Source organism: Catharus ustulatus, chromosome 18 (genome assembly GCF_009819885.2).
Source record: "Catharus ustulatus isolate bCatUst1 chromosome 18, bCatUst1.pri.v2, whole genome shotgun sequence".
Taxonomy (NCBI): domain Eukaryota; kingdom Metazoa; phylum Chordata; class Aves; order Passeriformes; family Turdidae; genus Catharus; species Catharus ustulatus.
The window spans coordinates 1,802,411-2,083,667 of NC_046238.1; the positions used below are offsets into that span (position 1 = coordinate 1,802,411).

Here is a 281,257-nt window from a genome sequence, read left to right on the forward strand (position 1 = left end):
TGTCATTAATTCATTGCCAAATTGTTAACAGAATCAGGGTCTCCGGTTTTAACTGGAGGATATTCTCCTGATGAATGTCATGGCTTTCCTTGAGCACAAGCCCAGGGAAGGGCAAAGCCCATGGCTTGCAGCACTCGGTGTCTCATCACTCATGTTCATTTTCCACAGAGAAATCTTTCCTTGGAGCCCTGCAGGGACTCCTGCCTGGGAAATATCACTGCCCTGGGCCGGTGAGGATGCTCCTGGACATCCCCTCTGTGCTCACAGCAATATCCACAGAGTGTAAAAAGCACCTAAAGCCCCTCCAGTGTGGCACTGCAGGACCCAGCCCCCGGATGGGATGCTGGTGGGGACTCTGCTCCTCCCTGGGCAGAGGAGCTGCCCTAAAGGATGGGAATGTGGAGGCTTTAGCAGAGAATAAATCACAGCGAGGTGCGTGAGAAGAGCAGCTATTGGATTTAGCGCCGGGGTCATTAAATTTTCATGGCGTTTTCGTAAGGCTGTCTTAAAAAACAAAGCATTCCATAACCCAGGGAAGGGATGCAGGCAGGGGAGAGGTGTCTGGCTTCTCTACCAAGTGCTAACCTCAGGCTTTTCCCTTTCATTGCCAGGGAAGCCGGGCTTCCCAGTGCCTGGAGCTGGGCTGGGGTTAACTCGTGCTGGTACCATCCCAGCTCTGCCAGGACTGGGGCACCAGCACAGAGGTTTGGATTGGGATGGAGAATGAGCTCAGCCACAGCGAGCAGCCAGCATTTCACACCACCAAAACAACCGTGCCTTTAAAAATAATTTTCCCCAGCAGTTCTGCAGCCTGGGCAGTGGTGAGGGAAGGTTTCCCAGCTGCTGACCCTCGCATTGCCATGCCCGGGGAGTCCCAGAGCTGCAGCCGCAGTTCTGCAGCGTTTTTCTCCGCTGCATTTCGCCCAGGGTTCGCGCTGTGCTGAGCTCTGCTGTCTCTCGCTCCAGCGGCGACAGCATTTCAGGAAGCTAATGAAGTGCTGATTTTCCTTAATTGCCCTCTCGAATTTGCTGATCACTCGTAAAGATCTCAGGTTAAAGAGAGAGCCGGTGCCTGTTATTATTGGTGCTATTTTCCATGGCCGGGTCAGGCAGGGGAGGGAGGTTTCGCTGCATGAGCTGCATTTTCTGAGCTCGTTTGTGATTTACTGCGGCTGGGTAAAGGCTCACCAGGACAGCACAGAGTCCTTCAGCCGGCGAGACAAACACCCAGGGTCACACTGATTTGTGGAGGTGCCTTGGTTTTTAAGCGAGTTTGCTGCGGCTCAGCCTCCATCACCCTGAGAGGAGAAAACCCAACCTGGCACACCGGGCTGGGCGAGCTGTGACCATCCACACACGAGCAGGAGCAGAATTGTCAGGGCATGGGCACAGGGGGAAGCTCGGGAGGGATGGATCCGAATGGAAAACAGCTCAGGGCAGCAGTGCCCGCACCGCCTTCCTGCAAGGAGAGATGTCCTGGGGCAGAGCTGGGGGAGGACGGTGATGGAGGGTGACAGTGGGTGTTTGAGGGTGACAGTGGGTGATGGAGGGTGACATTGGGTGTTGGAGGGTGACACTGGGTGTTGGAGGGTGACACTGGGTGTTGGAGGGTGACGTTGGGTGTTTAAGGGTGACATTGGGTGTTGGAGGGTGACACTGGGTGTTTAAGGGTGACACTGGGTGTTGGAGGGTGACACTGGGTGTTGAAGGGTGACACTGGGTGTTTAAGGGTGACATTGGGTGTTGGAGGGTGACATTGGGTGTTGGAGGGTGACACTGGGTGTTGGAGGGTGACACTGGGTGTTGGAGAGTGACATTGGGTGTTGGAGGGTGACAGTGGGTGTTTAAGGGTGACATTGAGTGTTGGAGGGTGACAGTGGGTGTTTAAGGGTGACATTGAGTGTTGGAGGGTGACATTGAGTGTTGGAGGGTGACATTGGGTGTTGAAGGGTGACACTGGGTGTTGGAAGGTGACAGTGGGTGTTTAAGGGTGACACTGGGTTCAGGACACCCTCTGAGCTCCCGGACATCCCGCGTTGGATGCGCAGTCGCTCACAGTTCACTGGTGGCACATCCCCTGCAGTGTCACCGTGTCTGGGAACAATGTGCTGCCACCAGCCTGCCTGGCAGCAGCAGAAAGGCATTTAGAGCCTTCCCCCAGCTGGGCTGTGCCCATCGCTCCAGGAGCTGAGCCGCTCAGTGTCGCAGGGACAGCGGCGGTGGCACCACAGCGCGACAAGGGGACACCCTGCCCTGTCACCCTGCCCTGTCACCCTGCCCTGTCACTCTGCCTGCCACCCTGCCCCAGGCTGTGCCAGCCTAGCTCCTGCTGGTCTGCAGGGCTCAGAGAACAGGGGTTGGTTTGGGGTAGGATGTCAATGTGTCATTACCATCGGAATTATTTCAAAGGAGAAGCAAGGTCAGATCCACAACATCTTGGCACTGCCTTTGAAAGAGGTGTCTGCCCGGTGATGCAGAATAAACCACACAGTTTGAACAGCACGGGAAGGAAAATGAGATCCTCTCCCAGCTCAGCATCCTTGGGAAGGGCAGTGGGCAGGAGCGTTTCTTCCAGCAGTGAGCTCCATGGAAAATCATGTTCGTGCCACCACCACGGGGCGGCCCAGCTGGCCGAGGAAAGAAATCTGAGTCCTGAATTTCATTCACAGTAACTGCCCATCCTGGGAAGTGTTTGGGGAGGAATCTGGTGCCTGTGTGTGTGGAGGAGCCCTGTGGGCAGCCAGGCAGCTGGAGCCCAGCCCAAGGCACAGCTGCGGGGAGTTGAGTTACTCAGCTTCCAAAATTACATTTTTCTGTGGTTCCCTCATTTGAATGAGGGATAATGCAGATATTGTGAGCAGAGCTTGTCTGGGAGCTCTTGGAACACCAAACCTATGGCGAGTGCACTTGTTCTGCTGGTGGCACTTTGTTGGGTGGCACAATGAAGTGGGGACAGCAGGCAGGAGAGCGTCCCAGCTGTGTGCCAGATCTGGGTGGATCAGGAATTCAGCTGGGCACTCTGCAGTGTCTGGAGTCTGGCATTAGAAAGTTGAATGCTAACTCTAAACACAGGGCAAAGCCCCAGAATGTCCCCTGGGGGTGTCTGAGATGTTTTGGTGAGAAAAGAAGTGTGGAAACATGCAATGGCAGGGGTATGCCAGCTGCAGAGGTGCCCCAGGCTGCAGTGGGAACAGCCTTCACAGCCAGCAGGGAGAACAAGCCATGATGTGCCAGGGGCACCCCTGTGCACATTTTGTCACCCTGCATGAAGAGGAGATGCTTTCACAGTGCCTGGGAGGGCATCGGTGGCAGCAGGGATGTTGGCTCGGAACAAAATTATTTTGAAGGTGGATTTATAGAGCTTAATCCCCAAAGTCCTGTGCTGTGCATGCAGCAGCCCAGCTCTCCATCTGTCAGGCTGCCAGCCCCTGGGGCCAGCCGGGCCAGGCTCCTGTGCTGAGGGTGCAGAACCCAGCTAACAGGACGTTCAGCATTTCTGTCATTCCAGAGATGCCTGCCAGGTTTCAGCCAGACCAGAGGGAAACCAGCACACAAATACTTCTCATTCCAGCCCTAACCCGGGCTTATTTTATCCACTCCATGCCCATTTTTTTTTTTTCCCAGCACTGCAGAGCCCACAGGAGGGTTCTGTGGTGCACTCAGTGGCACTGAGCTGGGGGATGTCCCCATCCTGCTGCTGCTGGACACCTTCATGGATTGTTTCCACCTTTAGGGATTGGTTCTACCCTTTGAATGAGGAGGAAACCCACGTGTGGACACCAGTGGGTGTCTTCTCCATGACTTTGGGAGTTCCTGGTGGCTGCAGGAGCCAGGGATGTGTGTACAGCCCATCACTGCTCACAGCTCAGGGTGTTGGGGCAAAATTCTCCACCCAGCCCTGGTCTGGGGTGAACATGGGGTGAAGGCTGGGCTTCCAAACACAGCAATCCCTTCTGCACCACTTCTGTTTCACACTGTGTTCCTGTCCTGCCTGGGGACCTGGCTGCTGCCCTGTTCCTGTGCTCCCCAAATATCCGTGCTTCACCCTGGGCTGCAGCAAGTACAGACCCCTGGTGATAAGGGATCACAAGCTGATGGATTAATTCGAGCTCAGTTTTTCCTGGACCAACCTCCTGGCTGTGCCCAGATTGGCATGAGGAGGAAAGGCAGGGGCACTGAGGCTGGATGTGGATGCTCCAGTTTGCTTCTGAAAGCAAACACAACAGCATAAACGTCCAGCACAGGCACACCAAGAGCTGTGAGGTGAGGAGGAGGCTCTGGTTCCTATGCAGACTGAGTGCTACCACTTCAAAATTAAATGCAGTTGCCATAGAAATATTAATTGGGAACAAAATCTGAAGATGACACTTAAGCAGAAGATGGAGCGTTACGGAGAGATGAGGACAGCGATGAAAATAGAACAGTTAAAAGGAGAATTCTTCAAAGGAAGTCTCATGTAGGTGAATATTTAATGCACAATCAGCAGGCCACCACGTCAGAGGTGCTTTTAAAGTTGTAGGGCAAAGGATGGGAAGTGCTTGCTGGAGGACAGAGCATCTTCCTCTGCAGCAAGGGTCACTGGGCTCTGCAGGGGGAGCCTGGGGATGGATCCTGCAGTGGCAGCAGGATTCTGCTCTGGTTGCAGCAGGACTGGGACCCAGGGCACAGCCCCTGTGCTCCTCCTGGTGCTCCCTGGCTGGTTTGCAGTCAACCCAGGAGCCAAAAGTGAGATGAGGCTGATGGACACCTCCTGGCAGTCTGGATTCTCTGCCCCTGGAGCTTCCCAGGCTGGGTCTGAGCCTCCTCCTCCTCCTCCTGGGAACATTTGCATGGAGAGCAGGGAAGAGCTCCCAGCCCTGCCAGGCAGTGCAGGGGAACCAGCTCTTTCCCAAACCATTGCTTGGACTGGGTTTTTTGGGAATGTGGCAGAAACACCCCTAAGCAGAGAGGGGATTAGGCAAGGCAGAGTGGGGACAAAGTGCCCTCTGAGCAGAAATCCTGCTGGGACCCTTCTACAGAGAGTACCCAGAGCTGTCCAGGGAAGGATGAGAGCCAGGTCACCTCTTATGGTCACCTCAGTGGTGTCACTTGTGGGGAAAAAGACAAGGACACTGCTAGAGAAAATCCTGGTTTAATTTTTTTGCATTAAAAAAAAAAAAATGTAGATTATGGTAAGAACCAGCCCTTCCTTCAGGCAGCCCAGTGACAGGAGAGTAGCTCCATTCTGCCAACCCCAACCCAGCAAGCACCAACTCCTGATTTTCCCAGGAAGGAGCTTGCTCTTCCAGGCTGTCATCAGCCTCACATCCTTTATTCCCTCTGCTCTGTCTCCTGGGAGCTGTGGTGTGGGATCTGCACTCAGGTAGGGGTGGAGGTGAGGATGGGACTGGAGCATCCTACACAGGACACGGTGGGGTCAGTGGTGATCACACAGCTGGGGCAGCAGTGCAGGGACACAGCGAGGGGCTGGCAGCTCTCCTGCCCCTCCTCTCCCTGGGGACAGCAGAGCAGAGGGCAGGGGGTGGCTGTGACCTGGCAGGGTGCATCCACCTCTGCTGCTCTCTCCTCTCAGGAGGAGGGAGGATTACCACCAAGTCATACTTTTCCCATGAACCACCTCCCACCGTGTTATGCTCTGAAGTTAATTGCAAATGAGGAGATGGAAATAGCTTATTTTGACTTTCCTTAAACAGTACTTCAGTGAATTTTTTTTCCTTATTTTTTTTTTCTGTCTCGAGAGGCAGTCCTGTGTCTATTGGAAAATAGCAATTATTTCAGTAATTCCCTAGAATTAGTAGAATTAGTTGAATGGGTAATATTTGAAGTGAAATGCTGGTTAGAAATACACTTGATGTGGAAGCACCATGAGCATTGTGGTGGAGCTTTGGGGGCTCCTCCTCCAGCCCAGGGCATAGCAAAGCTCAGCTCAGGTTTCTTGGGGAATAGTCAAGGGTGTCTCAGTCACGGCCACCAGAGATGCTCAAACAACTCTACTGTGAGGACAGGCTGGAGAAGACTTTGTGGAGAAATTAAAGACCCCTAAAGAGCTGGAGAGGGACTTTGGGCAAGGACAGGAGTGACAGGACAAGGGGGAATGGCTTCAAACTGAAAGAGGGCAGGGTAGGATTAGATATGAGGATGAAATTCTTTACCCAGAGGGTGGGGAGGCCCTGGCACAGATTCCCAGAGAAGCTGTGGCTGTCCCATCCCTGGAAACGTTCAAGGCCAGGCTGGATGGGGCTTGGAGCTCCCTGGGATCAGGGAAGGTGTCCCTGCCCATGGATGGGGATGGACAAGGCGAGGTTTGAGGTCCCTTGCAGCCCAACCCCTCCTGTGGGTCAGTGATTCCTCTCTGTGGAGGGAGGCTGTGCAGGCAGAGGTGATTGGAGATGCACCAAGGTCTGCAGGCTGTGGCTGTGCCAATGGCTCTGCAGCTCTGCCTGAGATCCCACAGCTGGGCCCACCCTCTCACTTCTGGAAAAGGAGCAATAAAACCACCTCAGTCACTTTTCTTAGCTGGAATGAGGCTGGCATGGCCCACCTTGGGCACCTCCTGCTGCACACAGGGCACAGTGCAGGTCTTGGGAGATTTGGTTCTGCTGAAGATTTGGGGTTCGTGATACTTCATTTAAAAAAAAAATCATCCTGTGGTATTTTTAATAACCTGCTGGTTTAACTCAATTATGAGAGCATAATTAACTTGCTGAGATGAAGCAGGAGATAAACCTTTGATTTTTTTTTTTCTCTTGAAGGATGCTGCAGATAGATTTTGAACTTTGTATTCAATTACTTAAAGGAGAAAAAATTAACAGGTTTCTGATGAGAAAAGCATACTACCTCCTTCATAAAGAGAGATTTATTAAGGATAGTGAACGAGTGTACCTCAGGGCTCAATCATCTACTGGGTTTTTTTTTCAAGGGGTGATTCAATTACTTTAAGATGTGTTGCCTAAAAGAACAAACCGGGCTCTGTTACTTGGCAAATTAATCAAGTTCCTTTAGTGGTTTCTCTGGGTTAATAATTTCATTTAGGAGGCCTTCTGTTTCATGGTTTCATCCCTACCAAGAAAACTCTCAAACAAGAGGGAGGGGGAGAAAAAAGTGCAATTTGCTTTCTGTACAAGGCAGCAAATGCCACTTGGACAGGAAAAGTTTTCCCAAAATCAGCTCTCTCAGAGGTGCCTGTGAAAGCAGCAACTGGTTGGAAGAGATTTATTTAAAAAAAAAAAAAAAAAAAAGTGTTAAGGCTAATATTTTCACTGTGCAAAAAGGCCATTTGGATTTGTTGTCATCTGTGAAGGGCTGTGGATTTTATTTGTAATTACTGCGAATGACGTTCTCTGGCTAGCGCGAGCCAATCCTGGAAATGTCACCGATTTTTAACACATTTGTCTCTCTGAATATTCATAGCTCTGCTCTTCCATGCAGATGGAGAAAGTGGCACAAGGGAAAGGAGGAGTTGGAGAGACTGGGCTGTCCATGTCCTGGTGTTTCCCAAATTCCTGCCCTGGGCATGGGGCAGTTTTGCTGGGACAGATTTTGGCTGTGCCCTTGCACCAACAGCCACCACTCCCTTGAAAAATAAAAACACCATCAGCCAGAATTTTTGGAGTTGTCAGAGAATGATTTGGCTTAGAAGGGACCTTAAAGATCATCAGTTTGCAGCAGCACTATTTCTCATAGCATGGGTTTTTCAGAGGGAAGGTAAAACTCCCACTGCCTTTGCCTGGAGGGTGGAGGATGGGGATGCTCAGAAAATTTGGGTCTGTTCCCAAACTCCATCAGGGAGAGTTTTGGGAAAAGTTTTAGGGCTAGTTTTTTGCACCATAAAATATATTTATGAAAGGCATGTTCAATCCTTTCCCCTTGGTTGGTTATAAACAGAAAAAAAATCTTGAACTGTGGCTTGGGTCTTTAGATGCCAAATTCTGCATCCAGCATTTTGGTTGAGGGGAGCAATGCTCAGTGTGACCTTTCTGAATAAAAACACAACTCCTACCAGCAGCCAGGTCTGCTAAGGGCTGAGACATCACCCTGCTCTGGCAAATATCATCTGGAAAATGGGGGAAACAGGGAATCCCAGGGGCAGCAGGAGCAATAATGAGGTTCCTCATCAGGGAGCAGGGGGATGTGCCTCCCTCCCACCTAGCACAGGGACAGGGATGCTCATGTCATGGCTTATTGCTTTTCCTTTGGGCAGCACTCTGGTGATGATCAAGTTAATGGAGGGACCGAGCAGTTCCCAGCAAACGAGGTCATCTGTTTCCTTTCAGGGGATTTGGCTCCGGTTTCATCATTTCATCATTGGGAGGAACAGTGAGGCCCTTTTATCAGAAGGGCTTGCAGGGGGGGCACGGCAGGCTGGTCTCTCCCTTGTGTGGTTACTCATTTTAGACCCTCACACCAAACCTGGGCTCTGTTTTAGGGCCCCAAAGGGGCAGAGCAGAGTTTGGGACACACTGGAGCCATCCTGACCCCCATCCTCAGGATCAGTGAATGTACAAACCACTCTGAGCACCTCCCCACCTGCCCAATGCCATGGAGATGGCCAAACTGTGCTTTCCTCCCTTTATTTTCCGTGTAATTGCTCTTTTTGAGGCCACAGCCTCCGCCTCCAAAATGCATTTCTGGATAAAAGCGGGAGTGTCGGCGTGCTGAGGTGGGGTGGATATTTTTAGAGCAGCTGGCAGACTCTGCAGAGCAATTATGCTCCAGGTTCCCAAATAGCCCTGAGCTCTGTCCCTGGCTGAAAACACCCCCTGGTCCGTTTGTCCAGGGCTGGTGTGGGTGGGGCAGCTTTGCAGCAAACCCAGATGTTGGGATTTAGGCACAGCTGGAGCTCGAGTGAGGCCACAGCAGCCCCTCACCCAGTCTGAGCACATGGGAAAGGGAATGGCTCACAGATGTTGCACAAAGCCCACCTCTGGGGAAAAAAAAACCAACAAACAATCAAAAAAATCTCTGATCTTATCCTTGGGACTCCAGGCATTGACTTTCCCTTCTTCCCAACCTCCACAGCAGCAGCAGGGTTTTGGTGCTGCTCCTGGAGCATCCTTGGATGGGGAACTTCTGTCGTGCCTGGGTAATGGTGGCTTTTTTGTGCAAACAATTCTCGGGTTTTTTTAATGCCTTCACACTTAAATTTAATGTGCTCATCCCTGTGTGCCAGCAGCTGCTCTTGTGCCAAGAAAAACTGGTACATTTAGAAGGTGTTGGATGCTCCTTTGCTGGGGACACTGAGGTGATTGTGGGTGACAGAGCTCTCGTTCTTTTTTAGGACAGTGATTCCCCCTCGCTGTCCTCTGGATGGAGGCACCAGCAGCACTCACAAGTTCTCTGTCATCCCTTTCTGGCAGCTCTCCAGAGGCATCACTGCAAACTGGAGCTGTGATGCCCAGCAGGCAGCCCTGGTGCTGGCAGTGCCCAGGAGGGATTTTCATCCTGCACAGGAGGAAATTTCAGGCACAAGGTGTGTGCAGGGCAGGGACACATGGAATCCCACATCATTCACCCCTGGCTCTGTGTTTTCTCCCTCCAATTTGCTGCAAGAGCTGATTTTCCCACTTGAGGAAGGGAAGCAGCGTTCTTGCTTTAATTATCACCCTGAGCAGAGGATTCCTGAATCTGAGATGGCACTGCACCAACACTTGGCTCCACTTTTCCCCCTCTTTAATCCCTGTTTGGAGCACTGGCTGCTCCTGGTTTTCCAGCTGCCCCCTCCCCATCCAGAACACTCCATGCCTGTGGAGCTCTTTTGCCCCAAGGTTTTTAGGACATCCAGGAGGGCTGGGTGTCCAATAACTCCCTCATTCTGCCTTGGCTCTGCTGCCAGGCTCTGGTTCCTGCAGCCTGCTGCAGGATTTATTGCTGGGGAGATGCAGTGCTCTGACTTATGAAAGTAGGACGTTCGCTTGGCAGCTCGAGAAATAATGTGAAATCCATTTAATTATTCCCCAGAAATGCTCAGATTGTGCAGATGCCGAAGTTAGGTTTAATATAATTTAGATAACTCATGCCTATAAACATGTCTGGGACTGAATGTGGATGGAAAGCCGTGGATCCCAGCCTGTGCTTTCCCTCTGGTTTCATTTGGAGCTTCAAGAGCAGGCTCATCCCCATCCTGACCCCAGTGGGCACCACCAAACCCTTTGGTTCAGGTCTGGAAGAGGTTTTTCTGTTTTTTCACAAGGATGCTGTGGGCAGCAGGGCACTCAGGTGCCAACCTCAGCACTGGCATTGATTGTGCTGAGGGAACAGCATAGAAAAGAGGAGAAAAGCACCTCTTGCTGGTAATATTGGTCTGGGGTTAAAATGGGAAATCTCCAATTTTTATGGGAATCTCTTCTTTTATGGGCAATCTCCCTTTTGTCCCTGGCATTTAGGAACAACCAGGCCACCCTGCCCAGGGAAGTTTTGTAGCTCAGCTGAGCCCAAATCCTTCTCTTGGGAATTCAGGATCTCTTTGTGAGGGGAGAATCTCCCTGGCAGTGGTCAGGTACTAAATAGTTCAATTATTGACTTGTTTTTCTCCACTTCCAGCTCTTCCCAGGCTCTTTCCTCCCCTCAGCCCAGGTGTGCACTGCTCTCCACACCTCAAATACCTCCCAAAACTCCCTTAATGCTTTTTCATCCCAAAACAGCGCTGGGATGTCACTCACTGTTACACCTTGTTCGAGGAGCCAGTGCTGAGAAACACCTGGAAAACCCCCTCAGCACCCCCCAATCCCAACCCCATCGATCCGGCTGTGACTCATCCCTGGTTTTTAACTTTGATTTTGCAATCCCATGCAGCAGGAGGTACCCGAGGAGTGACACACATCACTGCGGGGCAATTAGAGCGAGCACACACACACACACACTCACAGAGGCACAGCAGTGCTGATTTCTGCATTAGCATGATAATGAATGTTCTCACTAGAAGCTTGTAATTATGTTTCCTCTTTTTTTTCCCCTCCCCCTGAAAGTATAATTAATTATGAATAGAGCCAGAGTTTGACGCTAACGCATTTTTTTATTTTTTTTTTAATCCCTTTTGGTTCTATTTCTGCCCTATTAAAAATTTATGAAGGAGCCAGAGGTAAAGTCATTTTCCCAGACAGTTACTCCTATAAATTCAATGGGAATAATATTAAAAAAAAAAAATAAAAGTCATAATAGAAGGCAGGAGGGGACTTTGCAGAGGGTTTTCTCCCCTCTTCAGGCCATCACCCAAGCAAGATGCTGCATTTGCCTGTTGAAAACCACAGTGCATCCACACTGTTCAGTCTGGGGGAAGCTGCAGTGGGCATGGCTGTGCCTGTGGGTATCCCAGAGGTGCCAACCCTGCAGGTCCCCTCCTGCTGCTGCTGCCACCCTGGAGGATGGAGGTCAGGGTGCTGATGTGCTCTGAGAGAAAAAAGGAAAAAACACTTTATAAGTTGAAAATAGAAAAAAACTAAAAAACTGCAAGCACTTTCAGTACCTTGGGAAAGTTATTTAGGACTAGGAGATGCAAAGCAAAAAACTTGCAAGGAAGTGCTTGGATTTTTCAGCTGGCTCACAGAGATGAACTCTCCTTGGATTTTCAGCTCCAACCCCGGTGTGTCCCAGTTTTTTGGGTGCAGGACAAACCCCAGGCTTGTATTGCTGTGGCTGCTCCCAGCAGGGCAGGACTCTTCCTCTCCACCTTCACGGTGGCTCATCCTTTCCCTGGATAACCCGTGTTTAATCTCACCTTGCCTTGGGGACAGAAAGTGAGAAATTGGGTGAAACCAGCTCGGCGGTTTGGGGTGATTGGTGTCGAGATGTAACGATAGGGACTGAGGGTGAGTGTTCACAGCATCTCCATCCTTCAGGCATCCCAGGTGAGCTCCTTGCAGTGCCCCAGGCTTTGCCCCCTGCTGCTGGAGCCTGTTGTGCTTCCTCCTCCTCCTCTGCTGGTTGCCATTCATACCAGCAGCCTTCCCTTGCCGTAGGTGTGAACTGTTTTTCTTTTTAAATTGCATTTATTCTAACAAATGTCTCATGCAAACACAATTGCAGGTTTGCTAGAGGGAGATGCTATTTGCAGGCAGCCTTGCACAAAGGCAGATTTATTCTCCTTCCATTCATTTGAAGCTAAAGTAATAGCTCTAACTACATCTGACTTATAATAAGCACATTCCTGGGAACAAACCTGTACTCTGCATGTATTTCCCTCTTTGTCAGCTCCACCAAGGCACTTTTTCTCCCTCTCTTTTTTATTTTTTTTTACAATAACAAAATCAGAGCCTTGTCAGTTGAAAGTTTATATGCCCTATTTATAGCACTCTGCTGTCTCCCAGCTTTTATGTTCCAGCATAAGTAGCTCTTTACCCTCTGCTCACAAGGAGCTGAGCATGAGCCTGAACAGAGTCTGGATCTCCATAATAGCTCTTTTATCCTTCCCTGAGGAGGGGAGCATGCCCTGCTCTCCACAGAGCTGCCTGTTTCAGCTCCAGCCTTGTTGGAGGGGAGCACCCTTCCCCACAGCCAGAGGACTTTGCCTTTGTGTTTTGATAATTCTTTTTGTCAGGAAACCCTTGAACTTGGGGGTGTTTTGCTGTGCACCGAGGTGGTTTGGGGTTTGCAGCTGTTGGGCATCCCTGCTCCCATCTTCTGGCCTGTGATGGGTGGGATGAAATTGCCATCTCTTTGATGGCTGTCTTTAAGAAAAAGAATATGAATGATTTTCCAGGGAGCTGCAGCAGTTACTTCAGTGATTTCTGTGGTTAAGCTGATACTTTAATGCAGTTTATGTATTTAAGAGATGTTCATGGGCAAGCACGGATTCAGAATCTCCTGTGGATCCTCAGCTTGCCATGGTTGGCTCCTGAACCTCATCTCCAGGTGTTATTTTGGGACAGGGTCTGGCAGAGGCACTGAGGGAGCTCCCAGCATGGCATGGGCTGAGATGGAGAGCAGAGATGTGTTTTGAGGGCGAGTCAGAGCCACCACAACCCTCAGCAGCCCCAGCCCAGCCCTCCAGCTCCCCCAAATCTCCCAGTCCCTGGTGAGAACCAGCAGGGTGGCTCAAGGCCAGGTGGGATGGGGCTTTCCCAGCTCCATCCAGGCAGTGGTGCTGGGGTTGGAATAGACCCCTCTGAGGCCCCTTCCAACCCCAAATATTCTGTGTTTCTGTGCAGGGCAGGGCTGGTTGGAGCCCCAGCCCCTTCCCCTCTCTCAGCAGAAGGCACAGTGCTCCTCTGTTACCTCGTGGCACGTCACTGGGACTCAGGCAGGACTCTCCATCTGTTCCAGGCAGAAAGATCAGGATAAAAGGGGCTATTGTGCTCTTCTCCCTCCAACTAACTTTAATCCTGGCGAAGGGGAAAATCTACACGCTAAAAAATCCTGAGTGAGAGGTGCTGCTTGGATGTTTACAGGGTAAACAACCATTACAACTTAAAATTGCAAAATAATAATAATAAAAAAAGAATGTTTCAGGCAGAAACACAAACAGAGAGCCAGGGCTGGGGGAAAACAGCTCTGCCACAGCTCCTCTGCAGGGCTGTGCTGCTGAGGATTGGTCCCGTCTGTTAAATATAGCTGATGAGCTGTTCTTGAATCGCACCTAATTACATCTCCTCTCCTGCACGCTGGCACTTCCCAGCTCTTTGCAGCTACAAGGAGCTGGATGATTGCAGCTTGAACTCCTCAGGTGGAGCGAGACGCTCATTTGTCATCCCCTGTTTGGCTGTCTCCTACTTGGGAGGAGGGAGATGAAAAGTGGAATTCTCTGAGAAGGGAGAGGGGGGGAAAAGAAAAAAAAAAAAAGAAGGAAAAAAAAATCCTTTTGAACTCTTGGCTCATTAAGATGTCAAAAGGTTGGGTGCCCTGGCAACTGCTTCGTGTCTCTAAGCAGGGCTTGAAATTCCTGCAGCCATCCTGCGGGGAATTCGCAGGCGCTTGCTGTTCCTGGGAAGATCCCATAGCTCAGCTACAGGATTCTCCTGAAAAGCTGCTCTGATTTCATCCAGTACAGGTTTCCTAGCTGGGAGCAGCTGCCCCTTGGGCACCTGGGTGTCCAGTCCCATCCTGTGTCACCTCATCCATTTCCCCGTGTGCCTTTTCCGCCCCTTTCCATCCCCACTGAAAATATCAATTCAGGGCTGTGAGGGTCATTCCTGTGGGCTTCACCCAGAAAAAAATCATTGCCTGAAAGGGATTTGGATTTATTTTAGAGGCTGCAGTTTGGTTTTTGCTGAGTTTGGAGGGTTTTTTATTCAAGATTTTGCCAAATTTCAGCCAGCTGCTCTCTAGTCTCTCCATCCACATTCTGTCTGGCAAAATTTCTTATTTTTCCCTAGCTCCTCCTTGGGCTGCACATCCTTTTGTTAGAACTTGCTTCTTCATCCCAATGCAGGGCTCTCACTGGAGTTTAAGTGACTACCAAAGAGGGAAATATGTTTTTCCCAGTTCCAGAAAATACCAGATGTCTTAAAATGAAAAACCTCCAGAAAGCAAATTTCCCAATTACTACATATTGCAGCACATCCAAAGCAGGAATGCAGTTTCTCAAGGGTGACATTGGAGGAGTGAGAAGGGGATGTGACTTCAGCTCAGCTTTTTTGGCAAAGAAAACTCTGCTGTATGGGGGATCTTCCTTTGTGAGTTATCCCTTCCCATGGCTCCAGAGTGAGCTCAGCTCCCCTAAAACCACAATGGGAAAAGGGGAGAAGGTGCAGAGTGATGCTGTGGGGTTGGAGCTCTGGTGCAGCCCCTCAGGAGGTGGCTGTCCCATGTGGATGGGGGTCAGGGCATTGCCACCAAGCCAGGCAGGATGCTGAGTGTCCTCTCTGCCACCACGGAGCCTCCTGCATCCCCAGTGAGCTCAGCTCAGAGAGACACAGAGCTGTCATCACAAATACACTTCAGATCTCTTCCATGGAGGAGGAAAAGTGCCAACACGACCAAAAATATGCATAAGATCAACTCCCTGGTTAGAAGTGGCCTGGCTACCAGTTTCAGTCTCAGGGGTTCAGCTTTGCTGTGGGAAGCCCTCATCATTTTCTACTGTTTTACTCATAGCCAAAAATATGATGAAACCAGAACTGAATGGTTTTTTCATGTCTCATTACAGTAAGCATCATAAATTATTCACCCATGAGTGAATTCAACCACATTTCTTACTCAAAAGGAGCTTCCTTTCCTCTTCAAGGGCTTGGAACTCGGAGCCTCTTGGGCTGGAGGTGGATTTCAGGGCTTTCCCACCTGCCACTGCCTGAGCACATGGGGACATCCTTGACATCCCCCAGCCCCTGACCCGACTGCTTCCAGGGTGGGAGCAAACTTCGCTTGGGCAGAGATGGGAGATTTTGGGACAGCTCTTGGCAGGCAGTGGGGATCCCCATCACACCACCAAACCTTGAGCCCCAGGGCCAGAAATGCACATCCTAGGACCAGGTCAGTCTAATCAGCACCCTCTTCATTAGCAGGGTCTATAATTAGAAGCAGCAGCGAGCCATCTGCTTTTCTGTGGCCGCATCCCTCGGTGCCTCTCCGCTGTCCCCTATTACCGGCCGTCATTCGAGATCAGCGCTTCCCTCCGCCCCCGACCGCGTCTGATCTCACTTTCATTATTGCTAATGACCCGCGCTAGCAGCGCTCTGTGGTGTGCAGCGAAAGCATCTCTGCCCAAAGCCAGCTCCTTTTCCCTTTCTGCCTGCCCATCATTCCCTCCCGTCGGGTATTTTTGGGGTTTCGCGCTTTTGCCAGTAGACCTTCCCCAAATATCTTCTGCCTCATGGCAGGTATGGGCAGCTGGGGCTGTGAATAGGGAAAATGTTCCTGCTCCCAGATGTTCTGAGGGTTTTCAGCTTGTAAAGTGCTTTCCCAAGTTTCCCCTTGCACCCTGCTCCTAGTTAGGATGGCCTCTGCCAGGACATCAAAAAAACCACCTTGTCCACATCCAGCGGCCAAGGGCTGGCTGCAGGGTAGTCAGACCTTGGAGGAAAGAAAGGAGAAAACCTCTTTTTATGTATCTTTAATTTCAGTGCCTAGACAAAAGCATAAGACATATAAATGGATTAACAGCCATGGTTTATTAGCGCTCCTTAATTCACTTCACAGGGCTGAGGGAAAAGTTATTAGCAGATGTATGGCCAGTAATAAGCTAATTATAACCCTGTCAGATCAGAGATTTGAAGAGGTGGGTAGTTTTGTGTGTGAGATAACTGTAATTGTCTGTTAAAGATTATGAATTAATATTGATTTAATAAAGCTGTGGCCATTTATTTCTGTGGTAAAAACTAGTTAGTTAATCTGTGAGCTGCCCCAGCACGGTGGGAGGCAGCAGGAGGTGTGCACTGAGGAGGCCAAAATGCAGGTGGGACTGGTCATTGAGCCTGTGTCCTGCCTGTCAGTGTCCCCATCGGCTGTGACAGGGACAGCTTTGTCCCCTGGCTCAGAATTGACACCTGGTGCTCTCTGCACCACAGCAGCTCAGCCCTGGGGTCACCGTGCACCTGTGGGAGGGGAGAATGTTTGCTGCTTTTAGCTGGATTTAAAACCAGTCTGCATTTTAAAGCTGATCTCAGGAGGGACGTGACCCTTTTGGGGTCCTGTCTGTCCCCTGATGTGTCCAAGCACAACCCAAACTCGCTGTGGGAGGGAATGGGACAGCTGCTCAGGACCACTCATTCGGGAGAGGGAGCCAAGGAAATGGCCAGAGAAAGAAGAGAGGCCATGCCCTGTGGCCAGGGTCAGGACTGGCAGGGAAAGCAGAACTTCATTGCAATTGCAGGAAACCTGGTGATGCTTGAATCATTTCCCAGTTCACAGCCACCATCCAGGATCACTTCATTTTTCCCCTCCTGCACACAGCTGAGTGCCAGTGACTTTGAGATATTTCACATTACATAATTTGTTTCTGTAAAGCATTGCCAGCTTGGAGGTGAACACAGAGAAAGGTGTGGGGAGTGGGTGCATCCAGCTGCATCCTCGGGTTTACCTTTCCCCCTTCTCCAGGGAAACATGCAGAGATCTTTAGTTTAGTTGTTTTTTTTCCCTGAGACAGATCCACTTCTCTAAGGTGAACTCCATCCCTTCACATCTCCTGGGTCCCACCGAATTCCTCTCATGCCTGGAGCAAGTAAAGGCAGGTCACCAGGGCGGTGGGAAGGTGCTTTGGAGATTTTGGGTGTGTTACATCATGCAGGGCAGGGCTGCAAACCTCCTGCTGCCTCCACCCTCTGCCAGACCCACCCTGAGAGCAGGAGGGCCGAGACCCCTCATCCCTGTGCCGGAACGCGTGGTTGTGGAGGGAAAACCCCAAGGTTTCACTCACATTGGTCCTGGTGGGCTGATGCTTCAGGCTGACTGAAGCTCAAGGCTTGCTTTAGATGTAATCGCTTTCCCCTGGGTGGTTTCAAAGGGAGGGTGGCTCCTGTTTTGCATCTCACTTCTTTTCCTGGAGGAGTTCGGGTCAACCTAAGCAAGAAAACACCCCGATTTTCTTGCATTTGTGCCGGGCATGGGGCAGGTTTAGTGTAGCCCATCTCAAATATCTGAGGCAGGACTCCAGTTTTCCGCTGAGAGCTGAAATCCCCATCTTTGCTGCTGGACGGCTCGCATTACCATTTTATCTGATGGAATAGCTATCGATGGCAGCTTCCAAGTGAAACGCTAAGGAAAATCTGTGTAAGCTATCTGCAGCCTCGCAGCACAGATACACCGTGATTACAGCGACAGCCAGGCTCTGTATCCCGGATTTCATGCGAGTGTACGTGTCCCACTGCAGCTCAGCCCTCCCTCTGCTCCGGGATGCTCAAGGCAGGATCAACGTGGGCTTTGCTCGCATGAAACCTCAGTCCCAGAGCCTTGGGATGCTGCCACGATCTTATCTGTGATTTCTCCAGCGCAAGAAGCTTCCAGCTTCCAAAATCGCAGGGGGAAAAAATGGAAAACAAAAAGCCTCGAGGCTCCAAAAGCCAGAAATCCCACTATTCTAAGAACAATGCCACAGCAAAAAGCCCATATTCCCTCTGCAACACCAGCCTGGTGATTCCCTTTGGCACCATGGTCTTCTGGACTGCAAGAACGGGCAAAAAATCCATCTGTGCTCTGGCAGGATATTCAGCATTGCTGGAAAGTGTGTTCAACTCTAAGGGGTTTATTTAAATACGTTTGATTCTAGTGTTGCTCAAAGGTCATTGGGATGTAAAAGCCTGGCTCCTGTAAAATTAATGTCCTGAGTCTTTTTGCTGTGGTACAGGACTTGCATTCCATTCATTAAGTGAAACGTCACAGAAATTAAAAAAAAAAGCTCAGAAAATGCTGAATGTCTGGAGCAGAGAAACCCCGCAATGCAACAGGGATAAATCCGGTCCTTTATCTACCAAGATAAACACGTTTTCAAGAGAAAGATCTGATCTGCTCCTTGGCTTTCACGAGTCGGATAAACCAAAGAGCTGAACCGCAGCAAAGGTGCTGCCCTGAGCCAGCAGACACACAACTGCCACAGGCACGGGAGGGCAACTTTTCCTGCTTTTTCTGGCGCGCCAGGCTCATTTCAGGCGATTTGCCTTGCGCTCCCGGTGTTTATGCTCACACCGTGGCGTGCGCCCGTGCTTACAGCAGGAGCGGGGTGACTTAAGGAGAGGATGAGTCCTGGGAAAGTCCCTGTGCCCTGCAGCAGCTCAGCCGTATTGGGGCAAGGAATGCCGTGAGCTGCCCGCTGTGCTGCTCTCCCACTCCCAGGGAAAGAGAGGATCCATTCCCTGCAGGGAGGCAGGGAATGAAAGATGCTGCGTGCCCGCATCTGCTGCCGGAGTGGGGTGGGACACACGGAGGTTTGTACAGCTGCTGGAAGCTTGTGAGATGTGAGATGTTTTTCCAGCTGCTGGGATCACTCGTGGCAGGGAGAGGGGCCACAGTGGTGGCCGAGGAGATGTGACCTTCCTCATCCCCCCCTGGGAGGATGGAGGGGAGGAATAAGTATGAAAAAAGCAAGATATTAGTTTAAATCTGTCAGTGAGCTGGGTTGCCTCGGTGCTGATTGCTGTATTTTTCTTGTTAAATTGTTTAGATTTTTCTGCAAAGATCCCACCCTGAGAAGGTTTTTGATGCAATCAGGATGGCAGCACGGCCAGTAACCCAGGGCTGGGAATGCGCATCACAGAATCTCCTCCTGAAGGCCTCCACCTTCCTTTTGCGGGAAAACTGAAGTTTTAAACTACATTACCGTGGGATGCTCTGGGCAATCTCCAAGAGCTAAACCTTTACAGGATTCAGAACGCCAAGCAGTGCCCAACCCCTTCCACCAAAGCGGCACGAGGGGATTGCCAGGCAGCTCCGGCACGGTGAGAACCCCCGATTTGCACCAAAAACAGGATTAACGACACGCAGGAACACCGGCGGTGCAGGCGGCAGCACCGAGGTGACTGCGGGCACTGATAAAGCTTGGGCACGGGTGGCAGCGGCACCGGGGGTGGCGGGGATGCAGGGGTGATAAGGATGGAGGGGTGACACGGACGAAGAGGAAACACGGACGGAGGGTGGCATGGATGGAGACAAGGATGGAGGGGTGACAGGGATGGACAAGTGGTAAGGATGGAGGGGTGACAGGGATGAAGGGTGACACGAATGAAGAGGAAACACGGATGAAGGGGTGGCACGGGCCCAGGGTGACACGGATGGAGGGTGCCACGGATGAAGAGGAAACACGGATGAAGGGGTGACACGGATGAAGGGTGGCACGGACCCAGGGTGACACGGATGGAGGGTACCACGGATGAAGAGGAAACACAGATGGAGGGGTGAGAGGGACGGAGGGTGACACGGACGGAGGGTGGCATGGATGAAAAGGAAACACGGATGGAAGGTGGCACGGATGGAGGGGTGACAGGGATAGAGGGTGGCACGGATGGAGGTGGTGACAGGGACGGAGGGTGACACGGATGAAGAGGAAACACGGATGGAGGGATGAGACGGACGGAGGGTAGCACGGATGAAGGGTGACACGGACGGAGGGTGACACGGACCCAGGGTGACACGGCTCTGTCCCGGCCCCGCCGGGCGCTCGGCGGCGCCGGCGCTCGCGGCCCCTTTAATGCGCGCGGGCGGCGCAGCCCCGCCCCGGCCCGCCCCGCCCGGCCGGCTGTGGGGCGGCCTTAGGGACCGACCGACAGCCCGACAGCCCGACCGAGCGCCGGGCAGGGCTGGGCAGGGCTGGGCAGGGCGCTGCAGCGAGGGGCGGCCCGGGCGCACACGCTCGGGCGGACGGAGGCACGGGCGGCGCGGCTCGCAGCCCCATGGCTCTGGATTTATAAACACGGCGCAGATGGCGGGGCCGCGTCCCGGCGCCCAGCGCTGCCCCGCCGGCCGCTGAGACCGGAGCGGCGGCGATGGGGGGCGGCAGCTGCCGGCGGGATTAGGTGAGTGGGGCGGGGGGAGCCCCGGGGGAGCCCCCGGTACCGGGGTGCGGGCTGGGCTGGGCTGGGCTGGGGGGGCCGCTCCGCTGCCCGCAGGTGGGGGAAAGGCGGCCGCGTTACGTAAAAATGAAAATGTGCCACGGGAGCTGCTCGCCGGGGAGAAACTTTCTCTCTCGCTCTCTCTCTCCATTTTTTTTTTGTTAATGTTGTTGTTGATTTTGCTGTATTTGGCCTCGAGGGAACGCGCCGCTCGGGAGCGCGGGGGAGCCCCGCACTTGGCGAACTGGTGGGGACATCCCTGCGCGGGGTGGGGGCACCCACGGGCCTTTCCTACCCCTTTTCTCCCTTTCCTCCCAACCCCGCTGTGTTTGCGGCTCTTGCCCCCCGCTCGTTGGGCAGCCCTGGGTTGGCGGCCGGAGCTGTGGATGGGCAGCGGGGGCACCGAGCGCGGCCCGGGGGCTGCGGGGGCACGGCGGGGCCGTGTGCTGTTCGGTGCGGTGTTCGCTGTGCTGTTCACTGTGTAAACATTTACGGGAGCGAACTGAGCCCGTGTCTGCAGGCAACAAGTGCACGTTTCTCTGAACCCCAGCTGCGGTCCCTGGAGTGATCGCTTTTTTTGTTGTTGTGATTTTTTTTCTTTTTTTCTGTTGGTTCTTATAATTTCCTGTTCCCTCTTCTCCCTCGGCCCTTCCTGCTGCTCCCTTTGCCCTGACAATGCACAAAGAGCAGGCTGCAGTGGGTGCAGGCAGCTGCCTGCCATGTGGGCTGCTGCCAACACCACTGAAGCAGCAAAACCTGCAGGACTCGGGCTGGGGCTGCCTGGGGCCGTGTTGACCTGACAAACCCATCCCTGCTTGCAGCGCTTTGAACCCTCGGGAAGCCCAGCCCGCCTGCAGGCACTGCTGCCTGCGCTGGAGGCTGTGTCTGCTCCCTGAACTTTGTGTTTTGGGTCAGCTCAAGAATGTGCGGGAGAGGACAGTGCTGCTGGAGGTGATCTGTGCAGTGGGTGTTTCCTCTAACCCCTCGGTTCACAGGCATTTATGGGTTGAAGTCTTTTGGGGACCCCTCCCTTGGTATTCCCATGAAGCAAAGGTTGGCACTCTGAAAACCTCAGGGTTTTGCTGAATCTGGCGTTTTTAATCAGTTTGGTTGACGTGGTATTGTTCCGCTGATGTTCCTTGGTCGTGTGGGGTGAGGGTTTTTCTATTTCCATTTAGTATAGGGTTTTATCAGCCAAGTTAACTTTGCCGTGTGCTTTACTGATAAAGATTTGGTGCTGCTTCTGATTCATGAAGGGAACCAGTCAGAGTTGGGATAACTGGGTGAGCATTTCGCTCTCTTCTGGAAATGGTGACAAAACTCTTCAAGGGCTCTAGTGAAGCCATGTATTCTTGGATGGTTTTAATGAAATTGTACTTAAATCTGAGTTTCAGTGCTGACTTTGGGATTTAGCTGAAGGCTCCTGTGTGCCTGGGTCTGCCAGCTCTGTTTGGAACCTGTGCCTTGGGTGAGGAATTCAGTGAGCAAGGCTCACAGGGTGTGCTGGGGCTGAGTCCCACGATGCCGCAGGAGGGAAGTTTTGCCTGTGACAAATATTTTATAACTTCAGTTGAGTAAGTTTCGCTGTGAGGGAGACTCTTGCAAAACGTGTTTAGTTTATTGAAAGCAAATGCACTCAAACCTCGGTTTGTTATTGCCAAAAGGGAAAAAGTAGAGTCTATTTTTGGTGTGAGAGAGGAGATGGGGCACGCACATGTCTGGGGCAGGAAAACACTGGTACTTTGTTCTTCTGGCTTCATGTGGGTGGTGGTTTCTGTTTCTTGGCCCTGTGTTTCTGCCAAGTTGCAAAACATACCTGGTTCTGAAACCCCTGCGGAGGTCAGGGCTGGCTCTCCCTCGCTGGTCCCGTGAGGAAAAACCTCCCACGTCAGCATCTCCAGCACCGCAGGAGCGGTGGGTGCCTCTGCCTTCACACCTCTGAGCTCCAGGGAGGTGACTGGCATTTTTTCTGGTGACAGGATCTGCACTGAAACCATAAACTCGTTTCATGAAAGCCACCAACCAGCTGCTGCCTGGCAATACCTTTCACTTGCTAATGGCTGTGGTTGGATTGGAACCAAGCTGCCTCCAGTGGAGGTTGTACTAATCCCTGGAGCCGTCCTGCGTTAAATCCGGAGAGGGTTTGGTTCAGGCCGTGTTCCTGTCCTGTAATTAGGAGATGCAGTCTGGTGAAGGCAGTTTTGTTATGATTGGCAGTGGTGGTGTGCGTGCAGCTGTGCTGATAGCTGCACGTGTTGAGAGCTCCCCGTCTCATCCCCACGGCAGCTCTGGACTGCGCTAGCTGGAATTGGGTCACAGGAGATATCTTCATCTTTTGTGACATGGCTGTGAATTACTTGTCCCCCTTGATGGCTCCCAGTGTTCCTCCCACTGCTGGTTCTGGTTTTTAGTGGCCTCTGCTGTGATACTGTCCTGGGAGAAACCTGTTTGTAAACACTGCAATTGACGTGCCTGCGATCCCAGCACGGCCCGTGGGAGAAGGAAAGTTACGAGCTGTTCACTTTCCAGACGAGTGGCTACAAAGGAGCTGGAATCGGTCAGATTTCAGGAGGGGAATGGGTTAGTGAGAACCTTTAGGGTGCAGTACTTCCCATCCCTAACCCAATATCTTATTCTGACCAGATCACTTCACAAGCCAGAAAACGGAGGCTGGTGGGGTTATGTGAAGTTCAATGTGTCACAGCAAGTCTGCTGGAGAACTGGTGAAGAGTCTTTCTCCATGAGTGCTTTGCTTGCTCAATGTGAGGGCTTGTTACTCCCAGTGGCAAAGTGCTGCTTCCCCCTGGGTTTTGTGGCCCTCAAATACAGACCATGGGCTTAGCTGCAGGGATGCACAAGGGTGGAAATCCAGGCCAGGGTGTTCTTGGGTGTTATTTTTGTCCAGTTGTGTTTGTAGGAACCGTGGCTCGCTTTAGTCTTCACTGAGAGTTTTCAGCAGAGAGCAGGGTCAGCTCTAATGGAGCTGGAAATGAGGTACAGCAGCACCCGGTCGCCTCTCTGATTAGTGATTGAGGCTTTTGCAGCTGCTTAAGGATTTGGGCATTGTGAGGTCATGGATTCTCATCTAGGCTGCTGTGGCACAGGCTTTGAAGGGCCCTTGCTGTGTAACCACATAGAAAGGCAGTGGAGAATTGCTATTTATGGCTGGGCTTGTGCTGGCACACAGGTGTTGAGGTCTCTGATTTGCCCTGTAATGTCAAGGGATAGGTCTTTGCTTTGCAGCAGAAAATGGAAATGTGTATCATTTAATGAGCATGACTGGAGCAGAGATGCTGCTCAGAAAGATTGAAGAGGGAGCTGGAGCTCCAGAACAGAGGGCATGAAAATGCCTGTAAAAGCTTGGTCAGAGAGAGGGATGGGTCTGGCAGGAAGGGAAGGAGGACAGAAGAGCAGAAGGAAATGAGTGATTTGTCAGTTTTGGGAAGTGATCCCTGACCTGAGAACAAGGCAGCAGCCGGGCTATGCTGGGAATTGAGAAATCTGGGCTGCACCCCCCGTCCTGCTGCCCACCCTAATTGTCACTTCCCTTCTCGAGGCCACCAGTTCTCTGTTCCTGCCAACCTGCCCTTGGCAGCTGGAGTCTCTCTGGGCTGTTCCTCATTAAAGGTGAGCAGGGTGTCCCAGGAGGGGATGTTTGTGGTGAGCAGGCAGTGCTCCTTCGCTGTGTGAAGCTGAGAAATGTGGGCAGGCAAGAGCAGGCTGCAGACCCTGCTGCCAGCAGTGTGTGCCCAGCTGCTGAGCTGGGTCTGGCTTGGAGAGGAGCCCTGCCTGCAGGGGAGAGGGGACTGGCACTGGAAGAAAAGCAGTGAGGATGGAGGTAGGTGGTCATGACTGTGATTGTTCCCACAGTGCTGGGGCTGGAGGGGATCTGGGACACAGGGAGAGCACAGCAGTGGTTTTGTGCCTGCTGGGTGCGTGGAGGATGCTGATAATGGTTAGTGCTCTCTTTATAGCTACGGAGCACTGAGCAAACATTAATGAATGTAAAGGATAGCAGCTCTGTCTAGTTACAGGGAAGGGAAGTTACTCCAAATTAACTTTATGATCCGTGAAACTGAAAGTTATTTAAAAAAATAATAATGTAAATGGAAATGCTGAAGTTTTTTCAGAGTCGCTGAGTACGCTGCTTGTTGTTTAATGCCTTCCATTTTTTCACTCCCAGACTGTGTTTTTGGCTTGGGAACAAATTACAAGCAATATCAGCTTACGCTTGGATTTGAACCCACATTGCTCTTAGTCAGCTGAAATATTTCCCCTTATCGCCACTCCCATAATGTTTATTTTAGACCGGATAGCATCATGGCTTTTCTGCTCGCTGTAGGGAAGAAGCCTGTCTTTGAAATAGCCCAGCACCTTGGGAAGAAATGATCTCAAAGCCAGTTTGGTTTCTGAACGAGGTACAGCTTAATTTTCCACCGAGAGGTTTATGCAGGGCCGTATCCCAGAACGTTTTGCGGCATTAAAAACCCAAGAGGTGGCAGATGGATGGATTGCTGACAGATTTAAAATCGTACGACAAACATAAAGCATTCAGACGTGAGGCCAAGGCAGGAGGAAGGTTGCAGGGAGAAATGGAGGCAGAAAGGTCGAATAAGTTATTCTGGGCAGAAGATGTGCAAGCAAAGGCAGGCTCCAGTGAGTTCAGGGAGGGCAAGGGGAGGCTTTCAAGAGGAGGGATGTGTTGAGGAGTGTGGTCCCATCCAAGTGCAGGGAGGAGGATGAGGAGGAAGGGGCCAAGCTGAGCAGTACTAAGGCTGGGAGTGGGGCTGCCCTGGGAGGAGACAGTGTGGTGGGGTTCAAATAGTTTCCTCCTGTGGGCAGTGATGTGAGGGAGAGTATCAACATGTGGGGATGGTGTGGGCAGTGATGTGAGTGCCAGCATGTGGGGATGGTGTGGGCAGTGATGTGAGGGTCAGTGATGTGTGGGGATGGTGTGGGCAGTGATGTGAGTGCCAGCCTGTGGACATGGTGTGGGTATTGTCTGCAGAGGCTCTCTGGGTGGGTGGTGCGTGTGTCAGGGAGGGAGGCAGAGCAGGCAGGATTTCCTCTCTGCAGCTCTGGCTCCTGGGTTAATAACTAACCAAGCATTCTAGGTTTAGCCTTTCATTGTGGAAGAGAGTTATTTACATAATACCGCTCCACGTAATCTTTATTTGGCATTGTTTCCCTGGTGTAACGCTGGCCAGAGTGGCCAGAAATGCAGTTTCAGCTGAGCCCGTGGGAAGTTAACTCTTCCAGTTGGGTGTGCTTCCCTCTGCCTGCTCAGAACTGAATAAATACTTCAGTGGCATGACCATCTATCATGTAGTTTGTGGGACTTCTATGTCTTCTAAACTCTTGTTTTCTGCAGGCTCTGGCTGGTGCTCTGTGCTGGTACCTGAATGTTGTGTACCAGCTTCCTAAGCAGCACGGTTTGGGTTTGTCCTGTGCATGTCAGGGCAGGAGAGGAGTTTGCAGAGTGCTCTTCCTTGTCTCTGTGTTGAAGGCGGCAGAAGGAAAGAAATGTGTCAGCCTGTGGGTGGAGGATGACAGGATTTGGGAAGGTTCCTGGTGCAGACCATGCCATCGTCTGTGATCAGTCCCTGAGGACTTGCTGTCTCCCAGGTGGGCAGGTTTCATCCTCCTCAGGGAGTGTTTAATTGCAAGGTCTGGAGGCTTAGGTGGTTGTGTAAAGAACTGGGGCCTGATTATTGCAACACAGCATGGTGAAGGGCAGAACCCTGTGCTTGGGTGTCAGTGGGATGTGGTGGGAGAATTGAATTGCTGAGTAGGATGACAGGCAAAGTCAAGCTTTGTGAAAATGTGCCTGTGCCTCCAGCTGTGCAGTGCTGGCTGGAGAGGGTGGAGGGTGTCTTTTCCTCTACACTGCGGGATGTGTGGGCTTCTAACAAGCTGTGGCAAACAATGGAAAGTTGGCTTTCTTCTGAAAATATTTTAAAACCTTATAAAATTACTCCAGCGGCTAAATTTTTATAAGACCAGATCTCAGCTGCGTGGTGCTTGATCACTTCATAAATAGCTCGGTCTTTGACCTCTGTAAACTTGTCCAAGCCGTACCTGCAGTGCTGCAGGAGCCCTGGTGAACACCTGGTTTATCAGTGCAGCACCTGGCTCTTGCAGCGTTCTGTGTAAGTGTTTACTGCCAAGGCAGCGTGATCTCCTTGGTCTGATGTTGCAAGGAGCTGGTTTTGGAAGGCTGTGAATCCCCAGTGGTTTACACTGGATTACCTGATGGTGCAGGCAGAGTCTGGGCTGGATGTTGGCTCTGAAGGCTTCAGGTATCAGCCTTGCCAGAGGGTGATGCAAAACAAATCCTGTGTTCAGTTCGTGCTGGTGATACGGACATTTCTCGCTCAAGCCTGAAACTTGCTGGAACAAAGGTAACTTGTTAACACCCTCCTTGAACCAACTGCACCTGGCAGGGTGAGTTTGCATTGGATCAGTGCTGAGCTGTGTGACTGTGGCATTCCTGATTCACTGAAGCCCTCAAGCTTTGTCTGCTGCCTCCTCAAGGAGGTGTGTAAATCCTGGGTGTGTCAGAGCAGTGGTGTTTGGTACCAGAACTGTGTCAGAGCAGTGGTGTTTGGTGGCAGAACTGTGTCAGAACAGTGGTGTTTGGTACCAGGACTGTGTCAGAGCAGTGGTGTTTGGTACCAGAGCTGTGTCAGAGCAGTGGTGTTTGGTACCAGGACTGTGTCAGAGCAGGGGTGTTTGGTGCCAGAACTGTGTCAGAGCAGTGGTGTTTGGTACCAGAACTGTGTCAGAGCATTGGTGTTTGGTGTTTGGTACCAGAGCTGTGTCAGAGCAGTGGTGTTTGGTGCCAGAACTGTGTCAGAGCAGTGGTGTTTGGTGCCAGAACTGTGTTCTCCAGTAGTTTGGTAGGGGTGTTTATATAGCATCTGAACCTTAAATAACTACATCCCCTCTTTAACATAAAATTAGCAAAAGGGATGACTCTTTCCTATTGGAGAAACCTCCTTGATCAAGCCTTTGCTTTTCTGTGAGTACCACATCATATAATTCCATTAATAAACTTTCCAAGCTCCATCTTGAAAGCAGTTACAGCTCTTTTTTTTGTTTTTGTTTTGTTTTCCCTTTGCTGCAGAGTTTCAAGCTCATGCCAGAGTGTCAGCTTCATTTCTAGGTCACCGGTCTGCCCTTTCATTTCCCCCTCACGCTCAAGTTGGCCGGCTTGTTTTGATTTGGTAATATGTGAGGTGGTGTCCACAGACAAAACCAGGCAGGCCAGTGAAATTCATGTTTCCCTGCAGCCTTGTTCCTCTTGTGTGTGTGAATAATAATTTCCAAATGCTAGACCAGAGGTGATTAAAAACTGTCAAAGAAATAAAACGCAGCGAAGTCTGCATTACAGGAATCTGTGTGTGCAGTGTTTTGGGAAAACTCTCTGAACTGGCAGTGGAAAAAGCCTTCAGAATTCTTACAGAAGGCTTTCTAGTCTTAAATGTCACTTATTGGGGAGGTGCTGATGAGGCAGCCTGAGCATAGCCAGGTTCTGCAGGAGGTTGGTGGCTGCTGTCTGGGGGGAACCTGGAGTCAGTAGTCTCTTTGGAGTTTTTGGGATCCAAAACTACAGCTGGGGTATTTTTGCCTGTTTCTGAGCATGACTGGCAAAGGCTGCGGGGGTAAAAGGCTTCTCTGCAGCCTGAGTGGATGCTGAGTGGAAATGAAGAGCTGAAAATTTTCCTGAGGAGTGGCACACTGTGTCTGCTGCTAGCTCTGAGTGAGTACAAGTGCTTGTTTTTTACTGAGCTGCAAGGCAAGGGGTATTCAGAGGTTTTTATGCAACTTCGGTGTTGGGACCGTGAAGCAGTTGTCATGTCATCAGTTAAGATGTGTTGAGCATCCTTATTTTTGGAGCAAATGATCCTGCTGACAGCATGTATAGGAGGTGTCAGCCAGCCTTTTTTTCTTCTTCCTATTTTTTTGCTTCATTTGTAGGTTTTAGTTTTGGCTTTACTTTGATATCTTGACAAGGTTGCTGCTAAAAGATTGTTGGAGTGGGGTTTTTTCCTTTTTTTTGGTTTTTTTTTTTGGTTTTTGATGTCTACGTGTCTCGAGATGCACATAAAGAGCTGCTGTGGTTTTGGTCCAGAACCCAGCCAGCTGCCAGCAGCGTTCCTGAGGGCTGCGTGGTGTTGGAGTGAGAAACACTGCAGGGTTTTGGGTTTTCTCCAGCATTATGAAACAGAAGTAAAGAGAGAAGTCAGCATGTACCTTAAGGGTTGTGTTTTTATTTTAACTCTCTCTCTGTGGAGAGCTGAGGTTTGCATCTTCTCCGCTGAGACTGGTGCTGGTGAAATCCAACGCAGTTCTGTGAATGTCCTTAAACTCTGCCAACAGCAGAGCGGGCTGAGAAATGGGGAATGTTCCTTGCCCTGAGGTGGAGGAGCTGTGCTGCAGAGGCAGACACAAGCACCCTGGCTGCTCCTGTTCCCCCTGCCAAAGGCAGAGTGAGTTTTGCTCTGGCTCAATGAGACAAGAGCTTTAAGCTCCATCTGTGTCTTATTTTTTTTTTTTCCTGCATTTTGTTCAGTTGTGCTTTTTAAATGTCTGTGGATTTCTTGTCAGCAGGAGGTTTCAGTCCCCACACAATGTATTATTGTGTTTGCCTCGCTCCAGTTCCTCGTTCCGTGCGGAAACACCTTGAACCTTTGGCTGAGTTGGAAGGTGGGTGCAGAGTCAGGCCCGTGGGGCTGTTCCAGGAAGAGCAGGACGTGTCTGAGCAGGGCTCCCAGCCTTGGCTAACACAAACCTGCAGGCAGCCTGCACATCCTTACTTTTGTTTTAGACGCTGGTCCCCAGGGTAAGGAGGCTGCAGCCAGAAATCAGTGAGTGTTCACACTTGCCTCTACCAACTCCTTGAGTATTTTGCCAATTAGTTCTTAGGTAAGTGAGGCTAAAATATCTATTATAAAGGACACAACCAGGATTGCTGCTGTCCCTGCTGTTCTTCACTCATTCCAGTTTGTGCACAACTTGGTAAAGGTGCCTGTGCTGTCTTGGCCATTTGCAATCTGCTTTACAAAGCCTCTTAACCAGCAGAAAAAAAATGTGTAAATAAATACAACAGCTTTGCCTTGCAGCCTTGCCAAGTCAGTTTGGTGTGTGTTGAGGGGGCAGAACAATTAATTACAGAAGCAAATGGTCTTCTCTGTGTTCTGTGCTCCTGTCACATGGCCATCTCCCAGTTTTTTGGTAAATGTAACAGGAATCTCTATCAAACAACAATTTAAGGCGTGTGCAGAGCAGGGGGGAAGCTAACAGCTGAGCATTAATTTACTGAGAAAGGTGGAGCTGAATTGTGACTCTTGGTGGGGTTGGGGCTGTCAAACAAGGGTGGCTCCTGCTCCCATTTTTCACAGCATCTGTCTCACTTTATTTTAGCTGCTTTTCTGAAATTGGGGGAGTTTGTAGCGCTGGTTTGAAGGAGTTTGCCACCTGACTGCCTCTCAGCATGTTCCTAGCACAGTGCTTCTCTCCTGTTAGTTTTGACCAGAGTAGCTGCATGAATGTCTTCACCAAGCAGCCATGGTTTTGTTTAAGTTAGCGCTGCTTTGTTCAAAGTATGGGTGCTGCAAGGATGGATGTGGAGCCAGGGGACACAGGACCTGAAATCAGGGAAGAGTGCCTGTAGTTTACACAACCTGTTGTGTTTCAGGACTTTCTTTTGCAACAGTGCATTTCTCAGGGCTGAAATCCCCTTCTAATGGGGAGATATTCCCCCCAGACTTCTGCACAGACCTGGCATGTCAAGTGTCTCTCTCAAGCATGGGACACACCAACCAATTTTGCAGCAGGTGACACAGACCCTGGTGGGGTTCTGTTGGAGCTTGGGGTCAAGCTCAGTTCAGTCACTTCTGCTGTGATCTGGGCACCTGGGAGGGTCTCTGGCATTTGCTGCTTTTCTGTGAGCTGGAAATGAAGTGCTTGGCTCAGAGTGGTGACTGAGAATGTTCCTCCTGGGCAGGGCTTGGGTTTTTCACATTAACTGCTTTGTGCTGGCTGCCTGCTGCAGCACCTTTGTTCTGTGAGTCCTGGTTGTGCTCAAGTGGTCTGTGCCTTTGTGCTGTGGCCCTGCAGATCCTCAGCAAACTGATGAAGAGCAAAGTTGGGCAGAAACCATCCTCTGTGCTGTGTGACATCTTCTGCAGGCACCAGTCCTGGCTCAGTGGGACACCTGATGAGCAGAGAGTGAGAGGAGAGTCCTTTTCTCAAGAGGGTTTAAAACCACTCTGCCACAGGAGCCTTCCTGAATTACAAATTGCTTTTCTTCTCTCCCACTCTTTTCTAAATCTGCTGCTGTTCCTGAAGTTGCAGTAGATTTTACTCATGTGTGCTGGTGCATGGGTGTGAGTGTTTGCTGCAGAGTAGGGTTGTAAGCAACTGATGTGTTGATCATAATGTAAGTAACGACACTTAAAATGTTTGTTTGTTTGTAACGTACTGCAGTCTCTTTCCAGGCTCTGAAATTGAAGCAAGCTTCAGCTGTATTTGGCATGGTGTTTGGAGAGATGGACAGCTTTCTGTCACTTCTTTGACAGATAGGCTTTCAATTTTTAAGAGAAAACAGACCAGCTTTTTGATTTTTTTTTTAATTTTTTCCCCACTCAAAACCAAACCAAAAGCCAGGTGGAGGCTAGAACTCACATGCATTCTGTTTATTTCTAAGTGCAAATGCATCTTCTTGATGTGTCATTAACCTGGTGCTATTTTTAGCAGCCTTACAGTCATGGGCAGGGAGCAGCTCCAGTGAGTGTTTGTGAGCAGCCCAGCCCAGGCTGTTGGCACAGAACCCAGGGTGCCAGGTTCTTTCCTTCCTCCCTGCCCGGCCAGGGCGCCTGGAGGGGCTGGATGAGCTCCCCTGTTCCCAGTCCCACACAAGGAAATCTGTAAAGCATTGCTCTTCAGTTCCTGTGGCCATGGTAACCGACTGGGATACATCAAACTTGACTAATTAACCTAATGGAGAGTCGTTTCCAGGCTGAGCCTCTCCCCTCGGATTTCAGAGCTGAACTTGTGTTGTCTGATCCTCCAGCAACCTCCACAGCCAGCACAGACTTTATCACAGTGGTTTCTTTAACAATTTTTCCCAATTAATATGAATTAGGGAGAATTGCTCCAAGTCTCTTGCTCTGCATTCCCTTCTCTTGGTGATCTCTGATTCCCATGGAAGGAAGGTCCCAAACTCAGATGGAAAAAACTTGGGGGAGATGAAAGTGGATACTTTCCTGCATCTCTCCCCTTTCTGTACTGCAGGATCTCTGCCATTCTGCCTTCCTGTGTAAAAATCTGTGAAATCCTCAGGCTTGAAACAGAGCAGCACATCCTGGACATATCTGTGCACATCTTCAGGTTCCCTCATCTTCATGTACTAGTTAAAGGCATTGCTGCTTTGCACTGTTCCTCCTGGGTTTAATTATTATTTCAGTGATTGGAGCTGCAGACTGCAGCAGGGACTGAAGAGTTCAGCCTCAATTAAAAACCACCCTGTGCCAGGCAGATAGCAGCAGGCAGCTCTGCTATTCTCAAGTGTCTCCAGCAGTCCATCGAAACACCATGTGATCGGCTCAGTTGAGAAATCTGAGTAGGCAGAAAGCAGTTTCTGGGATAAACCTTGTGAGTGCTTCTCAAAATAGCCTGAAAGCAAGGTTTTGCTTTCCACAGCCACTCTTGGTCCTTGAGGCTGGTCAGAATTTTTCGTGGATTATTAAATGTTGTGAAGGTCTGAACTTCAAAAAACCATAAGATCTTTTTTTTTTTTTTCATTTTTGGTGCTGCCTCTGGTATGTTTAAACTTAGAGGATTTGCATTTTCATGTCTTTTTAGCCTTAATTGTAGGTACTGGGACCTTCCTTACTTGCAGTTCCAGCTTTTTATATTTTTCAGCAAAGCTGATGACCTCGTGTTTGACCCTTGGAAACCTCTTGGGCAGCCCAGCAAACAAATGTGGTGTGAGAAGAGCACATGATAGTAGCCTGAGCTATTACACTGGTCAGTCATTGACCAGGACTGTTGTTTTTTTTTTCCTTTGAAGATCTGCTTAATCATTGGCATTGTAACCCCTGCTGTGCCAGGCACCTGGAGGGGTTTGCTGGCTGCTCCCCATCATGCCCAGGGTGACAAGGGAGGTGGCAGGGGGGGCTTTAGAGAGTCCAGAGCTGTAATCAGGTTTTACTGGGGAAGAGATTGTCACTGATATCCCTGGGATTTGGCATCTATATAAATACACCAGCCAAGCTGTGTTTAAGTGTGCAGGTTCACGTCAGTTCATTTGTCTGGGAATGGGGCCGGGAGCATCTCGCCACCGTGGTCCTTCCGTGTGATTTCTGTTCCCAGTATAACCCACAGGCTGAGGTGGGGCTTGCTGAGGGTAAATCCCTGTAAATGCTGCTGCAGCTGGAAGTGGCTGCTTCAGACATGGCTGATTTCAGGACCAGTTGAGAGATGGGGATTCACAACTGTTTGGCTAAAAGTGATGGGGACCAGTGCCCATGGGCCAGGGTGCTGCTGAATGACTGAAAGCTTGTGAAGCAGCTCAGGGATCTCAGTTGGGAGTTGTTTTTCCACCTTTATTTGCTGTAATACCTCTGGGTGACACGGAGCGTTCAGGAGTTGCTGCTAAACTGAATTCTACAGCTGAATTCACTGGAGAAATGAGAATTGCTTCTTTTTGTTGGGGAAAAAATAAATCTACTTTTATCACATCCTTGTTATCCCTACAGCTCGTGGCTTGGAAAATGAGGGAAAATTGATAGTGAGGGCTGAGTGACATGTGGAGAGAGGTAAGATCCTGGCTTTCTGTGGGCCTCATTTAATGAACTTTCTTGTCCTCCATGCATTTGCTGATGTGTCAGTAGAACTGAGTTTCGTTGGCAAAAAATGTGGTTTGAGTAGATATATCTTAGATGAACTCTCAGTTGCTTGCCTGAGAGTGATTTGAAGCGAGGCTTGCAGCAGCATCCTGCTCTTGCTGTGTGTTTGGCTGTTGCTCCCCCATCCCAGACTGGCTGTCTGCTCGAGGGGCTTTTCTGCAGGGAGCAGCCTGTGCTCTGTGCTCATGTACTGTGCAGAAGCCATGAAAAATGTTGTTCAGATGACAGTGATTTGGGGTAGCTCTAGAAAATAATTTTCTGCTGGTGGATAGTACCAAACTATTTCCTTTCACCCACTCCCTCCCTTCCCCAAAACAAAAGAAGAGATGAAAGGATTCATTAGGAATTATTCACTCAGCTCTGCCGCCTGTCTGAGATCTGGCTGTCTGCGTTCATCCCCCAGCTCAGGGAAGGTCAGAGGGCATCTCCCTGGGGAGGATTTGCTGTTGACTGAATTGCACTCTGTCATTATCCTGCTGGATAACGAATGCAGTGGCCTCATTGGCACTGGCTTCAGAAAAAGCACGGTCATCTGCATGTGGCCTTGAGGCGAGAGGCGAAAACCTGAGGAGAGCGGTGTGGAAAACCTCATCTTGTGGGAAGGATGCAGGGCTGACCCAGGCAGTTTGGCACAGTGGCTCACTTGCTGCGTGATGCTCAGCAGGTCTGTAGCTGCTCTGGACCTCTGTTATCTTGTTGGAGGTGGGGGAGCACAGCAGGAGGGTTTAAAGGATGAAATTCTGTCTGATGAGGGGAAACTAGTTAAAGCTGCTCCCACTCTCTTCAGTAGAAAATGTGGCATGCTTGTGACACAGTTTGAGATATTTTAATGAGATTTAAACAATTTTTTCCTCTCTTTGTTTTGTTTTCAAATAGGTTTCCTGAAAGAAAAACATACAAATCCCCCTGAGCTAATTGGTGTGTGATTTGAATTCAGCTGCTACCTTGGAAGAGCTTTTCCAGCAGCTGATCTGAAAACAGCCTTTCCCACAATATTGTGGGTTGTCAGTCAATGCCAAAGGATCTTGAAGTTGCTGGTGGGAAGGAGAGAGATGTGTTTTGTTTGATATGCTGCATCTTTTAGCTGGAGTGAGAGATGTGTGAAAGACCCTAATGGAGAGAAGCTATCAGAGGGATAAAGAGTCATGGTGGCTGGAAATGTGTAAGGAACAGTTGTGGGTGCCAGGAGCCCGTTGGGCTGGCTGAGGAAGTAGACAGACCTGAAGAAAATCTGCATTTTAAACACCAATTTCAGATGTTACCCACTGCCTTGTGCCTTGATCTTTGGCAGCCACTGGCTCAGGAGGGTTTAATGCTGTGCCCTTCCAGCGTGTGGCTGCACGTCGCTGAATCGTGCTGGGCTGGCCAGATGCAGCCCTGGGAAGTAAAATATTAAGCTTCAAATGTTGGCCTTCATTGCCTTCAGGCTAAGTCAGTTCCCTGGAAGATGCTGTGATAAAATTGCTGGCCCAGGTAATTTGTGTCCTGATGATGAGCAGCAGAGAGGAGGGCAGGAGTTTGTGCGCCTGCTTATTGCTGTCATCTGTCTTGCAATCAGATATTTATGAAATGGCCTTTTGTGTTGCAGTGCAGGGGGTGTGAGTGCATATTTAAGTGGTTTGTAAATACAGTCAGTTGCTAGATTGGATCAAATCATCCTCTTAACAAATATAGACAGTGATGTTTGACATCTGGGTGTTTTGACAGTAAAGTACAGGAGGAGGTGGTCTTGGTGAGTTTAACATCTTGTACCCGAAGCAGGGCAGTAATTGCCTAAAATCACTGTAATTCTGCTACCAGCATTAAAGGATATAAAATTATCCTGCGCTGTGATAAATCAAAAAAATACAGCTGCCTGGAAAAGTCTTGTTGCTCTAATCCAGGACAAAGTGTGTGTGACTGGTTGTGAATCAGTTTAATTTCTTCTGGGGTCTGACCCTCTGGATTCTTATCGCTGCAAGAAATCCTCCTTGGAAGGCAATCATCTCCAGGCTGGTGCTCAGCTGAGCGATGCATGACCAAGTAGTAGCTTGTAGCATTTATGAACTGGGGCAGAAGTAGATCCCTTATTCAGACAGAGCTGTATAAGCCTCCAGTGCTCTATACTAGGCCCCAAATTTGCCTACGTTGTAAATAAGTCTGTGGCTGTGTGCTTGTGTGTTTCTTTTTTTAAGCTGAAGGCAACCCCTTAAGCTCTTTTCTGCAGGTCTGTTCAAGCTGGGGCATGGGGAATTCCTAAGAGGATTATCATGGTTTACTTGATACAGAACTTGAACTTGAGCAATGGCTTATCTTATCAGTGATAAAAGACATGGAAATGAAGTTTACGTAACCAAAGAGGCCTTGAACTGTGGCTTTTTTTTTTTTTTCTCTTCTGGAAACTGGAATGACAGATCTCCTGAGTTCTCTGCTCACAACTGCAGTGTTTGTTATCTGGTGTACTGCCTGCTTACCACTTTATTTCCAGTGCTGTGTTTGGAGCTGTCCTCTGAAAAAAAGACAAGAACAGAGGTTGAGGCAGAGGCTCAGCAAGAGGAATTTTGCAGGAAAGCCTGGTGTCCTTGCTGGAGAGACTGGAGCCCCACGGGTTGTTTGCAAGCCCCTGTGTTACACGGAGCTCAGCAGGTGTTTTGAAGAACAGCAGAAAGCAAATCCACTTCACCAGTGGGCTCTGAGCACAGGGCTGGAAAGGCTCAAAAGCAGAGAGTAAACATCACCCTGAGAACCAGAAAATGCCTGGGAATAGATGAAGATGTCCTGTCTGTTCCCAGTGGAAAAAATAAATGAGTGAGGAGGGCCAGGATCATCTCTTTGGTGGCAGCTAGAAAGTGACTGCAGACAGATGTGTGCTGCTGTGCTCTGGATTTTCTGACCCATCACTGGCACAGGGTCCCTGCAGTGCCCAGCTCTCTGCTAGGGTGAGGGAGGTGGTGCAGCACCCCAGCTGCTCTGAAGGAGGAGGAGAATGGCCTGAGCATCACAGCATGATCCTGTTGGACATGTGGGATGAGCTGAGCAGCTGTGAGCACAGCAGGGCTGCAGAGCAGCCTGCTCACCTGGGCTGGCTCCCTCCACCAGCCTGTGCCACCTCCCCTCTGCTCAGCAAGCAGCTCTGTGTGTCACCAGGCACTGGGAAGAAGAGAGGAGCCTTTTCCACCCTGCCACATCGCAGTGGGTTTGCCTGCCCTGGTGTCCCACACCCGCTTTGTCTGTGCTGTGTGGGAGGAATTTTATTTTCTGAGCTCTTGCTGTCACAGATTGTGACAATGCCACTGAGGTCTGGGCCGCGCCGTGCTTCCCACAGAAGGACTCAGCAGACAGTCAAAGGCTGGCAAGCTGACAGCACTTATTAGAGGTAACCTTCAGGAAATGCCACACACAGCCCTCGCTGAGCTTTCTGGCTCCAGGCACATACAGTATTTACACCACGCTTCTTGAGTTTCCCTGAAGGCTCTCAGCCTGCAGCTGCCTTTCTGTGCCCTGCCACCTGCCCTGTGTCCTCATGCTGCAGTGCCTGGGGTGGGTTCTGGCTGCTGGGCTCCTCTGGCAGCATCCCCCCTTGCTGGGAGGGCTGGTGGAGCTCTCCCTCTGTCTTTTGGCCTCCTAAAAGGTGCTTGTTGTAATCCAGTTCTGGAGCTTGGGGTAAAGCCAGCACCAAGTTCTCACACTTGTGTGTAGGGAATGAGCTGTTAAGGAGTGCAGCACTTGCACAGCAGCTCTTTGTTAAAATGTGAGGGAATTACATAGGATCAGCTCTTTTCACTGTGCAGGTGACTGGTTTGAGTGGCTGTGTGTGGAGTTAAAAACCAAACCCTTAGCATTAAGGTTGGAAAATTTTTTCTCAGGTTGTCTCGATGGTGTTTTTTCATCCTACATGGGGTGGGAGGAAGGAAATGTGATACTATCTAGTTCTAGTAAATGACTGTAAGTGCTGTACAGCACCTGAGTACTTTGTGATGCCAGAGCCTGGACTGGGTAGGTGTGGGGAGGCAGGGTTGTGCACCCCATGGGGACACTGGCCCCAAATGCAGGTCAGGTATTTTCTCTGCTTCCTGGCTGAGAGGTTGGGGAATGTATAACTGAAGGGTGGGCTTACAGGATGTGCTTGAGCCTAGCCTTGTTCTTCAGCCCCCAGGGTTGGTGGCTCATGTATCTACAGACCAAGAAGTGACTTTTTTCCAGCAGCAGGTGGCTGGAGTTTGATCCACCCACTCTCATCCTGCTCCTTGCAGTGTGCACAAGTTTCCTGATGCTCTCCTCCCTTCGGTGAAGGGTCAGCTGTGATCCTTGAGGAGTGAGTGCTGTGTGAAAAGCAGAACTGCTGTCCTGCTGGCTGTTACCCTGTTTGGGGAGATGGGAACTCCCTGGTGCTCCACCTCTGGGATACTCCAAATCCTGTTTTGGCACATGCACTTGGAGAGATGCGAGTCTTTCCTCCCTGCTACCTCGTGAGAGCTGTCAGAGGGGAACCCATGGAGTGGCATTAAAATCCCACTTTATTATTGCTAATTTTCTGTAATACTCAGCTTTGGAGTGCCTGGCTGCTTGGCCTTGCTCAGTGGGGAAGAGCAGGACAGACTGCCTCAAGCTGAGGTCCCTTGGCTGTGTCAGCTCTGAATCCTCTGCTCCTCTGGTGTGGATTTAATTTCCACGGTGCTGCAAATGCTTCCCCAGTGCCCAGCTATCAATTGAAAAGCAGTGGGGGGGTCTGCAGGGGGATGGTGATGGTGGGGAATGACTTGTGGTCTCCATGGCAACCCACAGACGATAAATGGATCAATGTGCTGTTCTGCACCGTCTGAAACTCAAGCGGCCCTGGCTAAATCTGGGGGCTGCCTTTGCCTGCCAGGTCCTGCTGTGGGGTCATTAGTGTGAGACAGCTCAGCACAGAAGCCTTCCCATCACTGTGCCTCCAGGATTGTGCTGGGTTTGCCACAGAGTGTGTGGGGTTTGTGCTGGAAACCCACACTTGGCTCACACTTTAGGATTTGGGTGTTCAGAGCTGCGCCTCTGCCTTGGGTTTAGGTGCTGTTGTGAGCAACTGGATAGGCATCCAAGTCCCTGGATTTGGAAAGGGTAAAGACAAATGGCTGGCTTCCCTTTTTAAAACCTTCAGCTCTTTCTGCACAAGCACAGGGAGATTTATGGTTTTTTTTTCCCCCTGCAAGTTAAAGGCTTGGAGTCCTGGATTAGGTTTGTGTTGGTGTGGTGGGTAAGGATAGTTTACCTTGTCTTTGTTCTCACTTCTGCTTCTGGTGGTGTGGATAAACAGAAAAATCTGTCTTCTGAGCTGCTGCTCTGGTGTTTCCAAAGACCACATTTACCTACAAAAGAATATATTGATCTTCCCCCACTAGATTTCATAAAAACTTATCTTGGTCTGAAATTTTCAATCTACTGCTCTTTGAACAAGAGTCTTTCCAGTGCTGAAGTCTTTTATGTGCTCTGGAGTCATACTTGGCTTAGGTTCAAGCAGAGACTGCCCAGTTCTGAGCCAGGACCAGGGACTGGTGTGACTGGAGGCACTGGCTGTGTGCTGCTGGCTGGCTCAGCAGCACTTCTTCAGCCCATGCTTTCCTGGCTGTGTGAAGGGATAATCCCAGCTGTCTCAGAGCTGCAAATCTAAGGCACCACTTTGTTCTGGTGTTGGAGGTTGGCTGTGGTGATGAGATCTGTGCAGATGAGCTCAGGATCTGAGGCACTGCCTGGCCTTGGCTGCTCTGGCATCTTGGGGTGTTGATGCTTTTCCCTTGCAGCAGGAGGAAATCTGTTGCCTTCTATTTTGCAAAGGGGCCTGGAGAGATGAGTTGCCAGAGGCTGCACCTGAGGCTTGTGATGAAGCTGGGAGCACCTCACAGAGCTTTTGAGCTTGAGTTTTCTGCCCAGAAGTACATCTGAGATAAATACTGGTGTCTGTAGTGCTCTTCACACCTTGATTTCCAAGTGCCTTTTGGGATGGTTGGAGGAACTTTGATTCCTTGGCTGAGACATGGGTGCACTTCACTTCTAATTCGTGGTGTCATGTTTGTAATTTTGTTCGTGCAGACAGGGAGATCTGCTGCCTGCAGTGGGGTGGAAAATCCCCAAAGTATGCTCTGAAACCACTGTCTGTTGTGGTTCTGTCTGCCCAGCTCTGCCTGCAGCCCCTGGCATGTGCTGCGAGCTGCTGGTGGGGCATTGCCTGTCACACATCCAGAGGCCCCTGTTGGAGATCACTGTTGATGTTTATAAAGGCTCAGTTGTGAGGCAGTCTGGCCAAATGATCTGAGCTCGTAATTCTGTGCGGTGTGGTGCTGAAATGTCCAAGAAATCTGCCATCTCTGTTGCCTTGTGAATAATTTATGGATCTCTTGACTCCAAGCTCATAAAAATCGATAACTCTTCGTGGATTTTTTTTTTTTCTTCCCAGCAGCAGCTTGGTTAAACTCTCCCATTCTTTTGAGCTGCTGATATTGAAAGGCTGTGGTTTTTTCGCTTTCCCTGAGCTGTGTTTTCTTTTTTGCAGCAAAATTGATCCGGGCTTTTCCACAGAGCTGTCTGTCTGTGTTCTTCACCAGGATGTTTGGCTCAGGTTACTGAAGGAGACAACCTCCCTGCACCTTTTCCAGGGGTTGTTTGGGCTGTTAAAACTCCTGCTCTGGAGCAAAGCTGCAGAGCTTGGAGAGGTCGAAGTGTTTGAGGGTTGTGCACTGGCTAAAAAGAGGTTTCAGCAGCTGGTGGGATAACAGACCAGTTCTTCCCAGTAGAACTTGCAGCCCCCTTAGCCCAATAATTCAGATATGGATATGTTAATTTATTCCTCTAATTTCTGGGCCTGTCTCTGAACACCAAAGCCTTCTCATGATCTTTGCTCCCTGTCAGGCCTGGAAATGAAACCTGAAGTGTACCAGTAACAGCTGTGCCCTGTGTGTTGGGTTATTATCCTTTCAGAATTTAATAACCTGACACCCCTTTTTACTGGATGGCTTGTCCTTCCCTCTAGGAACAGATCGATAACAGACTTGTATCTGCTATTTGGATGTAATTGCTGGTGTCAGCTGATGTCTGGTGCTGTTTGTCCAAACAACCCTTGGAAGCTCAGTGGGCTGTGGGGAGTGAGGATTTCTTTTCCAGACTTGCACCAGATGCAAGAAACCTGAAATGAAGAGATGGTTTTGCAGAGAAGTTTCCTTGCTCCCTCTCTTCCTGCTTGTATTGGTGATATGTGGGCTGTGAGCTGGGGAGAGGAGAATTGGAACCTCCAAAGGTAGTGGTGGATAACTGTGTCTGAGCCACAATTCTGTGTTTGGAGCCCTCCAAGGGAATTAAAGCTGCCTGCTCAGCAGTGGTCTCGATCTGCAGAGCCCACAGATTTCACAGGTTAGCTGCAGATGATGGAGGAAGGGTTTGGCTTTGAGGGGGGAGAAGGCAAGAGGGTTCTCCCTTGCAAACAATTTATTCTTGCTGAGTCTTCAGGGTAATTGAAGAGGGTAATTGCTGTACTTTCATGCATCTAATCCATGGGTTGCCTGGGGAAGAAGGAGGAAATGATTCAAGTGTAGGAAATAGGGGAGGTTTACTCCACTCCAAGGCTGCCCACCCCCTGCCTTGTTCTCCCTCTTCCTATTCCAGTTTTCTCCCTGGTTGCAGGGAGCCTTTGCTGGGGTAATTGATGGCATTCTTGGCTGTTGGGAAAGAGAAAAGGTGAGTTGTGGGTAATCTGAGGACTATTTTTTTTCAAGAGAGCAATACTTTTTTTAATGAGTGGGTTTGAGGTGAGGATTATGTGCATGGAAATACAGTACGCAGAAAATAGAGGACTATAGTAACTATAAAAAAAGTCTGCAGTATCTAGAACTAAAAAAAGACTTTATAAATACTTCCTAGCCATGGGGTTGGCCTGTGTAATCCTACAAGGGAAGAGAAGCTGAGTGATTGATGGTTGGCTCCATCCTGCTTTATCCCTAGATACAGAGTACTGTATTAAATATGGTTGCCTCTTGGTATCACACACGTAACAAGAGGCGTAATATTAAGTTACAGCCTGTGTAGCTGTCTGGGGGAGGAGGTCCATGGGATGGCATTCCTGCCTCATTTCAGCCTGTGACAAAACTCCCATAGATGGAGTCAAGGCTGGGCTCTTGCTCTGTGTATTTGTTTAATCACCCTGTCTCCAGAGAATGCAGAACTGCTGGGAATTGCAGAACCGTTTCATTAAGAATCCTTGATGCCCATTTTACTAGCTGAAAGCTGCGTGCCAGCATGGGCATATTTTTGTTTATTTATAACACCTGCATTTACAGCGCTGCGCAAATCATCTGGAGAATGGGATGAGTACTTAAACCCCCGGGGGGGAGGTATTTGGAAATATAAAACCTGCCCTGTGCAGCTGCATGTGCTTCCACTGACCAGAGCTGTGACCTGCAGTTGGCCTGTGCTACACTTCCCTCTTTTTTTTTTTTTTTTAAATTTTCATTATTATTTCTATTTTTGTACCCAGCTAAACTGAGAGGTGGAGGGGCAGGAGAGCAGAACAAGATAGACGGATATAAAAGGGCTAAATCCTGCCCAGCTGTTTTCTCAGCAGCCATCTCCCTTACAATCCCAAGGAAATAAATGCTCCTCTTGAGGGTCCTGTTGGTTAATGATGATTTGAAGAGTGCACACAAACATCTCTGCAGATGCAGCCTGCCTGTGAGATTCCGGTCATGCAGCGAGCCCTGGGACCCCGCTCCTCTCGCATTCAGCACGATGATAAATCATTCATAGCCTCAGCAAATGCAATTCTCGTCCTCTCTCTGCACATAAACAGCCCAGGACCCTGAAGAAAGCCTGTGTTTGTAGTCCTTGGAGGATGAGGCAAGTGCTGTGACAGCTGGGAGGATTTGAAATTGAAGTTATGGGAAAGGCTCTGAGTGCATGAGTTAAAAGCAATTGGGTATGGGTGGGTGTTTTGTAGCTGTTCTAGGGTGATGAAGGGTGAACAGGGATGTGCTCCTGTCCTGACAAATCAAAAATATTGCTGTGCTTATGCATGCCTTGTTTTGTAGGGATCCGATTGCAAGCATTGATTGTGATGTGTAGTGTGTGGTTCTGGTGTTCAAGATAAGGGGAGAGGTAAACAGTGGAGTGGAGAAGTGGAGGAGTTCTCATTGTAGTTGAGTGAAATGCAGGCTGGTGAAGGTCTCTGGGTTTTGTTTGTTTGTTCCAGGCTGAAGTGTGAGCAGGTTGGCTGGGTGGAGGGTGAGCCTGGAGTCAGCTAAAGCTTGGAGAAGCAGCCTTGTGTGATATCCACAGCAGGGAGGAGTGGCAGCTGTGTCCACATGAGCTCCTTGTGCTGAAGCTGATGTGGAAAGGGAGAGTGTGAGGAAGGAATGGGACCTTGTGTGCACACCAGAATCTCAGTGTGTCTTGGTTCAGGTCTGGTTTGAACAGCCCTGCTCTCCCCTGAGCTCAGCTCGTGGCCAGCATGGCCCTGCTCCTGTTCACATCTGTGCTTGCTTCCCCCTTTTTGGGCAGTGTGTGGGTTCCTTGGTGTTTGAGCCCAAATCCCCTGGAAACCCCGGGCACAGGGATTGCCCTTGGCATGAACAGCTGGCAGCTCTGCCCCAAGTGTGGAGAGGAGGGTCACTGGCCTGGAGAGCTCCATCTCTTGCTGTTCCAAAGAGTTTCAGTCCTTAAACTTCACCCCTGTCTAATTTGGGTTTCTGGTAATGAGTGTTGCATAGAGAGCTGCTACAGAAAAAAGGGAGAACACACACGCACCTACACGGGCTCTGGAAATATGTCAGAATTGGGCTTGCTGAGAAGCTCAAGCCCAAGCATGACCTACTTTGAGACTGTTGTAATCTCTAGGGGAATGCCCTCTGGATTAGATCACTGTGATCCTATCAATTTGTGCTTCAGGCTGGAGGAAGCACTGACAAAGTTGCTTATTTTCCCTTTTTGTGCAGCAAGTTTGTTTTCTTTTGTTTCCCTTTTCTTTCTGACACTGAGACTTGAGACCAGCAGAGGTGTGTTTGACAAGTACAACAGCCTTGGACTCTGCTTTTCCATTATGGGTCTGTGCTGAGCACCTTCTTTCAAGAAGGTTTCTTTCCGTACCATGGAACAGCAAAGTCCCCCTCTGTTTGTGTCTCAACAACATTGTCTGGTAGAGGCTCTGGTCCTGGCCATGGAAAGATGCTGCAGCTGATCCCTCCAGTACCATTTTAATATTCAGCTGTTTCTATCTGTTTGTTTGGGTTTGTTCTTTTTGTCTGATCTGCTGCACTGAGAGATGCTTTAATAAAATGTGAGAAATTTTCCAACCCTTGTCTTTCCTCTTGTCACCAACCATTGTTTATGTAAGAGCTTGGAATCTTTTTTTTTTCCTAACTAAAAAATTGCTTCCAGAGCTCAGCAAGGATGTGCATATCCACAGCAAGAAGGAAATAAACAGGGAGGCTGCATTTAATTTCAGTGTCTGCCAGAAAGTGGGAAGCCAGCACTTGCCAAGGAAAGATTTTTGGAATAGAGGTGTACCACGCTTAATTTTCCAGGAGACTTTGTGAAAATAAAGAAGCTGGAATGGAAACAAAGCTTGCTGTGATGAAGAGAAATCGCTCCCCTGTTTGGCTGGGAGTTTGGCCTTTGATTGCAGAGGCAGCTTTGCCTCAGGTGACTCCGGGGGACTCTCAAAGAGGCTTTTCTCCCATCTGCAGTACCTGGCACAGGGAGAGCAATGAGGAGTGAGGGGTGTTTGGTCCACTGGTGTGAATTGTTCTGCCAGACTTCAAAGAGAAGTGGAAATACCTAATCTGTCGCTTTCAAAGGGAGGAATAAAATATTCTGATAGATTCTAAATGGAATCACATCAGCAGTGCCTCTTCCACCTTTGCCTCTGAGCTGCTCACTGATCTTTCTGATTGGGGTAATGCAGTGAAGAGGATACAGTATTCCCTTGAGGGGAGCAGCTTGTGAACATTACTGTTCAGTCAGCCTGAAAAGCTCTATTACAGACAGATTTAGACCCGTCTTTGTGCGCTGAGAGGCACAGCCTGGCTTCCGGGAGCTGGCTTTGTCTGGAGGACAGGTGCACATGGGGCTGAATTATATTTACCCTTTTTATCTGCTGCTTGCACCGCTTTCACCTGCCGGCTCTGGGAGGGGAGGGGGCTGCTGCAAGGGCTGGGGAGGCTGTGGTTATCAGCTCTGAGAGGATCTGCCCTGCAGGACTGCAGCAGCATCGCTTGCTCAGGCCCATCTGGGTTTGGCAGCTCTCCAGACACCTAATGAGTTGTCCTCTGTGAGACCAGGAAGGTGAGGGCAGGAACAGATTTGCAAACAACCCAACCGGTATTGATTTTCTTCGTTTCCCACATATCCTGCCAGGTTTCTGTGCAGCAGCCTGGCAGCTGGGACTTGTGCTGGTTGCCAAAGAGACTGGAGAGAGCTCACAGTGTCTGTGGGGTAACGTGGGGGGCTGCCTTGCCATGGCCATGGATTTTCCCTGGGAATGTGGTCAAGCTCTGTCATGTACAAAACAGGGTGAGATGTGTCTGATATTAGCTGCTGCTTTTGCTGTCTTATGTATTTCCATGCCTTAGTGCTTGAATTTCAATCCTGAGAGCATGGTCTTGCAGTGAAAAGCACTTTTTTTGCTCATGGAAAAAGTCCCAGAAGGTCCCTGTGTGTTGCTGAGAGCTGCTGAAGACAAGCGGGGGAGATTAAAGTCAGGTGGATAAACCATCAGCCTCGTTAAATCTGCTGTGAGAGTGTCTTCAAGGTTTTGTCTGTGTTTCCAGAGTTCTGTAATAGCTTGCATTGAGCTTGAGGAGATGTCATGTAGGAGTTTTTGGATCAATATGAATATGGAGAAGGGAGAGGATTTCCTGAAAGCACAGTACAGACTGTTCTGTGTCTTGCAGCCATGCTGGCACATTTGAGAGCACACCTTTTATCTCTGTCGTTGTGCTCTTTGTGTCCATCCCTTGAGGAGTTCCAGCAGCACAGGTGGGATTGTTCAGCCTTCACAGAGATGCATTTCTTCCACGCTTCCCTGCAGTGGGCCTGTCTCTGATGCTCTTTGAGTGTTGAGCCTCCCACGTGTCCTGGAAAGTCCACAGGCTTCCCTGCCTTGCTGTGCAGAAGCAGCACAGCTGGAAGCAGCAGAGCGAGTGCCAGCTGCTCACTGACATGCTGTGGGATTGGGCTGCAGCAGGGAGCTCCAAGAGAAGCAGCCTGTAAAGCTCTTGTACTGAAACTGAGGGGGAGGCATTCCTTGGATAGCCACAGAAATCTGTGTCAGGGCGGTTTTGGTGTCCTGGCTGCTGTGAGAGGAGCAGAACTGTTTCCCTTCATGCCTTGAAGCCGTGTCTGTTCTCAGCAGGAGGGAGTGCACATGGTGCTGTGCCTGGGGTCACAGCCTCTCCTGACCATTGGGGTGGGAGGGTGCCTTTGAGGCAGCTGCAGCACAGCAGCCCTGGCCACAGCACCAGGAGCAGCTCAGGGTGAGGTCCCAGCTCTGGCAAATTGCTATCCCAGGGAGAGGTCCCAGCTCTGGCACTTTGCTATATCAGAGAGAGGTCCCAGCTCTGGCACTTTGCTGTCCCAGGGAGAGGTCCCAACTTTGGCACATTGCTATCTCAAGGAGAGGTCCCAGTTCTGGCACATTGCTATATCAGAGAGAGGTGCCAGCTCTGGCACTTTGCAGTCCCAAGGAGAGGTCCCAGTTCTGGCACATTGCTATATCAGAGAGAGGTCCCAGCTCTGGCACTTTGCTGTCTCAAGGAGAGCTCCCAGCTCTGGCACATTGCTGTCCCAAGGAGAGGTCCCAGCTCTGCTCCCAGGGCATGGCCAGGGTCAGTTCCACACAGCATTTGCCAGAACTGGCTTAGCATGGCCACAACTGTTGGTTTGGATGCCAGGGAAGATGATGCAGAAGGGGAGGGAGGAAGGAAAAGTTGCCTTTGAAAAATAGCAGGGACAGCAGGAGAGCTGTGAGGGTGAAGCCTATTGATTACACGCTCATCTCAGTTTCTTTTGTGCCTCCCTTCGAAGGCACAACTGTGTGGACAAAGAATCCCTGTGCAGCAGTGTGAGGAGGGTGGTGGAACAGGGTCTGGTGCAGAGTCTGATCTGTTTGGGCTTTACCCAAACTCTGCCAGCAATCCTGACAGACAGCAGGATGTCCCCTGGTGACACAGGCTTCCTGTGTCCTCTTCCTGGAAGAGTTCTGCTCTTGGGATGGGGTCTGGGCGCTCTGCTGAAGGCAGCTAGCGTGTGGGCTCACTGAGCAGCTCTGAAATGTTGAGGATGTCTTTGTGCGTCACTGTAGGAATCCATAAAAGTCCTATTCATGCAGTTGGCATTATAAAGTTTAAAGAACCATTTATGCAGGGAACTAGTCTTGCCCTTAGAAAGAGATAGCTGGCTCAGCAGCTGCGTGCAGCTCAGTTGTCGCCACATGGTCTAGGATTTATTCTGCTTGTAAAATGCTGCATTTAAAGAATGCTTCCCCCAAAGCCACTTGTGCCACATTCTTTGTATCTGAGTATATTCCCTTATCTTTCAGCTCCCTGCTTTCCAAGTACAATGCAGATTAGCTGTGGAAAATGTCCAGTCCCTCTGGAGGTGGGCAGTGGTGACTGTGAGCCATCTTGTGAATTGGGGAGCTGAAAAGAAGCATCAAAATGGTTTACCTGTTTGGAAACTGGGAGACATGTGGCATCTTCCTAATTCACATTGACATGCCTGGTTATCTGTCTCAGTGTGTTTGGGTGCCTGTTCCTCCATCAGAGGTCCTTCAGTGTGAGAACTGTTTTTCTCCTCAGAATTGCACCTTCCATAAGTCTGGCAGGGTTTGCTGCATTGTCTTGTGCTTGAGCCAGAAGGTGAGACCTGCAGGGCTTAGCATTTACAGAGCATGTCTATCATCCAGGAACTGTGCAGAAGACAAATCTTAGAGCAGTTCCTCCTCCTGTTATTCTGTGGCTGTTCATTTGTATCTGAGACTGGGAGCAGCCTGGTCCTGGGAAATGCTCCCTTTTTAGGAAGGAGTGAAGAGCAAACATGAACAGGAGAAACAAGCTGGTACCGCCCTGGCAGCTGTCCTTGAGTAGGTTCTTTGGCTGGAAAACCTGAGTGTTCTGGGTGTGGACTGTCTGGAGAAGGACAGTTCTGGGTGGATATCATGAGTGTGACCAGCTGATGGGAGCAGATTGCCTTTCACTCTGTGCACCTCATGCTAAAAATACCAGGCTGTCATGGGAAGGGAATGGTGTAGGTTGGAAAGCCTGTGTGTGGGCAGAGGTATGGTAGCAGGCTGTTCCTTGGGAAATGCTGAGGGAGCCCAGCACCATTGGAGCAAGGACCAGCACATGGAGAACCAGGCACTGCAGCCTCTCAGGAGGGGCATGGTCTCCTGGAGGAGAATGGATGTTCCTCATGGTGTTTGAGAGTGAAATGTGGGTGATACAGCTCCTTTCTTGGGTTTCTTACAAATCTGGCTGTGTCCTCTGCATGTCACTGACCGAGTAACACACTTGTTTTGTTGATTTGGAGTGGGAAAACATAGCTGGAGTGGGAGTGCACATGGCAGATGCTTGTGTTCTCTCAGAAAGCCTGGGGGTAGTAAAGACCTAATTAGCATTCTTGTGAAGGCAAGTCATAGGGAGACTCCAGGATTTAGGTTTGCAAGGAGGGAATTGGCATCAGTGAAAACAACAGATTGCTGGAAATGTGCAAGCAAAGTACTTGATGCTCTGGTGGAGGAGAGAAGGCGGCGTGGCAGGGGCGGTGGGAGCAGTCAGGTACGGGGTACAAGGGCACAGACTTGATTCAACACTGATGGAATGGTGGCCTGAGTCAGTGCCTTGTACTTTCTGTTGAACCCCACTCAGGATGGTGACTTGCTGAGGAAAGGTGTGCAGTGCCAGAGGGTCACCAGGTGCCCAAGTAGCAGTGTTGACTGTCAAGAGTTAAATGGCAGATTGCTTTGTCTCTGCAGTCCCGTTTCATTTGTTGTTTTGGAAGGTTTTCTTTGGAGATGATCCAGGAGTAAAATCCTTGTGTGAGGCCAGTGATTTCCAAAAGTTTGTGTTTGTTTTTCCCTGTACCCTTTTGTCTCTGAAGGAGAACTGTACATGTGCTTATGTTGGCTGGGAGCGATGCTCTTGGAGAAAGCACATTAACATTTAAGACGTTGAACCTCCGGTGTAGAGCTAATCATCATATTTCTGCATTTGCAGTATGTTTTCTGGCTTTCATTTATCATGGTGAAGTTTAGTTGAGCACAGCTCTAGCTGGTCTTCCAGTCCTCTGCCTGAGGCACATATGCTTCCATTAATTTTCTGCTATTATCCACTCGGGTGTCCTGTGTGATCCAACATGCTTAATTTCATTCTACTGAGCACCAGCTCTTCCGATCTGAAGTTAGCAGTGTGATTTGCAAAGCACCATAAGGAAATGAACCTTTCTTTTCTGGAGATAACTGCTTCCTGAATTTCTGTTCTATTTGTAATGCACTAATAACCTCCATCCACCAAATCCTGCTCAACTGTTTGTGTCCCCTGGGTTTCTGTTGGGCTGGAGTGTTCCTTGTTGTGTTGTTGTTGCATACAGAGCCTGCTGAGGACCCTTTGTGCTTGGTGCTGTTCCAGGTCAAAGCTGCTCAGTGTACTGCACATGTTACAGGCTCTTCAAGGAATGGTGTCCTGCAGAGCTGCAGCAAATACTTGGAAGATGTGAATGTCAGAGGCCTTTGGAAAAGGGGAATTTATCACATCTCCATAGGGCACACGAATCCAGGGTACATGGGCTGGTGATGAGTGTGGAGTAAAGCTCTGGTGTAGAACAGAGGTGATGTATAAAAGCTGATTTTAAGCAGACTGAGTTTCAGAGGTGCCAGCCTACCAAGCATGACCAAGGGCAGAGTCTCTTTAGGAGAGCACAGAGAAGGCTGTGCCATGGATTTGCAACTGCTTGATGTTTTTAAAGCGTGGCTTCAAGGATGCAGTGCTTTGGGTGTCTTTGTTCCTGGGTGAAAAGGTTGGGATGCCCTGTGGCTCTGTCACCCTAGGGTCCTCTGCAGCATCCCTGTCACCTGCTCTGGTCCTCAGATAACTGTGCAGAAGTCTCTGCTCCTGGTGCATCACTTCTGCAGGGCTGAAGTTGTTCATAGCCTGGATTTCTGAGCTGGAAATGCCTGATGATCAGGCCCCAGAGCTGGACAAAAAATGCAGGAAACTTGTGGACTGAGCAAATACCTCTCATAGCAGACTGTTTGCACAGAGAAGTGAAGTTTAGAAGCAAAAGCAAACATGCACTGGCTAACGGAGAGGGCGAGGCAGGGGAAGAACACCGAGACACGTTTCTCTGTCTGCAGGTTCATTTCTCACTTGGTTGCTCAAGGATTTAACGCTGACGATCCAGAACTTGACAAGGCAATGTTTTGGAATATACTTGTTAAAGCCCTCAGCCAGTGCAAGGCACTGAAAGCCAAACAGTTTATGAGATCTTCTGCCTGTGCAGACGCTTGTGGATTTGTGTGAAAAATTTTGGGGGGCTCTGCTTCCCTTGGGGATCAGATACTGCCTGTGATGGGTGAGTGGGGAGCTACCTGTGTTTTCACATCACCCTGGGAGCAGGACAGAAGTGTGGCTCAGCTCTGGCTCTGTGGGCTCAGGCAGTTGTGCTGCTCAGGGTTGTGGACAAGATGCATTTAAGACTGCCACCATAGTTGAGTTTCCCTACCTAAGGGGAATTCTCTGTCCCAGAATCAAGTACAGGTGGGCACAAATGTCTGTAGAGGAAGGAAGAGCAGTGAGATTTTTGTTTTACAGCTCTTTATAGTGGCCATGTCTTTGAAATGCTTATGTGGATTCTCTCTTGGTGGTGCCCACCAACAGAACAACAGGCAGAAATTGATGCATAGGAACTTCCTCCTAAATGTGAAGAAATTAAATTCTGTGCTGTGTGAATGACCACTGCTGGAATGTGGAGTCTCTCTCACTGGAGGTATTCAAGAACTGTCTGGAGGCAATCCTGTCCCATGGTCTTCAGAATCACCCTGCTTGAACAGGGAGGTTGGACCAGATGATTTCCAACTTGACCAGTTCTGTGATTCAGACCATGGGGGTCTGCAAGGCAGCAAGAGGTGTAGGGATGGGTAATGATGGTCCAGAATATTTAATTAGCTAATGATGTTCTATAATTTAATTAGAAGTATCTCAGAATATCTAGGCAGCAGAAGTATGTCTTTGCCTCCCCTCAAGCCTCCTGCTGATAAGTGTGTTAATCCATTTGCATTTGTTCTGTAAAGGCATGTTTCTATCAGGTTTTCAGGAAAGTCTCTTTTCTTTTAAATGGAAAAAAGATAAGGCAAGACACTTGAGTCCTTTGTGGGTAGAGCCTGTAATCCTCCACATGAGGGAAGTTCTGTTTGAGGCTTTGTCTAGCATTTCAGTGGTACAGTATGTTACTGACTATTCTCAGCCTGCTTTGCATAGGTAATTAATTTGTCCCCTGCAGTCATTTCTCTGTAGTGATAATGCGGTAAATGCCAAACTTAGGTGGTTATGTGTGAGTACATGTAAAAGAGCTAGTCATGGTATAAATGACTGAGATGATGAGATGGGTGTGTAGAAAATACCTTGCATTGAGCATTAGCAACAGACTGCACGATTTTCACCAGGTAATGCAAATAGTTCAGGCTCTGAACAATTCACAGCCTGAGCCCTGATAACAGTGAGTACAAAAAGTGCAGGGCACACCTGGAAAATCTTTTTTTTTTTTTGGTGTTTTCCATTTAGCCCTTGCACTGGCAAAGGTTTATTTTGCTGTTCTATTTTTTTTTTTAAACAGATAGAGAAATTGAGGTTTGGAGACCTTAAGTGACATGTTCCAGGAAGATGTTATCAGAGCTGAGATTAGCCGTGGGGTGTTTTGTGGCTTTCCATCTTGTGCTTGTGCTGCTGAACATCCGTGCAGAGAGAGAGCAGAGGTTAGACACCCTGAGACATGCCAGCTCTCTGTTCCCTTGGGCAGAGTGCACAAACCCAGCTTTGCCTTTTCCCTTCAAGGGGCAGAAGGGGCTGGCTGCCAGCAAAGAGAGCAGAGCTGAAGATGCATTAAAGAGGAGGCCCTGTATGCAAAGGGCACTGTATATAATTGGGCTGAGCTGTGTGTCAGCTGTTTCCTGCTGTGTGGCATTTGATCTGCAGCAGAGATCGAGTCCTGGTGACGTGGTCCATTGAAGCTTGTGCTTGTTGCTGTTTCAAGGGAAGCCTGAATTACTTATTCATGTGGTTTTCAGAAGTTGTCCCGCAAGAATATGTTTGAGGGTCATCTTGTTTTTGTTTTTCCTTCTTCAAGTGCTTTGCATCTATTAGACATCCTCTTTGTCAGTCATTTCTTCAGAAGCAAGCATTTCTGGCATTCTTGGTAGGTTCTGTTTAAAGGAAAAAAGTTGAAAATCAGCAAAGGCTTCTGATGTGCGTGCATTTATTTCTTCGCGTGCAGGGTCTTTCAGTGCTCAATTCTAAACGGTTGAATTATTAAACTTGAAAAGCATCTGCTCTTTAGAAAGCATTCACATGTCTTGTAAACATGATGGATAAGGCAGAGCCTAATGCAATTGACAGAGCTTTGTTCATGTTTGGAATATGGGTTTATGTGAACTGTTATTTTAAAGCTGTGGGGTTTGTGACTTACTGCTGGGGTAGCTGGTGACTGATCTTACATAGCCAGCTCCCTTCTTCTGCAGGATGTGTGGAGCTGGGTTTTCCTGGGACAGCATGGTGGCAGGCCAGGGATGGCTCATGGGTGGAAGTGAAGGCTGGTACAGGTTCATTTCACTTCAAAAAGTCAAAGCTCCCCTGGGCAGCCCAGGGATGTTTGCACAGGTGCTTTTTTGGATGTCCCTGTTTTCCCCAAAGAAACAGCAGCCACCCTTCATGCCCTTCAGGGAGGCTTTGGGGACTGATGGATTTGTACTGACTCCAGGGCTGGCTTTCCTGTGTGCTTTTTGCTCAGTGCCTCTAGAGCTCATTTTTTAAGCTTATGGATGTGCAGAATAATCAGTTCTCTCAGCAGCTGCCTGGACAGCACAGGAGGCCTGTGCAATCCTACCCTACACTATCTGAACCTCTGCTCCAAGGGGCTTTTTCCCCCTTCCTCCACCCCCCTGTGAATAACTAACCAGTGCAGAACTGATGGTGGCTGGGAGGCCAAACTGGACTTGAAAACTTTCCCACATGAAAGGCACTGGCAGTGCCAGCAGAGATGAGGGTGAGAGGAGACAGCTCTGCTGTGCCAAAGCGCTCTTTCATCTCTTTTCAGCCCTCCCTGCGAGGGGGTCCTGGCTCACAGCACATAGATGCCTTGTGCAGATGTCTTGGCTGGGAAAGAAGTGGCCCCTTTCCCCTCCCAAGCAGAGCAGAGAGATATAAGAAAGCTATTGATCTGCCTGTAGCCAAAGTGAGCTGAGCCAGGCTCTGCAGTGCTTTATTGAGCTGGGTTAAGGCTTTGTTACTTACTGGAATTAAAAAAAGAAAAGGAAACAAACAGCAACAACAAAAAATAAGTAAAGAAATAAAAGCTGAAAGGTGGGGGTTTTCTTTGTTGGTAAACAGATGCTGGGTGTTGTTTACCTGCTGGTTATTTCCCAAGCAAATGAGAGGAAGGAGCAGACCCTGAACAAAGGCTGTGCTTTCATGCTGCTCTGGAGGGAAGCAGCCATGGGATCTGCCAGGCTCAGGTCTGGGCAGGCTGGCAGGGGACAGCCAGAGCTGTCTCATGGCACAGGGTGGCAGGAGTCCAGCTGTTAATGGGCAGGTGCTTCTCCTGCTGCTGGGAATCACAGTGGCCTTGTTAGCAGGGTGAGGAAGTTGCCAGGAGAGGCTGGGATGGGAAGCTGAACTCCATCCTCTGGGTCTCTTGCCTCTCAGTGGTGTGCAGCAGATCTGCCTGGCCAGGATTCACAGCTCTATTTCTCTTCTGCTGGAGAAAAAACAGAGCAAGTGGTCTCTGGGGTTCTTAATCCAGTCTTTTTCCTGAGCACTAAATTCAGCCTTGAAGTCTTTCCCCTCTGGTAAGCAAGTATTTTTGAGAAAAACCGGATTTTGGAAACAGTGTAATTTATTTCCTTGGTACTCTCCTGGAAGAGTCATCAGTCTTGGCTTTGCATTCCCTTCAGTGCTGTTGAGAAATGCTTTGGTGGCACGCTGCTGGCACTGCCTGTCCCAGCCTGGGCAGGTTGGTGAGCACAGGGAGCCGTGGCTGTGCTGCTGCCAGCATGGATGAGGAGCACTCTGGATCATGTTCAGTGTCGGGAGGTTGGCCAGCTCTGCAAATAGGAGGAATTGGAATTGACACTCTGTGTCTGAATGTGTTAAAATTTAACTGTACTTGTAATTTAATTTTACTTGTGTGGTGGGGTGTAAGAATCCGAATTCTGCTTTGGTCTCGCAGGCTCGAGGCTCTGCTTGGTGCACATGGTGCAGCTGGTTTTGCTTTACTCAGTGGAGCAAGAGGCTGGCCAGGAGCAGTGCCTACTGCTTGTCTGAAGTGCCCTGCCAGGCTCACAGTGTCTTGTTCCATTTTGAGGAAATGGGGTTGATTTGTGGCACCATGTGAACTCCAGCTGCAATGTTCCTGCTTGGTGTCTGTGCAGTAATCGGCGTCACCTCCTCCTCCTCACTTTGTTCACGTGCAATGGAAGAAATGCTCCTTAGGCTTGGGAGGGGAAAGGGCTTTTCTGGGTGCTTTCAGTTGCTGGAGAGCCGTAGTGATCTTTAATCCTAAGGTGCAAATTGCCATTGCAGCATTTTCCAGGGGAAAAGCAGCCTTGAGAGGAAATGGAGCTATAAATGAGCCTGGCTGGGCTCCTGGCTGAGTGTTTTCAATCAGTTTGTGCTCTCCCTTTTGGCTACAGGCCAGGCTTTCAAAGGCAGCTTGGCAGAGCTGTGCTTCGTGCTCAGGTACCCCCTAACCCTGCTGATGTTCTGATAAGCGAGTGTGTGCGTGCTGTGTTGGGGCTGGTCACTGGCACACTCAGTCCTGCTTGCCAATGCCGTGCTTTGAGGGCTGGAACAGTGTGCTGGCATCATGCAGTTCACCCACAGACTCTGAGAATCTAACCTGGTAATTTTAGCAGCTGGTTCAGTGCTGCCTCTGAGCAGATAGGCTGGTTAAAACAAATAAATAAATATACAGGCCTGTTTCCTGTGCCTGTCAATATTGGAATAATTTTAAATGGTGTGTTTTCTCCTGGTCACTGACCTATAGTTTATTCCATTATCGACTGCTGGGTTACTGGCTCTTTGTATTCTGTGGTTAAGTGAACTGTAAGGCTGAAATCACTTGGCTGCGATGGTGTTGCTGGGCAGGAGCTCAGCTCTGGCTGACTCAGATTGGGGTGAAAGTGTACCCTCTGGCAACTCAAACACTCATTTATCTCCACCTCCCCCCCCAATAAACGGGTTAAACAACATAGTGGAGTATTGATCCTGCTTTCATCTGGCGGCCCTAGGCTGTAGCAGTTACCTTTGTGCCACATTCCTGCTGCTTTCCCAACAATGCCTTACATTTTCTGCAGAGCTCCCACCCTCCCCTTGGTGACCTTCTCTTGGTTTGGCTGTGCTGGGCTTTGCTGGGGACGCCTCCACTGCTGTGAGCACATACAGCACCAGTGTGGGCAGAGCTTGGCAGCCTCTCTCGTTAAAGGCGTGCTCACTCGGTGTGATGCTGCGAGCACTGCAAAGTGGGGTTTTGTGGCTTGGAAACGTGCTCTTGCTGCTCTGGCTCTGTTCTAGGAACTGCTGGCCGTAGGTGAGGTCCTAGAAGGGCCACACAATTCTTTGGGGATGTTGCAGGCAGGCTGAGGGCTGGTTGAATTCTGTGCACCTCTGGTTTTTGTTGGTGCCACAGTTACTGCTGGCTGTTCAGTGGTTTCTGCCACCTTGTCCTGATCTTAGAGCAGTCATGGACCTTTACTGATGCACTGACTTTAAAACTCTGATTAATACTCCTGGAGTGACCAGTACTGCTGCTCTTAACAAGGCACTTCCTTCTGAGAAATGCCTGAAGCTTCTGAGTGTTGCTGACCCAGGTTGATGTGAGCACAGCCCACTGTGAGCCCCCTTGTCTTGGCTGTGCTGTGTAAAGCTCTGCAGGCTTGGGTGCAGGCTGTGCCAACCCCCAGTGAGCCATGCTGACAGCCTGGGGCAGCTTACACAGCCCTGAGGAGCCCCTGTGCTGAGCTGCACGTGTTTATTTACAGGGGAGAGGCTGGTTTGCTGTTTCTTTCCCTGTTAGTGTGAACATTCACTCCCAGCCTGCACGTCCTGCCTGGGACTGCCTTAGGCTCTCTGGGTTTTTTTGGCTGCTGTAGAAAAGTAGCTTTAGTACACAAGTACTGAGAAATGCTGTTCTGTATGATCTGTTCATATTTCAGGTCTTATGAGGACTTGATCTTTGTCAGTGACTGCTTTGCGTGTCTTGCTTGTGGGCTGTGGGGGTGTTAAAAAGGCCTGTTTGTGTGCTGCTCAGCTTCCCACCAGATGCATCCATCATCTTCAAAAGAAGCAAGGGAGAAAGATGGCTTATAATTTTTTTTTTTTTTTGAGCCATCGGAATTTGGCATCGAAATAAACAGGTGTTCTGGCATGGGAGCAGAGGAGTGCTTGTCTCTGAGCTCCTGTCTTTTGTCATGTGGGGATCTTCAGGGAGTCTCGATCAAAGAGCTGACTTTAGTAATGACGTAATTTTTTTCTTTTTTTTTAGCGAAGGGATTGATGAATAACTGGGTTCCTGGTGTCTCTGGCAGTGTAGGCTGGTGCAGGAGGTCTTTGGAGTGCAGCCCAAAAATCTCCTTTCGTAGAATTAAACTCTCAAAGTAAATAACATCACTGCAACCTCTGGCCTTATGAGGCAAATGTTTGGGACTGTGAGTCCCAGCATTATGTACTGTGTTCAAACGAGGTCATGTCTGCTGTTCCTGGTAGACAATGCTGGGAGTAGCCCTCGAACCTCTGAGGAACCCAAGTATAAAAGTTTCAGAGACTTGATTTTGGCACTTTAGCCACATCAACATTTTGTGCGTGGTTTTCCCCACGGTCTCTTGTCTTGCCTTTGGGGTTTGACTTCTAAGTCTGGCCATGTTGGTTGCTTGATGTGCAGAGGAGAGGCTGGGCTGTGGACAGGGGAAGACAGCAAACCTCTGATCAGTGTTAACTTTGTTCCTTGGCTTCCAGGCAGTGCCAGTTTTGAGATAAGGCAAACTCTGCAGTGACCTTATCCAGGGACCTGGCTGACGTCAGCCTGTGCCTGTCCATCGACCTTGCTGGACTTTGGGTCAGGTTTCTCTGAAGGCTGGACATTGAAAGCAAAGAGTGAAAGGCTAGCTGGGGTCACCCCATCTTTGCTGGGGTAACTGGAGCAAAGGCAAGGGGCAGGCTGTGTGGGTGAGGCTGTTGGGAGGGTCAACCCACATGTGGTTGAAGGCAGAGGCTTTCCTATGGCTCTCTGTCTTGAGTTCTTAGGCCAAACATCTCTTACAGACCTGCTGCTGGACCTCTCGATGCTCATCCCCCTTTAAATGTTTGTGTGTGTGTCCTTGGGGCACTTTGAAAATCCCTGGAGATGCCTGAAAGGATTGAGGCACCCAAGTGTCTGTGCCCAGGATCATCACGACACGCTCAGTTTTATTTTGTCCTTAAGAAAACCCAGGCTGTGAGCAGATGGAAACATTAGCATGAGCACTGTGTGGCTTTGTGTTTTAATGCTGTCTCCCAGAGCAGCAAGAGAGATGCATTACAAAGTTCTTGCTTTAAAAGGACCTCAAATGACAGCAGCCAAGCTGGGGCAGCCTTGGAGAGGACTTGTAAGGCACTTTTTGGGTCTTTGTGCTGTGCTGTGTGCCTCTGGGGTTGCTTGTGAAACTTGTTGTGATTCCCATATATAGAAAAGTCCAGGTGCAAGCCTAGGTTGGTAAATAATAAGTGAATGACTTTAGCTGGGCAGGAAATGTTCCTGCATGGCTTTGGAGCTCTACACAGCAAACAAAGGAACAGAAATTACAAACATGGGGTTTATTTAGGAGAAGTGTGACTTTGCTTTTTATTGTTAGCCACAGGAGAACAGCAACTTTCACGTAGTATGATGTGAACCACAGCTTCTCTGCCCACAGGCACACTGGTGGATATCTGCTCCTCAAGTTGCCTACTGTGTTCATCATGTTGATACCTGAAGTGTTTTGGTGCCTTACTGATTCTCCTGCTGCTCCTTTCCTCCCCCATGTGTGTGCTGCTTGCTCAAGGCATTTTGGCACCAAGGAGAAGGCAGAAGTAGCATTTAAAACATAAAGGATTCCAGATGTGAGCATGTCTTGGACAGTGCTAGTAGAGGAAAAATGCATAATCCACACAGTCGTTCACATTATGGTGTGGCCACATGGTTTGTGTGGATAAATAGCCCAGATAAAGCTGATTTGTTTTTTAGGTTAGTTTCCTCTCTCCTCTTTTAAACTGTAAATTGAAATCCACACTCTGGGAGCTGCAACTGTATTCCTGTTAGCTGCATTCCCTGCTGCAGTGTCAGCTTGATGGCTGAAGCTTCACATTCTTAAATGTCAGCGATTAGGTGTTAGAAGTTCCCCTCTTCCTGCTGGAGGAGGTTGGAGGAGGCCCCTGAGAACTGTTTGTAGGAAATGAGAATTGCCAGCATCCTCTGTTTCAATGGAGTCCATGTGATCCCTTCCCCTTGTGAAGGCTGAAATAATTCTGGTATTGCCACTTCAGCCTTTCAGATAGCACAGCCTGGTCCTTCTTCTGATGTAATAATTCACCTCTGCCACCATTCTCTACAAGGGCAGGCCAGCAGAGATGGCTTTGGGACTGTCAGCCTCCTTCCCCACTGGTGGGAACTGTAATGCTTACACTTCTCCTAATGCTGTGCCAAGCATTTTGCAACTTTATTTTCACAAGGAGCAGGGCAAATGGTCCGTGCTGCACTTGCATGTTAATGAAACCAAATATTAGACTGCCTTGGGGAGAGGTTTCATTTTGAACATCTTGAAGACAAGATCGGGGGGTTGTGAGCTAGACAGTCTCATTTTTATGGGAGAGGGCTGGAAAACTCCTCACTTCTGTTGCTGGTTCTTCTTGAAGGTCTTGTTGTGACTGAGGTATTACTGCTGTTGACTGTGTTATTTTCATGACAGAATAGTTGATTTTTGTAGAGATGATTTTAGTCCTTTTTTTTACCAGGTAACCTCAGAATAAAAATCCACTACCAGTGGGTCTGTATCTTTGTCCCTGATGTAGGAGATGCCAGAAAGCCAAGTGAGGATTGGTCTGCTCTTTTAAACTTCTGCTGCTTCATGCAGGGCTTGTACATTGATTGGAGCAAATTACATTGAACTCCTGAGCTCTTAAATTATTTTTGGGTCTGGAGTTGATTTGGAGAGTGAAAAATGGATGTCACAAGTGTCTTGAAGACGCTGCCTGAGGGAATGATGCTCGTTCCAGGCTGTGCAGGCACTGTGGTGAGCAGCACCTCCCTTCTAACAGGGCTATTGCACAAGGAATGGGTGGCTGTCCTGGCGTGTTCCTGCCTTTGTGCTGCTCTCCAGCTTTTTGTTCACTACTTATTTTTTTTAAATGGATTGTCAGAATTCTCAGAGCAGTTTGATTTCAAGAGGAAATGTTGAGCTGAAGGAATTAAAAAAAGCCCAATCCAAACACAACAGAGGATTGCCTCATTTGAGGATGGTATCTGTACCATGTCACACTCTCTTACTCCTGTCACTCAGGCATCTTTTTAAATGTGTATATAAATTTTCTGACAGACCTGGCAGTCTAAGGCTGAGGTATCTTCCTACATACTTCAGGCAGTATGAGGAATCTGCTTGAGGTGCTGTTCCCTCTTTCCCATTTCACAGCCATGCTGCTGCATCCCTTCTGATCAGGCAGGGAATTGAGGCGTTGGACTCAGTGCTCCGAGGAGACTCCTGAAGTTGCCTGGGAAAATTCTGCTGTGTCTGAGCAGCTGGCTCGGGCAGGCAGAGCTGCCAGACAGGAGGGATGATGTGACTGTCTGGAGCAGTGGGAAGGAGGATGCACACCCTGCCCAGTGAGGCTTTGGGGAGCTGGATCCTCCGTCCCTGGCTTTGATTTGGTGTGAAAGGTTTGGCTCCAGGCTGCTGAACTCTGGTCCAGCAGTGTGGCACGAGCAGTTCCTTGCGTGAGACCTTTCTTGATTTCTGTCCTGACCTGATGTGTCATGTTCTGGTTTTATACAGATGCTCTTAGGTGGTGAGTGAAGTGCTCTGATATATATATTCCCCCAAGCCCCACGGAATATTGTTTTTCTGTACTTAGGTGAAAAAGAAGAATCTGGCAACTGTGTAGGAGGCTGTTGCTTTGACTGGTATACACAAGCATTAAAAATTATAAATCTGGGGGTTTTACCTGGGATTTTTGTCTATTTTTTTTTAACTCTGAGTTAGTCTCAGCTTCTTTACAGGCAGGTAGAAAAATGAAATGTAAGACATGGCCAATGCCTTTGTCCCAGGAGCAATGCTGAGTGTCAGGGGAGTGTGGGCTTAGGGCTGCAGCATTCCCAGTTGTGGCCTGGGGCTCCAGCATTCCCAAATGTGTCCTCTCGTGCATGAGGGCCCAGAGCAGTTATCTGAAACAGTAGTAATGTAAATTGAATGAGCAGTCCAGTTAAATAAGTAATGAAGTTAGCAGGGTGCCTAATTAAATTAAATTCAAAATTATGTATGGATGATGCCTTTCTAATAATTGCTGTAGGTTTGTCATTGAGGAACTCCACACTGCCCTCTCTGCTGAAGCTTCCCCTTTCCAGCTGAAGGTTGGTACCACAGAGGGATGTGTTTTACACTTCACTGTGGCTCCTCCCTGATGCTCCTGTGTTGCTGTTTTGCTGAGATGTGTTGGGAGGGAGTTTGGGTGATAACAGTCTCTTATATGATGGTTTTTTCCATTCCTACTGAGGGTTTCTGGTTTGCTCCTGGACCAGCCTGGTGCTTGTTTCCTTGGTCCCTGTGCCCCACTGATGTCCTTGTTGGGGCTGTCCCCTGTCCTTCTCTTCCCTGTGGTGCCTGGCAAGTTGCTCCTGTTTCCACAAAGCAGGATAGCACATCTGGTAACTCTGGGCACAGTGATTTAACCCATTTCTTTATTTGAAAATAATCTCTTAATTCCCATCCTTCTGAGCTTCTTTGAAACAGCAGCACTTTGAAGGTGTGTGTCAGTTAAGCTGAGGCAGAAGAACAATTTGGAAGGGAGGGAAAGCTGCTGAAATTAAAGACACTTGAGAAGATGCAGCCACCAAAGGGAATTCTCCTGTCTCAGACAGCACGTTGAGGGCAGTCTCTCCCTGTCCTGGGCATGGTCAGGCACTCAGTGCATTTTGAAGATGAGTTGTCAAGGCAGAGCTGGCTCTGGCTGGCAATTACTGACCTTTGAGGTAATGTGTTCTTAATAGGAGGATGTGAGTACATCAGAGGAAGAATTGTCATTGTCATTATCATCTTTTCACCTCCTTTTGAGAAGGGCAGGTCTATTAAAGGGCCTCTGCTCTAGCAGAACTGGTCCTTCCCCTGCAGGAGATGACTCCTGACTTTTCTGAAGATGAAGGTAGGTGTGGGGAGCAGAGAGACCCCAAATGACAGAGCTCTGTTGCTGCTTTTTGAATTCCCCCCCTTCCCCACTGCTCATTTTACACCAGAGTTTGTGCTGAGTCCCAGGTGCTGTCTCCAGTGTAGTAGCCAAGCTTGATGCTCCTGGGGACCCACAGCTGGCAGGGAGACTGTTCTGCATGAAACTCTGCAGAGAGCTGCCTGGGACGGCAGCTACAGGTGATGAATGACAGATTTTTGTCACGTTTAGGGCAGTCTGAGTCTTCCTTGTTGATGATTTCCCTGGGAGAACATCCAGGTGATGAACAGGAGAATCATGCAACCACTTTTTCTCCAGGAATGGCAAGTGCTTCCCCTGTGGTGCTTCATCAGAGAATCTGGAGGTCTTTTGCAAACCTTTAATTAATCCTTGATTGGCCTTGGCCACCTCCATGCCCAGTGCCCCTGTGACAGAGCAGCAAGATTGGAGATCCTGGTAACCCCCCATCTCCCAAGTGGGAGTGTGGAAGTGGAAGGGTCTTGGCTGGAGTCCTCATGAAGGCAGAGAAGTTTAGTAAAGCACAGGGTGCAGTGACAGATATAGAAGTGATTTGCATGGGTGCAGTGACCTGAGCAGGGCTCTGCACATTTCATGCACAGTTGCGTTAAAGGGATGCTGATCATTTTCAGCATGACCTGCTAATTATCAGAGCAGATGAAAACCCTTTTTTTTCCTCTTTGAATCCTCCTCCCCCTCCATGCTCTCTTCTTCTCCCTGCTCCTTCCCCAAGCCCTTATCTAAGCTAATCAACATGACACAAACAGCCAAAAAAGCAGTGTTCTTACAGCAGCTATTAACTGGAAAGGAGACAGCGGCGTCTGGAGCCCCTCGGGAGGGACTTGCCTGCTATAACCCATTGCTTTTAACAGCCAGGGTGAGAGCTGCAGAGTCACAACAGAAAAGCTTTAAGCTTCTTTCTTTTGAGGTCCTGATATGCAGTGACCTGTATGCCATGATGTGGATTTTTAAGAAGACCCAAATGTGAAATTTTAATGGTGATGAGGGGCTTCTCAGATATGATGCATCCCTGATTAAACAGAAAATATCAATAGTTACATATATTTTGGGGTAAGTTTACAAAAGTTTGAGACATATGGCTATGTCCTTCAAGGAGTTTTTCCATCCCAAATGTCTGTTTATTGTTAATGCAGCATCCCTCAGCAGCAGAACACACAGCTAGGGGAGGGTTATGTTAATCTGGTGAAGTAATTTCTGTCGTTGCATCAAGCTGGACACAAGTTTGTTTTCTCCCATATTTCAAGCATTTGTTTTATCTGGAGCTGTGGGAGGTATTTTCCATTGTCCTCTGCTCTGTGCTGGATGAATACTTAAAAGTTGTTCTTGTGGTGATAACGGGGTAGGCTGAGACAGAGGCCAGACGAGTCTCAGGAATTTCAGCTGCGGTGGTGCGCTGGAGGCAGGCTGAGCAAATGGACACCATGTTTAAACAGTGTGTCCTGAATTGCTTTAATTTGGTTCTTATTTTGTAAGCTGTTGGCTGGGTTTTCTGTCCTTTCAGAAATCAGCAGCTTCTTATGAAATATGGAGCTGTTTAAAAACAGACAGCAGCTGCTCCATCCTTGCGTCAGCGCGGACTCGGCAGAAGGAAGGGGAATGGTAGACGCTTGTTTAGCTGTGATATTCCTCCCTTCATTGCTGTTGTCATATTGTGTTAACAGAAGGTCTGATCAAATATACACCAGGAAAGTAAGACTTAATGTTTCTTTGTTCTCCTGGAATGGTGTTGGGAGGGGAGTGGGGGAATGTTTGAATGAGACTTTTATTTATGTGGTTCAGATAGCTCAGCATTGCCTGTGTCGGTAGATGTGTTGTTCTGCTCTTATTTCTTAGGCTGCTTGCTGTATTTTTAGCTGGGAAAAGTCTTTACTTTGTTTGCACAAAACCTCTGCTATGTGGTATGGAAACTTTGGGGAGGTGTGGTGTAAGTATTTAACAGGGAGAGTATGATCTATTCATTCTGACTTCCTAACTTGTTCTAAACTCTTCTCTTAAAAAAAAATCTCAGTCAGATTCTTTAAAAAATAAAATGAAAAATGAGGAACATTGTTGCACAAGAACTGGAAAGAACCCAAATACTTTGCTTACTGTTAAAATTGCGACATGACTGGAAACATTTGGTAAAGAAAAATTAATTGCGTGGTGTATTTGTGGTTTCCTGTTGAATCTCAATTTCTAGAGGAGGTTGAAAATCTCATGGATGTTTCCTCAGATTACTAGATAGCATTATACCTTGTGTGCATGATGAAAGACCTTCAGCAAAGCGTGCCAGATATCCATGGCTTGCTATAAAAAATCTCTCCCATCTGGAACATGACTGTTTTCTCCTTTTTAGTAGGACGATTTGAGCAGAGATAAACACGCACTGAAATTTAGCCTGGTCCAATTTTACTCCACTACCAGTATGGATTTCCTTGCAGTCTGGAGTCACCTGAAGAAGGATGCTCAGACTTTTTAATGAGCTTTGAAGCCACGGGCAGGGCTGGTAAATCACAAATCCTCTGCCATGCAGAGCTGGAGCTCCTTTTGAGGAGCACCTGGCTGTGAACAGTCACACATAGGAGGGGCTGGATGGGCAGGTAGGGTGGTGATTGCTGGAGATGGTGGTGGTTTCCCCTGTCTGGAGGCTTGGGGAGTGTCTGAGAGCTGCTGGGTGAATCCCTGGGCTGGGGACATCTGGCAGGGGTCAGATCAGAGCGTCACACTGGCCCACAGCCCCTGCTCTGCCTCCTGTTTGATCACACAGAAGATGTTTGTGTATGCAAAATATAACTCATGATGACACAGGGCTTAAGGTTGTGAAATCTTTGAGGCTCTTCTGGGTATTCCTGTGGGAAGGGAAGAGTTAGCCCTCAGATAATTTCCATGGGGAAACAGTTAATCTCATAAACACCAGAGGTTGTTTTCTAAAGCGAAGGCAGGGCTGTGGGGGAGCGTGGTTAACCATGTAGAGTGAAGACAGGCTAAAACTCATAAAGCAAAAATGTATGTAGGAGTTTATAGATGTGTATGAGTGTATTAGAACTTCAGTTTGAGATCACTGACTGAGATTAAAACGAGCTGCTGTGAAGTTAAACCACTTACAGAGAGCTGAGAGCAGCTTTTGAGATGGATGGTGGCCCCACAACTTGCTGACTGAGAACATGCACAGTTGTTTAAAGTCTGCTGCTTTAAAGTGTTGGGTTTTTTGGTGTAGTTTGAAATAATGAAAAACTTACTTTAGGATTAACGTTCATCCAACTTCCTGAAAGTTCCCATCCAGTTTGGAATGTCTGTGTTCACTCTTGGGCTGTCGGGAGTTAAATTTTCCTCTTGACTCAGTTGTGGAAACGGTCTTCATTTATCGTTTCCCAGTTTAGCTCCCGTATTAAAATTATAACAAGGCTGGGATTTATTTTTGTCTTGTGTACATTTATCTCCTGTGTATCCTTGTGTCTATTATTAGAGTCCTGCTCCATTGCTAAATGGATTGGCCGAGTTCTTGGGGACAAAATATTGAAGCGTATGACTGGTCTGCGGTACCCTGAGCCACCCAGCTCTGCAGTGTTCTCAGTGCCTGGGTTTACCCCGTGCTTGTCACAGCTTATTTTAAATGCTGAGGATGCAGTGGGCAGAGCCAGCAGATAGGAGATCTTAAATGGCACATCAATTTGTAAGTGAAAGGAGGGAGGAGGTGGATGTGGAGGGGAAGCTCCAGCTGAGAATAAACAGATAACAGTGGTGTGTGTTTGGGAAGCAGCTGAGTTGCATGGCCTGGGTAGAGCCCCCTTGTTTAGATTTTTTTTTGTTTGTACTTTTTTTTTTTCTTGACAGGATATTTCTGTTTCAGACTGAAAATCAGGAAGTGTCGAATCCTGTGTAAGAAGGCTGGTGTGGTGGTTGGATGGCTGTGAACTTACCCTTTCCTGAGTTAAAAAAAAAAGCTTTACAGAGGGTCAACCATGTTTCAAAGCCCCTGTGACTTTGTGGCTGAACACTTGTCCTTCAATTTCTACCGGAATTCTTGGCTTGGACAAGAGTGATTTGTGTTTCTGCTGCTCTTTCCTCCTGGTTCCTCATCCAGACTGAGCTAGTTGGGTTTTCAGGGATTTGCTCTGTTTTGTAACTTAGCTCCTGAGTATCTTCACCATGTTCTTGCTTTGCTTTCAGGATGTTTGTCCATGTGACCTCTTACATGTCTGCAGCTCTCTCCCAAGTGTCAGGAAGATCCTCAGGGCTCTGCACACTGTATTGTTGTGCCTTTCAGAGGTACAATTATTTTTTTTAATTGCTTAGGCAGTGCCTTGGGCAAGGAATGGTCCAGAACTCAAAGAAACAGAGAAGGTTCTTACTGGAGTAAAGCACGGCTTAGAATCAGATTCTTCATTTGGTTTTTATTCCCTTCCACTTTGCTTTGCTAAAAGATGTGGTGAGCTATTTCCCTACTCTGATTTCTTGGATATTTTTTTTCCTTTCTCTGCTGTCTGTAGGATATACTCTGCTACTGGACTTCTTGATCCAGTTGGAGAGGCATTGCCTAGCAAAGCCAGCTTTTGCACAGATCCTTGAATGAGTTTCTTTTTCCACCTCCTCCCTTCTTTGTGCTCCTCATCCAACATCCTTTGGTTCCTACGTGCGTGCCACATGCTTCCTTTGTTTTGCCTGTGTTAACAGAATTTTCTGACGTTGGAGCCTGTTCTGAAGGATGTGGCTTGGCCCTTGCAGAACTTTTTCTCTGGTAGAGGCAGGTGTGCCCAGTGTGCAGCTGTACCTGGGGTGGGTGTGTTTTTTCCTGGGGTGGGTGTATTTTTTGGAGACTCTGGCTCGTGGAGCAGGGGGATGGTTTTAGCCCTGGCCATGCAGCTGTGGGTGTAGCAGACTTGCAGCTGCAGGGTAGGATCAGCACACCAGACTGAGCCTGAAGGATTCTTTTTTTTTTTTTTTACTGTGGCCACAGAATTGCTTGGCAGGTGGAGGAGAGTTGATCAAACAAACCTGCTTCCACCAATTGTCCAGCTTTTGTATTTCTTTCAGGATTTTTTGTTTTGTTTTTAATTTCGTGGACTTTAAAGCATGTGTGATTGAACAGCTTAATTAACTGTGGGAACTGCTGGAGAGAACTTACTGGGATTTTCTGCAAACCTTGCTGTCCTTCTCATGGTTTTGGCACAGCAGAGTTGCTGTGAGCAAGCAGGCAGGAGTGCCTGAGAATGTGGCCCAGGTAGATGTTATCACCTGAGCAGAGATCCCAGTGCTGTGCAGTTGGCTCTGGTGTGTAGGCTGGCTCTTTGCTGCTGGGAACCAGTCCCTGAGCTGGTACCCCAGTCTGTGCTAATCTTTGTGTCATCTCCTCTTCCACCTGACACCTCAGACTCTTTCAGAGGCTGTGAAACTGGTTACAGGAGCAGTATCAGCAGTGTTGTTTAAGTTGTAGGAGCTTTATGGAAGCCTGGAGGTTTGTCATGGCCTGCCAGCATGTTTTCAGAGGCTGCTAATGGGTGATATTTCACCTTGTAATCCTGCTCTCCCTGCAGTCAATAGAGGTTCCCCATGACTTTGCAGAGGCTGGCGTTCAGCCCAAGTTCTTCTCCCGGTCCTGTCAGGAAAGTCATCGTGTCTGGATCCCTTGGCATGGCTGAGGGTGTGATTTCCAGGCCATGGGAGCCACCTGAGGGTGGTACAGGAGCTCTGAGTGGCTGCAAGTGGCTCCTTCTCCAGGGAGAGCAGAAGTGAAGACCCACCTTAGAATAATGGAGGTTATAACAACAAGGTTCTGGCTTGTGTTTCCAGCTTTATTAGCAGTAATCAAAATTGATTTTCTAATGTGTTTTTCTTGTGCTCCCAGTGATTTTTCTGTGGTCAAATCTACCTTCTTGTTTTGTGCCTGTGCATGAAGGGATTGTATTTGGAGCTGACTTCCAATTGCAGTCTGCTTCATCCTGACACCCAGCACTGAACGTGCCCTGGCTGTGCAGCGTGTCCAGAGGCTGTACATGATCAAGCACACACTTAATCGGTCTGGAATTGTTAAAGGTCAAGGATATTATTGCAGAAGGTTCATTAAAAACAAAACAAAAAAATCCAAATAACATTCTGTAAGAAGTGCTGGTGGTTATTTCCTTTAAATCTTTAGATTTGGGGTTTGAGGGGGAAAAATTATTAAATGATGTCTTAAAGCTGAATAAAGAAGTCTGTATTGAATGTTCTAATGTCTTGCAGATGCTGTGGGGTTGTGGGGTTTTATTTTAAATTTAACAATGGGAGTTGGAGTAGCTCCAGCACCATAAAGAATAGTGTGTTTAATTAAGGGTTTAAGCTGGAAGAGCATGTGTAGCGTGATGCCATTTTAAAGTTTCAGCAGGGTTTTGTAGTTGTTATTCCTCATCTTGCATCATCCCTCTGTGTGTCTGGGGTCATGGTGGGGCTGGGTGTTCTTACTCAGAGAGCAGAGGTTGGTCTGTGTGAGAGGAGTGAGGTTTCTCCTGATGTTTTAGCCTTGACTTTACTATTTTCTCCTCCTTGTGACTCCTGATGCCCACCTTAAGGAGCTGTCTTTGCAGGCACATGGTGTGTGACACACAGGAGGAAATAGCTTTGGTTTTCCCTAGTAGTTGGGGTTTTTCTTCAGACTGTTCTGTAGTCATGTTCTTGGATGTCATCTTGGTAATAGCAAATTGGGATGGAGGTTTGGGGGAAGGGGTGGGAGAGTGGGATCAAATGCAGCCTGCTCAGGAAGGTATCCTGAGATAACATTCATGCTGGAATACAGGAGCACGAGATAGAGCTGTGTCTGTGGCATTCACCAAAGCATTCACCCATCCCCATGGAAGTTCTTGGGGTTCTCTGTTGCTTGTTCACCTGTAACTTACTGGGGTGAAACCCAGAAAATTTGCCATTAGAGACTAAATTATTATTCTCACCCAGAAAACTTAAGTGTTCCACTCATGTAACCCTGAGTCCTCATTAGAAAAAACAACATTGAGATTTAAGGTTGGCACCTCTTAACTTCAGCCCATCCTGAGCTCATGGGATTCAGGTGGATGCTCCATGACAGGTCTGGTTTATTTTCCCCCCTCGTGTGTGGCTCTGCTTGGCTCTGTGTAGTAATTAATTATCAGCAGCAACAGCTGCTGCTCTTGGCCATCTTGCACACTTTGGTGTAGGAACCAGCATCTGCCAGGGTGTGCTGCATCCTAAGATGATTGCTTGACTCTTTTTTTTTTTTTTTCTTTACTGTGGGAATTAGGCTCTTCTGTGGCATTAGGAATTGTAGCCTTGTATCAAAGGCTGAGCAGCTGTGAGCCTGGTGTTCCAAGGAACCTTTATGGTTTGCATTTAGTCTCTCCTGGTATGTTTATTCCCATAAAATAATTAATTGAACTAGAGCTCCGAGCAGTGTTATCACCTCTACACATTCGAAAAATCATAATCATGCTCTGCAACTTAATGAGATTTAGGGAGAAATGTTCTTTTTTGGTTTGCCTTCTGGTTTTGAGTGTTAAAGACTCCCAGGGGTCGTGCATTCAAGTCTTTCCTGGAGATCACGGGGGCAGTGGGCTGCTGTGTGCAGAGGGCTGGCCATGGAGAGCCACCAGTGCAGAGCAGGAGCCTTTGGCTTTCCCAGCGTTCTGGCCAGAAACTGAGCTGGATTGTGAACACTGGCAGCACTGTTTTGGGAACTGAGCATCGAGAATGGAGCTGTGTCTTTTGTGGTGGCCTTGGCTCTGCTGTTTTTCAGTTTTCCCTTTAATTTCTATTGTTTTCTTGGTTTATTTGCTAACTTGCAAAATTCAACAAATTGCAGAGGATCTCCCAGCCCTTGGGATGAGTTTTCCTTGGGGCTGCAGTGAGCCAGCACACAGCAGTGGCACTCACTGAGCTCATGCTTAGAGGTGTAAATGCAGCTGGGACCTGCTGCCCTCCAGGTGATCAGGGTGTGGAGATGGTGGGGTCACCCTGGACAGAGTGTGTGTGTGTAGTCAGGGTAAATATTAACTTCACATGATCTTGGGGACTGCGGTGTGTTTGTGTTTTAGCTGCTCATTTCAGAAGGATTTGGTTGAAACACCATCATAAGGCTCCTAAACTTCATCAGTCTTCCTACACCACTGACATTAATGATGGCTTGAGTGCCTTTTCCTCTTCTGTTTGAGTTTTGCTGCTGTTTCTCAGTCTTGCTGGGATGTGTTACTGCTTTTAACTCATTCAGCTTCAGAATAAGCCCCAGTTGTGTGGTTAGGTTACCCTACACTGCCAGGGGGGCACAGGGCATCTGGAGTGCAACTGGTTCTCCAGGACATCCCTGCATTGCTGTCCCAAAAGGACACATGAATTCTCCCAGCATCTGATGCTTCCCTGCAGCTCTGCATATCACACCCAGAGCCCCACCAGCCTGCTCCCAGCTTGCCCAGGAGGGCAGTGACAGAGCCACATGCACCAAGTGTTGTTTTGTGGTCTGTTTTCTCTCAGGCCAGGCAAGCTGGAGGAGAACCTCTCACACAACTCAGTGGAGCCAGCGAGCAGAGCAAACATACCTGCTGAGTAACAGACTGAAACCAACCCAGAAAAGCCCAGATGGACTTGTGGCACTTAGTGCAGATGCTGTGTCTGTGACAAATCAACAAATCCAGTGGATGGGAAACGGTTCCTGCGTGCTGTCCCTGGGAAGAGGAGCATCCCCTGCTCCTGGACCGTTCATCTGGGCACTGCCTGCTGGCGGTGCAGGAAAGAAATGGTTAAAGGAGGAGAGGTTGTCAAGTTGGGTTAGCCATCAGATAGCTAATATTTTAGAGGTTTTTCAGAGCTAAGCTATAAAAAGGCCGTAGCAGTATTTCAACTCGCCCATTGTCTGCTGGAAGCCAGCCAGCGTTGCCATGCCGACGAGGAATTATTACTTGCTGCCAGAGCTGGAGGAAAAGCTCATACTTTTGGCTTCAAAACAGGAGGGGTGGACTTATGTAATCCACTGTGTTTATAGGCTGAGACTGGCAGGAGCATTGAGAAATAATTACAGGCTTTCCATTTCATTTCCAGATTGGTTTTAAGGCTGTGTGGCCTCGCTTTATTTATTTATTTTGAAGTTAAGAGGGTGGCTGCTAAAGATGCAGGAGGTGATGTGGGGATGCTGCTAGGTAAGTACCCCCCACTTCCCTCCCCCGGCTGGCTGGGAGGCTTTTGTTTTGGTGGTGTTTTGTGTGGAGAACTAAACTAGGCCACAGCAGAAAGAAGTTGCTTTTGAAAAACTGGGACTTGGCCCGGCGACACAGAAACAGTGTTTGATGCTGGAGGCTGAGCACACACTCCTGCGGCTGCCCGGCTGCTTGCCGGCGGAGGTGAAGTGCGAGGTTCTGTGAGCCCCTGCTGCTTTCTGAGGTGATTTTATCCCTCCAGCCCTCCTTGGCAGGGAGCATGTCATTTTAGGGGGAGGGGAGCAACGAGGAAAAAGCAGAGAAAAAGTTTGGAATTTTTTTTTTTTTCCCTCGGACGTCTTGGTCTCACGCGTTGCTCCGTCGGCTGGAGAGGGGATTTGTCAGTGGGATCAAAGCAGTTTTGCTGATGTTTCATGCCTTTGAGAGGTGGATTGTAAAGTTTAGCCTGTAATTAATGTGGGTTTGTTCATCCTGGGAGCAGTCAGCAGATGATGCTGTAATTGGGGTTTGCCTGGAAAGCAGCGCTCGGTGTGTTTGGACTCCGCTCAGGCCAGCGGGAGTTTGCAGCTGCTGTTCTGGGGCACACAGGGACTTCCTGCTGGTGAACTCTCCTGCACAACGTGGAGAACGGGTGGTTTTGCTGGTTCTGAGGGTTGTGGTCCTGTAATCCTGGGGAAGGCACTTGTGGTGTGGTGGGGATTCCAGGAGGGATGGTGGGATGGGGTTTTAGCTGGGAAGTGGCCGCAGGGAGAGGGATGCTGCAGATGGGATGGGAGGGCTGTGCTGGTCCTCATCGTGCTCAGATCTTCAGAAAATGAGCATCTTGAAACTGTGACTTTTTAAATCTCTTCAACACTGGGTGTAAAGCTCCAAAGAGTGAACTAAGCTCGTTTCTGGGGGAGATGAAGAATGCTTTGATATGCTGCAAACTTGCTGTGGAGGTTACAAAGGTGTATAGAAGCTGCAGTGTGCTGTGATTTTTAAGTTTTCTTTCGTGCCTCAGCATCCTATGAAGGAGTTACCTTCTCAATCCATGCTAATCTGCCCTCTTGCCAATGTTGTATGGTGTGTACAGATGAAATATCCTGCTCTTGAGAGTAGATTGCAGTGTTGTCCAGCACTTGTGACTCAGGTCCTGCACTTCTTAGGGATACCTGCAGTCCCATGTGAAAATATTTGGGCTCTGTCTCAAACACAAGGGTGCCTCAGGATATACAACAGCTTGTTGAATGCACTCTGCAGAAATCAACTGCTTTTTCCACAGTTATGGGCAAAAAGTTATGGGAGAGTGGTGGCATGCTTTCAGTGGGGAAATGTCCCTTGAAACAGCAGGTTTGCCTGGTGTTATCAGAGATGCATGGGTGTGTTACACAAAATAATTCAATCATTTAATGATCCATAATACTGCTCTAACTCCTACCACAGATGCTGTTGGATTCAATGCAAGTTGGATTTACTGCAGGGGTTTTTTGGGGTTTTTTTTTCCCTTTCTCTGGGATTCATGCCAAGATGAACTGTATGTTCTGTTCGTAGGAGCTATGAGTAATGTGTGTGTGAATCTGTAACATAAGTAATACGAGTATATAAAATGTGTGAGTGTGCAGGATCTGTGTGTCCTGCGTCTGCAGAGCACCGCACACACGCTCCGTGTGCGTTCTCAAATGGGGTGTGATACATGTCTGGGCAGAATTAATGACATGCCTTGGAGTTAGGGCTGCAGAGCCCTGTCTGGCCTCATCACAGAGAGCTGAGCTGAAATCCCAGTTGCAGCTACAGTTTGGCTGCTTAATTGCCCTTCTGGAGGAGTTACAAATTCGAGCTGCAAGTCCCTCCCTGTGCCTTAACAGAAGCCAGCTTTACCGGGGATGGGAGGGATGCTTGCACCACAGCCTGATGTGTTCTGGGGGCTTGGTGGGTCACTGAGGTGCCTGGGGGGTTATTCCTTGGAGCAGGGGGTACATGGAGAGCTGGGGGTCCCACTCTGCATCACTCAGGTGGGTGCTGCTCCAGGAGCTGCTGTATGAGTGATGCACTCCAAGGCTGGCCCGCTGCTTTTAGCAGGAATTATTTTTTTTTCTTTTAGATGAATAAAACGGGCTTTCACTCATAAATTATTTTTCTTATGTGAAAAATGAGAAGGTGGCAAGTAGCCAATTTCCCCGCCTCCCTCTTCCCAGCTCCGATGAGGTCATTGCCTCTTAAAGTTTATACCAGCACTGTGAGCCATGGCTGGAGCAGCGGGAAGGCAACAGATGACTCTGTGGGAGCGGGTGGGAGCGATGGCCACCCAGCCCTGAGATGTTTGTCAGCTGTAAGTGATACTGGGCAGACTCTGGGGAGGGGGCCTGGGGCAGATCCCTGGGGAATCCCTGTAGGATCAGCTCTGGGTGGCCGGGAGGGCTCTGGTCATGTCCTGGTCTTTGCTGTGTCCAGCACAAGGCACAGCAGGGTCTGGGGTGCTTTGGGTGCAGCTCCATGGGGTGGTGGTGGTGCTGTTTGGTGGAAGGAGACTGGGCATGTGCTTTGGTGAAATGGGATCAGCAGCAGTCCTGGAATTCCTTGTCTGAGCTTGCTCTTGTGTCCATTTACTTTTCCTCGGGAATTTCCTCAGCGCTGTTTTTGCAATGGGGTTGCAAAGTTCGTGACCCAGTGAAGGATCTCTCCAAGACCTTTGTGTCCCTGGCTGAGTGGCTGCCTGGAGAAGCTGTTTTTCTTTTCCCTTGAGCTCTGTGCTGAGCTGTGTGTGGATTCCTCAGCTATTGTTTTTTTTCTTGCCTGTCCCCCATCCCCACCATCCCATGGTGGAAGTGATACGGAAACAGGACTGCCCAGACCATGAGGTGATCCCTGGGGCTTTCCTGCACACTGAGCCCAGGAGGGTGGAATTGGAGAGCTGTACCCTCCTCCCCACAGCTTCCCTTGGGGCACCTGGGGACAGTAGCCTGTATTACCTGTGGTTTTCAGGTGCAGCATTGGCCTGAAACCAATGTTTAATGGGTGCCGTAATTGATTATTGGAGTGTCAGAGCTTATTTACTGCCTGGTGCCTTTGCTGTGGCTCTGATTTTGGCTGGAGTTGGCTGTGCATTCTGGTCAGGGGGAGGACTCTTGATGTGTCTCTTATGGTTTCACAGCCCTGTCATTGCTCTGTGGAGATGTGGTGGGCTGAAGAAGTACAGGTGGAACTTAGGGAGAGCTCCTACATGTCACTGTGCTTTTAGGCACAAACTTTATAAAATCCAACCTGTATTAAAATTGCTCTTCCATTGCAGCTTGTCTGTTCCCTGGAGATCACTGAAGCATCCTGTTACTTCCAGCTGCTCTTGTGCTGCTGCACCCCAGTGATATCTTCTGTTCACCAATTCTTTGTCTTTTGCTTCTCCTTAGCAGCCTCATGGATTTTTTTTCCCCTGTCGACACAATACAATCACTCCTTGTTAGCCTATCTTGCTCTTTCCTCTTTCAAGGAAGGGAAGGAGCAGGGGAACCAGATCTGATAATTCCAGTGAGTAGAACTGTTCCCCTGAGCCCTTTATAAAGAAATAAAAAGGCTCTCCTTCTCTCTGCTTCTCTTTGAGTACAAGCACTTTACCCTCTTGGATTCCCTGCAGGCTCCTCATACTGCTAAAATTGAAACATCAAGATGTCTGAGGCAGCAGGAATTACCATCAGTGTTTTGACACCTGGAGGTACAATTTCTATTAGCTTTTATATAAAAACAACACCAGTTTTGCCAACAGAGTTCTTGTTAAATAATGCATGAAGACCCCACTTCTGACAGTAGGTATTTTTCTTTCACTTTGCTGGACTCTTGGATAATGGCTTAAATTTTGTGACCACTGGGGAAAACTATGTGCACTCTCACACTTGGAAATATGTCTGTGGACACACACACACTGAACTCCCAGGCAGAGAGTCAATTACCCCATTTGCTAATTAGTGTGGGGAGATGGGGGAAAGCAATTTGAGGTTGGGCTGTTGAGCAGGCTTGGAGCATAGCTTTATTTTTCTGGAACACAGTCCTCCTGAGAGCTTTGATGGCAAATAAGATTGTTTGTGTGTGATCTGAGAGGATGTGCGTGCTCCCAGACAGGGATGAGCACGAGGGTCAGCAGGAGCAAAAATGGGAAACTTGTGGTTTTGCCTGGATGATGCTTGGCGTGGAGCATATGCTCTGTGCTCACTTTTGGGGGAAATGAAGTGAAACAGAAGGGCACAGCATGTGGATGTGACTGCTAATAGTGAGAATCAAAGTACAGTTTTGACATTTCTAACCTAATAAGTGGTGCTGCGTGCGAGAGCCTGCTTATTTTCTTTTTTCACCATGAGATGCTTTGACAGAGGAGTAAAGTCCCATTTTGACATTTCTGTCATTTTAACTAAAGAGAGAGATTACAGTAAATTGGATTAAGTGAAAATCTTCTTCAGATGTTTGTGGTTTGGGCTGATTTATGGATAGATGTCATTTGAACGTCATTCTGCATTTTTTAAGCATCTGCTTGATGGTTGCTTTAATGCTGTTTCTGCAAATAGTCCACGCAGAGGAGGGAAGGCTGAGCAAGCAGCAGCACCCCGTGACAGAGCTAATGCTGGTGTGTGGCATGGGGACAGCACAACGCTGTCCTTCTCACGCTCCTGCGCTCGCAGTGCCAGATTCTGTAACGGGCGCTTGCTTCTCATTCGAGTTCCTGCTATTAAACTTCGTTATCTTCTGCTCAAAGTCGTTTAAAGAGGCTTTTAGAAGGATTTTTCCCACCCTGGAGGGAGATGGTTCAGTGCACACATTCCTTATGGTGCTCTTGGCAAATCTGGGGTTTCTGTTGCCCCACGAGCGGCGGTGACGTTCTCCTGGTTACGCACAGAGTCCTTCCCTCTCCGTGTGTGTGACTTTTCCAGGAACCAAAATACTCTCCTAAGCATGTGCTGGCTCACTGACATGAGCAACAGCATGTGAAAATACTTTGTCCATGCATGGATATTTCCAAAAGATAGTGTTGAAAGTTCTTCCATTAAAACTTACAACCTGAAACTTCTGAAATTTATGTGTCCTTCGTGGCTTCCTCCACCTAAGCTATTTAGGAGCTGCTGGTGCCATTTGGAAAGCTGCATAATCTCTTGTGGGTGATGATGTAATCAGCACTGTAATCAAATCTGCCAATGATGTCATTGCTGGAGTAGCCCAGTGTTCCTTGGTGCAGTGATGAGTGGGATGAGATGGAGGTGATGGGCAGTGGGGTGTACCCACCCTGGGGCTGTAGGGCAGTGTTGGCCAGCACTGATCCTGCAGCTGCCTCTGCTCTGCACTGTGTGACTGACTGGGAGTGAGCCTGTAAAAATGGCCTTCATTCTCTCAAGGGATGACTTAGATTGTCTGTATTTATTTTTACTCTCCTGGGGCAGGGAGGCACTGCCCAGGTGTAAGTTATAGAGAGGTGCCACATCAAATTCTTGGGGTGATGCATCTGGTGATGCTTCACATCTTCCCTCCCAGCTGAGCCCCACTGGTTTGATTTGCAGGGTCCCAGCACTGCCAGAGTTTCCTCCTGCTGGTGTTGACACCAGGGCTGTGGTGTTTTTCTGTGCCCACCTCAGTGCTTTGCATCCTTGCAGTTAAAAGACAAGATTTTGCCTTCTGCCATGCGAGCATTTTGTGCCTTGCTAGTGACTCAAAGGGCAATTCTTTAAACATTTTCTGTGTTATTTTTCATGATACAATTATTAGTAGAAGATCACACCACTGAGGGAAGATACATTTGTAATCCTGCTTAATGGCTGATCTTATCCAGCTGAGTAACTCTCATTGCATAAGGGACAGTGACCTGAAATCTTTTTAAACCATTGGACAGGATGCCTTTCCCTTCTCTACTTAGCACACAGGGGTCTGGTACAGACTTCAAATGGTTTAAAGTTTAACTGTTCTACTTTGAAATTTGAATACCTGCTGATAACTAACCTTTGGGTTGGTGTGCCAGAGAGAACAGTGGTGCTGCAGGGTGTGAGTGACTTTAATGTGTCAGTGTTAAACTGAATCTCTTGCTCTTTGGGGTTCCTAAACAGCATCTACAAAGGTTACCTGGCATGAATTACAGGAGGATCAAACAGAAGGGCTTGATCACAGCCCTTCTGAGGCTGGGGTGGGAGCTCTGAGGGATGCTGTGGCACTGGGGAAGAGCTCTGCTCATCCCACTGCTGGATACCCAGAGAGGTCGGTGGGTGGGTGGCAGTGCCCTGGAAGAGGTGCTCCTTCCTTTACCAAAGGTGATATCCTGGTGCCTGGCAGTGGGGAAGGAAGAGGGTTTTTTCTCTCTGATGTGGGTGAATCAGTGCTGTCTGTGATGGATTCTCACTGTGACAGCCTCTAAATGGCAACTCCCAGGGGAAATTAGCCTGCAGCTTTTGCCTTTATTAAATATTCTCCAGTGCTATCCCAAAGGACCACTTTTTAGTGCTCTTCAATGTCTCATCTGTATTTTTAACATCACCTACATGGAATGTGGCAATATGTGGTCTATATTTACATTAAAGCCTATGAACAAATAGTTAAGAAATGATGGATAGCATCTTCTGTTCTTCAGGTCTGTAACATGATGGGGTCCTGTACGTAGGTGTGGGAATCTCAGCTGGAGAGTCCAGTAGCTTGCTTGGAGTTAGGGTTTATAATGATTGATTGAGCCATTTATTCAAACACCTGTTTAATGATTAAGTCTTTATAAAGTATTTGCAACTTTTAAAATGGGACCTGATGTATTGTAGCTCCATTAGCATCTAGCTAATAAAATAGGCTGTAGACCTGTAACGCTGATTTAGTTGACAGAAATTATATTTCATGTGTTGAAGTATTAAGTGTGTTGTTAACAGGTAGTTCTTGGTGTGTTTAAGGCACAGAAGTGCAATCTGCTCCCTTGCTTTTACCTGGTGTGTGTGGACACTGTCCTTGGGGCAGCTCTGACAGAGCTCTCTGCATTCTGCTGTGCCCAGAAATGTGCTCTCTGAGTTCTACTAGAATCTTAGAATGGGTGGGGTTTGAAAGGACCTTAAACATCATCTAGTTCTTGCCCCCCATACCTTCCACTAGATCAGATTGCTCAACCCCCCATCCAACCTGTCCTTACCTTTATTTCACCAAGTACCAAACTTAGAGGTAAATTCTGTACACAAGATTATAAAAGACAGGCTTTTAAAAATCTGACTTCTTTGTCTGTGTATAAAAGCATTTTTTTTTCCATGAACTGCTCAACTTTCCATTTGCTTAAGCTGCACAGAGCTGGCATCTGGGATGAGCTGTGTAATGGGATCTCTGAATCGCAGCAGGAAACCAGCTCCAGTTTAAGCAGACCTGATTTAAAAGCAAATTCAGTCAAACCAGTGCAAACTCCTGCTCGGAGAAATTAAAACTGCTTCATGTCTGATTGATGGCACTTCTGTTCAGGTCAGTGAGTGCTGCTCAGGGATCCTCAAGCGGACAATGAGTGGAACTTCAAGTGCAGGTTGAGCAAGGTACATCCCTGATGCTCTGCCCTTCTCACAGGGCTGTAGGAATTAGGTAAAATTTGACAAGGGCTGAATTTTCCTCTGTCCCCATCCTGCCTAGTAGGTTCTGCTCACATGGTTAAATGATGTGGTGACTGGTGTGTGTTTGAATGGTAATGCTGTCCTTTTCCTTGGCAGCCTGAGCTTGTAGGACTTGGAAATATTGTGGTGAGGCTGATGATGCAAATGAGCACATGGGGGATGTGGGAATGGTCCTGCCCTGTGGGTGGCTGATGTAAAAACAAAACTGGGAAGCGTTCTCCAGGCTCAGGCTGGGGAGCAGGGAGGTGGTTTTGTGGAAGGCTGCAATTAATATTTCTCTTTCCATGTTGTTAAACAGTTCAGCATTCATTTCTTTACCTCTAGCATCTGTCTGCAAGATTTGTGTTTGTTTCTGGAGATTTCCTACTCCTCTGCAGCCAGGAAACAGAGGGAGCAGGGGCTGGCTCTGGTGGCCTGAGCCCATTGTTCAGGTCCCAGCCAGCTGTTGTGCAGCTGTTTGCAGTGCAGAGACCACAGTGATTCGAGCAGAGGGGGTTTCCCAGAGCTTTACCCCTGTGCTGGGCAGGAGGTGACAGTTGAGGCTGCCCTGCCTGGCCCCCTCCAAGGGGATGTGTGTGGGTGTTGTGCCAGGTGCTTCTCTGGGACACTGGGATAGGATGAAGAAAATTAAGGTTTATTTACCCTAACTGCTCAAATATTTTCTTGATTTTTCTTTCTCTCTAAAGTTTATCACTTTAACCCAGGGGTAAGGAATAAACTATGGGGGACACTAATGAATTGTGAGAGGGGAAGCAGCGAAGTCCCCTTGGGTAAGAGTTTACTGTTCAAGCCTTGACCTTGTTAAAACTTGTTAACTCAATAAAAGTTTGAGTATTTAAAGACAAGCGACTTCTTCCTGCCTTGAGGGGCATAATTAAGTCATTCCACACCCCTTAAACCAGAGCTGTGGGAGGAGGACTGAGGAGCTCCCTATCCTGCCTGCCTAAGTCAGCCACAATTTTCCACCTGGGTCACCTCTGTCCTGCAAGGCAGCACCCCTGAGCTGTGTGGAGCTGCTGCTGGGAGAGCCTGGCAGGGGCTGTGTGGGAAACCTGCTATTTCCCAACTGCTGGGAGGATGACACTGCTCCTTTTGAAGGGCAGGCACTTCTTCCATTGGCTGAAATTGTGGTCAAGTGTTTTGTGTTAAAGCAGACTGAATTTCCTGGGTAAAGCGTGCAGCAGAGCTTCATGATGTGTATGTGTGCTGTGCTCATCCATCAAAATTCCTGTGCAACTTAAAAGCTGAAGAGTTACCCCAAATACAGAAAGTTGCTGTCTTTCCAGTTTGAAGTGGCATGTGTGTGCCTGCATAGCTGTAATCAGTACCCACTGGTGTGAGTTCTTTTGGAATTGCAGCTCCAAGGATGGACAAATAAGGATTTTCCCATGGCAGAGAGCCCCAGGAGCACACACACAGAGCCCAGCTGTGCAGGAGTAACCCCTGATGTGGCTGCTTTACACCTGGGCTGCTGTGATGGCCTCTTGGCTATGTAAAAAGCATTTGGCTTCATTTTTTCTTTTTTTTTTTAGTTGGGTTTGTGTTCCCTGGGTGGGCTCAGGGGCTTTGTAGGAGCGGTGGGAAGGACTGTGTGCTATGGTACAGATCCCTCACAGGCACCACAGCTATTTTCAGTGAAATCCACCATCACTGGCTACTCCCAGTAAAGTACAGGGCTGTTAAAGGCAATTGTCTCATGAGCAGCTCAACTGCCCAAGCACAAGTCATGGAGATTTGGGGACAATAATCGTCTTAGTTATCCCTGTGTAAGCTGCCCTGTTCCAACTTGATACCATGGGAAACTCACTGCCTCAGCAGAGACAATTTTGGATGCCATGTCTTTTCTTGCTGTGCGTGACCAGCCTTCATCTTCGTTCAAATCTGAGGCCCTCATCAAGGTTATTAGCTCAATGCATGAAAGTACTGGGAAGCATCCTTAAGTACCTCCCAGATGGAAAGATTATGATGCTGTAATTTGTTTCTACAGCTCCACAAAAGCAGAATTTGACCTTGAGACTGACTCTCCTCTGCTGGCATTCCCAGTGCTCTTGTCCAGAGCAGCTTGGTCTGAGCTCAGTGACTCGGAGATGGAGCTGCTGTGCTGCCCAGATGAGCAGGATTGCTTTGTGTCACACATTTCCCTCCTGCTTTTCTTCTGTTTCTGTTGCATGTCTGAAAGGTTGGAGGGCGAGGAGCCCTTGGAAACCTTGGCCCCAGGACAGGTGGAGAGGGACAGGAGGTACCTGCTTGTGTCTGCAGCAGCAAATTGGGCCAGTGACTCATTTTAGAAATAGCTTGACATTGGCAGCTCAGGGGGTTTTAAAAGTAGTTATTAATTATTATTACTCAATAGCTTTGAGTTCAGCAATTGCTAAACAGGATGGACTAATAGCCCAGGGCATTTTGCCTGCAAACAAGGCAGAATTCTTCCCTGCCTCCCATGTCACAGGGCAGGGAGAGCAGAGTTTCTGACCCCAGCACTCATTGCTTTTCTATGGAAGAGCAGACCCTTGGAGATATCTGTGCAGCATGAATTACTGCAAACTAGTCCTCAGGCTCCCAGAAACTGTAAATGACAGGCTGCAAACCCCTGCCCCAAGCCCAGAAAAGGCAAATGATAAAGGGTCTGAGCAGGCTGCACTTGGAGAAGTGTCCTGATGAACAAGGCAGCGCTCCTGGTCTGCTGGGGAGTGACTGACAGCTTTGGACAGCTTGTTGTCAGCAGGACTGAGCTTGGCAGGGAAGCACTGAAATCCCGTTTGCCCACTTGCTTGAGTTCAGTTATTAAACACATCAGGAATCCCCATCTGTTTTGTAAGCCTGTCTCTAGAAACATAACCCAAAGCCTGGCTCCTGCAAAGTGCCGTTTGCCTTGGAGTGAAGCTGGAGGGAGCTGGAGCTGTGCAAGCTTTTCCTTCTTTCCAGGATGAGACTTTTGTGGATTCAGAGCAGGTTTGCTGCAGTCCAGGTCTCTAGCTGGAGTGGGCTGTGGTTTGTGTACAGGGTATTTGACAAGGAGGAGGTGAAGGTGATGTTTTCCTGCTCCCCTTCCCTCACTGCAAATTGTCCTCATTGTATGCAAACATTGGGATTTTTGGTGCCTCTAGAGAGACTTTGACTTTCTGTCTAGAAGCTATTAATTACCTAGACAAGAAAAGCAGAACATAGCCAATTAATGGCTGCTACTTGGACCTGTCTGTCTGACTGTGAGCTAATGAGCAGCTCCTTTCTCTGGGCCACCAGCGAGCCAGAACTTCTCATCAGTGCTCCTGGGGAGAAATGAAAGCAGCACCAATGTGCAGGAACAAATAGCTGGAATTCAGTTATTAACCTGGGCTGAAAATTGACTCTATCTGCTGGTAATTACCTGGAGGATGTTGGGGGGAAGGCCTAGGGGAGGGTTCAGGGCTGGTATTTGACAGACCATCCAAAGTGACTGAGGTAGAGTTACCTCCATTCCCATCCAGGGGTGTGCTGGGTTTGTGGAACAACTGCAGAGAAAAGTAGGAGTGAAATGGGTTAGTTTAAAACAGCTCTGCTCCCAAAAGACTCCCTCCTTTAGTGGTATTTTATGGCACAGTTGCATAGCATCTCATATATTTTTGAGTACCTTGGTTTACAGGTCATTTAATTTATTTGCAGGCTTCGTTTTGGTTCCCTAGGGTAATTCTGTTCCTTTGCACGTGTCTTCCAAGGGAGGCATTAAATTGTGCAGTTTGTCATAATAGTTCAGCTTTTATGCTGGCAGTTGGTGCTCTTCAAAGATCCTCGTGTGAAGTTTAGACTCCTGAATCATTAGAGGATCATGAAAGAAAAGGAATAATTTAGAAGGCAAAGATGTTTTGTCGCCTTTGAAAATTGGGAACGTGCGAAAGGAGAAAATGTTTAGTGGTACAATCTGCCTCAAAGAACTTATCTTAGGAACTCCAGAAAATGAATTTCCCTTCTTTTATTCAGGATGTAAATAACCAAAAATGTCACTCCTGAGCTGAGTAATTTGTTCAACAAAAGGATCTGGAGGAGATGACTCCCCTCGCTTTCATGAACGTGCCCAAGACATCAGAGGACCTGTCTCTTTAGCAACATGAACTGAAGGGATTGAAAATCAAAAGAGCAGCGTGTTCTGTGCAAAATATATAAATAAATCTTGCAGGTGCTTTGTAATCTGCCTTGCATTTTAAAAGCCTTGTTTGCCTGGGTAGCCTGGACTTTAGGTTGGCTTTAGGGAGCAGCCAGTGGCCTCAGTGATGTGTTGTTATAGCCAGGGTTGTTAATGTGCTGCTTAATGCACTGGGGAGCGTGGCTGAAATTCCCATATGCTTACAGTATCATTGTCAGCAAGGAATTGCGTGGGGTTTTTTGATTTAAACTTGCTGGTGTGTGTTTATTCAACTGAGATTAGAACTGCGTAGCAGTTCCAGCGTTTAAGTCCGTGTTTAATGTAAGCTGAAGTGGGAAGGATGGAGTGTAGTGTGTGCAGGGAAGAGAGAAATGGGGTCTGGAAGTGGGGAGGGAAGGAGCTTTGCCCTGGAACAGGCTGTCTGCACTTGCACCATGGTTAAAATTGCCTGGATCCCATCCCAGGTGGATGTGGCAGCACAGGGTGAATATTGCAGCATGCCTGGCTGCCAGACAGGGGGTTGGGCAGCAGAGGGGAGGAGGGTTGGGTTTGTTCTCTGCACAGCCCATCTTGCCCCAGCAGATTTGCTTTTTAGTTTCAGCTCCTGCATTTCTGTGTCTGGAGCTTTGGGATGGGCTTCCACCACAAAATGGGGCACTCTCAGCAGTTTTTCCAGTCAGTTCTGTTACTCTGCTTTTGCTGTTCTGCACTGGTTTTCTTATCTGTCTCCTTTTTGGCATCTGATTGTCACTCCTTTCCTTTCCTTCTCCAGTCCCCTGCCCTGTTTCCCTTTGCAGTCCCAATGCCCGGGTGGTTTCATGTTTGGTTTTTTTTTTAATTTCCTCTCCAGGCATTTCCATTTGTCTTTGCAGATCATCTTCAACAAAGGCCTTGCATGGTCTAATTTGTTTTCTATTTCCAGCCCAGACTTAAAATAACTCCTTTGTTCCATGAATGGCCTGTGCATGGATCCAAATCCCACCTCCCCCTGTTATTATTTTTTTTTTATAGTTTGAGTTTCTGTTTCACTGTTCCTTGTCACTATCTTTAATTACTTGAAGTGTCCCTTTTGGGCATGCAGGCTGCAGCTGGCAGCGGGGAGCTGCGGGTTGCGTGTGGCCGTGTGGTCCTGGCTGTCCCCACTGCCCTGGGAGCAGCTTGGGAATGGGTTTGCAGGGCTGTGGGTGCCTTGGCACAGGAGCAGCCATGCTCTTGCATAACAGGAGCAGCTCTGCCATGGTGTCCCTGCTGACAGGCTCGCTGCTCCAAGAGCCACGCGTTGTCTGCGTGAGCTCCCGGTGGCTGCTGCGAAATCGGGAGGTGATTATGGATTCAAAGGGGGGAATCCAACAATGGGAGAAGGGGCACTAAAGGAAAAGAACCATGTTAGGACTGGGTTTGAAGAGCAAAGATTCAGCCTGGCCATGTTGATGCTGACCTGAGGCTGGACACAGAGCCAGGCTGGCACTTGGTGTGTGGCTTGTGGATTTTACTAAGACAATGTCCCTGCAGCTGGGGAGCGATGGCCAAGCGCTCCTGCAAAGAGAAATGGTCTTGTTCTTTTAAGCACATACATGTCCCTCTGGGAACCATCACAAGGTCACTTGCAGCCCCTCTGCTGAGGGCTGAGATGTATTTAAAGCACATTAAATCCCCTGCAAGTGCTCCCCTGACAAGGAGGAGTGCTGGGACACGAGCGCAGGTGTCTCACGGGCTCTTGGGGAATCAGGTTCTCCTGCTGTGGGTTGGGGTCTGAGCAAGGGCTGTCAGGGACAGGAATCACAGTGCACAGTCAGCATGTCCTTTCTAGAAGCATCAGGCTGGGAGCAGCTGGCCTGGCAAACCTGCTTTTCAGAACACTGCTGGGAATGGGGCTGGCAAAATCCAGCGCTCTGACCTTGCTCGGTGCCACCGCGGTGCCAAGATCTGTACACAAATGCTGGCAAAGGTTATCTTGGGGCAGAGCTAAACATGGGTCCCATGCCCAAAATAGCTCAGAAAGATTGAAAAGAAGAAATACAAGTGGCAAATCCTGCTTTGCAGCTTTGGGCAGTGATAGGAGCAGGGCAGAGAAGTCATCTTTCATCAGGGTTGGAACCGGTTCGGTGTTGAGCCATGCCGTGGTTGGGAGAGCTGGTGCAGCCTGATTGCAGCTATGAGGCAGCAAACCAGGATGAGAGACTTCACCTCCTGAGCTTCTGCCATCCCTTCCATGGCCCTAGGGACTGGCTGTACCTTCTTACAAGGGCAACACCCTGCACTGAGCAGCTCTGGCATGGTGCTGCAAGGTCTCTTCTTCCCCCAGATCTGCTGCTGTAATTGCTTGTGCATCCACACCGTTGGTCAGGCAAGGAAAAAATCTGGTTCAGAAGTCATCTGGACAAAAGAGAAGAGGGAGGAGAGCTCTGGGGAATGGGACAAGAGCTGTTTTGGGTACTGATGTTGGAGGAGCAGTTGAGGGTCTGACCATGGCATGCAGGGTGCTGCCAGTCTGGCTTGGCTCCTGTACTCCTCCAAAGCAAGGCAAATGTTTCAGGATCACACACAGGTACAAGCCTTGGTCCCTGGGGTTGAAATAACCTCTCCCTCATGCCACAGAGCTCAGGATGTGCCTGATCTTCCTGCTGACCCTGTGCTGCAATGTTAATGTGAAACCTCTGTGCTCTGCTGTGATTGAACTGTGGATTCCCGGGCTGCAGACATTGACATTGTCATCGTTGTTGTTCTGAGTAGAGCCCTAAATTTGTGGCAGATGGCCTGCTTTCCTCTTGAAAGGACTTGGTAGATACAGTACGTACAAATATTTGTGCATAATGTCAACTGTCTTCCAAGAAAATTTCATGCACATATTGATTAGACAAATCCATTAATGTTATATTGTGGCACATTTCTTAGGAACATCTCTCTACCCGTTTTCATCGCATCTTAATTATTCCTGCTTCCACTAGTCCTTTAAAGCAAGAGTGAATAAATCTCTTAGCTGCTTTTCAGGTCTGGTTTTGATGTAGAGCTGCAGTGGGGCTCCCCTGTGCCACACACAGCTGTGTGCTGGGGATTTTTAGGCATCATGGTTGGTTGGACTCTTGGAGGTGGATATTATGGCTCAGTATTAATTAAGCATCATTACAGAGGTCTCCTTAACTTTTATTTGAAAATACACAAGTTGACTGGAGGATATACACCTTTTATTTCTTGTTTGAGGAGGAAAATTGTCATGTGTTTAGCATTTGATTAAAGATGACTTTGTTGTTTTTTTCCCAAAAACTGCATCATTTAATGTAATTAAATATGAGCTTTGTTGTGAATACTCTTCAGTTAAATGCAGTGGTGAGTGCCAGCAGCATTTCTCTTCTTTACCATGTCTGCATGGTGTGGTGGTACCAGTTTGTGCCTTTTAATGAGGGGTTTGCAGTTATTTTGTGGGCTGCCTCCTAACGTCTGCTGTAGACCATCCATGGTCCGTAGACCACAAGTTGAGTAACATTACTTTGGACTTAGGAAACAAAATATTCTGTTAATCTTATTTCAGCATGTCCTTGCTTTAAAAAAAAAAAAAAAAAAAAAAAAAAAAAGGTGTATTTTGAACTGGAGCCATGTGCTTTCATTGGGATCTTTAAAACTCCCCTGAGAACAGATGGACTGGTGTTTTCTGTGAGATGGGAGTGTCTTGTTGTTCTCACCTTTCAGATAGATGAACTAAGGCACGGGGTAATTACAGCAGCTGACCCACATTTGTGTTGTACCAGTCAAGGCAGGGACCTCACCTGGGAATGCTGCTCTCCCTGAGGAGTCCAGAACAAATCAGCAAGGTTGTCTTTGACTTTGAAGAGCAACAAGTGTGTTGAATGATGTTAATTAATTTTTTTTTTTTGCAGCTGGATTTAATTGTAAACTCCTTATTTTAGACCTGCAGGCTTCCAGCAGGATCCTGCCCATTCAGTGCAGGTTTTTCTGTGGGCTGAGGATCCACAGGTGACTGCAGGGTGCTGTGGACTCCTCTGTGCCCTTCTTTGGGATGTGAATGTGCCTGGCCCAGTGCTGTGTCCCCCAGCCATGTGGGCAGAGCTCCTTGGCGTTTGGGGCAGCCTGCAGCAGTTTCCTGTGGCTTGTAGTGTGTTTTTGTGGTGGGAATTGGGAGAACAGGTGATGAGGGAACAACTTTAGATGGTAAATGGCGCGTGAAAAGGAGAAACAGGAGAGCAGGGTGGTGGCAGGGGGAGGATGGGGGAGGTTTGAAGGCTTCAGCAGTGGGGTAGAATCCTGTGAGTTTTTCAGCAGGTGAAAATAACCAGGTACAGGAGGTTCTGTAGGCACTCACCTCCTCCACAGGTTCATGTTGTAGCCCTGATTCTGGTTCTGGTGATAACCTCCAGCTTTCTCCTGTTTCTAATCAGAGACCATAAATCTCCTGGTACCTAGTGCTGTAATGGCTAATGCAGGTCTATGGGTAAAACAGTCTCAGATGGAGACTCTAACTGGGGGGGGAAATACCTTTCCTGTGAGACAATGTCTGTTCTTCATCAAAATCAGTTGAGAAAGTAAGAACTAAACAGTTTGATTTTTAAAGATTTAAAGAGCCTGGCTGCACTCGCTCTCTTACTTCCATTAATCTGCTCCTATTGTTTGTGTTCCTCCCTTAAAAATAATTAATGAGAAGTTTTGGAAGAGGAGGCAGCCTGGTGTATTCTGCTGGGGATGGGTGGCCTGGTGGTGTCCCAGCTGCAGCAGTGCAGGCACCAGTGCATGCCCTGCATGATGTGCTCCCCCTTGCCTGCCTCAACCTTTTTGCCTGCTGGTCATGGACCCTCCTCCCCAGAGCAGTGCTGGGCACATGAGGTGTAAAAAATGGGACTTGAGGTGTGATCTTTGGTGAGCTGGCTTGGCTCTGCTGTGGTACAAACATCCAGGGCCTTGGGCTTGAGCTGGGATCTTGCTGGTGACTGCAGATGTGGAAATGCATGGACAGTGCTTCTTGCCTGCTTGCATGTGATTTTTACTTTTGTCTTCCCAGGGCTTCTAACAAGAAGCCTCAATAGAGGCAGAGGTGGTGTGCTGCCCTTGTTAAGGAAAAATCCTTTTGTGCTCTCGCTAGCTTGTGATTTACACAGCTCACAGAGCTGTGCCTTGGTGCAGGACAGTTTTGTTGGCCCCTGTATTTTCATCCTGCGTCTGCATTCCTCTAGCAGACAGTTAACTTTTTTCAGTTGCACAGACCAAGGCATAAAAGCTTTAAAACTGTTTTAAAGCTTGATACCATGTGGCTTTGCACCTGGTGCTGTGTTTTAAGCCGAACTGCTGATCTGAAGAGTTCAAAAAAAAAAAAAAAATCATCCCATTTCTTTTACTGTAGACAGCTGCCTCAGCATGGTCAGGTCTACCTGCTGTGCTTCCAGAAAGCCTTGGCTTGCTGAAAGCTGCCAGGCACTCTGGGTTGGGGTGGGTGTGTGTGTGTATGTATATGTATATATTTACATATGCTAATTAATTTGTAGGTGGCCATAAGCCAAGATGTCAGAGTTTGAATCTGTTATTGGGAAAGTACCTTAAATTACTGCAGATCCCACTGAGCTTTTGGAGCCCTTGAGAGCCCCATGCACGAGTCCTTGGCTGCTGCAGGGAGGGTTTGCCCCTAGAGCAGCACTTGGGCTGCAGGGCAGCTGGGAGGATGTCCCTGGAGGGGTGAGCATGGCAGGAGAATCCTGGCACAGCCTCCAGCTTGGGGTGGGAATGGGTGATTCAGATCTCATCCCGTCGGAAGCGGGAGGGGAAGTGGGACAGTCATACTGGAAGTGTAAATACGCCTGTTCTGGGTACCTCTGAATTCCCCTGCATGCACAGGGGCTTTCCTGGCCAGGCTGGATTGCACTGAGCACGCCAGGCTCAGCATGGGGAGGCTGGCTGGTCTGGGATGAGGGTCAGGCTGCTCCCAGGCTGCTGGTGCTTCCCTGGGCTGGCAGGTAAGGTGCCTTGGGGCTCAGCAGGGTCCAGAGCTGGGGGCAATCCCAGCTCTTGTGCAGGGAGGGACCTGGCTGCCCCTTTGCACTCTGCCTTGAGAGCTAAACCTTGTCTTTTTCCATTTGTCACTTAGAAAAATACCTTTTTCAGAGAGACTCACCTGACCCTCATCAGGTAGTGATGTCTTTGTGTGTCTGTCATCCTTAGGCTTCCTGGGGATTTGCTGAAAGGGTGATTTCTGTAAGATGTGACCCCTGTGTGAGACGGCTCCTGGCTGCCTTGCCCTGGCTGCCTGTCGTGCCTGACTGCCAGGGAACGTTGCCTTGGTTTGCTTTATTTCTGGCTCTGAGGCTGCATCACAGAGCAGTGAGGCAGCCCTGTGCCTGCCTGCAGCAGATAGCGAGGGCTTTATCAGCATGGGCTCATCTGTGGTCTCACAGGAGGGAAAAGAAGTAGAAAAAGAAAAGCTTCCTCTTTAGTTTTTTTCCTTTTTTCTTTATTTCCCCGCTTTCCCACCCCCTTTTTGGGTTTTGTACATGCCAACTGCTGTTTCAGTTGAAATTGCGTTGGCTGGGGCTGGCTGTGCTCCCCATGCACAGAGACCACAAGTGTGGGGACAGGCTGCTGGGAGCTCTGGAAGTCTCCTTTGCTGTTCCTGGTGTGCTGCTGGAAGAGTTTGATGCTGCCAAAAACCTTGCACAAATCCATATATAACACATACCTGCACTGGGGAGGAGGTGTGCACAGCTTTGGGTGGGATGGAGAATGGTTCCCAGGAAAACGGGGCTGTCCCTGCATCACCCCTGGGTCCCTTGGGATCAGTCCTGGTAACACCCCCTGACCCAGGCAGGCAGCAGTGGCAATTTATGCTTTGTGTAACTACCTGTTAATTTGAGAATAATAGTTAACACACTGACAGCATGAAGGGCAACATTTAGACCTTTGTTACTTTTTCATTGTAATCCAGACAAAAAACAGGAGGCTTAAAATAATCACCAAACAAACAGTGTGAAGTAGGTATGAAAATCAGTAACTTGTAGATCTCCCCTTGGGGCAAAGAGGGACCTTCCCACTTTGTTGGTTTTCCTGATTTTATTGCAGGTGCTAAAGGAATTGCAACAGGTAGTGCAGGAGTGAATGTGTGGGTGATGGGTGTTTGTGAAAATACCCTCGGGGCTGTGGTGTGTTCTGGGTCCCTATCAGAAGGGCTGATCCAGGTGTCACTGGGAGTGTGTGACACCTTTAGTCCTGGGTTTTATTGTAGCTCCATGAACAGACACAGCTGCAGGCAGGTCAGTGCCTGGTGTCCCTGCTGCCATTAGATCAGGGCTTACCTCAGAATGCTGCAGAAGTGGCCACAGCTTGGAGAGAAGAGCACTGACATGTGGGAGTGTGGATGTTGAAAGGGATGGGCTGGGGAGGAACCTTGTGGCTTTTTGGACCTTGTGTTGAAATGCCAAAATTCTAGACTGTGTTTTTGGAAACTGAGTCACCCTGAAAAAAAAAAAAATCTGTCTCCAAGTGACTTAGAGATCAGCAGGACCCAAAGAAATAGCTGGCAGTTTGGCTTCCCAGTCCTGCTGGTGGTGGGTGAAGGCTTTCCAGGGAAATTGGGTGGGATACATTTGGTAAAAATCTTATATTTGGAAAAATAAGAAAAAACTTAGCAGTGGGGTTTGCCAAATGGCAAAGGGGGCTGCTGGGGAATTGCAAGGGCAGTGAGGTTTTGGTGGTGGCCCAAGGCCTGATGTTCTCTCATGGAATTACAGGTCATGAATTCTAACCTGCTGCTCTCCTGCTTCCTTCCAGCTACTGCGCGCCGTGGGAAGCACACACAGGATGAAGAGGAGCTCCCTGCTCTCCTAACCCTTTGCTGGTGATTTGGAAGCAGCCCCTGCCCCGCCTGCTCCTTGGCCATGTCTGGCTCCACGCAGCCCGTGACGCAGAGCTGGCGCGCGGCCGAGCCGCGCTACCCGCCGCACGCCATGTCCTACCCGGTGCAGATTGCCCGGCCGCACGCGGTAAGGACGAGCCTTCCCTCCCCTTCCCTCCCCTTCCCTTCCCTTTCCTTCCCTCCCTGCTCTGGGGTGGGAGCCACGTGGGTGTCCCCAGCGCTGGGACGGCGGTTCAGCTGCGCCGCTCTCCTCTCGGATGTGGCTGTTACAGAGAAATCAGACCATTTCCGTGCCTGCGGTGCAGGATTTCACTGTTCCTCTCTCATGGGATCCTCTTTTGTTTCTCCATATGGTGCTTTCAGTTTTTCTCTCCCCTTCCAGCCTTTTTCTAAGCACTTGCTGTGGTGGTGCTCGTGGGCTCTGGCTCATCATTTCTGAGCACCCTTGGTTGGGTGCAGCATCCAGCCTGGGGGCAAAGAGGAAGATTTGGGGAGCAGGAGCATGTGCCCTCCAGCCCTTTTTGGCATGGCCTTTCCTAGGCATTGGATCACAAGGAAGGACCATCCTCTTCTATGTGTGGGCTCACAGCCTCCCAGTGAACCCAGCCCTTGCTCCTCACACCCACAGGAGCACTCTCCTGGTTCCCAGGCACACTGCTGAGAGTGAGCCTGCCTCCTGCCCTCTGTTAGCAGACCTGCCTCTCTCTGTGCAGCTCTCCTGGGGAGCAAGAAGATAACTGAGCTGCTGAGCTTCCCATTTTATCCTTCCCCTCCTTTCCTTCCTCTTAGTCTTGACCTGTAATCTTTTCTTTTCTTGGATCAAGGCATAAGCTGGAGATGATTTCTTTTTTTTCTGCTCTCTCTTGTTGAATGTACCAGAACTCACAGAGGTTAATTCACCTGGATCCAGCCTCTCCTTCCTGTGCTGTCTCACTCATGCCTGTGTTTGCTCATCCTGGATGGGTGAATGTTTTCAGTTTAAGCCCTTAGCGGAAGAAACTCTTCTTAGTGGAACAGCTTTAGTCAGCTCAGGCTGCTTAAAGGAATCTTATTAGGTGCTGGAGTATGGCTCACACTTCCAGGGGTCTTTGGAGCTGCTTCTTGGTGGATCACAGTGAGGTGGAAGGTGGCTGAAACACAAGTCAGGGAGGAGACCTTGTCTGGGGGTTGTGTTTGACAGTGACAGCTCCTGAATGGCCAAATTCAGCCTGTGCTGGTTTAGTGTTTGCCTTGAGAGATGGAAACCCATGAAATGCCAGCAAAGGGCTGCAATTCCCTCTTTTGCCCTGTTTGCCTGGCTTCAGCAGAGTGGCACAGGGAGCAGAGCCGGAGATTGGAAAGGCTTTGAAATAGAAACGTTAAGGAGGGCGCGGGACGAGCTCTTGGCTGCGTTTGCTGGCTCATCTACATCGCTCGGGGCCTGCGTGCTGCTGCACAAAGAGGCTTTTCATCCTGGCTATGAGACACGCTGACCTGCTTCGATTTATGGGAGCTTTGCTTCAGTGTGAGCGTGTTTGTTTGGGGGCTGGAACACAACCAAGAGCATTTGTCTCAGAAAGAAAATCCCAGTTCTCTTTTTATCAAAAAAAACCTGAGCGGGAGGGGAGGATGCGACCAGGTGAGCACGAGCTGCAGTTGTTGCAAGACTGGTTTAAAAGCAAACCCAAGGAGCTCAAACTGCAGTGTGAAGACTGGTTTGAAAAGAGGGTGAATGGCTCCTGCCCTTGGGGTGCTGAGCTGTTGTCTCCTGTGAAATCCCAACTGCTTCCCCTTAGTGCTGCCACAGCAGCAGGAGAGAACAGGGCAGTTGTTGGCAGTGGGCTGGAGCTGGGGGTTTCTGCAGCCTGCAGCGAGCGCTGGTTTTATTCTCTGGTGTTAATGTTGGAAGAAGTTGCTGGCATTCACTTCTAGAAGCTATTTTTACAGACACATGTAATCACCCCAAGTTACGCGATACCTTTTGGGTGTCTGGATGCAGGAGAAGTCCGAGCTGGGATTTTTATTTTTTTTTGGATGGAAAGCCAGAAGACTCCTGTGGGCAGAAACGTGCCAGCCCCACACCAACAGACACACCTTGGCTGTGCTGGGAGGGCAGCAGAGCGTTTGTGGGAGCGTGTCCCTGCATGATCTGCTCTCAGCTGTTCTCTAACACGTGTCTCTTGCTCGGCGGCGCCGTGAGCTGGAGCCTGGCCATGGCTCTGGGGCTGGAGCTGATCTCTGGTGGGATTGCTTGGGAGAGGAGAGCCCAGTTCCTTTGAAGTTGCTGCGCTGTTTAATATTAAAAGTCAGCGGTATTTGCTTGCATGTCTTGGCCAGGTCAGTTTTGTCATGGGGTGTGTTTGCACAGTGAGGGCTTGTTTGGAAGAAACCAAGAGAGGCCAAAACCAACCCGACACTAACATGTCTTGCATCTAATTAAATTTTGGTTCTGGTTTGTTGCCTTCCAAGGCATCCTTTCCTGAGAGCTGGGAATTCGTCAGCTCAGGGATCCTTATCCTGGCGGTGGAAACGCCCTGGGTCACCTCCTGTGCAGGGCTGAGCACAGCAGGGCTGCAGATGCTATTATAATATAAATAAATAATCACAGCCCAACTGTGACGGTCGCACCCAGGGAAATGCGGCGCGGCAGGAATGCTGAGCTCAGAAATGAGCCGTGACATTATTTTAGGCTTGGAGACACTTTATGAAAAGTGATTTAAAGGATTGCAGCTGTTTGATTTCACAGATGAGGCAAGTGAGAGGGGATGTTGTGAAGGGGCAGGAGGCAGTGGAAGCAGGCTGAGGGATTTTTCTTCTCCCATCACATAAAGCCCAAGGGAATAGCCAGTAAAATGGGGGGGGAAAAAAAGTGTATTTCAAGTAAACAAACAGAAATATGCTTTGTACATATGGGCACCTCCTCCCAGCAGCACGTTCCACGAGCTGCTGCTGAGTTTGGAGCTGGCAGAGAAGATCCAGTACCGGTTGAGTGAGGATGTTTGTTGTCTGGTTTCACTCTTGGTTGCCAGCTTTGGGCAGGGCTGTGAACCCGTGGGTCTGACCCAGACTGAGCTCTCTCCAAGGGCTGACGCAGCAATCAGGCTCTCCACAGGGTAAGCAACATCCTCAGTGTCTTCCTCCTCTTCCTCCTCACTGAGAGAGATATCTGGTCCCAACAGCTGTTGGGAAGGCTGAGTGTGATGTGAAAATGGTGCAAAATTTTATAATCACCCTGGATTTAATTCTGTCTTAGCAGACAATGGCTTGCATAAAGCTTTGACAAGTCAACATGCTTTTAACGGGAAGAAGGAAGCTTAGTGGAAAGGTTCTGGTTTGTTTGACTTTGTTGAGGTAAAACTAAAATCTCCAATAATCAGCAGTTTCTTCTTAAGGGCACGGAGTGGTTCTTGGCCAAAGTGCAGGGAAAACATTTCTGTTTTCCATATTCATTAGCTGTAATGTTGGGGTGCGCAGTTGATTTCTGTCATGTTCAGCTTGGAAACAGAGGAATTGTTTGAATGCTCTGTGACCTTTAGCTAAAGGTGAAAAAACACATTACTTACGCTCTTAACCTTCTAATGTGTCCAAAGTTCATGCTCTCTCAAAGGAAACTTTCGCATGAAGGATATTCATTTTCAGGCAACCTGCAGATATTTTCTGTAAACAGATCAATTTTCCTGTGTTGTGCACGTCCCCCTTTCTTTTTAAAGCCTCTTCATGATCAATATTCCCTGGGAGCAGGAGGGTTCCCCTCTTTTCCTCCTGTGTGAATCCAGTGTCTTGCTGTGACCTCCTTACCAGCCTCCCTGCTCCTGTTAGTGCCCTGACATTTCAGAGCAGGAGTGGTGTGGCTTTGGATGCAGGCTGTGCTTTCCAGGAGGGTGGTGTCAGGTGCTGGAGATGCTGGGGGTCAGGGCACACAAGGTGTCCTCAAGCAGCAGCATCTGTGACAAAACAGCTTCTGCTTTTGGGGTGCTTTAAGTGTTTTATGTACTAGAGATGCTAAACAGGATTAGGGATTGGTAGGATTGGGGTGTGTACACATTCATATGAAATTGGTGCTCTATCATCACTTGAATTCTTCTTTATGAGCATTTTCTCCTCCCTACTAAACAAGGGGCTCATTTTGCCTCCTTCCTGCTGTTTGCCCCCATTCCCTGCACAGAGTTTGGGATGGAAAGCTGAGCTTAAACCCTCCTGAACTCCTCTGCTCCAGCTTTGAGACCATTGTGCTTTTCCCGTGCCACCTCTCCTGCCTGGGAGCAGCTCAGCAGTTCCTTCATTAACTCCCCATTTGCAAACCAGCCCTTGTGCAGGAGCATCCCGGCCCCATGGCTCGTTTGCTTTGGCCCAGGATAAATAACTTCCTTGTCTGTGTGAACCAGGGACAAGAGCTTGGTGCAAACTTGCGTGTTGATTTGGTGTCCAAGCCAAAAGGTGGCCTGGGGGGAATGGAGTGCCTTCCCTGGCCAGACTCCTCCTCCCAGCAGTGGGAGCAGGGTGAGCAGAGCCCAGTGTCCTGCTGTGGAAGGTGCAGGCTCCAGGGATGGCAGGAGCTCACTCCTCTCCGTGGTGACATGGTCGGTGTGGCACAGCAGCGCCAGGTAAGCCTGCACAGGGGCACTGTACTCTGCTGCTGTGTTGGTTTTCCTTGGAGTAGTTATTCACACTTTTTGTTTACTGGGAGTAAAATGTGTCAGTGAGCCAGGAACCAGCAGAACAGGAGAGTTTGTGGTGCACCCCCTCTGAGGACAAAGAACAACCTCCAGCTACCAACCCAGCATCCTGACCTCTGCCTGCTGGGCTCCAGCTGATGTTTGAAGGAATGATCTGAAAATAAAAGACAAACCTTGGAAATACTGACTCTGATTGGGTCTGTCACGAGAACTTGGCACCATCCCTCTTGAGGACCTTTCAAGTGACAGATTGCATTAGCTCTGAGCAGCTCAGGGGTGGATTTTGGAAAATTGACTTTCTGCTCTGGGACTGGGAGAGCATGGAGGTGAAAGAACAGGACACCTAATTCCCTGCCCTAGGGTCTCCCTCCCATTGCTGGGAAGAAGTTGGCTTACAGCAGGTTGTATTAAATCTTGTTTTCCCTAGGATACAGCCTTTATCCAAAACACTTCTTTCACTTAAAGCTACAGTAGACTTCTGTGGTTTCTCCCTCATCTTGTTTTTGGACATGATTTGATGCAGAAGGTGATGCTTTGCTTTTGGTTGGTCTCAAGATTGTAAATCCACGGGGAAGAAAGAACTTTCATTGCTGATGTGGTTTGGCAAAGCCACTAAAGCCACTTGTGGAGCCTTTTCCTGTGCTTCAGGCCTGACTCTGATTGTGCTGCCCCACCAGCCCCTGGAGGCACCTTCTGCAAGACTGGGGACTTCTGCTGGTTGTCATTGCTGCAGTATTTATTCAAAATGCTGAGCAAGTGAAGGATTTGCTGTGGAGATGTAAGGAAGAATAGGAGGGGGGACGTGGAAAGCTGAAAGGACCTGCAGATAGGTTGCAGGTATTGCATGGGAGCAGGTGTGGGAAGAGGTGATGGGGACCTGTGCTGCAGAACAGATGTGATGATGAGCTAAATGACCTGGTGCCTTTTAGGGTAGAAGGTTTGTTTTTGTTGTGTGAAGAGAGCTGCTCCCCCTGGATGGGTGTTTGTGGCTCCAGGAAGTGCAGCACCCGGCGTGGGGGCTGGAGGAAGGACAGACCGGTCATTCCCGACTCAACGGCGCCTGGATGCGACTGGGACTAAAGTCTTGTGATGGAGAGAGGCTGAAAAGCAGCACTGTAGTGGATGTGCTGCTGCTCTGTGGGCACCTCTGGCTACTGGGGAGAGGGCTGTCTCCAGCACCCAGCACCGGTCAGATGACAGGGAAGCCACAACAGCTGAGAGCTGTCCTCACCGAGACGTGACTGCTCCATGAATGGCACATTGAGACAGGGCAGCCAAGCCCTGCTGACAGCCCTGCTTTGCTGGGGAGAGGCTGTGGAGAAGGGTGCAGTGCTGTGCAGCTGGTGCAGATGCTCTCAGTGCTGGCAGCAGCCTGGGCACAGGGATGGCAGCAGAAATCAGCGCCTTCGACGCGGGGCCACGCGCGGTGTGGTCACCTCCTAAAACAAAAGGCCAAGTCAGCAGCTTCTGAGAGATGGATGGCAGCGAGGCTGTCTCAGAACAATAAGGGTGTTTGTCTTTTCAGCACATGTTGCATCCCTGTAGGCAAGATAAAAATGCATGTATTCAGCCAGGTTTTTATTACTGACCTTATCTTCAATGGGGGAGCTGATTATGGAGGAGTTATTGTTGATATTTTTTTCCTTGAATCTGCAGTGAGCTCCTCACAGGGTTTTGGGAAGGAAGTTGGGCAGACAGCATTGTGCTTGTGGACAACCTGTCTGGGTCAATAATCACCTCCTTGCACTTCAGAGGAGGTTTTCAGCAGCAGAGGATGGTTCCTCTGGGCTGGAGAGGCTGAGGATGGTGGGTTGTATGCCACACTGGTCCCCTCACCGCCCAAACTGTGCTGGACCTTATGCAGTGACAGCTCTGCTACCACCCTGGTTCCTCCCAAACCTTTCCCCTTCCTCTTACCTTTGAGAACTGGCTTTGGGAAAAATTACTTTCTTCAGGCAAATACTAAAAAGTGCATTTCTCGGTCTGATGAGCAAATGCTGTGCTGCCAGTGCCAAGGGGTATCCAGGCACCAGAGAACTTTTCCTTTTATTGCTAAAATAGGTCACACTCATTGCTGGCAGAAAGAGATGTTAGGCAACCTTTTTCCAAAGTCGAGGGTGTGCAGAGCAGGGGTGGGAAACATCCCCTGTCTGTGACAAAGCCACCAGAGTGGTGCCTGTGCTGCTTTGTCCACACCATGAATTAATTGCTGGATGGTCTGAGGCTGTGGCGTGTTCCAAGCTGGGATTTGCTGCTCCATGCTGGCTGTGTGGTTCTGGGGGTGCAGGAAGCTCAACAAGCCCTGTGCTTCCAGGGAATGCTGTGTGCTCATGTCTTGGCCACCTTGTTGTCCGTGTGGGCATGCCAGAGCAGCAGCTGTAAAGTGTCCAGCTGTGGCTCTGCGTGCCACCTGTGCCCTGTGCCATCAGCCATCACTTCCCCTGTGGTTAACAGCTCCCAGAGCGGCACACGAGCTGCTGCAGGCAGCAGGGACAGACCAGGCGTCCTTTGTGAGATTAGATAAGGGCCAGTTCACGAGAAGTGAAATAAATAGGGATGTTTTGGCATTGTTTTTTCTCACTGTTTGTACCACGCTGCTGTTAATTGGCCTCTTTGAGCGTTCCAGCAGAAACGGCGCATTGTTGGAAAATAAACATTATTTGTAACACAACACTGGGTGAGCTTGTAAGGAGCAGCCCTAATCCATGGTGGAGGTGGCGAGGAGCTGGCATTGACTCCTCCAGGATTGTGTGCAGTGCCCAGGCCTGTTTGTCTGCCTGTGGAAGGTGACGAGGACAGCGTGGGGCAGTGGCTTTGTCACCGGCTGAGCTCTGCTGTGCCAGGAGCTCCGCAGGTGCTGCCGTGATTCGAGCCGGGGCCGCTCTGGGCCGGGGAGCCGGCTCAGCTGGCGGATGTGGTGGCTGCTCCTCCTCGGTGTCACGGCAAAACAAGCGCCCGTGGTTTTTGAGCAAAGCCGTCCCAACACCGAAACTCGGCGGGGAGCTCCCGGTCGCGCTCTCGGTTGAGGTTGGTAAGCGCCCAGCACGGATCTCGCGCTCTGGGCTGCTCGAGCTGTGCTGCAGGTTCTCATCTGGCTGCGCTCTAGGTCTCCGTGGGTTTGCTCCAGAGCTCTTTTCCAAGGGAGCCAGAAGCACTGGGTGTTTGTGCTTGTTTTTCTGCTGGTGGGAGGAAGAGAGGAGGAGCAGTTCGCCTTTCTGTTGCAAGACCAGCTCCAGGCTTCCTTTCTGCAGGCCTCCTATCTCTGAGGTCCTCTCCTCAGAGGATAATCCTTGGAGCTGTGGGAAGGCCATCTGGATGGAGCAGTGTGGATGTGCTTGGTGCTGGAGCTGGGAGTGCAGGGTCAGAGCTGCTCTTGGCATGGTGTGGCATTGTCCATGTGCTGCAGGTCAGCACCTGGGGGTACTCCAGCATCACTCCCAGACATCCCCTTCTTCCTCCTGGTTGGAGATCAGGCAGCAGCACCCCGCAGCTGCAGGCAGGGGAAGGAGAAGTGAAGCACACCAGCAAAGTGCACGTGTCCAAAACAGAAAGCGAGAGAGGCAGGACGGCTGCGCTGCTGCCTGCAGTTGTTGGCTTAGTGTGGGGGTTACCCTGAGGTCGGGGACAGACTGAAGAGTTTGCTGGAGACTTTATGGTAGGTAAGGCAGCAGGCTGGAAGCTTTAAAATAATTTTAAAAGGTGGGGGTGGTGTGGAAGCTGCTTCTTTTCTCATTCTGTTGGGCTTTCTTTTTGTGTCACCAAGAATTTTTCTGTAATGCTGTGTTCAAGAGCCTGGCTTTAAACAACTTGATCTACAAATCTAAATGAGCCTGGTAGACTCAGGTTATTTGGGGTAGAAGGATTTACCAGGAAGGGGATGGAAATGGTGTTCTTGGCACTCCCAAATCAAGGGATAACACAGAAGCATTGAGACTCAGGGTGCTTTCCAGGCTCTCCCTCCCAGCACCCCACACAGGAGCAGCAGGGATTTGTCCAACGTTCCTGCTGGGCAGCAAAGGATGCTTTCAGTCCCTTAGGCTGAGCCTAAGTCTCTCTTTAGTCTTATGCATGAAGAAGTGTGTTTTAATGAGGCCACGTTGGGGTCTTTAGCATTTCATTTATCTAAAGATTTGCCTGGTGCTGCTCTGCTGGGTGGTTTGCAGTGGTGCTGTGGCTGTCCTGGTGTTTTGGCAATGCTGTTAGTGCTGGCCTCCTCCCCCAAATCTGACTTGCCAGAGCCCCCTGACTATCCATGGTCTTTCTGCTTCCTTGATTTCTGTCATGACTTTTACTGGATCCATGAAATCTGCAAAGCTTCTCAAAGTACATCCATGTGGGATGTACCTGAACCACAAGGAACAAGAGGAGAGTTGATGTAAAGGAAGAAAATCCTGACTGGAGGCAGTTGGAAATTTGAGAGGTCTGGAGAGGGTGCTCTGGTAAATTGGCAGATTTGTGGGGTGGGAGGAAGGTTTGCAGAGGGCAGGAAGAGATGCAGAGAGAGGGAGAGGAGGAGCAAAAAAATAGAATTGAGCAAAACCAGCAAAACAATGGAGAGGAAAAGGAGCAACACGTAGTTTGGGGCTGCAGGGCTCTTTAGTTGTTTTATTTCAGCTGTCTTGGAGTTGCCCATGAGCAGGTGCTAGAAATTTGAGGTCAGGGTGAGGGCTGCATCACATCTGTGTGATTCAGTGGTGGGGAATTCAGGTGGCACCACTGGGTGCTGCTCCTGTGTCTGTGTGGAAGGTGCAGTGGCTCTGGCAGCACGGTGCCTCCCAGCAGGTGTCTTTAAAATTCTGCTAGAGAAAATTGAATCTCTTGTGAATCATAGAATTATGGAAAATACCCGCAGAATCATCCAGTCCAACCATTAGCCCAGCACTGCCAAGTCCACCAAGCAGTTTGAAGGCAGCTCACCAACCTTGCTGGTGTTTGCATTTGAAAAACACTGTCACAGCTCACAGTGCAATTCACTGCAGTGACCTTCTGAGCAATTAATCCACCTGCATCCTGCCAGGGCTTCCGTGGTGCCTCCTAACAGTTCATCACAGGGCACAGAACTCTGTCCATTTTAATCCTCCTCACTGGTTTTTAGGTTTTGTTTTCTCCTTGTAAAACCCACCAAGGCAGAGCAGGTCAGTCTCTCCAGGCCATGGCAGCAGGTTCTGAGCTCCACCAGCCATTTTCTGGTGGGGTTAAAGGAGGCAAAAACTCAGCTAAGTGTGGGCAGGGGAAAAAGGAAAAACAGATGGTTCTTGGGACATGCAAGAGCCTTTTTTTTTTCTCAAGGGCACAGCCTTTGAGCCTCCCAGACGGGTAATTCTTGTTTATACACCCACAGTGCATAAACCCACAGAAAGTGACGGTCCTGGTTTTGGGCTATTGCTGTGTCTTCCCAGACACGATGTGTTTGTTTTGTAGGTGGATGTCAGGAGCTGCATCACTCTTCTATTTAAATATTTATTTTTAATTTCAAACCAGGACAAGTGTGAACGTGGGGAAGCTCGTTGGTAGGCAGGGATTGTGCTTTGGCTGGGCCTGGCAGAGCTGATGGGCTGCCTCTCTTCAGGTGTGTTTGTGCCACCTGAGGTTGGAGTGGTGGCTCATTCTGTCCTGCATCCTCTGCAGATGCTCCTTGTCCCCAGACTGAGGTCTGGGGTGGCCAGGCTGGAGCTGGGGCTGCCAGAGTCTCTGTTCTGCTGTTTCCCAGTGAGCTCAGAACACAGGAGCAGCACCACACTATTGCCTGGTAGTGGGGAGAAATAAACCTGATTCCAAAAACTGGCACAACTTTCTAGGCACAAGTGGTGGCCCATAGAACACCACAATTCCCTTTCTTCTTCCCTTTGATATTTGGCTTTTCAGCTTTTGTGCAAGAGAGGTTGGATGTGACCAACTTTTCTTGGCTCTCCCAGGCTGAATGTTTATAATCTCTGATTTTTGTTTCCTGACTCTCCAGAAAAACTCTTGTTTTATTCTCTGATGGTTAAATATGGCCCTTCTGCTCCACAGCTTGCTGGAGGACAGCATGACATCCACTGCTAGGCTGCTCTTTTCACTTCCAGCTTGGGAGAGGAGATCTCCAGGCTCAGGTTCTTGCTGTTGAAGTTCCCAAACTCTTTTTTTGCCTGCCATGCACCTTGCTGGGGCAATTCCCCAGCTTCTCTAGGGCTGGAACATGTTGATCTTCACTACATCAGATCAAATAATTCCTGTTACAGCTGTGGGGGCTGACACCCTCCCTTCCCACATCAGCTGCATGCATGTGGTGTCTTATTTATTGATTTATTTTTTTCTGTAGACCCTGAAATTCCTTTCTTCTTTTTGAGGAAGTTAAAGCTTTCTTGTTACAGTAGAGAACTGTTCAAAAATAGACTCCCAGGTGGAATTGGTTCTTCTAAGGTAAATGTGTGTCAGTATTACCAGGGTTATTCTGTGACAGGGTTTTCTGTGCCATTGCTGAAGGTCTTAGTTAATTAGATGATTAGTCTGCTGGTCAAGTATCTATCTGCAAATAAAAAATAGCAGTTGATTGTGGCTGCCTAAAATACTGCTGCTGGAATCAGTCTGTGGCACAGAGCAGGAGGGCTTCTTATTTAATTAAAATCAGGAACATACTGTACTGTACTCTCCAAGGGTCAAGGAACAAAAGGGACGTACACATAATAAGTAGCAAACTGTCCTTTCAAACCCCTTGAGCTCAGCCCAGGGGAGCTGTGTTTAAAGGAACATTTTCAAGATAACATTTGTGATTTTTTTTTTTCTGTCCTTTTCCCCCCTCCCCTTTTTTTCCTTTCTCCATGCTGCTGTGTGGACTGTTGAAGCTGAAAGTATCCTGTGACTTAATTTTGTTCCTACCTGCTCTTACTCTTGGGTTCACAGTTGTCATTGGGACCGCCTGGATGCCAAAAATCCACTTATGGGTGTTCAGTGGGTGGACTGGGCTTGCTGGGGTCCTTTCCTAGGAGCCAGCCCTGCCTGCAGCCCTAGGAAAATGCTGGGGGCAGACTGAACAAGGGGCTGAGCTCCCATTCCAATGCAGTGTGGGACTGGGAATTAATGAGAACTTTTTGGGGAGGGCAAAGCGCTGAGCTCTGTGACCCAGTGCTTCAAAGGAGGAATACCAACATGGGTTTTCTGAGTTGTTCTGTGCTTGCTTGAGAGTTGCCAGCAGGCTGATGAGCTGTATTTGTTCCTGCAGGACGTGGCCCTGTTGGAGTACCAGCATCATTCCAGGGATTTTGCTTCCCACCTCCCGCCGGGGTCGATCATGCAGCCGCAGCGGCGGAGGCCGTCCCTGCTCTCCGAGTTCCAGCCGGGCAATGAAAGGTACTGGCGGGCTCCTGGCTGCCCTAGCCAGGATTTTGGGCTGGGAGGGACCCCTGGGCAGTGGGATGCTGTTTTTGGGTACTGACCATGCTCAGGCTCAGCGCCAGTTCAGATTCCTTCTGTTCATCAAGTGGCACCTTTGCCTTCTGGTTCCTTACCTTTAACTGTCACGCACTTTAAAGGAGTCTTAAAAACAACAAACAACCAAATAAAAAGCCACCCCCTCACTTCTGTTCTTCAGGTGGCTGTGACTGGTTGTGTTGGCTTGTTCAGCATAGGAAATGAAGCCGTGTGGTTGGGTTTGGTCTGTGGCTCCGAGGCTGCAGGGAGGAGTGAGAAGAGCTCATTTCCTCCCCCATCTCCGCTTCCTCTGCTGCTGCTCTTCCTCCCCGCTTTCATTGTTTTTGTTTCTCTTTGTGCAGTCCCCTCACAACTTTCTCTGGGCTGCTTTTTTTCCTGTCTGCTCCCTTCATGCCTCTCCCTGTGTCCCTGTTTCCTGCCATATCCTCATGGGAGGCTGCCAGAGTTTTTGGGTGCGAGTCAGGCGAGAGCTGTGGCTGGGAATGCTGTGCTTGCTTTAACCACAGGAGCTGATTTGTTTGAAGGACATCACTCTCACTCTCTGTTTCAATGCAAAACCCTGCTCTCTCTCTCACAGTTTCTCTTCTGCATTTGATGTTAAGTGGTTTGGGAAAAAAAACTGGTCTGGAAGTGAAATAAGAGCCTTCCCACAGTAGATATACACAAAACAATTCTTTTAATGCTTACTCCTTAGGCTAAGAACAAAACCAGTGCAGAGTCAGAGACAAATCTGTTTCTCTAAAATCATCATTGTTAGGGAAGAGGAGTAAGAACTCAAAGTGCTGCATAATAAATGCAGAAAGGATCCTCTTTTTCAAGTAGGTTGGGTTCAGCTTGGTACTCAGCAGCAACAAACCCATGAGAATTTGGGGGCAAAAAGGAGCTTCCAAAATTCCTTTTGCATCTGGATGTGCCCTTCTGGGTTATGCCAGTGGCACCTGCATGTACAGAGGGTTGTGCCACTTTTGATAACCCATAATTTATTGTGGCATGTTGCACTGCCTTGGCTCGCTTTGATTTCTCAGTGCTTTGATTTCTTAGCACAGAGTAACACGGTTAAGTTGGAATTGGGTCAGATTTAGCTAAATTTGGGGGAGATGGTTAGAGAGGACCCAGCAACATGCTCCTGCCTGTTTTTGTTTTTCACACTACTGATGGTTTGCAAAATGGAGAAGCAGTTCTGCTCTCCAGTAATACGCTGTTTAAAAAAAATGAATCTTGGTTTTTCTGTATCACTAAAAAAAAAAAAGCCCAACTGCAAACCTTGGTGTCTGCTGTACCACATGCCTGGTCTGGTGTGGTCACCCAGGCATCTGCCTTTGACTTACAAATACTTCAAAGTCCCCAAAATTGTTTTTTATATTGACAGTCACGTGAATGTGGGTAAATGTTAATCAAAGTTGTCAGGGGATGTTACACATGGTACCTCATTTTCAACCTGAATGGTGATGTTTTGGCATGCTGTAAAAAGAAACTCTTTTATTAACTTACATTTCATCCCATTTCCCCTTAACATCCAAAAAATAGTACTTTTGCAAAGTAGTAAATGTAGTAAAGCTAAAAATACAGCTTCATTTCAGCTGACATCTTGTGTCAGAATGCTGGGACACAGACTCATTGAACATTTTTGGGGGCATGCAGAAAAGGGGTGGGGGAGGTCTTTGAAAAAGTTGTAAAATTTTCAATCCAATGTAATTAGTTAATGATTTGGATTGGGTACCATTGGGGCTGGGAAGGTGTTAGTCTGTTTTTTCAGAGCTGTTTCTCTGCATCTTTAAGCTTTACACTTAAAAATCCATTCCTTGGGGGCTTTGCTGGTTCGCCTTTGTGGTCTGAGGAGCTGCTGTTATAAGAGGAGCCCTTTGGGTGCTGGTCACTCACCTGAGGGTTCCAAGTCCTTGGAGCTCCTGGAGCAGGTTGGGTTGGTCGTTTTGCCCTCCCCAAAAAATAACTGTGGCCCTTCTGGTGCAGAACAGAGCCTGGGTGAGGGAGGGTGGTGGTGGCAGCCGTGGCTGCAGCTGAGTCCCCTTGGCAGGCTCAGTGCCTTGGCTTTGTTCCTGGGCTGGGATTGATGGTTTTGAGCAGAGGCAGCTGGCTCTCAGCATGAGGGGCTGGGAGGAGGGAGCCCAAGGCAAACAACATCCACAACACAGCCCAGGGGTGAGCAGAGGCTGTGCTGTGGCTGAAAGGAAGACCCTCGCTGTGGTTCCCTGCCTGACAGCCCAGCTGGCACTCAGTGATGGTGGGCAGGTGACAATCCTCCCCTTTGAAGCAAGTGGCACAGAGGGGAACCCTTCCAATCTCCTGTTGCCTCAGGAGCCCAGAGGAAGCAGCCTGTCTGCTCTTGGTTGTGGTGGCTGATGAGCTTCCAGGATTGCTCTGCTCCTTGAGGATATCAGCTTGCAAGTCTGCTGCAGGTGGGGTGTGGCAGGCTGACAGCCCTGGAGATGCAGCCCTGTGTGAGTTCCCACATGGACATCCCTGCCCTGCACTCATCCAGGGCACTGCCTCCAGCTGCAGAGTGGTGCAGCCCTCCTGCCCCCCAGCCCCAGCTCCTCTGAGCCCTCCTGCCTGGTGAGTGGCTGCTGTTTGCCTTCCTGTCCTGGAAACCACGGGGATTCCCTTGGTGTGCTGGTTTTGGGGTGTTTTCCCCTGTTTTGGCTTTGCCTTCACTTTGGACAGATCTGGGAAGCCTCTGCAGGCTGTCTTTGCACATGGTATTGGAGGCTTGACCCTGGGGATGCTCAAAATCCTACAGAAATCATTTGGGCTTGCTTGGATGGTCATCCTACAGCTGTGCCTGTTTTCAGTCTGTTCTGGCTGCAGTTTTGCTGTAGCCACCAGGATGGTGGTTAGAAAGGGAACAAGAGGTGAAGTGTTTCACCATGGGCACAGTGTGTTAAGGATAAATCAAGTGTTGTTGGCAAAAAGGTGTGGAGTGGTAACTTGCTGGAAGGAATGGAATGCTGGGATGGTCCCACATTTTGGAGTTTCCTGAGCAGGAAGCTTTTTGGGAAGCTGCAGACTGCCCTTCTCCACAGATGTCAGAATCAAGAGTTGTCATCACCCCTCGGTGGCTGGGCAAAGAGCTGAACTCCCTGTGCAGCAGTTCTGGCTGGAAGGAGGAAGGAAAACCTGAACTGCTCTGAATCTCTTGCTGTAGGGAAAATTGGCTCTGCCTGTCTTTGCAGGGATGTGCTGCTTTCCATGATGGTTTTCTTGGTAGCAGGCTCTTTCTTGGAAGGATCCACAGACTTCCCCTTAGCTTGTTCAGTTGGCTGTGCCAACTGGTCTGCAGGAGTGAAGAGAAGTATTTCAGGATCTGCTGTTGGTACAAGTCGTACCATGAATACTTGCAGTGGAATGTCCTGGCAAGGTGACAAGGATTAGGGCTTTTTTCCCTCTTCTATATATATTTTGGTCCTCAGAAGAAGTGAGAAAAACTGGGTTGAGTGTTAAATGGCAGGTGCCAGAGGGTGAGGGATCTGAAAAATCAAGGAACTGGATTTTTCTAACTTTCCATACGTGTTAGGATTTTAGAGCAAGGTTCCATATTAATGCAGGAATGCTGGGGTGGATACTTCTCTCTGCTTCTCTGGCAGAAAATGTGGCTGTAAATAAATGGTATGTGTGTTAACACAGTATATATTCCACCTTTATCCAGAATAAGATGAGTCACTATTTTCATAGAAGATTATTTTCCCAGTTCAGACCACACTCCTCTTCCAGAGCTGTTCTGCTTAGCAGGCACAGGGAGACTGAAGAGTTTGCCCAGTGTGGATCTGCAGGGTGACATTTAGGATACACTGAGCAGCTGCTGTGTTTGTGCAGCCATCTGAGATAGCCATGTGCAGTGTGGCACATGGAGAGCAGGCTGGATCACTGTGCCTCTAGTTGGGATTAATTCTGCTGGCCCAGGGAGGGCTGGGGAGCTGGGGCAGCGTGCCTGGTGCTGGGAGCCACACACAGCTTTGAGTCTTCATCTGTGCTGGGCCAAATGGCACCAGCTGCTCCCAAGGTAACAGCATGACCAATTTGGTTTTATTTATGGTTTTTAATTAAGTTTCCGTTTTTAAAGGTGATTCTTTTCTCAGCAGTGAGCGGCGGTGTGGCTGAAATCCCCACAACCATATATCTGTGTCTCTCACACTGGAAATGATGTACCAGGAGCTGTGGGGTCTTTTTTTTTTTTCTTTTCCATAATTGAATGTAGGAAAACAACATCTGGAAAGAGCAGATGCTGGTGTGGAGGCACTTGGGGACAAACTTTACCTTGTGGGCTGCCTGAAATGTCCATGGGTGGACATAGGGCATGGAGTGGCTGAAGCCATTGATTCAGGAGAATTCCAGCCACCCAGGACTGCCAAAAGGGCTTTACTGGCAGTTTTGGATTCCTGGAGAAAGCATGTGGGGGAGCTTGTGAGAGAGACAAATATTCCTTTTCTTCCTCTAGAGTGAGGCAGTGCCATTGTGTTAAAGCTGGTCCTGTCCATGAATAATTCAGGCTCAGTGTATGGGGATCTTCAACATGCAAGTTTTAAATAAAGCATCTGCTCTTATCCAAATTGCAGTTGGCTTGGAGGAAGGTGGCTGAGGGGTTGTGCAGGGAGGCTGAGACTGCTCCCTGCCCTGGTGTGGGAATGCACAGCCCCAGCATCCCCAGGCTGCACGTGGGTGCTTGGTCAGAGCTCCTGAGCACCTGGGAGCCCTTCAGCTGGGCCCCATGGTGAGCTGAGCATCCTGCCCGAGGCTGTCCCACACCTTGGGCTTGGGAAGGCTCAGTCCTGCTGCTGGCAGAGTTTGCAGAGGGTGTGGGAGCAGCTCCATCCTCCCGCCCAGACATGCAGCTCTTCCCGTCAAGTCACCATGGTTTATCTCCCTCTCCACCTACATGACAAAGGGAATATATCAGCTGGTCCTGGACATGTTTTTGTAGGTGTCTGGTGGCAGGTTTGCTCCTCCAAAGCTTCCAGTTCCTCTCTTTAACAGGTCCCAATTTGCCCAGTCTCACACTCTGGCTCTCATTAGCTGTAAAGGGGTTGTTGAAACCTCTGACAAATCTTAGCGTTGGCTGTAAATAATTCACTTCAGCACCAGTGGTTTTCTCTATTGCTGTCTTTCAAAACATTTTATTGTCTGTCTGTACCTGTGGGGGTTGGATACTCTTTTTAGAACTTATTTTTGGAGCCAATTTCCCACCAAACCATCTTAGCTGGAGGAAATAAACAGCCTCAGCAAGGCAGTCGTTTGTCTTGGTTCTGCTTCCAGGAGACACTGAGAATCAGTTTTCCAGCCTGGTTATGTTGTTTGGCCCCGTGGTGTAGGGAACAATATTTGCAGATGGGAGCAGCTCCTAAAGTGTGCTCTTGCTGGGAAGTTGGTGGGAGCTGGTTTGGAATCACTGCCAATATTTTGAGCCCTTGGTGCAGGAGGCTTCAGGAAGTGAAGCTGGGCTTGCTGGATGTTGCAGAATAGCCATCATTCCTCCTGCAGCCACCTTCTGCTGCTCTGGGAAGGTCTGAAGAGCAGGGGAGGGTGTGCTGCTCTGAGCAGCCAGGCTGGGTTATTGGGGAGGGAGAATCTTTGGCCTCCTGAGAAGTTTGTACTTGCCCAGGAAAGTACAAGTAAGATCCCTCATGGCAAGATCTCATCATGACTGCCCTTACAAGTCCCAGCCAAGGGCAGCTCAGGATGTCTCATTTGATCCTCCCTCCCCAGCTCTCAGCTTAATGGCTGGACTCAGTGATTTTAGAGGTCTTTTCCAACCTTAAGGATTCTTCGATTCCTTGATACCCAGCTACCAGACAATCTGTGTTTTCAGCCCATCTTGTACACTTTTTGGAGTGAGCTCCAGATACCCCACAGCAGGATTTTATGTGCTCTCCTTGCAAGCTCTGTGAGTCTGCTGAGGATTCAGCCCCAGTGAATGAGTAACTCTGCAGATGGGAGGGTGTGATTCGTTTGTTGGGCTGGTAATAAACCAAAGGTCTCATCTTGGGTTATCCTGATGTTCTGGACCTGGACCTACCCTGAGCAGAGCTGTGTGTGGGGGTGGTTGGAAGTTGGGCAAACCCTGGGCACCCAGCCTGGTGTGTCAGCACATCTCAGGCTGCTCTGCTCCTCTGGAGTGCTCAGGGTTTGTGGTGAAGGACTCAGGTGAAGATGAACCTGTCCCACTTCATAATTAATGCTGGCATTTGCTTTGCTTCGTTTAATTATGCACAACTCACAAGCAATTAAAACCTCTCTTTCCCTTCAGCAAAGTAGGAATCTCTGGAATAAACCAGATGGGTGGGAACTGTTTGGAAAATAGCAGCAAACCCCAAACTCGGTGTAACGGGAGGGTTTTTCAGGCAGAGTCATTTCTGCACTGACAGCAGCGTTATCCCTGTACAAAAGTCTGTTGTAAAGAGCTTGCTGCAGGTGTGGATGTGAAGAGTGAAAGGTGTGAAGGCTTCAAGCAAAAAGCATTTGTGTTTGCAGCCAGGACAGGCTGAGCGGGTTGTGCTGGGCAAAGTAATCTGGGGAGCGGCTGGAAATTCCAGTGGATAAAGTTAATAGCCGTGCCAGTGGATGTGGAAATGGAAATAAAATAGCACCTTATAACATTGCAGCTGCTTTCCCTGGCGTGGCCCCTGCCTCGCTGTGAGTAACTGCCTTTGTACAGCTCAGTGGTGCTCTCATCTTCAGAATCCAAGGGTTTTTTTCTGAGTGGAGCAGTTGTGTCGAGTTCCCGACAACTGCAGAGGTCTTGGAGCTGTCCTTTGTTAATTAGCAGCTCCTTGGTAATACCCGCTTAAAAAGGGGGAAGAAGTGAAAATAAACACATCTGATTTTTAATTGCCTCAGCAGAGCAGGGCCTTGGGTGTTGGAATATTTTAGCACCTGCCCAGCTCAACAGTTGCTGATTGTTGCTGGGTTTTACAGCAGAGCCTGAAATGCCAGCGTGCAGCTGTGGGCAGGCAGGGATTGCATGCAGGGCTGGGAGCAGGCAGCAGGAAACCTGAGAGGTGCCAGGAGGGATTTTTGGGCTTGCTGAGGAAAGCTGAGGATCATTCAGCATGGAAGTGTTCGCAGGTGAAGCGAGCTGTGCTGCAGTGCCAGATTTCAGGGCTGTTCAGGGTTTGCTGTGTGAGCTCTGCGTTCTGTCTGGGGTGCTGCAGCCTCCCCACTCTCCTGTCCCCTTTTTGCTGGGGAGGAGGAAGAGGATGAGCCAGATTCTGTTTCTGTGTGTCAGCAGCAAAGCTGCTGCCTGATCCCCATGCCAAACCCACAGCAGCAGAGCTTGGCATGCATGTGCTTTGTGCCTGCTGTTGGTGTTTAATTAAAAAATAACCAACCCCCAGTTTTATCTTGATTCTGGATGGGTTAAGGCGGCCACACTGCGGCAGGGGAGGGCACAGGGCAGTGCTCAGGGTGGATTCCTACAAGATCCTCTCCCTGGATGGGATCCAGAGCCATTATAGCTGCTGCCTTCAGGGCACTCTGGATCCTTCCCTTTTTGCCATCTTCTCTGAGGTTTTTAATGTCAGCAGTTGCAATTTGTGGGTAGGGGGAAAACAATGCATGAGACCCCCTGTCTCCTATGCTTGCTTTTGACAAAACATTTCCCCTTTCTCCCTCCCCTTAGTGTTTGGTAACTGGGAAGGACACACTACCACCAGCTCAGGAGAATTGCAACAATCTTGTTTAAGGGGAAAAGAAAAAAAACTCAATGTTTTTTCACAAGTTTTGAATCTCCTGTGCTTCATTTTATTTATTTTAAGAGACACTTCTGCCTAAAGTGTTAAAAACACACCCTTGGAGCTGCTGCAGCAAAGCCAATCCTAGGGCATGGTAAAAGGTTTAATGTATTTTTGTAGGATCCCTTTACAATTCCCACAAGAGAATCATGCTAAGGAAAACAGAAGTACAAAAAAAATATTCATTTGTTTAAAAAAAAAGCAAAACCAAGCCCACTCTCCAGGTATTATCAACTGCATGATATTTAACAGGTAAAAGATGTTTGAGCTCAGTGTGGCTCATTGGTGCAGTTGCTGTCGCTGGATAATGTGCCTTTACAGCCTGCCAGGTCTGTGTCAGAGACTTGCAAATACATGTGGCTGGTTCTTTCCTCCCCCATCCTGGAAAAATAAATCCCTGCTGTCTAGCCATGGAGGAGTAGGCATTTTTTTCCCCAACATACAATCTTTGGTATTCCTATAGAAGACACTAAATATAAACACTGGGGCAGGTACCTTTGACTAAATGGCCAAATGTGGAAGAAGGGGGTAATGGAGGCAGGGGGAGATTTATGGGGTAGATTTGAGGATTTTCCAATTTTTGCCTTTTTTTCTGAGCAATCCAACCTGTGTGTCATGACAGGAAGGCTCAGACCTGCAGCTTTACCCTCTCTGTGCTGGTGTAGGGACAGCACTGGTGGGACAGGAGGTGACAGCAGGGTGACACAGGTGACACAGCTGAGGAGGGGGACAGCAGGGGTGGCCCCTCAGGCTCAGAGGGTGGTGGTGCTCCTGCCCGAGCTCTGGGGCTGTGCCTTTGGGTCTGCAGAGCTGAGGTGTTGGAGGGCATGGATCCTTCTGGAAAATGGAGCCTTGTCCTCCTCCAGTGGTTTGCAGCTGTGGAGTGGGGGAGAGCAGAGATAGTTTCTTTTCTAAACTCCTTTCCCTCTGTCCCCAGATCTCAGGAGCTGCACCTGAGAGCCGAGGGCCATTCCTATCTCTCTGACCTGACCAAGCCATCGGACTTGGAGTTCATTGAAACCAAGAGGCCACGCCTGGAGCTGCTGCAGGACCCCCTGATCAGGCACTCGCCCCTCCTGAGCCAGAGCCAGCAGGGAGGCACAGAGGATCTCTCAAAGGTAAGGGGCTGATGGCCTGTGCCACCAGCTGGGTGTGGGGTCTGCGTTTTGGGCTTGTGTAGAGCTGCCTTGGAGGCTCTAAATTCAGTGTAGATCGTGGTTCCCAATGCATCAAGCAGTGCTTGGAGGCACTGAATGGTTTTCCCTCAGGTGGGGTGAGCACTTTGGGGGAATGGAAGCATATCAGCTTTCCCCATAACTGTTACAATCATGGACTTTTTTTTACTGGGCTATTAGATGCACCAGAACAATTTGGAAGCTCCTGTAGGCTGAATTAAGGATGGTCATGTCTGGCTTTTCTGGATACTCTGCCTTGATTTGATTTTTATTTGATGCTTCTCATTTATCACATCTCTTTATTTAATATTGCTGTTTGAAGGGCTGGAATCGGTTTCTGGTGGTTCTTTAATATAATCTTCCCCAGGAAAGCCTCCCTTGTCCCAGTCTCATTTAACAAAGCAAATCGTTTACTTACAATTGTCCCCTCTGCACACAGAGTAAATGTTGCAAAGAGAAATCTCCTGCTTGTGTGCCTGTTTGGATTTACTTTCATCTTCTCTTGGAGTAGATTGTATTTGATTTTGCCTCCAGTTTGGACATGCTCCTGGTTGGCAGGAAAGTCTTGCTGGATGAATGTGCTGGGGGCTCTGAGGGTTGGTGCAGCTGCAGGCTGGGCTTGGGAATTGCCCTCAGCCCTTTGAGAAGTGAATGGGAATTTGCATTCATACTCAGGAAGATGGGGATGGTTTGCTTTGTCCATGTGAGATCTGACTGAAATGACACAAGGACAGGAAAGCTCTTCCTTGGGAATACTGGGATATTCAGACATTCCTTATCCATTCATTCTGGTGGGCTTTACCTGAGATCCCTCTGACCTCTCTTTAATGAGAAGGATATTTAATTCTGGAGTAGTTCAGGTGCCAAGGGAGGCCTGAAGGCTCTGAAGCATCCTCAGGGCATGTTGGTTGGGTGGCTGATGGGAAAAATGCACTGTTGTCCATGAAATAAAAATTGCTCTCCAAAGATATGAGGAAACCAGGATGACTTTTCTGTCCTCACACATTCCCACCAGCAGTTCTGTTCTGCCTCTCACCAAAAAACCATGGATTGTCTCACCTATTTGTTTCTAATAGTCATAACTGCTCTTGATGAATTAATTCATCAGTTTAGGGGCTGCATTTACTTCTTGGTCTGTGACATGTTTCCAGGAAGTACATGCATTTTATGGGACTTAAAACATTTGTTAATGAAAGAGAGAGAGCTGAGATGCAATTCAGCAAGACAAGATTATGCTTTTAGTGGGGCCATTTATAATTTTAGAGTCTGGAAGGAAGATGAAAATGTGTTGTCCCTGACTGGGGAGAGCCTGAGTGGAGCTGGGATTAGTTACTCTAAACTAGCAGGGGTTGGTTCTAGAATGGGTTTGATGGAGCAAAGATGGAGATGCTTCTAGAATGGTTTTGGTGGAGCAAAGATGGAGATGCTTCTAGAATGGGTTTGGTGGAGCAAAGATGGAGATGCTTCTGGAATGGGTTTGGTGGAGCAAAGATGGATTTGCTTCTAGAATGGGTTTGGTGGAGCAAAGATGGAGATGCTTCTAGAATGGGTTTGGTGGAGCAAAGATGGATTTACCTCTAGAATGGGTTTGATGGAGCTCCCTGCAAGACTGGATGATCTCAGTGGTGTTCAGGTGGCTGGGAGCAGAAGGCAGGTCTTGGACACAGGGTATTATCAGCCTTTGCAGCTTGGGAAATTGTGTTAATGGCAGTCTGATGGTGTTAGTCCTGAGCAGTTGTACTCAGACTGGTCCATAAACTGCTGATGGACGTGAAAGTCGTGGAGAAGCTCCTGAAGCCAGTGTGTGCATTGCTGGAGGAGCTGCTCTGGCTGTGTGTCCAGGGGAAATGCAAAGAGCTGAGGCTGCCCTTTGGGCGCAGATCTGGGCTGTGGACACAGCTAGAACCTCCTCTTGCACCCAGGCTAAGCCAGCCACAGCTGAGCTCAGCACTGGGCTCTGAGCTCACCCCTAGCACAGATGATCAAGACCTTCCTGGGAGTGTCTGTGTCCCAGAGCATGGCACACACACACTGGCAGGACATGTCCCAGTGACCAGAGCTGCAGAGATATTTGCTGTTCAGTCTGTGCTGCTGACTCAGTGTCTGAGCAAGTCAATACTTTATCTAGGGCAGCTCTGCCAGCCGGGTGAGATGCACCACGTGAGCCCAGTATTGCTAAACACACTGCTGGTTGTTTAGCCAGAGTATCCCAGGAGTTGTTTCCTTACACTGCTGGTTGTTTAACCAGAGTATCCCAGGAGTTGTTTCCTTACACTGCTGGTTGTTTAGCCAGAGTATCCCAGGAGTTGTTTCCTTACACTGCTGGTTGTTTAGCCAGAGTATCCCAGGAGCTGTTTCCTTACCCGTTACCCCATTCCTCATTGCTGCAGTCACTCTGTGGGGAGGGGCTCAATTTGCTCGCTGGGCTAATAGTGCCAGGACTGGTTTTCATGGTGATTTTGCAGATTGAGCTCGTTTTTGCACAGTAAGAGCTCCACAAAGCCCTCAATAAAAGGGGTAGGGGTTTGGTTACACGCTCTGGGCGCCAGCCTGACTGTCCCAGGGGATGTCACTGGAATTGATGATGCTCTCAGGCAGTGGGTACATCTTGGTCTCTGCTGGTTTCAGAGCAGCCACTGAGCTGAGAATACAGAATCAGGTCTGTGATGGGGTATAAGTTTAGCACATCTCTGATAAGCATTGATAACTGGATTTACCAGCCTTCAGCCCAGGGGAGAGAAGTCAGCACCATTCCTGCACGTTTCCAAGGCCTTTGTTTAGAGCCATAATCTATGCTCTGAACACAGACAGAACAATTGATGGGGTAACTGCTGGTAGCAGGCTTCAGAGTTTTTCCTTCCCTGAAGAGAAATGGATTTCTTATGCCTTTTGTTCCTCATCTACCTCTCCCAAACAGGAGGAGAGCTGGGCCCCTTAAACCCTGTTGAGTATCACTGCAGCCTCACTCCAAGCAAGGCTGTAAGGAGAAGCTCTTGGATCAGTGCATTTTCCCTGCAGGAAGCAGACACACTTTTGGACAGCATGTCTTTCAGCTTTTAGCTAAATCTCACTTGGACAAGTAAAAGATTCTACCTTTCCTTATGAACCTCACATTGCTCATGTCCTCAAACACAGGTGTTTTTTCTCAAGCCAGAGGCAGAAGGTTGTTTTCCTGCCTGCTTTACCTCACTTCAGCAACTTTTTCCCTGCTGTTGTGTGTTTTGTTGCTTCAGTACTGTGGTTCTGGGCTGCTGCTGTTGGATGTGGCCTGGAGGGCTCTGGTGAGCTCAGTCTGCTGGGGAGAAATGAAACCTCCCCCTGCCCTCTGTGCCAGCTGGGGCTGATGCTTTTCCCCTGGGAAGGTATTCCCTTTATCTGGCTGACAATAAGCAGAACAACTCAAGCAGGGCTGTTTTTTCAGTCACTGCAAGGCTGGATGTGGGATTCAGTGGAAAAGCTGCTAGGATGTGGCTTTGCCAGGTGTGTTCTTGGCAGAGAGGCAGGAGCTGGTTCCCAGGACCCACGGTGGCTTCTGCTTTGTTTCCAGTGAAGTCAGGGACCTCCCTGAGGTCTCAGCAGCCAGGAGGAAAGCAGGCAGCCCCAGAGCAGGCTGGTGTTGTGCACGATCCCTGTCCCTGCACACACGTGCACAGCCCCTGCTCCTGCCTCACAGGGATGGTGAGCATGGCACATCTGGTCACTCAGAGCCTCTCCAGAGCTGGAGCTTCATCCTGCCTCTCCCCTTTCATCTCTCCTTATTCCTGTTATGCTGTTCCCCCCATTTTCAGGACTGCTCTTCCACCACGTACGTGGCTTGCTGCTCCTTCCTATAGGATGTGAGTCAGTCCTGATCTGCATTTAGTCCCCCTGCAGGGGCTGCCTGGCTGCACTTACGAGTGGCCTGTTGCTCTGACAGGAATTCACTGACAGGGAGCCATGTAATCCCACGGGAATGGGGCTGGGTGGAGGCTTAGGAAACCTGAACCTTGCTGCCATCTGCCCTGGCAGGCTGCTGGTCACTGGGTAAGTCTCTTCCCCTTTCTCTATCTCAGATTTCCCCATCTGTACAAGGGACAATGCCACTTCCCTCTTTTGTAAAATAATTAACAACTGTGGATGGAAAAAGGCAATTAAGAAGCCATGTGTTGTTAAGACTTGGACTGTGCTTTACATTGTGCAAAGGTTTTAATTTCTTTCCTTTCTGTGTGAGCATTTTTGTTGTGTTACAGACTGAAAAAATGGAATAAGAAAAGTGTTTTGGGGGGGTTAGTCTTGGAAAAGACAGCACTAAGGTCAGGAAATAGGTATGGCAAAACAGAAATTAGGGCAGAGGGTATTTTGCTTTCATGCATATCAATGTAGCTTTAAAAGCAATTAATTGAAAAAGGAGGAATTAACACATTTGAAATGCCTTTTTAATGATGCATTGAAGCCAGCAGCGTACATGCCAAATTTCACACTGGCTGCCCGTTCCAGAGCCCAATTTACAATGAACTCCTGGAAGACAGGCTGTGGGATGGAAAAGGCTCTTGGCCAGCCTGCTAACTCCTGCCCTGGCTGCAGGCTGGCAGGGCACCCAGGACAGCAGAAAAGCCTTTTGGGAGCTCTTCCCTCCTTATTGCACTCAGTGCCTGGGCAGTGCTGCTCCCTGGGAGCTGCTCCATCCCTTGAAAACACACCAGGAGAGGGGAGAGGGATGCTCAGGTCTCTGGCAGCAGGGTTTGCCCTGCTGTGGGATGGAGGAGCAGTGCCACAGCTCCCAGCACAGATAGCTGGGCTGGCTGGTAAATCACCAGTTGCGTTTCTGCTCCGTGCCTTTGTTATGGGAACATCGATCTGTTGCTGGGATTAACCTCTCAGAGTTTCCAGTGGGTTGGTCTCGCAGTTATTAATGAAACTGGCTGGAACTTGTGTTGACCTTGGCAGAGGCCCCAGTTGGCTTGGAGGTAACTGGCAAAAGCATAATCTCTAATTGAGTAATCCAGGGCTGGGGGAAGGGAGCAGGGCTTTGAACTGGGAGAGCCGTGCTGCCGCAGGATGCGTGGGATGGAGGGCTCAGCACGGGGCAGCCACCGAGGGGATGAGCAGGCACAGCCAGGCACTGTCTCGGTTCCGGCACCCCAGGCTCCCTCCTGCAGAAAACAGCCCGGAATTCCAGCGCCTCCCCGTGATTTATTGCTGTGGAACAATAGCACAGAGGGGCTGGAGGATGGAGCAGGCTGGGAGCGGCGTCCCTGGGTGTGTGTCCTCCCATTCCCTCGCAGTTTGCAGCAGGGATCGCTCCGGGCTCTCCCTTCCCCACGGGAGCTTGTTTTGCACTTGAGCAGAAGAGCTCTGGGGTTGTTTCTTGGGATTTTGGGGAAGGAGACACAGCACCAGTCTGGTTTTCCCAGCCGTGCAGCTCTGCTGTGGGACAGGGAGAAGCTTCCTTGGCCAGCTGTGCTCACATCTGGAGAGGAGCGGATGGCTGCCAGCAGGACACCCAGGCACAGAGATCTGTGGAGCTGTGGTGGCACCCATGGACAGGGGACACCCCAGTGCTGCCACCCCAGTCATCCAGAACCCAAGGGAGATGCAGAGACTGTGCCAGTGCCTGGCTTGACCCCAGCCCTGTGGGAAATGAAATTCCTCACACACCCTGCCATGAAAAGATGAGCACTGTGGGGTGCTCCATGCTAAGCCTGTCCATGCTTTGTGGCCTCCCCACCATTTCTTGGAAGAGTGGACTTCTGTAGAAGTAGCTCTAACCTCAGATCTGAGCAGTGCAATGAAACAATTTTAGCGGGTACAAACACACCTACGTCTTTCCTGCTTTTGTCCTCCTTCCCCTGCAGAGAGCAGCACTTTAGTTAACTCTCCTTGCAGCTGGGCTCTCCTGTTGGGCACCCATCAGGAGTGGCCTGGGGCTGTCGAGTCAGGAGGATTCCTGTGATGTTTGACACTCACCCATCTGCAGTGTGCTTGCTCACTCTGTGCCTGATAAAAATCTGGTTGCAACAAAAAAAAAAAAAAAAAAAGGATTTGGTGAGGTGGGGAATTTACGTTAGGGGAGCAATGATTCAAAGCTATTTCTGGGAAGATGAGGGACGTGTTGGCATTCTCTGTCATTCCAGACATATTTAAAAGCTGAAATATTTGCGTTGTTCACGTTGCCACAGCACAAACACTTCTGGCTGGGTTTCTCCCCCCTGCTTTCCTCCCTGCTCTGAAGATAATTTCCAAATGATGGGAGGATGGGATGAGTGTCAGTGTGTCAGCCCCTGCTCAGCCCTATGAACACACACCTTTGGGAGTGTGTGCCTGTGGTGTGCAATGCCTGGCAGCCCATGGCATTGCCCACTGTGCCAGGGGGGCTGCAGAGGGGGCTCAGCAGCCCATGCACCAGTGTGGACAGGGAGGAACAGCCTGAGGAGTGTTGTGTTGGAATCTCCTCCATCCCTGCATGGACTCGTGCTGGTTTCATTGGAAAAACAGATGCTTTTGGGCGTTGCATAGTCCTTGTGAGATGTTTGGCTCTTCCATCTGGACCTGGCCTGAGGGGCAAAGGAAAGGAGCACCATGATTGCAAGACAACTGGTTTTATTCCATTTCTCAGCTGAAGTTCCTGCGGCCAAAGAACTGAACTGTGGTCTGAGAGACTCAGGAATGGCAGGAAAAGCCCTCAAGGGCTGCAGAAACATTCCAGAGGCACGATGTAAAAACCTTTGACCCTTCCCTGAGCTGCCTGCAGCCCAGCTCTCCCCTGCCCTGTCTGCTCCAGCCTGCAGTGATCCTCAAGCCACAGACAGCAGGGCAAGGCTCAGTGCAGCTGAAAACCAACAGGAGAACTGATGCTGCCTCAAGCACAGGTTGTTTCACACTTCTTCAGCTCGTTTGTGGTGATCGACATCCAAAACAACCTTTTAAATTGCCTTTCGAGCCACAGCGGTGGCAAAGGAAGGTGTGATAAGGCTGACTGCTTCTCAGGAACCTGCTTCATCATTTGCATAATTGGACTTTTCTGTTCCACTCAGTCAATATTACAAGGCTCGCACAGTGCAGCATCTCACCTGATCTGCTGGAGGGAAAGAAAGTCCCCTGACTTTGTGTGCCTCACCCCTGTAATTGGAAGGAATATTTCTGGCTCTGTGCTTGCAGAAGGCAGTGTGCTGAGCTGGGTGTGCTGTGTGGATTCATGGAAACTCTTATTCTCCATCTATGCAGTGTTTGTACATGTTGTATGTCTGATAGCAAGAATTCTGATGTGCCCTGTTCCGTCCTGGAAATGCAGGAGAGAGGAGAGCTGGTTTGCTGCTTTGTCAGTCCTCAGGTGGGACTGAGGAAATAGTGTTGGTATGGCAGGCACTGACACTGGCCTCCAGAGCATGAGGATGGCTGTGCCAGCCACTGTTTTTGCCTGTGCTCAACCAGTTGTGTTCATTTGTGTTAAAAAAGAACCCCTCTCCTGAAATAAAAGTCAGGGGAAGAATTTGGTCCTGGTGACAAGAAGAACATCCTGGCTATTTTTTTTCCCCTGTTGCAGTCTCATCCTGATCTGTTTTTCTTTTCCCTCATGTTCTGGAAGGGGTTGAGGGTGCTGCTGGGCATTGCTCCAGCTCCCACCAGATCCAGGCTCGCTCTGAGATGGGTTATGTGGGCTCTGTCCAGGCAGTGCAGGTGACCAAGCAGCAGGAGGTTGTTTCCAATTTGTGAGCACATCTCACAGAAGAGCTGCTCCTCCTTGTTCAGCATTCCTGCGTGTTCCCCCTGCCCAAGGGTCCTCCTGGACCAACACTGAGCACATTTTTGGAGCTGTGCATGTCCATGGTCCATGGCTGGGGAGTGCAGCCCATCAGCAGTGAGCTGTGACACCCATCAGATTGACTCTGGGTGCTGTGTTTTGAGGAGGAGGAGGGTATTTCATGCCTTTTTCCCAGCGTGGGGTGGAAGCTGTGGAGGAGATGCAACAGCAATCGATGGTGTTTGCCTGCTGCTGCTGGAGGGGATGGAGTGGGGGAGTGATTTCAGAGATGGATTTGGCAGAGATGAGGTGCTGCTCTTTGTGCCTGTGGTGATGGAGCTGTAATAACATATTGAACATGGCATCAGCCCTTGCTAAAGCTCTGTGACTTCACGTTCGTGCTTCGTGGAGCCTCCTCTCTTAACAACACCCTTAGCATCCTAACAAGAGAGGAACTGTCGAGTGCCAAAGGGCCTAGTTAAAATCACTCACTGAAAACCTCCTTTCTTTTTGGACCTAAAGTTGCTTTTTAAACAGAAAAACTCCTTGGCTGTGTTTTAGGCAGAGCACATTCAGAGGGTTTTTTGGCTCAGCAGCCCCGTGCTGCATGGGGGGGCCGGGGGGCGATGGACGCTGGTGTGTGTCAGGAATGCTGGCTCAGAGAGCTCAGAGGGGTTGTTTTAGGACAAGCTGACAGGCCCTTGGCTTGTTCTGCTGCTCTCGAAAAATGTAATTCTAATTCTTGGCACCTTTTTCCAAGAGGAGAAGGAGCGAGAGCACAGTGGAGCCTGTTCCCTCTGTCCTTGGAAATGGGTTGTTACCCACGGCAGAGCTGGCTCAGGGTGGGAGCAGTGTGCTCTGTCCTACCCCAAGTTTGGTGGAGCAAAAGTAGAAATTAGTGGGGGAGAAGCAGTGATGAAATTACCTGAACACCTCCTTGCAGTCCTGACTTCTGTCTAGTCACTCTTTGGCCATCTCAGTGCTCTGGCAGAGCATTTTCTGCAGGTGCCAGTGTTGTGCCCAGGTTCTGCTTGCTTTCACCTGGCCTTAATCCTGCACCTGGTACCCCTTCCTGAGAGCAAGAAGCACGCTGTGCTCTGGAGAGGAGGAGATGGGTGATGGTTGAGCTGTTTCCCAGTCCTCTGCTGCATCCTGAGGGATTCTCCCAGGGCTGCAGAGCCTGTGGCATCCTGCTCCATGTCCCACAGGGGATTTCTGTGCTGCTGTGGCTCTGCATCCCCTCCTCTGCCTGCACCATAACACTTCCTAGGCTTAGCTTTGAGCAGAGTGCTCTGCTCACTGCCTCAGCAGGGTCTGGTTTCTCTCCTGTGCTGTTCCTGAGGAGCAGCACTGATCCTTTCTGCCTTCTCATCTCCTCTTTGGATGCTGTTTGCTCCCATGACTGCTTGAAAAGTGCCATTGCCTCGTGCAGATCAAGCTGTCCCACATGGTTATGTGACCAAACCAAGCACAGGCTTTTATTTCAAGCTGGTTTTCAGGTCTGTGTTGTTTTATTTCGTGCCAGCCATCTCAGGTATGATGTAGAACAGATTGCCCCCAGCAGCTAACGTGTTTCTGCCTCAGCAGCAGACAGAGTGGCAGATGTAAACACAGGAATTGTTGCAGGCTTTCAAACACTAAAATCTCCTAAAGAATAGGCAGGTATGTGTATATAAATATATACAGTGCATTGTATGAAAGGCTTTCAATATGTTTGGAGAGAGATTTGTAAATTTGTGAATTTGTGTGTGTATACTTTTTATAGGTTTTAAAGTAATTGAAAAGCTTACATTTTCATATATATATATATAAATACCTATCTATGTATTTATATATGCTTCCTCCTATTCTTGTAAGCTGTTTTTTCAAAGGCTTCTTCTAGCCTTGTTCAGTGATTCTGCCTTCAGCTGCCACAAGGAGAAAGACTCCCAGTCTCGAGCAAAGCTAAATATTGATTTGAGTCAATCTGGGTGCACTTGGAGACATCACTAGTGTTCATGAATGCAGCATAATCGCTGATTGGAGTGGGGAAATTTCATCATAAAGGCCCCAAAAGGGAGGTTTATTATTGCTTTCTTCCAAATGCCTGAATTTTATTAGCTTCAGTCATTCTTGGCAGGGCAGTGGAATGGGATTTTATAGTTAGCAAAGGAAAAGTAAACACAGTAATCATTTCACAGCCCCGTGCCTGCCAAACCAAGATGGAAATTCCAGCCTTGGTGGGAAGCTGCTGCTTTGCTAACAGATAATAACAAATTCACTGTGGGCTTATCCTTGCCATGGGAGCTGAGATGTTCAGGTTTTTCTGTAATGCCGTGGTCTGGGGAAGCAGAGGTGCTCCATGGTTTTCTGCAGGAGCAGAGGTTTGTGGTTTGAGCAGCTCCCACAGCCATTCACAGGTAGAAATGGTTTTTCTGCTCCGAGCCTTTGGGAACTGCTCTGTCCCGTGCTCTTGTCAGTAATTGGTTTTTCTGTGGTCAGTGTTCTCTGATAGCAGAGCTGAGCAATGCTGAAGGTGACACATTTGAGACACCCTGGTGCTCCTGGCACCCTGCAGCCATCCTCAGCTGCTGAGTGGGGTTATTATGGCAAAAAAAATTCTGCATGTAAACCCCAAACTCTGCTGTAAGGTTTATGTTGTGTGTTGAGGTGCAGGGCTTGGCACCTGTGTGTCCTGGGGCTGGGGGATTTCCTGGGGATGGTGCTGGGAATGGCCAGCACTGTCCCCCTGCAGGATTCGACCTCCTGATGGAAAACCAGGCGGGGCAGCCGAGGAAATGGCTCCTCAAACAAGCAGTGAGTGTCCAGGCAGCCCCTTCCACGTGTCTGCACAATTATTGGAACAATAAAGCATTGAGCACAGCCCTGATGGATGGAGCAGCTGATGGCTGCTGGGCACCACCCCTGCTCCTGTGTCACACACACCCTGTGCGTGTCCCCAGGTGCCACCAGAGCTCTGCTGCTCCTGGGGTGTTTGGGATTGGCTCAGTGCATTGCTCTGTGCAGCCTTGGGGCTGCTGGCGCTTTCCTAGGACAGAGGTGCTGTCCCCACCGTGTCCCTCTTGGTTTTTACATGAGAGGTGTTTGATGTCCTGCTTCATCCAGCTGAGAGCAGAGCCAGAATGAAGCTGTGGCCCTGGGGAGGCTGGAGGCAGGAGGGGTGAGGTGCAGCTGGCAGGCAGAGCTCAGGGGTTCCGTTAGGAGCAGTTAGTTCAGTTTGCTGGGCTGGCACTGGGGGAGCAGGACCTGCTGGGATTGAGCCCTGCTGCTGGGATTGAGCCCTGCTGCTGGGATTGAGCCCTGCTGCTGGGATTGAGCCCTGCTGCTGGGATTGAGCCCTGCTGCTGGGATTGAGCCCTGCTGCTGGGATTGAGCCCTGCTGCTGGGATTGAGCCCTGCTGCTGGGATTGAGCCCTGCTGCTGGGGCTCATCCTCCTGTGCTGGATGTGCTGTGAGTCCTGGGAGAGTGCTTGGTAACCTTGGCTTGGGGCAGTGGCTCTTGTGTGCAGGAGGAGGTCTGGGTTGTGCCACAGCACCCCTCAGCCGCTGTTCAAACCATTTTAGGTCTTGTTTGCATTTCCTTTTTCCATCACTCAGGAGGCAGCTCAGTCTCTGGGGTTTGGGGAAAATAATTTTGGGTGATGGTTGGGAGGGAGGGGAGTGTAAGCTGCCTTTAAATGTGTCTCACTTGCAGCAGTAGTGGTTAAATAGAGCTGTCTTCAATCATTCTCCTCCCTCCCCTGTAAATCTGATTCCCCTTCAAGCCAGCTTCCCAATATTGATGTTGTGTGCCATCCTGATTAACTCCCAGACAAATCCTGCTTCCCAGGGAGTGCTGCCCTGTGTGGATCCCGCTGGGATGTGTGTGGCTGAGGAGTCCCTGCTCCTCCTCGGCCTCCTGCCTCCTCTCCTCCCTGGCAATAGGAGGAAATTTAAATGTTTCTGAAGAGCAACATTTCCATTTCAAAAGCTGTTCGTTCAAGTGCGTCTGGAGTGGGATTTCTCTCCCCCACTCCTCTCTGAATGGGAGCTTTAGAAGTCTCATTTCCTCTGCTTGATAACACCAGGCTGAGAAGGGCTTTTGTCTTTTCATTTCCCCTCAATTTTTTATTTTTAAATCAGTGAGGTTTGGAGAAGCTGCCGTGGTGTATTTTCCCTCTCCCCTTCATATCTCTATCCGTAGGCTGGAGGATGCACCTGGCATCACCCAGTGAATGAACTGGAGCTTCCTGGGCACAGCCCACCTGGGAGCACCCTCAGTCCTCCCTGGAAGCAGAGCAGGAGGTTTGGTGAGTCCATGCTGTGGATGGAGCTGTGGAAGCAGAGCAGGAGGTTTGGTGTGTCCAGGCTGTGGAAGCAGAGCAGGTTTGGTGTGTCCAGGCTGTGGATGAAGGTCTGAAAGCAGAGCAGGAGGTTTGGTGTGTCCATGCTCTGGAGCTCCAGAATCAGAGCACAGGAGGAGGTTTGCTGTCATGTCCATGCTCTGGATGAAGTTCTGGAAGCAGAGCAGGAGGAGATTTGCTGTCATGTCCATGCTCTGGAGCTCTGGAAGCAGAGCAGGAGGTTTGGTGTGTCCATGCTCTGGATGAAGCTCTGGAAGCAGAGCACAGGAGGAGGTTTGCTGTCATGTCCATGCTCTGGATGAAGCTCCAGAAGCAAAGCAGGAGGATATTTGCTGTCATGTCCATGCTCTGGAGCTCCAGAAGCAGAACAGGAGGTTTGGTGAGTCCATGCTGTGGATGAAGGTCTGAAAGCAGAGCAGAAGGTTTGGTGTGTCCAGGCTCTGGATGAAGCTCCAGAAGCAAAGCAGGAGGATATTTGCTGTCATGTCCATGCTCTGGAGCTCTGGGAGCAGAGCAGGAGGAGGTTTGCTGTCATGTCCATGCTCTGGATGAAGCTCTGGAGGCAGAGCAGGAGGAGGTTTGCTGTTATGTCCATGCTCTGGAGCTCTGCTCTCCCTTTCCCAGCCATCCAAACAGAGCTCTGGTGTCCTGGGGTGCTCCAGGACAGGTTGGTTGTGCTGGTGCTGAGCCTGGCTCAGGATCTGGCTCTGTGTTTCCTACACATGATGCTGCAGTGGCTGCAGTCCCACTGACTGATTGCCTGCCTGCTTTCTTGGCTGATGTAGCTTTTCCAGTTGGTGTGAAATTCAGTATTTTTGACAGGATGCTCAGTGGAGAGCAGATGTAAGTGGATGTAGTGCCCAGCTCCCACCTCTGCAGGACTGATGGCTGTGGATGTCCCAGCAGTGCCCTGGCATTTGTGCTGTTCACTGGAGTATTGCCCTGCTATAAAAAGGGATTTTTATTTTTTCTGCAGAAGCCTTTATTGCAACCCTGCATAGATTTTGCTTTTCACATGGCATCTAGGCCTGGAGGGTTTTCTACCTGCTTGAGGGACAGCTGGGATTTGGCAGGGACTATTCCAGCATCTTCTGTCAGAGGGAACTTGCCTGCTGGGATTAATGTGGGTCTTGATGCTTCATCCCTGCCTGGTTGGCGTGCTGGAAAGACTCAGAACTTGCTTTACTGCATGTGGTCATTGAAAGAGTGTATTGGAAAAGCAGAAAAACCCCCCAAAAAACCCCATAAAAAACCACCAAAAAATTGGGGGCCTAAAGCTTTCAAAGGCATGGAGTGAGTGTTCTGTTGCCCTGAGGTTTGTTGGGTTAGGTGACAAGGTGCTTTTTAGGCTGCCTAGGTTTAGGGATTGTGCCTGCACCCCCAGCTGGGTGGGGAACCCTCCCTACAGAAATCCCTGAGCAGCAGGCACAAGTAGAAATGCAAAAACAGGCTCTGGTGATGATTCAGAGATTCCTGTGAAAGCTGCCTGAAATCAGCTGGCCCCAGGGAATGCGAGGGGGGTTTGAGCCCCAGCAAGGAGGAGCCAGGCTGTGCCATGAGGTCCCCATCTCCTTTAAAATGTGCTTTGCAGCCGGGGCTGACCCCTCTGCCTGGCTGAGTGCCAAATTGGGCAATTAAAAATTTCCCTCCCTGCCTTGGCACGTCGTGTAATCAGAGGCGTTTTTTGCAGTTTGGTCCTTTTTTAAGAGGCTTCCAACATGTGCTGGTGTGTGCAGTGTCAGCTGAACAAATTACTGAGAGAGCACTAAAGCTGCAGATATTTGCAGGTATAATTTTTGGGTACAGCCTTGTGCTGAACAGGTCACTGGTGCATTGCTCCATCCTTATCATCTGCTGTGTGGTCTCAGGCTTTCTTTACCTGCCCAAATCATTTATTCACAGCTCTTTTTGGGCACTTGCTGTTGGCCTGGAATGGTCCTTCCATCTCAGCCTTTCCTTGCCTTTGCAGAAGTGCAATACTTTTCCAGGATCCCACTCTGTTTGCATGCTCAGTTCCAAGTCATTCTCCTAAGGCAAGCACCAAGATTTTTATTAATTTTTTTTTTCTTTGACTTGGACATTTTTTCAGCGTTAACAAAAGGCAGATCGCTGGCAGAGAGTCTTACCAGATGTATCAACTGAAGATGCTCAAAGAAAAAGTTCCCAGAGTCTTTCTGAATGTTGCAGAAAGGCATATTTTCTTGTAAACTTGTTCTTGGAAGTGACAGAGTTGTTTTGGCTGAAATTCCCTGTTTAGGGAAAAAAAAAAAAGACTAAAATTGCCTAAAGCTGATCTTCAGCATGGAAAATTTCAGTCCAGACAGTTACTGTTCGAACAAACTTAAGGTCAGCTGAAAATCCAGGCATGCAGAATAGGCAGTGTTGGGGAATTCTTAATGAGAGGTGGAGCAATTAGCTCCTCGATGTAATGAGTAGATGGGTAGGTGAGAATTCATCACTCCTCTAAGTCAGTGGGGAACGTTTGCATTCAGTGCAATTATTATCCACTAATGGGGAAAGCGGGGAGGGAATGAAAGGCTCAGCATCCACTGGCGGGTGATGCCTTGGGCTGCTGTGGGAGGAAGATTTGCTGGTTTTTCCCTTTATTTTCGGCTGCCTCTGAGTCCATGAGCTGTGTTTGGTGCTGCTGCTGGAGAATTGTGCAGGGCTGGGATGCAGAGGCAGCATCTGCTCACTGTAACACCACGGAACTCTCCAGAGCAAGTTTTGTGAGACCAGATCCAAGGCTTTGGTTACTGCATTTAACCGAGGCTCTGGCTCGTAAATCTGCCGGGGAGGGGAGGCAGGGAGGGAGGGGTCAGCATTTGGTACTGCTTTTGCAATTAAATTGCTTCAAGCTGTTGAAACATTGGGGAAGTTTTTTGACCTACTTTCGTGCAAGCTTTAGAAATTGTTGGGATGTTTTCTGCTCTGTCTGCGTGGAATTCAGCTGGATTACGGAGGAAAGGAATTTAGTGGGCCTGCTCATAAAGTCAGATTTATTTAAAAAAAAAAAAAAATTAGATTTTTAAAAAATCTGACTTTATCTTCAGACAGCTCCTTGGTCTCCAGCTTCATGAATTCCATGGGAGCACCCAGTGGGCATCCAGTGAAAGCAATCCCTGTTCTGCACATGCCATGGAAAATGGGGATGGAGAGAGGAGGAGGAGGATGGTGGGATGGAGGAAGGAGGAGGAGGATGGTGCCTTGGAGAGTGGGGATGGAGAGAGGAGGAGGAGGATGGTGGGATGGAGGAAGGAGGAGGAGGATGGTGCCTTGGAGAGTGGGGATGGAGGAAGGAGGAGGAGGATGGTGCCATGAAGAGTGGGGATGGAGGAAGGAGGAGGAGAATGGTGGGATGGAGAGTGGGGATGGAGGAAGGAGGAGGAGGAGGATGGTGCCATGGAGAGAGGAGGAGGAGGATGGTGCCTTCATCCCCTAGGAGCTCTGGTTGGGTTGCAGGAACACCCATGTGCTCCTGGCTGTGAGCAGCACCCCAGGGGCTCCCCAGAGCACTCTCACATCTCCATCCCTCTTCAGCAGCCCTTGGAGAGTGCCAGGACAGAGCCCAGCAGTGTTTAAGAATTAAAGCCTCGTTTGAAGGCCAGGCTGCAGAATGAGCCCTTAGCACAGCAGATGGCCATGAACAAAAGAGTTGCAGTAACTCGATGTACTTTTCACTGCTCACACTCCCTGGCTTTTTGTACTCATGCATCTCCCTGAGGAAACAGGACATTCGTTTTCACCTCCAGAACTTTTTCCTCTGTCAGTGCTGTCATCCTGGGGCTTGGATATGTCAGAATGTGTTGGACACTTCTCCAATTAAAAAAAAAAAATCCTTTACTGTGTATTTAGCTCGCTTAGGAGTTTTATGTGCATGTTTTTACCTTGAAACCTGATGGATGGAGGAGTGGGGTGTTGCTTTCCTGCTCAGTTCTCATCCCTGGGGGCTCATGGTGTGATGTTGCTCATCCCTGGGCTCCTGGACAGGGAGGATGAGCTGCTGGCTCTGCAGTGTGGCACAGCCCCACAGGGATGGGGTTTGGGAGGGGTGTTGGCTGGTGGAGTGCTGGAATGTTCACTGGCTCAGCGCTGCTGGGAGCGGCTCAGGAGGTGAAAGCATCCCTGCAAGGAGATCCCCTGCTCACAGGTTCATGTGAGGTTGTTTTGGGAATTAATTTGAGCACAAATTGAGTGGCCCTGGCCCATCCTGCTGGCTTTGGCAATCTTCTGCAGCCCATGAGGACATGAGATGTGTGAGTGGGCAGGCGTTGAAGATAACACCTCCTAATCCCTCCTGGTGCTCCAGCAGGAAATGCTGCTGCTGGCTGATAATTAGAAAGTGAACAGACTGTGGAAGAGATGATGTTGGCATCCCTAAATCTCTGTCCTGGGCTTGGGGGAGCATCACTAATGATCTGGATTAGAGAGGCAGAGAGAGAGCTGGGTATTTTACCAAGGATGATATGTAGGGCAGGCACTGCGTGCTGTGCTGGGGATGCTGAGGCTCATCCCAAGCTGCTCTGTCCTCTTGGGACACACTGATGGGATGGGGAGGTTTGGAAACTCCTCTGTGGAGTTTTAAAGAGGCAGCTGATGCAGTCAAGGGACCAGCAAGGTCAAAATGCACTTTGCAGGGAGAGTTAGGTGCAGAATGGAGCAGAGCTACTGATCTGCTGTCTCCTGAGACAAGAGAAAAATGACCCTTCAGGAAGGCTGGGCAGCATCCAGCTGTGGGTGCAGATCCCCTTTTAAATCCCTCCAACTCCATGAATTCTCTGTGAGTATCAAAGCTGGGTCAATAAAGCAAAATAAGCAGGTGGAGATGGGCTGGTGCAGGTTCCAGTGTGTCCTGGGACCATGCTTGGGCTTCCCAATGTAATCTTTTCTTGTGGACCAGATGTTGGTGTGTCTGAAGGCAGGGACATCAAATTTACTGGAGATTTACTTGCTCTTCAAAGCATCAACAGGCACTTGGCTCATCCTTTTCCTTCCTCTCTTTCTGGCATGTTTTTAAAGTCTCTCCTTAATAGCGAATAGCAGGCTTGCTCCATTAATTATGTTGGGAATTTTTATTCCTGAACATGTAGAAGAAACCCTCCCCAAAGCCTGGCCTTGCTCTTTGACAACCTCCTCAGTGATAATTGTTTTCTTCAGTGCCAGCACCTCCTCTTGCTGCGGGGAGGTTTGTGCAGCCCCTGCCCCCCTCACACCCACCCTTGTTATCATATAAATCACAAAACAAGGCCAGGGATAAACGGGAGCTGCAGTAGCTGTTAGCCGTGTGTAAAAACAAATCACATGGAAACAGTATAATTACTGAGAAAATATCAACTTGAGTAATGCAGTAATTGTTTTCTTCCCTCCAGCAGATTTATTCCACCTCTCACGGCTCTTCCTGGTTTGGAAGGCTGTGACTTCACGTTAATAAGGAGAATTTCACATTTCACACTGCACTAGCTCAGGGGATGACAGTCTGGAGCAGGGAAATATATTTTGATGGTTTCTTGACCTGTAGGAAGCAGAGCACTGGTTGAAATATCTCTGTCCATTGGGGTCTTCCCCATGCTCTGGTTTTTGCAAACCTCTTTCCAACCCATTTTTGTGATTTTTATAAGGGCTTCTTTATGCCTTGCATAAATCTGTGGGCTCTGCTTTTTGGATGTCAGCACTACACAGACAAGACTTTCTTTTTTTTTACCTTTGGTTTTGATTTTTCCTTCTTTTTTCTGCTTGTCATTTTGTTGATTTAGAGAGGTGCTTGTGGCGTGGCAGTGCCCAGTATGTGAGGTCCAGGCACACATTGCCTCTCTCTATTGCTGTAATCATCTCCTAATAGCAGATGATGGTGATGTCTGTGCTGTGATTTGCAGCTATTTCCCTGACTCAGCTTTGCTGCTCTTTTTGCTTCAGATTCTGCAAGGTAAAAAGATAAAGTTGTATCAGGAACCAGGTTTCCAAGGTGTTTTGTGCTAAGGAGGAGTTTAAAGATGCCCTGTCCTGCATATTGGCAGATGTGAGAAAGTATCATTTGTTTCATGTGCACAGTGAGGAGCCTTTCTCTCCTGAATTTTTGGCAGGTAGTTTCCTTTCCTTTAGAAAAACCTACTCACCTACCAGTCACTGCCACTTCCCCTTCCTGTGCCTTAATCTGAATGAGATTTCATGAACACCTAATTTATCTTTTGCTTCCTGTGGTTGTCCTGCTCCTCTTGACTTGAAAAAAAAAACAAAACCACAAAAAAACCCAGTTGTGGAAAGCACAAAACCTTCTCACTTCAGCAGACTGACCATTTTTGATGTCTAATTCTGGGAAAGCAAAACAAGATGGGATCTTCTCTGCAGGATTCTCCAGAAAGCTCTCATGTTCTTCTAGCTTTTCTGAATGGATGCTGGATACAACCAGCTTAACCTTTCCAGTGCCTTTGTGCTCCTGGGGTTGGATGGGGCTGAGGCAGGGCAGTGAGAGTGGGGTTTGAGAGGCAGGACAGTGAGAGTGGGGTTTGAGAGGCAGGACAGTGACAGTGGGGTTTGAGAGGCAGGACAGTGAGAGTGGGGTTTGAGAGGCAGGACAGTGAGAGGAGGGTTTTGGGGTGCTCCTTTGCTTTCTGTCCCTTGATGGCAGCAGTGGGAAGGGTGTTGGTCCCCAGCAGGGATAGGACAAAGCAGATGCTCCCACAGCATCTCAGCAGATGCTGTTGGGATGCTGTCTGCACACTCACAGGTTCAGCCTGAGCTGCAGCAGGGCTGCTGAGTGACCCAGAGCCACCACCCATCAGCCTGGTTGGATGGGGGAGCACAGAGGGGTGCACAAGGCACCACCCAGTTCTGTCACAGCAGGAGGACAGCCTGGGCAGAGTCAGCCTGGCCTTTCAGGGGTGTCAGCACGGAGGGGAGGGTGCTCAGTTGGTGCAGAACAGTGTTGGCTTTCTACAGGGCTGCTGTAATGGAGGTGGCAAAGTTGTGTGAACTCGTTCCCTTGCAGCAGCTGCAGAGTGCTGGCTGCCCAGCCTGGCAGTGGTTTAGGGTTACAGACTGAGCCACTGCTCCTCCTCTCCCCCTCCAGGAAAAGAAATCCATCCACTCACTAAGCAAATGAATAGCTACACTTTTAATTACGGCGCTGGGTGGCAGCCAGAGAGGAGTGTCCTGGGTCAGGGATGGTGGTGTGCAGTGATCCCATCTGTGTGGCCAGTGGCTGTTCACATCTGCTCATGCCAGGTGCACTCACCCCTGGTGGGCAGGCTCACCCAGCACACAGCCTGGAGCTGCAGAGGGGAAGGTGCTGTGGGATCAGGGGAGGTGTTGTGGCTGTGGGATGCTCCTGCCATCCCAGCTGGATGGGCTCAGCAAACTTGTTGTACTGCTGGGGGGCAAAGCTGGGTGTTTCCATGTGTTTTCTATCAGCCCTGAGGTATTAGAGCTCGCCCTGTCGTGGCCACAGAGGTTTTGCTGATCTCTCCAGCCTCTGACTTGAAGGGTCTTGTTGGGCTGAGAGCCTCTTCACCTGGAATTTGAAAAACGTCAGCTTATCTGTTTTTATCTTGACTCACCTATCCCCTTTTTCTCCATATTTGGATGGATGCATTCAACATCCAGCACTCAGAGTATCCCCAGGGTTTAAGAAGAGATGGGGAAGGACAGCCATGAAGGAGCTGGGGCTCTCTTTCCTCCCAGGGGCTGCCCTCATAGCCCGTTCTCCTTCAGCATGGTTCATGCTGTTCTTGTCTCTGTGGCACTGTCCGAGGAGGATGTGGCTGTGGTGTCCCATTTTTGCAGAGAAGATGTAGCCTTGAGCCCTCTGAAGGGACAGTGGTGCTGGGAGCTCCTGAATATGGATGGATTTATTGATCCTGTAAGAACATGAGCAGCACTCAAGGTGGTTCAAGCCCCCGAGGCTTTGTCAGGAGGAAGAGCTGCTGGCTTGTCCCTGGGAGAATAACCTGGTTCTCTTTGGAAATGCTGGAGGTTGTGGAGCACTGTGATGTGATCTGACAGCTGGTACTCCCCAGTCTAGCAGGTTTTTTTGAGGGCTTTGTATATCTCAGAAGGCTGGGAATAGGCCAGGGAGCTGTGGGAGGATGAGAGAAGGATCCAGAGTCTCCCGGGAGAGAGATGATCTGGCTGTTTTATGCTTCCCAGGATCGTGGCCTGCCTGGCAAACTGGAGCCTGTGTCTCCTGTGAGCCCTGCTCACCCTGACACTGAGCTGGACCTGCTGCCAGCCCGGCTCTCCAAGGAGGAGCTCATCCAGAACATGGACCGCGTGGACCGCGAGATCACCATGGTGGAGCAGCAGATCTCCAAGCTGAAGAAGAAGCAGGTAAGAGGCTGTGGTCTGGAGGGGAACACGTGTCCCTGCTTCTGCACGCTGCCACAGGCCCTGTCCTTGCCCCTGCATGGCCACAGAGGGGAGGTGGCAGTGCCAGTGCAGCAGCATCACCTGTGTCCCTGCTCCCTGCTGTGCCTGCAGACTGGAGCTGGTGGTCACAAGGTGAGGGAGGGAGCTTTGGACACCCAGCTTGCTGCTCTCTGCATGTCAGAGAATATCAGAGAGAGAAAAATGTGTCCTCAGTGCCTGTGCAAGTGGTGAGCAGCAGAGCTGGAAGCACAGCCTGGGCTGTCAGAGTCATCTGTACAGCCCAGGGTAGCACAAGGTCTTTTCTTTTTCCTTCCCAGCAATTGTGTCTCCCCAGTGCTGTTGTTGCTGCCAATGTTCAGTCCTGGGCTGTTTAAAACATTGCTGCAACAACCAAAGGGCCCTTCCAGTGCATCCAGTCCCCTTTCTCTGGGGCTTTCCAGCTCTGCAGCCTTGAGCAGCATCTGATCCAGCTCCAGTCAGGGCTGTGCTGGAGCAGGGATTTCAATCTGATCTTGCTGGCTGCAGCTTTCCCTGCACAGGAGCACTCCCCAGTAGAAGGGTGGCCCACTCAGTGTTGGCCTGTACATAATTACCATAAACCCATTAAGAGATTAATATAACAAAACCTTCAGGGATGTCTGTGAAAAACCCACAGACTTAAGGGCTTTCACTTCTTAAAGCAAATCACTTCTCTGCCTCTTTTTTTCTGGATGCTTTATTTTCTTTGCTTGGGATGAGTTTCTGAACTCCCTGATGGCTGCTAATCCCAAAGTGCCCAAGAGGAATGACCTTTCCCAAGGGGTTGTAGCTACAGTAGGAATTTAGGAATGGAGCAAAACCTCTGCTTGGGGTGTTGAAGCATCTTGAGAATGAGCATGCACTTGCTCTTCCCCATCAGATCTATATTTTCCCATACCAAACACACTTCCAATCTATCCTGCAAGACAAAGCAGGAATATTTTCATTTTGTTTTCAAACAATATGGCTTAATTAATTTGAAGGACTTTTTTTTTTTGAGTGGGCAGGGGCAGCTGTGCTGGGGGTGTGAGGAGCAGCCCTGTGTGCCAGCTCCCAGAGGAACATCTGGAGCAACCACAGAGGTTCCTCTTGCTGGTTTTGTTGGGAGCCCTTCCCCTCTCCCTCTGAGGAAGCTCAGACAAAATGTTGGTGTCCTCTCCCACCTGGCAGTCTGGTCCATGGTTTTTCACTGACATTTGAGGAAAGAGATGCAAACCACGGTCATTTCCTGCTCTGGAAAAGGGCTTCCCAAGTGGGAGGTGTGCCTGGCAGGGCAGGGAAGGTCCCTCCCATGGCAGCTGGGAGGACTGACAGCTCTGATGATCCATTGCCTGACTTGTCAGGGATGCTGAGGAGCTGCTGCTGCTCACTGTTAAAAATCAAACTGTCCTTTCCGTGAGGAAATGAGGTTTTATTGTTGGCTGCTCACTTGCTTTATTTCTTCCCTATGAACGAATTTTATGATTCTTCCTGCCCACAAAAATGCTCTGTTAAATGGAGAAGGTGAAAGTGGCTGTTGGCAGAAAAAGTTTCCCCTCCCTTCCTTTTATTCTATTTTTTTTTTCTTTTTTTGGCACATGGTGGCAAAGTCATATGGCAGCAAAACTGACCCCCCCACTATGGCCTCCATCCCCCTCTGGCTGGAGCCTTCCCCATCCCAGTCCTCCAGCAGAGCTAGCACATCTGGGAAGAAGTGTTTTTGGAGCAGGGGTCCTGTCCGAGATGCTCCAGGAACGTTTTGTGCATCTGTGCATCCGAGCTGTCAGTGCAGGAGCACAAGTGAGGGAAAGCAGCGAGCCTGGAACAGATCCTGCTCCTGCAGGAACGTCAGTGGAGCAGGGGAGAAATCGTGTGCAGCCAGAATATCCTAATGCTTTTCCCCTCTGTCTTTGGGAGGCCTTCTCAGGGTAATTAAATACACTTGTATGGAAAGGCTGTGCAAAAAAAAAAATTAAAAAAAAAAATCCCAACCAACCACAATCCACCATCTCTCTCTTTCTGGCTGTTCCAAAAATGGCAGGGAAGGCTCTGCCTGGACTTTGCAAGAAGCAAATGTCTTCAGCAAGCTGAGAAACCTTCCCCAAACCCTGCACACCCCTGGCAGGAGGCCACCTCCGTCAGCCATCCCCCGCTCATTCATGCGCCATATGTGCCTCAATCTCTCGCTGAGTCCTCTCTCCCCCTCTTCCTGACAGGGAAGGATAATCCTTATGCATTTATTCCTGGCAGCAGCACCGGGGAGCTGAAGGAGGAATGAACTGCTGGGCTGTTCCCTGCAGCGGCGCTGAGCTCAGCCCAGGGCTCTCCGGGAGTACAACACTCCCACCTGGTGATGGAGGTGGAGCTGCCTGGGTGGAAGAGCTCCAGGGCTTCCCCTTCCATCAGGCTGAGTTTCCTGTGCTCTCTGAAAAGTGGTTTTCAGTGCTGCCCTGTGGTTGGAAGGCTCTGCTCTGCCCACACTCAGTGGTGGCGGCTGGGTGTGTGTGACAGCCTTGGCTTCACCTGGCAGGTGTCATGTGCATGCAGGGATGGGGCATTCCTGAAACACCACCCACCTTCCCACCAGGGCTGCAGCCTGCACTGGGCCCTCTCTGGCAAAGGGTCTCTTTCCTGGAGGGGGCACCTCTTCCACTTGGAAATATTTGGTCTGTGGATGCTGTGGGAACCAGCATCTTATTTCCCTTCAGCACTGCTGCCCTGTCTTCCATCTGGGAGAGGAGGGAGGGAGCATGGAGCCATCAAGACTCATCTTTCATCCTGCAAAGGTCACAGTCCCAGCCTGGCTTTTGTGGCAGACCTTTAAGAAATGCATTTTGTCCCTGTCTGGGAACCCTGACCTATTTTGCTTTGCCATTTCCCACGGCTCCCAGGAGTAGCTGTGGCAGGCTGCAGTCAGGTGTGCTGCCTCCAGCCCCTCCTCACATCCTTACCCCAGCATCTGGCCCTTTAATATCCATACAGTGCTACTCCACAGCGAGTGGAGTTTAATTCTCTGCTGTATTTCAACTATAATTAGATCTGTGTTTCTTCTTCTAATGAGCTGTTTTTAATGAGCCTCCACTTAGTGGCAAACTTTGGTTTCCTGATAGGCCATCAAACCCTCTCGTCTGAAATCCCTCGCTGCACACTCGACCACTTGGCAGAATTTTTGTGGCTTTCCAGAAGGATATAGCCAAGTTTTGGATGCTTTGACTTTTTTTTTTAATACACAAATATTTCCCCCAACAGAAGTAGATGTATCTGATCCTTTTTGCTGACTTGTTCTTTGGAGTTTTTGGAGTTGATCCCATGGGAGTGAGGATGTGTGATAGGGTGCACTGCCAGAGCCTGCTCCCCACTCTGGCCAGCAGCACCAGGGGTTTTGGCTGTGTTTTGGTGTTTCCTGCACTGCTGCTTTTCCCTTTTTGAGGAGAGGTGTCCACCTGTGAGGAGCTGGAGTCCACAGCACGGGGTGCTTCATCCACTGAAACACAGTTTTAGGAGTGAGAGTTTTCTCAGCCAAGCCATTAGACCTGTCTGGGTGCTTAAGTGCTTTCTTGGGTTCATCCCAAGTGCATCCTCCTGCCCTGGTGTGCTGAGGGTGTCAGCAGCAGGAGCAGAGATGATGGGGAGGAGGAATAGATGCTCACCTTCTTCTCAGCTGCCGCTGTCCCTGGGAAGTCAGTGATGTGCTCCCCTCTAAGACAAGTCCCAGCTGCATTTTCTCCCTAGTACAATCGCTTGATTTTCCTCGTGCTTCAACAGGGGATGCTTTAGCTGCAGGAAAAAAAAATCACAAAGATTTGGAGATTCAGAGCCTAGCAGGGAAAAAATCCTCAGCGTTTTTTGACAGCCTCTCCCTCTGCCGTGCCTGTGCTGCCCCGCAGCTGCCGCGCTCGGCTGCGCTCTCCCTCCTCTCAGGCTGGCCCCAGGAGGAGCCTGCAGGAATCTGTGATTTCCTCTTTCAGCTGAGCAGTTCCTCAAACTCACAGCAAGGGCTGGGATGCCTCCTCCCACCTCACAGTGCTGGGAGAGAAGGAGCTCAGGGGGAATGTCAGGTTTAGCTGCTGACCACGGTGATATTCCGGAGCGCAGGGCTGGCTGGTGCCGGAGTCATTGGATGGAGAACCGTCATCCCAAGGCATGTCCTCCACCCACTCCACTGCAAGGTGAAGCTGAGGGTGGAGAGCAGCCTTGCTCATCACCACTGGCTCTCCCACCTCTCCCTGCACGCAGCAGCAGCTCCAGAGGCAGGTAGCAGCAGGGAGCTGGGCAGGAGCTGTGGTTTCATTTAAGTGTTCCCAGTAAAATCGTTATTTCTAGCCTCGGGCCCGTTCCAGGAGGCTCCTTTGAGGCAGGTCCTCATCCTCCATACCCAAACCACGCCGACCCACGAGCACAGGGCCGGTGCCTGGGGCAGGCCAGCGCTGCGCTTGCGTGGCTGGGGCTGCTGTGAGCTCTCCTCCCTCTCCCCAGCCCCAGCCTGCCCGTGGCTGCAGGAAGTCTCCTACCATGGCGGTTTCTGCCTCGGTCACGGCACCACAGAGAGTCTCGTGTGGACAGGGACTGCTGCGTTTCTTGCTGTGACTCACCCTCCTCCTCCCCCTTCTCCTTCCACAGCAACAGTTGGAGGAAGAAGCAGCCAAACCACCAGAGCCTGAAAAACCCATCTCTCCCCCTCCTATCGAGTCCAAACATCGCAGCTTGGTGCAGATCATCTACGACGAGAACAGGGTGAGTCTGGAAACGATGGACGCGCAAATGTGTGATTGTGCCGTGCCACCATGGGCAGGGTGGGGAGGATCAGGTGGGGGATTTTTCCTGGGTGTTACCTTTGGGGTGGAGGGCATGGCAGTGGGATAGATGGAACCGTGTCAGGATGAGCTCTAATGTCTTCTGAAGAACCTGCCTGGGGGGTTTCCTGTGATCAGCCTTAGAGATGAAGCGCTCAAGAGATGCTTCAGACTCCTCTCTGTTAAACAATTTGCTTCAACCTCTCCCCCTGGGAATGAACCAGCTTGAAAGCTGCCTCAAGGGGTGGGCTCTGACATGGTGTGTGGGCTGCATGGATGGAGGGTGACATCTGTGGTGCTCTGATACTGGCAGCCAGCTGTGAGCTCTCCTGGCTGCCCCTAAGCCCCCCAGGCTGGAGCAGCAAATGTGAATGCAGCCATGGCTGGATTTGTGGATATTGGATGCTGTAAATAGCATTAACAAAGGTCAGGCTGGCATCCCTGGCTTTGGAGCTCTGCCTTGACCGCTCATTTATCAGCCATTGCCTGTAACAGCAGCCCGAGGAGAGATGAATTTTGCTGTGTGCATCGGAGCAATGCTCAGAAATTGGGCCCTTTGGTAGATAATCAAGCATATTCATTTTCATTTAGGTGTTGGATAAAAAGGATGATTTTGCATAAAAGGAAAACTACCAGTCGCTAATTATTTTGAATTGCGAGGCCTGCGATTTCACTGGGAGCTGCAGAAATCCAGGTGCCTGACTCCTAAAAAGAAAAAAAAAATCGCCTACCCTGCTCTCCCAGGCAGTGCAATTTTCCTGGTTTTCCTTTTTCCATCTGCTGCTCTCCCTGAGCAGTAGGAAACCCAGCGCTGGCACGGTCTGTTGTGTGAGTGGGTGAAGGCTGAGGTCGATGTGTTTGAAGCATTAGCAAGCGCCAGCTGGTGATGGCTTCACAGCCCTGGGCTTTGGGCAGGTGCTGAGTGCTCCTCAAAGCCATTCTCACCACCAAGTGCCCTCTCTGGAGGTCCTGGACTAGATAGCTTGTGCCTCCTGTGCAAGGGGGGAGGCTCAAAAAAAGTGAACTCTCAAAAATTTTTATTCCTGTTCGTTTAAGCCCCATCCTCCTTGTGTAGCTGAACCACATAAAAGGGGAAGAAATGGGTGATGGTGATTGGGAGGGAAAGGTGATCTTCATCCATCTCCTCCCCAACAGCCTGCATTGTAGCAGTCCCCATTAGCTGGAGCTGGGTGTCCTGCCACCCCCCTGTCCTGCTTTGTCACCTCTTGTCCCTGCCCATGCCAGCAGAAGGGTCACACAGGATCTACTCTCCAAGCCTCACCACCACTCAGGGTGGTCCCTTGGCGTTTCTGCCCTGTCCCATGGGTGATGGCAGAGATTGTGGAGGGCAAACATGGAGTTCTACATTTCTCCTGGCAAGTCCATGGCCGTAACACCTGGGACACTGCCACACACAGTGCTCAGGGCTGGTGGTGTCCCTTGGGCAGTTCTGGGCTGATCTCAGGAGTTTCACCATTAACCTTTGTGATGGGTGCCCAGCAAGCAGAGGTCACACTGGACACCAAAGGTGTGTGTAATTTCAGAGCTGGCTCTGTGTTCATGTCTGAATTATCCCAGGGATGGGCAAACAATTGTTCTGTGTTCTTGTAAAGTCCCCTCGTGTGTCGTGTCTAGGAGCTGTGGGCAGGACACTCCAACCAAGAACCTTCCCTTTGGCTTGGCAGAAACCAGAGCAGGCTGCAGGCAGGTTCCTCCTTTGGAGAGGACAGGATCTGTCTGTGGGTGACTGAGAGCTGACAGCATCATGGCCAGCTGTGACAGCTGAGGGATGGAAGGATCCTTTCCAGAGCAGGGAGAGCTGAGCTGGGTCTGCCAGGGGCAGGGAGTGCTGAGTGTTGTCAGCCCAGGCTCCAGTCACAAGGGTGGGAGCCAGGATGAAATTGCCCTGCTGAAGAATATTCACAGGCTCAGCTTTCAGCCACTCATGTACTGAATGTTTGGGATGCATTTTAGTGGTGGCTGCTCTTCCTTTGGGGCCCGGAGGAGGAAAGCTGGGTCTTGGGATCAGAGTCAGTTGAGATTGTGGTGGAAAAGAGTGGCTGGTGGTCGGCTGTGGTTTGATGGCAGCAGATCCTCCAGCTGTCTGTGGATGTACCCAGAACTCCTGTGCTGACCTGCAGCTTTACACTTAATTGCAAGGTGAGCTGGAAGGAGCAAAGGACTGCAAGCTGGATAGAAATGTATTGATTTAGAGCGAGGAAGGTCACTGAGCCAAATTTTAAGCTTTTCTGCCTCTTCTGTGCCGTGGAAAAGCAGTGAAGTTGATGCCTGGAGGTCTACTTGTGGGAAAGGCGTCGGTAAGGGCTGAGCCAGGGCTCCAGCCCATGCACAAAGGGAAGGAAAGCCAGATTTACTCGCATCACTTGGCTTGTGGCTTGCTTGAGGGAGGCAGTGCACGCTAAGAAATGCAAATAAAAAGAGGATATTCAGGCCTCAGGAGGAGGCGAGAAAGGAAAGCACCCCAGAAGTGCTGGCAGAGCCTGAAACGATCTTTAAAGAGCAACGTTGTGGAAGGGGCAGAAATCCATCCCTTGTGCCAATCCCCGAGCAGGTGGGAGGCAGCAGCTTCGTGGAGGGGCTTCTCTCTGGCTCTGGCTTGGCTTTTGAGAAGCTGGGGTCTGTGCTGCAGCCAGCCCGTGCCCGTTCCCACCGCTCCTGCCAGCCCGTGCCGGAGCCACACACTGCCAGCACTCATACCCCGAACAAAGGAGAGACCAGAACCATGGGAGAGGAGGGGTTACGTGAGGACAGAGCCGCTAGAAAAGCCGGAAAATCAAGTTAGCCAGCCATTCTGTGACCTACTTTCCTTTTGGCGATAGCTGTGGCTTTGCAGGCGTGAATGGTTTCTAATTTTAGCTTATGGTTCATCAGGGAAGTCTATATATTTTTCTCACCACCGTGCTGTGTATGGATGAGGGGTTGGGATGAGGGTGGTGCTGGACTGTGTCAGATTTTCTCCAAATTCGGGTTTTCTGATGCTAAATGCCCATCATGCTGCTGTTCCCTCTCATGACCTACTTAACGCGTATGATTTGAAAAGTTCCTCGGTGTCAGAGAGGATAATTATGGAAAATGTGACCTGTAATCCCCTCTTGCTACACTCTGCTGGACATGTAATTGATTTCCAGAAAAGAAAAAAAAAAAAGGTGACTGTACAGATTCTGCTGGGTAAAGCAGAGAGAAGCTGCTCTAAGCTGCAGTCAAATCCTGGGCTGTGAGGCTGTGGTTGCATTTGGGAATCTTTTAGAGGGCTTGGATTGTAGAGGAGCAGTTGATATTGGAGATCCAAGTGCCTTTTTCCCTGCTAAGGGCTGACCAAAACCATTTTCTCTTGTGCCCAAAGATAGGATGTGAAGTTGCACCCAAAATGTACTTCTTGGGAAATCTTCACAGCATAATACAGAAAAACACACGTTTTTGTGTCAGAGCCAAAATTTTGGCTATAAGTGTTGACTGTACCATTTCTGAAAGGATTTATGAGAATGGGAGTTAAGGTTTTTGGTACTGTCTGTGGACTAACCTGAGAACAGTGAGCAGCATTGTCAGAAGCATTTGAGTCCTGTTTTCAGAAGCGTTTTCTTTGAAAAGTGTCATGGGAAACTCAGGGGACAGTTTTGGCTGCAGGGTGCTCAGGGGTCTTCTCCAGGAGCTGGGAGCTGGCAGGGTAGCACAGAGCTGCCTGGAGAAATCAGGCTGGGATGGATGCCTCGATTGATCCAGTGATGGAGGCATTGGGGATCTCCTAAATTAAACCCTGTGAATGATTTTCGTGTCTCTCTCTGAGGAATAGAACTGATCTCTGCTGGGTCTGGCACCTCAGAGGTGGTGGCTGTGTGACACAGCCTCCTCCAGGGCTTTAATTTGCACCTCTGAGATGTGTTATTGTATCAACAGAATTTACCTTTCTTCTACCTCAAATCCCCATAACCAGGACAGATCATCTGTGTGTATTTTTAGCTGTAGCTTTATTCCACTGGGCGTTCACGGGATTCCTTGCATCCAGCTTCCCTTGAAATCAATTGAACACACCTGGGCTGGAAGCTGTTATTGTGCTTTAAATGGAAATTTCCAGGTCCCTTGCTAAGCCCAGGGAGGAGAGCAGCAGTGCTCTGTGCCTTCCCTGGGATCTGAGCTCTCCTTGGCAGTGTGTCCTGGAGGACCCAGCATGGCTTGGCTGAGTGAATCCTCCTCCAAGTCACCTGTGTGTCCCAAAAATTCCTGCCTATGTGCACACAGAGTTCCGTGTGCCATCTCTCTGAGCCACATGGGAGCCCACAGATGGCCATGCCCAGCTCTCTGCTAGCCAGATGCACCAGAGCCAGCAGGACTCCTGCTCAGAGGCCAGCAGCCAACAAGCAGCTCCATGCTCATGTCCCTGCAAACCAGCTCACTCAGCTCCCTCTGAAACATTGCTCCCATTTATCGCCGAGCCGGAGGTCGCGTCGGGACGTGGCGTGACATCCCCGTGCCAGGGAGGGGACACCTCGTGCTGTGACCCACCAGAGCCTGGCAGGGGCTGGGACCAGTCCCCCCACGTCACCCCTGTGGGTGCCAGCAGCCACATCCCTGCTCTGCTGTCAGCTCTCTGGAAAAGTGGGTTTGATGCAGTGCAGGCAGGGGAAGCGGCAGCAGCAGCGTCTGTCTTGCTCTTGAGATTGAGCTGGTGGAAATCAATAAGATTAAATTTTAATTCGTTTTCTGTCTTGATGCTTGTTCCTTCAAAAGGGCACAGCTATCTATCTATAAATTCAGCATTATGCTGTAAAATTGGAATTCAAAGGGCTGTTTGGAACTTCTTCCATCCCCTGCTGCTGTTGTGTCTGTGCAGAGCACGTTCCCAGCTATCCTTTTACCCTCAAATACCTTCATAAAGCATTAATGCCCCATCCATAAATAAGAGAATAAATAAATGAAGGCTTTTAGCATTGCAAAGTATAAGCTTGCCGTTAACTACTCACAGACACTGAGTGTGACTCAGATCCTACAGGGATTTGATGTCTGTAGAACTCTGATTTTCTATGAACTCCTGATTTACATGAGAAAGGGAAGAATCGGGCCTGCCTCGTCAGCACCGAGCTGGTGCAGTAAATAAGACCTTAACAGTAAAAGTGCTTTTGAGCATTTAATCTACGGGGCTTTTTTCAAATTCTAGTTTACGTGGTAGCTGGGATGAGGGTGTTTCGTATTTGGCTGATGAAAGGGCCTTGTTTGTTTTGCTTTTGTTTCTGATAACTTCTATTCTGCCTCATCTGGGCTTGGTGATGCAAAAGGGGCTTTTGGAAAGTCCACAGGAAAACTGGAAAGGCCAGAATTCAGATACTGTTGGCATTTCTGCGTGACAGCAAGATTTCCAAAAAGATTTTAAACAATTGCCCTGGAGTCATTGAGAATCTTTTTATTTTTTATTGGATTTTAAGGAGACTTCCATTTGTTTTGGCTCTTTAATGGTCCTGGTGTCTGTTTCAGGATCTGGAGTTCCCAATATTGACTTAGAAGATTTGTCTGTGATTAGCCCAGACCAGAAAAGACCATGTCCTGCATTTTCAGGTCTGGGGAGTAGTGATGAGAATTGCAGAGATCCCAAATCTGCTGGGGGCTGGAAGGCAGACCCTGCATCACAGCCCTGGCTCTTGGGTTGGGTGACTGGAGCTTTCCTGTAACCACTGCAGGGGTAAAACGTGGATTTCTGGAAGCTTTCTCTGCAATGCCAACACTTGGAGCAGTTTTGCAGTGGTGGAATGTTTGCAGTGGCTAAACCTTGCTGGTTTAAACCTTGGTGTGGCTTTGAAGGGCACTCCAGCCCTGCAGACAGCAGAGCAGGATGAGAGTGCAAACCCAACTGTGTCTGGGGCTTCCCCCACTGGCCATGGGTGGGGTATGAGCAAACCAAGGACTGAAACTGTCTGGCAGTGATGAGCCAAAGCCAGAGAGCAGCAGTAGCTGAGATGAGTGGTTTTGTCACACTCTGTGCGGGGCGGACGGGAATGGTGTGAGCTGGTGTGAGCACACAGCTCCAACGTCAACATTTCCTCTGTTTTCTTACTATTTGTGATGAGTCATTTGTAACCCCCAGTGCATCACCTGCTGGCCCCAGCCTTGGGGACAGTGCTGGGGTGGTGGGGAGGTGGCTCCAGCTCAGCACAGGCAGGGCAGCTGCATCTCCTGAGCATCCCTGGAGAGCATCAGCCCCTGGGCTGACCAAGCCAGTGAGGCTGAGCAAGGTTCCCTGGTGCTCAGGGCATTTGGCTTCAAGGAGAGCCCAGGGAGGGTGGAGGGAGACCATTCTTGGTCTGCTGAGAGCACTGTGGTGTCCATGCCTGCAGGAGATGGAGAGGGAAGAGTGTTGCTTTCATTGGGGATCATCCCACCTGCTTTGTGTGGAGGGCAGCAGATTGCTGGGGTGGTTTGGCTCTCAGAGAGAGCACGCTGAGGTTTAAAGGAGAGAAAAAAATAGTGGTTGTAGGAGTGAAAATCTTTCCCTATGGAACGGGCATTGCCAGGTTGTGGTTTGGTCCCAGCACATTTTGGCTGTGCTGTTTGCTTTCTGCTGCATGCAGAGAGGTGTCTTGCCTGAGGGTTTCCGTGATTTCTGCTGACTTCAGCCACACTTCTCCTGAACTTTGCTTTAAACAAGATCCCACTGCAGCCTGCCTCTGTGCCGTGCTGCTCCCACAGCCCCGCCTGCCCGCGGGATGTGCTGCCAGGACAGGAACTTTTCCCAGCACCATCCTGTGCACAGGCTCCTGCCTCTGGAAGAGCTCTGCATATCTGTGTGCAGGACATGCCTGGTCCCAAAGAGAGAGAAACCCTCCCATTCCCCAGCCCTGCTGCCTACGGGATGCTATAAATAACCCCGGGAGCACGGTTCAGCTGCAGCAGCTTTGTGCTGCATGGAGCCATGGCTGGAGTCGGTCCAACAAAGTGCCGCCTCCTAATTTCAGATCCGCTTTCTCAAAATAACTCCTGTGTTTCCTTCTCTTCCATTTTTAAACTTCGCTTTAAGGAGAGCCCACGCAAAATCCCAGGCTCTCCCTCCCCTGGTTTCGGTGGCTCTGCTGCCTCGTGGGGCTGGCTCGTCATCCCCACGGGAGCTCACATGGCCGGGAAGTTGCTCTCCTGCCCGCTTTCCCCTCCCAAGCCTATTTTAAGTGTCTTCAAAGGAAAAGCAAGGGGCTGGAGTTTGCTTTGGAAGCCAAATGCTCTTCAGGCGAGAATGAAGATTTCTCTAGTCTGCAGGGAGGTTTTTGCTGTTGGTGAAGATCTCCTTAGCTCCAGGCCCCTTGGAGGAGCATGAGCTGGGGTAAGAGCATGGTTTGTGTCCCTGCCCAGGGGGAGACAGGTTCTGTAGGGCAAATGCTGCTGCCTGATAGCTCTGTGGGTTCTCTTCTGGGTCTGTGGGCCCTGCAGCCTCAGTGGTTTTGGTTCAGACATGTTTCTTGAGGCACTGATCCCTCCAAAAATGCACTTGGAGGGTCCTTCATGAACTCCTCTGCTGAAGCAATTCCTTGCCAGATCAAGAAAAGGGGTCTCTGCCTGCTTGCTGGGAAGCTGCAGTGGGACTGTACAAGTATACAAGTGGTGAGGATCTTCATGTACTCACTAGTGGTAAAGGCTTGGGTTTGCTTCTTGATAAATTTCCTTCTGTTAAACAACAGGAATGCAGGCACTGCTGGGGTCATTCAGCAGATGTAGGATGAACCCTGTGGTTTTCTGCTGCAGGGTCCATCACTAAATCAGTATTGGAGCCAAGTCCTAGGTGGCCATGCCTTTGGAAGGGGAAGGATTTACCAGGACTGCTGATGGTCTTTAGCAAAGGTTCCCCTGCTGCAGAAGGGCCTGGGGGGCTGCCTTTGTACCTGAACAGTTTGAGGTTTGCATAAATTCTCCAGTCAGGCTTCTGGCTTGCTGGTCCCTAGGCAGGAACCCCCTCCCTGTGTCTGTCTGTCCTCAGAGATGAGCCCTAGCGTGGTGGGAACCTTCTGCTGGGTGTTTTATGTTCTTCCCAATTCGGCTGCCAGCTCTCACCTCGGGCTGCCAGGCCTTTCAGACAGCTCATTATGGTTCTGCTATGATCTGATAAAGGCAGCAAGGAGCATCAGCAATTACAGTGGGTGTCAAGTGTTAATTGGGCAGCTTTCAAGATAGAGGCATTTCTTTGTGTACGTACAAAGATATGACGTGCTCGGAATAGCTTCTCCTCCTGATCTTTCGTTCTGGAGACGTGTATATTGCACTTGGTTAATGCAAGACAAATTATGTCATTCTTCTTGATTCGCCACATGTTCTGCCTGTGGTGGTTTGCCTCTGGCTTGTCTCATTAAGTTGTCTAAACGTGGCAAATGCAGCAGGCTGAATATACTCAGCTTTTTCTTGAAGTTAATCTCATGGTACACAGGAACATGCAGCATCACCAGTCCCTTGCTGTGCCATCCCTGCTGCCAGGGCATCTTCCACAGGAGAACAGGCCTGTGGTGGGACTGTCTGCCTTGAGTGAGGCTACAATCTTCTACCCATAATTATGCAGAATGCAGTTAATTAGTTTGCTGCTTTTTGTCCCAGGTGCACATCAAAAAATTTTTGGTAAGCTGATGCCTCCTGCTCACCAGCAACCAATGGCAGGCAGGAGGGCATTGGCCAAATTATTCTCTTGGCTCCTGATGTGGATTGTTTATAGCAGTTTTAGTGATCCTTGCCTGAAAATCTTAACCCCAGTTTTAATTCTGTAAGACTTTTTAATGCCACAGCGCTGATCTCCAAGGTCGGCAGATTTTATTGCTCGTGAAGGCCAAGATATTCAGCTCTGGCTCAGAGTTCTCTGTTGTGTGATGTATTTTTCCAAGGAGCAGTTCCCTGGGCTGACTTGGCTCATTCCCAGAGTCAGGTGGGTGTCACAGTGATGGTGACATCTGTGAACCCCATCCTTAAGTCACTTTATAAACTGCACAAGAGCTTTGTGTCCTCCTGAGTGTGCAGTAAATGCAGGACCTGGAAGCCTGTCCTGGTCATGCAGGGGGACACCTGCTGCAGGTTTGCAGCTGGGACAGGGCTGGGTTTGGCCAGAGCCATTTGAGTGGGGTCTGAGCCCCAGCACGGGCAGGGTGACCCCTGCAGCTGCTTGGGGTGACTCTTGCAAAGTGTTTGTGTGCAGATCAGACTGTGTGTGATGCACAAGGCCCTGGTGAGCAGTCTGCGCACCTACAGCTGCTTATGAGGACCAGCCAGCAGTTGGGGGACAGATGAAACTTTCAGAAACCCTCCATGGGAGTGGATGTGGGGAAAAGCAGCAGGGCTGTGTGCCAGCCTTTGGGGAGACAATCCTTGGGAAACTCAGAGCTGTGCCTGATGCTGGAGAGCTGAAATCCCTTCCCTGCCCTGGGGGAACTTTGCCAAGCCCCCCTGGTTCTGCCAGGAGCGCAGACCCCAGCCCACCCCTGCTCCCCAGGTCTGGGGCTCAGCTCTCTGTTTTAGGCAGCTGGGGATTTTCTATCTCCCTTACTCCAAAATAAAACCTACCTATTTTACCTGAACCTCTGAAAATCCATCTCCTCCTCCCCATCACTGCCAGGTATTTGGCTGTAGCTCAGCCCGTGGTGCCGGCAGCGTGCAGCGATCTGGATTTATTGGACTGTCAGTAACCCCCCTGAACAGCCTGGCTTTGCGAGGAAGTGCTGTTTACTGAAAATGTCATCTTTTATTTAGACTCCCGCTACAGCCAACCCATGTCTTTTTTTTTTTTTTTTTTTTCTTTTTTTTTTTTTTTTTCAGGCCTGTTTAATTAGTAACCACTGCACAGCCCCTGACACGTGTTCCTGGGTGGTTTTTTTGCCTTTAATAAGCACTAGGTAGCCTGGCCGGGGGTGGGAGGGGATGAGGAAGGGCTCCTCTGCGGCAGGGAGGGGAGGGAAGCGAGAGCAGCGCGACGAGGAGCCAAGGGCAGCTCAACTCTAATGATCACATGCTCGTCAAGCGATGAATCCTAGAAAGGGCATCATCATCTCTGCGTGCGTGCTGGTTTGCCCGCCCTCATCCTCCTCCTCCTCCTCCTCCTCCTGGCAGGGCAGGCGCGCAGAGGTACCGGGCACAATCCCCCTGCCTGGCACCCAGAGGGGTCAGGGCTCTGGGTCACCCCTGGGCACAGCTCTGCTGCTCTGAAGTCATGATCAGCCGAGTGGCAGAGCCGTTCTTCACCCACGGGTGTTTGCTGCGGGTGCAGAGGCTGAGCTGAGCCTTTGCAGCCCCTCTGAGGCAGGGATGGGATTTGTGACGGCTCTGTGGAGGTTTGAGAAGTGGTTTTAGCAGAGGGGAGAGCTGGAGCAGAGCGCTGCACCTTGTAACCGAATGGCACAAATAACTTTTTTTTTTTTTTTTTTTCTTCCTTCCTCTCCCCTTCCCTACCTGCAGAAGAAGGCGGAGGCTGCCCACCGGATCCTGGAAGGGCTGGGTCCCCAGGTGGAGCTGGTGAGTGTTCCCTTGGCTGCAGGGCCAGCTTTGGAGAGGTTCCTGGGTGGGGAGGGATGGTGGCACCCTCTGTGTGTGTGTGTCTGTGTGTCTGTCAGAAGGAAGTGTGCTGCTGGCCCGGACCTCTTGCTGGCACAGCACCAAGGCAGGAAGCAAAGTGACTGAGATGAGTACTGAAACGCAGGCAGACACATACACAGAGCCCTCCTCACAGAGGTTTAACCCTTTGGCTCCTTCCTCACACTGCACTGGAGCTGGAGGGTGGAAGGGGCTCTGGCACAGTCTGGGATGCTGGTGGCTTCGTGTGCTGGTGGCAGACACAGCAGCAGCACAGCCCCGAGGTGGAGGGGGCTTGGACTCTGCTCTGTCCCACTGAAAGTGGAGGAGGATGCTGAAGGGTGCTCTGTGAGCACAGCTCGACTGCAGCTGCCACAGCCTGCAGGTATCAGGACTCACACACTTCCCATTTCAGTCTCTCTCATGCACAGGGAAGCTGAGAAAACAACTTAGAGCAAATTGTCAATTTTGGGCTGCTCCCTCATCTGGAAAAATCCGTCTGTAAGTCAAAGGACTGACTGCTGGAGGGGCAGCTGGAGACAAACCCCTGAGGGCTGAGTCCTGGAGAAGGGTGCCTGGAAAAGGTGCAGTGATGCTGCTGGAAGGATCAGATCCAGCCTGACAATCTCCTGCTCTGCACCAGCCGTGGGATGCAGTGCAGGGAGCTGTCTGTGGAGATGGGAGCAGGCAGCTCAGAGGCTTCCACAGCTGTAATTTGCACTTGCCTTGTGGGGGTGGCACTAATTGCTGTCTTCCCCTGTGCATGAGGGAGAGGTCACACGTGACAAAGCCCACTTCCTCGCTGGGGAGGTAACACTTATTATTATTCCTCTGAGTCACCAGGGTCAAACCCTCTGCTCTTTCTGCTCTGAGGATTGGCAGTGCCCAGAGTTGGTGCTTCCTCATCCAAAAGATGTATTTCCTTTCCTTCCTCCTCCCTTGTTTGGTTGTTTTTTTCCCTCTGTTTTTCCTTTTTTCACTTTGTTGCTGTTTCCTCCCTGAGAGGGGGCTGTGACAGAGCCCAGGTGCAAACCTTTCCTCTGTCTCTGTGCCTTACTCATGGGAGGGCAGGGGAAGAAGGGAAACCTCAGTGACAAAACCCAGCTGGGCTCTGTGTGCATCCTGCAGACTGTCTGGTCCATCTGCCATGGGAGAGGCACTTCCTATGGCCCAGGCACCAGGCTGTGTCAGGCACAGCACTGCCCAGGACCTGCCAACAGCCTGCAAGGGACAAGATGAATAGTCACAGCTTCTTCTGAGCTGGGAAGGAAGCAGCTCCAGGAGGAAGAGCATGCTCTGCCCGATGCTCATGTGTGCTCCAGCCTTGATGAGTCTTACAGGGAGGTTGAGCATCCTGGTGCCACCCCAGTCTGTGCAGGGAGAGGTGTGGCTGTCACCAGCAGGGTGGTGAATTGCTGTCCTGCTGGGATGTCCCATTCTGGCTGTTCAGAGAGCTGTGGTTGGTGCCTTTGGAGCAGTGGTGATGCTCGTGGGGTGAGGTGAGAGGCTGCAGAGGGAATTGGTCAGTCCTGGCTGCTGCTGGCAGATTGGAGCAGGATGCCAGGGATTTCTGGGAAGCAGGGATCCAGTTTGGGTCCTGGGAAGCTGGTGCTCCCCTCTGGGTCAGGAGGAGGTTGTGACTCAGTAAACCAGGGCTCTGCTCCTTTCATCCCTGCAGTGTAGTGGTACTGCTTAAAAAAATGTCTGCATGCTTTCCCCAGGGAGAAATGTTTTTGAGATGCATAATCTGAACCCTGCAGTGTCCAGAAAGCAATTGAGACCTTCCATTCTGTTTTATTTCTAAAGAGCTTTCAGTAAATCCAGGGCTTTTCCAGTAATAGCTTTGCATTGCAATTATGTTTTTCTAAAATGTCATCTTCTGGAGAAATACATTGCATGTTCCTAACCCTGGAGAAATGCTGGGTATGTTTTGAACATCACCTTACCTATCTGACCTGTGAGCTTGACTTCTGCTTACTTTACTGGGAAAGGTTGAATTAGGAGTTGTGGATGGCTTTGAGGCAAGATGCTGTTTCTCAGTCTCTGCCTTGCTGAGAAAAAAGTTTCTTTAAGTATTTAGTCTGTAAGTTCTCTGTGGGTAAGTAGAACTTGTCTCCTGGGCTTCCCCCACTGCATGGGTTATGATTCTGAGGCTATTGTGCAGATAGAAATCTCTTTGAGATGCTGGTGTCATGTTGATCTTGGGTTTGAGTCCCAGCATTTCATATTTCTGGGTGTTTTGGCATTTATTTTGAGGTGTTGTGTACCAGTGCTTGTCTGCTAACACTTAGGATTGCCAGCTAAGACTCTAAGTGTTGATATAATTTATGGGTTGTAGTGGAGAGTCTTTAGCTTTAGGTCAGCTGCTTGGCATCAGGGCATCTGTCCATGTGAGCATTTTCTATCCCAGCTCCAAACCAAAATGTTAATTCCACTACTTCTCCCAGGAGGAAGGTCTCTGTGACCTGCAGTGTGCAAGCTTCTTTGCTTTGATATTTATGAGCAAGGATGGAAGAGAGACACTTATTTCTCAGTATTTCCAGTTCCTGCAGTCCTCTTCCAAAGGACAGTCACTGGTCAAGGCCTCCCAGCTTTCCAGGGGGACTGAGGATGTGATGCTCTGGAGCTGTGGCTGTTTCTCCTGTCTGTGGTGCCTCTCTGGAGCTACGTGATGAGACGGATGTCTGTGTTCCTCTGAGCTTTCCAAGCGTGAAGTGCACAGCCAGCTCTGAGCCTGGAGTGGAACCAGCAGATCTGGGAGGATTCGTGGTAGAAACACCCCTGGGGAAGGGATACCACTGAGAATGTCTTCACAAGGACCTGCTCACCCCTCTCACCTGCCCTGGCTCTGCCAGCGCAGGGTGGTCAGGTGTCTCCTGGCAGACTTGCAGCCCCTCCCCAGGTAACCCAGGTGCTGCTGTCAGTGCTGTTTGCCTCCTGGAACACAGCAGTTCATCTCCCTGTGCCTGTCTGCCTGGGGATTACGTGCCTCTGCGTGCCCCTTCTGCCTGGGGATTACGTGTGCTTTCACAGAGGAGAGGGACACGTCCAAGGGCAGCCACAAAGAGAAGCTGATGACCTGATGGAGCAGGGAGAGCCACACCTGCTCCTCGTTCTGTGTGGATTGATGTGGCTGTCCTGTGTGGCAGCAGAGTGGTGAAGCAAAATCTGTGTTTTACAGAGAAGTAGAAACAGGCTGTGTGGAAAAACAAGCTTCTGTGCCAAGCACCTGTGGTGGTGATAGGGAGATACCACAGAGGATGTGGGAGTAACACCTCCTTCAAACTGGAGGGGAAAAGGACCCATCTTTGTTTACAGGTCCTGTCGCCCCCAGTGCTGCTCACCTGGTTGAGCAGATGCTCTGCACGTGTTTTGCTTTTTTCCTGTGTTTAATCCAAGGTGAAATCAGGTAGACCCAGAGCACAGCCTCAGCCGTGTTGACCACAGGTGTGTGTACCCATGCTCAGGATGTTGTATTCACCCAGGCCATCCCATCCCTCTGCCTGTGTTGGTCACAGGTGTTGGATCCTCACAGCTGGTTTGGGGAAGGTTTGTGGATGAACTGCTTGAGTATTGGTGATGTTTTTGTGGTCAGACCTGAGCTGTGCTCTTCAGGTGATGGTTGGGCTGTGGCAAGCTTTTGGTTATCCCAGTTTTGGATATGTTTACAGCAGTTTAAGACAATGAACAGAAGTGTTGAAGGGCTCCATCCTGAGCACCCTGTTAGGGTGGCAGCCCCTGGAGTGTGTGCTGGGCTGTTAATTGAAATGGGTGGGATTGAGCCTGGTCTCTGTGGCACCTCTCCCTTCCAGAGGTGGGATGCTCCAGATTGCCAAGGGTGAATCTCTGGGAATGCAGAGGTAATGGGGCAGTGACCAGGGATGGATCCAACCCTCCTGACTCCCATGGAGGGCCCTGCCATATCCCCACTGAGGCTGGGGGGTGCAAAGCAGCCCTGGGGAAACTCTTGTGTGAGCATCACTGCCCTCAGGGGGACTGCAGTGACACACCTGGGGACCTGGCAGTGCTGGAAACCCCAGGGGCAAGCACGTGTCCTGCCTGCAGCGCTCCCTGCGAGGGCTCAGGCAGGCTTTTACCACGTAGACATAACAAGTCTCAGCTCCCAGACTGTCTCTCCCCGCTCCCCAAGCCCTGCTTTCCCCTCGCCTCCCCCGTGTCGTATGTTCCGAGGCGCAGTGCGTTTTTTAATCGGTGAATAACAGCCACGTCCTCGCCGCGCCGTGTTTATCCGAGCGCTCCTTCTGCTCCCAGCCAGCTCGCTCGGGCTCTGCCTGCCCTCCCACGGGCTGAGCTGGGATGCACCAGGGCTCTGCTGGGAGCCAGCACCCTCCAGTACGGCCGGGAGCAGGGCTGGGGGCTCAGGGCTCGGAGGGTTTGGAGTTTCTCAATGTCAGACCGCACCATTTATGCCTTCGTTTCTCTTATTTATTCCAGCCGTTATACAACCAGCCTTCAGACACCAGGCAGTACCATGAGAACATTAAAATGTAAGTATGTGGCCATAAAGCTGTTTTAAATGTCAGGTTGGGCAGTAGGCTGGAGTAGGAGGGGTGCCAGCTTGCTCCCAGACCCCAGTTAAAGCTGCTGAGGGATTGTGAGCGTGGAATTAGAGCTGCTGTGGGTGCCTGAAGCACAAACCAGCTCCAGGAGCTCAGAGCCAGGAGCTGTAGCTGAGGGTGGATGCTGAAGGTGCTGTTTGATTTTCTCAGGGTGGGGTGGATGTGGGTCCTTGATGTTTTCCCAGACAACACTTAACCTTAAGTGCTTTATTCTGTGTTCACCCGTACAGAAATATGAAATCAGCTGCTTCTGTGTGTGTGTGTGTTTGCATGCGAGAAAGATGAGGTAAAATGAAAAGTTACAATTACAATTAGATTTTCATGAAGGACCTCTTGAATGTCTAATAACAACTGGTTATTTCAAAGATACTTACTGAGACTTAGCAATCATCTAATTTGACTTATCACCTCAATACATGATTTAATCATCAGCATGTGTTTAATAACCACAGTGACTTCCTGAACATAGAAGAACTATAACAGATAATGAGAATAGCGATAATTGTGATTATTGTTGGAAATTTAAATAGTCAAACCAGAGCTGAAACTTTTTATCTGCCTTGAATGAACTGATGATTGCTCTGAGCTGCCTGCAGCGTGTCTATTTTGGTACCAGCTCGGTCAGCTGGTGATAATCATCTTTAATAATCTATTAACAAAAGTTAATAATCTCTTGCTTTTCAGCGGTATGTTAATTGATCCCGGGGGTTTATTAGGGAGGAGTTCCTGCACCTTTGCTCTAGGGGGGCATGGTAGGAGGTGGCAGTGTTTAGGGGCTCCCTGTCCCCAAGGGCTGCAGGGAGGAGGGTTTGGTGATGTGACCCCAGGCCCTGCTCCATTCCTGCTCCACCCAGAGCTTCCTGTGTCACCCCAGCAATGCAATCCCTGCAAAACACTCAAACCCAGAGTCACCCCCAGCCCCTGGGCTCCCACAGGGCTCAGGGGGTCCCTGTTGGCTCGGGGGTCCCTGTCAGTTCAGGGGGTCCCTGTCAGTTCAGGGGGTCCCTGTCAGTTCAGGGGGTCCCTGTCAGTTCAGGGGGCTGATGGCTGATAAACCATCTTGTATAGCCCAAGGATGTGCTCTCTGCATTGCTTTTTGTGTCTCACTGCCAGCTCTGGTGGGGTGAGGGAGTCACCAGCTCTTGGGGACCCTCTGTTGCCTTGAGGGGCCCCACAGCCATCCCACTGCAGGTGCTGGAGGTGGCAGTTTCAGGCTGATTGCTAGTGTTGCCTTTGAAAGAAGGAGTTAAAAGTAGATTCAGATACTTCACCCACTCTCCATTCCCCTGCCAATATTTGTGGGTTTGTGATCACATTTTCCTGTGATTTAAACCATTTCCTGTCCTGGGTTGCTGCCTGAAAGATGGGCGCAAACAAGAGGGAGCTGACTGCGCAGGTCAGGAGGAAAAGTGTTGGTAAGAGGTGAAACCCCATCAAACCAGCCAGCAGAGCAGGTGTTCCCCTCCATCCCTGACTCTGTAGGCACCTGCAGGGATGTCCCCACCCCACCCAGTGACAGTCTGTAGGGGTGGCAGTGGAGAGGCTGGAACAGGCAGGCTTGGGGTTAATGCTCGCTGTGATTAATGCTGCAAAAATACGGGAAGGAAACCACACATTTTAATGAAAAGCCTCCATCTCCTCCTTCCAGAAACCTGGCAATTAGCTGCCTTCAGCTGGTTATTGATGCCAGCCAAGCACAGTTACAGATATGGGTCAGTGAAAGGCCCCTGGGTGAGCTGGGCTCCAGATGTTGGCTGGGTTTGGCCGTGGGTCTGTCCTGGAGGCCCTTGGGTCTGGTCTGCACTGCACTGCTTGATGGTGGACATGCAGAGAAATTGGTGTGTCTTTTCCTCCCACCTCTCCATCCATGGTGCACATTAAAAGGCATTTTGTTGCATGGGAAGCAGATAGGAAATCAAGATTTTGGTGATTCTTCCAAGCAGATGATTCAGGACCCTTTGACCAAGAGCTAAAGCTATTAAGACTTCTCTGTTTTGGCTGAGTTATGCTTGGATGTTCACATCTAATCTACAACTTTTCCACAAGCTGAATTTGAAGATATTTTTTGTCTTTTCCTTGTTCTTAATATGTTTATGCCTTTCTGCTCCAGAAGAGCAGCTTCTGCTCTATAGCTGGAGGTGGCTGTTTCCACAGAAGATGGAGTGAATCCTCAGGGTGCTGGGAACAGCCAGCCAGATGCATTAGAGCATCAGGACAGCTGCCAGGACACCACAGGTTATATTCTGCCAAGGTGTAATTGGATGCAGATTCTCCAGAACAGCCTTCACCCCATGCAGATTTAGCCATGATGAAAAAGCCTTTTGGCAGGTTGCTGGAAAATCATCTGGGTTGTGATTCTGTCCACAAATCCTCACTGCATCCTGGCTGTGTTGTGCCAAATGGAAACTGCCCCCATGTGAAGCTGGTTTGGAGCCTCATGGGCACAAGAAGGCCAGGCTGCTATTATCACAAATACATTCTATAGCTTTTTTTTTTGTTGTTGTTGTTTTTAAACGCTTCTCAGTGTGAATTTTTTATTCACAGTTGAATGTTTGCAAGTGTCAGTGGGAAGGCATTTGAATATCAGAAAGGCAGGATTCCTCGATTTCTCCACAGCTATACTCTCTGCCTTGCAACACTCATTTAATTCTCCCTTCTTGTTTGCTTTGCTTTTCAGCTGGGATGAGTCACGTATGCTAATAGAGCTGGCTGGGGAGTTACCGGGAGAATTTCTACTCTTACTAAAATGTTACCGGTCCCTTATATTCATGGAGTTTTATGGCCTGTCTCCTATTCAGTACAGTTAAAATTAATTTCATGCCCCAGTTCATTCCAGTGTTTGCAGCTTCAAAAGCTTTTAAGTCCTGTTTAGCTGCCTGGCTGTGCTCTGTGCCTCGTCTGCACGGTCCCTTTGGTTCACCTGTGAGTGCAGGCTTCCAGCAAACATGGTTAATTTTGTATGCTACATCTGCTGCAGGATCCAAGGCACCCTTGAGTGGTTTGTTCCAAAGACTTGACCTACCTTTGATGGGACTGAGTCCTTTCTGTTTGAAATATCTGCGTTGTTGGAGGGAAGGGCTCTGCCACTTGCTCATCAAGAAAGAGGAGGGCAAGATGGCATTTAGTGCCCTCATTTCATAGGGATGGGGTGGGCTTTGCCCCTGTGGTTGGCTTGGCCCTTGCTGTTTTTCAAGGTGAGAATTTTTTGGCTTTGCAACAGACTGAAAAGTTTCTTCAAGATGCAGCACAGCTGGAAACCACTCGAGTGGTTCTGCATCAGTTGAGGAGGCTGAAAAGACCATTTTTCTACATTTTGCTGAAATGCAACAAATGCAGAATATTCTGGTGCACCAGTGCCTCTGGTGAAGGTCTTTATTTCAGTGCTTTGCCAGCTGGTTGTACAAGGATGAGAGCTGCCCTTCCCACCCTGCCACTGTAGTGACTCTGTGTATTCCCCAGACTCCAGCTCCAAAGATATTAACCTTCTTTCCTCCAAGTGTTTGAAAAATGACAAGATGTTGTTCACATGAGCAGGATCAATTACCTGCTGTCTGTCTGAAGAGATATTCTCCAAGGGGGCCTTGGTCTCTACGGCAGGAGATTCCTGCTCGGTCAGCCATGAGAAACAGCCCGGCAGGACTCTCCTCCCCCCTTCCCAAAGCAGTCATCTTGCAATCATATTCTGTGAGCCTTGTGTTTGAAAGCAAAATGTGAGCTTCCCTGAGCCTTGAAAAAGCAGAGAAAAAGCAAAGTGAATAGCTCAGGGTAAGTGCATGTGAGGTGCTTTGCTTTAAGCCTCCCCTTTATAAGAACTCCTCCTTGCTTCACCCTGAAATTGAGGAATGTTGGAGTGAAACAAGGCTGTGTCCCCTCAAGGTGCTCAGAGAGGGGTTGGAGAACCTCTCTAAATGTACAATTGAAACAGATGGAGAGCTTGGTGTGATTTGGGTTTTCTCACGTGCCCAAATCCAGCAGCAGCAGAGCTGAGTGCACTGTTAATATTTGCACATCTGGGTTGCTGTCTGCAGCTGAGAGCTTCTTGGGGAGAAGGCAGGAAATCTGCTTCTGCAGAATCAAAATCTGAAGTCAGGATTTTCAGAGAGGTTTCAGGGCTTCTGAATCTCTTTTTGTTTTCTAAGTGCCCCCCCAAAAAGAGCAGGACAGCTGTCTTCTGAAAATCTCAAACTGTGGCTTTCCAAATCACTTGTCACATTGGGAAATTTAAGTCATCTTTTCATTACTTGTTGTTTAGGGGATTGAGTAGCACTGGATTGCCTCTAAATTCGCAGTTGAAGCCTGACATGCAACACAAATGTTCTTTCAAACCCTGTCATTACTAATGCATTCTCTTTCAGGCCTTTTTATTAGTGCTTGTAGACATTTTCCTCATTAGAAATTCACCTAGCAGCTCCCTGCTCATCCCATTCAAGGTTTCTCATCTCTTTTATTCTCTGTTGGCATGCACCAAGGCAGCAGATTACCTAGTGATGAATTACTAAATGATGGAGACACACACTGCTACCTTCTGCTTCTTCCTCTTGCCAGTAAAAAGAAGTAAAGTAAGGGTTTGGAGGGGTCTGTCTTGCAACACTTGGGCTTGTGCTGTCAGCTTGGGCTTCAGGGCAAGGCAGAGGTGTTTGTGGGCACGAGAGCTAGAAACCTCTGCCACTTCACCCTCAGAGGCACTGGTGGTCCCAAGGGCTCTGGGGTAAATAACTAAAGATCTGCTTGGCTTTTCTTGCCCAGAAATTGTTTCTAAATATTGCAAGGAACTGCTCTGAACAGCTGGCTCTCCAGAAGCGTGCCCTGCCTTGGGGTTAGTGGGTTACAGTGTGTTAGCAGCTGGAGCTGTGTGCTCCAGCCATTCATTTCAGAGCAAGCCAGGCAATGAGTGCAGTGACCTGTGAGCAGGGTGAGCTGCTCCCTGAGCTGCAGGGACCCAGTGAGTGCCCCAAGCTGCAGCTGGGGGTCCTGGCACCAGCCTGGCACAGGAACAGGCATGGCAGGGGGAGGACAGGGCTGCTGTGGTCTCCATCCCCTCTGGGCTGGTTTCACCTCAGAGCGTTCTTGCTGTGCTCTCAGGTCTCCTGCTTTGCAGATCTCTCTCTCATCTCCCTGTTCTTTGTTTGGCTGGAGCTTCCTTGGTTTCCTGCCCTTGCCTGTGTGATCCATCTTGCAGTACAATGGCTTTGCCAGCTGCTCCCTGCCTCCTTCCCGTGGCTCTCTGCAGTTTGGTCCCCACTTTGTTTGCTCTGGCTGATGAAAGACGCTCCTGTGTAATTAAATACCCCTGATTAGTTTTGCTCAAATAGCAAACTTCCTTTCATCTGGTCTCGCACCGGTTGAAGGTCTGCACAGGCTTGGCCAGGTGTGCATCAGCTCTTTGTGTCCTTTGGGAGCCTTACCCAGGGTTTGGCAGCGTGGGTACACACCAGCCCCGACACGCATGCGTGCACCCACATCCTCCTGATCCCACAGCCAAGTCCTTCCTGTGGACCTGGGCCAAGCAGCTCAGAAGTCAGAGTTACAGGTTCTCTCCTTGACTGGCTGCATTGTGAAAGGCACAAAACAAAAGCAACCTTGGGCCAAGCCAGTGAAGGTGGAAGCAGCCGCTCCCCCAGGGCTGGATTTGCTTGGCTCAGGATGGGGGATGAGTTTCACTGGGCAGTTTGGAGCCTGGCTCTGAGAACTGAGCTCCTGTGTGGGCTCACACTCAGGGCAGGGGGGACAGGAGAGTTCTGCAGCACCAGGAGGTCAGGAATGGAGGTGGGCTCCATCTAGTAGATGGAATTGTTGAGCACAAGGATGGGGATGTGCCATCTGGCAGCCTCCAAAACCCCCTTTGGGGCTCTGTGTGCATCCCAGCCTGTGCAGCCCTTGGAGACCCTGCTGAGGACAAAGCAGGGAGCTCTCACATCCTCCCCACCTGGCATGCTGTGACATGCCAGCCCAGCAATACTTTAAACTGCCCACAAGAGTCACTGTTGCTTTATCTAAGGAACACCCATTCCTCCTGCCTGGGAGCTGCCTCATTTCTTCACCCCTGCACTCCTCAGGTCTCCATCCCTGACACTTTCCTTGTGCCCCAGAGAAACCACAGGGCTCAGGCAGGGGAGGAGGAGGAGGAGGAGGGAGGAAGGCTGGCACCTTGCAGAGCAGCCTTTGCCATGTGCCACTCCACAGTGGGTATTTCCATGCCCTGCTCCCAGCACACATCCCTCTCTTTCCCCTCTGTGCTCAGCAGTTGTGCTCAGCTCCGTGATTTGCCCGGGGAGCACAGAGTGTGCTGGGGAGACACGTGGCCCGAATTAACCTCGCTGCAAACGGTTCCTAAGTAACAGCAGAACACAGAGCAAGATAAACTGTGAAACCTATTTATATTTACCGAGATTGTATTAACCTTTGAAAGGTCGACCTTATGCAAAAAAAAAAAAACCAAAACAAAACAAAAAGATAAAGTGGCAAAAACATTCAGGGCATGAGGGGGTTTGTTGTTGTTTTGATCCTTTCACTCTTTGATTACTTGAGCCTTGGTGGTGGTAAACATACGCTGGCTTTCAAGGCATTCCTGATTTCTGCAGCTGCAGAGCCATTAAGCCTTTGCCTGTATTCACATTTTCAAGGTCAGGCATGATGCACAACTCAAGGCAACCCATCAGCTGCATAAGAGCTGCTGATTTCCTTCATTTGCTCTTCTGTTTTCTAAGTACTTGTGCAGCAGATCCAGCGTGTCAAAGCCTTGCATCTCTCCTGGGTGTCACTCAGGCTGACATGGGGAGGGCAGGGATGGATGGATGGATGGATGGATGGATTTAGCTGGGCTGGCCCCAAGGAACAATCACCTTGCTGGTGACCATCCCACACATGCTGGTGTTAGAGCTTCCATTAGAATTAGGAATAAACCAACAATGGAAATGTGTTTGTTGGGCACAGTGACCCTCACAAGGAGCTGAAACCTTGGAAGGAAATGTGTGTGACCCTGTGTAGGAGGGTTTGGTGCCCACTGAGGCATCACACAGTGTGGGGGCACTGAGGAAAGCTCCGTGTGTGTGATGTGAAGGGATGCAGGAGCGTGTGAGGAGCTGGGGCTGACAAACAAGTGCTGGGTAAGGACCTGTGGTTCCCAGGGCAGTGCTTGCTGTGGGATGGCTGTGGTTCCTGAGAGTGCCCATGCATGCTTGAGTGGTGTAGCAAGAAGAGAATTTAAAAATGCTCTCCATTCCTAAACTTAGCCAGGACAGCCCCCAGTTCTGCCCTCTGCCCCTTCCCAAACAATCCCGTTAGCTGCTGATTGTGCTGAGGGATTTGCAAGGGCAGCAGGGTGGCTTTTCCCTTCCTGCTAGCCACACAGGAGGGGAATGAGGAAGCAGCAAGGGTGTCTCTTCATTCAGCTAAATCCCACAGAACAGGCCTACATGAGACTGCTAAGCTCCTGATCAGTAATTACACACTGCAGCTCTGCCTTTAATCGGGATAAAAGACTTAAGGAAACTCCTTTGCCCCTGGTCTCTACCTTTTCCCTGGAGATTTTACTGCTGTGAATATTAGCAACAGGAGCAGCCACAGGAGCTCAGCTCTGGGGCTCAGGCTCTGGGAGCTCCTGAAGCCTTTTCAGCTCTGTTCTGTTCTGTGCTGCTTCTCTTTGAGCAGTTTTTTCACTGCTGCATTTAGAAAGTAGAAAGAAGAAGAAAGTGAGGGAGTGTCTGGGCAGACGCCGGGGTGGTTGGGGTTGTGGTGGCCAGTTTCCCCCTTGAGGTCCTAATTCTGCAAGTGGCTGAACTCTCCTGGCTGGCTGCTTGCAGCTTTGTTGGGCAGGCTCCAAGGAAGCAAGAGGTCAGGAGATAAGTGCTGCAAGCCCTGCTGTGATCCTGCCTCAGAGCCCAGGGGTGAGCATGTGTGCACTGCCATCCCCATCCCTGCTCACCTGGGCACTGGGGGGCCCAGGGTGGGCTCTGCTCAGGATTCCACCCCTTGCCATGCAGAGCTTGGCCTGAGCCCCCCAGATCTTGGGCACCCACTGGGGTTTTGCAGAACAGCATGAAATTAATGGAGGGGCAGCCTGACCCATTGATAGATGCAAAGCTGAGAGTCTGCCCACATGTGGTGCTGAGAACATGGGGAAGGTTTGAAGAGGGACTTTATTAATTTAGTTCTCAACTTTAGTCCTGGTTTACCAACAGATGTGGGTGAAGTTCGCAGTCTCAGAGGGTTTGTTGGTCTGGCTCGAGGTCTGAGATAAGAGCATTTGCTGTTCCCAAGTTGATGCAATTCCAAGTGAAGGTGGAAACTGTGCTGCACACTCTTTTGGGAGTGGGGAAAGCCAGGCTGTGTATTTTAGCCGCCTCGTTAATCAGATCTCATCTTTTTTTTATCCCTTTACAGAAACCAGGCAATGCGGAAAAAGTTAATTTTATACTTTAAAAGGAGAAATCATGCGCGCAAACAGTGGGTAAGTGATTCCCTTAGACCTTACTTTGTGTGTATAAAACAGCATAATTTATTATGTGAGAAAGAAAGGGATGACTTCCAGCAGAGAGGTGCTGGTACTCTGTACTTTGCCTGTTGCATTACTGTGGAATCTCTCCTGTTTAAAATAACATGTGAAGGAGAGGTCCCCGAGCCTGCTGCAGGCAGCACCTCCCACAGAGCAAACACTGGGGCTGCCTTAATCACAGCAGAGCCCATCATTGATCTCAGAAAGCCTATTCACAGCATTAATGTCTATTTTGTGAGCAATTGAGCCCTAAGAGAGGTGTGAAACAAGCTGACTCTGCTTCCTGCAAATGGGCTGAAGGCTGCTCTGCCTCCTTCCAGCTGACCACAGAGCAGTGTTCTAGGAATTTGTGGTTTAAAAAAAATAAAATTCAAGTTCTGCACCAGTTTGTTTCTAGGCAGTGTTGCCTGCAAGAGTTTCAGTGACCTTTAAGGACACAGGTCTTGGTTGGGTAAGACACAAGGCAGGACTGGTTATGAGGCTTCAAAGATTTTGTTGCAAAGTCTGCAGTTTTTAGAGGAGAAAGTTCAAGTGGGTTTCACAGAATTTTACATTTTCGGTGCTGACGGTTGCAGTCATTCCCTGGCAGGAGCTGGAAGGCAAAGCCAGCACAGGAGAGGAAATGCCAGGACAGCCACTGGCTCCCACCAGGAAGGTGGATTTTGCAGTGCCTTTCAGTGTGGGTGATTCAGCTCACAGAGCTTCACGCTTCATGAGGAAGATGTGAATACTCAATGAGTGTTTACATCCTGACTTGTCTCTGTCCTGGGGCAGGCTCAGGAGCAGTGTCAGTGTCTTGCATTGGCAGTGGTGCAGGTTTGCTTTTGGACAGAAGTGACCAAACTGGGAGGAATTGTTGGAAAAATTCAAAATAGCAAGCCTGGGAAGTAGTTTGAAGGCTGTACCTTTAAAAGTAACTTCCAATGCATGCATTTCTGAGGCAGATATCACATTATTTTGTAATTTATTTGGAATAATTATTTTCCTTTCTCATGCTTTGTTTTTTGCCCCAGTATTCCAAAAGCCTTGTATTACTGAGGAATGGTTATGTCCTATTTGTGTCCAAATATGTGTTCATTTAGACTTGGCCATGATAAAGCTTCTCCCAGGGCAAAAGGGGCTGCAGGGTTTATTTACAGCTCCATCAGGATGCAGGGCAGTCCAGTGCTGCTCTGGGCACCTCCCCTCCTGCAGCTCAGCACTTCTGCATGGTGGGAAATGGGTCAATATTCCCTTCCTCCAAAAAGGGATTGCAGAGCATCGTGTGGTTTTGTTGGAAAGAAGAGGGAAGTGCCTGGGAACTGCTTTCTGGTGGAAATGGCTGTGCTAAACCTGGAGTGAGTTGCTGTGTGTGAATATCAAGGAGCTGGGGGAAAAGGTTTAATTAGGCTGCAAGAGCACAGTTCCTAAAATACAACTTGCAGTAAAGTCGCCTGTCATGCAAAATAGGTGAATTTCTGCCAGCCAGTTTATTCAGTGTCCTTGAAAGGGGATTTTTCAGTTTAGGGAAGCATTTTGCCTATTCTACAAAATAGGCAACATACGGTTGCTGAATTTGCAAAGTGAATACATTTGCTGATTCTGTTTGCAAAATGGGTATGCTTAGCTATTTTTCTGCCTATTTTGTAGCAGACCCTATTTTTAGCAAAGCCCATCCACATGCCAGCGTTTCTTTGTGGCTCTTTTACTTTCTGGGGTATTGTTGCTGCCTGGGGCTGGCTGGAGCAGGGTCAGAGCTCGGTCGCCACAGGGTCCAGCCCCATCCCAGAGGGATCCACAGGATTCCTCCTGCCTCCACTGAGGTCAGACAGCAGAAGACATTTAATTGCCACGGGGGTGATGATGCAGAGAGGGGATGGTGAAGGGAGCTGCTCTGGGTGTGAGGTTTGCCTCCATCAGCCAAGGGAAGAGAACCGCGGGGCTCGCAGAGGAATTGGACTGGTTCCTGCTGTCACCTTGGCTCTTCTCCTCCCCTCCAGAGAGCTGCTCCGTTCCCTGGAGCTGTGAGAGCGTGGGCTCAGGAGGGCTGGGGCTTGGCACAGCCCACAAGCTGCCTTCAGCTGCTACGGCAGCGTTACTATTCATCCATTTTTAGATGCACCTCGGGTCCGATTTGGCTCCTTCTCACTCGCTGGAGTGATTGAGAGGCTGCTGAGCCCAGCCAGGGATGGGAGCACAGGGCACCCATGCTAAAAGCCAGCACAGAGGATGCTCAGGGATGGACACACTTGTTTAGGGCTGCTCAGAGGGAGGCTGCAGGAGGAATAGATGCTTCTGTTCCTGAAGTGCCTGACCAGGAGCTGCTCCTGGTGGTGGAGCTGTGATGATGTGAGGAGTGCTGTAAGGTGCCTGTAATCTTGGCTTTTGGAGGATGCAGGAGATTGCAGGGAGCCTGTGTCCCAGCTGGAGCAAAAAGCCTGGATGGGGATGCTGCAGCCCAGCCCAGCTGCGGTGGGGTTTGAAGTTTGCATGGTGGGGAGTTTGGGAAATGCTCAGGCATTATGGAGCTGTGCTCTGGAGGGCAGAGCTGTGTGAAGGGGAAGCTTTGGTACTGCTGCCCTGCTGCCAGGCTGAGAGCTGCTGGAGAATCAGCAGCGTGATGTTGATGTTGCTTTTTCCATCTTCAAATGCCAGTTCCTTAAAAGAGGAATTCTGGATAAAGCTTTCATTGAGTTGTTCCAAGGAGTGGAAGAAAAGGAGGAAAAAGAGCCACCCTGCTGGCTGTGAAGCAGCCAGGGCTGTGCCAGGTGGCTCTGCTGGACTGGTGGCAATGTGGGACCCAGGATGGGCTCATTCCCAGTGGGAATTACAAACCTTTGGGAGCCTCAGGGCTTCTCACCACACTGAGCCCTCGTGCCGGGCGCTCTCCCGGCCGTGCCGCAGGCTGGCAGCACCGGGCACCAGCTTCATAAACTTCAGGGAGTATTTTTAGCTCCTTCCCAAATGTGATGCTCTGAAAGCAGGAGGATGTAGCAGATTTGCTGGCAGGGTGGGAGCTCTGGTTTTCAGGGGGCTGATGGCATTGCTTTGGGAGAGGTGAAAACGCAGCAGCTGGGATTTTGCCGAGCTGCCGCGGGCTGTTGGTGTTACCTGCAGCTCCTCGCCCAAAGTGTGACATACCCCATGTGGGCTTTTAGGGCATTTCAATTTCTGTTCTCCTTCCTGGTTTTTATCTTGTGGCTGCTGCCTTCAGCTCCTGATGAAACCCAAGCACCTCCTGTGCCTCTATGCAGGGCAGGACAGTCTCTGGCTCCAGGCATTCAAGTGAGAATTGATTTATTTGCAGGGGAAAGTGTTAATCTGGCTCAGCTCTCGGGCTTGAGGTGCTCTGTCTGCCTCACATTATTGTTGAGGTGCCTCCAAAAGACCAAGGAGATCAAAGATGTGTTGCTGTTCTTGGATTATTGCCAGGTCCAGGATGGACAAACCTGCAGATTGCTGCCTATTTCCATTGGTTTGGGGGTTTTTTACCTCTCCCAATTTTTCTTTGTGGCCAAGAGCAAATGGGGTGAGAACAAAGTGCATCTGGGAAGTCCTGCAGCCTGAGACTTCTGGTCATAGGGCAGTGGTGGCAAGTTTATTTCTTTGAAATCTAGATTCCCTGTGTCTCTGTTGTGGTGCTGAGTGTGCTGGTGCTGAGCCACCCATTCTGGAAAGCAGTGTCAGGGTCAGGAGTGACCTGGGGTTTGCCATTAGAGCAACATCTGCTTTCACTTCCTGATTTGAGGCTTAGAAGGCATTTGTCTGACACAAACTGAAACCCTAGAACCCCTCTGGTCCCCCAGCTGCTTTCAGCTGAGGCTGGGGATCATCACTGGTGGTGCTGCCTCCCCAGCACAGGGCCTTTGGCCGCTGAATCAAGCACCCAGCGCGCCAGAGGATGCTCAAGCAGATGTGAGGCTAAAAGTCCTGGTTCCACCAAACACGTTGGGTCAGGAAGGAAACAGCCTGAGGGTACCTGATGGCCTGTTTAGAGAATTCCCCCTCGGGTTGGTCCCAGGCCCTGGAGCATGTCCACGTCCTAATAAACTGTATTTCTTCAAGCAGCATGACTCACGCTGAGCCTGAGCAGCCACCGAGGGCCAGGCCTGGAGGAGCTGCCCTTCCCAGGCACGGCTCAGCTCCCCCTCTCCCTCTGCCCTTTCAGGAACAGAAGTTTTGCCAGCGCTATGACCAGCTGATGGAGGCCTGGGAAAAAAAAGTGGAGCGCATTGAAAATAACCCCCGGCGCCGCGCCAAGGAGAGCAAAGTGCGGGAATACTATGAGAAGCAATTCCCGGAGATCCGGAAGCAACGCGAGCTGCAAGAGCGCATGCAGAGGTTAGAGGAGAAGCGGTAGGAAGGGGCTGAGCTGGTATCAGACAGCCTTTATTTTTTCTTTGGGAATGGGGGTGGGATTTGTTGGCTGGGGTGGCCCTCAGTCCCTTTTCTCCCTCTCTAGTCCGAGGCAGAAGCCAGCAGACGTGAGTCTTGCTGCTTTTTCCCCAGGGTGGCTCAACACAGAGCCAAAAGGAGCAGAAATGTCAGGAATGTGACTGCCTGTCTCACCTCTCCTGCTGATCTCCCAGCTGGCCACATCAGAGCCTGGGGTAGCTCCCCTGTGCCCCAGCTGGCTGGGACAGCAATTCCTGCCTCACTGGTGTGCCCAGACTGGGATGTACAAAACTTGCAGGTGCATTTGGTCATGTTGATGATTTAGTACATGCACATGCTTTGGTGGGAGCAGAAACATCTGCACAGACTATTGGAATGACCACAGACAATATGAAGGGAGTGAAATTCCATCACTGGAAGGGATGTCCCCTGTCCCTCCCTCCCCTTGTCCATTTTCCTCTCCTCATTGGAAGTGCAATTGAGGTCATGTTGTTTTCTGCCAGGAGGAGACACGACTTCATGATCTCCACCCTTTTTGCTGAAAACTCCCTGTCCTTCCCATTTCAGCCCTGGCATCTTGCCCAGGGTCACCTGATACGCAGAAAACCTAAACCCTTGTGCCAGCATTCCATCCTTGTGCCCCACTAAAACTGGGTGGGTCCAGACTTCCTCACTGATGGCTTTTTGTTTGAAAGAGAAAGGGAGAAACGGGACTGAGAAATGTTTTAATTTTTTTACCTGCTTAATAAGAAAAGTTGTAAGAATAAGAAAAGTTAATAAGAAAAAGAAAACTTAATAAGAAAAGTTGTGTGGCTGTTACTGTAAGGGAAAGATGTCAATGGATGGGTTTGATTTAAAACTTGCCACAGCATTTGCAAACCAGATACGGTGGCACAGTGCTAACACCAACACCTTCCTGCTGTGGTGGGGTGAACAGGAGAAAAATGTGGGGGAGAGTGTGGTTGGGCATGAAATGTCCCTGTGTTCTAGCAAGCCAGGAAGTTGACACAGGTAAGGAAAGTGGTTTGAGGCTCTGGACCTGCGAGCCCTAAAACACCAGCGCTGTTCCCACAGTGTGGGAGGGGGTGGCCTGGCTGGAACATGGGGATGTGGCTGTTTTGGAATGGTCTTGAACGTGGTTTGCTGCTTATGGAATGGAGCACCAGTGCCTGAGTGTGTGGCTGCCCTTTCCCAGCAGGGTAGGACAGAGGGGCAGCGGCGGGCTCTCCATGTCAGCCGCGCGCAGCGAGCACGAGGTGTCCGAAATCATCGACGGGCTCTCGGAACAAGAGGTGAGACCAGCTTCTCCTTTCTCCTCCTCCTCTTCACCCCTCACTCTGTCTCCTCTGAGGGAGCCAAAACAGGACTGCCAGGTCACACAGTGAAGTGAAATCCCACTAACTTTAGGTCCTTTTGAGGTTGGGGAGGTTGCCGTGATGCCAAAACACTTTGTGGACAGGATCCAAAGTCTGAGGTTTGTTTAACACTCATCAGTATCTTCCCAGCCACATGAGAGATGTAATAGAGTCATGCAATGGTTCTGCCAGAGCAAAACATGGAGCTGGAGGCCAGTAGGTTGGCTTTATTACCATTTGGCTCTCTCTTAGGGACTTGAAACCCCAGCGTGCTGCCCATCCTGGGTAGCACCTCCTGGGAAGGGAAGGGAAGAGAAGGGAAGGGAGCGCCCAGACTGCTGGGTGGAGGGGTTTTTCTGTTTCATTTTGTTTTGAATGGGCTGTGTGGCTTGACACAGGGGAATCCTATGGAATGAATGGTTTGTACGTGAGCCAGTTGGCCCACATGTTCTGGGAGTGCTCCATTCATCTTGAAACATCCCCATGACCTCGGCTTCGTTTGGATCTGGTTTCACAAGGGTTCCACTCTCTTGGCACAGAGGCGAGCTGCAGTGAATGGATCATGTTTGGGAGGGCAGAGCAGCCATTGCCCAGCAATAGCTGGGATGTTTGCTGCCTGTGAGCCATGGCTGATCCCTCTCTGGGATCCCAGGCACTTTGCTCTTAGCCAGTTAAGGTGACAATGTGGAGGACACGGATCTTGGAAGCAAAGGGAAATTTCACAGCCCTGCAGAGGTGCTGGCCAAGTGGAGTGTTAGCTGATGGCCTCTATCCCCCTGCACAGTGTGCTGCTAAACTCCACCCTGAACACTGCCTGCTGAGCCCCAAATCTGCTTTGCTTGTCTCAGAGGAGACCTTAAGAGCTTCCAGCTCTTCCACAGCATGGGAAGGAGCAGGGAGGTGAGAGCTGGGGAAGGGTTGGCCATTGCTGTTCTCCCAGGAGCCAGCATCTGGCTGTAAATTAAAACAGCAGCACTTGAGACCTGGCCTTGCTGGGTCAAGGGTTGGAGTTTGAGCAATGACATCCCAGGTGACAGGAGGACTCAGACTGATGGTGCAATTGAGAGGGGGTGGCCAGAGCATCCCTTCATCCCCTCAGGGTGGACCTGTGCCAGGGGATCACCAGCAGCTCAGCCAAAGGGACAGTCCCAGCATTTGAGCAGAACACAGCACAAATGAGACATCACATTGGCCTCTCTGTTGCAAATACTTGAGGAAACCAGTGTGCCCAGTCTGTCCTGTCCTGCAGTGCAGCTGGGGCTTTGGATGAACTTTGTGCTCCATAGGATGGAGTAAAGGCATCAGATATGTCCCAAGGTGTTGCAGTAAGGAATGACAACCCTGTTTCAGTGCCATTTGAAACCTCCTGGAACAATTCAGGATTCCTGTGGAAGGGAAACATGATGTGTCCCTCTGCCCACCCTTTCAGGATTTGCAGAGCTGGCCCACTTCCCTCACAATTGAGGTGGGGGGCTGAACCTCCATGTGGCTTTTGGAGGGGTCAGCATTCCCTGTACCACCACAGCTTTCACTTCTTTCTCCTCATGATCAGGAGCTGTTTCACTTAAGTCACACATTTCCACACAGGATCTTGAAGCCTTTTATTCCAAAACGAAAGATTAATTGTTTCCTGGCTGACAGCGATAGCCTCTTCCAGCGTTTAATTTACAATTACTCTGGCAATAAAGCTGCCTAGTGCTTGCCTTTGAATTCCCCCGTTCCTCTGCCTGTCCTTTTCCTCTCCAACATCTGTCCCCTGCAGTCCCTGCGGGCCCGTGGTGCTGACCAGCTGTTCCCTCTGCTTTCCCCAAAGAACCTGGAGAAGCAGATGCGCCAGCTCGCCGTCATCCCGCCCATGCTCTACGATGCTGACCAGCAGCGCATCAAATTCATCAACATGAACGGCCTCATGGACGACCCCATGAAGGTCTACAAGGACCGGCAGGTGATGAACATGTGGAGTGAGCAGGAGAAGGAGACCTTCCGGGAAAAGTGAGTGCAGCCCCTGGGGAGTGTGGGCAGGATCCGTGCAGGGCTGCAGCTGGAGCCCAGCACAGCAAGGCACGAATTCCCAGAGCTGCTGTGTTACCTTGAACCTGGGCACAGAAACTTCAGGCCTTGCTGTGTGGTTGGGGTGTTCCTGCCCCTTTGCAGGGTGAGAACAGGAATTCTTTCAGCTTTTGCATTCTCTGTTTAAAGGAACCCAACACTCCATACTCATTTCCTTTCAGGATTTTCATGCTGTCCTCTGGGCACTGTCTGTCCAGAGGATTTTTGGGGCTGTCAACATCCAAGCCCCTTATGTAGACCCCCTCAGGCTGCAGCTTCCAGCTGGTGCCTGTCCCTCAGTGCTCCATCCTGCTGTCTGCAGGATTTGCCACCAGCTGCTGTTTCCATGGATGCATTCCCACATCAGCCACGTGCAGGCTCTGGCTGTGGTGCTTCCTCCTGTTTGCAAGCAGTGCTTGAGAGCAGCTTGGCTCTATCAAGTGAGATCACTTGGGGAGTCGCTGGTTCCTTCTCTGGGTACCACTGTGCTGTCAGCTGAGATGTGGGTGCTCAGCTCCAGACTCCCCTGTATCCCACAGCCCAGCAGGGACCCAGGTGTGTTTGCATGGAGGACTGGAGTATCCTTGGTGCCCCCAGTGTGCTGTGAGTGTGAAAACAGAGCTGGAGTTCAGCTTCCAGTGGGCTGAGCTCTGCTGGTGCTCCCTGCTGTGGACTGAGGGACATGGAGGGGCAAGGATGCACCAGGGCCACTTTGTCCTGAGCAGCAGCACCACTTAGTCTGGCCTCTGGACAATCAGGGGATGGCTCCATGGATTGCCAGCAGGCTATGCTGGAATCCTCTCTGTGTCCAGGATCCTCCTCCTCCCCCTGCTCGTCAGGATTCCTGTTTGCAGCTGAAATAATTAATTGCCAAGATGGACCGAAAAAGAACAAAACAAGCAAACCGGCTCCAAGCCTTTGATAGAGGAGAATCCTCGTTGCTAATTAGCCTTAAAATGTGCCACTCCAAACAGCAAGGCTTGCCACAAATGACGCAAAGGCTAATTACTTGGTCTTTAATGGCAGGGCTGTGCCTGGCTAATGGGGCTGGGAGAACCCACACCCAGTGTGTGCATCCTGCAGTGCACACTGGATTCTGTGTCATCACTGTGGGTGATGCAGAGCTCCAGGCAGAAATACAGCAGGGTTTCAGGGCTCTCACAAAGCTCATTTTGAGAGATTGGTGCTCAGGAGCTGTGAGGAGGGTGCAGGCAGTCCTGCCCCAGCTCTCCCCCAGCCTGGCGTGCTGGCAGCCGAGCTGCCTGCTGTGCTGCAGCTCCTGGCCTGGCTTTTTAAGGTGAACTGGAGTTGTGTCATCTGTGATCATGACCTAGAGCTGGCCTCCTCCTGAGACCAGGAAAACCTGGTTCAACCTTTTGTTCAGCCCAGTTGGCAGGGGCTCTTGGAGTAAACAGGCAGGCATTGCAAGGCTGACAAGCTCCAGGTCTGAACTGTTTTAGCTGTCAGAACATAACCACGAGGGAGAACCTGATTTGATTTGCTTCTGGGCAGGATTTCAGGTCTCTGTTGAGAGCCCATTGCTGGCCTACTCCCAGGGAAGCTGTGGTTTGCTGGTGAAGGAGCAGGGTGCTGCTCAGGCATTGAGGCTGTGTTGTGCTGGGCAGTGTGAGAATGCAGCATCCATCTCTCATTATGGGGAGATGGCCTGGCCCATGAAAAAGAGTGGATTGTTATCTGCACTGGCCCTCACAGTGGGTTAGCACCATTGATAACATGGCCTTGAAAATCCTGTCCTGTGGTCACCCCTGGTTTTGTTCTGTGTGCAGAGTGAGGAGCCAGCTCTGGCTCTGTGCCCTCATCCTGGGTTTTCTGAGCAGCCTGTCTGGTTTGCTTTTGTCCTTTTTTTGTCCCTCCTAGCATTTCTGGTTTGTTTTTTGTTCTGGTGACCAGTTGTGGTGACAGGGATCTTGCAGAGCCACCTGAACCATATGGGAGTTCTGCATCAAGAACAGCATCAATGGGGTGACAACACCCATGTCCTGCTGCCATGGCTGGAGTTTGTCAGCTCAGTGCCTTGAATCCAAGTTTGGCATTGGGACAGAGCAGCAAAAGCAGGAGAGAGCTCAGCCAGGGAGAGAGCTCAGCCAGTTGCCCCAGGGGAATCACTGGCAGGGCTGGGGACATGAGCTCCTCACCCACACCACAGCTCTCCCACCTTTTGATCCACTTCCCCAGGGCACAGAGCTGTCAGCTCCTGGGAGCTGGCAGAGCTGCACATGCAGAACGTGGCTCAGCTCCCTGGGGCACAGCCTGTGCTGGTGGCCACCTCTCCTGGCACAAAGTCACCACACCATTGCTTTGGCAGTGCATTGGTTAACTGTGCTGCCAGCAGCAGCTCCTCCTGCCAAAGCCTTGCTGGCCCTCAGTGCTTCCACAGCAGCTAGGCACAGGGATTTGTTAGAGGAGGCATCTCTGCTGGTGGGGACAGTGTACCCTCCTGGGCTGCCAGAGCCAGGGATGAGCTTGCTGACAGCTCCTCCACTTGCTGGGCACGAGGCGGCGTTCGGCGGAGCTGCTGTGCCACCGGGGATCTCTTGAGCAACTCGGCCATGTGGCAGCTCTGAGCTTCCTCCTGGGGTTTGGGTTTCCCTTCCTGTCCTTTGCAGCTGCTCCCAATAGCCCAGCAGGGCTTGGGGTCCTGCCCAGCACCAGGACCACCCATGGCCACGCTGTGGGGTGTGATGGCAATTCCTCACCCTTTCCTTGCCAGATCCTGAGGCTTGGCCAGGTGTGGCTGCCCTCTGTACCTGCCCTGTCCTGCTCTTTGTGCAGGCTAGGGTGGCCATGGGATGGAGCAGGTGATGAGCAGCTCTCTGGCACTGCTGGCCCCTCTTCCCTCTCCCACCCCATGATGAACATTTGCACATCAAAGCTCCCAACCAGCCCAGCCCCACTGGGCTAAATTTAAAATTCCTGTCTCTCTGGGAAGCTGAGCAGCAGGCAAATATTTTTCTCAAAGCCCAGAGTCCCTCTGGGAGCTGGCCTTGCTGCTCTGGGCGTGCAGGGCATGGCAGCCCAGCTGTGAGGGGGTCAGAGCCAGCACCCACAGTAACCCTGTCCCTCTCACCCTGCAGGTTCATGCAGCATCCCAAGAACTTCGGCCTGATCGCGTCCTTTCTGGACAGGAAGGTAAGCCTGCCTGCCTGCCTGGCTGTCAGCTCAGTCGTGCTGCCTCTCCTCCCATCACTGGGCTCTCTGCTGGAGCTGCCAGCAGATGCTGGGCACCTGTGGGTGGTGGTGGCTCCAAGCCCCGGGCACGGTCCAGCCACCCCCGGGCTCCCTGCAGAGACAGGGGCTGAGTCAGCTGCGGGGAGAGAGGAGCTCAGAGAGGTGTGAACACAGCCAGGCTGGCGTGTGGGCGGCACAGCCCACCCTGAGCCGCCTGGAGAGCTGCTTCCAGCATCTCCCGGAGGCATTTTGCACCAGCCAGGCTGTCACACAGGGGGTGGGCACCCAGCTGCCCAGTACAGAGCAGAGGGGTCTCTTTGCTCAGGGAGAGGAAGGGTTTTGAGGGTGGGCTGAGTCTCATTTCATCCAGTGGGTGTCCTGAAAGCACTCACCTCCCCTTGGTGTCTGGGAATAGTTGTTCACAGGAACTGGCTGACCTTTCCCACACCTCGTGTGTTGTGCTGCTTGGACTTTTTGTTTTTGCTGTTGACTGGGGTGATGGAAGAGAGGTTTGAGAAAAAGACCTGATGGAGGAGTGAGTCTTGTCCCATTATGGACAGGCCATGTGAGCAAATCCTGGACAAACCCAGCATGAAAGGACAGCTGTGTCCATCACTTGAATGCTCTCCTGAGCAAGAAACATTTTCTGGTCCTTGTAGTTACTTGCATCCTCTGCCCACTTCATGGAGAGTTTCATACACACAGTGTCCACTGGGGAACCCCTCTGCTCTCAGGGGGTGGCCTGCAGAGGTCACTTCCAGCTTAGATTATTCTCTGATTCCTCATAACTCAGGCTGGGGAAATAATTTATAAGACCTTGACCTTCCTGTCCAAAGCAGCAAGGAAGGCCAGCAGCCACCTCATGCTGCTGCTGTAAGATCCCAGCTCCTCATCCTTTCACACTCGATAAAGCTGAAAGTGGTGGGACTTGGATGGTGCTCACAATCCAGTCTGTGTTCCAAGCTGCAAAATGTCTTCTAATTTTATTTGTACTCGTTTGTAAATCAGGCTGTAATTATGATACAGAACACATCTATTATCCTGTTGGAGAGAGATGCAAAGTATGGCTCAATGTAATGAATTAATAGATTTTTAAATTGCATTATAAAAAAATAGTGATCTTAGCCCTTGGAACAGATGACTGTAAGTTTTTGTGTTCGCGTGTGTGTGTGTGTATAATCAGGGCTAAATTAGAAAGAGATCCAATTAACACTTTAAAAGTTGCAATCTGTTTTTGCAAATGGTTCCACTCCTTGCAGAGGGATGGGGTGAGCGCAGCCCCCAGGCTCCCCCGGGCACACACAGCTGCCCCAGGCTCCTGAGGGCTTGTGGCATGATGGATCTGTGGGATCATTGTTCCCACTGATCCTGTGTGTGAAGGTGCAGCCCAAGGCTGCTGTTCAGGTGCCCTGTTAGCACAGGATTTCTCCCAGCACGGCACACTATGTCCTGCTGGCCATGACTCCTTGTTTTCCTAACGTGATGGAGCTCGTGGAGCCAGCCACTGGAGTTGGGATGGCAGCTCCTGAGCGCTGGAATCTCCGTTTGGCCACAACAAAGTCGCTGGAGCCAGCGAGCTCAGCGAGTGGAAGTAACAGCAGCTGACAGTCGTGTGGCAGGTTGTGCCTCGTGTCACTGCAACACAGGCTGACAGGCAGCTCCTTCTTCTGCCTCTGGTTGCCACGGTCATCTGGGGTCAGCCCTGCTGTGCCTCCAGCACGGGCTGATCTCTGCTCAGCACCCCATCTCCCTCGCCTGCGGGACTGCCCTGCTCTGTGCTTTGAAGGGCTGAGCCTTTTCACCAGCACACCGTGTGTTGTCCCCTTCCTCCAGCTGTCTGGGAAGGGAGGGGGACCTGGGAAGCTCCAGCTGGGAGCCTTGGGGAGGGAGGTGTGGGGAGCTGTGGGGTGCAGGTCTTCAGGAGCAGCAGGAGACCTGGTGATGACGGTTCTGAGCGCTGCTCCTGGAAATCTGTGCCCTTCTGAGGACAGGACCTTCTGTTCCTGACCTGCCTGTGTCATTGCAGACAGTGGCTGACTGTGTCCTCTATTACTACCTGACCAAGAAGAATGAGAATTACAAGAACCTCGTGAGAAGGAATTACCGGCGGCGCGGGAAGAGCCAGGTAAGAGCTGACAATGGAAACTTCATTTCTCTGAGCCCCCCAAATGGTGCTTTTCCCCTTCCTGACATGGACATACTGCTTGCAGGCTGTGAAGGGTTGTGCTTGTGCTCTGTGTAGCTTTTCAGAACTGTTTAATGGCAGTTGGTGTTTGTCCATGCCCATGCCAAGGTCACGGTATCTTTGGAAAAAACAAACAAATCCAAGATGGTTAAAAAAGGGATTGACTGCGGAAAGTAGCATGGGGTTGCCAATGCAGCCTGAGCTCTGTGCAGGAACCAAGTGGGGTCTGTGCCTCTCTCCCCTCTGGAGATGGCAGCTGAGGTGCCAGGGCTCCTGGGGCTGGGTGAGGCTCCTGCTTGGAGCCTGCCCAAGGCTCTTCTGTAGGGGAAGGTGTGGGAGGAAAATGCCTTGGGTGGGAGTGACTTGTGCTGACACCTGAGCAGAAGCATGTAAATCCATCTGAAGTGCCAGAGGGTCTCAGAGATCCCCATGGAGGTCTCCTGTGGGGCTGGCAGATGTGGCACTGAAGCCAGCAGAGCCCTTTAACCCTTTGTTTAAGGGCAGAGCAGATATCAGGGCATCACAAGGAGCCTGGGGGCAGGTGACTGAGTCAACCCTCACCATTACCATGGCTGAGATACAAATCTAGACATCACCTTGGCAGTGTTGCTGCTGATACCATGATACCCTGGAAGAGATAAGTGCTAACCTTTGGGGAAGGTGCCTTATCCCCAGGAATGCTCTCAGCCAGAGGCAGGTCCTGCTGGTGCATCCCCAGGTCCATGAAGTGAGTGATTATTCATTTCACAAGGAGAGTGAGGTAGCCACAAAGGGGACTGTCTTTCCAGATAAACGTGGGGATAAGGATGGAAAAACTGGCCTGGCCTGTGACACCACTGACATCAGCAGATCTTCACGCTGCATGGCCATAAAAAGCAGCACTTGGGCCTAGATCCTGATTGGGAAGCAGATAGGTAGCCTCACTCCAGTTGATTTCTGCAGCATTAAGACATCAGAATAGCTAGCACATGACAAATGTCATGGACAGGGCCCAATTTTCCCTTCTTTTTTTCAGAGACATTAGAGATGGATAAAGCCCTATTAGATTATCCAGTCCCTCTCCCAGCAAACACAGGGTGGTTCCCTCCAGTACATTTTTATAGTGTTTACCATGGTCTGTTTTGTTAGATCACAGCAACTGGAACATGAGGCCACATTTGTTTCTTGTTAGCGCTGGAGACATTTAGCACAGCTCATTCTGGTTTCAATGTTAAATTGAGCAAGTGTGGAGAGTGAGAGGCTTTGCTCTGCATCTGCCCACCTACCCCAGCAGCCACAGACCTGCCCATCCTGCACCCAGCAGGGGCTGTTTGTGTTTGGGGTTTTGAAATGATGCAAAGCATCGCTGCTTGCAGAATTTCCCACGCTGCTTTCCCCACGATCCAGCCTGAGCCGTGGAGACGTGTGCTGCCCTTTGGAGCCTCCTTCAGTGCCAGCCTTTAGAAGCAGGGACTTGCTTCATCGCCTCTAGGACTGTTTTTGCAAGTAGGAATCGCACCAAAGGGAACAATTTGCACCTCCCCTGGAGCAGACCTCAGCCAGAACATGGTTGGTTTTGAAAGAGGAGCCCCTCTGAGTCTGGGAGGAAGCGACACAGTGAATATTTCCCATTACTGTTGGATGCTCAGGTGGAAGGTGGGATGTTCAGACAAGCTTTAAGAGCCAAGGACTGGCTGCATGATTCACAGTAGGAGAGAGGTGCAGAACAGCAGCTGCTGCATTCAGCCTGGAGCAGCTCTCCCACAGAGATCTTGGGGGGTTTTAAAATTCACACTCTGTGCTGTGATGCCTCTAGTATTTGCATCCATTTCCTGCAAGACTGCATGAGAGGAGTGCTGGAAGAGCCTGTGTGCAGGCTTGGGAAGGGCACACTGCTGCTGAGGAGAGACTCGCTTTAGGGTGGCATTTTGAGGTAATAAAGGGACAAATATGTTGTTAAAAATCCTAGCAGAAGCTGGTGGGAGCAGTGAGGCATCTCCTTTGCACCTCTTCATGGGGCTGGGGTCTCCCCTGGGTGTGGATCTGCTTCCACACACCAGGCTGGGTCAGTGTGTGGCTGCACAGACCGTCATGGGAGAGGTCAGATACTGGCAGAGCTGCAGGGATGCTCCTGGTGGCATTTTGCTTAGTGAGTCTTTTCAGAAGCAGCTCAAATTCTGCCTGAGCTGCAGGAGTGCTCATTTGGGAATAACCTGTCCCAGAGGCTCAGCCAGGACTCTGCTTGTTCCCAAGGGATCCTGGATTGTTTGGAACCCTGTACAGGTCCCTGGAGGTCTCTCATTCTGTTTTTTTTTGTTGAGGAGTGGGGACTGTGACTGAGGAGCAGCAGCACTGGGGTGACGTGGCACTGCCAGCTCTGCCCAGTCTCAGCCACCAGAGATGGTGACAGAGGAAGGACAGGGGACACACAGGGATGGGCAGTGTGCAGGGAGGAGACAGAATCACAGACAGCCTTCCTGCAGCACATGGAGGCATGTTCCCACCACTGCCTGTGCTCTGAGCATGAATTTTCCTGCTGGTAAAGGTTCAAGCAATTTAACAGCAAAAGCTGAGCGTAAATTAATTTAGAGGAGGGGAGGAGAGGTTGGTTTTTGTATCAGACAAGAGGAGAGCAGATGAGATCTGATACAAAGAGCATTTCAAGTGGCCCTATGCTGGTTTTTTGCTCCTTTTCTCACTGAGAGGTTGGTGGTCTTATTTGCTGTAGGAGGCTGCAGGGAGCTTGAGAGCGAAGGGGAGATAATTACAGGCAGAAAAAAGCTACTGTGTCAAGACTATCTTTGTGGCCTACTTATTAAAAGTCCATTAAAAAATAAGAATCCCACTGCTCGCTGGCTGATGGTCCCCTGGCAAAGGATATTCCTCATAAAGCTGCTACTTACTGCTAAAAATCTCCTGCCAAGAGCAGGGACTTCACATGATTCCACTTGCAGTTTGTCAGAAAAGGGAGCAGCCGCCCACTCTGAGGCAGGATGCTCCAGCACTCCGCCTCCCATGGCACTGCTCAGTGCAAGGTACCCACATCCAGGGGGTCATGATGCATAATATTGAGGCTCCTGAGAGTAAGATCTTTCTAAAATAATCCTCTGTGTTTGTGTATGAAAAGGCCATACTGCCCTGCAAGGGGGGAGGGATTGATGGGAAGAGAAATAGCTTCCTCTTGTCCTTTCTCACTGAAAAAAAAAAAGAATTTGTGCCATGGTAAAACAGTGTGATCCAATAATGAGTGTACAGTAATAAGCATAAATTTGCATGAGGTTGTAGTGACAAACCCTCGTGTTGATGTGTCCATACAACTCAGGGTCTGTGGCAGTTGCTCTTTAGGGTATTTCAGTATCTCTCTGTGAAACCTCTAAATTCTATAGCAGGGATACCAAAATTGGCCGTGCTTCATTCTTTGGGGAGCTGTTTTTGCTGGGCTGTGGGAGCACAAGTGTTGGGCTGAAACTGGGCTGGAAGGGAAGTGACTCTACTTCAACATAATTATTCAGTTTGGAGTGCGAGATTTTTATTCCAGAGTACATTTGCATTGATTTTGGAGTTACATTGCCCTTGTGGTAGTGCAGCAGCTGCAGCATGCCAGATACGCTTCCTGCCAGTGAATTCCTGGGGGGAAAAGACAAAGTGTCCCACGCACTGCTGGGATGGGCAGGTGGGCGGCCATTCCACCAGGAAAAGCTGTCAGTGTGGTCAGTCTGTCAGTGTGGTCAGTCTGTTGGGATGGTCGGTCTGTCAGTATGGTCAGTGTGTCAGTAGGGTCCCTCTGTCGGGATGGTCCCTCTGTCGGGATGGTCCCTCTGTCGGGATGGTCAGTCTGTCGGGATGGTCAGTCTGTCGGGATGGTCAGTCTGTCGGGATGGTCAGTCTGTCGGGATGGTCAGTCTGTCGGGATGGTCAGTCTGTCAGTATGGTCACTCTGTCGGGATGGTCATTCTGTCGGGATGGTCAGTCTGTGTCTGTCAGGATGGTCGGTGTGTCAGTATGGTCAGTCTGTCAGTTCTTTCAATAGGGTCAGTCTGTCAGTATGGTCAGTCTGTCTGTCAGTATGGTCTGTCTGTCAGTGTGGTCACTCTGTTGGGATGGTCAGTCTGTTGGGAGGGTCTGTCGGGATGGTCAGTCTGTCTGTCAGGATGGTCAGTCTGTCAGCATGGTCAGTCTGTCGGGATGGTCGGTCAGTCTCTCTGTCGGCAGCAGGACCATGGGCGCTGCAGGAGCCGCCTGCCCGCCCTGGGGATGACTCAGAGCGGGATGAAGTCATGGTGGGGAGCATCATGCCAGCCCCTCGGACGCTGTCAGACAGTGCTCACGCATTCCCCGGCCAACGCGTGCGAGTGCCGACACTTTCGAGGACTCGCTCGGTGGCCCCCGGGGCAGTGGAGCCGCCCGGACCCCCCCTCTCCACCGAGAGCGCTGCCAGAGCCGTGCCGGCAGGGTGGGGACCACAGCGTGACCTGGCCAGCACTGTCCCGACAGCCTTTCCCAGGCCCACCCTCTTCCCTGTCCCCTGCCAAAACCCAAATCGAATTATCCGTCCCGCCGTCTGTCCCGCCCTCCCCAAACACAAACCATTCCCCTCACCAGCGTGGATAAACAGCCTCAACCCAGATTTTTATAAACAACCCGCTTACTTTTTTGGCAGAAGCGCCGTCCCAGCAGGATCTGGCCAGGTTTGATATCTCGTGGGTCCTGGAGCATCAGGAAAAGCCTGGCCAGGCAGGTTTCCCTGGCCACCAGCAGCCCTGGCACACTAGCAGGGTTTGGGATTCCAGATGGTGCCTGCCCACGACTCCAGGGCTCCCTGCACCCAGACCCCAGTGCAGGGCACATCTCCTGCCATGCTCCAGCCTTGCCGTGCCAGTGCCTCTCCTCCCTCCCCAGGGATCGGATCCAGAGCTCAGCAAACTGTTCTAACTCTGCAAATTGTGCAAGTGCTCCCACTCCAGTAACCACAGCAGCTAATGAGAGGAATGATACTTGTTTCTGGGAACCATTTGATCTTCATCAGTCCAGGGAGCAGCTCCTCATTAGCGATAAAGGCTTTGACAACTTCTGTTCCAGAGGCAGGGAAATACTTGTCACAAAATCCTGGTTTAATCATGCAGCACATCATACAGACACAGCCCTGGATGTGGCCAGTAAACGTTGTGCCACAAATACCAAGAAATTATTCTGCAGGCACTTAAAGCTGTGCTGACTGGAGTGTTGTATCTAAAAGAGCACTGAAATTATCTGTGGATGAGCAGGGGCGGTCTGTGATGGAGATTGCCTGGTTGGGAATGGTGCCAGGGATGTCAGTACTGGGGCATGGGTTCATCTTCTGCCAGTAGAATGTCACTGCTGGGATATAAAAGGGCTTCAATTTGGCTCATTTTCTGGACAAATCTGCAGTGTGACAGGGCTGCTGATGGCCCAGGAAATCAGGCTGAGGCTGCAGGAGTGATGAGAAGTTGAGCTTGGTCAGACTCTGTGGTCCTGCTCCTGCTCAGGTGTGGTCTCACAGGAAGAAACATCTCAGAGTGGTTGTCCCCTGGGTGCTGAGTGCAGGCTGTTGCTCTTTAAACCGTGATCACCAGGGAAGTTTATGTCAGGATGCTTGTCCAGGAGGTGGAGGAGGTGTGAGACACTTGATGCTCGAGTTGAGATCAGTTCTGTAACCCTCGGCAGCTGTTCTTTCAGTCTGGACTCCCCCAGGTGTGCCCTGTAAGGTCCATCGTGCTGTTCCCCCATCACAAGGGTGCAGCAGCCTTCCCACAGCCCTGCCACCCCTCCGGGCAACACAATCAGGCAAACACAATGGAAACTCGAATTCCTGAAATCCCAGCTGCAGTTTTGGGGGTGATTTAATGAGAACGACATGGCCATATTTGGGAAAAGAATCAGAGGATGCACTGCCACAGGAGGGTGGCTGCTTGGTCCCCAGGTCCCCATGTGGGCTGGTGACAGTGCAGGGACAGGCATCAGCAGGCAGGGACATGCAGCCACTTTGCTCAGGCTGCTGATGGACACTTTGGTCCTCACAAAAGGCTTTTCTGTGCTGCTTGATTGCATTTGAAGGTAGCAATAACAAAACAGTCACTCCAAGTGAGGTGACCCCCCTATTCCAGCTGGCCCCCAGGTTGGGACTGGTGTTTCTGCAGCAGCAGGTGGATGTATCCTGGAAGGAACTGCTCCACCACACCTGTGCCCATGTGAGTATTCCTGGGGCAGGGTTTGGGAGCCAGGCTGGGCATTGCTGATCCCAGCGAGGGACCTGCAGCGTCTTCATTGCAGGACACAGAATCGGTTGGATTTTGGGATGAGTTGTTTCACCTGTTGTTGTGATCCAGGTTTGACTAGAAATGGGTGGGAAATAGGTCATGTCATTGCTAAACTGCTTTCTAAAGCAGGCACAGCTGAAAGTCCCAGAAATCTGCCTCTGCAAGGATGCAGGGCTCGCTCTGCCCCTGGTTGTTCGTGGCGTGTGTGGATGCTGCTCTGCACGCCACAAACTGCTGACCTGGCACCTTCCTCTGCTGGCAGGGCTTGGAGAGGGGTCGGCGTGTGGGCAGGGGGCTGTGAGCAGGGGGGAGCAGGGTAAAGCAAACCACAGGGAAGAGAAAACACGTGTTCCCTGCCTGGGACAGAGCGGGGGCTCATCTCCACTGCTTCCAAACGTTACGCTCTCTTCCCTTCGGGTCATTTTTCCCTTCGCAAGCAATCAAATCACTTTTTAAAAAACTCAGCAGCGACCCAGAAAAGAAACATTTCCTCTTATGGAAAAGCCCTCAGTGGTTCAAGGAAGGATCTGGTGAGCAGGGTCCTGTAAAAATCACTTCAGTGCCTCCTTGGTGTCACAGAGCGAGTGGTGGGAAGGCAGCAGTGCCAGCTGTGCTGGGCTGAGCCACACAGGGCAGTTCCTGTGCCCAGGAGGCTCCCAGTGCTGCCCAAGATGAGCCCACGCTCAGGTGAGTGTACCTGGGCATGTTTATTCTGTGCTCTAGCGGCTGATGCAGGGTCCAGCATCACTCCAGTCCCACTGCCAGCCCCTCTCCTCACCCCTGACATGCTGTGTGTCCCCAGGACCCTGCTTGCTCCAGGAGCAGCAGCCTGGCAGGTGGCACAGGGCTTTCCCATGGCAGGACAGGGCAGCCTGGCTGCAGCTGCCAGCGCTTTGTTCTGTGGTGAGCCATGTCCTGTGGCCTGTGGTGCCCAGGAGCTGTGCTGGTCAGCGTGCACAGGGCCTGTCCACATCTCCTGGGACGCTGGGCACAGCCTTGGTGTTCTCCATCCCTGCCATGTGATGACTCTGTGTTGCAGAGCTGGCTGTTTGCTGGCAGAGGAGCAGCTCGGCTCAGAGCTGTCACAGTTTGAGCTGCACTGAGTGATCCCCATGCTCTCTATCATTCTTATGAAATCTGAGCCTGGCCCTTTGATTTTTTTTTTTTTTTTTTTTTACTTGCTTCCACAGCCAACAGCATCAACCCCAGCCCTGGGACACAAGCAATAAAAGCCGAGTTGCCGGCAGACATTCCTCTTCCTGCCCTTGTTGTTTTGGCAGCGGCTTGTTTTGTTTTGTGGTTTCTCCCAGGAGTGGAGGGTGCCGTGTGCGGCCGTGAGAAGCCAGGCTGGGTGGTGGTGGGTGGCAGCAGGGCCTGAGGCATTCCAGACCACTGGAGCTGCCCTGGGAGCTGCACCTCAGGAGGTGGTAGGGACATATGGGGAGCAGTGGCTGTGCAGTATCAAACCTCAGAGGTGGGTGCTTCTGCCTCTGCCGTGGCTTTGGCAAGGAAGTTTGTTCCATGGGCACACTTTGGGTGCCTGTGGCTAACAGGGAGGTTGGTGCTGAGGGTGCTCTGTGGCCAAGTCCCTGCCCTGGCTCTCACTGGTGTGACCTGCCAGAGGAAGAGCTTGAAAGCAGGTGGAAAGACAGATGTAGGTGGCAGAGGGGATGCTCCTGAGCTGCAGCTGCATGGTGCCAGCCCTGTTCCTGGCAAAGATGCTCTGGGGCTGGGGAGGGGAGGTAAGAGCCAAGTACCGAGTGCTGCTGGCTGCACTGCATGGAACATCCTGCCCTGTGGTGCCAGTTCTGGACCCTGTGGGATGTTCAGGGTGATGCCAGCAGGCACCTGTGTGTGCCCACGGCCATGGCAGCCATGCTGGGGCTTCTGGAGGAGTAGAAAAGCAAAGCCCAGGCGTTCCTGGCCAGCGCAGCGTTGGCCTTTTGTCTTCAGCTTATCTCGAGCTGGTTTTAATTTGCAACTGCCTGATTGCGTGCAGTGACCTTGGCCTGAGCCTGCTCTGCAGCTGAGTGCCCCGGAGAACATCATAAATGCCATTGATCTGAAGTCACACGCTGGAGAAGTGAAGAGCTGGTGCCCTGCAAGTGGGAGAGGCGGCACAGCCGAGTGGGTGCTCCCAGCTGCCAGAGGGTCTGGGGCTCGCACGGGTGGGATGCAGCTCCCTCCAAAGTCCCTGTCAAGGCAGACTCTGGTGTGACATGCTGGGAGAGGGTTGGCACACGTCCCTGTGCTGCCGCAGTGAGGCTGTGGCAAGGGTGCAGAGCCACCTTTAAACAGAAACACAGAGCTCTCTGCCTGCAGTAGCTGGGAACGAGCTTGAGTGGCACCAAAACCGTGTGCCTTGCAGCTCAGCCTGGCATGCACAGCTCCCTCTGCACCACGGTGCACAGCCTTGCTCCCTCCTGACGGAAGGAACAAACAGGAGCTGGTGCTTCCATCTCCTGTGAGAGAGCCCAGGGCACTGGAATGATTGCAGGGGAGGTGATGCATCTGCTGGCAACCAAATGGCATCCCCCGTGCAGCCAATCTGGCCTTGAAATCTGGTGTGGGAGAGAGGAGATGCCAGCCCAGTGGCACTTGGGCTCGGGGACAGGCTCTCTGTCAGTGCCACTAGATATCCAGCAGCAAGTGGTGTAGTTGGGGTGGCAGGAGCTGGTAGTTGTGGTTTAGGAACTGGACTGCCAGGGATGAGCTCATCCCTGCTGGCAAAAGTGGTGTTTTGGTGCATGTTTTGAGGGTGCTGTGGCACAAGGAGTGAGGGGGGTGTTAGGGGAGGGTGTGGGTGCCTCAGTTGCAAGGTGCACGGTCCAGTGGTTAACGCTGGGATGTCCTGTGGCCAGCAAGGGATGTCCCCTGTTCCTGGTCCCCTGCCACAGCCTGGGGCATCTCGCCACAAAGGGGATAGGGAAGGCAGCAGCGGTCGTTTTCCGGAGGCTTGCAAGTTCGGAAAATAAATAGCCCTGCACTGTAGGTTAAGCTTGGCATCCTGGCGGATTAATCACGCAGGCTGCAGCCAGCACTGAGAGCCCCGGTGACGAGAGCTGTGGTTTATAGATGATGATTCATCGCTCGACTTAGAGCGACCACGTTATTCCAGCAGATTGCAAAATCATAAGAGGAATGTTGTGGTTAGTTTACGGCTTAACTATGCAAATCGTCAGGAAGCCTTCAGAGCCGGAGAACGTAAGGCACAGCGCGCCCGGATGGCTGGGCGGTGAGCAGGGGCCGGGAGCTGCCCATGGGGCTGTCGGGGACCGGCCGCCCGCGGGAGCCGGGCAGCGGGGAGGTGAGTCGGGGATTTTTGGGGGGACACGGGGCCGGAGCTCCGGGAGCGGGGCGAGTCGGGGGCGAGGGGTGCGCTGCCGAGGGGATTCGGGCTGGTTCCACCCTCTGTGCCGCAGGGTCCGGCGGGGCTGGACAGGGCAGAGGTGGGGATTGCTTCCCCCTCCTCCTGCTGCCCTCCAGTCCCGCTTCCAGAAGCAGGCAGTGCCTCGGCAGAGGAAGTAAACAGAGTGGGAGGAGCTGCACCTCTTCCTCGCCGGGGCTCTCTCGCAGCGATCCCGCTGTCAGCGGCTCAGTGCGCTCCGAACGCGCTCAGCCTCTCCGTGCCCCCAAAGCCAGCTTGGAGGCGAGGCTGTACGGCAGCAGAGCTGCTGGTGCGGTGGCCGGAGGAGCTGGGCAGGCAGGGCGAGCCCGTGTGTGCCCGGCCCCGGGAACGCGGCGTTCCCCGGAGGGCTGGCAGCGCTCCGGGACCAGGGGCAGAGCCCAGCACAGAGCTCAGCACAGAGCACAGAGCCGAGCACAGAGCCGAGCAGGTGTTTGTCATTACCGAGCTGCGGGGGAGGCCGCCCGGTCCCCCTGCTCACGCGTCCCGTGTCCGATTTTGTCCTGGGGCCTTTTAAAATAAACAGGATGCGTCGGCAGCACAAACAAGCAGCAGCGATGCTGAGGAGGAGGAGGAGGAAGGGCGGTGCGGGGTTAGAGCGTCTGACCTGGCAGGGAGGGATGGACAGCCCTGCCCTATGCCACAGGCATCTTCCCTGGCCTCGGGCACATCCCTTCGCCCTCTGGAGCACGTACCTGGTGTACCTGGGGGAGGTGGAGTGCCTCATGGCCAGCATGGCACAGGTGTAGGTGGAGAGAGGTTTAAGCTTGCCGGCAGCTCGGAGCAGTTTTGGTGCCGGCCTTTGGCGTGTCCGTAAGGGCTGACCCACCTGCCAGTCCGCCTCTAGCCGGGCGCTGTGAATCACAGGGAAACATCAGCTGGTAATTGGGGAAGCATTTCCTGGCCCGTCACGCTTTGGGATGGCGTCCCGTCCCTTGAATCATGCAGAGCTGGTTGGTGTCCAGCACTAAGAATAGCCTCCCCACACAGCGCGGGGGCAGCGCGCCGGCCGGGGGCACCGGCCAGCTCGGGGGTTCAGGCCGGGCCTTGTGCCACTGTGCCATGGCATGGCCCGGTTCCCGTGCCAGGCTGGGGTTTGGGGTGGGCACATAGCGTGGGTGGGCTGGGCGGATGCTGTGGTCGATGGTCCCGTCTGTGTGTGCCATTTGTGGCTTCGTGCAGCACCCTGGGGCACCTGCTCCCCAGCCAGGGGTGGGTGCTCGGTGCCAGCCCCGCAGCTTCCAGCCCAGCAGGTACCCCTGGGTGCGATGGAAGGGGGATGTTCGTGAGCAGGAGTTTCCTGGGTGTTTGGCAGGTGCCCTGCTCTGCAGCCAAGCTCTAGTACAGCAGATAAGCCATCACCATGAGCTTGCCAGGGCTCACATCAGCATTTGGCTGGGAGCCTTTCCTCAGATGAAGACATGAGCGCAGCCTTGGGTGGAGCTGGGTCAGTTTTCCCACCATGGCCTCACAGTGATGATGCTGCCCGTCGTGTGTATCTCACCTGGCTGACAGGTGAGACCTGTCCTGTCTGTCCTGCTGGGTGCTTATCCCACCTGGCTCTCACTCCTGCCATCGGGCACCCAGCTGTGGCCAGAGCAGGGCAAGCACTAGAGGGCAACCTTGGATTGAGATGTGCCTCTGCACTGGGAGAAACCTTAGCTTGGTGTCCTACCAGGCTGGGCTTGAAACCTTCAGGAGAAGAGGGGTGTGCAGTGGCCCACTGAAACCAGCCCAGTGGGGTTTGCCCATCCTGATCATGCCAAAGCTTGGCACCTGTGCTCCTGCATGAGCCACCAAGGCCACTCTCATCTCTCCATGCCTTCCTGCTCTTGTGTTTGCAGGCTGCTCCTTGGCATCACTGCCATTCCAGCCTGTCCCTCTGGGGAAAAGCTGCAATGGCTGCTCAAGCTGGCAGCTCCTTGTTCAAGTGTAGAGACAGGATAAGATGGTGCTGAACCTTTCTTGGACACTCACTCCAGCCTGAAGCTGGGGCAGGTATTTGTGTGGTCATGGCTGGGTTTAAATCTGAAGGAGAGTTGGGATATGTTGGATGCAGAGTTTCCCCCATCCCTCAAAAGAAAATATTTGCAATTGGGTGGTGGAAGTACTGTGAACCTCCCATGGTCTCACCTCCCTTGCCAAAGCCCTTGGTGAGGGGAATGCAGATGGATGGTGATGGCCAGGGCTGGGGCAGAGCCTGTCCTGGTGCCTGCCCAGTCCTTGGAGGTCACAGCCCTCACCTCACACCCCAGGGTGTCTGTCTGGGCTGAACCCACACTCAGGGTTCACCATGGAGTGACTCAGAGTCAGAGAGTTCAGGGCAGTGCTGGGGAAATGCACATGCTGGATGCCCTTTGCTCCTCTGCAGCCAGTGCAGTTTCCCCACCTCCTGTTCCAGCTTGTCCACTGCCCTCCTCCTGCTCCCCCAGCCTGGGGCTGACAAGGGCAGTGCCCAGAACGCTGGGGATGAACTTCCCTGGCCACCTGCTGATGACACAGCCTGTTCCCCAAGCCTTAGTGATCTGTGGGCTTTGGAAAATCCTAAGCGAGTGAGTGCTCATCCCAACTATTCCCTGACTCCCCTGGGACCTCCCAGCCTTGCATCCCACAGAGCAGTTCCTGGAGCAGCTGGAGTGTGAGCTGATGCATTGCAGTTGTGTTCTGCACGTGTGCAGAGGTGCTCCAGGGGCTGGCCAAGCGTGCCAGCATCCTGATGGTACAGCTGCCTCCACCTGTACAGGGAGGAGCTGAAAGTCTGTGGGGTTTCAGTGATGGCTGTGCCTGGGGTTTAAGGACTTTTGTTCAAACCAGGGCCTGAAAGAATCAGCAGTTCTCTCATTAAGCTGCTTCATTTGACAGTTCCACGCTTCTGATTTTAGCACCAGCCCATGGGGTCAGAGAGCTCTGCTTGCACCCAGTGCTGCTGCTGCAGGTTGCCCGTGTTTGAAGCAGCCTCCCCGTTCTGCAGAGTGGGATCAGGCCAGTCCTGCTGGCTCTAGGGATGTGAGGACACCTCATCCATACTTGCTGTATGGCTGCACGCCAGCCAGACCAGCCACCTTCTGCTGATAAATCCATTTTCAGGCAATTTTACTCCCCATTACATCACCAAACCCTTTCCCAAGGGGTGGTGGAAGCCCTGCAGGCTGGGCAGGGGCCGGGTGAGCCCGGGTGGGTTTCCTGGAGCAAGCAGCCTTGCATTAGCCAGGAGCAGGATGGTTTAATAAATGATTTCCGTCTCTAATTTCTACTTCTCTATTCAATGCCTCTCGTTTGCTGGTCACCAGAGGGAAGGGAGGTCAGGGGAACCAGGCCTCCACAGCAACCTCCTTCCTGCAGCTGTTGAAACAAAATCCAGAACTGTAATAATCACTGTGTCCCTCCCTGGGGTACCACAGTGCCTTCGGTCTGAGCAGCAGCAGCATTGGGGTTGGGCTCACAGCTGAAGGTGCCAGGTGGTGAAGAGAGGGCAGAGAGGGCACCTTCCCTGCTTGGTGATACAGAGCCACAAACATTCCCCGTGGGCTGTGTCAGATGCTTGGGAAAAAGATCAGAAGTGTTGATATTGCTGAGCCTCGGGGTGTCACTGGTGCCCTGTCTCCTTCATGCTCCAGCAAAATGCATCCACTGGATGCAAATCACCATCCATGTGGCCAAGCCAGAACAGGAAGGTAGTTCTCACCTCCCTGCCTTACCCCATATCAGATCCTTGCCTGTTGCCTGATCCCAGGGGAGCAGCTGGGGCTGTCCCACTGCCTGGAACAGGAGCCAGAGTGCAGCTGCCATGCCTGATCCTGAGCTACCTCTGATCTCCCTGGAAAGCTTTGGGCCCCTGTGGCCTCCACCAGTGCCCTGCCTGCACCCTCTGCCTGCAGCTCTTTCCTCTTGGCCACTGGCCCCCAGCATTGTTTCACAGCAGTTGTTTGGGTTGGCCCAGGTGCTGCCCCGTGTCCGCCTCAGCTCCGAGGGCTCCGTTTATTTTACGTCCTTTGTTTTGCAGCAGCAGCAAATGCCCCGGAGCAGCCAAGAAGAGAAAGATGAAAAAGAGAAAGAAAAAGAGAAGGAGGGAGAAAAGGAAGAAGACAAGCAGGAAGCAGAAAATGACAAAGAAGAACTGACAAAGTAAGGATGACCCTCCCTCCCTGGCTCCAGTGGTGGAATGTGGTGATGGGATGCAGCACAGTCCAGGGCTGCCTGACCCTGTGTGTGCCCACCTCACCTCCTCTCCAGGGAGGGAAAGGCAGATCCTCCTCCTCATTCCTCTTCCCTGCTGCTCCCAAACTGGGAAAGCAACACGATGTGGGGGGTGTTTTTAATATCAGCCCAATCAATCTGCAAAGCTCCTGTGCGTGTTTTGTTGTTACGAGAGCCTCTGGGAGCTGGAGGAGCAATCCAGGCGCAGTGGAGCACGGCACTTCACCTTTAGTGTTATTGATGTCAACGTGAGCACTCCCAGATGAAGAGCTCCAGCCAGCCCTGCCTCCCTCACACCGAGCATCAGCGCCGTGGCAGGGGAAGGTTGGCACGCAGACCGCTCGCTATCTGTAATGGGCTTAATACTTGGTTTAAAAGAACATCTGGCTTCATTATATCTAGGCTGCAAAGACATTTACCAGCAGGTCCCTTTCAGGAAGATAAATGAGGAGGAGGCAGGGATGAATTTGAATGGTCTGGTATTAAACCTGTCTCTGTCAGGTCTCTGCGTGCACTTGGTGGTGGAGCTGCAGCCAGCTGCAGAAAGAAAACCCCACCACAAATCACCCCAGCGCCAACCCCAGCCAGGAAAAGAGCCCACGTCTGCAAAAAAACTGCAGACCTGCCCCCCTAAAAAACCAACAACAAAAAGAAAAAAACCCCAAACACGTGCAGAGAAATAATTGCTTGACCTAAAAATCAGACCAACCAAACAACATTTTTATTTTATTTTTTTTTCCCCTTCTCTCCCTGTTTTTGCAGGGACAAGAACGACGACACATCCGGAGAAGACAACGATGAGAAAGAAACGGTCACCTCCAAAGGGCGCAAAACCGCCAACAGCCAGGGCCGGCGCAAGGGCCGCATCACCCGCTCCATGGCCAACGAGGCCAACAACGAGGAGGCAGCCACGCCACAGCAGAGTGCCGAGCTGGGTAGGTGGCAGGGGATGAGGGGACCCTGCCCTGGGTTGGGTTTTTGGGGTGTCCATTGTGCTGGGATGAGGTGTCACCCTGCTCTGCTCCCTGCTGGCAGAAGAGGGGTTTTCTTTGTGATGAAATCTCCTTTCTGGGGAGTAGCAATGGTGTTTCTCTCTGTCATGTGGATTACTCACTAGGATGAGTTGGGGCATTTGCAAGCCTGGGATTTCCTGGCTGAGTGTTAATGGGTTTCATGGCCTTAGAGGGAAAGTGTTGCAAAAGACAAAAAGGGAAGCCTTCCGTTGTGCAGTGCTTTGGCAAGGCTTGTGTCCCTCCTGCACTTGGAGCTGGTTCCCTTTGTGGCTGCTCCACCTTCCCATTCCCCTCAACCTCTGCACAGGACCCTGCTCTGCCCTCCTAGGCTTGCCTGGGTCTCAGGCACCTCTCCTACCGGCTCTGCTGTCAAATCTGTCTGGATCCTGAGCAGCTGCAGCCTGTGGGATCTGCTCCTCCTTGGGCATTGGGCTGATCCATTTCCATCCATGGCTGATGCAGCAAAGGGTGCTGCCTGTACTGTGCCATCCAGGCACTGCACCAGCCCACAGCGTGGCCACAGCTGTGCTGGCCTTGGGCTGGATGGGAATTCATGGCAGCATCCACAGCCCCACACTGGGCAGGTCTGCCTCTGGCATTTGCAGCATCAGTAGTTGCCACCTCAGGAAGCGAGCTCATGTATTAACTTATAGAAGCCGATGCATCGAGGAATTTGGCTGATTTTCCTATATTTTCTACTCTGTCAAAGCACAAAATTACTGCTGTGCTACCTAAGGCAGGTAAAAATAAAAGCAGGGTGACTCCTCTCGGTTTCCTTGCTCTGCAGTTTCTTGCCTGTGCTGTTCCATGTGCTATAAATCACGCGGAGGTGTTTCGCCTCCCTGTTCTCTGCTGACAACTGGCTGAAGCCTTGATTGCAAGCGCTCTGTTTTCATACAGGCGATATAAATAGTCCCCAGCACAACAGAGCCCTGCTCTCTCCCTCCAACTTGTTCAGCAGTGCTGCAGAGAAGCAGCAGATAATGCCAGTAACTTAGATGGGATTTTTTTTATCCTGGTATCTCAGAGTCCTTGATAAACTTCACTGCAAACACAGAAGAAAGCCTTTAGACCATGTTAAATTGGGAAAAAAAAAATGGATCAATTCCAGTGACATATCTGAGCAATTGATTTCACTTTATGCCTCTCCAATAGCGCTTTAATTTAGGTTGGCTAAGAAAGTTATTGCATTTTAAATACCAATTGAACATTAAAAAACAGCACAAAACCGTATTGTGGTTTAACTGCAGCGTGCCGGAGCTCCCTGTAGGCATCTGTTTCATAACTGCGCAACCTCAGGCGCTGCCATTAATCAAACCAAACGGGCCATTCCTGTGACATTTCTGTGCCATACAACAGCAGCCATCACCAGCTGAGCCAAGGGCCTGCACAGTGCTGGGGACACTCGCTTTTACGTAAACGAGCCTTGTGGCCCCAGCTGCCAGGGGGAAGCGCTGAGGTATCGATTTCCCTCCCTCCTGGCTGCTGTCCCAGGGGCGACACAGTGCTGGGGGAGGCAGTGACCTGTGCTGTCTTCCGGGAGGTGACACCTGCAGTCGTGCTCAGCCGGCTCTGAAGGAGATTCTTCTGCCCAGTGCTGTGGGCACTGGAACCTGTGCTGTCCTCCCACAGGGTCTCAGCTTCTTGTAGAGCTTCTTGGAAGATCCTTCCTTCTCTCCTTGCCTGTATTCTTTATCCTGAACCTATCAGCCTGTTTTCCATTTTGAAAGGACACTGTCAAAACATCTCTCATCACTACTGAAATAATGCTTTGCCTGTTGTTTAGAGTAATAACCCCTTGGCAGCCTGAGCCGGAAATCTGTTTCCTTACCGAGTTGTTTTTTGTCTCTGACTCACACCCCGGTTTGTTATTGTAGGGTTTGCTCTGTGCCAGGCTGCCAGCAGGACTGGTGCACAGGGGAGGCTTTATGCAGGACCTCGGTGTCCCCAGCACCTGCTTGGAGTTGGGGACAGAGGCAGCATCAGATGCTGCCACCCCTGTCAGCCTCCTGGCTGGGCAGCATGTCCCCTTCGCTGGGCACTGCTCCACACAGGCTCCTGCTGTTTCTGCAGTGGCTCAGAGGTGTTGTGCAGTGATGGCACAGAGGGAACCCGTGGTCACACGGCCAACACCCCTGACAGATGCACTCGGCCAAAGTCACCGCTGAGGTGACGCTGTTTCTCCGTCTCTGACAGTCCCACCCTGTGTCTGCTCCTCCAAAGCTCAGCCACAGCCAGCTCCATCTTAGGTACCTGTTGTTGGGCCAGGGTGCGTGGCACTCTCAAACCATCTGGCTTTGCTTCTAGCCCAAAGTGGAGGTTTTGCATCACTGAGGTGCATCCCAAGGGGATGTTGTGCATGGGATACTGTGGTGTGGAAAAGCCTCATGAGCCTGCACCCTGACAGCCTTTCTTGTGGGAGCCCTTCTGCAGTGCGTGGGGTTTTGTCATGCCTCCAGGGAACAGGGCATGGGACAGGGTTTGGGTGTTGGGACACCTCTGAGCTCACTGGGCTTGCTCACAGCTGACTGCTCTCTTTTCCTTCTTCCTTCCCAGCTTCCCTGGAAATGAATGAAAGCTCTCGCTGGACCGAAGAGGAGATGGAGACGGCTAAAAAGGGTGAGCCACTCATTTTCTTTCTTTTATCGGCTGTGCTGGAGCTAACCCAGCAATTGGGGATGGAAAGCATCTGAGTGCTGGCTTTGGTGCAGTGTGGTGGGTCCTGACCTGTGGGGCCAGACCCTGCCTGTCCTGCTGTTGGTTTGCCTCAGGGAGGGTGTGGGGAAGGCAGGGAATGGTGCAGGGAGTGCGCTCAGCTTCTCCAGCCCTGGGAGCTGTGCCAGCACCAGGGATGCTGGGCTGTGGCTGGAGCCATGCGTGTCCCACGAGGCAGGAGCTGGCTGGAGGGAGTGGGGAAGACACCATTGCAGTGTTGGAGCTGCTGGTGCCTGTAGCATTGGGGTGCAGTTTCACCCCACTCTTCAGAGCTTTATGGCCTCGGTGTGATCTGTTCCAGGCACACGGAGAGTGTCTGCCTGTGCTCACAGCTCTGGGATTCAGGGGGAGGATGGTGAACCCCAGCACTCCGCAGGCACGTGTTGGGGAGCTCTCGAGAGCCAGGGCTGCGGGCAGCGTGGGGTGACTTTACATCCTGGAGCTGATTCAGAGCCTTTGCTGAGACCGTTTTTAAAAAGTGCTGAGTGTAGCACAGCCCTTCTTGCCACTTCCCCTCCTCGTGCCGCTCCTGCGCCAGCTCTTTCACTGCTTTAATTTTTTGCCAAAGTCACGTCCTGTTGATGGGCTGTCGAGCTCACGTCCCCAGCCCCTGCGTCCCGCTCGCGTTGCTGCCGGCTCTCCTGGCCCGGAGAGGATTGTAAATGGGAAATTAAAATGGAAATGAGAGCCGTTCGGGGATGGCAAAGGCAAATAGGCGTGTTAGCAGGTTCGGCTCAGCTTGGAGAATGCACCTGCTGCTGGGATGGTGATTACACGTTCTGGAGCGCCGGCTGCCCAGGTGCCGGTGGGAGCTGTGGACTTGGATTACTTTGCCTGTGAATATCCCAAAGTGTTTGGCTCGCTCGCCTTTAAGCTGTTCCAACCCTCTTTTACAACCCAGTGCCAATCCTGTGCACTGCTGAACGGGGCTCTCTATAGTCACAAAACTTAATAGATAGACTTTAATCAAGCAAACTGGCCTGGGGCCAGGTAATGGGGTGAGCAGATGCTGGCAGGGGAGGGTCATTGGAGGGATCTTTTCTGAGCACTGCTTTATTTTGGAGATCAGCATCTGGTTGTTAAAAAGTGCCTCTTGTTTTATGCTGGATGCTGGAGGTGCACTTAAGGAGTCTCAACACCAGCTGCCAAAGCCTGTGTGAAGGAAGGATGAAGCGTGGGAGCATGCAGCACTATTCCAGCCCAGGGGCCAGGAGGAGGCAGGGAGATTTGCTGGTGTAAAGCCCAATGGCTGATTGTTTCTCCCTTCGTTACAACCTGGGAAACTGAGATTGCAACACCAGACTTCTACAGAAAAGCCAAATTCCCCTCTGCCAGGAAGCAGCCGCTCTAATGCTTCGAACTGGCTGTGTCTGGCATTTCCAGGGACCTTGGTGGTGGGGGTTTCCGACTCACAGCAACTGTGAAACTCCGGAGGCAACCTCAGAGGCTGGAGGAGGCGGTGGCAGAGCTGCTGCCAGCATGGCTGGGCAGGGGCAGAGGGGGTGGTGGCCTGCTCAGGCTGGGCTCAGAGACAGGCACATAAGGCTTGGCCACCCAAGGCACCCTCCTCCATACTGGTACCAGTAAGAGCCCATAGCTGGCTGCATTAGGGAGCTCAGCAAGATGTGAGTCTCAGGGAATGTCAGCCCTACCACCCTGGGGGTATTTTGGCAGATGGGGACAGCTGGTGACCTCTGCTCCTAGCACTTGCCCACCAGGAGAGCAGCCCAACCCTGGTGCCCACCCCTGGGTTGCCTGTGTGTGGCATGAAACTCCACATCATTTGTGTTCAGGGAGGTGAGAGAAAACAGCCCTGGGACAGAGAGACAGCAGAGCTGCCTGCTCTCCTCCACAGTCACAGAGCTGCACAGGGAGTTTCCAATCAGGAGAAGGCAGGATTGTGTCTGCCGGGGGAGACGGTGAAGGGGAGTACCGTGTTGCTAAACTTAAATAGGGGAACAAAAACCCAGCAAGAGGAAAGTTCTTGGTTAATGACACTTCCATTATGCAATAAACGTCGATTCAGTAGTCTGTCAAAATGTGCAGAGGTTGGGATAACGATGGGGGAAGGTGTTTTTCTGATATTCTCTCCTTGCGCCACGGTTGATCCTTAAAGCAGGAGGTTTTTATTTGACTGGAGGTGCTCCAGGATTTCCCCTTTCCCCTCCCAAGCTGGGAAGCAGGCAGCACCCACTGCTTTGCTGCCGGGCAGGGTGCAGAGGCATTCAGCAGCAGGATGGGGCTGCTCCTTAAAAGGCAATGTTGAGGCAATTCCTGCCTTTGGGGGACCTGCTGGATGAGCCCTCGCAGGCAGGAGTTCAAGGTAGGCTGCAAGGGGCTCTGTGAGCACCAGCCTCAGCAGTGGGTGGGTTTATTGTCCCACCGAGTGTCACCACTCATACCAGAGCTTCAGAGCAGCCACCACCGCCCTGGAGCTGAACTCGATGAACCGGGAGGTTTCGACACGACCTTCGGTAGTCTTTAAAGTCTGGTACCTGTTCTCGCCCAGCCCGGGGTTTTCCCGTGGCGTCTAACAAGTGGTTTTGTTCTTTGAAAAGAGGCGGGTGCAGGTGGCTGAGGTGCTCCCTGCCTTGCACAGGCTCTGTGCTCCTTGTCCTCAGGGCACAGCCAACCTGGGGCTCTTTGTGCCTTTTCCCATGATGAGGACACGGAGAGGCCAGGGGATGGAGTCAGCGTGATGAGGCAGAGGAGGGTTGGGCACGAATGTAAATACTGATGACAGAGAGTTAAATAACTCATGAAAACTCCTATACAGTTCCTTTTGGGTAGATATCAAATATTCCCTTGGATACTGAAGGCACTCTTACAAACCTTATTTTCAGTGCTGCCAGCAATTCAACTGTTTTGGACTGACCTGAACCATTTTTTTCCCCAGTCCCTGTTTCAGTTTCTGTTCACAAAACTAAAATAAAGTCAGCCACCTTGCATCACCTTTGAAATGCAGGAACTGGCTGGGTGATGCTGGGGAGCTGACAGCCCCATACCTTCCTCCTTTTGTCTCCCCTGTGCTCGTGTTGGAGCCTTCCCTTCTCCCATCAGAGGTATTTACAACTGTAAAAACATGCTGATAGTAGTAAAAGTGGGCTGGAGAAACTGGTTTGCAGCTCATGCCCATCACTGCACGTTGTCCTTCTGGGTGGCCTTGGGGTGGGATGTGCCTTGGGGTCTCCCTCTCAGGTGTCCTCTCTCCAGGCAGGGTGCAAGGGCAGCTCAGAGCGAGGAGAGTGTCCCCAGTGTCCCCAGCCAGAGTGCTGTGTGTGCCTGGTGTTTGTCTTGAACTCTGTACGAGCCACCTGGTAAAAATTGTCAGGATGGGGCAGATTTTGTACCATGAGGGCACTTCTGTAAAGGTGTAAATGAGCCACACTTGCCCTCAGTGAGGCTGTGGTTGACTGCAGTCCCACCCCTGCTGTCCCAGGCTGGTGCTTGGCTGCCTTTCAGCCAAGGTGTTACCCCAGGACTGTGCCCTTGGTGCCAGTGCCCACCGTGCCCCCAGAGCTGCACTTTGTACCACCATTGGCTGAATGTTTCTCGAGTGTGTAGGAGCAAACTGCGAGGATTTGCTTAGTGAGTGTCAGTGAATGGAATACAAAAGGCCTGTCAGGAGGAACTGCTGGGTAATTACTATAATTTGCTGCCTACATTTTAATTTTGAGTATTATTTTTTCAACAATAAGGGAGCGGGAATAGTATCTGAACCAGGTGAAAGAAGAGAGCTGGGCCTGCCAGCAGTGGCTGCTCCACGTGTACTCACTGCCATGCTGGACCAGAGGGGATGGCAAATCTCCAGGAGCAGGCATCCTGAGAGGGACCTCTGTCCCCTGGTGTCAAAGGAGAGGACACAGCAAAAAAGAAAGGCTGTGGCAGGAGCAGTAAAACCAGGCAGGTCTGTGATCAGGGCACAGGGTTTTGCAGCAGGTGGATGCAGCTGTATAAGAACTGTCTGTTCCAAAGGGGAGGAGACCTGGGAGCTGAGGGTCCCCAGCCAGGGCCAGCAGAGAGGGGACATTGCATTGGAGCTGAGCTGGTCAGGGATCCCAACTCCTTGCTGGTCAGGTACCCACACCTTGTTTGGTGACGCTGCCTCCCTGCAGAGAAGTGGCAGGATGGGTGTGAAAGGTGCTGGGAAGTTCAGCTGCAAGCTCCCTTGTGTCCAGTCACCAAATGAGAGGTCCAGTGGGGGCACGGCAGGCTGGTGCCAGCCTCACCTGAAGGAAGGACGGGCATCACCCACCTTGGTAGCAAGAGCTCACCGAGCCGTGTGCCATGGTCCTTCCAGCAACACCCCAGCACCTGGGGGAACGTGGGCTCACCCCCAGCCATCCCCACTGCTTCCCTTGGCACAGCAGCAGGAGCCTGGCGTGCACCTGGCTCTGCCACCCACTGATCCATGGCCCTGGAGAAGTTACTCACCTTGTCTGAGCCTCTGCAAACACCCCGAGGTTAGTGCGGGGAAGCGATGCAGAACACGCTTTCGGGATGCCTTGGGTGGTGTCGCTGACTCCACAGGGCTGGTCTTTCTCCAGAACAGGATTGCGGCACATTTTGGCTGTGCCGTAGCCAGAACTGCCTCCACGATCGCTCCCGAGAGGGTGTGTGGGCACAGGAGGCTCTGAAGGATCACACCAGGTACCGTCGGGCGTCGGGAATGACAGCACTTAGTTTTTCCCCTATAACCTTGGTCTGTTAATCCACGTGAGCTCCCATTAAGGGACCCTTTTACGGGCTCTCTCCGCCCTCACCAAGCCCAGGGTGGAGCTGGGCAGCTGGAGAGCCTTGGAATGTCTCTGGTAAAATCCCCCAGCCGCAGAGAGCCGAGGGGTGCGATCCGACAGCTCGCCTGCCGCGCTGCCCCTCCGGCTTTCTTCTCAGTTCCCCGAGATGCTGAGCACGGTTACCCCGTTCTCCGAGCTCCTCTTCTTCCAGTCCGGGAGCAGAGACCCCGTTCTGCCCGTGGTGACAGGGTGCCAAGCCTGTCCCCATCCCTCCTGTGCCAGGGCAGCAGCTGCGGCACCGAGCTGTCCTGGGGCGCCCGTCGGTGCGACACCGGGCTCGCCGGCGCGCACGTCCCCAAAGAAAAGCGCCTTTGATTCCACTTGAGAGCGGAGAAAACTATTAGCCAAGCTTTGTTTTCCTGGATCCCTCCCCCTGCCGCTGACATTCAGCCGAGAGCGAGGGAGACAGAAAGTGAGCGAGGGAGGGCGGGAGCGGGTGCCAAGCGCCGCACCCCTTGTCAGCTTGGGTCAGCGCCACGTTCGTTATTAATGCTCTGTCTAGAGGTCACATTCAGATGCAACGAGCCCCGGGTCAGCCAGAGGAACAGATTAGAGCTTGCTTGCTGCTCCGCCACATACCGACGGCACCGGCTCCCCGTCCCCGGGCTGGCAGGAGCGGAGCTGCGCGCTCCCGCCCCTTCGCTTTTCTCCTGCCTTTTTTTTTTTTTTTTTTTAATTATTATTATTTCTTGGCAACGTCGGGCATCTCCTGAAACTGCACAGTCTCCCTATAGCCCCGAGCTGCTGAGCAAGGAGATGAGGTAGGGGAGAAAATACTGGCGGCGCTTCCATCCACCTTAACGAGCGCGGCTGCAGCCGGCTGGAACGCTCGGGCGAGCGAGCGGGAGGAGAGCGCAGAACGCTGTTGGCTCCGGAGGGAAGAGCGCTGGGGCCGGAGCATGTGTTCCCACCAACTTCTGCCATCGGGGTCAGGAGTCTGCCGCCTGTGACCTGGTTTCCAGCCTCGGTGCCCGTTTGCTCGCCGCTGCCGGCCGCCCATGGCTCTGAAATCCTCTCGCCCCCAGGATTTAAGGAACCGGCTTTGCTTTCTTCTCTGTCTCCGGCTGCTGCGAGGGAGCGAAAGCGAAATGCGTGGGGAGGGTGTGAGCGGAGCACTCGCAGCGCTTTGCCGCGGGCTGCCGTGCCCGGGGGGGCTTTGAAGAAGTGCCCTGACAGCCGTGTCCTTCCCAGCCCACCCGCCGCACACTCCGGGTGTGCTCCCTGCCCGCCGGAGCCGGAGCACGTAAGTCGGGTGTCGGGGTCCGAAGGATGGGGTTAACCTCAAGGTTGTGTGCGGCTGCGGCAGCCCCTGCGTCCGGAGCCCCCGCCCCGAGCCCGGGAGCTCAGCCTTGCCCAGGATCTGATAACTCGGTTAGTCATAGTTTCACTTGCGATGCGGAACGGAGGGCTGGTGCTGCCGTGCCGGGCAGGGGGAGCAGGCTCCGGGGGTGGCTCTGCTGGAGGAGCTCGTGGACACGGGGTGCTCAGCGGCACACGTCCGGGGGTGTCTCGGCTGGTCCCTCCCGGGTGTGCGGATAACGACAGCGTGGGAAGCAGGTGTTGCTGTTCTGCTCTGGTTTCGTGTGGAAGAGTGGCGGGGCTCCCTGCTGGTCCTGCGGGCAGGGGCTGCGGGCAGCCTCCTCCTCCTCCTTTTCCCGAGCAGTGGCCAGCTGCAGGCTCCTTCAGCAGTGTCCCGGTGAGCAGGGGCACAGCCGGGAGCTGGCATTGCCTGTGGCTGGCAAAGGTCACACCGTGCTGGTGTCCACTCACATCCATCACCCCCCCAGCCCCAAGCTCCGCCGTGCCAGGTCCTGCTCCCCGGCATCTTCCCAGCCAAAGCACCCGTGCTCATGGCACATCCACACCGCTGCCAGCGCCTTGGTTCCAGCTTTGCCCGGGGCACACACAGCACTGTCACACTTGGTGCCGGGCCACCAGCGTGGCGATGAGCAGAGGGACAGAGCTGCTTGTTTGCTTTGGACGGCAGCAGTGGGTTGTGTCAGAGGGGATGGGTTGTGACACTGGGGACTGTCCTGTTTTCCCCTGCGGCATTCAGCAGCGGCAGGGGGAGGACTCCTGCCCTACTCGTTGCCTCAGGATTGGTGGCCGGATGTGATTTTTTTTAATTTTTTTTTTTTTTTTTAAGAAGTCCCAGCCCATCAGCGGGGTGACGGAGGTCGTGGGTTTGGCTGAGCGAGGCTGGGAGTTGCAGAGTTAAAGCTCAAACTTGTTTCTTGGCTTGCCAGGGCCTTTCTGGTGCTCAGTGCATGTGATGCCTCGTACATGCAATTTGATAAGCCTGGTGCTGGGACGGGCAGGATACAGGCACCAGCTGGATGTTAACTCCTGCTGTGCTGGTGCTGCTGGTTTTTCTCCAGGACCTGGGAAGCAGGGAGGGGGATTTCATCTCTCTGGGGGTTCATGGTGGCATCTATTCAATGCAGCTGTGCCCTCAGTCCCCACACTGTGCTCTCCCCTTGCACAGAACTGATCCTGGCTGGGGCGGGGGGCAGGATATAAATAATATAAAATAATAATATAAATAATATAAAATAATAATATAAATAATATAAAACCGTTCTTTGGGCCCATTTGCATGTGGTTGTGCTGAGATCAGCCCGTCCCCTGGGGTTTATTGTTGGGCTGAAGCAGAGGTTGGGCTGGCACTTTAGGGCCGGGCTGACACATGGCAGCAGCTTGGCAGGAGGCTGGCAGCAGGGCTGGGGCACAGCTGACACGTTCCCAGGCAGGGACAGAGCCATGCCAGGAGCCCCAGCGTGGCACTCACCGTGGTCCCAAGCCCCGTGGTGTCAGAGCAGCCAGGAAGGGGCTTGGATATGGAGCCAGTGGTCCACACAGGGCAGAAAGTCCCCCAGCAGAGGACAAAGATGTTCTTAGCAGGTTCATTCCCAGCTGGCTTTCATCTTGAAGTTGCATTTCTGTGGCAGTATCGTAACTCTGAACTTAAAGACTGCTTCCTGTGCCCTCACAAGGTGCAGGGAAGGGCTGGGAACTGTTAGCCTGGTGGTGGCATCACATGGACAGTCAGGAGCAAGGCAGGCTGGCAGTGTCCCACAGGCTGGTGGCAGCTCCAGCCCCACAAGACACCACACAAAGGATCAGCCACACAGCAGGAATAACCACAGGCAGTGAGGGGTTACTTCCCAGAAAGACTGGATGGTTCTTTCACAGGTCACCTGCCACTGCACCCATCCCTGGGCTGTGGTTGTAACTCCTGCCTCATCTACAGGACCAGGGGTGCCCAGATACCCCTGCAGAGATTGCAAAAACGCAGGGTGCTGGCTGTCTCCTTCCTCCTCCTCATCCTCCTCCCCCTGCTGGGTTTGCCCCATGTTCAGGTGGCACCATCTGACCAGGATTGCCAGTCCTTGGCGTGATGCCTGACCTGGGAAGCTGCTTTTGCTCATGAGCCTGTGATCAGCACTAATCCCCTGGCACACCTCTCCCCAGCCAGGAACATCACCTGGGCTTCCCTGCCAGCATGCTGCCACTCACCTGCCCGGGCTTCCCTCCCCTTCCAACAGGGCTGTGTGCCTTGCCACCCTTTTGAAATCCTCACTGAGGCACAGGAGGGTGGGAAGAGCCTTTGCTGTGTGTTAGGGGCTGAGAGCAGCTGTCCCAAGTTCTCCTGGGCGTGCCAACACCTGCTGCAGCCATCCCAGAGGAAAGGCAGCACTGCTTGTCCTCATGACTGCTGGGACAGGGCTGTGGGGCGTATTTTATTGCAGAGACCGTCAGCATAGTGCCTTTTTTCCCTTTGGAAAGGAAAACAGGCTCTCATAGGTCATCCCCTGGCCTGGAAGCCATTCAGACAGGTGCTAGTGACCATATTGTTCCTGTGGAGTTTGGCTTGCACGGAGGAGGTTTCCCATCCTGTGTGGATAATGCTGCCCTTGTGTGAGTGCAGCTGGTGCTGAACCTTTCTCCTCTGTGCCTCCTCCCTTGCAGGTCTCCTTGAGCATGGGCGGAACTGGTCGGCCATTGCCAGGATGGTGGGCTCCAAGACCGTGTCGCAGTGCAAAAACTTCTACTTCAACTACAAGAAGAGGCAGAACTTGGACGAGATCCTACAGCAGCACAAACTGAAAATGGTGAGAGCCCTGTCCCAGCCTGCACTGGGCACTGTGGATGTTTCCTAGCAAGTGCTTGGATGCTTCCCACAGCTAAGGTGGGCCTTTGTCACGTTGGGTGAAAGCTGTGGGGTCTGTGGAGTGGCACAGGAGAGGGTTTGTCCCCTCATCTGTCCCTGGGAGGTCTGGATGAGGCAGAGCTGCTGCGTGGGAGATGCCTGGGTGTCTGGAGCGTGGCTGGTACGCAGGGAGATAAGGAGCAGGAGGAGGAGCAGGGCTGTGCTGTGTTGGCCAGGATGCAAGTTCTGATGACTGTGCAAACACTTGGTCTCTGGTGAGACTGTGCTGTTCTGCCCCAGTGAGCACAGAGCCCAGCTGGGTCTGTGCCTTGCAGGTTCTGCAGTTACCTGCAGTAAACTGCTTTGGTTTGCCCCACAGAAAATCAGGGATTTAGGACAACGTGAGGAAAGCTTGGCTCTGAAAGAGGATTTCTTCAGCACTGCAGATAGATGTGTGCACCTCTCTGTGCCTCAGTTTCCCCTTCAGATGGGGCAAACGCTGCTTCTTTCCTGGCATGTGGTGCAGGGTGTGAATGTAGTGGGGCTTGTTTGGTGTTCTGGAGATAGCCTGGACTGCTAAGAGGCACTAAAGATTATAATTATTTCATTTGTAGAGTATCCTGGGGTTCCCAGTTTCTGGCTAATAGAATTCACATGGCTAAACCCCCAAGGGGTGCTTTGAAAATGCAAAGGACAATGTTCAATGCAGGAATCTTTCCAAGCAAGCTATTACAGCAAGAGTAAAAAGAAAGACAGGAAAACATTCAATGACTCACCCAGGAATTTAATATCCTAGTCAGTCTATAGGAATGAGAGAAAGGGAAGACATCGGCGATTCTTTTTTATTAATTCTCTGTGCACAGAGACACTCCTGTGTTCCCATGTTTCACCAAATTGTTTTTAGAAACAAAGCAAACAAACTATATAAAAGACCCCCAGACCCATATAAAGGCTGGAATGAAATATTCTGTGAAATGTGCATCAAGCCCTCTGAATATAAAAAGTTACATTAGAAAGATATCATTGTTCATTACTGGGGAGAATCTGAAATAAGATCATACAGCTTTGCTGGCAGTGGAGCCGGTGTGTATTAATTTACTCTGCTCCCTAATGTTGCAGAAATTATATCACGGAAGTGTTTTTCTGCAGAACCACATTTTTCCCTGCATCCGTCCCTCCAAGGCAGCCGCTAGACTTCTCCAGTCTAATTGCTCACTCTCACTTGCAGTTTATATCAGCATCATCATTTTATTTTTCGAGCATTGGAGGCTGTGGGATTTGGTCGTGGAGAAGAACAATGAACATTCAGCTGTTATTTATTGTACTCTATTGTTTTGTGGCAACAGCAGATGCCAGAAAGCTGAATAAAATGAAAGAACAACTGAGATGAAATTGCCATAGACCTTCCTTCCTGACTCCTAAATATAATCCCAAGCAAACCAAGCCTCCAAATCTCATCCTATAGCCAGTATCAGCCATGACCTGTGCAGAGGAAGCACGTGGGGAAGCAGTGTGGCATCGTTTAGTTTTGCCATGATATCCACAGATGATTCCCTGACCTCACCACCACCAGCTATTGCTGATCATGTGCAGGGAAATGCAGTGGCTCTGCTTTTCCTCCTCATGCTAAATGAGAGTAAACTGAATTAGCAGATCTCATTCATTTCCCAAATGGGGCTTGTTAATATTGTAGCCTCCTCTTCCAGGTAGGTGTGACACCAGGATTGTGGGGTGCAGGTGACTCTGAGGAGCTGTGGGATGGGAAACAGACACCAAACCAGGCAGCTGCCCCCTGGGACAGGCAGCCTGTCAGTGCTGGAGCAGAGTCAGGCCACCTTGAGGCTTCCCTTTATCTGCCCTGCTGTGTGTTTTGGCTTGGTTTCACTGCTGCGCCGCTCGGATGTGTCCCAGGCATCAGCGTCACTTAGCCGTGACCTTCTGCACACTGCACTGGCTAATCTTGGCATTTAAGGAAAGCTGGGCACTGGGATACACGCTGTCCTCGGAGCTGCTCCTTCTCTAGTGGCTGGAGATTAGGCACTGTCTTCACTGGGATCAGTCTGTGGTGTGATTGTCACTTTGGTCTGCTGACTGCTGAGCTTGTTTTGGCTTGTGCAGGAAATAGGAGCCAGTTATCTCTGGGGCTGGTCCTGCTTGGAGACCTGTGGGGACCTCCTCTGAGCAGCATTTCTTTAATTCCTTGCTTTTTTGGATGATGCAGCAAAACTGCTTCAGGAGTGCAGTCTGGTGGCCTCTGCTTCTGGGGAATGAGTGAGTCTAACTTGCCTTGGTCTTGCTGTTAGGCTGAGCCTGATGGGAGGTTCCGTGTTGGTGACAGGGTTTAGGAGCTGTTTGGGTTGTTGCTGCCACATCAGGTGGTGAGTGCAGGGAGAGGCCACATTCGTTGGGATGGCCCAGAAAGATACTGTGGAGGAGGAGGCATGGAGTGACCCCTCATGTCCTTGCTGTGTGCCGTGTGTCAGAACACTTGAGTGGCACCAAGTCCTGGATGCTCAAGAAAAGAAGGTAGAGAGGAGCAAGACTGCACAAGGAGTTGTAGGCGTGTAAGAGGCAAAGTGTTGGCCTTGAACACATCTCTAGATGCAGCCAGGATCTGCTGCCTGCATTTCACAGAATTTTCCCTAAATACCAGCAGTGGGGTCTGCTGGGAGAGGGACCCACGGTGCCCCTGGAGTGCTCCCCGCTGTGCTCTGCCAGCCCCAGGCTGTGGCCAGGTAGGGTGCCGAGGCAGGCGCTGGTTCCCAGCTAATTCCCAGCGAGGAGCCCGCTCTGCCCGCGGCTGAGTCACGGACCCGTGAGTAAGAGGCAGAGAAGTCTTTGCCATAGTAACGTCGGCGCTTTGTCAGTGCATTAGCGTGATGGGGAACTGCTACTTCGCACAGGAACGTGCGGTGCTGAATCGCTGCCGCGGCAGAGGCGCGAACGCCGGCAGCACCAGGACACCACCGGCAGGGCAGGGATGGGGCAAGGGAACCACAGAGCCTGGCGTTCCTCCCGCTGCCTCTCCGCGCCTGCACAGAGCTGCTTCTCAAGTGCCTCTTTTCCCTCTCTCCTGCCCAGTTTGATAAAAATAGATTTTGAGCAAGCAAGCGTTTCCAAGCAAAAAGCAGTTGTATTTGTTTGTTTTATCTGGAAGTTTTCTAAAGGGTTGAAAAGTTGGGGGTGGGGAAAGGGGGGGGACCAGCTCTTCCCAGCACAGAGATCCAGCAGCAAAGTTAACGTTTCCACCACGGCTTTATCTTTTCATCCATGTAAATAAACGTCCTACACACGTCACTCATGTGGGGTTTGCAGGGAGAGCCGGAGATGATGAGCCTGTTCCTACTGGTAATATTTACTCAAGCAACAAGAGCAGGAAACAATAGCAAAGCCGAGACTTTTCCTTTAGGTCTGCAGGAGGGAGCAGCTGTCCGCACCCTCGTGGCTGTGGCACGTGCTCCAGCCAGGGAGGTTGGGGCTCTCAGGGCAAGCCAGGACACCAGGCTGTCACCTTTGGGATGCCATGCTGCCCTGAGCTCGCCCACTGTCCACCGGTGACAGCTGCGCTGGCATGGGAGTCAAAGTTCTTTGGCAGCACCTGCCAAAGGGGTCATGAAAGCAGGTGCATGAAGATGTTGGCTGGGCTGTATCTGGGGCATCAGCTTCCTTATCTGCAGATAAGCGTCAAGTGCGGCCACACATGTTTGTGTAGCTGGAGGTAGAGCCTGGAAATGCGCAGGACCAACACGTGTCACACGTGTGTCCTGAGCAGACGTGTGACCCCCAGGCTCTGGCCAGCCCTGCACTGGTGACCTCTGCATGCTTGTCCCTTGTCCCTGTGTCTGTGCCACCCTTCCCCTGAACGCTCACAGCTGGCTGAGGCTGGAGCTCCCTGTGGAGCCAGGCTGGCCATCGCAGAGCAGTCTGAAGTTTCTGGCCAGGTGACACCACGCTGCCAGGCTTTCAACAGGCGAGTCTGGTCCCACAGCCTGGTGCTCAGAGGGTTCACCCAGGGCAGGGGGTCCCTGGCAGTGTGGGCAGAACCACTACTCTGCTCCCCCATGGCTCCCTCTTGGCTTTGCCTCTCACTGTTCTTCCTCTTCTCCAGGAGAAAGAAAGGAACGCCAAGAGGAAGAAGAAAAAAGGCGCCGCTGTTCAGAACGAAGAAGCCGCCTTCCCTCCCGCAGCCGAGGACGAGGAGATGGAGGTGTCAGGGACGAGTGGCAACGAGGAGGAGATGGCAGAGGAGGCGGAAGGTGAGGCAGGTGAGGACTGTGGCAGGGAACGTGCTCGGCTCTGCTGGCTTTGCTGCCCGGTCGCAGCACACGCTGCAAATGTCAGCCCTCACAAGGGGTCTGTCACCCCAGAGTCACACCCCGGGGACAGTGTCTCACAGCACTCGTGGCATTTTGGATGCCTGTGGATTTCATGCTTGCAAGGAGTGCCCTGGATCACTGCCCTCCTCCCGTGTCTGTCTGGACAGATGGCTATTTTGGGAGCCCTTTGGTTTCTGATTTCCGTCACCGCGCTTTCCAAGAGCGCGCAGCTTCCCGGGGCCTCTTGTAAATCACATTTCTTGGTGGTTTGCTTCAAAGGAGGATCCCTGAATGCTCTTAGCCACCACTGTGGGGCTCAAGGAGAGATAACCCACCAAGATCTGTGTGTGCCCATCCCTATCCCATCAGGGCATTGCTGCTTTCCTGGCCAGAGGAGTTCACAGAGCCCAGCACTGGAGCAAGGGCAGGGGACGCCGTGGTCTCCCACCAGCAAGGCTGATGTACCTTAGTGGGGCTTTTCCTCCTCCTTTTCCTTTTAAGGCAGCATTTTTCTCCCTCCCATCCATACCAAAGAAAGGAAACAACTTGAAAGTGACAATTTTCAGCTATTTACCGCTTACAAAGCACAGCAGTTTGGAGTTTAGAGAAAATGTGCACAATTTTCCAACAATGCCCATTTGACTTCTGTCAAACTAATTTAATAACTTAACCAGCACTCTGGCACCACACTGGTTCCTGGCCTTAGCACCCAGGCTAATGGGACTTGAAATGGGAAATTTTTTCAAATCTTCCTTTTGAGTGACTCATTACAAGGCAGATTCCCGGTAAATCTTTGTGTGAGGTGATACGTGACTCACGGGAGCAAAGTGAAAGGTAGTTACTGCTTTTTGTAAGAATGCCTGAGAGGAAACAACATGATTTTGAGATTAGAGATGGATCTCTTGACATGCTTCTGAGCCTTACTCTCCAAGCATTGGGTCTTGTTCTGCTGCTGGGGTGTCTACAGAGTTGTGGAAAAGCACAAGCAGGAGGATGAAATGTCATGGGCATGGAAGTGCCAAGGTAGGGTTGTGCAGGAGATGGGCACTGGCTGCCGGGTGACTTTTGGGGATGCTCAGACCTTGCAGTTGTAGGGGCCATGTGGCCGATCCAGGGATGGAGGGGAGACTCAGTGTGGAAATGATGGTGTAGATTGTGGATTCAACATCTGGAGGGAATGTAAGGAAGTCTAGAGCTTGGCTGAGCTTGGGATGAGACGCTGTTGGATGTCTCAGCATGGCATTCAGGTGGAAGCTGGGAAGAGTTTTGCCAAACACACTGTGAACTTTGTCCTGGCTGGGTGATGGGACACCTCATTTCTTGTTTGCAAGAAAGATTGGAGGAGACTGAGGTTCCTGATGAGTGTGGTACAGTTTCACTCTGAGGAGAGATGGATGTGCTCTGATGTACAGCTCTTAGGACACAGTCCCTCCGTGGCACTCCTCTCACCAGCGTTTGAAAACTGGCTGAGCTGCTGTGGAGGGAGAAAAAGTCAAGGAATGCATGTGAGGAAGCCTTTGGGGCATGAGCTGAGAGCCCTGCCTGGTGGGGACACGCTGGGACAGGACTGTGGAAATCTCCTGGTGTTCCTGGCCCTGGCCATGTTTGTCCAGCAGAGGCTTGGAGGGAGTGATCCTCTCCCCAGCTGTAGAAACAATCTCTTGGCAGCACCTAACTCTGAGCAGTGCATGGATGCTTGTGCTTCCAGCTCACATCAAGCTGCTGGTGGCAGATCTGGGAGTGATCCTTCCCATGTAATAATTAACCTGTCCTGCAGCACTGCCAGCGCTTTCCCTTCGCCGACCCTGACCTCTTTTCTTCTGCCACCGGTGGCTTAAATAACAACAAACACGTGTAGTGTTTTGGGATGATCCCAGCTGCTCCAGGGGTGGCAGAGCCAGGGACACAGGTGACGTAAGTCAGCGAGAAGGGTGCCAGTGAGGTGCCTGGTCTGGGGCAGCTGATCAAGTGCCGTGGGTGAGAGGGCAAGAAGGGAGCAGATCTTGTTCTGCCAGACCAGTCAGCAGCCAGGGTTTTTCCTTAAAATCCATCTTTGCAGTCAGTCTCCAGGCTTTTGGGCGTGTGATTTTGTGTTTGGGTGGGGGTTAACAGTCGTGCTGGGCAAGCAGAGAGGCCCCCAGAGCAGCCCTTTGCTTAGCAGGCTCTGGATCTGGGGATCCCAGCACAGCTCTCCCAGCCCCGGGATCATCTCCCCCTCAGAGGAACGAGGGCGTTCTCTTCCCAAGGGAGGGGGTGGAGGCAGCGATATGGGAAGCAAGAATCTCAGGCTGATCCTTATTTTTATTTCTTCCCTTTTCTCAGCTGCAGTAAATAACAGCTCCGACACCGAGAGCATTCCCTCGCCAAGGCCCGAAGCCAAGGAAGGAGGCGAAAACGGGGCCAAGGCACCACCCGGGCCGGGAGGTGACGCCGGCACAGAACCGGCAGTCAAGTGGGAAGAGGCTCCAGCACCCCCTGAGGCTCCCCCTGCTCCCCCACCCAACCCTGCTCCTGCTGCCAGCCCCCCGCCAGAGACAGCCCCGGAGCCGCCCAGCAGCGAGGAGAAGCCGGAGGACCTGGTGGTGGACGTGGTGAAAACGGAGGAGCCGGAGGAGAAGGTGAGCGAGGAGCCCTGCAAGAGCGAGGTGAAGAAGGAGGAGAGCGAAGAGAGCCAGGAGAAGGACAAGGGGAATGACAAGAAGGTGGAAAGCGGGGTCAGCAGCGCAGGGACGGCGGGGACGGAGGGGACGCCCAAGGCCGAGAAGAAGGAGAGCCATAAGAGCAGCAAAGGCGCCGGGGTGAACCCCGACAGCGACTCCAGCGCGACCTGCAGCGCAGACGAGATGGATGAGCAGGATGCTGTGGACAAGAGCAGGTAGGAGCAGCGGGGCTTGGGGACAAGGGCAAGATGAGCTTTTCCACTGTGTGTCACAGTGCCCACGGGTGCCTTTGTGAGCTCCTCCTTGGCAATATCGCTGCTCAGGCTCTCCCCCAGGCTGAGGGACTTCCCAACTGTGTCCCCGTGTGCCCCCAGCTCTTTGGCTGTTGCTTCCAAAGGGGCTGTGACACAACAAGCAGTGTGATGTCCCAATGTATGGGTGCTTCTGGGCCACGGCCGTGGGCAGATGTTGGGTGCAGAGCCACTGCATCTGCTGGTGGCAGCTGCCAGTCCGGGTGATGCAATGGAGCGGGATGTGCTCTCAGGGACAGTGCAGTTGTGCTGGTTTGCCAGCATCCAGGGTTGGGAATGGTTTCTGTCTGAGTTGGCATTGGCAGGAGTTGGCAGTCGGTTTCTGTCTGAGTTGGCATTATCCATCCTGGCTGTGAAGGCAGGAGAATGTGGTCTGTGTGAGCTTTTCCTGAGGCTGTGCCAGTGGGTCTTACACCTGAGCCACTGCAATCCCGAGCCCTCCACCCAGCCACAGGCCTGGAAGCCAAGAGTGCCTCAGACCCTTCATGGATGGCTCCTGGGACAGGGAGGAGAAACATCCTGCTCCCCTCCCAGTTTTTCCCACAGGGCCCTCCCCACCCAAGAGCCTCACAGATGGAGAGAGGGTTTTCCATTTTTTACAGAATCCGTGTGAATACACGCATCTCTGTAGCGCTGAATTTTATGATGGCTCTTGGGCCAGGCAGGACTCCTGTGTACACCCTTGTATGTAGGGGCAGCAGTCCCTCCTTGCCCCAGAGCTGGGCAGGGACTGATGGCTGGCATCCAGCATCTAGTGCAAGCCACCTGTGGGCTCACAGGGAGCAGTTTGGCAGCAGGATGGGTGCTGCCAGGCTGGGCAGGCTGTGTGCAGCGCTGTGCATGGGGTTATTGAAAAAGTAAAGTGGTGGGATGAAGTCAGAGGGAGCTGTTGTGTATCCCAGGGCTCCAAATGGCCTCTGTGGTTGATGGAGGAGCCAGTGGATGAGAGCTGCTGGTGTGGGAGCATCCTCTGGGGTGCAGCCCCTCGCTGCTGAGCATCTGGAGCAGTGCTGGCAGTGCCAGGGGGTGGTGTGGGTGCTGCTGGCCCCAGCCCCGTGGCAGAGCTGAGGCCTCTTGGCTGCAGTGCTCCTCTCCAGCAATGGCCAAAGTCCAGCACCACCCCTCCCCACCCTCCCCTGCTTCCCAGACAGGAGAAAATCTCCCAGTAAGGGAGAGTGAGGCCAGCAGGGCTGTCCTCCAGTTTAACATTAACCCAACGGAAAGCAGGGCAGCAGTGGCTTGTACCAACTTCAGCAGCCAAGGAGCAAGGAGTCGTCTTGGGAACGACTTTTCCATCGTGGCTCCTCGCTGAGTCAGCACCTATCTCGCTTGTCAAACAGTTCCCAGCTTCCAGGAATATTAAACATTAAACAGGCGTCCCGCAGCTCCCGGGCCACTCCTCTTACCCGGCGTGGTGAAGAGGCGCGGGCGACAGCAGAGCTGGCATGGGCAGGCTGCAGCTGCCGCTTCCCAAGGAGCACCCACAGCATCCTCAGCTGGCTCAGAGCACCCACTGGGAGCTCGGTGCCCTGCCCAGGTGTGGCTTTTTCCCCGTGGGCCCGGGGCTGCCCGCGGGCGTTGGCGCAGCCCCGGTGCCGCAGCGTGACTCGCGCTGAGCAGGACCGGGCTGCCGCGTGAGCCGCCCCGTCACCGCATCACCCGATGCTCGCCCACCCACCCAGCGCCAGCGGGGCGTGGGTGCTCTTCCCTGCGCTTGTGAAAGCAGCAAGCTGTCCCCAGCATCTCCCAGAACAGGACAGAGGGTGGCTGGGGTGTCCCCGCGGTGAGAATGGAAAGGGTTCAGAGTAGGGGCAGCCTTTTTTTGGTGCTCCTGCAGTTCACGCTAGCAAAGACATGTCCAGGATTGAGGAGGCGCAGCCTGGACTCATCCGAGCCGAAGGAGGCAGCTGGTTGTCTGTGGTTCCATGCAGTGAGGGCTGCTGCGAGCACAGCCAAGGTGTGGTTCAGCAGGAGGTCACGCCAGATGGGGACTCATGAGGGAGGCCACACACAGCTCCTGCTGCAGACCTGCAGCACGGTGAGGAGACACCTGCACCCGCCGTCCCCGTGCTGCACATCCCATTGCTGGCTCAGCCATGGGTGCAGGACTCTGCCAGTGCCGTGTTGGAGTCGTGTCTCTGGCTTGGGTTGGCCCATTGTGGAGATCTGGTAGCCGCTGCCTTGGCACAGCTGCTGTGGAGTCATGTTTGGCTGGGTCATGTGTCAGTGTGTTGGGTCAGCTGGAAGTTAAATTAGTCCCCATCCATCTCCACGGCAGAAAGAATGTGGGAAATGCAGTGTTATGGTCATCCCCAAAGCTTCGTGCCTGGGAAGGGACATTTCCACACTGCTGAAGTTCAGCTGTGAGCCTGCCAGCCCCCTCCTGCTCTTTTTCCCATCCTTCCCAATGCCATCAGCCATCTTAAGGCGCTGGTCCTTGGGTTTGGGAGGTGCTGCGTTGGCAGCAGGTGGATAAGAGATGCCAAACATTGAAAGCATCCAACAGACATCCCATTGTCTGGCGCAAGATCTGCTGGGAGGGACGTAATAAATTATGCAATTTGCATATTGATGAATTTAATACTGACTTTGGCTTCCGAAGCATCAGGATCCTTGAGGGCTTCAGGAAACCTGAAGATCTTGAGGGTGCTTAAAGGGACTTTAAGGGTGCTTAAATGTACCTCTTCAAGCACCAACGAGTGCATGAAGCAGCTGCTGGGGTGGCAGTTCCACAGCTCAGCCTGGCGTGAAGGTCTCAGGAACAAGTGCTGGGTGCCCTTGTCCCCAGCCTTGTGCCTCTGCAGATTTTGGGGCATTGCACCCTTCCAGGAGTGTGATTTCACAACACCCGTGTGGCTCCACGGGCAGACATCATTGGGGTTATTTAGGGAAGAGTTCAAATGTGCTGATCTTGGTTTCCCCTGGGTGCCCAACCCTGGTCCCAGTGTGGAGGTGGGTTCCCTTCCCCTCTGATGGCACACACTGTGCAGAGCTAGAGCTGGGGCAGTCCCAGCACCATGATGAGTTTATTCCCCACACATGGCCCCGCCACACTTGTTTATTCATCCAAGGGTGAGCATGGAATGACCTTGAAATTTATAGGCTGAAGAGAACGCTGAAATAACAGCTAAAATAAACAAATCAAGCTGTAAAGCTTGAAAACTATGAACTGGCTTCAAAAAATTGGAGTCAGGAGGGAGAGAAAGCAGAGATGGCCTGGGCAGACATGGTCCCTGAGGTCTCAGCATAAGCTCAGAGCTGGACACGCTGAGGGTTGGACCTGTGGGCTTTGCACTCCTCCATCCCACCCTGTTTTGGTGGCACCATGGGGATGCCCCCCCATGTTTGCACAGGGCTCTGCACGGCTGGCTGAGTGTCTGCCAGGCAGCTCAAACAGCCAAGGGGAAGAGCAAGTGGTGAGGATGCAGGGCTGCCCTGCTGCTGGGCTGCTGAGTACCAAATCCCATCCAAATCCAGCCTCTCATCTTTCAAGTGACCCAAGGGCTGAGTTGGTGCACATGGTGCCTTGCCCTGGCTTTAGCACCTTGATAAAAGACAGTCCTTGAAGAAGAGCGTGAAGCTGATCTCCAACCCTGGATAAGCCCCACATCTGAGTTCTGGAGGGCAGCAAAAAATTTTTCATTTTCCAAATGAAATCTGAGCTGGTCCCTTCACTCCATAACACCCAGCTCTGGAGTCCATTTTCCCTCAGGTTTATTCTGGAGAGCAGCAAATTTGCTGGAAATAGCATGGGGATGAGGGAAAGTGGGCTCAAGAGTCTTGTTTGAATATGTAGTCCTATGGGTTGTCTTTGAGCCCAGATTCCCAGCCACGAGCAGCGGTCCAGCACGCTCCTCTCTGATGCAGAGGATGTCCTCTGGGTTTGGCAGCACAAAACAGGGCTGCAGGGTGTGGGGGAGCCCATGGGCCATTGAGACCATCCATGGCTGATGTTCTGGTTTGGTTCCAGGTTGCTGTCCCCCCGGCCCAGCCTGCTCAGCACCCCCAGCGATGCCAGGCTCAACTCCTCGCCGCAGAAACCGCTGGACCTGAAACAGCTGAAGCAGAGAGCTGCTGCCATCCCTCCCATTGTGAGTACCCTGCTGGAGAGGGCCAGGACTGGGAGCAGAGCCTGTGCCTCGTGCATGCTCTCCCTCTGGGCTCCGTGGTGTGCGTCAGGGTTCATGGATGTGCTCATCCCTGGGGATGGCCTCTGTTCCACAGGGAGCTGTGCCTGGGCGGTGCGAGCCCCCGGCCAGGCAAGGTGCTCCCTGTGCAGAGCGTGTTCCCAGCTGCTGGAGCAGCTCTGCCAGCAGCATTTGGATGTCTCTTGAGCTCTTTTATCAGAAAATCGTGGGAGGTCTGGACAGAAAAAGCTTCTCATTGCCACATGACTGCTGCCTCCCATTGCTTTAAAAAGAAGGAGTGCACGTTCCCAGCCCTGCACTTCATCTCGTGCTTGAGGGATATCACCTTCCTCACCCAGGAGCTTTGCTTGCTCCCCCTTTTTCACTGCCCAGTAGCCATGTACTGAAAGTACTGATACAGTGGCTTGGGCTGTGAGAAGAAGCATCCTGGTATTTCCAGCACTGGGTGGGCAGGGAGGAAATCCCTGCTTTGGGGTTCTCATGCTCAGGGAGGACCCATTCCTGATGCTTTTCCAGTTTCCCATATTGCAGCTTAAGATATGGCTGCTGTAATGTGACTTCTGGCAAAAGCTACAGGCACGTAACTGTAGATTAGAGGTTTTGTACAAGTCTGACTCCTTCCTGTAGTATCACCAGCACAAAGCTGGCACTCTTTGTCTTGGGCTTTTTTAATCTCCGGTGGCTAGTGAGCTTTGAAGCCCTGTTTGGGAAGACAGGGCTAAGATAGCGTGGAGCAGGGTCTTTTCATAACTCCTGATGTCTTCAAGATTGTTATGACTGTCAAGAGCATATGAAGAGTGTCACCAACTCTTCCTGCTTTGCAGATTTCGGAAGGTTTCTCCGAGGGGGTGTTGCAGAGTGGAAGCGCGAAGCCTCAGGTGCCTCCCCACGCCTTGGCTCTCTACCAGCAGCAGATCACGAAAGCCCACGAGTCTGCCCGCGAGGACGTGCCCCCGAGCAAGCTCTCCCAGTCCCAGCAGCAGCAGGCTGAGAAGGAGCAGCAGCAGCCCAGCAGCAGTCCCAGGGGGAAGAGCCGGAGCCCCGCTGTTGGTGACAAGGAAGGTAGGGCTGTGTGCGCGTGTTTATCCGCGCCCGCCGTGTGCAGCTGGACGCAGCCAGCAGCTTTCCCCCTCTTAGGTGAAAGCTTGTCTCGACCCCTGAAAGCTCTTTAATAGCATCTTGAGGCAGGACGAGAGAGGCATGGCTAATTTCCCATGTTCATTAGACGGTACATGATGTCTGATTGAGCCCACAGCAAAGGCCGGGCAGTGTGGAGCGCCGAGGAGGTGAAGATTGCCTTTATTAGCGTCTGCCATTCACCAGAGAGCAGAGGGGCCTGGAGGCATGCCAAGGCTCTGGGTACAATGGCTCTTTTCTACCTTGCTGGCTTTCTATAAAGAATGCTTTTAATGCACAGCAGGGACCATTATTTCATTTAAAATCAATGCTAATACTGTGACTCGGAGTCCAAAGGTTCCTGTAAAGATTCCCAGTGCTTTCTCCCCGGAATAGCTCTGATGTGGTTTGGCTGCCTAATGAGCAATTCAGAGGTTCCCACCGTAGAGCATCTGAAACATTATTAGCTTGATCACCTGGGGATCAAGGTTAAGGAGAGACGGGAAGTCCTGATGAGACCATCCTCTAAATGTGTTTTTAATCTGAGTGTTAGAGTCTGTTCCAGTTTGGAGTCTGTGTCCCTGCCCCCCATAGCCAGCCTGTGGCTCAGTTGTTAAGGAAGGTGAGAGGCTGTCACCAATGGCACAGCCAGGAGCCAGGAATGGGTACAGTGTCCACCAGTGCTGGATCCTGAACAGGAATGGGTGCAGCTGCAAAAATCACCTGCTTGTGCATGGAAGAGGAGGGTGGATGAGACTGCACTGAGTAGGCACCGGGCTTGGGCTGTGATCTTTGCTGGAAAATCACTGCGCTAGGTCAGCCTGGGGCAGGCAGGATTGTAGCAGCCTGCTCTGCAGTGTCCAGGCCAGGTAGTTATTCCTCAAGCTGTCACGTCCCTCTGGACAGAAGGGTGTGCTTGCAAGAAGAATCGGTTGCTGGCAGCTGGCCACAGTTTTTTCAAACAATAAATAGCACCATGTGTGCATCACACCTTCAGCATGTTTTGCATATAAGCAGGGAAGGTGACTGCTCACCTTGCAACAAAGGGAGTTTCCCCTAAGTCCTGGTGTTGCCACCCGTGAAGTCCCATTTCCAGCAGATCTTCTCCTGCTGTGCTCCTGTTTGCTGCCCAGGTGGAACAGTTCCCCTTCCAGCTCTTCCCCCCCCAGTGGCAGGTAATCATGTTTGATCTCCTGTGCCATAATCCTGGGCAGATCTGATGCTGCACTGCTCAGCTTCCTTGTGAGCTGGGTGCCACAGCCAGCACTCCAGCCTAGAGCTCTGCATTGCCCGTGTCCCAGGGCTGCAGCTCCAGCTTCCTCCTGGCCACAGGAGGATGAGGAGGTGGGGCAGATTAGTGGGTATGAGGTATAAGGCAGGATTTAGGGGTTGAAGTCACCCACTCCATTCCATGGCCTGCTGGCACCATTTTCAAATCCAAGGATCTGTTATCCAGGTGGATCTTTTGTTGCTTTGTTCTCTGCAAAGCACTAATGGTATGAAGCACTTTATTCTCTCCTCTGTGCAGCTCTGAATCTTTCATGTTAATGAAAGTAATTATGCCTCCCTATATCCCTGCAAACATCTCAGCAGGTCTTGGGCTCCAGCTGTGTGCTCTTCAAGCCCTGTGTGGCTGTGCATCTGTGCTGGGTGCCACAGTGGGTCTGGAATGCATGTGGACCCCAGGGAGACATAGGCTGGTGTCCCCTGTTCATGATGGGAACAGCAGCAGGTTTGTGATGAGTCACCTGTAGGGGAGAAATTAACTCCCCCAAAACCCTGGTTTCAGTTCCAGTATGGACTCAGGCACTGTCTCAGTTCTGTCTCTGCCTCTTGGAACACGTCCTGGCTGTGGGTCAGGGGTTAGAAGGGAGATAGCCAGATAGTCCTGGCAAATCTGTGTGCATCCTTTCCCTCCCCTGCTCTCCAAGGCATCCCAGTGAAGTGGCAAGCATCCAGCCTGCAGACATCGTGCTGCCACATGGCTTGGAGCTGAGAGGGAGAGTCCAAGCCCAGCCTGCAGAGCCCTCTGGAGAGCAGCCCTGTGCAACCTCTCAGCCAGGGGCTGACTGAGCAGGTACTCCTGTTCCTCCCTGGCTCGATAAGAGAGCTTGAACTCCTGCAACCGCTCCGGAGATCAACATCCTTCACTCGAGCCGTCCTGGATCCGCTTCAAAGCCGAGTCTTGCACACATCCTGGCCGAGGCGTTGGCTGCCTCGCCGCCGCTGGCTGCGGCTCTATTGCCTTGGAGGGTGGCCAGCCAGCCAGCCATACCTTCCTGAGCACTGCCCTGCCTTCCAAGAGGAGCTGCTGCTCACGGGGCTGGGCAGAGGCAGGCAGCCCTGCCTGGATCTCCCCGGCAGGCAGACGGATCCCTTTCGCCGGTGCCGAGTTGCCGGCGGGCGTATCTTCGGTTATCGCAGCGCCAGCGGCGTGTTCTGTGTTGATTTAGTTGTGTTTCATTTGGCCTTTGGAGGCGATGGGGAGCCAAGAGCATTAATTTGGATGACGGATCATATAAACTCTGACTCCTTCGCTCCCATTCCAGGGACTTGATAAACGGTAATAGGAACTCTCTCTTCCCCGTGTAAGTGCTATTTTATCAAAAGCTGGCTGAGTTATAGCCACCCTCTAATGCGGGGGCAATTAGGAACTGGCCACATTTCACAGGCTGGAGAGACTCACAGGGGAGGGGACGGCTCCCAAGCGGAGGGGAGGAGGATGAGGCTCTCCAAGAGCCATCCAGGGTGCACGTAGCCTTGGCTGACAGTGCCTTGGCGTCGGGAGCATCTTCAGCTGGGAGATCCCAGCGCTGTTTGCCCCCACGCAGCAGAGCCGGGGCCAAGGTGAAGGGGAGAAGATCAGGGAGTGTTGGATGTGCCAGAGACTCTCCATCAGCAAGGAGGATGTGCTTGGATTCCCCTCTGTTGGCAGGATGAAGGGATCCTCTCTGAGACCCTACATGGGGACAGAAGAGGCCACAGCCAAGGTCTGGTGCCACCAGGCTGCAGAGGTGTAAGTGCCTGCACACCTCTGTGTGCCCAGAATGGATTTCTTCTCTCACTGAAGCAGACAAGAATAATCTCCCAGCATCTGAGTACCCTGAGCATTAATAACGATAATGTAGTAAAGCCTCATTAAATTGGGCCTCTGATAATCTACTTGCCCTATTATTAGGCTTAGCAGGATTCAGCATCTATTTTTATCAAAAATTGATGGTTAAAGGCTGGGTTCATTTGTGATTGCTATTGTTTACTGCCCAGTTTCTAATTTCTGGTCAATGTGAATGTTGCACAGGTGGATAGGAGGAAGGGCAGTACAAAATGAAGTGTTTATTGATTACAAACAAATCCTACCAAACCTGCCTCTAATCCATCCAGAAAAGGCTGTCTCATCCATCTGCTCAGCCAAGCGTGAGGATGCACTTGGCATAGAGCTGGTGCAAATGAAGCCTCTCTTCTTCTCAGCATCTTTCAGCACACGGCAGGGTTCAGGTGTCCCCAGCACAGCTCCTCCATCATTAAGCTCTTCTTGGCCTCCCACCAGCCTTTTTATAGCCAGGATGACCCCAGCCTGGTACCCAGGGTGCCCTGAACCAGGTAATTTTGGGAAGTTTTCCTGCCTCACAGAGAACCAGCCTCCCTCATTTCCCTCATTTGGTTGTTCCACAGAGCCTGTCTCCATCTTCCTTTGCCTTTGACAGTCTGGAGCAGCGTGCTTGTCCCAGGTGTTCAGAAAACATTCCTGTGTTATTCCCTTGCTGTCTGAGAAGCTGATGCCATTTTTTCTGACCCTTTCACACAACCTACAAGTGGTTTATAGCCAGTCTCTAAGAGCAGCTGAGCTTTCACATCTCTGTGTGATGTGGGGATGAGCCTGTCCCTGGTGTGCTGGCATTGCAGTGGTGCTGGCAGTGGCTCTGCAGGCACCCTGTGCCCAGCTGCACAGCACAGTGCAGTCACCAGTGAGCCCTCTGGATATCCCCCATCACCAGAGGGATGCCAGCATTGCTACTTCTTGGACTGAAACCATCTCCTGTGCTTGCAGCTGGCTCTATCTCCCCTATCCATGCTCACAGGGACCCTCACTCGTGGTGGCCACTGACCATGCAGTTTCTTTGTGTGTGTTTTGCAGAGAAGTCCGTGCATTTCTCAGCCATTGCAGAGGCTCAGAAGCTGAGTGCCGAGTCGATGGCTGCCTCCTGCTGGCCCCCTGTTCTGTCCTATCCCCGGGATGTGATCAAAACTTCTCCCCAGGCAGAGCCCCACTTGTTCCAGTATAACCCACCAGGCAAGTAAAACCCGCTGGCTGCATGGAGTGCCCTCCCCTGCCTGACCTGGGGCTGGGCACAGAGGCTGTGCTTAGAGCCAGCACCACAGGTTGGGCAGTTTAAAGGTCCCAGCGTGGTCAGGTGTGTGTCCCATCTCTGGCTGGGCAGGTGTAGGGATGTGGTTTGTCACAGAGCAGTGTGGGTGGAAATTTGGACAGGTTTTATCCCTTAGTGTGCTGTCCTCTCTGGCTGGAGAGCAGACAGGTGGGGCACAGCTCATCCTCTGGCTGCACAGGGGACAAGGCAGTAATTTAAACTATTCAGTCCTTTCCAAAATGTGTGACTTGGAGCCTCGTGCAGGCTCACAGCCAGCCAGGTCACTGCATCCAGCCCCTGCTCCCTCCTGTGCCCCTTTGCTCTCCTTTGCCTGCAGCCACTCTGCCTGCCCTCAGTCTCACTGATTTTTGTGCTCTCCTCACAGGACACCCCATCCCACTCAACCTGCATGAGAGCTCTCGTTCAGGGCTGCAGAGATTAGCCAGCATCTCCAACCCTCCTCCCCTCATCTCCTCCACCAAGCACCCCTCGGTGCTGGAGCGATCCGTCGGATCCATTTCCCAGGTAGGCCATTCCTAGTGTGAGAGGTGGAGGTGCCTCAGGGACCATCAGCTGCTCCTCACCTTTCCTCTTGCCCCACAGGGAATGCCCATCCAGCTCCACACACCCTACAGCCCCGAGCACGCCAAGGTCCCCGTGGGTTCCATCACCATGGGCCTGCCACTCACCATGGATCCCAAGAAACTGGGTAAGGAATTGGGAGAGGAGTTTCTCACATGCTCTGAGAGCAGGAGGGAGCAGGCTTGCCAGAAACAGGGGAAAGGAGCAGCACAGGGCTCAGCAAGGGAGCACAGAGAGGACTGCTAAGAGGATGAAAGGATTAGTCCATCAGGGGAGCAGAGACACAGGGAGCTAAATTGGTTCGGTATAAGGAAGCAACAACTCGGTCAGGGACGCCTCCCAGCCTATAAATACCCTTCAGGTAATACTGTGATCGAAGGAAGGAAATATATTGTTGCTCCTCAGGCTGGTAGGATGAAGAGTAAATAGCCTGAAGTGAACAAAGAAAGTGTTTAGTCTGCAGATTTGGAAGCTTTTCTTAACAGCAGGAGGGAACGGGTGAGGGATCAAGCCTGGCTCCAGAGGAGAGATAGGAGTTCTGTTTCCCACTGTGTGTGGATCCTGTTATGGACCAGCACAGGATTTTCAGTGTTAACTCTGGTCCTGGTGTGGGCAGTGCCAGGGCAAAGGATCTTCCCTGGGGAAGATCCCAAAGAGCTGGGAATGTCAGAGGTGCCAGGAAGGTGCTGCCTCACAGCCAGGAGCTGTGATCCCGTGTCCTGCACCTGTGCTGATCCATGGTTAATGTTTTCCAGTGCCTTTTCCTGGAGTAAAGCAGGAACAACTTTCTCCTAGAAGCCAGGCCAGCCAGCCCGAAAGTCTGGTTCTGCAGCCGTCCCAGGAGGGCTCCATCCTGCGGGGTGAGCACCCAGCTGTGGGCAGGGAGGGGTGCTGGCACTGCCCAGCCTGGGCACTGCCACACTGGCTGCAGCTGCCCAGTCATCTCAGGTTTGATTTCTGGAATTGTGCCCAGCCCAAGGGGTCTCTGACTCCTTTCTCTGCCTCCCCACCATTGATTCTGGTGGAGGATTTGTGTTCAAGGGGCACCTGAAAATCTGTTGCTTAAGACGAAGCAATGCCTGTTTAAATTACATTAATTGGTATTTTCATGCTTTTCCTCGTTGCTGCTGCAGCTGGACAGGGACCCCATTTTGGTTAAATACTGCCCTCATGGGTTTCTTTCCCCATTAACCAGGCAGAAGAAAAAAAATGCAAAGGTTTCTGGTTTGTGAAACCCCCCAGTGAGACAAGCTGGGAGGCTGAGTGTGGTGGGCTGGCTCCAACCCAGGACAGATCTGTGTGAATGAACTCCAGCCACCCTGAGCTGCATCTCACCACAGATCTGCTCTGATCACATCAGGAGAGGCTGAGCCAGGCTGTGCTTTCTCCCAGGCTCATAAATCTGCCTGGCACCTCCACAAAGACAGCAGGGAGCTGATAGCCTCAAAATACCTACATTTCACCTCCTCTCCACCCCACACTCACAGGGATGGGTTTCTCAAGAGTCTTGGCACAAGGGGTTCTGCAAGGCTTGGGATTGAACACTGGCAGCTCTTGGAGGGTACCAGTACCACAGAGACTGGGTCAAACCCTGCACTTAGTAGTCTCAGCCCCATGGGTTTTGTGCTGAGCAGCAAATCCAGCCCCCAGCTCACAGAGTTTTGTGTCCTACAGGTACTTCCCTCAGCTCTGCCTCGGGAGGAAGCATCACCAAAGGAACACCCACATCCAGACCCCCTCCGGAGTCGCCCATCACCTACCGAGGGTCCATCACACATGTAGGTCCCTTGGGTGCTGCACATGGGCTCTGGGGGTTTGTGGGGCACACTGGGCATGCAGGACAGGGCTGTGGAGCAGCTCTGTGATGCTCCCACCCCATGGAGCCCCTCAGAGAGGTCTGGAAACAGCCCCCACTTGGGATGGCTTGAGCTGGGTCCCGTGAGTGGACACTGCAGAAGAGCAAGGGCCCAACAAACAGCAGCCTTACACCACCTTTAAACCCAGCTTTGCCTTTTGTAGCTATCAAGAGCAGAGACAAAAGCAGCTGTAAATGGCTCTGGCAAGATCATCTTGCCAGGGCAAAGAAAGTGGAGCAGAGCAAAGGAGATGGGTGGAGGGCCCAGGCCAGGTGGAGGAGGGAGGAGTGAGGGGCAGGTAAGGTAGCAAGAGCTCCTGCCAGGGCTGAGCCTGCTGTGCTGGGGGTCCTGCCCAAAGGCTCTTCAGCAGGAAGATACTTTGGCCTTAATCTCCACCATCCATCTTCAGAAGAGCAGCTGGCAAGCGGGCGATAGTTTCTTGCAGTGTGAGTTATTGCTCATCTGGTAACAGAGCAGAGAGCATTAAAAAAAAAATCTGTTTCCCGTGGGGATTTTATCTGGCCATCATTCAGATATTTAAAGATGTTCAGGCTCCCATTTTTGCCTGTCTTCTTCAAGGAGGGATGACCATGTTTGCTTTGGCCCTGGGGACCTGATCCTGAGTCCTGGCCCAGAGCAAAAGCTTGGCTTGCCTGGTGCCCTGTGTCCAACAACTGCCAGGAGTGGGTGCTCAGGGGCTGTAAATAATCAGAGCAAACACTTGCTCTGTCCTCTCAGATGCTCCTGCAGCAGCTGTGGGCAGCAGTGGGTGGGCATGAAGGACCTTGAGTACCATATGCCACTTCAGGAGATCAGTAGAGTTTGTTGACTGTTCTGCATGCAGTTAATGAACCCAGCCAGCTAATGAATCCATCCAGATTCCTTTGTTTGGCTTGGGATTAAGGTACCAAGCCCAGACCCAGGGCTTTGCCTGGTTCTCCTGCTGGCCCAGCAGCCTGCATCCCTCTGCTCCTGCTGGGGAGGGGCCCCCTGTTCTGGCAGCAGCTCCTGGTACCAGAGCTGATACTTGATCTCAGATTAGTCATCCAGTTCACAGGAAGCAGATCTTGAATATATGCTCTCTGCTCTGAAGCCATCTGTCATCACTTGCTTTCACATCCCCTTGGAGCACATCTGTGGAAGGGAGGTGACTTTACCTGGGGCTGGGAGATTCAGGTGCCCAGATCCACTGGAAGGGTGAATCACCACAGCACTGAACCCACACACTGGTATATCCTGGCTTTTGGGGACTGCTGCTACTCTGAGGGCTTGGTAAAGACCAGGGGTGGGGAAAGAGCCAGAGTGGCACAACCTGGAAGCACCAGCAAAACTGGCAAGGACATCACATCCCCGAGGCTTCCCCAGGCATCAGTGCCAGGGCTTGCTGGGGTTACATGAGCTGAGCAGACAGGTGTCAGTCAGGAGTGTCACTCTGACAGCATCACTGTGCCTTCCCAGAGATGGGAAAGGGGACTGTCACCCCATGGTGGCTGTTCCCAGTTGGCACTGATGGGTCACAGTGGCAGAAGGGGATGGGACATCCTCAGGGGCATCCAGCTCTGTGTGTTTTGAAGGGAATTCAGGGGCAGGTGCCGTGAGCTGTGTCTGCTGAGGCGAAGGAGAGGTTTCATTTCCCACTGGTGTATGTGTGGGGAGCCTGCTGCTGTTGCTGTTGGAGAGCTGAGGCAGGCTCTGCTCCCCGACCTGCTCCAGGAGCGGTTTCGGTGTCGCCTGCCGTCTCGCCCGGGCGCGCTGCCAGCCGCCAGCTCCCGCACGCAGGCAGCTCACTGAAGGTCACACTGCTGCCAGCAGATGTGCCTGGGTGGGCAGGACAGCTCTGTGGCTCCCGTGCCAAGCTGGGGAAATAGGCTGCAGGGAAAAAGCTGATGCTGGAGCAGTGCCTGCTGTCACTGCTGTCACAGGGTGTCCCTAAGGGAGCACCAGCCCTGTCTCCCAAACCAGGTATCTTACTCCAAAACACACAGGAGTGACAGTTGCTGTTTTGGAGGTCTGTGCTCTCCTCATCCCCTGCCTCTTCCCAGCAGCCTCACACAGATCACGTCCCTTTTTACCGCTCCTCGTTATCATTCTCATCAATAATTAAGCCGCAGGTCCCTCTCTGCTGGCTGCGCCAGGAAGCGGAGGCCGGGTGCGCTCCCTGCGCTCGGCTTCCCGCGAGGAACAGCCTGTCCCCGCACGGCGTTGGCTTAATTGGTTGTGACACTGTTAAATATGGATCTTGGTGGCTTTCCAAGGGCACCCCGGCAGAAGTGCTGTACAAAGGAACCATTACCAGGATAATCGGAGAAGACAGCCCCAGCAGAGCGGAGAAGGCGAGGGAGGATGCCGTGCCCAAAGGACATGTCATCTACGAAGGGAAGAAAGGCCACGTGCTGTCCTACGAGGGTAAGTCCTAATCCTCTCTGCTTTTTTAGGGCAGGTGCCAGGGGTTTCTGCCACTGTGCCTGGGGCTTGGGAGCTATTTGAGGAAAGGCTGGCAAAGTACGAGGGTCCAGCTTCGTGTCTTTGCTTCCAGTGTTTCTCTCCCTTCCCTCCCTGGTGCCCTGTGTCCGTCTGTCCCGTGTGGTTATCTTGTTTTAGAGATGGCAGGCAGGGTTGCAATGATTTTGGGAAACAGGGAGAAGGAGAGGACCAGATAGGAAGGTGTGAGCTTCATCCCTAGCACCCTGTGCTGGAGGGGGACTGATTGAAAACATTATGGGAGCACTCCCAAACTCTTGGGCCAAGGTGGACTCAAAAGCCTGCAAGATGGAGGCAAGTCAGGTAGTTCAGCATAAAGTTACTTGGATGTCAGGTTCTCACCTGCATTGACTTGGGCACTGTGAGGCTTTTCCAGCATGGGGCTGCCCTGCAGGAATCCTCCTGGACCCAGCCTCAGTGTCTGGTGAGTTTTGCTGGAGCTGTTGGAGGTGGTGAAGCCATTCCTGCATCCCACAAGGAGCCTGTCTGGGGATGTGCTGGCTGCTGCTGCACCCCACAGCACAGGAAGGTTTTTCCTCACTGTGTTAGTGGTACCAGCAGGTGGTCACCAGCTGCTTCTACCTTCTCTGTGCCTGCTCAGCCCATCTCAGCACTGCCCATCAAAGCTGCTCTGCGTGTCCCAGTGCCTCCCATTGGAGATGAGCAGATGTTGCTCTCTGGTGAGGCTGGAACCAGCTCCATTCTTGCCCTTCACCGTGGGCTGGGTCATCTCTGCTGTGGAGCTGGACTCTGCTGGCTTGCACCTGTAGTCAGGAAGAGCCAACTTAGAGATGCTGCAGCCCTGAATCCTCTCGGGGTAAAGCACTGGTGTGTGCTTTGGTGTGCACAGGGGTGGCTGTCCTCATGTGCCACCTCCCTTCTCAGTTGAGTTTGGAGATGACTAAGGAGCTGATCCCCACCTCAGCTGCCTCAGGAGGTGTCTCTGGCAAGCTGCTGTGCTGCCTGAACCCTCTGCCTCCCTCCCTGTGGCACAGTATCCATTCCAGCCTGCCTGGGCCCTGGGGGCAGTGCTGCAGGCAGTGTGTCCCTCAGAAATCCCTTTCCTCATGCCCACAAGTGCAGGCAGCTTGTTTCATCATGGGCTGGGTTGTCATTTCCAGGGCTGGAGGCAGAGGGTTCAGGTCAGGCCACAGGGGCAGCTCTCAATGCAGCTGATGTCACCTTTGTGTGTGCCCTGCAGGGACCTTTCAGGACAGGGCTCTGTGCTGTGCCCCTCTCCTCCCACATGGAAACTGCTCATAGCATGTCCCCCTGGGTCCTCTGTCAACTCTAGCCCAGATAAGAAATGTCACCATGGAAGACTTGTGCCTGGATGCCCTTTGGGACAGTTGGCAAGGCTCGCATCAGGCAGGGTGCAGGAAGTGTTTCAGGACTTGTTTGTGCAAGAAGCTATTTTAATCACCTCTGCCCAGGCTGGGGGTCGAGCAAGGCTGGTCTCAGAAATAGCAGCATCAGGGAGGGATGGGGAGGGCTCCTGGCACTGAGGGCTGCCCATGCCCAGAGCTGGGATCCCTCTCCAGGCTACGAGGGAGGGCTGCAGACTAAACTCTCCCCTGTTGTTTGTGTCAGCCTGAGTCTGCTTGGCTGCAGCCTGTGTCCATCACCTCTCATGCTACCCCCATGGACACAGATGAGGAATTAATTCCTTCCTCTCCCCAGCAGCCTTTTACATGCTTGATAGCATTTATCACATCCCAAATGATCCCACGAGCTGCTGCAGCCTTGCCAGCCCTGCCTCTCTCCTTCCCCCTGTAGAGCCCAGGAACAGAAGAGTTAAAAAAAAAAAATTAAATAAGAAAACTGAAACTGTTGGTGATTATGAATTTTGGCAAGCAGAAAAAAAATTGCAAATTCTTTAGTGTCATGAGGGTGCTTAAAATAAAAGAGCTGTAATGAGACGAGATCCTGTAGCATGTGTGAGCTGAATTGTGCTAGATTGGTTATTCTCATCCTGCATATGATTGCTGATGGCTTCTGCAAGGCGAGGGACGTGGGTTTGGAATGGTTTTCTTTCTGTTTAGTCTCTCTTCTCCCTCACGCCCTCCCCCTGCTTCCCGGTGGTACAAAGGGTGCCTGGGAGCACGTCCCCTCCTGCACAAGGGCTGGTGGCAGCAGATGTGCCGTGATGACAGGGTGCAGGCACATCACCCACATGGTGCTTGGCTGATTCTGAATGTCACCCCCGGATTTCTCCTGTCAAATGGAGCTGAAGCAAAGGCTCAGGCACGGACCCCCTCTTGTTTCCCCACACACAGCCCCAAACACGTTGTGGATTGAGTGGGTGCTGATTGCGGAAACCAGCAGTGGGTGTGAAGTTGTAATAATCCCATTTTATTAATTACTGGTTTTGCCAAGGAGGAGTTTTGTTCCTGATTGTCCACAATAGAATGAATGTTTTTAACTTCCCTGCTTTCTCTAGTTGTACAACCACCTTCCTTGCCCAAAAAGAGCAGGATCAGGGCACTGGCAATCCTTGGCAAGGGCAGCCTGGCCAGGGATGATGGGCAGAGGCGTTTTTCTCTCCTGGCTGGCATCCTGTGTGGAGCTCATGGCATAAACCCGAGGCATTCAGCTGGATCAGAAGCTGCTGAATTCACAGCTCACTGCACATGATGGGTGCCCATGGCCCGGGGTGGGTGTGATGCTGCTTGGCACAGGCAGGGCTGTGCTGCTGCTGGGGCTGCAGCTCAGGACAGATGTCCAGGGAGCCTGCTCCAGGTTTGGGTCAGGGGGCAGTCAGTGCTCTCTCCTCACTCTAGCACTCACTCCATCAGTCCTGCTTTGTCCTTCTCTCCCAGTCCCTCTGTGTGCTCTGTGCTGTTTCAAAGGAATCATTCTCAGCTTTGCTTCTCCTCTGTTTTCCCTGATTTTCTCACCCAGGGAGTGTCTCAACAGATGTTTAGGCTGGCCAAGATCCCAAACAGTAGGTGTCTAGCAAAAATCAAAACAAACAGGGAGAAAAAAACAGAACTCCCCAGACCCAAAGAGCCAAGTTCAGTGGAGCTGCAGCTGCTCCCACTGGCTCAGTGCTGTCCTGCTGCCTACAGGATGGCCCCACCAGGGAGAGAGGGAATGGGGCATGACAGGGTGGATGCTCCTACCCAAGAGGGAGGCACAGATCTGGAGTCTGAGGCAGGCAGGGAGGGGAGAAAACACCAGCTGAATTTCCTGGAAGCCAATCCCGTGCGATGTTTCTGGCACTGTGTAGCAGTGGCTGATGCTGGGACGGGATCTGACCTCTCAGCAATGTACACAGACAGCAGTAAACACCCTCTCTGACTTTCCATGCCTCTTGGTGTTCCCCTCACAGGTGGAGTTGCTGCTTCTCAGTGTCCCAAAGAAGACAGCAGGAGCTCGGGAGCTTCCCATGAGACCACAGGAACTAAGCGGACCTATGATATGATGGAGGGGAGGATCAGCAGGGGCTTATCAGCCCGTGATACCTTATCTACCAGCATTGAAGGTGGGTCTGGATGGCACCTTTCACCTGGGTAGTGTTAGTGACCTGTGGAGGTCTCATCTTGTCTCCTGTCTGCATGGTGCACCTTCCTGTGCCAGTGTTCTGGCAGTGGTTGGCTGGTATCCCAGCAGGGCAGCATCTGACCAGCATGGGGAAAAAACAGAATGTGAACTGTTTGCCTTGAGTGTCTGTCCTGACAGACCAGCTCCAAGAACACAAAAAAAAAAAGAGAAAAAACAGAAGCACATTTTTAAAAAAGGAAAAAGAAAAAAATTTAGAAATCGTTTGCGTTTATCCTTATTATCCCAGGCATCCTTGGTAACACTGTCACATATTCATTGTAAATTAATTTCCTGTATCACAGCCTGACTTTCCCTCCTGGATCTCTTCTAGGTCTCATGGGTCGAGCCATCCCTCCAGACCGACACAGTCCCCACAACCTGAAGGAGCAGCACCACATGCGAGGCTCAATTACACAAGGTAAAGCCTGTGAGCACAGGGGAAGCATCTCATGTGCATGGCCACTTGTTCTCATCAGCAGGGTGGGACAGGAGGATGGGCATGTCAAGGTCCAGCTGCAGATCTTTGCAACCCCTGCTTTGTGCTCAAGAGAGATTTTCAGTCTTGCGCAACTCCTACCAACCTAAATTCTGCCAAAGTCAGGGACAAAATTGTCAGTGATGGGCATGAAGGAGGTTGAAATCAGTGTGAAATGGGTGCAGGAGGTGGTGGTAGATGTGAGGTGGAGCAGCTGCATTAGTGGTATCTGCACAGGGACTGGGAGTCCAGGGTCTGCCTGTGAAGTCACCGCTGCATCCATCGTCTGCTTGCAGGAATACCTCGGTCCTATGTGGAGGCCCATGAGGACTACCTCAGAAGAGAAGCCAAACAGCTCAAGAGGGAAAACACTCCACCAAGGGACTTATCTGATGCCTACAAGGTCAGATCTCACGATCTGACTCCTCTGAAAATGAAATCAGCCCATGAGGACCTGGTAGCCACGGTGAAAGAAGCAGGAAGGTCAATCCATGAGATTCCCCGGGAGGAGCTGAGGCGGACCCCAGACATCTCTCTGACCAGACCTCTGAAGGAAGGCTCCATCACGCAGGTGAGTGTGGAGTGAACAGTGGTGAGGTCAGTCCTGCTCAGACTGCTGCCCTTGCACAGATCCTGGGAGCCATTCCCAAGGTAAAAGGGGAGCAGAAACAGCTTTGTGTTGCATCACTGGTAAGAACTGACACTCTGCTTGGGTGCAGATTGTCCTGCCCCATCCTTTGAAGGGATCCCTTCCAGTCCAACCATCCTATAATCCTTTCCTGCAGGTAAACACAAAACCCACGGAGCCCTTGGCACATTAAGAAAGCAATGATCCATCTAGATGTGTGAACAAAAGGGGATGTGTTTGCCTGTTTTTCAAGGACAGAGTCAACTTGGTGCCCTGAGCATTTGTGACTCTGGGTCCACATAAACTTGGTCTCCTCCCTTCATGGGCAAGTGGCAACCCAGCAGGGCCAGTAGTCGGGATGAAACATGGCATGCTATCTCCTGTTGGTCTCCAAATATTTGCAGGGTTCCCATGGCACCTTGCAGCCCTATCCCATTTCACAGTTGTGTAGGAGAGAGGCGTGATGGGCACAGCCAGCCTTTGGCAGTGACTCATCCTCATCCTGTTGGAGCACAACAAGACATGCAGGATGGGCCCTCCACCCTGCCCTGTGCTGAGTGGTTATCTCTGCTCTGCTGTTGGCTGTTTGACTGAGAAAACTTTGTGTGTTGACCCACTAACGAGGCATCCTGAGTCTTGTCAAAACTCAGTGGGGTGCAGTCACTGGGCTCCTTCTGTTCTCAGCCCCTCTGATGTCCCCTCTGCCTCCTGTCCCCAGGGTACCCCACTGAAGTACGACAGCGGCTCTTCCTCCTCGAGTACCAAAAAGCACGATGTGCGCTCCATCATCGGCAGCCCCGGCAGGACGTTCCACTCTGTGCATTCTCTGGATGTCATCCAAGACCCGAGGAACCTGGAGAGAGCTTACGAAGAGAGCCTGAAAAACAGGCCAAGCCCTGTGACAAACTCGAGTGGCTCCATCGCCAGAGGGGCTCCTGTGATTGTACCCGAGCCGGGCAAGCCCCACCAAAGCGCCCTGGGCTACGAGGACCACCAGGCAGGGCACAGCACGGCCTTCAGCAGCCACTTGCACAGAGGGTCTCCAGTCTCCACGCGGGAGTCCACGCCCCGGCAGCACGAAGGTACTCGGCAAACCTGCTGTGTGATGGTAAAATTTCTATCAGCCGAGCAGGGAGGTGTGCAGGAGGTGGCTGCTGACCCCACCTGCCCCAGCAGTTCCCAGAGGTGCCTGTTGAACCCGTTCTCTCCAGCACCCCACGCCCACGGCTGACTCACAGCGCTGGGGTGGTTGCCAGGCACAGCTGGGGCTCAGCACCCTTCCTGGGGTGCTCACACTGTTGGAGTGAGGGTGAGGGCACCTCACCTGCGCCAGGGTAACCACAGGGACACTTGGGCTAAGGCTGGTGAAGCCATTGGTGTTTCAGAAGTGTCCTCCCTCTCCCAGCAGTGGCCCACAGCACTCTTTGTTCCATAGGCGGGCAGGAAAGCGGTGCTTGGGACACTGGGTGGGAGATGTTCACACTTGTCACTAACACCTCCTTGTGCTGAAGAGCCTGGCAGCAAGGCTGCACCACCATCTGCTTGTGCAGGCCAGGGTGAATGCACAGATTGCCCAGCATGGATGTGCTGGGGTGGAGGGATGATTTGGGAAAGGCCTCTCTGCCAAGGGGCAGCTGGGACTTGGCCCACCTCAACCTCGGTGGTGTAACAGGGCATGGCAGTGCAGGGAGGAGTTCAGGGAGTTCAGGGTAGCTACAGTTTGTCCCTGTGGGACATGGCTTGGCCAGAGACATCCCTCAGGGACATGGCTTGGCCGCTGTGCTCCATCTCTGACTCATTTCCTTCTGCTCTCTGCAGGGAGCATCACTGCTGGGAAGCCAGTGTCCCAGGACAGAAAGATCACCCCCACATCACGAGAGCTCACCAACTCCAAGTCCCCGCACGCCCCCGTGCCCGACCACCACCACCCCATCTCCCCGTACGAGCACCTGCTCCGCGGCGTCAGCGGCGTCGATCTGTACCGCGGGCACATCCCGCTGCCCTTCGACCCCGCCGCCATCCCCCGGGGAATCCAACTGGAAGCAGGTACCTCGGCTGGGGGCACAGTCTGTTATTTTCCTTCTTACGCTCCAAAATGTCTCTGTGGCTTCACACCTGCATCCTTTTCTCTCCCAGCTGCTGCTTACTACCTGCCAAGGCATCTAGCTCCGAGCCCCACGTACCCACACCTGTACCCCCCGTACCTCATCCGGGGCTACCCGGACACGGCCGCCATGGAGAACCGCCAGACCATCATCAACGACTACATCACGTCGCAGCAGATGCACCACAACGCCGCAGCCACGGCCATGGCGCAGCGCGCAGACATGCTGCGCGGGCTGTCGCCCCGGGAGCCCTCCCTCGCCCTCAACTATGCAGCAGGTGCTGCCAGCACGGCACTGTCCAGGGCTTTGGAGCAGGGTGGGAGGAGGAGGCTGGGTCACACACTGGAGCTGCAGCATCTCGGCGTTGTCCTGACAGCTCTCTCGCTTCTCTCTGCAGGCATCATCGACCTGTCCCAAGTGCCACACCTGCCTGTCCTCGTGCCCCCCACCCCTGGCACCTCTGCCACCACCATGGACCGCATCACCTACATCCCTGGACCCCCCCAGACCTTCGGCAGCCGGCACAGCAGCTCCCCACTCTCCCCAGGTAATGCTGGAGGTTGTTTTTCCAACAGGAAGATGATTGAGCAGGATGCTCCTCATCAATCCAGCAAACCTGGGCAGTTTGGGAGGTCCCAAATTAATTCTCATTCAGGCACTGACTCTCTTCCTGCTTGTTGAGGGCTTCCTTGCTTTTCCCTTTTCCCTTTTCCCCCTTCTTCCCCAAAGCAGACAGCTCAGTGGGAGGTCACACCCTGGCGACAGTGCCAGGACAGCTATTCCGTGATTTGTCTGGGTTTTGTTGCACTGGTTGCCCTCGTCTGTCGTGCTCCAGGTGACCTTGGATGGAGCCATTCCTTATCTGCTCTGCAGACACAGTGATGTGACGAGCAGGCAGCATTCTCAGGGGGAACTGCTGTGTCTGCAGCCCTCTCACTGCCTTTTGCTTGGGTTTCAGGAGGGCCCACGCACATGACCAAGCAGTCAGGATCATCAGTGTCCGAACGGGAACGGGAGCGGGAGCGGGAACGAGAGAGGGAGCGTGAAAAATCCATCCTAGCCTCCACCACAGTGGAGCATGCGCCCATCTGGAGACCAGGTAGGCTGGGGAGGAGCCCATCCTCCACCCTGGCTGGAAGGTAGGGTTGGTGCTGCTGGACAGAGAGCTCAAGCAGCCCTTCCTCGTGCTTCCCCCAGGTACAGAGCAGCCCAGCAGCCGTTCGTCCTCGCACTCCCACAGCCACCAGCACTCTCCCGTCTCACCCCGCACCCACGAGACCATCCAGCAGCGCCCCAGCGTGCTCCACAACACGAGCATGAAGATCATCTCCTCGGAGACCCCCACCCCTTCCGTCCTGCGGTACGTTCCCCCCACCCTGGCAATGCCTGCACCAGCACTTGGTTAATGAGCAGCTCTGAGAGGAAGGAGGGAGAGTTGTTTTCCCTTCAGTCTCAGTGGGAGCACGAGTGGGGCTTTCAGGGAAGTTGGGATGGGGAGAGGCACATTTTGGTGCCCCAATTATTTTGCTTTTCCTGGTGCCACAAGAAAAAGTGTGCCCGTGCCCAAATACAGGTATTGCTCCTCTTGCTGAAGATTGCCTGGTGGTGGAGTTGTCAAGGTTTCTGGGACCTCTCCATGGGTTTTATGTTCTCCAGCCAATGCATTCAGGCCCGACACCCTCTGGCCAGTCACTGTGGTGGAGGCTCCATCCAAGCACTCCACACTGGCCCTGCATAACCCAATGATGTGCTCCTGGACTGGGCAGGGCTGAACACTGAGGCTCTGCTAACAGCATTCCCTTTCTCCATGCCCTTCTCTCACCTTGTCCTTGTCTTCATTTTCCTTCCAGATCCTCCTCCACCACCACCACGTCACCGATCCGCTCTGCCGCCTTCCCCTCCGCCTCCACCCTGCGCTCCTCCCTCAGCGCGGCCGACGGCTACCCGGCCCCTCTGGACCCTTCCATCCTGCAGAAAGAGGCCTCCAGGGCACGGGAAGCCAAGACAGAACGAGCCCAGACTGACAACAACGTCTACACCTCAAAGCTGCCCAGCGGGGCCAACCTCGAGCAGTCGCCTTCGCCCATTAAAGCCATGGAGTCGAGACCTTTGCCCGCCTCCTCTGGTTCCTCTCATCACTATGGCAGGGGACAGGGGAAAAGCCAGCAGCACCACCACCCTCTGGACCAGCAGCACGCAGCCTCAGGCTCCGAGCAGCACAGTAGAGAAAAGAGTCAAAGCAAACGCTTTGCCATGCAGGAGCAGGAGCTCCGAGCACTCGGTAAGGGCACCACGACAGCAGCCAGCTTCATAGAGGTGATTATCAGGCACCAAATGTCTTGTGATAAGGGGCAGCAAGAAAGAGGCTCGCTGAGTAACAACTCCACTAGTGATGGTCAGAAATTGGAGGGCAGAGGTGAGAGGGCTGTGGCCTGGCACTCATTTTATTTCATTATTTCTTATTTTTAGTTGGACATTTTGGACATTGGCTCCATCAGCTCCCCAAGTGTGCTTGTCCCTCTGCTTCCTGGCTGTTGCGTTATTTCAGACTTTTTTATTTTTGTGTGTTTTAAGGATCTTCCTTTCTCCCACCTTCTTTTAGTTTTTCCAGTTGCCAAGTCCTATTTTGCAAATGTTGTCCAGTTCCTGGTATTGCTTTTTACAGACAATAGCCATTTGCTAATTTTGATTTCCCCATCCTTAGAAATTCCCAAGCAGTCTGTAAGGAACAGTTGTGGGTAATAAATCAAATGAGCAAAGCAGAGAACTGGGATTGTGAGCGTGGCAAGGCTGCTGGGCATCAGACAAGCACCTCCCTGCACATGAGCTGCAGGGTCTCTGAGGGCTTTGTGGGTCTCAGCTTGGATGGGGTCCCTGTGCTCGGGGTGGCCTCACTCAGGGTCCTGGTGCTGGGTGCTGCCCCAGGTGGGCACCGTGGCTGTCCTGGGGTTGTTCAGCAGCTGTTTCCAGAGCAGACCACAAAAACCACCTCAGAGGAGGCTTGTGTAAGACACTGAAACACTGGGATTAGTTATTCCAATAGAAAGTGCAGGGAAGGGGATGGGTTTCAAGGTCTGGGTCATTCTTGATGAGAGCAACCTTCAGAAGCAACAAGCAGCCTGTGGGGATTTGGTGGGACCCCACCTTCAAGTTGCAGCAGCAGTCTTGGCCATCAGTACTGGGAGTTTCTGTTCCCTCCCCTTCCCATAGCCCAGGGATGCAGAGGATACAGCAGCATGGCTGGGGAGAGCTGCTGTTGTCCCTCCTTGCAGCTCTGATGCATTTTCAGTCTGTGCAGAGGCTTGTGTGGATGTGGTGGACTTCTCAGTGGTAGGGTCATGATTGAACTCGATGAGCTTAGAGGCCTTTCCAGCCTAAATGCTTCTTAAAAAGCAGAGAATGGTCAAATTTTGTCCCTGTGGTTTGTGAGTCCACTGTCTCTGGAGTGGCATCTGGGGCCTCCAGGGTCTCACATCCAGTTTTCAGCTCCCTGGTCCTGGCCATGCTGGGCTTGGTTTGTTTTGTAATGCACTTGGAGACCTCTTGTGCAGCCACCTCCACTGTCTCCAGGCATGGTGGGGGTTTCAGTGGGTGGAGAAAATGAGGGAACAAACTGTGAACCTGCAGAGGCAGGATTTGGTCCCTGGACCTCATGCTGTCACTGAGAGCTGCTGAGTGTCCAGTTCTGCAGGAATGAGACATCACCTCCTCCCAGCAGCCACCACCACAGCTGGACATCGGAGCGTGACCTGCCAGGTCTTTCCTCATCTCTTTCTTCTCCCACTTTGCTGAACATATGACTCTACCCACAAGCAATGGTGCAGCAGTGCTAGGGAGAAGCTAAATGAGCTGGTTTTAACTCCTGCCATTTCCTCAGGCTTCCATGGAGGCTACAGCCCTGAGCGGATGGAAGCCGTGAGTCCCGTGAGCTCGCCCAGCCTGTCCCATGAGAAAGGGGCCAAGCTGCTGCAGGACACAGAGAAGGGGCACGGGGAGCACGACCTGAGGCAGAAGCAGCAAGGTGAGAACAGGGCCTGGCACGGGAGAGCCCAGGCTGGCTGTGCTCCAGTGCTGGGATGGCATTTGAAGACAGGGACACAGATGTCACCTCATTCCTGCTCTCTCCTTGGTGCTCTCCAGGCTCGCTGAAGGCCCCAGCTCCTGAAGCCGCCCACCTGCAGCACCTGAGGCAGCCTGACAGCCCCCAGTGCCAGCCCCTGCAGTCCAGCCAGAGCATCAAGGGCATGAACCAGCGCGTGGTCACGCTGGCCCAGCACATCAGTGTAACTAACTCACCTCATTCCCCTGCATCACCTTCCTGCTGGGGCTCCAGGGAGGAGGGGAGAGCTCAGGGAAACATGGTGGGGATGGGCTGGGAGTGATGCTGGAGCTCCTCTAATTGGGGGGCTGGAGAGCAGGGGGAATCGTGAGCGTTCAGCTATTTGTGTCCCCAAGAGGCAGAATTTCCACCTGCAGGGACAAATCACCCCGTTTCCCTCCTGCTCACCCTCTTAGCTGGGCCCAGCAAGGCAGAGGCAGAACCCAGCTCCGTTCCTGACTCTGGTTCCTTCTGCAGGAGGTCATCACGCAGGACTACACGCGCCACCACCCGCAGCAGCTCAACTCCCACATCCAGGCCCCGGTGTACTCGTTCCCCGGCGCGGCGTGCCCGGTGCTGGACCTGCGCCGCACGCCCAGCGAGGCCTTCCTGCAGCAGCAGGAGCACACGGCCTCACGCATCTCCCCGCACAACGAGGGGGGAAAAAGGTGAGCCCAGGGGCCACCCCGGGCTGGCACAGGTGGGCTCGTGCCAGTCTAAGCTCTGATGGACCCTTGGGTGCCCTTGGCACCGCGGGGAGGGGCAGGTTGGGGTTTGGCATTGCTCTGCCTGGCTGTGGGCATTCCCTCCTTTCTCATCTGAGCATCTTTCCCTCTTGCCATCCTTGTCCTAGAGATGCTCTTTAGACCCCCTTAGAGTCCATGCAGAATTCCCTTCCCAGTCTGGCCGGTGTCACAGGATAGTTCAGGTGGGAAGGGATCTCTTGAGATCACCCACCCCAGCAGTGACCTCTTGAGCAGTTTGTGCTGGCTCGTGGCTGGTTGGGTTCAGAGTATCTCTGTTGTTGGAGACAACCTGTTCCCAGCATTTCAGCACTCTTACAGGAAGAGTTTTCTTGTGTTGTGATGGAATTTCATGTGTTTTGTTTGTGCCTGTTGCCTCTTGTCCTGTCTCAGTCCCTGACCACAAATAATTCCAAAGAACCTGAAGCAACATGTTTTCCAGTGGTTCAAAGTTAATTTTATCTTCCTCTTTCACAGTGAATCAGAAGTTTATTAGACACAGGTGCCTTGACAACTGCAATTGTTCATTTCAGGCACCACCTGTATTTGTTTTAAAGTCACTTTCAAATCCCCTTGCTGCTACAAGGCAGGCCTGATTGCTGTTGTCTGGGATTGAAAAATGGGTCTGTCTTCCCACCCAGATGTATCCAGGAATGAGTGGTGCCTTGTCAGTAAATGGGATTGTTCTTCCCAGCTCTGCCTGGTCCTGGAGTTGGCTTTATGACATGAAGGAAAAAGCCCAGCTCTGACCACCCAGTGATGAAAAAAAATGGGGAAAAAAGAGAAACCACAGAAAGAACAAAGATGTGAATTCCCAGAACTCACCATGAGGAATTTCTCAGACTCGAGCCTGGCTGTCTCCCAGGTTTTGGCCACGGGCAGGCATCAGGGGCCAGCAGTGATCCCTCCCCAGGCTGCCCCAGCTCCAGTCCCCTCCTGCAGCCACCCAGCTGCTGTGTGGCCCTGACAAGGACAATGGGAGGTGGCAGGTTCTGCCTCTGCTGTGTTGACAAATACAGAGAGTGTCTCCAAAAGGTCACAGGGGTCCGTGTGTCCCTGCCACCAGCAGGTCCCTCCTGGGCTGTGTTTGGGGTGGCTCAGCTCAGCTCTCTCTGCCCAAACCACGCCGAACAGCAGCAGGAATCCTTCTCCCCCTGCCCATCCCGGGGGCAGGGGCTGTCACAGTGACCCGATGGCATTGTCCCCTTGGTGTCAGGTCCCCGGAGCAGGGCAAGGCGGCGGCGGGGGGCCCGGACAGCTGTATCGAGCCCGTGTCTCCACCAGACGGCGTGGGAGAAGCAGAGCACGCCAAGAGCGCCCCGTACCCCGTCCTGTTCCGAGAGGGAGAGCCCATGGACCAGAGGTACGGCCTGGGGGCACCTGGGGATGGGCATGGCCCCACACATGGCCTGGGCTGGGCTGCTCTCCTTGCTGCCCAAAGCTCTGTCCCATCCCAGGGATGTGTTTGTCACAGCTGTTCAATACCGGATTTATGGTTGGGATAAAGGAGAGAGGTTGGAGATGCTGAGGATGCCAGGAGCTGATCCTCAGCTGTTACACTGAGGGAAGAGGACTTTGTGCAGTGGATATTGCAGAGGTTTCCAGTGGTGTTTTGCTCTGCAGGATGGGGTCCAAGTCCCCAGGAAACAACACTCAGCGTCCAGCTTTCTTCAGCAAGCTGACTGAAAGCAACTCGGCCATGGTGAAGTCCAAGAAGCAGGAGATCATCAAGAAGCTCAGCACGACCAACAAAAACGAGACGGAGTACAGTAAGAACCTGTGGGGAGGCAGATGCAGGGCACCAGGGGAGGAAAAGCCTCGAGGACACGTGAAGCAGAGATTGGGGAATGGATGCTGCTGTGTTAAAGGGCTGGGAGCTCCCAGACAGCTCTGTCTGCACTGCAGAGACAGATTCGATGGCCTTTGAGGGTCCCTTCCAACTCAGAATATTCTGTGATTCTGTGAAGTACAAGGTCCAAATGTTTCCTAGAGTGCTATGTGCTGGTGCCAGCAGTGGCTGTGTGTGTCTGGGGAGGCAATGGGAGACTTCCCAGCCCAGTCCCTGTGCTCTGAGGCTGTCAATCCCACCCTCACCAGATAACCGCAGTAGGAAGGAAATAATGAGCTGAGCATGGAGGACACTTAAGAGCAATTGATATTTTAATGACTGGCCAGCCAAGCTGAATCCTCCCTCCTTGAGATGCATCTCCCCCCAGCCTTTACTTTAAGCCCTACATCAATATTGGTGCAGCTCTGTAAAACTAACCAGGCTGGCTCAGATTAAAGATTCAGCCCATTCATTCATTAACCGCTAATAGAGTAGATAGGATCATAATTTAATTTAGCCCAGCATTATACAGTCAATACTAATTCAATTTGAATCCATCTTACAACAGCTGCATCGGATAAGAGGGACCGAGCTGTCTCGTCTCCTGGATGATGTTACCATGAGCCAACAGGATTGTTATGCCCCTTTGGGGACATGTGGCTGAACCCCCTGACCTTCCACACTTTGCCTTATCAAGAAAAAATACATAGAAATTGGATACGCCTCTTATTTGATGAGAATTTCTGTTATTCTAAGGAAAGCAATATCCAAGTCAAACAGCTCGGCTAAGAGGGAAAATATTGATTTAACATTTCTCCTCCTCCTCCTTGCCCTCTCTGCTGCCCAGACCTGCTCCATGGATAGGGGGCATTGAGCCTTTGAAAACCCCATCGGCAGGAGAGAGGGTTTGGCTTCATGGAGCTTGTAAACCCGGGGGCAGGAGTGAGGAAGGGAGGCCAGCACTGAGCACAAAGCATTGCCCTGCCTTTCAGGGCTCTGCTTTTTTGTCCTTTCCCACCTGTGAAGGTGCCCACCGTGGATCTCCCAAAGGCACTGGGAGTTATTCCTGGTCCAGCCAGCACCCACAGTGCCACCCCTGTGCCTGGGGGAGCTGGGCTGCTGTTGAGAGTGCTGTGACACAGGTGGGAGTCTTGTCATGGTTGTCATGGCAGGTCCTCCCAGTCACTAACCTGCATGTGCTGCTGGCAGTACTGAAGAGCTTCTTTGTTTTTCTCCAGATGTGGGGCAGCCTGGGACAGAGATTTTCAACATGCCAGCGATTACTGGAGCAGGTAACTCCCCACATACCTGTACCTCATTTCCCACAGGGCTCACAGCCATGGAGAGCAGGAGGCTCAGTAGATTTAAGCATCTCCTTTGTTCTGTTTTCCCTTAAGACCAAGTGTAACAGTGAGGCAGAAGCCTCAGGACACGCCACAACTCCCTGCTGTTGGGTTGGAGAAAGGGCAGTGTAATTCCTTGGAAAACCTGGCAGAGTTTGAGGAGAGGTTAAAGGTCGAGCAGGGATTGGCCATCTGATGCCATCAGAGGGTTAAACCATCTTGGCAAGGTGGACCTCACACCTGGAGGGAGCACCCTGCTCTTGGTGGGACCCTGTGGTCACCTGTGGGTGGGTGGGAGGGCAGTGATGAAGGGAAATGTGAGGGTGGGCAGTGGGGTCTCTGTCACTGTGGGCTGGGCAGGATGCAAAAGCAAACTGGGGCAAGAGCAGCACCCTGTGCTGGGAAAAGTGGTGATGTTGAGGACCAGAAGGGAGATGAGGGGTGCTGGGACAGGATGAAGTGTTTCTTGGGAGTTGGAGGAGAGCCCAGCCCCAGGACCAGCCCAAGGGACAATGACAGTGGGATGCTGTCACACTCTGGGTGGGCTCACCAATGGAGTGAATCCCCCCTGAGGAATACTAATTGCTAGTTAATTGATTAAGGATTAATGCTCTCCTACAGCAGGAATGCCTTCAGGTCGTTAGTTTTAAGTAGGAGAAGAGCAGGTTTCGCACAGCCAAGGGCAGGAGGTGCTGTGGGCAGGGGTTTGGTGCTGTGGGAGGAGCAGTGGTGTAGGACTGCTTGCCAGTGGAAATGAGTTTGGGAGAAGTGAGCTGGCATCATCTGCTAGGATAGGACCTGAGGGGCCCTGGCAGACAAGATTTGAGGGTCAGCTTTGGCTAGAGAACACCAGCAAAGACCCTGCTTGTGATTACAGCAAGACAAATGTTCAAAGCAGGTTTACAGGAACCTGGGATCTGTCCCTTTCCAGGCAGAGGGGCAGGGATCCCAGGACGAACACCCCAGGATGGGATCAGCTGGGGGGGCCTGGCAGTTTTGTGTCTATATTTTGCCCTTTGCTTGTTCCCTGTAACTGCCACCCCGGGAATGAAGGTGGCGTGGCTGAGCCTCTGGTCCCTGTGCGGTGCTGCTCCATAACTGCATGGCTTGAGACTCACACCCACGCGGACACTTCGCCTCTGCATCCTGTCCCGCAGCCCAGGGGTCCTGACCCCTGGGAACCGGCCTGGGGAGAGAGGGGTGGGGGCAGGGGTTTTGCAGGGAGCACAGGGAGGGACAGCAGGACAAGGAGGGACAGCAGGATGCTCCCCTCTCCCGGTGTAGCTCTGGGGACTGCCTGCATTTTGACCCCAGGGCCAAATCCAGGCACATCTTTCTTATCAAGTGTTTTTGTGGGGTACTCCTCCTTCCTTCCCTGACTTCCTTTATGGGAAACCGCCCCAGCCTCCCAATTCCTGGCACACTCCTGCTGTGTGTGCACATGGACCCCACACTTTCCTCCTGCTCCCATGCCCAGCCTGGCTGCTCTGGGAGCACAGCCCCTGCTCCGTGGAGATGCTCCCTGGGGCTCAGTGACAAACCCTTGTGCCCAGCCCCTGTCCCTGGGGAACCTTCCCAAAACCCAGAGTGAATCCCATCCGTCCCACCGCCCCGGGGCGGGGTGGAGCGGGAGGAGGAGGAGGAGGAGGAGGACGGGTGCATCGCAGTGCTTTAAAGAACAAGATGACAAAGTTTGTTGCTTTGCGAGAATGTGCTGACTGTTTGTTTCTTCCCTTCTCCCTTGTCTCCTTTCTCCCCCCTTCCCCGTCCCCCCCATCTTTCTTCTCATTTGGCTCCCCCCCATCTCCCGTCCCCTCTCTCCTCCCTCTCCCGTATCTCCCAGGGCTAATCAGTTGTAGGAGCCAGTCGGTCCAAGAGAATTCCAGTACCAACATGGGGTTGGAGGCAATAATTAGGAAAGCCCTAATGGGTAAATATGACGAGCAGTGGGAAGAGCGCTCACCTCTCAGTGCCAATGCTTTTAACTCTCTGAATGCCAGTGCAAGCCTGCCCGCTGCTATGCCCATAACTCCTGCTGATGGACGAAACGAGGACGTGCGCTCCTTGCCAGGTCTGCAGCCCTCTCCACCTTCACTCTCTCTGTGTTATTAATTCTCAGCCTTTTTATCTCCCCATTTACAGGGGGATTTACTCCTCTTCCCCTCCCTGTTTTTGTTCATTTTGGTTTTCTTTTCTCCCCTCCCTCCCCCCCTCCCCAGCTTTGAGCTTTGTGGATCTGCTGATTAATCCTGTTTGATGTTAATTTAATAGTCTCCAAAGGTGCTGTTGCTTTCTCTAAACCACTGACTTGCTCCTTTCCCTATTTGTTGGTTTTAATATCTCCTTTTCCTATATTTTTTTTACACAATGGAGAAGTTTATGGGGGTGGAAAATCCCCCCACCCAAAAAATCAAAGGCATAAACTTAAATAGCCAGCCCCAACTGACTGTAGGCCCCCAGGGGGATTGCTGCTGCCAAAATAGGGGAAGGTGCTGGTGTGGAGGACACAGGGCAGGGTGGCATTTCCCTCTCCACTGCAGTCTCTGGGGGTGTCAGAGCAGAATCCAACCTGGGATGGGAGGATGGGATCTGGGAGCGCCTGGAGCAAGAGGGAGATTGTAAGGGAGCTAAGAGTGATGCCTGGGAGATGATAAGAGAGGAGAGCTGGGGTGAGCTGCCCCATGGGCCCTGGTGGGGCTTGCAGAGCCCCATGGCAGGGTCTGCTCAGCTTTGGGGAGACAAGCAGAGATGAGAGAGTGGTTGCACAAATCCCCAGTTAGGAAAGGGAGGGAGGGAGGAGGGGGACCAGGGATGGATGGGGGAAGCATTTATCCCCCACAGACAGGGGCAGAGTGCCTCATGTGAGTGCCCTGCACAGGGATGACCCTCAGGAATCCAGGCACAGAGCCCCTGGGTGCACAATGCACCTTCCTCCAGGTCAGCTCACACCTCTCTGGGTCAGCTAACACCAGGCACTCTGAAGCTTTTTGCAGAAAAGCTTTTCTGGCTCCTGCATGAAACCAGCAGCTTCTTCCAGCCGTGCCTCCCCGTGCTGGTGGAGGCTGCCTGCTGCTGGGCAGGGTGGGATGCAGAGCCCATCCACCCCCCTTGGGGAGCTCCCCCTGCTTTAGCTGGGCTCACCCGCCCCACAGAGGCCTTTGAAAAACGGGCTAAACATCCATCCCCAGGGACTCTGCTGTAAGGAGGGATGAAAGACCATCCTGGCCATGCAGACCATGAGGATGGGGACTGTGCTCAGGGCTCCTGGGGGTTGCTGCCTGTGCATGTGGGGCGGCACATGGAGCTCCATTCCTGAGCCACGAGCCGGCTCAGGAGCAGATCCTGAAGGGAAACAGCCAAATCCACATGGCCTGCCCTGCCCCAGCTCCCTCCACGGGACCTCTGGTGGCACCAACCCACAAAGTGGAGCAGCCCAGGAGGGACAGGACCCTCCTGCAGCCGCTGCATCCCCCTCACCCCATGGCCATCCCCACTGTGCTGCCCTCAGCCCGGGGTGAGCTTTTCTCCTGCCACCAGCCCATTTTTGCAAAGCTCCTAAAAGGGAAGCGCTGGGACCCCGCACCCCCTCCCCAAGCCCCCGAATCCCGTCCCAGCGAGCCGGGTGACGAGCGGGTGCCTCTCTTTGCAGGAGGAGGGGGGAAGCCAAAGATCGCTGCCAGACCCAACAGCCGCAAGGCCAAGTCCCCGGCGCCGGGTCTGTCCTCGGGCGAGCGGCCGCCCTCGGTGTCCTCGGTGCACTCGGAGGGCGACTGCAACCGCAGGACCCCCCTCACCAACCGCGTCTGGGAGGACAGGCCCTCGTCTGCAGGTAGGGCTCGGTGCCCAAAGCCACCCTGGCAGGGGTGGGGGAGGCTGCAGGGGACAGTGGGACAGGGGGACAAGGGGGACAGGGGGACAAGGGGTTAGGTTCTGTTTGGTTTAATTTTTTGTTTTGTTTTTTTACAGTGTACAGTGGGGAGAAGGGGAACAAGGGGACAAGGGGTTGGGTTCTGTTGGGTTTTATTTTTTTGTTTTGTTTTTTTACAGTGTACAGTGGGGAGAAGGGGAACAAGCGGACAAGGGGGACAGGGGGACAAGGGGTTGGGTTCTGTTGGGTTTTATTTTTTTGTTTTGTTTTTTTACAGTGTACAGTGGGGAGAAGGGGAACAAGGGGACAAGGGGGTCAGGGGGACAGGGGGACAGGGGAGTTAGGGACAGAGCCAACCCCCTGGTGCTGACCCTGCTGCTCTCCCTTGCAGGTTCGACGCCCTTCCCCTACAACCCGCTGACCATGCGGCTCCCCAGCGGGGTGGTGACGGCAGCGCCCAGCGCCCCGCTGCCGCAGGGCACCCCCGGCAGCCAGCACCACGCCTGGGACGAGGAGCCCAAACCCCTGCTCTGCTCCCAGTACGAAACCCTTTCGGACAGTGAATGAGAGGAGCCAGGGGCAGGGAGACGGCGACCAAACCCGGGGCACGGGGAGCGAGCGGGACACCCGGGGCGAGCGCCCACCGCCCCGGCCCCGCCGGCTCTCACCAGCGAAGATGCAGGAGCAGAGCTATTTCATTTTTCCCTTTTCCTTATTTTTTTTTTTTTACCCCTTCCCTCCCAACCAGCCAATTTGGTGGAGAGGATGGTTTTGTTTTTATTTTTGTTTTTTTTTTTATTTCCTTTGGGTTATTTTTTTTTTTTTTTCCTTTCTCAACATCTGGAAATTTCTGCATCCTCTTCGGTCTGATACAGAAAAGAAGATAAAAAAAAAAAAAAAAGCCTTAACGAGACAAAACCCAAGGAACCCATCTTGGATCGTGCTGGGCGGTGCCCCCGCGCTGGAGAGGGACCGTGAGCGGCCGTGTGTCCGTCCTGAGCGGCCGCGTGTCCGTCCGGGGCCACGTGTCCGTCCGGGGCCGCTCGGCTGCTCCGCACGGGGCGAGGCGCCGCGGGACGTTCCCGCCGAGTTGGCAGCGGGCCGTGGGATGCTCCCCACACCCGGCCATGGGGATGTGCCTCAGAATTGCAAAACCTTGAGCGGGTTAAAGGAAAGATTTAAAAACAAACAAAAACAAAAACAAACGGTTGAGAAGTGAAGCGGGACAGAAGGCCCCAGGTCGGTTCCCTGGCTCATCCGAGGGCATTCCCGTGTCAGACGTATCAGCCCCGCGACGACACGCTTGGAACGTGGCTGGGAGGAGCGGGCAGGGGAGGGAGTGAAGAGCTGTTTCTTAAAAAAAAAACCCACACAAAAGATCCTGGTCCCTTCGATGGAAGCAATCCTGGTCACTCGGAGCGGGCAGGGACGTCCCCGGGCTGGCGCACGCTGCCCACCGAGGGGCTCGGTTGCTTTAAGTGCATTGTTTTCTGAATGGTGAGAAAAGGCAATTGTAAATTGTATTGGTCTACAGGGTATATTTTTGATACCTTCAGTGAATTATGTCAATATTTTACGCAAGGAAGGACTTAAACAAAACACAGTATTACATGCTGTAAAAGAGGTTCTGTTCTTACATGCAGGCTTTGATGCATTTGTCCATTGTATGGAAGGGTTTAAAAAAAAAAAAAGGTAACAGTGATCCATCCAAGTTATCTGGGAGTCAGGAGAATGTATGTACTTAGTTTAAAAAAAAAAAAAACCAAACAAAAATCTTGCCATGGTTGCAGGGCCCCCCGTTACACACACCTTTGCTGGTTGTAGACGTTGATTCTCCAGAGCCCTCTGAGCTGGCCAGGGCAGGGGCAGAGTGGGCAGGAGGCCAGCGTGGCAGGGAGTTCACAGGAAACTTTAAAAAAAAAAAAAAAAAAAGGAAAAAAAGTTAAAAAAAAGTTTTTATTGTATTTTTGTGATACACACGAATGCTCTACTTTACATTATTTTTTTCATTCCATGATGTTGGCTCATATCTGCAGTTACATGGTTAAAGAACAAAAATATTAGACTTTTTTTCATTCACTTCTGCTTTCTCGCTCTGGGGGGAAAACAAATGGCAAAAAAAAAAAAAAAAAAAAAAAGGATAAAAAAATAAAATGTATTAAATGCTTTGCATTCTATACGCTAGAGGAGCCCCAGCCCGGCCCAGCCTCCGGCAGCCCCGCGGGCTCAGGCGCCGTCACCTTCCCCAAGGATCTTTCTTTTCCCCCTGCAACGTTCCCAGGTTGATTCTGATTTCAAAGCAAGAGAATGATGGTGTTTGTTGTTTGTTTGGGGTTTGTTTTTTGGTTTATTTTGGTTTTTTGTTTGTTTTTTTTTTCTGTTGGGTTTTATTTTTTGTTTTGTTTTTTTACAATGTACAGGTTTTTAAATGTTCATCAATGTTTGTGTCTTTTCTGTTGTGCTTTTTTTTTTTTTTTTTTTAAGAAAAAAATCCGAGACAATGCACAAGCGATGTGGAAAGTCTTTGCGTTCCCAGGTTATTGCTGCTGGTGTCTCCGTGGCTCTGAGCTGTACAAACTCACAGAGCTGATGTCTGGGCAAAACGCTATTAAAATGTTGCAGATTCTGCTGGGAAAAAAAAAGAATTATCCAAATCTGACCCATCTTCAAAGCCGCCTCCTGATTCGGAAACAAAAAAACAGCAGAAAAATCCCCAACCACAACAAAGAATAAAGTTCCCACTTGGCACAGTAGCAATACTGTGTGCTGCTTGGTGTCTCCAGATGTCCAGGAAGGCTCTGGCTGCTGCAGGGTGGCTGCAGAGGTGGCAGTGGCACCTCAGGCCCTGCCAGGGCTGAGATGTGGCAGAGAGGGGCACTGGAGCTGCTGCCCTGGGGCTGTGCCACAGCTGCTCTCCCCAGGGATGGAGCCCTGGGGTGGTTTTTGGGGTTCTCACCTGGTGCCAGCCCTGCAGCCGGGTGTTGGGACATCAGGAAGGGACACAGCCAGGAGCTCAGAGCGGTGTCCAGCCCAGCTGGGCAGGGTTGGGCTGCGCTCTGTTAGCCATGGCAGCGCTCACCAGCAGCATGGGCAGCACCCAGAGCCCTGGGATGGAGAGAGAAGAGCCTGTGCCACCTTCAGTGCCAGCCCTGGAGCCGTGCTTGTCCTCCTCTGTTCCCTGTGTGTGCAAGGTGAGGGGCTGGGGCTGCCCAGGAGCCCAAGGCACAGCACCCCCTGAGCTGTGCCACCAGCGTGGCAGAAGAGTTCTCAGGTACTGGTGAGGGTGTTGCAGCCCTGGTGGGGTTTGTGGCTCAGGGATGGTTGGGCAGGAGGGGACACGGAGGTGCTGGGGTGACACTGGTGACACTGAGATGCTGCAGGGCTCCAGCAGCCTCACCCCCTGCTCAGTGGGATCCTTTGGCATTGTTCCTGAATGACAACATTGCTGATGTTCCCAGCTCTGTGCAGGAGCAGAAAGGGCCCTGTATCCCCATCACACCTGCCCTGGGAGCAGCCCAGGGATGCAGGAGGCTGCACAGGTGGGTTCTGCTCCTTGTTGGGAGCTCAGCCCCACCCTTGGGCACAGCACTGCTTGGTTTTGGCACTGCCTGTCTTGCTGTGTGTCCCCACACACCCCAGCCCCTCCTGGAGCTGCAGGGACAGGGATGGAGGGATCTGAAGGGAGCAGCAGCAGCTCCATGGGGAGCTCTGAGCCCCCTCGCTTGGTGCAGGAGCAGAGGGTCCTGCTGCAGGTTCATTAATTGGTGTCAAATCAACGAGCTGGCAGTGTGGGCAGGAGCTCGGTGGGGATCCCCCCTGGACTTGGGAGGATGCAGAGGGATGGTCCTGCTGTCCCTGCTCAGGTGTGGACCCAGGGGAGTGGATTTGGGAAGGGAGGAGCTGCTGCTCCTGCAGGTTCTGGTGTTTCCCCTCTGGCCCTCGTTCTCCCCACCGAGGCATCCCCAAGCACCCCAAAATCTCACAGCACCTCCTCGTGCTGTCAGCTGCAGTTGTGCAACGCTGGAAAAACCCACATTTAACTATTCCAAAACCCTGAGTTTAAACCTGACGTTTACCAACTTTGTGACTTGTACAAACACAAACAAATCTCTGGACAATTTCTCTTGAACTGTACTGAGAGGGGAAAATCTGTGTGTGTGTACCCAGAGCTGCTGTGGAGGGGCTGGGACGACAGCAGGGGCTGTGCAGAGAGCACCAGGTGTAAATAATTCCACAGCTTGCTGCAGAGGGAGGGGGTTCTGTGCAGGTGCCGGGTTTGTTCACTGTTCCTGTGCCCACCGGCGAGCGGTGAGCGCTGCCGTGCTGGTTAAACAATAAAAAAGCAAACAAACCAACCCAACCCAAAACTTATTTGGGAGCAGAAAGCAGCTCCTGCCTGTGGGGGTGTGTGAGGATGAGCTGCTCATCAGGGGAGGGGTGGGGGGTTCAGGGACCCTGTGCTGGCACTGATGGGGTGCCCAAGGTAAGGTGGGCTGAGGGACCCAGGGGTGGTGGCAGCACAGTGAGCACCCCCAGACCTGTGTCTCATTCACCCAGGGCTGTAGGAAACTTTGGGGGAAGCTAATGAGCAATTACCTAATGAAGAAATGAAAATTACAAAGCCCTGGGTTCTGTTTGTGGGTCTGAATTGCTTTACCTGTCCCATGAGGTGTGAGTGAGTGTGAGTGTGTGTGAGGTGGGGAGTGATGAGTGGGGCTCACCGAGCTGAGGGGGATGGTGTGAATGAGGATTGATTGATGCCTGTGTGGAGTTTAGTCCATGCAATGGCTGTTGGGTGGTCTGAGGGCCTTCTGCTGCCTTTCCTGGGGCTCAGAAATGGATTTTACACAAATTTTTCCTAAGCACAGCAAGGAGCATTTCAGCCAGGGAGTGTCCCTGCCTGACTGCCCAAGGGATGTCCAGAAGGTTTCTTTGTGCTGAGATTCATCCTGGATCATCTGGATTGCTGAGACACCCTCTGAAATCTCTGCAAGCATGTACCCAAATCTGCCTCCTCCTGTCTCCATGTGCTCCTCCAGCAACCAGCTGCCATGCAGCAGGCAGATACTGCTGGCTCTTAAAAATCAGCCTAAAGATCTCTCGAGACCTGTGATTTTGTTAAAAAACCTTCTTGGAAAAGCTTTTGCCACTCTGAAGGCAATTAGAGTAAGTTAATAACCAGTACAAACAGGAGCTGGGCTGTTCAACCTCTCACATCAGGGTTTAAATGCTGACAGGGGCTGACAGGCATCTCCCTGGTCAATAATTCACACTGATGCTGAAGAAACAGAAGGTGGGAAAACTCTAAATTCAAGGCCAACACTTAGAATTTAATGATGGAAAACTTTAGGTCTATTTGCAAAGCTCTTACATAAAGAGATGAAAATGAAATGGGACAAAAGCAGATGGCTTTGAAAATCAGCAATAAAAAGATGGCAGCAATCCACACTCACTTGTATTTTAAGTGGCAGACAGGAGTTTTTGAGGGGAAGGGAAAGATCAAAGATTCCCTTTGCCCTGGACAGACTGAGAGGGTGCAGGAGCGTTGTGACCTGGTGACAAATCAGTGTTTAGTCAGGATTAGAGAATTATTTTTTCTTTTGGAAAGAATTAAAACGAGAAGATTGTTATTATTTTAAATTATTTTTAGCTAGGCCAGGTGGAGTGACAAGAGCAGGGAGGGAAGAGCACAAAGTGGAGGCTGCCCTTGTGGGTGATGAAGGGGAGTGGGATGCAGCTGGGGTACTCAGAAATGAGCAGGGCAAGATTTTTATTCTTTAAAGGAGGTATAAATCACACCAGAATGTGCTGGTGCTGGCAGCACCAGCCCTGTGTCCTCCCACGCTGGTGGCCCACAGCCCTCACACACTGGCCCCAGCAGGGCAGGGGCTCCCCAGCTGAGCCCTGGCCAGGAGCTGTTCCTGGGCTCTGTGCAGCAGGAAGCATTTTATACTCTCCTGACAATTGCAATCCAAACAGCCATTCATCAGCTCTTGTGATTTGCCATGAAATTATATATGCTCTGTGATAATGATGCAGAGGGCTAAAGAGCTGATCTTGGCAGGAGATGAGTCAGGGTGGGCTGGAGAGTAACTTGGAAGGAAAATAGAGCAGCTCTTGGTGGGATGCCTGGCTCTTATCAGCCCTGGGACCCTGAAGGGTGTTGGCCAGAGGCAGAGGTGTCCAGGCTGGCTCTGCCTGGCTTCTGGGGAGAATTGGGTGCATAAGAGACTTGGGAATGAGTGTCACTGTGTGTGTATGTGTGTGTGTGAGTAACAGCTGAATTAATTGTCAGGTTTGTTTATCCTCTCATTTTTTGGCTTCCTGCAATTACCAAAAAGTCCTTGTTGGGACTCCAGGCAGTGGTAATAAATCACTGCCCCCGACAGGAGGTTGGAGCAGTTGTATCTGGAGTGATCCGAGATTGGTGCTGGTGATGCTGAAGGGCAAGAGCTCAGAGGGGCTGGGGGCCAGCAGCACGAGCAAGCCAACCAACAAACCAAGCAGCCAGCTTTGCAGAAATACTCCTGAAATGAAACCCGTGGACACAGAGCTCTCCAGCTGTGGAGAAATCCTCAGACAGGGAGGGAGGGGGGCTGGGAGGTGAAGCCTGGGCAGCCACCAGCACATGGGACATTGCCAGACCCTGCCGGGCTGCAGGACCCTTCCCTGGTGGCACCAGGGTGACCAAAACCACCCCTGTGAAACTCACAGCACCTGCCTGTGTGCCCTGAACTGGAAATCTGCTGGAAGAGTTGAAAGGTGAAATCCTTGTGCAGCACTTTCTGCATCCTGCTTTCCTGTACCGGCGGTGTCCGGATCCCACCGAGGAGGGGCTGCATCCATCCCAGCTCAGACCCAGCTGACAGGTGAGGCTTTCCTCCTGCTGGCCCCTGTAAAGAGAGACCAGGCAGAAAGGGCTGCCCGTGGTGCTCGGGAGGCCAGCCCAGAGATCAGCTTTGCCATCGCTCACACATCGCTCCCAGTCCCCGGGTTTGAAGAGGCCAAAGTTTCCCTCCCTTGGAAATAATCCCTCTGGAAATGCACAGAACCTGACGAAGCACAGGGTGTTGCAGGGGTGGTAAGCTCCATCTGGAGAGCTGTCTGCTTTGAAGTCAGATGCTGTTTTAAACTCTGCAGGGTACTTTTGCTTAGGAAAAGCAGCAGTTGTCAGTAAAGACTGATCTTAGTCCAGAAATTTTTGCTGCTCCCCAACTTCTTTTCATATTTATTAGTCATTTGCAATCTCTTTGATGACTAAATGCACGCTCAGCTTGGAGAAAACTGTTGCAGCATTTGCTGAGGTGAGTCAGGGCAGAGGAGATGCTGACCACATTGGCCATGCCAACGATGGTGAATTTGGATTAGTCACAATTAATTGCCATGGCTGCCCCAGTGCTCCTGAGCGAATGCTGAGGAAACTCATGGAGCAGCAGGAGCCCTGGGGAGGTTCTCACCCACAGGCAGTTGTTCCATAAGGCTGCAGGTCAGTATTTGTGAAAAATGTTGTGCCCATGGGAGAGGGGCAGTGCCAGGAGCTTCTGGGGGTTCCTCTCCTGCCTCCAATGGCACAGGAGGAAGGGGAGGCTTCATGAAGAGCAAATAACCCTGCAGCAGCATCCAGGAGGTTGCTGTTGAAGACACTCCATCCTAATTGAACATGTTCCTCAAACTGCTCTGCACAGCTGTCAGCAGGTGCAGCCTGATGGGTCCCAAATCAGCTCCAGTGAGACAGGGATTCTGAGGAGGTTTGGACTCCACTGACTGGGGTGTTTGTTTGCAAAAGCCCAGATTTCAGCTGTGAAATCCTGATCCAGCTCTGCCCAAGAGCTGTGAGTATTTTCTGCTGCTGTTTCATCCTGAGCCCTTTCCAGAAAGTGAAGCAGCTGCCAGAGGTCAGACACAAGGAACCTGGTTGGTGTGTGCCTGAAGATGGGTGCCAGCTCTGGATCTGCATTCCAGTTGGACCAAAGCAGAGCTTTCCCCCATGGGGATGTTAATCCTGGGCCTTGGCTTAGAGCCATCTCCAGATTTCATGTTTTTGGAACTGAAAAAGAGAGCCATTCTGCTCAAGGGAAGAGCAAGTCCTCATAGCCCAGCTCTACACCCAGTGAGAAATCACAACTGGCTCCTTAGCACTGAAACCCATCTAACTCCTGGACTCATTTTTAAGCTACCAGTCTCCATGGGCTGCCAGAACTTCCTGCTTCCCTTCAGGCCAGCCAGAACCCCTGAGCTGGAGCTGCCTCCATCCACTGGTGAAGGAGAAACCAAATAGCAGAGGTTGGAAGCCAAATAGCAGAGGTTGCTCTAGGGTCTCTTTGAGGGGGAGAGCAGCCTTTTATTGGGTTCAGATGTTGCTTTCTGCTCTGGGCCATGCTGGGAAGTAAAGCAGAGTGTGTTAATGTTGGCTGGAGGAACCTCTGTGAAAACAGGCTTGAATGGAGCAGGTCTCTCCTGTTTCCTGGGGGAATGGGGGAGATGGGCCAGCATGGGAGCCACAGGCACGGACAAGGAGTCACCCCTTGCTGAGCTTCCCTTACTCTGTAAAGTCTCCCAGCAGTGAGTGTGGCTTTAGCCAGCCACCCACTTCTCCAGGGCTCCTGGGGACCTGCTGTCCCCTGGTCAGTGGCTGCTGTCCCCAAGCCAGTGGCACCCACAGGGAGAGCTGCTCCCAGTGCTCAGCTGATGGGTTCCTTCTGGATCTGCTCCCTGCTGGGAGATGTGGAGGTGGAGGACTCTGGGAAGGGCAAGGCTGTTCTCCAGATGTTATTTTTCACCATTAGGCAGTGTTTAAACACACTGATTTCCCTCCCCACTTCTTTCAGCGTGCACATAGAGGAGAGACCCTTGGAGGAGTGAAGTGAGAGGCAGGGGGAGGGCAAAGGAAACCTTCCCTGAAAGTGCTGAGCTGGGCTGCCCATCAGCAGAGCTGGGCTCCAGAGGGTCCCTGCTGGCCCCTGCCAAGCCTGGAGGCCTTTGGAACGCGTGGCTCGTTACCAGAGTGCCTCAGCCATGGCTGGGCTCACACGTGGGGCTGGCGCTGCCAGAACGAGCCCTGGGGGACTCGGAAGGGGCCGAGCTGGAGGCAGAGCAGAGCTCTGTTAGCAAAGCACCCCGAGCCCCAAAGGCTGCTCCCCCATCCCCTGCTCCACTCCACCTTCAGTCCACTTGGGAAGCAGGCTCAGAATAGAGCTGGAAGGATGCTCAACTCCCCTCCCAGACACTGAGAGAGCTGCGGGTGCTCTCTCCTCTGGGTCAGTGTGTATCTCAGCCGGCCAAGGATGCTCCAAGAGATGCTGCCATCCCAAAACGCCTCATTGGTAGCTGCACTTGAAGTTAAACCCCCAGCTCTGCCCCTCCAAGGCCACAACAGGCCCATGACATGATGTGCATCGTGGCCTCCCCGAGCCGTGCTCGTCAGCAGATAAAATGAATATCCTGGAAGTGCAGGCGCTAAAAAAAAATCGCTGTCGGAAGCACAGCAAAACCCATCTGTGAGTGGAAGAGGTCAAAGAAGAATACAAAGGCTTTTATTTCCTGGAGGCATTTGTCAGCAAGACAAATGTGGTTTTTCAAAAATTTGCTGCCATTTCCTAGCTGGCCGCCCACGCAAGCGCCAAATGGACTTTCACTCACATAGAGCTGAGTGTTGGCTCGTGTCCTTCGTAATCCAACGCTCAGGAATCAGGCAAGGAGTCGGCTGCATCCCTGTTTGTTATCAGAAATGGGGCATATTTAAAGGATATGGGCAGATTTCAGCACTACATCCATAGCTGGTTTATTGCTGGTGTGTTCCTCTCTTGCCCTTATTATTTATGTTGAAAATGATAAATGAGGGATTGATGATTCTGGCTGGTTCATGAATAATCAGGTTATTTCTCTGCAAAGCCTCGGGGGAAGGTAATGTTTCTACAATCCTCCATCAAAGACAAAGCAGTTTGCACGCGCGTGTTGTTCGTTCCTCCACTGCTTTGTGTGGATTTTGGAGTGGATTTTCATCCTCCCTCTGTAAGTGTGCCTATGCCCAGGCACTCCCATGCTGCATCCCAGTCCAAAATGCTTCCCAGTCCACAAAGTCCCTTGGCACCATCAGCAGCAGCCACACAGGGGGTGTTTGGAGCAGTTTGGTCTCCAGAGGAGGAGGTGATGGGAATTTCAGTGTCCAGTGATGGGAGGTGCATGGAGAGCCTCAACCACAGCAGTCAGCTTGGAAGGAGCCCTTTTGTGTTTCAAGGAGCTGCAAATAGCTGCTGGTCTCAGGATTTGCTTGTGAGACAGGAAGAACCTTGGGGAGATGATCTGAATGTTTATGTATATAGAAATGTCTAATCACCAGGCTCAGAACAGGCTCAGGAAGGGAATCTGGAGGTGGTTAGCTGGAGAGGAGGATATTTTTGTGCTAGAAATGTGCTGTCCGCCTGTTTGTAGGGTAGGAAGGATACGATGAGAATCAAAGGCTTGGCAGGATGAGCATTTTCATCCTCGTAGATGTGAACTCCCCATCTGCCATGGACTCCAAGGCATGGAACTGTTTAAATCCAGTATCATTATTAGAAGCAGAAAACAGAGCTCATAAAACTCCCTCCTTACACCCCAAAAAATCAATTTCAGGACCCTTTATCCTACTCGAGAACAAGCCATTCCTGCATTAATTTCCCTGCTGGGCTCGTTGCCAGGAGGAGACTCGGTGCTTTGGCAGGAGATGCACGGCCCTGGGGCAGGTCCTTGCTCCTCTCCAGTGTCACCAGACCAGGGGATTTAGAAACAGAGCTGGGGATGGGCAGTGTGGTGGCCAAACCATGCTCCTGCCAGGCTGTGGAGGATTTGCAGGGGCTGCATCTGCAGTGGGAGTCGCTCCCACAAGCAATGGGATGGAAACCAGCACTGGATCCACATCCTGAGGCTGGGCAGACACTGCTGAGGGCAGCTGGCAGTGCCAGCCTTGGCAGTCACCATCCTGCCACCATGCCAGAGGCCCCATGCAGCCAAGGTGTCCCCTGAGGCACAGACCCTGGGACACAGGGCAGGAGGAGGCTGCAGATCTGCATCTAAAGCATGCCAGGTGGATTCAGATAGCTGTGAAGCCACAGGGTCAGCTCGGGGGACAGAGATGTCTCTGCTGTGACAGGCTCCCATTCCAGACTCCCCACAGAGATGGATTAAGTGTCAGTTCAGTGTCCTGTGCCAGAGGAGACAGCTCCTATCAGTGGCATCACCCCAGGCATGCTTTTGGTGATTCCTTCAGCACTGCAAGAGATTCCTGACATTTTTGAGGATAATATAACCTCCAGCTGCTTGGCATTGCCCAGAACTTCTGAAGACACTTCTGCAGGTCCAGGCTGTGACATTGCCATCTGCTGATGGAGAGCAAAGACCCAAGGTCTTGCACACGGGATTTGAACTGATGGTTTGGCAGCAGGGGGTTGTTTTTACTGCTCCAGGATCAGGTAAGGCTCTTTCTCTGGAAAATCTTTCCATTGTTTGTTAACTGTAAATAGCTGTGCAATGAAATTTGTTGAAGGCATCTATTGTTTCCTTACAGCTCTGCTCTGTTGAGTGGAATAGGGACCCCAGCCATGTGGAGTTTTATTGTTATTTAATTTGTAGCTGCCCATAATCAGCAAATTCTTTTAGGTGAGGCTTTTGGCATTTTATATTCAGCATTCTTGCTGTCTGTAAAACCAGCCTAAACCTTTCCTTCTGTTCCTAAAGGCATGTAGTTTAAATTCAAAGTCCATCCATTATAACTTCAGCACCTTGTAATCCCTCAGAGATATGTGCAATTACTCTCTGAAATATCCCAGGAGCAAAACTAATACCAAGCATCATCTGCTTAAATTTACAACATCCAACTAGCACAGTAAAAGCCACTAGCTTAGGGGTTAGCTCATCTGAGCACACTTGCCAAAACACATATCCTGCATCTAATACTGCTTTTGCTGCTGAGGATTTAGCTGCCACCTCAGGAATCTTCACTGGACAGCATTCACATTTTATGGTTTTATTTAAATAGCAGGAGTGGATGCACATGTCCTTCATCTGGCATTTGGGTGTCATCCAGTGGACTCACCCAGCCTGCACAACCCCTGCCTTCTCCACATTGTTGTGTTCCTCAGGTTCTCAGCCACGAGCTTGTCTCCCATCCTTCATCCCAGGAGCAGCTCAGCCATGATTTGTGTCAAAAACTTGGGATGAGGACATGGGCACTTACCCTGCAGCTGAAGCAAGCTTCTTGCATAACATGGCTTTGCTTCTCCTTTCCATTCCTTAGTTTTACAGCTGTTTTCATCCAAGCCTATTGACTTCATCCCTATAAATCCAATGATTTTTCCATAAGGATTAGTGTCAGATTCTCCCTGCAGACATCTTGGGTCTTGGAAGACAAAGGAGTGCTCTACTGCTGGCTGGCTGGTGAGCTTAAGGCATTCACAGCAATGGCTTTTAAATGCATTTCATGGCCAGGCATGGCTTTAGCCCCAGTGCAGCTCATCCACCATCAGGATTTGGGAAGGCAGGGCATAGGAGGGATCCCAATAGTGCACTAGAATGTGGATACCTGGATATGAAATAAGCATTGTGTGGGTTCTTCCTGCTCTTGAAGGGCATGGAAAAGCTGGGAGAGGAATTGCCTGGCTCCAACACCAAGGCTTCATAGCTGGGTAGAACAAGATGGAGCTGAAGAGGCAAATTTAGAGCAAAGAAATAGTCAAACTGACAACCAGGGGAATCCTGGAAGGTAAAAACTGCCTCTGAGAGCTGCTCCTGAGTTTTTCAGCTTTCCCTGGGCACAGAGAGCAGGGTTTGCACATCACAGCAGTGACTGACTGTGCCACAGCCACCCATCCCTGGGAGCTGGGCTGAAATCCACACCAGAAACGTTCCCTCTGGATGGAAAAAGGGCATTAGGCACCAAGCAAAGGGATATGGAAGAGGAAGGAAACTCTGCATACATCAGCAAGAATGTTTGAGAATTTTATTATGCTATATAAATTTTGTCTTCTTAAATTACTCTCTATGAGTTGAACAGAAAGGGATTATGGTGGAGGAAGGAATATACAAAAATAAAAGGATATTGTGAGCTACTGCATCACCACATATACAACAGTAAAGTACTTTACAAGCACTTAGAGAATCAGACTTACAAAAATAAAAATATGACACATCCTTATGCATTTCCACCACTTATAAGTTCTCTTCTTCCTTCTCTAACCTTCAGACACCTTTCAATCCCATCCTCAGGTCACAATTCATGGTAGGATACTTTGCTCATTCTGATGGCCATTACAGTATCTGAAAAAGAATCAGTGCCTCCCAAGACTTATAAAATCCAATGGTTATAGAGCTTCAGGGGAGATGTCCTGTACAGATCAATTTGTGAGTGATCAGGTGATCCTCAGGGAGCAGACTTTATCTGGCAATAAAAATCTGAATATCCCACAAGAAGATCCATCATCCCCTCTAAAGCATCCCCCCATCTCCACAGAGGCACAGCTCTGCATGTTTGATTGATACACACACAGAGTTCCTGGTGAGCCTGGGGAATGCTGATGCTCACAGACTTCAGCAGGGCTGAATGACTGTGACAGAGGATGGAGCTGATTTTGTTTCAGCTCTAAAAAAGGCAAAGATGACTTTTCCTACAGGAAAAGAGGCAGGTTAAAACCACAATGGCTAAATATCCTAGCTCACAGTGTTCACACACAGAACCATTCACCTCTACATCAGACTCACACAGTCCTTAGTCTTCAGTTTGCTCTGCAAAGTCTTTTTTGCTCATTATCTTTCTGGTGACCTTTCCCATTTTTTTAAGACACACTCAACATAAATAGTAAATAGCATTCACTTCTCTGACCAGCAGCTCACTCAAACACTGCTATCAACACCCAAACACCATTTCACCAGTCCCAGAAAGCGTGCACCCAGGGTGCAAATCTGTCTGAATTTCACATTGAGGAAAGTAGAGCTGGCTTAGGAAGGGAAAAAAAAAAGGCAAAAAATAGACAAGCAGTAAACTTTTGGTCAAAGTTGTTCTCTGCAGTTTGTGCAACGTATTCCACAGCTTCTGAGAGTTCAGTATTTGGTTAGGGTTTCATCTTTTTGGCCCCAGATGCAATGACAGCAATGCAGGCAGACCAGACATGAGCATGCTCTGTTGCATTCCAGGGCAAAAGAATCATAGGGATGAAGGAAAGAGAGACCTTTGAGATAGGGACTTTCCATATTGAAAAAACAATCTTCCCCCTGTCAAAAAGATAAAGGCAGTGTCTCACTTTACCCACCAGGCTTGCAGAGCTGTGGGCAACATGCCCATCAGAATCCTGGGGAGAAATAGTGTGGCCACAGTCCCAGCTGTTCAAGGAAACTCACCTTTCCATGGTCTAAATTTATCACTTGGGTCTTTGAGAAAACATACAGGAGCAAAGATCTGTTGGCTGAGATGAACAACACTCCATTTAAAAGAAAAGCACCTCCCTAGTGGGACCAATTGTTCCTTTCAGACATACAAACACACTACAGGTATGGCACAAGGCACTTCTTGGCTGCCAGAGTGATTCTTCATTGGCAACACAAAAACACAGTTCAGTTCCTGGTGTTTAAGCAAAACAAAAAAGTCATCGCTTTTCCCAGTCATGAGTAAGATGAACTTTGGCTTTTCTACCACAGCCACAGGGATGGGAGCAGCAGGGACAGAGTGGCCAGGCAGGTTGGGATGTGTGCCCAGGCAAGGGTGAAGACTTTACCCTCTGTGGTTTCCTTGACCCCAGGAAAAACAAAGACCCTTTCCAAGGCCAGCTTTTGCTCAGAAGAAAAGCAGCTTGTGATGAACCCATGGGAGATACTGTATAAGAAGGTATTTTTCAAAAATTTCTCCAGATCTCAGGCACTTGGATGTGGTCCAGGGTGATAGTCCCATCACAGCCACTGTGGCTACACAGCTCAAAATGTGCAGCAGCCTGGAAACCCAAGCTGCTTTTTATCTTCTTTTCTTTTCCCTAAAATGGCAAGACCAGAAAAGCTGCTTAAACTCAAAGGAGCAGGAGCATGTTAGGTCACTTCTAGTGTATTTGCAGAGAAAACAAAGCATGAAGCTTCAAAGAGGCCTGGGCTGGGTGTGTGGGACCCTCCAGTGCCAAGGATGCAGCCCTCCACTGCACCCTCCCAGGGGTCACATCCACCTGTGAGACTTTGCCTCAGCAGCCCCTCTCCCTGTGTGGTGAAAGTCCAGGTTGAGGTTCAGTCTCTCTGCTGGATTTGTATTTGCACACTAGGTTTTTTTGGCTTGCCTTGAATTCTATTTTACTGTTGCAGCTGATATTTAGGAAACAACTAAGAGTGTACTGAGTGGGCAGAAACCTGCAGCCAGTCATGATGAAAGGGATTTTTCTGGGGAAAACCTGTCTTACTGAAAGACCAGCATGATCAAGAACAGCAGCTTTGGGCTCGAGGCACGGGAATAATCCAGCTGTTAAAAGGAGCAAAGCCTGATGTGTGGTCAGAACAGGGAGAGTCTCAGCTCTGAGGTCAGCCTGTCTCCATCAGCCCACTCTGTCTGTCATCCTGCAGGGATCTCCTGGGTGTGAGTACTGGCCTTGCTTTTGGACCTGGATTACACTGCTGCCAGCCTGGAAACCTGCCCCTTGGCACAGCCTCTCAGGGATGCAGGCACTGAGCCCTCCAGAGCCTCCACGTGTCCCAGGAAGGCAGAGGGGTCTTTCCCCTGCTCCCAAAGCTCACCCAGCAGCATGTGGCCAACAGGACAGACCTCAAGGTGAACTAGAAAGTAAGTGTAACACCAACCTCACTGCACTGGGACCATAAGCCAGCCCTCCTGCTTGCTGGAGCCCTGGGGAGAAGAGCTGCTTCAGGCATAATAATCCCTTTGGAGGCAGATGCTGCTTTTCCAGGCTTTGATGCTGACAGACAGTGACAGCAGAATCTGGCCAATAACAAATATAATCCTTGTTTGTGTTGCTGTAAAGAATTCAACAGTAGGTGGAAGCCTTGGAAATCCTTTGAGAGGTTTCTTCCTACCAAGTTCTAATTCCCAGTAGAGAGGCAGAGTTCAGCACTGCCATAACACACTTCTTTCAGCACTAATGATGCTTCAGCTGTCAGGACTGAAGTTTGTATTTAAAGACTTTGTATTTACCTCTGGTGGAAAAACTGGGCTACATTTTAAACAAGAGAACTTTGTTTCATAAAGGTCACAGTTCTGGTCACATTTACCAACTGCCTTTTGAAACTGATGGAAAAAGTATCTTTATATGCTACTAATTTTATTATTTTTTCAAGTTTTTCAGACTTTTTTTTTTTTTTAAATCTCAGTGGGTTTGTGCGTCAACTGTTCTGGGCAATCAGCTATGTCTTGTTGACATTGTTAATAGGCTTTCTGACTTGGCTGCTCAGCTGTGTTCTGAAATAACTCCATCAGACTCACAGCAAGTCAGGAACAAAATGGAAAGTTTAGAAGAGAGAAAGCTGGAAATTAATTTCCGGAGCTGTGTGGTTATTTCTAAGTCTGAGCAGCATGCAAAAATTCTTGGTGAGATTTTTGGAGACAATTCCGTGCTATTTTCAAAAGTTATATGTTTGTGGGAATCCAGGCTCCTGCAGATTTTCAGCAAGAGACCACAGTGAATATATACCAGGAGATGGAATTCATGAGTGGGGAATGTTTTACCTTAGGATGGCTGCACTGACTCCTGCTCACTGTTTCTTGGTCCTTCTGCAGAGACAGTTCAGCTGTTTGCAAAGTACCTGGTTTTAGTGCTACAGCCTGGCTGACTGAGGAAAACCTGGATGGATTTGAGCTCTTCATCCTTCAAGCTCTACACTGAGAAAGTTTGGCTGCTCCTCTACAGGCAGAAAAGCTGCCCATGCCACAAATATGGAAACTATTGAGAGGGTGAGTTAACCCTGCCCTGGCTTCAAGGAAGCCAGGGAGCATCTTCCTGCTCTACACTCCTCTCTGCAATACAGCCACACCCTGAAACTCAGAAGGGCTGCAAGTGCATGCAGATCCTTTAAATTAGGTGTTAGAGGCAGTGAACAGCGTGGCACATTTGGTCTGACAATACTTTTGATAAAAGGGCACTGGGCTCCTAAATCTCTCAGTTACTTTTAGAAACTAGCCCTTCAGCTGTTCATTTTCCTCAGTCTCCCTGCTTACTCCTGGGCTCACAGATGTGTCAGTGCATCAGAGCAGGCCTTTCTCCCATCTCCTGCTTGTGCTGTGCCTTGCTATGCTATACAAACATCCAGCTGCTAGCAAGAGCTGGGGGACCTGTTTAAATCCTCTTTTTCTTGGGACAGTCTCCACTCCTCTCAGGAAGTGCTTTTTAATAGGGCAGCTCTCACTCAGATGAGCTGCTGGAGCAAGCTGTGATGTACTGATACAAATGACCTCCTCCTCTGCATGTCAGCTCTGAAAGAGATCCGGCCTGGTGTGTGCTGGGCTGACCAGACGCTGACTCTGCAGTTGGTCTTCCCTTTGCAGAGACCAAAATAGCTCTGAAGCTCACAGTGACTCTCACCTATGTGCTAGACAAGACCCTCAGAGCTCATAAAGCATCATTCTGCTATGGGTAACAGGGTCCTCTGTCATCTTGACTTCATCTAAACACAAGCCAAAAATAGATACGCCCGGGGTAAAGAAAAAAACCCGAAAAATAAAATCCAGATCACGAATGTCAGGAACGTCGCAAAATACAAGCCAGCCTCTCACTGATCAAAACCATCCTGTGCCCTGCCAGCCTCCTCCCAGCCAGTCCAGCCTCGCCAGAGAGCTGTTCTCCAGCCATGAATATTCAGTGGCCACCGAGCAAGCCCCGCGGTTGCCAGCGGCGGGGCGGATCAGAGGGTCTCGCTGTACATGACGCACGGGTTGGTTTCCTCGCAGAGTTCCAGCTGCACGCTGGAAGCAAACCAGCGCTTGGCACAACCCAAGCTGTAGTTGAGGGTGGTCCGGTAAATGTTCTTGGCACGCTTGGGGAAAATGATGGTCGTGCTCTGAAACCTCACCGGCTTCTGGCGGGGCTCGAAGATCAGCTGGGACTTGTAGTTCCGCCAGGTGCAGTTGGGAGCGGCGATGATGGTCTCGCTGTAGGTGGTGACGGTGGGGATGGGGCCGTAGAAGATGTCGTCCCGGTAGTGCTTCTCCGAGTCGTACTTCACCTCGGAATTGCACCTACGGAGGACAGCAAGGTGTCAGGAGCACACCCAGGCACAAAGGAGGAAATACAGGCAGGACTCTTCTCTAACCCTTTGGAGCTGGCAGCAGTTACCACCTCCTGCTGCACACACACTGGGGGAGATGCCAACTCTACAACCCAAAGCCAAGAGGACTCTTCTCTGCTGGGGAATCTTGTTGGAACCCCACCTTGCTGTGAACTCATCTCAGCATTTCTGCAATGTGGTCATACCAGGGCAGAAAACACCTTGTTGCACAGGCTCCAAGCAAGGCTCTTCTTCCTCTGATTTTCTCCAAGGGTGCCACTGGGGCCTCAGCTCAGCCCTGAGAGCTACACTGCAGGCAGACAAACACCCTGTAATGGACCTGTTAAGCTGTCATGGCTGTTTGTCGTTTTTCTTTATACCATCTTGCCATTAATGCACAAAAATGCCCAAAACCAGCTAAAATCTGAGTGCTGGGAGATGAAAGGTGAGGTTGTTGGAGCCTACACAAAATCCAAGCAATGCTGAAAGAGCAGGTGAAGCAAAGGGATATTGTGGGCTATGGCTGCCCAACACCCAAGCCACCAGTCTCAAAGGAATTGGCCACGAGAACTGCCAACAGATGAAGAACCACAAAAGTGAGGATGTCACAGCCCTGCCTTTTTTTCTGCAGTCATCCAGAAGGGATGTGCAGACACTGGGCCAGGAAAAAGGCTTTTTCTGGAATCCCTAGCCATGGGGAAGAGCAGGACTTCCAGTGGTTTTCCCTTCTCCCCAAACGCTCCTCCAGCAATCAGCAGCCAAGGAATGTGCAGCTCCACGTAAAAAAGATTAAAAGCTGGGTGTGTGCTTGTCATTACCTCCACCCAGAGGGGGGCTGGCTGATTGTGCACCGCGTGTAATCTGAGCTGCTGTAATGTATTTTGCACAGCTAGGGTGTAAGCAAGTCATTCAGCACACATAAAACAGGACTCCGATGTAATCACCATAAAAACATGCCCGCTGGCAGTTCCTCAGCCAGCAGAGATTTACTGGGGTACATTTCCAGAGAGACTTTTGCATAGGTTGAGGGGGTTTACAGTCCTCCCACTGTCCCTGCCCCAAGCTGTAAGTGTTCCATGCTGTTTGCAGGGGACACTGCACATCAGCAAAAGAAGAGCAAAGACCAACATTTATCCATTGGCCACAGCACCAGCCCCACAGGAGGGCAGAACATCTCCATCACTGGCTTGAGGGAGCATCTCCTCACACAGAGGAGCTCATTCAGTGTCTGTGGGCTATCTAATGTTAGCTTCTCTGTGGCAAGAGTGAACAAAAACAGGTGCCAATTAGAAGGGTGTTGCTTCTTCTGAAGATACAAGTCATCTGGGCACAGTTTGAAGACCATCAGATTACTTAGTGGAGGCCATCAAGCCCACAGATGGTAATGGTTTTCTCTCACAGCCTTGGATTTTAGCTGGCCTTGGAAGGAAAGCTGCCTTCTGTTAAAAATTCCTCACCTCTGCCTGTGCTGCTGTCAGTGGCTTCAATTCAGGAATTACCCTCCCACCTGTCCTTCCTTCTCCATCAAAATAACTATGACTCCCATTTGTAAACACATTTTAATTTTTGGCAGAAGCACCAGAAAAGAAGACAGAAATCCCCATCTACCCACCCAATCCCATCTGTACCTGATTTCCTGCACGGGCTCAGGGTTGACCTCAATGCTTTCTCCAAAAAACACCGGGTACATTCGAGGTCTTATCTCTGGCATGGATGGGTTCAGCAGCAGATAAGGCATCTGCAGGGAAGGAGAGCACAGCAAGTGTTGGGACACAACAGATGGGGCTGGCACAGTTCATAACGTGCTGTGGCTGGCAGCTGAGCAGCCTAACACAACACCTGGACTGTGCTCACCTACCAACACCTCCCTCTGCCCCAGCACACCTCCCAGGTACGTGACTGTGCCCACATCTCTGTCACTTCATGCTGCAGCATCTGTTTGTTGAAATTTAACCTTGCTTTTCCTTCTTTCTTTCTTGTTTCTCATAGGAATTGCAATTGTTTTTGAGCTTTCTTTAGCCTTGATATTGCCTTTACTGCTAGGAATTAACAAGTCTTAGAAACACTCAAAATGTGTCAGCATGGAGAAGTGCTCCATGTCTGACCTAACATGGGCCTAAGGCTGCTGACTTGAAGGATGTAGGTCTACTGAAGTGAGACATGTATGTGTATTTTTACAGATATAAATACAAATATGTACATAAAATCATGTATCCCTTGCAACAATCCAGCAGAGGAAGTGATAGACTTGCTGTTCCCAAAGTCACCGTGCCAAAAATGGCTCCTTAGCTCCAAAGGACATTCTTGTTAACCATAAAACTGAGGGTGGGGTGAGTCACTGGGGCACCTTGTGGCCTCTGCAATGCAGGAAGCCAGTTTCAAGCCAAGACTTTATAGTGAATGGAGTGGCTCCAATTCATGACACCAAAAACTGGATTTTTAAGACTAACTGCACCGTGAACTTACTCTGACAAATTGTCACAGACCAGCCTAGGCTCCTCTGCCCACCACACAAATGACTAATCCCACTTCTCTATACTGGAGTGCTCTTAAACACCAGTTCCCACACGTAGGGATCCTGTGTCTGGTGCCTGGACCAAACCCAGCAGCTAATTCAGCCTAATCCTGCCCTCCTGGAAAAATGTCACTGCAGGTTTCAGTCTCTGCCACTGCTTTTCTGTCAGCAGATATTTATGACACACAGGGACACAGGATCTCTTTAAAGGAATGGCTGGCAGCCTCTGTGCAGGGTCTGTGGATGGCTAGCTGAGGTCTGCTTTCCTCTACTGGTTTGGGCCCTCTGCCTCAGGCTAAGCTAAAAAATGTCATTGCTCCATCTGAATTTGCCAAGCCCATCAATTCTGTGTCCCACAGCCACAAAGCTGTTTCTTCGCTTCATCCTGAAATATCCCTACACTTTACAACTGTGTAAAGTTGTACTGCAAAGTGAAATGGCCAGTCCCTCTTTTTGATTGAATATTTCTGTTCCATTGTCCAAACAGAACAGTATCTGCATAGTTATAAGGAGAAAAAGGAAAAATATATATATGTTAACCCTCCCTAGCAAAAACAGGCCAAAAGGCAAAGTTCATTCCTGAATTGCTTTCAACACTCTTGACAGGGGAGGGCAAGGGCAGCCTTTCTGGTCGTAAATAAAGCTCTTTGCTTCTGAAATGTGAATTGTTTACATCAGACAAGCCTCAGTTCACAAGGATGCAGATGTCCAGCTTGTAACAGTCTGCACATGGCCAGAGCTCTTTCTAAAGACATTCTGTACATAAGAAGAGGTTCGTTTGGGTGCAGGAGTCAAACACCATTTGCACATGCTCATGAGCTTTGTGAACAGCAGGCAGGCTGCCCTTTGGGGGTTCACCTGCAGAGGGATGCAGATTGCTTGAACTGGTGAAGGCAACAAGGCTGGGGATACGTGTCCCTATTTAAAGAAGCAGTTTCAAAGAAGTGCTTCCAGGCAAACAAGCCTTCACACTTCTTGCTAATGAATGCTGACACTAAGTGTGCTCCAAACATCCCCAGGATGAGGGAGATGTTACCAAGTCTTTCCTGTGGCTTAGCAGGGACATTGCTGGGGCATCTGGCCCCCAGTGTGTGCACGGGAAAAGCCTTCCCAGCCCGCTGAGCACCGGGGTGCTGCTCGGTCACAGCGTGGGCACAAGTCCCACAGCAGGGAACAGGAAACAAGAACACGCTGCAGAAACAACACCAGTGTGCACAGAGAAACAGAGGAGCTGGCATGCATGGCTGACATCAACCAGAGTCCAAAATCTGCTGCTGAACTTGGTGAGAGCAGGATTAATGTTCTCCAGGTTAGTTCTGGATGGGGTGGTGATGAGACTGTTTTCATTGGGAGTTACAGTTAACCTTGCTCTGGGCAGGGAAGGGTGGCAAAAGGTATTCACATGCTGTGGGTGAGCACCAACTTCAGACCTGCAGGCTTGGCTCAGTTTGGAAAGCTGGAACAACTGTGAACACTGGCAGGCCAAAGCCAGGATTCCTACTGCCTGTCAAGATGATTACAGACTCAGACCTCTCTTCTGTGAGCTGCTGCAGGTCAGAAACCTTGAAGTAACCTGGAATTCTGCACATGGAAGATGTAAATAACTTACAAAGCATGGCCTAAAAATAGAGACCCTGCAGGCTGCTCACCAAACAGCAACTGATTTGCTTGCACAGCGTGAAGGGGTCACTAAACAGCAGCCAAAGGTTTCACCCAGCAGCCACTGAAAGGCACTTCAGGTGACATTTTGTTTTCCCTCCAGTGATGTTCTGAAATGTCGGCTCCTGCAAGTCACCTGGAGCTGGGAAGCAAGGAACAGGGGATATGAGCTTTCCAAAAGATCTGTCTTTGGGGCTGAAATGTTATATGCTTGGCACATGTCAAAAGCTGGCTTTTTGGCAAGAGTTTGACACCGACTCCTCCTGCTTTAAGGGGAAAAAATAGTTTTGCCTGTCAAAAAAAATACTGACTCAATTCTTTTCCCTTCTGCACAGGAATGGTTGAAAGAAGAGGAGCACTGGACTGCTGAGGTCCCTTCAGAAAATCAGGATCCCTAGCTCATTTCCAGGAATCTCTTGGTGATCTCCAGACTCTCCACAAATAAGGTAGGTTTCTGATTATCCTGCACCAGGGACAGACTGGCAGAGGGAGCAGAGCTTGCTGCACACTCCTGGAGGTCACTGATGGTGAAGAGGAGAAGCTCACATCACTTTAGAGCAGGCTGTCCACGAGTGATCCATAGCTGAGATCTGTCAATCCAAGGGTTGCTGTGCAACCTGTGGTGACCTGATTCATCTGTCCCCAGTAAGTGGAGCTGTGCTGGTACTTACCAGATGCAGCTTTGCAAAAGACACCACAATCCTGTCATCTTTATGGACAGGAGGAGTCTGGTAGGCAAGGAGGGTTGAGAAGACAAAATGAAAGATACTGGAGGTATCCCATGTTTACAACTTGATCCAAAGTGAGTATTAGGCAGAAAATGAGCTATTATTTTTATTTCTTTTCCAGTACACAAATTTGTGTCAACCAGCAAAGAGTTACAGTATTATTAAAAAGCTGAAGAGCTTTCTTGTTTGGCTGCATTTTTCCCTCTGCCTTAACTCTGATGCCTTTCAGGCATGTAACGGCCTGGGCAGCTAAACTCTGCTTTTTGCAAGTAGCAGATAGATAAACACAGATAAAATTGATTGCTGAATGGAATTCAATCTACAGCTCAACAACAGCATTGACTGTTCTTTAGCTGCCAAATTCCAGGCAGCAAAGCAAGGAAAAGGAAAGGAAATTAATGTGACTTGAAATAAATAAACCCCCAAAACCTTCCCCCAGAGAGCACAGAGAACCAGAACTGACCGACTCCTTTCGTTATGCTCGTTATATGGAAGGCACTAAGATGTGGCATTAAATCTCTAGGGACTGTAAGGGGAAACAGCTTCCCAAGTGTCAGGGCTACAAACAGGATACAGCTTCCCAAATTCCCAGCTCCTAACTTAGCTAGGGCATAAGCAAATCTCTCACCACATTTTCCCACTATGGTAACATGTCAGGTCCATGAAAATGTCACTTTACTCAGCTGTTATTTACAGCTATAATGAAAGATCTGGCTGAGTTATTTGACACACATCTACATTCTCAGCTCTAGAAGATAAGCAATATTTGTTTAACAGACCATTTATTTTCCCAATATCTGCACGTATTGCACATTACGAGTAATTTTTACCAGAGCCGGATGAGATTATATTGGGAGGTGATAACAGTAAATGCAAACCTCAGGTAGAAAGCAGGGCTTTATTATTTCAAAGAATTACATCCTTCCTGCTTATCTTTTATTTCAAGTGGGAAATGTGTGCTGCTTTGCTTATTATCCACAGGGTTACGTAGGGACACAATGGAAATTCAACAGCTAGAAGGCATCACCCTCAATGTCTTTCATCAGAGCCACACTTTGCAGAGCAGATGATGAGATCCTGATGCCTGTTTCCCTGATCTGCCCAGAAGGGACATCTGTCAGATCAGGTGAGGCAGATCAAGTGAGGCCCAGAGCCATTCCCTGTCCTTCACCAAGGAGTGGGTGCATATCCAGAACTGGATGAGGATGAGGGACAGGGAACAGCCAGGTGGGTTCAGCCTTTGCCAGGAGAGGACACAGGCATGGAACTGAAGCTGGGGGAATTCCTGCAGGATCCAGCCCTGTGGGAGTGGCTCAGAAGTGGGTCAGGATGCCAGGCTGCCAACAAGCCTTGAGGCAAACCCTGCTGTGGTGCCAGATGGGTGCCTTGCTGCCCAAACCAGCCTGGGGCTTCCCCAGAGCTGCTGGGACCTGGGAGTCACATCCCCTGCCCTGTATTTGGGCTGCAGGCTGGCTCAGGTGGGGTGCTGGGCCTCCCTCTCACGTGCTTTCCGTAGGTGTGGGCAGGTATGGAAATTTCATATGGAACACCTTTGCTGGCCATGGTCCCCACCCAGTCCCCACAAGACATTGCCCCATTCCTGAAGCATTTTCAGTGCAGGATGAGATGCTGGCTCTGTGACCCAAGGGGTCTTCAAAATGTTGCATATCAGGAGGAAATGTTCTAGGCTTTTTGTTTGTTTTTTTAATATGAGCCATTCATCCAAGCAGGGTTGGCACAAATGCTGACTTGGACCACATTGTTGGGACCCCACTGTTGTCACCAAGGGGCAAGGTCTTCTCCACACCTGAGATGGAGCTGGAATCTCCTCCCACACCCAGGAGTGATTCTGAGTCATTCTTGCTGCTGAATGTAAGTAGAAATTCCCTACATCCTACAGCTGATTCACTGGGATACAGTCACACAGAAGTCAGTGCTCACTGAGGTAAGTTGTGTGCACAAATACTCAAATCTTACAAAGTAACAGGAAGTCACTGCAGTGGCAAAAGCTCCTTGTAGCATTGGGAAGGAATATAAAATCTGCTGCTTCAAGAAGGCACGATGGATAGTTCTGCAAATGAATGTGAGCTTGATGTCCCCTGATATCCATTAGGAGCTGTGTGATGAATGCAAAGCACTTATTTCAGCACAGTCCAAAAGCAGTTCTAGCCTAAATCTGTATCCCAGGGCAAGAACAACAGGGAAAACTCTCAGCAGGCACTTTGATGTCATTTCGTTCCCCACACTTTCAGCAACTGCTTCTTTGTGCATATTATTAGGGATTTATTTTGTTGTACTTCTGTTCCTTTTGACCCAGCTTTACAGACACAGTCAAGAGAATTCAGTAACCCAAGTCATAAGAATCAATTGAATAATGTTTCAGATTTAGAAGGCAGAACTAGGTAAAAGTCACCTTCTATTTTCCTTAGGATATTTGCACTTAAGCACAAAACACTTGACAAATTCCCTACATGGACTTTATTTGAAGAAATAAAAGCCAATTTATCCTGCACTACAAGTAAAATGAAAAAAAAAAAGTCCCTAAATGGTGTTGAACTTGTGGTATTTATGACTCTGGCCCTAAATTGCCTTTCATATTTTCTTGGATCCCAAAGCTGCTCCCAAATTGGCTGGTTAAATGTGAATAAATGGTGCATTGTCTTTGGAACAAAGTTGTGCTTATTAAAGAGCAGAGAGTTTACTTTTTCAGAGTCACAGTTAATAACACAGAGCAGAGAGAGCACAGATTTTACACACAAGAAAGTCTTCGATAAGGGCATGGAATCTCCTTTTAGTCTGCATGAGAAGGGCTGTCCTAAAGCAGAAAAATTTTGTAACATATTTGTGAAGTTGGAACAAAATAGCTGACTGCCGAAGAATGCAACTGGGTTCAGACTGGTGGTTTGATAGTTCTGCAACAAAGAATAGTATGAAATAGTTCACTGAGATCTGGAATGTTGTTTCCTTCACCTGACAGCAATTTATTGTAACTGTACGTACTAGAACCTTGGCTTATATATGGTTTTATAGAATTCCAACACAAAGAGTGCAGGTTGTGTTCCTGGCTCTGTCACGTTTATAAAGCAAAACAAACACTAATATAACAGGCAATTAAAACCAGCATTTCTTGGTGTGCAAATAGCTGCAATTACTGATTTGCCAATTCTGCATGCTCTGATGAACAGCAGAGGAATAGACTTAAACAGAAGCACATTCATGGGTTGCATAACTGCTCATAGATCTGCAAGCCCTTGTAAAACGGCAAAATTAAAGCTAATTAGATACTGCAATTTGGAAGTATGAAACAAGCAATGCTCTCCATATTTTTCCTGCTTTAATATCAGCTGCAAGTACAGTATTTGCACAGTGGAAATGGGAGGAAGTGAAACTCTCTGTAGTTAAATAGAGTGAAAATTCCTATTAACTTCATTATTTTGCAGTGAACCAAACAGAGTTGAAGAGCAGAGCCCAGCACCACTCCAAATAATAAGTCCAACTGGTTTCAGCATTTGGATCCCTGCAACCTTCTCTACCTGCTAAGAGCATGGAATTCCACACATTCCCAAGGTATGGAACCCACACTCTAAGCAGGAGCCCAGGCTTACCCTTGCAATGTGATACAGAATTTGGGAACATCTATAGTGTGAGCTTTGCTGAAGTGTCTAAAATGTTCCTTAATTATCAAAACAATTGAAAAACTTAATTTTACTTTATAGAGATCACAGGAATAACTTTTTTTCCTGTAGGAGTCAAGCAGTAAAACTCTCAATTCTAATAGCCCATGAACTGAAATAAAACTTCTCATGTTCTTTCTTCCTCAATATCTAAGGACTTTCTTGGATGGTGTGGTGGCCAACTGGAGATTGTCATACACCCGTTACAGAGTTTTGCAGACACCTCCCTCCCTGCTGTTTTTCGGACCAAGCAGCCTTCACTCACCTTCCTCTCTCATTTTATTTTCCAGACACATAGCAACAGCCTGATCCTGCCAAATCAGAGGTGTGTGGGTAACTTTGTACATAAACACTCCCATCGAGATGGCACACACGCCCAGGCATCTGCAGGTAAGGCTCCATATTAGGAACTGTGCTCTTAGCAGGTTTGAGATTTGACTTTCATAATAACACCTCACACCCTCTCCACTGTGAGGAGTCATTGTTCATGGGGAAGGTTTTGGCATGTTCAGGAGTAAAAGGCAGTTTTCAGTTATATGCTCTAAAGGCCTTAGAACTTGAGAAAGTGCATGAGGGTGTGAGGAGTAATTGCGAAATGTCTCTATGGGAAAGAGGTCTTTGAATTGTCACCAAACTACAGGTAGGTAATTTTTGGAAAGATTTGTGCTGCAGTTTTCATTCCATATAGAAGCCAATTAACCACGTTGAATACACCTACAAACATCTTTTATACATGTTTTAAAAAAATTTTAAAGAGCCCTGGGGAAGAACTTTCATCATCCTTTAAAAAACTCCACCACCACTGCTTATGCTCTGAACACTGTGTTTTAAAAACGAGTTTTATAGCTCAAGGATAGAAATAAACAAATAAAGCAAAATAATAGTGATCATAAATCTACCCAAATCCTACTCCACATTGAACCGCTTCACTGGCAGTGCATCAGGCTGAGCGAGACCTGCAGTGCTCTGCCAGCTGTCTGAGCTCACAAACCAGCGCCAGGACAAACCTTTGACACAGGCTCAAGCCACAAAGCCCCGCTCCAGCAAAGGGCAGCGGCACACCGCCCTTCCCAGAGCTGTCCCGCAGCAACTCCCCGGACACGCATCCCTACCCTGCCCCAGCTAAAGGGCACTTTTGTCTTTCTTGCAGCCAGGGCTCCAGCAAACGTGGCTGCACGCTCCTCACAAACCAGATGTGGGATGCCAGGGCGTAATGATGGCTGAGAGCCCGACGCCCCTGCCTCGGTCCGGATGGATGCAGCTCCAACCTGCACCTACCGGGCACAGCAGTGTCACTGAGGAACAAGAACACTTTTCTGTTCCTAAGGTGGGCAGGGGAGCTTGTTTCAGACCGGGGTTTCACTCCCACACCGTTATTAGAGTCCACCCAGCCAAACTGCCAACACTCTGTGAGTGTATCCAAAAACCCTGCCCGGCGCTGGGCCAAGCCCTGCCTGGCACAGCAGCGGCGCTGCCAACACCGGGCTGCAGCCCCGAGTGCGCTCGGCCGGCGAGGCGAGCTCAGCCCGGGGGTGCCCAGCAGCGGTCACAGCACCCTCCTGCCTGCCCCCCGCTCCGGGGCTCGGCCAGCCTTCCCCCGCGGGGCCGGAGGGGACAGAGCCCGGTGCCCGGCTTTGCCTCTTACCACTTTGCCGTCCTTGGCCTCTCGCCGGTGGCCCGGGGCCGGGGGATCCGCAGCGCCGCTGCCCCCTGCTCGGCCCTCACCGGGCGACAGGGAGTAGAAGGGGGGGCTGGGGCTGGGGGGCAGCCCCGAGTCCGGACTGTCCAGCAAGCCTTCCCGGCTCTTCTCCTTCAGGCTCTCGTCCATCCCTTGCAGCTGGAGGTGACCTACCATGTCTGGGGGACAGCGAGGGGGCCGCGGCGGGAGAAAATCCTCCAGCGCCGCCCGCCGCGGAGGGAGGGAAGGGGAAGGGAGCCCGGGGGGCCCCTCCTGAGTCCCGACCGCCGCTACCAGCCTGCCGGAGCCCGGTGCTGCGCGGGGCAGCGCCAGCATCAGCCAGACCGGGGTGTCCCGGCCGCCTCCCCTCCACCGGCCCTGGCCCTGCCCGTCCGGCCGCCCCCGCCCTCAGGCGTTCCCGGAGGAGGGAAGCGAAGCCCGATCCCCCCGCCCAGCCCCGCGGGGACGCGGCCGAGTGCGCGGGGAGCGCCCGGGGCGGCCCCGCCGGCAGGGAGCGCTGGGCGCGGATGGGGACAGGACGGGGATGTGCCGCGCTCGTCCACAGCCTGCGCCGTCCGCCGCTTCCCGGCGGCTCATTTATCCGGAGAGGGTGGGAGGGAGCCGGGGAGCGCCCTCCCCTTCCCCCGGCCCCCCAGATCTGTCCCGGCCGCGCGTTCTCGGGCGCTTCCCAGGCACGGAGCGCGGCCGGCGCCGCCCGCCCGCCCTCTCCCTCCTGAGGGGACGGGGCAGCCCCCGCGCACGGCGGGACGGGGGTGTCCCCACAGGCTGTGGCTGCCTCTGCTCATCCCCTCACTTCTGCCCGAGTTTCCACTCAGTTATGTTCCGTTTTCCCCTCCTGATTTTTGTGCCTCTTCACGCTCCCAGGCTGGCAAAGCGGCCTCGCCACATACAACACGCCATCGCGGGCACAGCTTCCCTTCGCTCATTCCCTCATTGCTGTCCCCAAGTTTTCCCGCACTCAGAGCTGATTTCCCCCTCAGTTCTGATTTTCACCCTCCTTTTTTCACCCCCATACCCCAAAAGTAGCCTTTCCCCTCAGTGTTGTGGGCATGAGGGAAGAGACTTCCAAGAACCATCGTCCCTCTTTGCTTTGAGATGGCAAAGGCAGCTTCACTAAGGCCGCAGGTCACCATGGCAGTCTTGGCTACCAAGGTGCTCAAACCCACCACATCCCCTCATGGCAGTCCTCACCCCTCCTGCTCTTTCACACCTTTTTATTTTGCTCCACAGCTTCTGGTCCACAACCAAGGAGTCGCCCTTCCTATCCCAGCCATCGTGTGGTCAAGGCCACCATAAACGCCATGGAAGGGCATCCCAAACCACAGCACAGCCTCCAGCCAGGAGGAGCAGCACGGAGGGGAATGGAGAGTCCATATTAACCCTCAGGGTTCAGAGAAGCAGCAGTGGTTAAGCAGGTCAGGCTGGCTGAAGCCAATGTGGTCATTTGTTGCACAATAACCGGTTGAGGCTAATGTTACCTTGTCCACAGCCCTGGTTGTGTTTTTCTCATCATGTTTTCTCTCTAAAAAGAGTCTAGACTGTGAGAAATCTGGGGCAAGCCCACTCATATGGCTCAGCTCAGTGGAGCTTTATTCATGGCAAATAGGTTTCCATGGGAAGCTGTTGAACTCCAACTGGCCTTCACTTGGTCTGAGTTATTGGCCCAGCACCCAGTAGAAAGAGACTGTGTCTGTTTGTGCTACAAAATGGACAAACACAATGCTTGTTGTGGCAACGAGTGAAAATGTGAGGGGTCTAATACTGTACGTAGGGATAAAGACTTCACACCCAAACCACAAAGATGGTGCAGAGTCCTTGGAAGTTGGGTTGAACCTAAAAGTGCCCCCACTGCATCCTCCTGGGGGAGCAGATCCCGCTGTAGGGTGGTAAATCTGGATTTGTTTAGATGTGTTCTTGCTCAAGTCAAAAGGAAAGGCTGGGGATGCCCAAATCCACCTTTGACTGAAATGAGGGGCCCTCCTCAGAGTGACTGAAGCGATTTGTATGCACTGAGCTGTGCAGAGGAATGTCACTGATTTGTAAATGTCAAACAGGCACCGAGCAGCCCACACACGAACCTCAGTGAATTTTTACCTCTGACCCGCTCGTCGGCTCCAGCAGCTGCACGGGCTGATTTAGAGCCCCTTACTGTAAGGGCTCTCATGTCTCACACAGGCCACGGCTGATCTGGAAATGTCAAAGGGGACTGAAGGTCAAAATTTCCATAAATTAGTCCCTGGCTTGCTACCTATCACATAATAGGATTCTCTGGCCAGTTAACACTGTGAAGTCAGGCATTCAGCCCAGCAGTTCCCCTGCAGCCCAGTTCCCCTGCCCCTCTCCTGAACTGGCTCAAGACATTGTGTGCAAGGGGAAGGAGTGTCTTCAGAGCTGCTTACCTCCTCGGAGAAAAAAGGAGCAGGACAAAGAGACACTGGGCAGGGGTGAGTGCACTGTCCTTTTGTCCTAGAAAGCCCTGTTTTAGCTTGGGGAGCAGTTGAGGGGGGACTAGTTTTTCTGTTCCTTGTTTTGAGAAAACTGCAATCCAATCTTTCCCAGACCTAAATATTGTATGTTTCTAAAGGTAGATTTCAGTACAACATGTGTTCAGCTCAGAAGTGGTTGTTATTGTTTAGGAGTTGCTGAGCTCCAGGAAGCTGAAGACACGAAGCACTGCTGAGCATCCCCCAGCACAGGTAGGGATGTTGACTTCACTTGTGAGTGGCAAAACTGCTGCTGGTTCTGCAGGGCATGTGTGCACACACCTAATGTTGGTATTGTTATTATGGTCTTTGTTCTGCAGTGCAAGTGGGTGCTGTGGTGGTATTATTGTTGTGGTTATGATTAGTAATCTGTTTAAAGTTAGCAGTGGGTTGCTCACCCAAGTTGAAGCTCTCTTGTGTAAAGCACAGGGCAGGCAGGTGGTAAGAAATGCTCCTGTCCTGATGGTTGTGATGAAAATGACCCAGACTTTGGTCAGTGTCTTGTTTTTGTCCAGTGAAACTGAATGGAAATGGAGTGAAGGATTCAATGGGCACACACAGGTGTGGTAGAATTAGGCCTGGTGAAACAGGATTTAAATATTGCACAGTGCCCAATCGAAGGAGAAAAGGAGAAAAGCAACAAATTTTTCAGCTGAGGCCATGTTGCTTTACTGTTGCTTTACTCCTTAGTTCAGCACTCCTTTATTTGCTGGAAGGAATCACTAGGGACTGATACATTCCTGTGTCTTGGCTTGGGAAAAGGGAAACTGGGCCCTTGTGTGTTTGTTGGGACAAGGAGGAAGGAAAAGTCTGGAGCAGAGTTTTCTGAAGCAGCTGAGTGGAGACAAACAGGTGCAAGCACAGTGGTACAAGGGCAGCAGTGTGAAGGCACTGGGGGAGAGTGGCCTCTACTACCAGCACTATCTCCAAAGGAAAAACCCTGCCTAGCTGTGAATTTGAGTGTAAAACAACTGTAAGTAAGGAGTCAAGCAGCAGAAAACTAGGGAATATTCCAGCAGGACTGTATCTGTTAAGATTCACCCTCAGGCAGCGGTGCAATCCTGACAACAACAATTAGAGGGCTTTTTGAAGCACACATTTCTCAGAGCTTCTCCAACTTTTTTTTTCATTGGTCTATTTGTTATAAAACACAAAGTCCCAGGCCCAGTCCTGAAATAGGTGGGAGGTCATAAGGGAGAGACTGTGTGGACAGTGGGGGCAGGAACTCAGACAGCCCTGCTGATGTGAGCAGCCCTGCTCCTGGATAAAAGCTGGTATCCTTCCTCAAATCCACTGGGATTCAAGCCTGTCCATGCTTTTATGAGTCCTCTGCCTTCTGTTTTCCTAGCTAATCTCTTAGCTAGATTTGAGTACTTTAGGAATCTGCTGTCCCACAGACATGGCAGAGAGTCAGCATCACGTGCTAAGTTTCCTTCCACTGCTGCCAGGCTTGAAAGACAAATACAGTGAGGGAAGAAAGAGACAGGATGCAAACACCTACATCAGGACTTTTTCTGAAGCAGGCTGGGTGGCAGAACGGGAAGAATGTTAGGAATGTCCATTCTGGTTCAGTGTCGAACTCGATCCCTGAGAACACCCACAGCGTAACTGTAGTCCCGGTAAGAATGGCTCGGGCCAGGGCTGGATGTAACTGTGCTCTCTGGTTCCCTCCAAAAAGAGCAGCTTTCCCTCTGTGCCATGGGTTCCTGACAATAGTGCTGAAAGACACCAAAGCAGCAACATCACTGAAGGGAGTATGACCAGACAGCAGGACCCAGGTAGGTCAGACCCAGACCACCCTTGCCTGGCACAATGCAAGTTGTTCGCCTCAGCCCAAAAAAAGGCACAAGGGTGGCAAACCACTGCTCACTGCACAGGTCCAGATGTGATACAAAGAGCAGGAAGCATGTCCATAGTGCTGGACTTGGAAACCACATGCCAATAATGATTAGTTTTGCAGTGTGGCAGAGTTCAAATCAAAAGAACCTTTCCATCCGAAAAGCAGAGGCCATTTATCAAGAGATAAAATCACCTCCTGATAGGTCTAATCATTTATTTTTAGGCAGCCCCTACATCAGAAATTTTTTTCAACCTCGACTCCCAGGTCTTGGCTGTCTGCTCCAGTGAAGGCCACAGCCCCCTCAAGTGATGGCTGCACCTGCTCTGGCCCTGCTACCCTCACCAGACAAACAGCCCTCCTAGCACTGACTTGGAACAAACTGTCTGGCAGGAAATGGGAATGAAAAGCACAAAAACCTCCTTTTCTGGGGTCAGGAGTGCCTGTTCTTGGCAATAAATCAAAGGAAGGAAATTTCCTTTGAATAGCCTGGACTTGAACAAAGATGGTCCATCTCCCAGACAAGGCAGTAGACTTTGTGACTGCAGGAAAGAAGGATGATCTTTGAACATGCACGGGGTTGTATGAGAATGTTACCTTTTCATATTTGACTGCAGTGTGCAGATTTGTGCCACAATCCAGACAAAAATCCCCAACTGAACACTGTATTACAGAATGAGAAAAGGCTCTGGAGCACAGAAAAATTACCAAGACTTCTGCTGACCCTGCTTGCCTTTGAGTAGGGTGCCACATGATGAGTATTCAATTGCCTGTGGTGTCCAGTCAGAATTCGCTGATATTGTTACATACCTGAATCAAAACACACCTCCCTGCCTTACTGCCCCAGAGAAGGAGCTGCCTGTTATCCTGTGAAATTTCCTCTGCTTGTCTGTCAGGGCTGCTGTGCTGTAATCTTGGAGGATAATCAACAGCGAAACCATTCATAAATCACAGCAAACAGAAAAGACGCCGATAGGGTCTTAAATTTCAAGCCTGTGAAGCCATCATTTCAACAATGACAGTCAAAGGGGAGATTAAGAATTCTTTTACATGGAAAAGTTTTTCTTGGAAGAGCAACCCTCTCTTTGGTTGCCTGTAACTACAGTCATGTGGATTTGATTTTTACATGGCCCTTCTGCCCACTTGCAGGGAATGCTGTGCAGCCCTGTTCTCACACCAAACTGGGATGTGGAGGGACAGCAGCAGGATTGGAATAAGGCATCAAAAATGAAGGACTAAGTGCTAGCAGAAGCCAAATGGGCTGCCTGTTTGGGAGGCAGTGGCAAGATGTTCCAGACCCCTCTTGACTCAAGTTCACCATGCCTCTGGGTCCAACTGCAGAATGGGACTAAGGCTGGTGCCTTGCTTTGTGGTGCAAGTAAAGTATTTGGAGATTAACTGTACCTGCACCTCATGGTGTTTAAAGCTGTGTGGGTATTGTGAAGTGTGTTGCCAAAAAGGGCTGGATTAACACCCCACCTGGAGGGCAGGTGATTTCTTTCTGATCCTTGTCTTGCCCTGTTCATTTAGACCAAGTGCTGTGCTAGGAAGAAAGGAGGGAGAGTGCATAGTTCTTGCCTTCCCTGTTGTGGATGTTGACCAGCAGTGAGAGCCTGAAGAAGATGCAAGGAAAGCAGAGGCAGAAACAGCAAGTGGAGGAATACAGTCTGTATGCATCTACTGTGCTTCCTTCAGATAGTCTTTCATTTAAAGTGGCAACAAGGTGGCTCTCTGCTGCTTTGTTTACTCTCCCTGATTTTTAGACAGTGCTTCCTACTTCTGCTTTTCTAGCCTGCTTGCTCTTGTGACAAGCAAGGAAAAATATCATAGTAGGAAGGAGGCTTCTGTTCTAAGCATGGTTAAAGAAGAGCACACCAAAAGGTACTCTGAAGAATTAAAGCTCTTTGAAAAAGCAAGTATTTCATAGTTTAAGGTTTTCTGGGATATTTTTTTAATGGAAGAAGCATGGATAACTGAGGATAACTCACTGCAAGAAAATAAAATACTTTTTTTCCCCCAGATTTTTCTTGTAAGCGATCATTTAAAACACAAGACCAGAGCAGAGATGTAAAGCCTCACTGAACTTAGAGATGAAATTCTTGACTCAACAAATAGGTGTCATTATAAGAACTCTTACAGTTCGTATTCTTGGCTAGCCTGTTGTGATAGTGTTGTGTCTCTTTGATTTATGACACATTATTCCCTCCTGTAATGTCTAACAGTCAACGGCACATTTCTTCTCCAGCTATTCACCCCATTTAGCACATTTATAAAGCTTGGAAGGACAACAACAGCTCTCAAATTGCCTGTTGGGATGGGGCACGTTGAAAATGGCATGGCGCAGTGACACGTGATGGACAATGGGGGAGATGGTCTCTTAGCACTATTTCCTCCTGCTCTAAATCAGGTATGACATGAAAGAAATTATTTGGCACCATATGGTGACCTGAGGATTGGAAGGCCGTCTTCCTCCAAGAGCAGTAGCTGTCAACCTGTCACTTGTGGAAGAAAACCAAGAAAAGCAATTCTAGTCAGCTTAAATTCACTGTAGAGGAGCTGCTTCGCTGCTGAGAGTCCACAAATGGGGGGGAAAAAAGTCAGAACTCACTGTCCTAACTTTTCAAGTTAAAAGTCTCTGCTTCCCATGTCTAAGCTAATACCACACTGAAAACCAACCTGAGCATCTCTCCTGGTGAAAGAGTGGGAGCTGGGGATGGAGCCTTCCTAAAGGATATTGGTCCACAGATGCTGTAACTCAGTAAATTCGTTGTTGATCATTTGCTGAAAAGTCCTACTTGTTCATCCTCATCAGGCTCTTAGCAGATTGCCTCACACACAGCCCTCCTTTGGGGCTGTCTAGGGATGAGCCTGTACCACTGGGAATCCACTCAGCCTTTTCTGATCTCCTAATCAAAGGCAGAGAGAGCCTGACCTCTGTGTGGTGCTCAGAGGGACTGACCTGGGCACCTCTCATCAGTGTCTGCCTGTGCTGTATCCAGCTGCTCAACAGATGGGGCTGAGCCAAACCCTCCAGCATGGGATTCAGGCTTGGGCAGGCTGGGCAGTCAGAGCTCTCCAGTCACTCAATTGCCATCAAGGTTTCAGCATTGGTGGATGGCCAAGTGTGGTCACCTGTCCCCTGACAGCTGGGCTGAGACCACTGCAGTCATCAGCTAAATTACCTTGAATTGATGACCTGCAGACTTAAAGCTCTGCAACCCAGTTCCCATTATGCACGCAGCTCCCATTTCCTTTTGTATTTCTCTCATAGAAAAGTAACAGGAAAAGCTATTACTGGCTTTATGAAATGTAAGTTCATACAGTGTTTCCTATAAGACTTCAAGCAACTCCTTGTTAAAGCAGATAAGTTAATCTGTCTTTTGATTCAGGTCACAGTACGTTTTCAGCTTTAAATCACCACAGTACAGTAACTAATGGCATTTGCCATAAAAATGATGTTGAAAAAACAAGGAATCTGGGCAATTACAAGATGTATATTCCTGGTGAAAACAACCTATGTAAAGACAGTGTCAGGGAAAAGGATGATTGATCATCTGGATTTTGCTCCCTTGTGTTTTCTTGCCCACTTTCTCCACAGTGTACTATTAACTGTTACACAATTATTGTAATGAAAGCTGCCAGCGGACTTTTCCACGTGAGGAGCTCTGGCACTGTCAGGAGGGGCTCAGCAGGGCTTTTTGTCCATGGAGGCTGAAACTGCACAGCCAGAGCAGTACAGTCCCTTCAGGCATTCAACTCTCAAAAATACCGAGGTAAAAGTATTACCAGAGTTGGGCTTTTTCACACTTTGACTTCTTGATAGAACGCTGTATGTCCCAGTCTTATCTCAGAGCTCATTAAAGTCAATGAAAAGACTTTTGGTGACTTTAATTAGCAGTGGTCTGAACCCTAAAGCTGATCAAAACTCCCACCAAACTGTATATAGGGAGATGTTCTGTTTGCATTGCAGATGTAATATTTGGCTACAAGGCAGGGATGTTTAGAACTGTTTTCTCTGTGCTCTCTGTGTGTCCTTCAGATGCCTGGTAGTTTTACTGGATTGTTTTTAATTATAATTTTGTTTATTAGGTTAAAAAAATGGCCAGTTCCAATCTCAATGTAAAACAGAAGCAACTGACAGCTCCTGAAGTCAATGAGTGAAATTGAGTGTGAGAGAGTTTGTTCTCATGGTGCATCTGCTCCACCCACATGCCACAGCCCCATGGAAAAAGTTCTAATGCTGAACCTGCACTGTGGATTTTGCAGCGTGCAGAGCCAGTCCATGAAGCAATGGGAAGCAAAGAAAATCAACGTGCAATAGAAAAAAAATGTGCAATACAGAAAGATTTTATTTCAAGCCTGTTCAAGGGGAAAAAAAAAAAAATCAGGGACAAACCCAAAGCTTGGAGCTCAGAGTTTCTCACTGAACTGTATCATTCTGAGCTGCCTTTGGAAAGGTGTGTCACTTGTTCTCTAGACTGCCACAACACCCTGGGATGCTGTAAAAATAGCTGGCAGTGCCTGACTGACAGGCAGGAGACGTGTGACCCTAAATTATGGTGTTTTCCTTTTCATGATGAAATGAATGCTGCCTTAGACAGAGGCTGAAATACATCTGTTTGCGGTGAGAGTGCCATTTTAGGCCCGTTTCTTTTTGAAACTGGGGCTGGAATTGCCAGGGATCAGCAGAGCTATGGGCTCACAAAGAGGGCACTGTCTTTGAGGAATCTTTACATAAGCCCTGCACAACCAAGGCAACAGGAGTTTGCACAGCTGCTGCTGGAAGCAAACATGTACTTTTAGCTGACCTGGGCTGATGACTTTGGGCGTTAAATCTGACGCTTTCCAGATGTACAGACCTCTCCTGCCACAGTCCCCAAACATTCAGTCCCCAGGTAAAAAGGAAAATAATAACAATAATAATAGCAACAGTAAAAAGGCACTATAAATACCAAACTGTAGTGTGTATTCCAGACCTGACATTTATAGGTCATGGTCCAGTTCAAAGGTGAGTGGCATTATCTTCTCTAAGAGCTGTGCTTTGAACTACACTTGGTTCAGACCTAATTAGTGCTGCTTCTGCCTGGCATCTCATCTCTGGTCAAGCACCTTGTTTAGAAAAGGTGGTTAAATATCTGGACCTGTTGGGAATTGGCAAGTGTCTGTCTGTGAGCATAAGACCCCAGGGAATAGCCCTGAATCTGTGCGAGCCCAAAGCATTCACGGGACAAAGGCATCTTGCTAAGTAATAAGAAAATTAAGTTTTGTGCTTCATGGCAAAGCAAAACCACGCACATCAAGGGACAGATTCACCAGCAGGATGGGATGGGATGCCTGTGAAATATTGTCACTGGACAAGTGACAGGGAATGGGCTGGGTGCTCCCTCTCCCCGTGTCCTGAGGCTGTGTGTGCTGCTGCAAGTTGAGTTGTGCTCTGGAAGTCACTGATGATTGCACAACAGGCTCTGGGCTGACATTGTTCACTTGATTCTCAGAAGGAAGTGGAACCTCATCCTTGCTCCAGACCCAGCATATATTGCTTTTCTCCCTAGACTGGTTATTTTTAACCACAATTCCTGCCCTCATGCATCCCTGCAGCCTTTTGATGTTCTCAGGGAGGGTGATTAAAGGGCGTGGGGTGCTTGAAGAGGATCATTTATTTTATTCCATTTTATTTAGGTGTGGTATTTATAAAAGCTCCAAAATTGGCAGCAAGAGAAAGGCAAATATTCTTCTGAACTGGAGACTGCCCCAAAATAGACAGCTGCAGCCCAGCCTCTCCTTATTTTCCCTGCCAGTTCTCTCAAGCATGACCTGGTTTGAGGACCACCTTCAGTGAGATCAAAAGGTGATTTTCCCTGGGCTTGCTCCAGATGCCACTTCACTTTCACACCACCTGTCAGCTGGGTGGCAAGTGAGACAGGAATGAATTCTGGCCTCCCTTATTTGAACCATGAACAACTCCAGGGAAGACAATGATGCAGTGAAGGTGAAATTAGATCTGAGAGAGCCAGCAAAGCCCTAGAAATGTGTTCTTGTCATGGTGAGCTGAGGCATCCAGGGAAATGGTTACTCAAAACTCTCTCTCTCTCATCAGCTGGGGACTCTTTAATCTCTCCTCCCCAGTGCATTGCATGTCTTCCTGAGAAAGGATCCTGGAATATGAAGCATACAGTTGCAGAGAGAGCATGGCTGTTTGGTGCTCATTTCTGCAGAACTTTTCAGCTCCAGAGCAGTAAGCTTCTCACATCTTCCTTCCTCACCTTTCTTGCTTTCTTAATAGCAGCAGTGTAGTGAAAGGGAGGATTGCTCTCTCAAACCTTTGTTTTTCTCTCTGGCTGTAAAGAAACACCAACGTTGCCAAATTTTTCATGGAATAAAATTTCAAAACATCGTGCTTTGCAGAGGGAAATAAGTTTTACTCCAACATTTTTTGATCAAAAGTTCTGGTGTGCTCCAAATTGATGTGTTTCACTTTAGTTTGTTCAATTAACCCTAAAAGCTTTGCTTTAACTCCACTCAATGCTGAACAGCCTTGAATTTTATTTCCTTCCAGCAGCTCTCATGCAGTAACTTAATACCTGTATTTTTCAGGGAACAATGTGTAGCTACTGTCATGTCTCACAGACCTTAAGACTCTCTGCACCACAGCAGATGGAGTCCTCGAGGAAACAGCCTGCAGGAAAGATGAGACATCTAAACCACAGCCCAGTAAGACTGTGTACTTATAGGAAAATGAGGTTTTAATGGTTTATTGAACATATTCAAACCAAAACATATTTTCTGATTTTGTTCCAACTGGCCCTGAAGAAAATATTTCTTCTTGACTTTTCTTAATTGGGAAAAAAAAAAAAAAAAAGAGTATTTTTATTATTTCTCTATTGTGAAAGAAGAGAAGGTTCAAAATCAGGATGTTTTTCTCCCTGAAAATTTCAATTTTGTGAAAACTGCCTCTTTTCTGGGCAGGCTTCCCAAAGGGAATCCCCAGCCAGCCCCAGTGCTAATATCAGTGCACAGTGTTTGGAGCTGATCCAAAGGTCATTCACGCCATTAGACATTTTTATCGTGGACTTGAATAAACTTTGGACCAGGCTCTTTTGGCAAGAGCATGCACAGTCTGGAAACCTAAAAATAAATCCTGATTTGGAGCCATTCACAGCTTTTCAGTCACCATGATGGTACATTGGTATGAGCTTGTCAGAGAGGTGATGAGGTGACTTGGTCTCCTCTCTGGCCAGAGAATATTCAACTGTTTGTTGAAATAAAAAAGGGAGAAGATGGTGTTCCACAAGCTCAGTTTTAAGACCTCTTGATGAAGAATTTTCCTGTGAAGCATCAACCCTGGAGGGTTGAGGTGGAAGGTGTTGTCTCAAGGGATGATCTGGTCTTCTCTTCAAGAAGAATTCCAGCAGTAACAGCTCCTGGAATATGTAAGACTGTCACCCTCAGTCCTAGGAAATTGAGAGGACCCTCCTTGATGCAGTTTGTCTGCAGCAGTAGTTTTGGGGGCCAGCAAAAGGGGCTGTGCCAGAAGGGATAAAAGCTGGTCAAAGCACAGAATTTACACTTTTCCTTGTTTGCCTCCTGTCCATGATCTGAGACGTTCACAGGAATCCAGGGTGAGAAGAAAACCCTTGGTAACAATGAATCCTGCCATTCACCATCGCTGTGCACCATGCAGGGATCACTCTGAAATTCTGACAGGGAATCTCATGCTGTAATTACCATGTCTAAACCCTTTCACCTGGAGTTCACTCCAGCTCTCTACAATGACCTGAGTCAGATCTGTGTGTGGAAAAAGCAAAGTGTTTCCAGCATCTCAATTTTATTTCTACTGGCACAAGAGTTTCCTTGTGTCTAGTACTGCTTGCTGGCTGATGAACCCTTGGCTGAACACAAGTAACTGGTCACTTGCTGAGGTTGTATAAGTGGCCACATGAGGGAGAGAGATGGAGAAAGTCAGAGGCCCTTAGTCAGGTGCCAGTGGACTTGTTTGTGCCTGCAGACTGTGGTGGATGTCAGTCCTAATTCCCACAGTGCTAGTCACAGCTCCTGCTGGAGCAATGTTGGTGGCTGTGGTCAAGCCACCAAGAAGTCCATCCAAAGGGCTCCATCTTCAATTAGTTGGTTTATTTATTTCCTATATATCTTTTTCTGTCCATCTGGGTATGAGATACTTTGTTTTCTGTCCACAACAGGAAGGAGTTTGCCCTCTCCATGAGGTTTATAGCCACCACGCATTCCTGTGGGTCCTTCATAACTGGTTGCTGTGATTCTCCTGATTCCCAAGACAGCTCAGCTGCAGCAGTCCCTGTTTAAGGGTGTTAAGTTGTGGCAGTAATAATGCTGGCCCTGGTGAGAATACAAATGTGTAGTTTGTTGATCCTGGCCTGCAGAGCAGTACTACTGCCTGGCAACTGCACCGCAAGAGCTGGCAGGCAGACTGATTTCCAGCTCACTGCTCTGAAAGGGGAAAGGGTGTTTTCAAATTTCTTCTTTCCCTCCGTCTCCTCCAAGTCAGAGCCTGCCAGGAAGCTTTGGAGAGAAGCTCTGGTGTTCATCTGTGCCTCCCAAGCTGAGTATGATGACCAGGCTCTTTCTCCAGGACTTGGATACCCAGAAAATTTACTGGGTCTCAGCAGTAGTGGGGATCACTGGACGTTGAGTGTGAGCAGCATGTGGGGCAGGGAAGAACTGGGATCCTGACAGTGTTTTTTTGGGGGACTCCTGCCAGAAGTGGGGGTCACTTCCACTGGTCAAACAGGCCACTTGTAAAAGCAGGAGCCAGGTTCCAGATGCTCATGTGGTC

The 281,257-nt window shown here is 51.0% G+C and overlaps 2 protein-coding genes across 14 annotated transcripts; one reads left to right on the forward strand and one right to left on the reverse strand.

Moving 5' to 3' along the window:
- Positions 1–20,288: 20,288 nt before the first annotated feature.
- NCOR2 (nuclear receptor corepressor 2) lies at positions 20,289–242,387 on the forward strand. 13 transcript variants are annotated; one of them, XM_033075721.1, is made up of 47 exons: positions 20,289–20,372; positions 89,589–89,800; positions 101,530–101,657; positions 110,418–110,598; positions 130,861–131,040; positions 135,697–135,810; positions 146,292–146,348; positions 150,861–150,913; positions 159,368–159,434; positions 163,627–163,814; positions 165,049–165,145; positions 167,022–167,200; positions 170,353–170,407; positions 172,473–172,571; positions 186,298–186,419; positions 187,254–187,426; positions 190,061–190,123; positions 198,985–199,127; positions 203,274–203,430; positions 205,804–206,356; positions 210,423–210,543; positions 211,425–211,662; positions 215,852–216,007; positions 216,469–216,608; positions 216,687–216,792; positions 217,421–217,525; positions 218,340–218,443; positions 220,777–220,927; positions 224,334–224,486; positions 224,877–224,963; positions 225,317–225,591; positions 226,367–226,730; positions 227,467–227,694; positions 227,785–228,030; positions 228,151–228,300; positions 228,712–228,852; positions 228,951–229,113; positions 229,604–230,034; positions 231,631–231,774; positions 231,894–232,036; positions 232,330–232,520; positions 233,812–233,958; positions 234,219–234,364; positions 235,662–235,715; positions 237,610–237,696; positions 239,416–239,595; positions 240,026–242,387. In XM_033075721.1, the coding sequence occupies exons 2-47, from the start codon at positions 89,696–89,698 to the stop codon at positions 240,199–240,201; spliced, it is 7,341 nt and encodes a 2,446-aa protein (XP_032931612.1). In that variant the 5' UTR covers positions 20,289–20,372; positions 89,589–89,695; the 3' UTR covers positions 240,202–242,387. The 13 variants fall into 13 exon arrangements, with proteins under 13 accessions (XP_032931612.1, XP_032931608.1, XP_032931607.1 ...); XM_033075717.1 differs by having other exon boundaries at positions 203,274–203,421; positions 237,610–237,837; XM_033075716.1 differs by having other exon boundaries at positions 186,301–186,419; positions 237,610–237,837.
- A 10,209-nt stretch (positions 242,388–252,596) lies between these two features.
- RFLNA (refilin A) lies at positions 252,597–268,486 on the reverse strand. Its single transcript, XM_033075771.2, has 3 exons — positions 268,075–268,486; positions 259,482–259,591; positions 252,597–257,824 (listed from the first exon to the last, which is right to left on the reverse strand). Exons 1-3 carry the CDS (start codon positions 268,441–268,443, stop codon positions 257,491–257,493), a joined length of 813 nt encoding a protein of 270 aa, XP_032931662.1. The 5' UTR covers positions 268,444–268,486; the 3' UTR covers positions 252,597–257,490.
- Positions 268,487–281,257: the final 12,771 nt, after the last annotated feature.

Excerpts from the sequence above, each read along its gene's own strand:
- NCOR2 (XM_033075711.2), top strand. The coding sequence starts at position 89,696 with ATGTCTGGCTCCACGCAGCCCGTGACGCAGAGCTGGCGCGCGGCCGAG. Across the intron at positions 172,572-186,297 it reads GGCGGCGCGGGAAGAGCCAG|CAGCAGCAAATGCCCCGGAG; the intron begins GTAAGAGCTGAC and ends TTTGTTTTGCAG. Across the intron at positions 218,444-220,776 it reads ACCGAGGGTCCATCACACAT|GGCACCCCGGCAGAAGTGCT; the intron begins GTAGGTCCCTTG and ends TGGCTTTCCAAG.
- RFLNA (XM_033075771.2), bottom strand. The coding sequence starts at position 268,443 with ATGCTGGCGCTGCCCCGCGCAGCACCGGGCTCCGGCAGGCTGGTAGCG. Across the intron at positions 259,592-268,074 it reads AGGCCAAGGACGGCAAAGTG|ATGCCTTATCTGCTGCTGAA; the intron begins GTAAGAGGCAAA and ends CCTTCCCTGCAG. Across the intron at positions 257,825-259,481 it reads GAGCCCGTGCAGGAAATCAG|GTGCAATTCCGAGGTGAAGT; the intron begins GTACAGATGGGA and ends TGTCCTCCGTAG.